Here is a 282,980-nt window from a genome sequence, read left to right on the forward strand (position 1 = left end):
CCTTTACTCCACACTGTGACCCCCGCCCCCTGTACTGATGGTAAGTGAGTGACGCCGGGTGTGTGGGACAGGTTTTCTTCAGCGTGTTCGCGCGGTGGGCAGTGGTGCGGAGGGCCGGCTGGACTACGCCAACATGCTGCTGTACTTCTCCGCCCACCGGGACCCTGCACAGGGGCTGCACCGAGCACTCAGCCTCGCTGTTGGAGACCCCCTCCCATGGACACCCATCCCCACCATCAGCCTCAGCCAGGTAACACCGGGGGACAGGGGGCAGGGTGGGGGGGTGGAGGAAAGGGAGGGATGGAGAGGAGGAGCCAGTGAGAGTTGGGTCAGTGTGACGGGGTGGGAGTGTGAGTGGGACACGGGTGAGTGTGTCGGCCATGTGTAACAGGGTGGGTGAGTGTGTCGGGTGGGTGTGGGAGTGGGGTGGGTGTGGCCGGGTGAGTGTGTCCGGGTGGGTGTGGGAGTGGGGTGGGTGTGTCGGGTGGGTGTGGGAGTGGGGTGAGTGTGTCGTGGTGAGTGCATTGGGTGAGTGTGTCGGCCTTTGATTGTGGTACAGTTGCAGCCATGTGTAACAGGGTGTGTAAGTGTGTCGGGGTGAGTGAGTGTATCGGGGTGGGTGGGTGGGTGAGTGTGTCGGGGTGGGTGGGTGAGTGTGTCGGGGTGGGTGGGTGGGTGGGTGAGTGTGTCGGGGTGGGGGAGTGAGTGAGTGTGTCGGGGTGAGTGGGTGAGTGTATCGGGGTGGGTGGGTGGGTAAGTGTGTCGGGGTGGGTGGGTGGGTGAGTGTGTCGGGGTGAGTGAGTGTGTCGGGGTGGGTGGGTGGGTGAGTGTGTCGGGGTGGGTGGGTAAGTGTGTCGGGGTGAGAGTGTGTCGGGGTGAGTGGGTGAGTGTGTCGGGGTGAGAGTGTGTCGGGGTGAGTGGGTGAGTGTGTCGGGGTGGTTGTGGGACATAGGTAAGTGTATCAGGTGAGTGTGCCGCCTCTGGTTATGTTACAGTTGGAGCCGATTGCCAGCCTAACGGTGCCGGTGTGGAGGCTGAGCCCGGAAGAGGCGCTGCCCAGCCCGGTTGCCCACAAGGTGCCCCTGTCCGCACTCATCCAGGTATCCAGTCACGGAGCCCCAGCCATCACCGATACCCACCGGCATGCGGGCCAGGACACCGAGACACGGCAACGCTGCAAGGTATCGGACTCCCGGTACAGGGCACAGTGAGGGTCCTGGACACTGGGCACAGTGGGGGTCCTGGACACAGTGGGGGTCCTGGACACAGGACACAGTGAGGGTCCTGGACACTGGACACAGTGGGGGTCCTGGACACAGTGGGGGTCCTGGACACAGGACACAGTGGGGGTCCTGGACACAGTGGGGGTCCTGGACACTGGACACAGTGGGGGTCCTGGACACAGTGGGGGTCCTGGACACTGGACACAGTGGGGGTCCTGGACACTGGACACAGTGGGGGTCCTGGACACAGTGGGGGTCCTGGACACTGGACACAGTGGGGGTCCTGGACACAGTGGGGGTCCTGGGCACAGTGGGGGTCCTGGACACTGGACACAGTGGGGGTCCTGGACACTGGACACAGTGGGGGTCCTGGACACAGTGGGGGTCCTGGACACAGTGGGGGTCCTGGACACAGTGGGGGTACTGGACACAGTGGGGGTCCTGGGCACAGTGAGGGTCCTGGACACTGGACACAGTGGGGGTCCTGGACACAGTGGGGGTCCTGGACACAGTGGGGGTCCTGGACACTGGACACAGTGGGGGTCCTGGACACAGTGGGGGTCCTGGACACAGTGGGGGTCCTGGACACTGGACACAGTGGGGGTCCTGGACACAGTGGGGGTCCTGGGCACAGTGGGGGTCCTGGGCACAGTGGGGGTCCTGGGCACAGTGGGGGTCCTGGGCACAGTGGGGGTCCTGGACACAGTGGGGGTCCTGGACACTGGACACAGTGGGGGTCCTGGACACAGTGGGGGTCCTGGGCACAGTGGGGGTACTGGACACAGTGGGGGTCCTGGGCACAGTGGGGGTCCTGGGCACAGTGGGGGTCCTGGGCACAGTGGGGGTCCTGGGCACAGTGGGGGTCCTGGGCACAGTGGGGGTCCTGGGCACAGTGGGGGTCCTGGGCACAGTGGGGGTCCTGGGCACAGTGGGGGTCCTGGGCACAGTGAGGGTCCTGGACACTGGACACAGTGGGGGTCCTGGGCACAGTGGGGGTCCTGGACACTGGACACAGTGGGGGTCCTGGACACAGTGGGGGTCCTGGACACTGGACACAGTGGGGGTCCTGGGCACAGTGGGGGTCCTGGACACTGGACACAGTGGGGGTCCTGGACACTGGACACAGTGGGGGTCCTGGACACTGGACACAGTGGGGGTCCTGGACACTGGACACTGTGAGGGTCCTGGGCAGAGCAGCCACTCAGTGAGGGGAAGGCAGTGGGTGGGTCAGTGAGAGGGGGTCAGTGGATGGTGATTGAGGGGTCAGTGGGGGGTCAGTGAGGGTCCTGGGCAGAGTGGTCACTCCGTGATGGGGGTTCAGTCATTGAGGGTTGGATCAGTTTACAAGGTCTGGACCAAATGTGGGCAGGTGGGGCAGACTTACACGGCGTACATGGTTCAGTACAGAGCAGTTGAGCTGAAGGGCCTGTTTCCGTGCTGTATGGTCCTGTGATGCTCCGATTCCATTGACTGGCAAATGTTTATGTTCTCTGATGGTCAAGTGGCAGGCAAGGCACCGATGCATTCACCATCGCACAGTGGGCAAACTCACCCGGGCAAAGTCAGACCCCACTTTGGTCCAGACGGGAACTCTGTGGGGCACACACATTGAGACGGGGCCTGTGCTCGGTGCCCAGCGGCTGGGGAAGGATGGACTAAACCATGACTCGAGGGACTGCAGCAACGAACATACAGCTGGAGGAACCGCAGTCTGCAGAACGCTCCTGACCCCAAACTCTGCCAGTCCATTCCCTCCACAGATGCTGTTTACCCGAAACAAGAACTGAACTTGTCAGATGATAACCATCACACATGGGAAACCACCAGCAGCCCCTGCCGTTTCAGTTCGGTTCCAGTCAGTTCAGTTTTCAGTTTTAGTGTATCAGGTGTCCCGACGTACAGTGAAAAGCTGTTGTTGCATGCTATCCCGTCAGTAGAAAGGCAATACATGATTACAATCGAGCCATTCACAGTGTGCAGGTACATGATAAGAAAATAAAGTCAGTAAAGTCTGATCAAAGATAGTCTGAGATGAGGTAGACGGTAGTTCAGGACTGCTCGCTGGTTGTGGTTGGATGGTTCAGTTGCCGGGAAGAAACTGTCCCTGAATCTTGCCGTATGAGTTTTCACACCTATATATTTTGCCCGATGGCAGAGGGAGTGGCCAGGGTGCGACTGGTCCTTGATTATGCTACTTGCCTTGCCGAGGCAGCGTGAGGTATAAAGTCAATGGAAGGGAGGTCGATCTGTGTGATGGTCCGGGCTGCGTCCACAATTTGCTGCAATTCTTTGTGGTTTTGGATGAAGCTGTTCCCAAACCGTTCTGGAGCGGTGCTCGCTGTGAGCCGAAGGTCCTGGCAGTAAGGTGTTAACGTGTCTGTGTCCACGGACACTGCCTACCCTGCTGAGTGTGCGCGGCTGCTCCCGTGCAGTGTGACGTGAGCTGCGGTGTGTGTGAGAGGAAGTGTATTGCCTGCGACACGTTATTGCAGTCGGAGCTGGTGTACAAGGCACTCACTGCCCTTCCTGTATTCTGCAGCGGTTTACGCAAGTTTACAAGGAGCTGGGATCAAAGGAGCTGGAGCCTGTTGCATTGGACATCCTTTTGAAGCATCCTGTCATCATGGACTTGATAACCAACACCATGAGATTCAGCCAACCTGTGAGAATCGTCCTGTCCCTCCATCTACATCCCTTGCTCTCCGTCTCTGCCCACATACTGTCCTCTCACTTCATCATGCCCACATTCTGCCTTGTAACAGACTGGCACCATGCCACCCTCACTCTGTCATTGCCTGCCTGCTTACTCACTCTCTCGCCTTGCCCGTCCACCTTGCCTGAACCTCTCTCCAGTGATGCAGCCATCAGCCCACTCTTCCTCCCCCCTCCCTCTCTCTTCCTCCCTCTCTCTCTCTTTCTCTCTCTCTCTCTCTCTCTCTCTGTCTCTCTCTATCTCTCTCTCGTCTCCTCTGCCTCTCCCCCCCTCTCTCTCTCTTTCCCTCTCTCTCTCTCTCCCTCTATCCCTCTCTCTATCTCTCTATCTCTCTACTGGAGGATGAGGAGCGGGTCAGGCAGTGTCTATGGAGGGGATGGACAGATGATGCTTCAGGTTGGGACCTTCAGAAGAAGGCTGCTGTTAAAATGTTGTCTGTTCATGATGTGAAGAGGCTGAAGATGGATCTCGCCCCGAAACGTCCAGAGATGCTGCCTGTCCCACTGAGTTACTCCAGCACTTTGTGTCCATCCAGCTGAGTTATTCCATTTAGCCATCTGTGACAATGAATTCCACAGATTCACCACCCTCTGACTAAAGATATTCCTCCTCATCTCCTTCCTAAAATGCATCATTTTATTCTGATCTGTGCATCCAGTCCTCAGCTTTCCAGTCTCGTAAATCTGCAACAACCTCGATGGCAAAGACCATGTGGCCCCTGGGGTCAGTGCTGGTCCCAGGGGGCCCGGCCCCCCTACATGCAGTGAGTTCCAGCTCCTTGTTTGCCCAGAGGTTCAATGTCTACTCCTGACCTTGTGACCACAGCCCTGTGTTGTCATCTTACTACCTCCCTCAGCCCTGGGCTCCCAGCTTCTGCAGTCTAACGCTGGAGCTGCACAGTGCTGGAGCAGTCCCTGCACCCTCTACACCTGTGTGCAGCATAGCCACCAGGTTGGCACCCAGTACTCCAGTGGTGTCGGCTGGTTCAGTGTCACCCCCCCTGCATGGTCCCTACACACGGTGCCAACTGCACCCACCATCACATTCCCTGCAGTCCTCTGGCCCACAGCCCCACAGCTCACTCTCACACAACCCATTCAACCCCAGCTGCCACCTGCCTGACCCCTCTACACACTGATCGCTGTCCTCCTGCCATCTCCGACTCTCCTCCTCACTCACACATTCAGTTTGGATACTGACTGTGAATACATAGAAACATAGAAAATAGGTGCAGGAGTAGGCCATTCGGCCCTTCGAGCCTGCACCGCCATTCAATATGTTCATGGCTGATCATCCAACTCAGTATCCTGTACCTGCCTTCTCTCCATACCCCCTGATCCCTTTAACCACAAGGGCCACATCTAACTCCCTCTTAAATATAGCCAATGAACTGGCCTCAACTACCTTCTGTGGCAGAGAATTCCACAGATTCACCACTCTCTGTGTGAAAAATGATTTTCTCATCTCGGTCCTAAAAGATTTCCCCCTTATCCTTAAACTGTGACCCCTTGTTCTGGACTTCCCCAACATCGGGAACAATCTTCCTGCATCTAGCCTGTCCAACCCCTTAAGAATTTTGTAAGTTTTTATAAGATCCCCCCTCAATCTTCTAAATTCTAGTGAGACTTCTAAATACCACGCACGAGTCTCTTATACTCTTGTTCCATTGTAGTTCTGCCTCTCTATCTCCCTATCTCTGTCTCCATTTCTGCCTGTCTGTCGCTCTTCCTCCCTGTCTGTCCCTCTCTCTCTCTCTAACTGTGTCTTCCTGTTTCCCCTCTCCCCGTCACTCTCACCCCCACTCCCTGTCCTCATCACCCTGTCCCCACCAATTCCTCTCCCCATTCCGTCACTCCCCTCCCCCATCACTCCCGTCCCCTCATCCACATCATGTCCTCCCCGTCATTCTGTTCCCCCCCGTCCCATCACACCAGCTCCCTCCCTCTCCACGTCACTCCCCCCTCATCACTCCCATCCCCTCATCCCCATCATGTCATCCTCCCTTCCCTCTATCCCCCGTCACTGACTGACCTCTCTGTTACACGATATCAACACCCCCATCCCTGTTACTCCCCTCCTCGTCCCCATTACGCCAGTTCCCCCCTCTCCCCTCCCCGTCCCTCTCTCCCCATCCCTCTCTCCCCATCCCTTCCCCATCCCTGCCCTCTCCCTCCCCCTCTCTCCCCGTCCCCCTCCGCGCCCCTCTCCCCGTCCCCGTCCCTCTCCCTGTCCCTCTCCCCATCCCTTCCCCATCCCTGCACTCTCTCCCTCTCCCTGTCCCTCTCCCCGTCCCCGTCCCTGTCCCACTCCCCATCCCTTCCCCATCCCTGCACACTCCCTCGCCCTGTTTCTCTCCCCGTCCCTCTCCTCTCCCCGTCCTTGTCTGACTGACCTCTCTGTTACACGATATCAACACCCCCATCCCTGTTACTCCCCTCCTCATCCCCATTACGCCAGTTCCCCCCTCTCCCCTCCCCGTCCCTCTCTCCCCATCCCTCTCTCCCCATCCCTTCCCCATCCCTGCCCTCTCTCCCCGTCCCACTCCGCGCCCCTCTCCCCATCCCTGCACTCTCTCCCTGTCCCTGTCCCTCTCCCCGTCCCCGTCCCTCTCCTCTCCCCGTCCCTCTCCTCTCCCCGTCCCTGTCCCTCTCCCTGTCCCTCTCCCTCTCCCTGACCCTCTCCCTCTCCCCGTCCCTCTCCCTGTCCCTCTCCTCTCCCCATCCCTTCCCCATCCCTTCCCCATCTCTGCACTCTCTCCCTCTCCCTGTCCCTCTCCCCATCCCTTCCCCATCCCTGCACACTCCCTCGCCCTGTCCCTCTCCCCGTCCCCGTCCCTCTCCCTGTCCCTCTCCCCATCCCTTCCCCATCCCTGCACACTCCCTCGCCCTGTCCCTCTCCTCTTCTCTCCCTGTCCCTCTCCCCATCCCTGCACACTCCCTCGCCCTGTCCCTCTCCCCGTCCCTCTCCTCTCCCCGTCCTTGTCTGACTGACCTCTCTGTTACAGGATATCCAGGCTGTTGTGCAGAAGAGGATGGATTACGAGGGTGTAGCCAACAGCTCTCCCGAACCCTCGCTGGAGCCATCCGTCAGCCCCCCCACCGACGAGCCCAGCCAGGGTCTGGGACTGATCCAGGGACATGCCCAGAGTCGCCGCAGACTCCACAAGGTGTGAGCCTTCCAACGTGGCCACCAATGAACAAGAATAAATTCACACATGCATCAGTTTTTCATTCCTTGCCACTGGTTCTTGGGAGTCAGAGTCACACAGCGGGGAAAACGGCCCTCAGCCCAACTCTTCCACGCTGACCAACATGTCCCATCTACACTAGTCCCACCTGCCCGCGTTTGGCCCATATCCTTCTAAACCTGTCTTATCCATGTACCTGTCCAAATGTCTCTTAAATGGATTATATCTGCTTCAACCAGCTGGCAGCTCATTCCATACACCCACCACCCTTTGTGTGAAAATGGTGCTCTTCCGGTTCCCATTAAATCTTTCCCCCTCTCACCTTAAACCTATGTCCTCGGTTCTTGATTCCCCAACTCTGGGTAAAAGACTGTGCATTCACACCATCTATAATTTTGTACACCTCTATAAGATCACCCCTCATCCTCCTGTGCTCCGTAATAAAGTCCCAGCCAGCCCAACCTCTCCCTGTAGCTTCGGCCCTGGCGTTCTGCAGCATCCTCATAAATCTCTGCGCACTTTCCAGCTTGACAACATCCTTCCTCTAGCAGGGTGACCAGAATTGAACACAATACTCTAAATGTGGCCTCACCAACATGTCGTATAACCGCTGCTCACAGATCTCCAACCATCACAAGCCTCTGTCTTCCATCATTTAGCCAGTTCAGAATCCATACGACCAACTCTCTGTTGATGTTGAAGTCACCAAGTAACAAATCCATGCATCTTAATTGTCTTCAATAAAATCTCTGCTCAGTCCACCTAAACCTACACGATCTCCCGGTTGCTAAACACTTTAATTTCCACTCCCATTCCCATACTGACCTTAGACACAAAAAGCTGGAGTATCTCAGCGGGACAGGCTGCATCTTTGGAGAGAACGTTTTGGGTTGAGACCCTTCTTCAGACTGAAAGTCACGTGGAAGGGAGATATAGATATGATGTAAAGGGATATAGAACAATGAATGGAAGATATGCAAAAAAAGTTACAATGATAAAGGAAACTCCATCGATAGCTGATTGCTAGGTGAGAACGGGAAGCTGGTACTACTTGGGCGGGGATGGGATAGAGAGAGGGAATGCAAGGACTTGAAGTGAGAGAAATCGATATTCATACCACTGGGCTGTAAGCTGCTCAAGCAAAATATGATTTGCGTTTAGCCTCACTGACTGGAGAAGGCTCAGGGACAGAAAGGTCATTGTGCGAATGGGAAGAGGAATTAAAGTCTTTAGCAACTGGGACATCAAATAGGACCAGGCGGACTGAGCGAAACTATCGTCCAGTCTACGTTACGTCTTGTTGGTGTGTAAGAGTCCACATCTTGAACAACGGATGCAATAGATGGGGTTGGAGGAAGTGCAAGTGAACCTCTGCCTAACAGGAAAGGACTGTCGGGGTCCCTGGACAGTCGGGGGAGGAGGAACAGGGACAGGTGTTGCACCTGCCCTAATGAATGAGGACATCGCGGATGTCCTGGTATGGAACACCTCATCTTGGGCGCAGATGCGGCGTAGACGGAGGAATTGGGAGTAGGGCAGAGTCTTTGTAGGAAGCAGGGTGGGAAGTATGGGAGTCAGTCCATGATGGAAAACCCCTCTTCCTCTTCCACCCCTCTCCCATCATAGATGAGGCCCTCACATGTGTCTCCTCAAAGCTCCACCCTTGCACCCTTGAGTCCTCTCACCCCATCAGCCCGCACACAACCCATAATCCTCCTACATTTTCGCCACCTCCAACGGGATCCCACCACTAGTCACATCTTCCTATCCCCACCCCATTCCTCCACAACTCCCTGGTTAACTCATCCCTTCCCCCTGACTGATGAAGGCCAATGTTCCACCTCTCCCCGCCCCTGCCCCACACTGGCACCCTCACTCCTGCTACTGCCATTCTCTCGCCCACACAACACCCGCGGGATGTCCGGGGCCGGAGTGACCAGCTGACGGGCTGGTGTGACACAGGGATCCTCCACCCTCCCCGCTAGCCGGTCTCTCCCTGTAACCGGCCTCTCAGTGCAGGAGTTGGCCGTGCTGTCGGTATCGCGGTGTGGGCCAGCAATGTACCGGTGCTCGACACTAACAGCCCAGACTGAGGAACACGACGGGGTCAGCTCCACACGGCCCATTCCCAGCGGGGCAGCTCCACACAGCCCATTCCCAGCGGGACAGCTCCACACGGCCCATTCCCAGCGGGGCAGCTCCACAGAGCGGAGGCAGCCTGGGATCCGCGCACAGTGAAACTACATCTGATCCACAACTAGACAGAGGGGGCAGGCGTGGGGGGGAGAATGTTTAGTTTAGAAATATTCCGGGGAAAGAAGTCCACAGAGTCCACGCCAACCAGCGCTCCCCACATATTCGTTTTTGGAGTGTGGGAGGAAACCCACGCAGGTCACAGGGAGAAGGTACAAACTCCGTACAGACAGCACCCGTAGTCAGGATTGAACCCGGGTCTCTGGCGCTGTGAGGCAGCAACTCTACCGCTGCGCCATCGTGGTACTATGTGGATGTGGAGTAAAGTAACGGATGGGGATAGAGTGGGACAGATGGGGGAATAATGTGGGGTGAAGGGGTGGGGGGAGATTTAATTTCCCTCTTAAATCTCTCCTGATCTAAAAATGCCCATCTAAGCTGGTCCTCTTTCCCATTTGACCCACTCCAACTTTAAACCTTTCCAATCCATGGACCTGTTCAAATGTGGTTTAAATGTTGTTATTGTACGCTCCTCAAACACTTCCTGTAGCAGCTCGTTCCACACTCACCACCATGTATGACAACGTTGCCTGTTCTATACAGAGGGTGGTGTGTGTGTGGAAGGAGAGAGATAGATTATTGATTAGTACGGGTGTCAGGGGTTATGGGGAGAAGGCAGGAGAATGGGGTTAGGAGGGAGGGATAGATCAGCCAGGACTGAATGGCGGAGTAGACTTGATGGGCCGAATAGCCTCATTCTGCTCCTATCACTTATGACCTTATGAGATGCTGGAGGTTGGAGATAGCTGGTGGAGATGCCCACCGTGACCACAATGTCACTTTCCCCTCATCCCGCCACACCTGACCATGGGGTCATTGTGAATAGGACTGGATGTTGTGAGCAGTGATGAATATCCCACACTCACTCTCTGTGATGGAGCAGCTGAGGATGGCAGGGCCAGGACATTGCCTTGTGACCTGTGGCAGTGATGGACTTCCAACCTCTCTCAGTCTGAATGTTTAAGAAAGAACTGCAGATGCTGGAAAAATCGAAGGTAGACAAAAATGCTGGAGAAACTCAGGGGTGAGGCAGCATCTATGGAGCGAAGGAAATAGACAACCCTTCGGCCCGAAACGTTGCCTATTTCCTTCGCTCCTTCTTAAACAAGACAACTTTAAACCTGGTGACTTGCGTGGGGAGGAATGGACAGTGAGATGATGCAAGGGTTACTTGAAGTTAGATAAATCATTGTTCATACCACTGGGTATAAGCTGCCCAAGCAGAATATGAGATGCTGTTCCTCCAATCTGTGCTGGGCCTCACTCTGACAATGGAGGAGGCCCAGGACAGAAAGGTCAGGGTGGGAATGGAGAGGGGAATTAAAGTGTTTGGCCCAATGCAGACAATTCCACTTGGGTAATCAGCAGCCCAGTGGTGTCAACACTGACATTCCACTGCCCCAGTGTTCTCCCACACACACACACTCCTGTCCACCTCATACAGTCAGAACGTTTTCCCCAGGGTGGAAATGTCAGAGATTAGAGGGCATGGTTTTCAGGTGAGAGGGCAGAGTTTAAAGGAGATGTGCAGGGATGGTGGTGGAGGCTGGAACATGTTGCCAGGGATGGTGGTGGAGGCTGGAACATGTTGCCAGGGATGGTGGTGGAGGCTGGAACATGTTGCCAGGGATGGTGGTGGAGGCTGGAACATGTTGCCAGGGATGGTGCTGGAGGCTGGAACATGTTGCCAGGGATGGTGGTGGAGGCTGGAACATGTTGCCAGGGATGGTGGTGGAGGCTGGAACATGTTGCCAGGGATGGTGGTGGAGGCAGTTCCGATAGTGGTATTTTAGAGGCTTTTCGGCAGACATATGCAGGGAATGGAGGGATATGGATCACGGGCAGGCAGGGGGAATGAGTTTAACTTGGCATCAAAGAAAACATAGAAAAATAGGTGCAGGAGTAGGCCATTCAGCCCTTTGAGCCATTCAATATGATCATGGCTGATCATCTGAAATCAGTACCCCGTTCCTGCTTTTTCCCCATATCCCTTGATTCCTTTAGCCCTAAGAGCTATATCTAACTCTCTCTTGAAAATATCCAGTGAATTGGCCCACACTGCCCTCTGATGAATGTTCTGGTCAACACTTGCGGTGAACGGTGTGACCGCCTGGCCTGCTGCTCCTCTGTGGGTGAGCACAGCGGTCAGCGTGTGGCCTTGTTGGGGCTGAGCGGGAGGAGGGGGGGGGGTGGGGTGGGGGGAGGTGGAGGGGGTGGTTAGAAACACCTCCAACGTGGGTCGAGACAGAAGCGTGCCACAGGAGCGGATGTCAGCGCCGTGTCTAAGTGACACATCTCCAAAGCTGTGGTTAAAGAGTATTCAATTGTCACAGGTTCCGGAGAAACAGAACAGCTCTGCAGACCCATTTACCCAGTCACGCACCTGAAGATAATAAGAATAAGGCACAATACCAGAAATGAAGCAGTGAGACTAAGTAACCAGACCAGACATAGTGCAAAACCCAAGTCCGTCGTGCATCCAATCCAAAGACACAGTCATAGAAACATAGACAATACGTGCAGGAGGAGGCCATTCGGCCCTTCGAGCCAGCACCGCCATTCATTGTGATCATGGCTGATCGTCCCCTATCAATAACCCGTGCCTGCTTTCTCCCCATATCCCTTGATTCCACTAGCCCCTAGAGCTCTATCTAACTCTCCCTTAAATCCATCCAGTGATTTGGCCTCCACTGCCCTCTGTGGCAGGGAATTCCACAAATTCACAACTCACTGGGTAAAAAAAAAAATTCTCACCTAAGTCTTAAATGGCCTCCCCTTTATTCTTAGACTGTGGCCCCTGGTTCTGGACTCGCCCAACATTGGGAACACTTTTCCTGCATCTAGCTTGTCCAGTCCTTTTATAATTTTATATGTTTCTATAAGATCCCCCCTCATTCTTCTAAACTCCAGTGAATACAAACCCAGTCTTTTCAATCTTTCCTCATATGACAGTCCCACCATCCTAGGGATCAATCTCGTGAACCTACGCTGCACTGCCTCAATCACAAGGATGTCCTTCCTCAAATTAGGAGACCAAAACTGTACACAATACTCCAGATGTGGTTTCACCAGAGTCCTATACAACTGCAGAAGAACCTCTTTACTCCCATACTGAAATCCTCTTGTTATGAAGGCCAACATTCCATTAGCTTTCTTCACTGCCTGCTGTACCTGCACGCCAACTTTCAGTGACCGGTGTACAAGGACACCCAGGTCTCGCTGTACCACCCCTTACCTAACCTAACCCCATTGAGATCTGCCCCCTTGTTTTTGCCACCAAAGTGGATAACCTCACATTTATCTATATTATACTGCATCTGCCACGCATCTGCCCACTCACTCAACCTGCCCAGGTCACCCTGCAACCTCCTAACATCCTCTTCACAGTTCACACTGCCACCCAGCTTTGTGTCATCCGCAAACTTGCTCATAATTCCCTCTTCCAAATCATTAATATATATGGTAAACAGTTGCGGCCCCAACACCGAGCCTTGCGGCACTCCACTCGCCACTGCCTGCCATTCTGAAAAGGACCCGTTCACTCCTACTCTTTGCTTCCTGTCTGCCAACCTATTTTCTATCCATGTCAACACCCTACCCCCAATACCATGTGCTCTAATTTTAGTCCCCAGTCCGTAGAAGTTCACAGTTGCTGAGGTTAGAGTTGTGCAGTGTTGATGGTTGTTGGGAAGAAGCTGTTCTTGAACTGGGAGCCATGGTTTTCAGGCTCCTGGACCTTGTTCCCGACGGATGGTAGCAGTGAGATGAGATCGTGACCTGGGTGGTGTGGGTCTCTGATGATGCCTTCTCCCCATAACCCCTGACACCCGTACTAATCAAGAATCTGTCAATCTCCGCCTTAAAAATATCCATTGACGGCCTGCACAGCTTTCTGTGGCAATGAATCCCACAGATTCACCACCCTCTGACTAAAGAAATTCATCCTCGTCTCCTTTTTAAAGGAGGCCCTTTAATTCTGTGGCTACGACCTCTGGTCCTAGACTCTCCCACTAGTGGAAACATGCTCTCCACATTCTCTCTATCCTGGCCTTTCACTATTCGGTAGGTTTCAATGATGTTCCCCTCATTCTTCTAAACATTCAGCGAGTAGAGGCCTAGTGCCGTCAAACGCTCATCGTATGTTAACCCACTCATTCCTGGGATCATCATCTTGGACTCAGATGGTACAGGAACGGCCCTTCGACCCACCATGTCCATACTCACACTGCCGACTAACTCCGCTAATCCCATTCCCCTCCCTTAGCCCCATTCCTGTCCAACACTCCCTAGTCCAAAGTGAAGATGCCAAACAACATTGTGAATCCATCTTCTTCACCTCGGTAAGGCAGGGACTGACCGGAGAAGGCAGGGACTGACCGGGGGAGGCAGGGACTGACCGGAGGAGGCAGAGTGACCGGGGGAGGCAGGAATGACCGGGGGAGGCAGGGACTGACCGGGGGAGGCAGGGACTGACCGGGGGAGGCAGAGACTGACCGGGGGAGGCAGGGACTGACCGGGGGAGGCAGAGACTGACCAGGACCGGGGGAGGCAGGGACTGACCGGGGGAGGCAGGGACTGACCGGGGGAGGCAGAGTGACCGGGGGAGGCAGGGACTGACCAGGACCGGGGGAGGCAGGGACTGACCGGGGGAGGCAGGGACTGACCGGGGGAGGCAGAGTGACCGGGGGAGGCAGGGACTGACCAGGACCGGGGGAGGCAGGGACTGACCGGGGGAGGCAGGGACTGACCGGGGGGGGGCAGGAATGACCGTAGGAGGCAGTGACTGACCGGGGGAGGCAGGGACTGACCGGGGGAGGCAGGGACTGACCGGGGGAGGCAGGGCATTGTCCAGGGGAGATCCCATCTCTCAAATCTAACTTTGAGGCGGTGTCGAGGGAGACAGATGAAGCCAGGGCAGTAGACGTGGTCTCCATGGTCGTGAGTGGTCCCGCGTGTTGGGCTGGTCCACAAGGTTGGCTCAGAGGGTGCAAGGAGAGAGGGCAAACTGGATTAGAGTTATCTTGGTGACATGGGGTGGAGGGTGAGGGTGAGGGTGGGGAGGCGTTTCAGAGAGGAAGTCTGTGAGCACTGGTGTTATGCAGGAATCAGTGCGATTAGAAACATCGAAAATAGGTGCAGGAGGCCATTCGGCCCTTCGAGCCAGCACCGCCATTCATTGTGATCATGGCTGATCGTCCCCAATCAATAACCCATTCCTGCCTTCTCCCCATATCCCTTGATTCCACTAGCCCCTAGAGCTCTATCTAACTCTCTCTTAAATCCATCCAGTGATTTGGCCTCCACTGCCCACTGTGGCAGGGAATTCCACAAATTCACAACTCTCTAGGTGAAAACGTTTTTTCTCACCTCAGTCTTAAATGCCCTCCCCTTTATTCTAGGACTGTGGCCCCAGGTTCTGGACTCGCCCAACATTGGGAACATTTTTCCTGCATCTAGCTTGTCCAGTCCTTTTATAATTTTATATATTTATATATGCACCCCCTACACACAGTGCCCACCCTACACAGAGTGCCCCTCACACCCCCTACACACAGTGCCCACCACACCCCTACATACAGTGCCCACCACGCCCCCTACACACAGTGCCCACCACACACCCTACACACAGTGCCCACCCTACACAGTGTGCCCCTCACACCCCCTACACACAGTGTCCACCACACCCCTACACACAGTGCCCACCACACCCCTACACACAGTGTCCACCACACCCCTACATACAGTGCCCACCACACCCCCTACACACAGTGCCCACCACACCCCTACACACAGTGCCCACCACACCCCTACACACAGTGTCCACCACACCCCTACACACAGTGTCCACCACACCCCTACACATAGTGTCCACCACACCCCTACACACAGTGCCCACCACACCCCCTACACACAGTGCCCACCCTACACACAGTGCCCACCACACCCCTACACACAGTGTCCACCACACCCCTACACACAGTGTCCACCACACCCCTACACATAGTGTCCACCACACCCCTACACACAGTGCCCACCACACCCCCTACACACAGTGCCCACCCTACACACAGTGCCCACCACACCCCTACACACAGTGCCCACCACACCCCCTACACACAGTGCCCACCCTACACACAGTGCCCACCACACCCCCTACACACAGTGCCCACCCTACACACAGTGCCCACCACACCCCTACACACAGTTCCCACCACACCCCTACACACAGTGCCCCTCCTACACACGGTGCCCACCCTACACACAGTGCCCACACCCCCTACACACAGTACCCACCACACCCCTACGTAAACTGAAACAGACTGGTCGCCAACTCGAACGACTTATAAAGAAATCATCTCTCACAGTCCACCTTGAAGCTTACAAACTCCACCTCACTGACTACAAAGATGCCCTCATTGCTGCAAAATCTGCCTACCTCTCCTCCATATTCACCGATCCCTGCCTAAACCACAGAACCCTCTTCTCCACAGTGGACAACCTCCTCAAGCATCGAGCCAACACTCTCCCTACCTCTACTCCGGATCTCTGCAACTCATTCCTCCACTTTTTCGCTGATAAAATCAGCACCATCTATCAATCTTTATCCCCTGTACCCGACTCCCCAGCATCTACTCCACCACCTACCAAGGCCCCTCCTTTCAACATCTCCACTGACCTCCTTACCCCTCCTCCACACTGCTTCCTCTCCCAGTTTGACCTGGTCACCCCTATTGAAATCTCCAAACTCATCAGCTCTTCCAAACCCACTACCTGCTCCCTCGACCCTCTCCCCACTCCCCTGCTGAAGTCCTGCCTCCCCGTTCTCTGCCCCTACCTCATTAATCTCTTCAACTCCTCATTGTCCCAAGGAATTGTCCCCTCCGCTTTCAAAACTGCTGCCGTTACACCAATCTTAAAGAAACCTGGTCTTGATCCCTCCTCTCTCATTAACTACCGCCCAATCTCAAACCTCCCCTTTCTTTCAAAAACCCTGGAGCGTATCGTTGCGTCGCAACTTCATTCCCACCTCCTTGCGTATAACCTACTTGAACCCCTCCAATCTGGCTTTCGCCCCCTCCATAGCACAGAAACTGCTCTCCTCAAAGTCCTCAACGACCTCCTCACCTCTGCTGACACTGGTTCCCTCAACATCCTCATCCTCCTCGACCTGAGCGCAGCCTTCGATACAGTGAACCATAACATCCTGCTCACCAGACTCAAATACCTCGGTATTGAAGGTTCTGCACTCAGCTGGCTCCATTCCTACCTTTCCAACAGATCCCACTTCATCTCTCTCCACAACCACACCTCTGCTACAGCCACAGTCACTCAAGGCGTTCCCCAAGGCTCCGTACTCGGCCCCCTCCTCTTCATCATCTACATCCTCCCCCTTGGTCAGATACTCCGCCACTTCAATCTGGACTTCCACTGTTACGCCGATGACACCCAGATCTACCTCGGCACCAAATCCCTTCACAACCCCCCCCCCCTCTCCCATATCAACTCCTGTTTGTCAGCTATAAAAACCTGGATGCAACATAACTTCCTCAAACTCAACAGCGATAAAACAGAATTCCTCCTCATAGGCTCCAAATCCACTCAGCAAAATCAATAACCCCACTCTCACCATCGACGGCACCACTGTCTCCCCATCTCCCCAGGCCCACAACCTTGGCGTGATCTTTGATTCCACCCTCTCCCTTGAGCCTCACATCCGCCATGTCATTAAAACCTCCTTCTTTCATCTCCGCAACATCGCCAAACTCAGACCCTCTCTCACACCTCCCGCTGCTGAAAGACTTATCCATGCCTTCATCTCCTCCCGACAGGACTACTGCAACTCACTTCTCCTTGGCATCAGCTCCACCTACATCAACCGACTTCAACTGGTCCAGAACGCAGCCGCCCGACTCATCACCCACACCAAATCCTGGCATCACATCACTCCAGTCCTCAAACAACTTCACTGGCTTCCCATCTCCCACCGGATCACCTACAAAATCCTGGTCCTCACCTACAAAGCCCTCCACCATCTGGTCCCCCCATATCTCACTGACCTCCTCTCCCCCTACCAACCCTCACGGTCCCTCAGATCCACATCAGCCGGTCTCCTCTCCATCCACAAGTCCAACCTCCGCAGTTTTGGGGACAGAGCCTTCTCCAGGGCAGCTCCCAGGCTCTGGAACTCCCTCCCCCAACTGATCCCTCACCATCTTCCAGTCCCGCCTCAAGACCCATCTCTTCACCTCTACCTATCCTTAGCCCCACGTCCCCCTCCCTTTTCATCTGTGCTTGATTTGCCTCATATTGTGTATTAAATTGTATTCTGTCTTTACTTTGTGTACTAGTCATGTCTCTACTATTTATTTCATTCCGCTTACATGTTTTTCCTCTACTTGCTAAATTTTTGTAAGGTGTCCTTGAGACTCTTGAAAGGCGCCCATAAATAAAATGTATTATTATTATTATTATCAGTGTCCACACTACACACAGTGCCCACCACAACCCTACACACAGTGCCCACCCTACACACAGTGCCCACCACACCCCCTACACACAGTGCCCACCACACCCCCTACACACAGTGCCCACCACACCCCCTACACACAGTGCCCACCACACCCCCTACACACAGTGCCCACCACACCCCCTACACACAGTGCCCACCACACCCCTACACACAGTGCCCACCACACCCCTACACACAGTGCCCACCACACCCCTACACACAGTGCCCACCCCTACACACAGTGCCCACCACACCCCTACACACAGTGCCCACCACACCCCTACACACAGTGCCCACCACACCCCTACACACAGTGCCCACCACAACCCTACACACAGTGCCCACCCTACACACAGTGCCCACCCTACACACAGTGCCCACCACACCCCTACACACAGTGCCCACCACACCCCTACACACAGTGCCCACCCTACACACAGTGCCCACCCCTACACAGTGCCCACCACCCCCCCTACACACAGTGCCCACCACACCCCTACACACAGTGCCCACCACACCCCTACACACAGTGCCCACCACACCCCTACACACAGTGCCCACCCCTACACACAGTGCCCACCCTACACACGGTGCCCACCGCTACACACAGTGCCCACCACACTCCCTCAGTACCGGTACAATGGCTGCCCATTGGCTCCAGTCACCCTGGCAGGCACCTCCGCCCATCCTAAGACCAGGGCATGGTGTTTACAGATACAGCACGGACACAGGCCCTTCAGCCCACTCAGTCTGTTCACAACAGTTCTACATTATCGCACTTTCTCACCCACTCCCTACAGACCAGGGGGCAATTTACAGAGGGCCGATTAACCAACAAACCCGCACGTCCTTGGTATGTGGACTTGAGAACGTGCAAACTCCACGCAGACAGCCCCTGGGGTCGGCATGGAACCCGGGTCGCCGGCGCGGTGAGGCAGCAGCACTACCCGCTGCTCCTTCGTGCCGCCACTGGTCCCCTCCAGGTTTCAAACCAGCCTGACTGGGAAATATACCACAGTGCATCACCATTGCTGGGTCTAAACCCCCTTCCCTCACGATGGCCGTGTCGAGGGGCTTTCAGCAGAATGGCAGAGCTGCTGATAACTCCAGGAAAGTGATGAGACAAGTAGATAGAGTGGTGAAGAAGGCAGATGGTGTGCTTGCCTTCATAGATCAGGGCGTTGAGTACAAGTCCGGGAGTCATGATGCAGCTTCATAGGACTTGGGTTCAACCGCATTTGTACTGCGTGCAGTCCTGATCGCCCCGTTACAGGAAGGATGCTGAGGCTTTGGAGAGGGAGCAGAGTAGGTTTACCTTTGATCTGTCGTTTTCACGCCTTACATATCTCAGATCATTTCACACCTTACACCCACATATCTCTAGCCTCCCTCTCCCCTGACTCTCACTGAAGAAGGGGCTCGACCCAAAACGTCACCCATTCCTTCTCTCCCGAGATGCCGCCGGTCCCGCTGAGTTACTCCAACATTTTGTCTCTACCTTCGGAGTAAACCAGTATCTGTAGTTCCCTACCGCACCTTTACCAGAATGCTACCTGATTATTGGCTACAGGGAGAGGCTGGACAAGTCTTGCATTGTTATCTCTGGAGCTTCGGGGGCTGAGGGAAGACCTGATAGAAGTATATAAAATAATGAGAGTTTACTTTAGGCTTTAGAGATACGGCATGGAAACAGGCCCTTCGGCCCACCGAGCCCGCGCCTACCAGTGACCAGCCGACCAGTACACTAGCACTATCCTACACGTTAGCCAATTAACATGCAAACCTGTACATCTTGGGATTGTGGGAGGGAACTGGAGCATCCGGAGAAAAAGCAGGTGGTGACGAGGAGAATGTACAAACTCTGTACAGACAGCAGCCGAGGTCAGGATTGAACCCGGGCCTGTGTTGCTGTAAGGCAGCAACTCTACCACTGTGTCACTGTGCTGCCTCCATGCCACTGCCGCCCAAATAGGCTAGACAGTCAAAACCTTTTTCCTCAGGATGGAAATATTAAATAGCCGAGGGCACAGCTTGAGGGTGAGAGGGGCAAGTTATTTTACACAGGACCTGGAACGTGCTGCCAGGGGTGGTGGTGGAGGCAGATACAAGATTGATGCTGAAGACTTTTGGATAGGCACATGATATGGAGGGATATGGATCATGTGTATAGTATAGTATAGTATATGTTTATTGTCATTTTCCTGAGTGCTCACATACCCAGAGCAAACAAAACAACCTTGCTCGACCAGTGTCCATTCAGTGTGCAGTAAAAAATAAATAGAAATAAACATACATATATCATGAACAAATTAAACACTCTACTCGCTACTAAACATCAACAGGCGTTCCGATCGGCAGCGACACGACAGTGGCTCTGTCCAGGCTGGTGGTTGGTGCGCGATACTTTGGCAGGGGGCAAAGTCCGTTTATCAGTCTTATAGCCTGCGGGAAGAAGCTGAGGAGCATCCTGCTGGTTTTGCAGCTAATGCTCCTGTACCTCTTCCCAGATGGCAGGATGGAGAATATGTGATGCGATGGGTGGTAGGGGTCTTTGATGATGGAGATGGCTCTGCTGATACATCTCTTCCTGTATATGTCCAACAGGAAAGGGAGTGGAGCACCAATAATCCTGCTGGTGGTCTTCACAATCCTGTCTAGTTGGTGCCGTTCGTACGCCTTGCAGCTCCCGAACCAGGAAGTGATGCCGTAGGTTAATGTGCTCTCGATTGTCCCCCTATAAAAAGTTCATAGATGTGTAGTGGGGAGACCTGCTTTCCGTAGTCTTCGGAGAGGGTGTAGTCGCTGCTGGCCTCTCTTGACCAGTGCTGTGGTGTTGGTTGTGGACGTCAGGTCATCTGACAGGTGGAGTCCTAGGAACTTCACGCTGCTGACCCTTTCCACATCAGCTCCATCGATGTGCAGAGCTATATGGTGTTGTTTTCCCGCCCTCCTGAAGTCAACCACCATCTCCTTAGTTTTTCCCACGTTGAGAATGAGGTTGTGGGATTTGCACCATCCTGTGAGCAGCTCCACCTCCATCCTGTACGCCGACTCATCATTGTCACTGATGAGACCCACCACTGTTGTGTCATCAGTGAACTTGTTGATGAAGTTGTTGTTGAGTCTAGCAGTACAGTCGTGTGTAAGCAGACTAAACAGCAGGGGGCTTAGGACACAGCCTTGGGGCGAGCCAGTGCTCACCGGCTATGGTTTTTGATGTCCTTGGTCTTGGTCTTGGCATCGGGGTTTGGCACAGGTATTGTGGGCTGAAGGACCTGTTGCTGTGCTGGGTTTTTCTATGTGTAAGAAGGAACTGCAGATGCTGGTATACACCAAGATAGACACAAATGCTGGAGTAACTCAGCGGGTCAGAAAGGCCATAGGTGACATTTTGGATTGAAACCGTTCTTCAGACTGAGAGCACCAGGCCACTATCTCTAGCACCATCACTGGCTTCATCAACTCCGGCTCCCTTCCCCCCCCCCCCCCCCCCCCCACACCCCCCCCAAGCCTCCAACCTCATCGTTCCCCAGCCCCGCACGGCCCGATTTTACCTTCTCCCCAAAATCCACAAACATGACTGTCCTGGTAGACCCATTGTCTCTGCCTGTTCGTGCCCTACCAAACTTATTTCCACATACCTCGACTCCATCCTATCCCCCCTGATTAAATCCCTCCTGACATAGGTTCAAGTCACCTCAGACACTCTCCGTCGTCTCCGGGCATTCCATTCTCTAGGCCCCCATCCCCTCATCTTCACCATGGACGTCCAGTCACTCTACACCTCCATCCCCCACCAGGAGGGTCTTAAAGCCCTCCAGTTCTTCCTTGACCGGAGAACCATCCAATCCCCGTCTACAGATACTCTCCTCCACCTAGCAGAGCTGGTCCTTACCCTTATAACTTTTCGTTTGACTGCTCCCATTTCCTGCAAATACAAGGGGCATGCGCATGGGCCCCAGCTATGCCTGCCTCTTTGTAGGGTATGTCGAACAATCCGTGTTCGAGACGTATCAGGGCCCCATCCCCGACCTCTACCTCCGTTACATTGATGATTGCTTTGGTGCCACCTCCTGCACCCACACACAACTCACTAACTTCATCAACTTCACCACTAATTTCCATCCAGCACTCAAATACACCTGGACCATTTCCGACACTTCCCTGCCATTTCTTGACCTCACTATCTCCATCGCAGGTGATAGACTTTGACCGACATCCACTATAAACCCACTGACTCCCATGGCTATCTAGACTACACTTCTTCCCAGCCTGCTTCCTGTAAGGACTCCATCCCCTACTCCCAATTACTCCGTCTACGCCGCATCTGCTCCCAGGATGAGGTGTTCCACACCAAGGCATCGGAAATGTCCTCATTCTTCAGGGAACGGGGGGATACCCTCCCCTACTATAGATGAGGCTCTCACCAGGGTCTCTTCAATACCCTGCAACACTGCTCTCTCTCCCCATCCCCCCACTCATAACAAGGACAGAGCCCCCTAGTCCTCACCTTTCACCCCACTAGGCGTCACATACAACAAATAGTCCTCCGTCATTTTCGCCACCTCCAACGTGACCCCACCACTCGCCACATCTTTCCATCTCCCCCCCCCCATCTGCTTTCTGCAGAGACCACTCCCTCCGTAACTCCCTGGTCAATTCTTCCCTTCCCACCCTTCCCACCCCCTCCCCGGGCACTTTCCCTTGCAACCGCAAGAGATACAATACAATACAATACAATACAATACAATTTATTGTCATTTGGACCCCTTGAGGTCCAAACGAAATGTCGTTTCTGCAGCCATACATTACAAAACAAAAAGACCCGAGACACAACACAGTTTACACAAACATCCATCACATCGTTGTGATGGAAGGCAAAAAAAATTTATCTCTCCACTGCACTCTCCCCCCCCCCCCCCCCCCCCCCCCGATGTCAGAGTCAAAGTCAAAGTCAAAGCCCCCGGCTGGCGATGGCGATTGTCCTGCGGCCATTAAAGCCACGCCGGGTGATGCAAGGTCGCGCACCGGGTCTTGGTGTTAGAGCCCCCGGCGTGTGCTCGCAAAGTCCCGCGGCCATTCCAAGCCGCGCCGGGCGGTGATGTAAGACACCGCTCAGGTAATCTTCAACCCCGCAACTCGGGCGGGAGAAGTCGCCGTTGCGGAAGCCCCTAAAAGCGGTCACCCAGCAGGGACCCGCGGGCTCCCGGTGCCGCCGTCCGCCAAACCCGCAGTTGCAGCCTCCGAAGCTCCGGAGGTCGGGTGGCAGCAGCGCTCCACCACCGCTCCACCCGCTCCGGACTCGGCCAGCTCCGCGACGGTGAGGCAAGTAGTCGGCAGCTCCACAACTGGAACCCCAGGTCGTTCCTGTTGGAGGCCGCTCCACGTTGCAGCCCCAACGACAACGGAGACCCGATAAAGAAAAGGTCGGGTCTCCCGTGCAGGGAAAGATTTTAAAGTTACCCCCATCCCCCCCCCCCCCACACACACATACCCCAACAAAAAAAATAACAAAAACTACATAAAAACGAGACAAAAAAAAACAAAAAACACAGACGGACTGCAGAGGCCGCTGCTGACGAGAGTCGCGCCGCCCACCGTATGCTACACTTGTTGCTTTACCTCCCCCCTTGACTCCATCCAAGGACCCAAGCAGTCGTTCCAGGTGTGACAGAGGTTCACCTGCAGCTCCTCCAACCTCATCTATTGCATCTGCTGCTCTTGATGTCAGCTGCTCTAGATGTCAGCTGATCTACATCGGTGAGAGCAAGCCGAGGTTGGGCGATCGCTTCGCCCAACACCTCCGCTCGATCCGCAATAACCAACCTGATCTCCCGATGGCTCAGCACTTCAACTCCCCCTCCCATTCCGAATCCGACCGCTCTGTCCTGGGCCTCCTCCATGGCCAGAGTGAGCACCACCGGAAATTGGAGGAGTAGCACCTCATATTTCCCTTGGGGAGTCTGCAGCCCAGTGGCCTGAACATTGACTTCTCCGATTTCCGGTAGCCCTTGAAGAAGGGTTTCGGCCGGAAACGTTGCCTATTTCCTTCGCTCCATAGATGCTGCCGCACCCGCTGAGTTTCGCCAGCACTGAGAGACTGTGTTGTTCTACAATTCTCTGCCACATTCTCAAGGTCAGTTAGGGCTGGGCAGTCAATGTTGATCTGGACACCGACTTCCAGAAAGAAAATGAATAGCGTGAATCAAGGACTCCTGCCCTGTGGTCAGCATTTAAAGCCAGCCGTCAGTCTGTGAGAGGACAGGATACCTCACAGCGCCAGAGACCCGGGGATCCATCCTGACTCGGCTGCTGTCCGTGTGGAGTTTGCACGTTCTCCCTGTGACTTCATGGGTTTCCTCCGGGTGCTCCGGTTTCCCCCCACATCCTCAAGACGTGCAGGTTTGCAGTTTAACTGGCCTCTGTAAATTGTCCCTAGTGCTTAGGGAGTAAATGAGAAAGTGGGATAACATCAGTGTCCAGATCATAGGGAGGCCATTTAAAACTGTGGCGAGAAAAAACGTTTTCACCTCCTGCATCTATTTTATATGTTTCTATGTTTCTAACTAGTGTGGACGTGGGATCAATGGTCATCATGTACACAGTGGGTCGAGGGTCTGTTTCCACGCTGTATCTTTCAATCAGCAAACCTGTCAACCATGTGTAACATGTTGGTGAACCTCACTGGCAGCTCCTTGGCCTTCAGTGTCCATCACTTGTACTGACCTCCCCACCATCGAAGAGATCTACAGAGAGTGCTGGACACTGCCCAGTCCATCATGGGTACTGACCTCCCCACCATTGAGGGGATCTACAGGAGGTGCTGCTTCAAAAAGAGACTTGCAGCACCCTGACCACATATTCACCTCGCTACTACCATCGGGAAGAAGGTACAGGAGTCTGAGAACCATGACCTCCAGGTTTAGGAGCAGCTTCTTCCCAACAACCATCGGGCTCCTGAACACTACACAACTCTAACTAAAACTGAAGAAGGATCCTGAACTGAAACGTCACCTATCCATGTTCTCCAGAGATGCTGCGTGACCCGCTGAGTTACTCCAGCACTCTGTGAAACGTCACCTATCCATGTTCTCCACAGATGCTGCGTGACCCGCTGAGTTACTCCAGCACTCTGTGAAACGTCACCTATCCATGTTCTCCACAGATGCTGCCTGACCCACTGAGTTACTCCAGCACTCTGTATCTGTTTTGGAAAACCCGCACCTGCAGTTCCTTGTGTCTACTAACCAGACTATGGACGATGCTTGGTCTTTGCTTTCACTGGGGACATTGGGCTTTTTTGCACTAGGGTTATTAATGGAATGTTTTTGTTAATTATATATTATGTATGAGTATTATGTTTCCAGGCCTCATACATGTGCTACAGCAGGTAAGAATGTCATTGTTCCGTTGTTGGTACATGCGACAGTGAAACACTCCTGAGAGGTGTGCAGACCATGGCAGTCAGCGGGGCAGTGTGATGTGTGCACTGAGCAGCCTCTCAATGTGGAGAGGTGTTGTGTGACTGGTCTGTGTTGTGTTGCAGAGCTTCTGATGGAGGGACCATCTCCTCCCTCACCATGAACCTGAGACTGGAGGTGCTTCTGTCCAGTAGCACCAAGCACAAACAGCCTTGGCCCCGACTGTACTGGATTGGCCAGGTAAGCAGTCCCAGCACCCTATTGCCACACACCACCCGAGTCCACACCCACCTCCCACTCTCCCAACACCTCCCATTCTCCCAATCCCCATTCCCATCCACCAAAAATCCCTCCCCCAACTTCACATTTCACTCCTCTCCTCATCTCATCCTTTTAGCTCCTTTTTTTAATCACCTTCCTCCACCCATCTCCCAATCACCCCCTCTCCTGTATCCACATTGCACTTGCAATGCTTTGTCCCACAACCACCCCTCCTGGCCAGCTTTTTGCCCCCTACTCCTAAAATGTCACCCAGCCACTCCCTCCACAGAGGCTGCCTGACCTGCTGAGTTCCTCCAGCACTATGTGCTTTGCTCAAGATCAGATCTACAGTTCCATGTTTCTTGGCACCTTCTCATCTCCAACACCATTTGATTCACTCACCTCCCTTCCATCACTCCCCCCCCCCCCTCCATCACCCTCCCCTCCATCACCCTCCCCTCCATCACCCTCCCCTCCATCACCCTCCCCTCCATCACTCCCCCCTCCATCACCCTCCCCTCCATCACCCTCCCCTCCATCACCCCCTCCCCTCCATCACCCTCCCCTCCATCACTCCCCCCTCCATCACCCTCCCTCCATCACCTCCCCTCCATCACCCTCCCCTCCATCACTCCCCCCTCCATCACCCTCCCCTCCATCACCCTCCCCTCCATCACCCCCCCCCTCCCCCCCCCCCCCCCCCTCCATCACCCTCCCCTCCATCACCCCCCCCCCTCCCCTCCATCACCCTCCCCTCCATCACCCCCCCTCCACACCCTCCATCACCCCCCCTCCCATCACCCCCCCCCTCCATCACCCCCCCCCCCTCCATCACCCCTCCCCTCCATCACCCTCCCATCCATCACCCTCCCCTCCTCACCCTCCCCTCCATCACCCCCCCCCGTCATCACCCCCCCCCCCGTCCCCTCATCACCCTCCCCCTCCCTCACCCCCCCCTCCATCACCCCTCGTGCCTCCATCACTCCCCCCCTCCATCACGCCTCCCCCTCACCCTCCCTCCATCACCCTCCCCTCCATCACTCCCCCCCTCCTCACCCTCCCTCCATCCCCTCCCCTCCCATCAATCCCCTCCATCACCCTCCCCTCCTCCACCTCCCCTGATCCTCCCCTCGCCATCCCTCACCCTCCCCTCCCCTCCATCCCCTCCCCTCCCTCAACCCTCCCATCCATCCCCTCCCCTCCCGCTCCATCACCCCCCCCGCCATCACCCCCCCCTCCATCACCCCCCTCCCCTCCATCACCCCCCTCCCCTCCATCACCCTCCCCTCCATCACCCCTCCCCTCCATCCACCCTCCCCTCCATCCCCTCCCCTCCATCACCCTCCCTCCATCACCCTCCCCTCCATCCCCTCCCCTCCATCAATCCCCTCCATCACCCTCCCCTCCATCACCCTCCCCTCCATCACCTCCCCCCTCCATCACCCTCCCCTCCCCTCCATCACCCTCCCCTCCATCACCCTCCCCTCCATCCCCTCCCCTCCATCAATCCCCTCCCTCACCCCCCCTCCATCACCCTCCCCTCCATCACCCTCCCCTCCCCTCCATCACCCTCCCCTCCATCACCTCCCCTCCATCACCCTCCCCTCCATCCCCCCTCCCTCCATCCCCCTCCCCTCCACCTCCCTCCCCTCCATCCCCCTCCCCTCCACCCCCTCCCTCCATCCCCCTCCCCTCCACTCCCCTCCCCTCCACCCCCTCCCCTCCATCCCCCTCCCCTCCATCACCCTCCCCTCCATCACCCCCCCCCTCCCTCCATCACCCTCCCCTCCATCACCCTCCCCTCTATCACCCTCACCCTCCATCACCCCCCTCCCCTCCATCACTCTCCCCTCCATCACTCTCCCCTCCATCACCCTCCCCTCCATCACCCTCCCCTCCATCACCCCCCCCTCCATCACCCTCATCTCCATCAGACTAATGATGGGTCTCGACCTGTCTACCTGCGATGTTACCTGCAGGGGACTGTGTACCTGTGTGTGTTGCACACTGCAACCTGTATTTGTGTACCTGTGTGTGTTGTACACTGAAGATGGACACAAAATGCTGGAGTACCTCAGCGGAAGAGAAGGAATGGGTGACGTTTCGGGTCGAAGGCCTTCTTGAGACTGAAAGTCACGAGAAAGGGAAACGAGATATAGACGATGATGTGGAGAGATATAGAATAAATGAATAAAAGATATGTAAACAAGTAACAATGATAAAGGGAACAGGCCATTGATAGCTGTTTGCTAGGTGAGAATGAAATGCTGGTGTGACTTGGGTGGGGGAGGGATGGAGAGATGGAGAGAGAGGGAATGCAGGGGTTACTTGAATTTAGAGAAATCAATATTCATACCACTGGGCTGTAAACTGCAAAAGTGAAATATGAGATGCTGTTCCTCCAATGTATGTTTAACCTCACTCTGACTAGGAGAGAAAGGTCAGGTTGGGAATGGAAAAGGGAATTAAAGTGTTTAGCAACCGGGAGATCAGATAGGTCCAGGCGAAGGTGTTCAGCGAAACGATTGCCCAGTCTGCGTTTGGTCTCGCCGATGTATAAGAGTCCACATCTTGAACAACGGATACAGTAGATGGGGTTGAAGTGGTGTACAACACACACAGTAAGTGAACCTCTGCCTAACCTGAAAGTACTGTTGGGGTCCCTGGACGGTCGAGGGAGCAGGTATAGGGACAGGTGTTGCATCTTCTGCGGTTGCTGGGGAAGGTATCTGGGATGGTTTTCGGTGGGAAGGGTTGAGTTAACCAGGGAGTTGTGGGGGGGGTGGTCTGTTGGTGAGATGGGAAGATGTGACTAGAGGTGGGATCCCGTTGGAGGTGGTAAAAATGTCAGAAGATTATGTGTTGTATGGGACGGCTGATGGGGTGGAAGATAAAGCGGCCTTTTCACGGGGCGACTTGACGCAAGAGTTAACCGGAGTTTAACATCGTGGGAACCTCGTGCGATAACAGTACGGCATTCGTGGACCACCGTGGACCACCGTGGCGCTAACGGCAGGTAATCGTGTAACTTGGTCACTCGGGAGAAAATTCAAGAAAGTTTGAATTTCTCCAAGAGTGACTTGTACACTTGTGGTTGAACATTGCAACATTATATAACCATATAACAATTACAGCACGGAAACAGGCCATCTCGACCCCTCTAGTCCGTGCCGAACACATAGTCTCCCCTATCCCCTATATCCCACATAATTATATGAACGTAGTGGCCAGTGCGATATCCGCAATAACTCTTGCGGGTACCGTGGGAACTCCTGCGAACGGTGAACCCGGAAGCTGGACAGAGGGGACAGAAGGTGAGTAAAAATTGTCTTCTGTGGGATTGAATTTAAAAAATAAATAAAAATAAAGATTTGCATCCGCATATGGACATCAACTTATTCATGAGTTATGTTAATGAGATTCAAGAAAATAACTATAATCTTTAAAAGGGACTTTAAAAGGGACTTTACTGAAAGGTTACGCATTTTTATGGTCCGTGAGAAAATTTTCACATGTACTTCTTTGAGAGATACAGGTCGGAGTCCTCGCCGACTAGCGATCGATGCCTTTCCGAAGCAGGGTCCGGAACGCTACCAATCAATGTTCTCCAGAGACCCGTGTAAGGAGTGAACTGCACATGCTGGTTTAAACCGAAGACAGACACAAAACGCTGGAGTAACTCAGCGAGTCAAGCAGCATCTCTGGAGAAAAATAGCTGATGTTTCGGGACGAGACACATCTTCAGACTCAATTCCGATTAGGATGTCTGAAGAAGGGTTCCGATTCGAATCGCCACCTATTCTTTTTCTCCAGAGATATCGAGACCCTTCTGATATGCTGCCTGTGGTCGATAAATGCGTAACCTTTCAGTAAAGTCCCTTTTAAAGTCCCTTTTAAAGATTATAGTCGAGGGAGAGGAGGGGGAGACAGATGGGGGTGTCTTCATTTACTGGCGGCGGGTGTCTGTCACTGAAACAGGCAGGTGAGATTTCACATCCACCTTGTGTGTGCCTCTCTCTCTCTCTCTCCCTCCCTCTTACACAGGCTGAGAGACTCTGCCTCTGTGAGTGTACGTCTCTTTCTCCTCCTCTCCCACACACAGTAAGACCGAGGTACTGTGCTCAGTCCATCTGTGTCTCCCACATACACAGTAAAACATGTCTCCAAATGAGCCAATTCAACCAAGGGAGGATATTTATAGTGTGTGAAAAAAAAAGTTACATCATTTGTGTCACGTGTAGTTCACGATGTTCATTCAAGATTTAACGCGAAAGCTCGGGAGACGGACAAGTCACTCGCACAAATAACAGAAATGCCGAGTACCGTGGGAACTCTTTATCTACCCCCCGTTATATCGTGCGAGACTCGTGCTGGACCACGACCACTTCACTCTGGTGACATCTTGCGTCAACTCGCCCCGTGAAAAAGCCCCATAAGAGCTAGTCTCTGTTGCGACTAGGGGGAGGGAGAGCAAGGCGGAACTGCGTGGTTGATAGAAAAATTCATTCCTATAGCTATCGGGGACTGTACCTTTAATTAATACTTTAAAGATGTTAGCATGTAGTAAAAACAAGCTTTTGCAGTCATGCGGCAGAACGGATAAGAGTGTCACAAATCGGCCTTGCAGTAGCTGAGAGAATATAGATAACAACTGTTCTCATCCTTATGACATTCCATGACAATGCTATCATCCTGTATATGTGTTTCCAAACAATATGGTCTTATTTTTGCTTTGGCAGGTGGTCTCCTCCCTATAAACTTCCTGCCTCCCTAACCTTCATTCATGTTATGGAAAATTACTAACCATGTGTTTTACAGCTGTTTATGAGTATAAAGATATGTGTGAATTCTCTGTATTGCCCAGTCTAAATAGCGCCAGCCTTTGGTGTGGACGCTCTGTGCACATCGTTGTTTGGTATCTCTCTCTCACCATCGTGACAAGTAAAGCTATTGCAGAGATTTTCTGACTCTTTGATTTATTTGAGCATAAACGTTCAGGTTATATCTTTAATACTGTTGCTGTATATGTTGTTGGGGAAAATATTTCTAACAGTAGATATGACATTGTGGGGATTACTGAGACGTGGCTGCAGGAGGATCGGGCCTGGGAACTTAATATTCAGGGTTATACATCCTATAGAAAGGACAGGCAGGTGGGCAGAGGAGGGGGGGGGGGGGGGGTAGCTCTGCTGGTGAGGGATGGAATTCAGTCCCTTGTGAGGGAAGACATAGGGACTAACGAGGTAGAGTCACTGTGGATTGAGTTGAGGAATTGTAAAGGCAAGAAGACACTAACTGGTGTTATCTACAGACCCCCAAATAGTAGCCTGGATGTCGGTCGTAAGTTGCAGCAGGAGTTAAAACTGGCATGTAACAAAGGTAATGCCACTGTGGTGATGGGGGATTTCAATATGCAGGTAGACTGGGAAAATCTGGTTGGTTCAGGACCCCAAGAAAGAGAGTTTGTAGAATGTCTCCATGATGGATCCTTAGAGCAGCTTGTAATGGAGCCGGCCAGAGAAAAGGCAATTCTGGATTTAGTGTTGTCCAATGAACCAGATATGATAAGAGAACTCGAGATAAAGGAACCGCTTGGAGGTTGTAATCATAATATGATTAGTTTTAATCTGCAATTTGAGAAGGAGAACGTTAAATCTGAAGTGGCAGTGATGCAGTTGAACAAAGGGGACTATGAAGGCATGAGAGGGGAGCTGGCCAAGGTAGACTGGAAAGGGATCCTAGCAGGAATGACGGTGGAACAGCAATGGCAGGAATTTCTGGGCATAATCCAGAAGACGCAGGATCATTTCATTCCAAAAAGGAAGAAAGATCATCTTTATTTATTTATTTTATTTAAAAAAATTTAATTAGACGTACATTTGTTGTACCCCTACATTTTTTGAGCTTTAAGAAAGATAGAAATAAAAGAAGTAAGGAAAGTGAGAAAGAGTCGTGATAGTGCAGGCAAGTGTTGGGAAACGAAAGCCCATTAGAAAGAGAATTAGAGAAGAAAGTTAAGAAATAGACCCTAGAAAAGAAAGAAAGAGAAACAATCGCTCTATTATAAAAAACTCCGCTAAAAGGGATCTACCAACCATATTTTTCACCCCCCGTTACCAGATCCTGACACCATTTATTTTTTTAAATTACTATTGCACCTTATGCTTGTAGTAAGTCCATAATTGCAGACCACGTCTTTTGGAAGTGGTCTGCTTTGCCTGCGAGGAGGAGTCTCATATCTTCCAGGTGTAATGTTTCGAATATTACATTTCAAACAATGTTTCGAAGAAAGATTCTAAGGGGAGTAGGAGGCAACCGTGGCTGACAAGCGAAGTTAGGGATAGAATAAAACTAAAAGAAAAGATGTATAACACAGCAAAGAGTAGCCGGAAGCCAGAGGATTGGGAAACTTTCATAGGACAACAGAAGTTCAAGTTCAAGTGAGTTTATTGTCATGTGTCCCTGTATAGGACAATGAAATTCTTGCTTTGCTTAAGCACACAGAAAATAGTAGGCATTTACTACAAAACAGATAAATGTGTCCATATACCATGATATAAATATATACACACATGAATAAATAAACTGATAGTGCAAATAACAGAAAGTGGTTGGTAATAATCGGAGTTTTGTCCGAGCCAGGTTTAATAGCCTGATGGCTGAGGGGAAGTAACTATTCCTGAACCTGGTTGTTGCAGTCTTCAGGCTCCTGTACCTTCTACCTGAAGGTAGCAGGGAGATGAGTGTGTGGCCAGGATGGTGTGGGTCTTTGATGATACTGCCAGCCTTTTTGAGGCAGCGACTGCGATAAATCCCCTCAATGGAAGGAAGGTCAGAGCCGATGATGGACTGGACAGTGTTTACTACTTTTTGTAGTCTTTTCCTCTCCAGGGCGCTCAAATTGCCGAACCAAGCCACGATGCAACCGGTCAGCATGCTCTCTACTGTGCACCTGTAGAAGTTAGAGAGAGTCTTCCTTGACAATCTCTCCGTAATCTTCTCAGAAAGTAGAGGCGCTGATGTGCTTTTTTGATGATTGCATTAGTGTTCTCGGACCAGGAAAGATCTTCAGAGATGTGCACGCCCAGGAATTTGAAGCTCTTGACCCTTTCAACCATCGACCCGTTGATATAAATGGGGCTGTGGGTCCCCCTCCTACTCCTTCCAAAGTCCACAATCAGTTCCTTGGTTTTGCTGGTGTTGAGGGCCAGGTTATTGCGCTGGCACCATATGGACAGTTGCTCGATCTCTCTTCTGTACTCTGACTCATCCCTATCAGTGATACGCCCCACAATAGTGGTGTCGTCAGCGAACTTGATGATGGAGTTCGCACTGTGGTTCGCTACGCAGTCATGGGTATAGAGTGAGTACAGCAGGGGGCTGAGCACGCAGCCTTGAGGTGCACCCGTGCTGATTGTTATTGAGGCTGACACATTTCCACCAATACGAACAGACTGTGGTCTGTGGACGAGGAAGTCAAGGACCCAGTTGCAGAGGGATGCGCAGAGACCCAGTTCTGCGAGTTTGGTAACCAGTTTGGAGGGGATGATTGTGTTAAATGCCGAGCTGTAATCAATGAATAACAGCCTGACATATGAGTTTTTGTTGTCCAAGTGGTCCAGTGCGGAGTGGAGGGCCAGCGAGATCGCATCCACCGTTGATCTGTTGTGGCGGTACGCGAACTGCAGTGGGTCCAGGTTTTTGTCGATGTAGGAGTTGATTTGCTCCATGATCAACCTCTCAAAGCACTTCATCACCACCGGCGTTAGTGCCACTGGTCGATAGTCATTGAGGCATGTCACCTTACTCTTCTTGGGCACCGGTATAATTGATGCCCTTTTAAAGCAGGTGGGGACCTACGGGAAACTAAACGGGCAATACGGGCTGAAAAGATGAATTGCGAAGAGAAGCTGGCCAGGAATATAAAGATGAACAGTAAAAGCTTCTTTAGATATGTTAAGGGAAAAAGAGTAGCAAAGTCAAATGTGGGTCCCTTGAAGGCAGACACGGGTGAAATTATTATGGGGAATAAGGAAATGGCAGAAGAGTTGAATAGGTACTTCGGATCTGTCTTCACTAAGGAAGACACAAACAATCTCCCAGATGTACTGGAGGACAGAGGATCTAAGGGGGTAGAGGAACTGAAAGAAATTTTCATTAGGCGAGAAATAGCATTGGGTAGGCTAATGGGACTGAAGGATGATAAATCCCCTGGGCCTGATGGTCTGCATCCCAGGGTCCTCAGGGAGGTGGCTCTAGAAATAGTGGACGCATTGATGATCATTTTCCAATACATAGATACATAGAAAATAGGTGCAGGATAGCTAATGTTATCCCACTTTTCAAGAAAGGAGCGAGAGATAAAACGGGGAATTACAGACCAGTTAGCCTGACTTCGGTGGTGGGAAAGATGCTGGAGTCAATTATTAAAGAGGTAATAATGGGGCATTTGGATAGCAGTAAAAGGATTAGTCCAAGTCAACGGATTTATGAAAGGGAAATCATGCTTGACTAATCTTCTGGAATTTTTTGAGCATGTGACAAGTAAAATGGATAAAGGGATGTCAGTGGATGTAGTGTATCTAGACTTTCAGAAAGCCTTTGATAAGGTCCCGCACGGGAGACTGGTGACTAAAATTAGAGCACATGGTATTGGGGGGAGGGTGTTGACGTGGATAGGAAATTGGTTGGCAGACCGGAAGCAAAGAGTAGGAGTGAACGGGTCATTTTCAGAATGGCAGGCAGTGGCGAGTGGAGTGCCGCAAGGCTCGGTGTTGGGGCCGCAACTGTTTACCATATATATTAATGATTTGGAAGAGGGAATTAGGAGCAACTCTGTAATCGGTTAGAATGAGTGATTTTGTGCATACAGGTAAAAACTTCAGTGACAAACCCGTGCAACAAGCATTGTGAGAACCACCCGTGTGGTAATGGTTCACGTGTCCAGAACGTGGTAGGCGGAAGTGGCGGCGTTGCCCAAGCAGCAGCAGCTCGCCTGCAGTCCACCTGTCTTTCCTTTTTTTGTTTTCTTTTTGTCTTGTTAGATGTATTTTTTAGTCTATTTTTAGTTGTGTATATGTGGGGGGTGGGGGAAACCTTTTTAAAATCTCTTCCTTCAACGGGGATGCAACCTTTTCCTTGTCGTATCTCCGTTTGCGCTGAGGACTAATATCGTGGAGCTGGAGGCCTCCAACTGGAATCGACCTTGCGGGGGGGGCTCCGATGGCAAAGCCTGTGGACTTACCATCGCGGAGCTGGCTGACTTCGGAGGCTGTGGTGGCGCTGTGGCTGCGACCCGACTTCAGAGCTTTGGAGGCTTCGGCCGTGGGCCCCGTGCTCGCAGGTCCCTGGTTGGTGACCCATTTTCGGGATCTCCCGCGGCGGCAGCTTCGTCCGCCCCGAGTTACGGAGTTTGAGTCGGCCTGTTTCCGGAGCTTAGAGTCGGCCGCTGGATTTACCATCACCCGGCGGGGCTTCAACATGGAGAGCCTCGATCGCCTCGACGCAGCTGGAGAACGAGCAAGGAAGAGATAAGATTTGTTGCCTTCCATCACAGTGAGGAGGTGCCTGGAGATTCACTGTGATGGATGTTTGTGTTAAATTGTGTTCATTGTGTTTCTGTTGCTTTTTTCTGTCATGACGGACTTGTTTGAATGACAATAAAGGAAATTCAATTCAATTAAAAGTTTAATCAAGGTAGCCTAGAGTGAAATCTCAAGTTTAATTAAACCTGGTTAAAGATGCAGTTTGTCCATGTTGATGCTGAGTAATGGAAGAGACGTCGTTGATGTTCCCTGCGGTTCCCCACCACACCTTGTTCATCTCCTTCCCATTTGAATGATGGCCATGAGTGCAGTGAAAGCTGTTGGAAGACTCCTACTGTTTTTTGTGCAACCGTCGCTGGTTGAGGGCTGCGTACTTTCATAATGCAAACTGGGTGTTATTTTTATGAATTATTTAGGGAAGTGTCTTGGTTTGGACAGAAATTGTATTGGAATAAAACATCATCCCTCTGAATAACCTGAGATACATCCCCACAGGCCCTGTGGATATATCCACCTTCATGCTCATCAGTACATCATCTCCTTCTCGATTTCAAACTGTCCTTCCTACTAATGCACCCTAACATCTCTGGATACTTTCAAGAGAGAGCTAGATACAGCTCTTAAAGAAAGCGAAGTCAGGGGATATGGGGAGAAGGCAGGAACGGGGTACTGATTAGGGATGATCAGCCATGATCACATTGAATGGCGGTGCTGGTTCGAAGGGCCGAATGGCCTCCTCCTGCACCTATTGTAACATATTAATATGTTCTAGATTCACCTTCTGTAAGTGTGTCTGTGGTGGGGGGGGGGGAGGTCATATGTGATAGGAGCAGTATTAGGCCATTCAGCCCACCATTCAATCATGGCTGATCAATCTCTTCTTCCTAACCCCATTCTCCTGCTTTCTCCACATAACCTCTGACACCCGTACAAATCAAGAATCTATATTTCGCTGCCTTAAAAATATCCATTGACTTGGCCTCCTCAGCCTTCTGTGGCAAATAATTCCTGATTCACCACCCTCTGACTAAAGAAATTCCTCATCATCTCCTTCCTAAATAAATGTCCTTTAATTCTGAAGCTATGACCTCTAGTCCTAAACTCTCCCACTAGTGGAATCTCTCCACATCCCTCTATCCAAGGCACTGTAAGTGCTGCATACAAAATTGACAGTATTTAAATTTGTAAATCCGTGTAAAAGTCAGACATTTTCAGTTTCAGTCACTGACTATTTACCAGCTAGTGATGCACATTTTACGGCCCAAATCCGGCCCGTAACCCGAAATCATCCGGCCCGCAGGGGTATTTTCATTCCCGCAATCATCCGGCCCAGACTTCCGTCATCTCTGGTACCTGGAAGGTGATTATCGGACCGAGGGTCGGGTGAAACTCGCTGAAAAAGTTGCAAATCCTGCTGCCCATCGCCCTGCGTGAGGCCGGGCTCCTCCTCCCAGGCCTGAGGCGCTGAAGGCGGTGACACAAGGAGGCCTACGCTGGCCGCTGAGCATCTAGTGGCCGCGGAGTTCTGGCTGTACCACATCCTGCGCTAAGACGCCGGCACGGCCACGCACCTTCTGTGTCTGGGCTTCACTGTGGGGATCGGGGTTGTCAATAGGCCGGGGACGAGTGAGTGTGAGTATTTGAGCCACCACCTTCAGGACAGAGCCAAGGCAATGGTCCGTAGGTGCTTGTGAGCGCCCGTAACTCGGGGCCAGTGCTCCGGGTGGTGTCCTCAAAGGGGCGTGATGTATATATATGGACACATGATTTGATGCCTGCCATCCGGGGCTGGATCCATGTAAGCCCGCCATCCGCTCATAGACATGCGTCCCGGCCCCTAGGCAGAACAAGGTTGCCCAACCATGTTTTACATCAAGCAGATAACCAAACAAGATCTTTTTGGATATTTTTAAAGTGATAATTGTCAAGAGTAAGCATTTCCATAAGTTAAAACTTGACTGGTTGGTCTAAAACAATTGGGCCAATCATTTCTATTGAATATACAGAAACTAGATTGAAGATTCTTGTTCATCAAAACGCCCTGACCAAAATCAACTGACAGAATGAAGAGGTTGCATGTTCTGAAGTGGATTAAACTTAGTTATTCAGCATCATGCCACATTAGCCAGTAAAGCACCAAACTGCTTTGCTTGATAATGATCCATCTGCCCATCTAAAGATTCTTCCTTCTTTTATGTACTTTGTTCTCAGAATTGAAGGACTGCTGAAAATTAATTCCACCAAAACAAGGTTGTTCGTAAATGCACGATATATGTTGTCAGTGGACCTGCCCTTCCAAATGATATACACCTGAACTAAAACACCCTCCTGTCTACTACCATACCATTCAACACATATTGAATCACTGTGCGATTAACTCAGGGCATGGCACGTGTGACTGGAAAGTAACCGCTATTACAGAGGCCTGGCTAAAGGAACAACAGGACAGATCTTGAAGGTTCCTGCAATCTCCTTGTCTCTTTGAATAACCTGAGAGACATCCCACACAGGCTCTGGGGATTTATCCACCTGAATGCCCTTCAAGAACCCCAACATCATCTTCTTGATTTCAAACTGCTCTTCCCACAAAAGGAATAAAATTTCCCACTGTTCTACATATCCTCTGTTGCTGAATACTGGTGTAAAGTACTTATTTAGTACATCTACATTCTGACTCAAAGCACAAATTCCCACCTTTATCCTTGAACAGTCCTGCCTTTTCCCTGGTTAACCTCATGTTTTTAATGTATGTATAAAACCCTTGGAGCTTTCTTTAATCTTTTATTTAATCCAACTTGCAAAAGCAGTTTCATGGCCCCTTCTAATTGCCTGCTTGAATTCTTCCCTGCTTGCTTTATATACTGTGAAGGTCCTATCTGCTTCCATCTTCTTAAAGCTTATGTGCTTCCTTTATCAAATGAACATCACGGAACAGCGCAGCACAGAAACAGGCCCTTAGACCCACAATGTTTGTGCCAAACATGATGCCAGGTTAAACTGATCTCAACTGCCTGTATATGATTCATATCGCTCTATCCCTGCACTTTCATATGCATATCTAAAAGCCTTTTAATCACTGCTATTGTATCTGCCTTCATCACCACTCACTGCAATATGTTGCATGACCTCACCACTGTGTGTGCAAAAAAAATCTAACTCCCCCCCCCCTCCCCCACCTTATTTATGCCCTATAGAGTTGACATTACTACCCTGGAATAAAGGTCATGACTGTCCACCCTTCCTAAGCCTCTCTAATTTGATCTATTTGTATCAAATCTCACCTCAACCTCTAATGTTCCAGAGGAAACAATACAAGTTCATCCAACCTCTACCTATTGCTGAAACCTTCTCATCTAGGCCTCATTGTGGTAAACCTCCTGCACTCACCAAAGCCGCCACATTGTTCCTCAGATGGGATGACCAGAAGTGCACACAATACTTCAAATGCAGCCTAACTCAAGTCCAGTAGAGCGGCATCATGACTTCCGGACACTCATATTCAATGCCCCTAGCAAAGAAAGCAAGCATACCATACACCTTTACCATCCTATCTACTTGTGCTGACACCTTCAGTGAGCTGTGAATGTGGATTCCTAGAGGCCTCTGCACATCAATGCTGTTAAGGGTCTTGCCATTAATTATATACTTTCCCCTTACATTTGACCTCACAAAGTTCCACACCTCAAACTTGCTCAGGTTAATCTCCATCTGCCATTTCTGCAGGTGATCTATATTCCACTGTATCTTCTGCCAGCATCCCTCACTGTCTAGAACTCCTCCACTTTTGGTGTTGTCAGCAAACTTACTCACCAACTCACCCACATTTACGTCAATGTCATGTATATACAATGACAAACAGCACAGATCCCTGCGGAACTCCACTGGTCATGGACCTCCTGCCTGAATATCTGCCTTCTCTCAATAAGCCAGTTCTGAATCCAGATGTATAACCTCTGGTCACCCAAGGTTTCATACTTTGACATCCTTACTGAAATTTGCCAGTTTTGAACTTTGATCAAATGGGCTTTAAACGATTCCCATAGACAGATGCTGCCTTATCCAATAACTGTTCCCAGGTCACTCTCCCTAACTCCTGATAATAACACTGTGATCTGCCTTATTCCAATTTAGTACCTTCTCCTAAGGTCTAGATGTCCCTCTTCATAACAATCTTTAAACTTATGGAAGATGGACACAAAATGTTGGAGTAACTCAGCGGGTCAGACAGCCTCGCTGGAGAAAAGGAATAGGTGACATTTTGGGTCTCGAACAGAAACGTCACTTATTCCTTTTCTCCAAAGATGGTGTCTGACCTGCTGAGTTACTCCAGCTTCTTGTGTCTATCTTTGGTTTAAACCAGCATCTGCAGTTCCTTCCTACACATTCAACCATCCCCAAAATGCTGGAGTGTCCATATTGTTTCAGGAAACCCACTTGGATACACCAAATTCTGCTCCGTCTGAGTCCCAGTCACTGTGAGGGAAGTTGAAGTCACCCACTGTGACAACCATGGCATATCTTTCTGTAATTTGTCTACATATTTGTTCCACCATCTCCAGCTGGCTATTGTCAGTTTGCAGTTAGCGGTTTTAATTGCAACTTTTGGGCTCTGACATCATGTTGTCTTTCCCTTATGAGCTTGAATTTGAAAATCCTGCATTAAAGCCTTCATCAACTGCTTCCTACATTCCCCCCATGTCAATGTTAACTTGTCTGGTCTCTTTATGAGGTAGATGTACCAGGTAGCAGGGCAAGAGGGACATAAAGTAAAATTGCATTTTAAAAAAGTTGAATGGAACTGAAACGTGTTGTCTGTCAGGATAATGGAAACAGGGCTTTCAATTTGAAACCAGATAGGTACTAGATCCAGAGCTATACAGCAAGGAAACAGGCCTTCTTGTCCGTACAAACCAAGTGTTTTTGGGGAAGCAACAGGGCTAATGGGCGAATCTGTACATTAGGGTCATTGGTGTGATGTTTCAATAAAGGCCTCGTTTCCGTGCTGGGTTGGTCTGCAAGCAACCTGCACAGATTTAATTGTTAGTTATATCTTTTCTGAAAAGGATTCTGCTCTTCCCCAAATGGACTGCATGATTCAAGACCTGCATCAACATTTCCCACGCCAAACAGAAGTGTGAAATGGCAAAGATCCATTCACTTTACGAGGCAGGTGAATGGGTGATGAGCAGCGATTTCTACCTCCTGTGAATGGATGGATGTAAAACCTTCCCTGCAATGGTGCTGCATTACCCCAGGAGCACAGCACGCATCACCACGACAATGCAAGAGTCTTGGGCCCTATGCTGTTGCTATATGAAGTGATTTTGAGTGTGAGCTAGTGTGCCTCAGTGCCCATTTGTGCTGTGTCATGAGGGAGCACACTTGCCAACACACCCTTCAAACTATCCAAGGTTCACTTTTATTCAACTGTTGCAGAAAATTAATTTACATTAAAAAAATGAAGATATTTTTAAATTGAGTAGATAAAAAAAGGGTTTGGGTGCTGAGAGTGGGAGAGAGCTGAGATAGATGCTCCTGAATAACCTCTTCCATGAGGCCGTCACAGAGATCAGTGGAGGCACACCCTGAGCTGGTCAGAGCTCCCAAAAAAAGAGGGTTCTGTCACTGGGAATCTGCTTCTATGCAGTCGAGCAACATGCCCGGGCTAGATCTAATCACCGACTGTGATGCAGGATCCCAGCTCAGGGTACACCTGGACTGAGCACGGTGCAGACCCCTGGAGAAAGCACAGAGATTCCGTGGCGAGCTGTCAGTGCAAGCGGTCGAGCTTAGCTTGTAGGGACTTGAAATTTCCAATGGTTGTTTGCAGGACGCTGGTGGGACTCATTGACTGAAGCTCGACAAGGAAGCGACCGATGGCATCCAGGCAGTAGTTGGTGAATCGTCGTCTGTAACACAGCAAGGTTCAATGAGGCTTCAGAAAAATGACACCGTCAAATATAGCAGGGAGCAAGCAGCAGGCTGTCTCTGCAGCGCATCCACAACTCACCTCTCGTGGGCTGGAACTTTGCTGGGTTCTTGCACATAAGCACTCAGAAGAACGTGAGTACACTCCAGCAAGTGCAGGGGCTTTTTAACCCTCTGCCAATACGGATCCTAAAATGAGGGCATATTAAAGTATGTTAGAAACTGCAGCAAGCATAGGACATAGGCTCATGGTAGAGGTGTGCATTAATGAAGCGTACATACCCTTACTATAGGCTTACACACTGCAGCCTATCAGCCCAATTCATCCATACCATCTGTGCAAATGGCTTAACAATCGGCATAGTACACATCTCCACAGCGTCCCCTGACCACTTGTTCCACAAATGCAATATACTCTGCATGAAGAAACTACACCGCTAGTATTAAATCTTTCCCTGAACTCACGTTAAACCTGTGCCCTCTAGTTCTGGGCTCCTCTACCCTGGGAACAAGACAGTGACCACTTACCCAATGTGTGTTACTACTTATTTTGTGAAACAAAAATCCCTCAGCTCTCCAGGGTCAGTCCCAGCCTTTCCAGTCTCTCCTTCAAGCTTTCAAGTCCTGGCTACATCTTGGTCAATCTTTTTTGCACCATTTCAAGATTAATGGCATCCTTCTTATGGTTAGGTGACCAGAACTGCACACAATTGTCCAAATGCAGTCTCACCATCATGTCATGTCCCACTCTTCCGTGCCAACCAAGATTCCCCATCTTAGTTAATCCTATTGGCCTGCATTTGGTCCATACCCCTCTATTGCCCACATACAGTGCTCTCCATAATGTTTGGGACATATTTGCCTCTTAGGCTGTGGGCCGAGGAGCTTCAAAGGTATCAAAGGTATTTTATTAGTCACATTCACATACACCCAGGTGTAGTGAAGTGAAATGCTTTTTTCCATTTTGCAGCACACAAAAAAATACAGACATAACACCAATGAGAGTCTTAAACACATAGAACATCCCCCCACAATGTCTCCCACCATGAGGGAAGGCACAAAGTCCAGTCCCCAACCCCAGTTCACCCATAGTCGGGCCTATTGAGGCCTCCACAGTTGCCTCTATGGAGGCCCGATATTCCAGGCCGTTCTCGCCGGGTGATGTTGCTCCGGCGTCGGGAGAGTCCTCCCAGCGGCCTGGGAAACCTGGAACGGCCGCTTCCGCACTGGAGGCCGCGGCTTCCGAAGCCAACAAGGCCGCGCCGGTTGGAGCTCCACAACTGGCGATCTCATCAAGAGATCCCAGGCTCCCGATGTTAAGTTCAGCGCCGCCGCCCGCAGCTGGTCACTCCACAGTCCCGCAGCTCCGCGATGTTTTACCCGGCGGTCTCAGCTCACCGGAGCTCCAGCGCGGCGACCCAGGCAAGGCATCGCCCGCTCCGCGATAGCGCTCCAGCGCTGTGCCGCCGCCGAAGCCGAGGTTCTGGGCGGCCCCGACAGGAAACGCCGCTCCAGGCCCGCTGGTAGGCCGCGAGGACGGGTCGAAGCTGCAGCCCGGAGAAAAGCTGCCTCTCCGACCAGGTAGGGACCCTGAAAGGTAGTTTCCCTTATAAAAAATAAAAAGATGAAGAGAGACAGCTGCTGGCTGGGCAGCCGTGCACAGGACAACGCCCCCTAGACAGCGCCCCCTTTATTCCAGTGTTTCGTGACCCAAGTCACAGAACTACATGAAATTTTCACATATTGTGTAAAAATATTATATAAATCACCCCTCTAACTCTTCAAGAACAAGACTTGCACATCTTTTATTAAATTAGAGAAAAACCGGAAAAACTTCGGGAATTTTTAATCCAATCAAAGCACGTTGGCCAATCATGCGCTTTGTTTCAGGCTAGCTAGGCAGGGAGCTGAGAGGACTTCACTGATGCCAGTTTTACTGGAGATTCCGATGAAGGTTCTTTGTTATTCTGTGGAATACATGTCGTGGAAACTTACAGCAGGGTAACTGAATTTAGTTAGAAAAGCATTAAGAAGTCTGAAGAATGTGCAGCTAAGTGGATAGAAGTGGAAGAAAGCCTTGAAAGCAAAGTCCCTGCTGAGGTGCTGCAGTCAAACTTTGTGAATCAACTGGAACTGAAAGGTAAGATCTAAAGTCTGAATTTATGAAAATTAATCTGTATGGACTTTAATTAATTTAATTGCACCTTTTATAATGTGAAAAAATGAGATTTGGAGGCTGTACATTCACATTCACTCATTCATTCATTCACTCACTCATTCACTCACTCATTCATTCATTCACTTATTCATTCATTCATGAAGTTGAGGGCCTAAACTATGTGTATCAATAACAAGGTGAATTAAACATTTTCACTAATGCCAGCTTGTTGTAGAGTAATAAGTCTTAACCATCTAATCTCTGAGCTGCCTGCGATAACCTAGTGCTCCGATCGCGGGGCCCACGTATTTAACATAGTGAAGCCGTGGTCTCAATTAAAAAGCAGCCGATATGCGAACGCAAAGCCGCGGATTATCTCCGCGGGCGGGGTGGGAAGGCTGTACATAGTGCCGTCCGTAGCGGCCGTTTCCAGGCCCCAACCACGGGAGAAAAACGGAGGAATATTCATAGCACTTTATAGGCTGCCATTGGAGTGAGAACTGGTAAGAAATGGCTGATGTTTGTGTAGAAATGAATTGGTGTATGTGAACTTAAACAAACTAATATGAACTGAACTGCGAATATGGTAGTAACAGTGTTATTCTCATTAATATTAAGAAGAGGTTGAAATGTTATGAATTGAAGTCCATGCAGACTTAATGACTATGAGATGTTTTTTTTGTAGCCTCTGCCTGACCCTCCGCAGGGGATGGTCTCCCCTGCCCATATATATATATGTATATATATACACACACACACACATATATATATATATATACACACACACACATATATATACATATACATACATTATACATATACATACATATATATACATATACATATATACACATATCTATATTACTAAAAGTCTGATCTTGACCACTTTTGGCCCACTGTGCTGCGATTTCCGAGAGAACGCCGCCACCTACGGCCGTCATTTTTGGCCACCTCGGTCAGGGCCCCCCTCCACCTTCCGTGACTGGAGGATTTTTCCCATCGATGAAAAATGAGAGATATTAATGTTTTTTTTTAATTCGCCATTCTCTCTGCTGCCCCCACCGGCGGCAGGGGGGAGGGACTATAAAACCAGGAAGTGTAGTCCCTCACTCAGTCTCTGCCAGATCCAGGAAGCGAGAGGGTCACGGCTCTCTGAACTGCGAATAACACTGAACGCACGTCTACTCCACGGTGAGTCCCCTCGATGCGGCTGTAAAGTGGCTGCTGCCCAATTGTTTGCCTCGCCTTTTTAAAAAGTTTGTGTTCACGAAATGAATTTTGGTTGTCAGGTGGCTGCTGCCCAATTGTCTGCCTCGCCTTTTTTTAAAAGTTTGTGTTCACATAATGAATTTTGGTTGTCCGGTCGGTGGCTGCTGCCCAATTGCTTGCCTCTCCTTTTTAAAAAAGTTTATGTTCACAAAATGAATTTTGGTTGTCGGGTGGCTGCAGCCAAATTGTTTGCCTCGCCTTTTAAAAAGTTTGTGTTCACAAAATGAATTTTGGTTGTCGGGTGGCTGCAGCCAAATTGTTTGCCTTGGCTTGGCTTTTAAAATTGTTGCAACAGTCGGCTGCCAGCCCAAGAATCCATTCGGCCCACAATGTGTATACTAGCCCTCTGGAAACCTGTACCTTTGGCCCGCAACACCCATACTAGCGCAACAGAACCCCCCCCCCCCCCCCCCCCCACTTGCGAGTGATATTGGAATTGGTGGGGAGGTGGAATATTGCGTTGGTGAACAGCCCTCCCGTGTGATACTGGGACCCAACGGGTCCCACTTAGTCTAGTATATATACACACACACACACACACATATATATATATATAGTTTAAATGGACTGCAACACGGAAATAGGCTGCCCATCGTGCCACTTCAAGGTATGCCTACTTTGAAGAAGTTCTCCTCCTCTCTTCAAGGTATGCCCATCGTGTAATATGGGCGTTGGCCACTAGATGGCGCTTACTTTCTAATTAGTTTAATTAATTAATGTGCAACTTTTGGCACTGACGAGTTATGACATCCTTCTCAATTATATTTCATCTAAATCTGTGGAAAATTTCATGTTGTTCTGTGACTTGGGTCACGAAAACTGATTTCTAGACACATTTTTGATGCTCGGCCTATCTGTACTCCACCATTTGAGATTTGTAATAGAAAAAAAATCACATGTGGTTAAAGTGCACGTTGTCAGATTTTATTAAAGGGTATTTTTATACAGTTTAGTTTCACCATGTAGAAATTACAGCTGTGTTTATACATAGTCCCCCCATTTCAGGGCACCATAATGTTTGGGACACATGGCTTCACAGGTGTTTGTAATTGCTCAGGTGTGTTTAATTGCCTCCTTAATGCAGGTATATGAGAGCTCTCAGCACCTAGTCTTTCCTCCAGTCTTTCCATCACCGTTGCAAACTTTTATTGCTGTTTATCAACATGAGGACCAAAAGTTGTGGCAATGAAAGGCAAAGAAGCCATTATGACACTGGGAAACAAGAATAAAACTGTTCGAGACATCAGCCAAACCTTAGGCTTACCAAAATCAACTGTTTGGAATATCATTAAGAAGAAAGAGAGCACTGGTGAGCTTACTAATTGCAAAGGGACTGGCAGGCCAAGGAAGACCTCCACAGCTGATGACAGAAGAATTCTCTCTATAATAAAGAAACATCCCCAAACACCTGTCTGACAGATCAGAAACACTCTTCAGGAGTCAGGTGTGGATTTGTCAATGACCACTGTCCGCAGAAGACTTCATGAACAGAAATACAGAGGCTACACTGCAAACAACTGGTTAGCCGCAAAAATAGGATGGCCAGGTCATAGTTTGCCAAGAAGTACTTAAAAGATCAATCACAGTTCTGGGAAAAGGTCTTGTGGACAGATGAGACGAAGATTAACATATCAGAGTGATGGCAAGAGCAAAGTATGGAGGAGTGAAGGAACTGCCCAAGATCCAAACCATACCACCTCATCTATGAAACACGGTGGTGGGGGTCAAGTCAAGTCACATTTATTTATATAGTACATTTAAAAAACAACTCTCGTTGGCCAAAGTGCTTTACATTTGTTATAAGAATAGTATAAACAAACAAACTACATACATATATTAGGTATGTTGCAAAGCCTACCTGAAGCGTCACTGAAAATCTGTCGCTGCAGGTGTGCGCGATTTTGGCGCCGTTTAGAGGGGGGCGGGTTTAAAACGCGATTTTCTCTAGGCTGTTCAAATCGAAGATGTTCAGCCTAGTTAATTATTAACGAAAAATCGCTGGAAGACCCCGTCGCAAAAGCTATTATTAGTTTTAAAGGCTTCGTATAATAGTTATAGTAGTTTAAAAATCAATCTCTAAACCCGCGACCACCGGCAGCTGTCAGGGTCGCATAGAGCAAATAATAGAAGGTAGGCTGCTTATTTTTACATTAAAAAGGACTTCTTAAGATCCCTTTATACAAAGTTTAATATTGCGAGTAGCTCATTTTGGGCCCATTATATCCCGCAGTATTTTTCTGGGCATTTGGGGGCACAAATCTAGTGCAATGTGAACGTTCTAAACCAGCGCGTTCACAGGATCCCACTAGAAAGCTGATTTAAAATGGACTTTAATTTACAGCAATTGAACACTAAATTCCTTCCATTTGGCCTATAAATTAATGTAAATGAGATTTTAAAATCATGTTTTATTGTGAATTATTTATGAATTGGACACTTAGGCTATTTAAAAATGTTAATCATTTATTAAGAAATGGATAGATGTTTAGATCTAGTAATTGAAGTTTGAAATTAGCTACACTTGGGTAACTAACTAATTATATGCTTTAATTTCAGTTCATCCAAGTAAGATTATTTTATATTTGTTTCAGAATGGTTCAATCTACGATAACTGAAAATTTCATTCAGTTCTCTTAATTTTTAAGAAGGTTATGGGCTTTTGACTGCACACGATCACAGCTTTTTGTTATGTCCATAGAAAATCAATAGGGAACAAGATGCTAATTTCCGAGTATGAAAATGGCCATAACTTTTTAAATACTTGAGATATGAAAGTGAATTAGGTGTCAAATTAAACTTTATGCTTTATCTGATGGGATAAATTACGGACTTGATTTTTTAAATCTCAAAATTTTGTAACATTGCTACATATATACATGTAGCCCTCGCTCAGTGAACGTCAGGAAAGGCTTGGGAGTATAGATAAGATTTTAGTCTTGACTTAAAGGAGTCGATGGAGGGGGCAGTTCTGATGGGAAGGGGGATACTGTTCCACAGTCTAGGAGCTGCAACCGCAAAGGCGCGGTCACCCCTAAGCTTATGCCTAGACCGCGTGATATTCAGCAGCCCCAAGTCGGCCGATCTGAGGGACCTGGAGTGGTGGGTGAGAAGACTTTTAATGTAGGAGGGGGCAAACCCATTGAGGGCTTTGTAGACATAGAGGAGGGTCTTGAAATGTATACGGAACCGCACAGGAAGCCAGTGGAGAGAGGCCAGGATCGGGGTGATGTGGTCCCTTTTTCGGGTGCCCGTCAGGAGTCTCGCTGCGGCGTTTTGGACCAGTTGCAGGCGGGACAGGGAAGATTGGCTGATGCCAGTGTAAAGAGAGTTGCAGTAATCTAGGCGGGAGGAGATAAATATGTGGATGATCTTTTCGAGGTCATCAAAGTGGAGGAATTGTTTTATTTTAGCTATCGTCCGAAGCTGAAAGAAGCTAGCTTTTACCACAGCATTGACTTGTTTGTCAAATTTCAATGCTGAGTCCAATATCACGCCAAGGTTTTTGACGTGAGGTTTGAGTAGTGGGGTAAGGCTTCCAAGGCTGCCTGCTATCATTTTAATTGAGTCCGAGGGGCCGAGAAGGATGACCTCAGACTTACTCTCGTTTAGTTGGAGGAAGTTCTGGGCCATCCAGCACTTTATATCCTCGAGGCAGTGGGTAAGGTTAAACAGATTAGATTGGTTTTTGGGCTTCAGGGGGAGATAGAGTTGTGTATCGTCTGTGTAGCAATGGAAGGAAATGCCGTGCCTTTCAATGACTTGGCCTAAGGGGAGCATATACAGGGAGAAGAGAATGGGGCCAAGGTATTATGGCCTGGGCATGTATGGCTGCTGAAGGTACTGGCTCACTTATCTTCATTGATGATACAACTGCTGATGGTAGTACATAATGAATTCAGAAGTGTCCACATCCTATCTGCTCAAGTTCAAGCAAATGTCTCAAAACTCATTGGCCGGCAGTTCATTCTACAGCAAGTCAATGATCCCAAACATACTGCTGAAGCAACAAAGGAGTGTTTCAAAGCTAAAAAATGGTCAATTCTTGAGTGGCCAAGTCAATCACTCAATCTGAATCCAATTGAGCATGGACTAGCCCCCAAAACAAGCATAGGCTAAAGATGGCTGCAATACAGGCCTGGCAGAGCATCACCAGAGAAGACACCCAGCAACTGGTGATGTCCATGAATCACAGACTTCAAGTAGTCATTGCATGCAAAGGATATGCAACAAAATACTAAACATTTACATGACATCGCTGTGTCCCAAACATTATGGTGTCCTGAATTGGGGGGACTATGTATAAACACTGCTGTAATTTCTACATGGTGAAACTAAAATGTATAAAAATGGCCTTTATTAAAATCTGACAATGTACACTTTAACCACATGTGATTTTTTTCTATTACAAATCTCAAATTGTGGAGTACAGAGGCAAATAAATAAATGATGGGTCCAGCATCTGCAGTTCTTTCTTACACAAATGATGGGTCTTTGTCCCAAACATTATGGCGGGCACTGTACCTGTCCAAATGCCATGTACTCAATACTTTTACCTTTGAAAGAAAGCATGCCAAATGCCATCTGTAACTATCTGTGTTGCCATACCCAAGTAACTGAGTAGCTGTTTTCCTGTCTCTCTGCTCTACCACACTCTCCAGGGCCCTACCATTGACTATGCCAATTGTGCACTGGTACTACATTTTGGCAAGTCAAAGCTGAATTAAACTCCAGCTGCCATTCCTCGGCACACTAGCCCACTTGATCCAGATTGCCACCCTCACTGTTCACATGCCATCAAGTTTAGTGTCATCAGCAAATTTACTAATGTTGATTATATTGTCACCCAAATCATTTATACAGATGAACAGTATATGCACCCACACACACACACACCCCCCTAATCCTAATGCCTGCAGCACACACGCACGTATGCACACACACAGCCAAACGTGCATATTCCACGGCTCGTACCCTTGTCTTGAAGAGTTGTGTGTAGACCTCCAGCAGTCTCGGTAAGGATATTCCTATTTCCTGCATTGTGTAGGTCACAAAGCCAATGTCCCAGGTTAGCACACACGATTGCTGTTCCAGATACTGCACCAGGAACTCTGCAAAGACAAGATAGTCAAATAAATACCCATCGAGATGACTCCACGTCACACCCTACCACTAGTCTAATACGCATCGAGATGACTCCACACCATACCCTGCCTCCAGACCACCAGAGCTTCCTACTCCTCACTCATAGCCCCAGGTGTGTGTGTGTGTGTGTGTGTGTGTGTGTGTGTGTGTGTGTGTGTGTGTGTGTGTGTGTGTGTGTGTGTGTGTGTGTGTGTGTGTGTGTGTGTGTGTGTGTGTGCACGCGCGCATGTGTGTGTGTGCGTGTTTCATGTCCAACTGCAAGAGCCACACACAGTGTCTTTGGAGAGATTGGAACATGATCTGCTTCCTACAGCAGTTGCAAAGTGCTGCCACTACTCTCTTCCCTTCCCTCCCCAACATTCAATCACAGAACTCACCCAGAATCATGAACCTGTACTTACCAAGTGGGAAATAGCGTGGTGTCCCAGCATAAACCTTTCCCAGAGACACAAGCTTCATGCTCAGCGTCTGCATCCGATCCATGGAACTCATCAACCTGCTGTCACCCAACTCTGGAAAAACATCAATGGTAGCAGAAAGTGTGCAGAGGGGAAGGATGCGATTACATTTGAGGAACTGTAAAGGGATTCATCAAGCTGGTGCCGAATACCAAGCATCTTGGTTACGAGGAGAGATTTGGTTTGTTCGTTTCAAAGATACAATATAGAAACAGGCCCTTCAGCCCACTGGGTCCACGCTGACCACCAAACACCCGTTCACAGTAGTTCTATGTTATCCGACTTTCTCATCCACTCCCTACACACTAAAGGCAATTTACAGAAACCAATTAACAGACTCACACATCTTTGGGATGTGGGTGGGAAACCGGAGGAACCAGAGAAACCCACGTGGTCACAGGTAGAACGAACAAACTTCATGCAGACAGCACCCGAGGTCAGGATTGAACACGGGTCTCTGGTATTAAGAGGCAGCATCTTTACCCGTTACATCACTCTGCTCCCTAGAAAGGCTGTCTTCTTTTGAGAAATGGAGGCTGAGGAAGGAGGAGGAAACCTCTGCCCTGAGACAGATCTTTTATCCATTCACTGGATCACTGACAAGACCAGGGTTACTGCCCAGTTGCAATATCCCCCAACCGCAAGCTAGATTATTACACAGTGTGGGCAACAGCCCGGTTCGAGTAATAACATGGAAAACCTCATGATTTTATAATCAAACAGCAGTCAGTCTTGGTTAATAATGGCAGGTATTTTCTCCTTGAGTACAGATAACTTGTAGCTGGTATTACTGAGTAACAAATTTCTCCTGGAGTTCTGATATATATCCCAATAAATGGTTTGTAGTCAATGTTTGTTTGACAGGAAGCAAGGGAAAATTGATAGATTGAACTATTTATTTAAATGCAAGAGGCCTGACAGTTAAGGCAGATGAACTTGTCGAAGATTGGCACAGGGGACTTGAATGTTATAGCTATTACAGAAACATGGCTGAAGGAGGACTGGAACTGGGAGACACAAAATGCTGGAGTAACTCAGCGGGTGAGGCAGCATCTCTGGAGAGACGTTTCGGGTCGAGACTTCTTCTTCAGATCTGATTCGGGTCTGAAGAAGGGTCTCGACCCAAAACGTCGCCCATTCCGTTGCTCTAGAAATGCTGAGTTACTCCAGCATTTTGTGTCTCCCAGTTCTAGTCCTCCCTCAGCCGTGTTTCTGTAATAGCTACAACATTCAAGTCCCCTGTGCCACGCTGAGTTACTCCAGCATTTTGTGTCTACCTTCGATTTAAACCAGCATCTGCAGTTCTTTCTTACACACTAGGACTGGCAGTTCTAGTGTTCTGGGGTAAAATGCTACAGAAGGGATGATGGTGAAGAAAGAGAGGAAGTGTGCTTTCGATTAGGGAAATCATTACAAAGTACCCAGAGGGGATATTCCTGCTGGATTATTGAGTGATGCTATACGAAATCCAACTGAGAAATAAAAAGTTGAGCACTTTGATGGGGTTGTGCTATCGGGGCGCAAGTTGTTAGTGAGAATTAGCAAATTAGGAGATTACAAATAATTGTAATAGTGGCTGTAATAGTGGCAGATTTGACCTTTCTAAATATGGACTGTGACTGCCATGGTGTTTGGGGCTTGGATTGCATTCAGATTAGCGTCAGGGTATAGTTTACCAGGAGCATTTTCTCAATATGTAAATGGCCCGACATGAGAAAGACCTGGGAGTCATAAAACACAGAAACAGTCCCTTTGGCTCAACTTGTCCATGCCGACCAAAATGCCTCATCTCAGCTAGTCCCACCTGTCCACAATTGGCCAATACCCTCCAAAGCCTTTCCTATCCATGTACCTGTCCAAATGTCCATTAAATGTTGTTATAGTAGCTGCCTCAACTACCTTCCCTGGCAGCTTCTTCCTTAAACAGAGAGTAGACAGTGCGTGGAACGCCCTGCCAAGGTTGGTGGTTGAGGCAGATGGGATAGTGGCATTTCAGCAGCTTTGGATAGGCAAATGGATATGCAGGGAATGGGGAGATGTGGATTATGTATATAGATTATGTGGATAGATAAGAGATGGTCCTTGGATCATGTTCAGCAAAGACTTTATGGACCAAAGAGCCTGTTCTTCAGTACTATTCTTTGTTCTATACCTACCACCCGCTTGTGGAAAAAGTTGCCCATTAGGTTCCTATTAAATCTTTCCCCTCTCACCTTAAACCTTTGTCTCCTGTGTCTTGATTGCCCTACTCCGGGTAAAAGACTGTGCATTCACCCTATCTATTCCCCTCATGATTTTATACACATTATCCACACTCACCTTTCTCTATAATTTCTTGCCAGAGTGCCTGCACGAGGATGGTGTCCGAGTGTCCTGCACAATGTATGATGGCCAGTTTACACTCAGAGAGACGGAAGTGATCTGCAAACTCTCCATACAACTGCAGAAAAGAATGTCAGTGTTATACAACAACAAAGGTCACAGCGATTCACCTCACTATGCCTTCAGCTGAAGAGCTGACCCACTTAGCCCTCCCTTTCCTCATAGCCCTTCAATTTTCTTCTTCCAGCATTTATCCAACTCATTTTGGAACGTTATTCCATCTGATTTCATAATTTTTTCAGGCACCATATTCTGGAGAACATTTAATGCTTTGAAACGAAAATCAAATCTCACTTCCTTTTCCAATTCTCACACCTTAGAACTGGGCATCTTACACCCCAGCTGTATGAATATTGACTTCTCTAACTTCACGTAGCACTTGCTTTCCCTCTCTCCATTCCTCCCCCTTCCTAGTTCTCAGACCAATCTGACTGTTCCCCTGATTAAATGTTTTCTCTGTATGCTTCATTGTCACCTTCTTCTGGCTAAAAATGATCGATTCTACATTTTTCTTGATCCACATCTCTTTTGATGTCTTGTTTTCACACCTTACACTTCCTTATCTCTGTGGGTCTCCCGCTCCCCTGACTCTCAGTCACGAGGAAGGGTCTTGACCCGAACCGTCACCCATTCCTTCTCTCCAGAGATGCTGCCTGTCCCGCTGAGTTACTCCAGCATTTGTGTCTATCTTCCTTATGTAAGCTCGACATTTCTAAGCTATCCTATATTAATTTCCCGTGAAATGCAGGCCCTTCCCGCTGTGCTGACCTTGGTGATGTCCATGAGCTCTGAGTCAAGCTGAGAGATGGCCTCCTGCACAGAGGGGTGCTGGGAGTAATTGCGTGCAAGCGTATCCTGGATCTGGAGCTGTATCCTGGCTACCTGGTAGGCAATGGAAGAGGAGAAGAAAACATCTTTTGATGAAATGACACTGTAGTGGGAATAAACAGATGCAGTCACCAAGAGCTCAGGCGTGAGAGCACCGTGACTCGAGCCAAAAGGTTGTGGCGATGCAAACTCATGTGATACATCTTGTGCAATGCTGAAGAGAGCAATGCACCAAGAGAGGGCCACCACTATGAAAGATGGTGCTTCTGCATTACGTCAAGGCTCTTGGAAAACAAAACCCTTAGATGCTGGAGATGTGGGTGGAAAAACAAAGCTGTAAAACAGTGGCTGTGGAAAAATAATTTGAGTTAATCTTTCCCATTGAAGATCTTAAATTAAAAGTTGGCAAAGTCAGAGAATAATTGTCCTAAACTGCAGAGATGGGGATGGGGAGAGAATTAAGGACATGTCTCTGATAGGGTGGAGACTGAGAAAGACCGAATGAACCAATTGGTTGTGAAGACTTAAGAATTAAACTTATCTATGTTGAGGAGACACAAAGGAAAAACGATGAATGAAATCAGGAGGCAAAAGTATCACGTTAGCTAATGTTAGCTGGAGTTGCTGGAGACCTGAAGTCGAATGCTTGGCATTTTGTAGATGATGCAACATCAGTGGAGAGAATAATGGGGTTAACTTTACAGTTAATGGGGTTAACGTTACAGTTAATGGGGTTAAATTTATAGTTAATGGGGTTAAATTTATATTAAAGTTCACTTTATGAATGGGGTTAGCCTTATGAATGGGGTTACTTTATGAATGGGGTTATTTTATGAATGGGGTTACTTTATGAATGGGGTTACTTTATGAATGGGGTTACTTTATGAATGGGGTTATCTTTATGTATGGGGTAAATTTAATGAATGGGGTCAACTTAATGAATGGGGTTAACTTTACAGATACCTTTCATCACGTCGGATGATGGGGAGGAGATCACGTTTTGGAAAGCCTATGTGAGTGCCGGTGTTTTACTTATTCTCATTTATAGGGATAAAAAAACCCTGCACACCTCATTTATACATACTTCCTTATACCTCAAAGCTATGCCCTTATTTGACATTTCCACTGGGAATGATTCGAACTATCTACAATATCCATGCCTCGTTTGGTTTTATACAAATTCCCCTCAGCCTTTGATGCTCCAGAGGACGACGGATAGAACTGTAAACCAAAGAAAATACACATAATGCTGGAGTAACTCAGCAGGTCAGGCAGCATCTCTGGAGGACATGGATAGGTGGCATTGGGCCTTCTTCAGACTGAATGTGGTGGGGGGGGGGGGGGGGGGGGGCAGAGGGAGAGGGGAAAAGAAAGCTGAGAGGAGGACAGGCAAAGCCTGCCAAGTGATAGGTGGAAGCAGGTGAGAGGGTCTTGGATAGCAGATGGTTGGATAAAGACCAGAGATGAAAACAAAGGTGTGAGATGACGATAGATGTTTCAGTGTTCATAACGTTGGGTTGTAAGCTGCTCAAGTGGAATACGAAATGCTGTTCCTCCAGTTTGCGTGTGGCCTTTGGCAATGGAGGCAGCCCATGACAGAGAGGTCAGTGTGGGAATGGGAAGAGAAGTTAAAATGGTTAGCAACTGGGAGATCCAGTAAGCCTCAGCAGACCGAGCGCGAGTGTTCAGTAAAAAATCTGCCTTGGCCGTCCAGCTCGCCCACTGCCTGGGCCTGCCTGCCGGAGACCAGGGACTCGCCCGCTGTGGACGGAGGACCCACCCGGTAGGTCCGCCGCCGATCGACGGACCCGCGCCATGGACTGGGAACCCACCAGAAAGGCCCGGCTCACCCGCCTAGTGGATACAACAAGCCACAACCCTGTTGGCGACAAATGAAGACAACTGAATACTTCTCTTGAAGCCGGAACTGTTGCCAGTTGATGGAGGATGACGTAGGTTGTCGCCAATGGAATTCACCGAGGTCATGACCCGGCGACGACCAACGTCACCTGGCGTCAACCTACGACAGCACCTACGACAGGGGAAGACTGGCAATGTCAAGCCCACTGTCGCCAAAAGGTTTTGAACATTTCAAAATCCAACGGCGACAAGAAATAAGTAATGACACTTGAGGAGACGGCTCACAACAATTCAGGCGTCACCCCGCCACCATGTGGCGACAGTCTATTTTCGGCTGTTTAAGCAAATTTTAACAAGTTCTGCATCGGTGCAGGAGGCAGCCCTGATGCAGTCCTCAATGTAGCAGAGATAGAGTTGATGGTGCCAGTGGAACAAGGACTGCTTGACGTAATGTGAAGTGTGTTAGTGGAGGGAAACTGACTGTCCACAGTCTGATTTGGAGGAGTCATGACCTATGTTGAAGGTGGGAGAGGCAAAATCTAAAGTAGATACGAGGGGCAACGTTTTCACATAAGTGATCGCCACTATACTGAACAAGTTGCCACAGGGGCAAACGCAGTTACAGTGTTTAAATTGCATTTGGGCAGGTATTTGGATAGGAACGCCGATAGATACTGGTTTAGCATGGGCAACAACAATTTGCATGGACCAGCATGATGGAATAGGTGGGCAACTCCACAACAGATTTTCTCACCTCCATTTTCTCCTCCAGTTCATGCAGGAACTCGCCATCAGCAGCCTGGGATGATGTTGCTGTGGAGCTTTTCGCACTAAGGATGGCTCGAGATATGTACTCGATCCTCTGTTGCAATGAGATTTCGGAGCTGGTTTATACAAAAAACAGAACCACAGGTTAGGGCCTTGAACAAATCACACTGCATCCCATGAAATAAAACTACTTTAGCTAAACATCATCATGAGATAACCAGATTGTCCTGAACACATCCGTTCATCAATATCCAAGGTGACAACTATATTCTTCACTCAGTATCTTCCCCTTTGCTCTATCTATTGTACTTGAGTTTGAACTGATTATATGGTATATCTGATCTATGTGGATAGCATGCAAAGCCAAACATTTCACTGCACACTCTTTGTGCAACAATAATAAACCAAAACCAACTGTCCCCAACAATCGGCTGAGCACCCACTCACATTCAGCAGAATGGTACTGTGAAATCACAATGAATATTCAGTCACTTGGATAGACACAAAAAGCGGGAGTAACTCAGCGGGACAAGCAGCACCTCTGGAGAGGAGGAATGGGGTGACGTTTCGGGTCAACACTCTTCTTCAGACGTCACGACCTGAAACTTCACCCAACTTCTCACCAGAGATGCTGTCTGTCCCACTGAGTTACTCGAACATTTTGTGTCTATCTTTGGTGTGGAGCAGTGTCTGCAGTTCCTTCCTACACATTCAGTCACTTGGAACAGCTGGCATGTGTGATGAGAAAATACGCCTTTACCGAGTTTAAAAGAATGAGAGGTGCATTGACCATTTGTTTTAAAACTGCAGCTTGCCAGGTAGATACCAGAGATGTGTAGGAAGGAACTGCAGATGCTGGTTTAAACTGAACATAGATAGTTTCCCTTTCCCCTGACTCACAGTTTGAAGAAGGGTCTCAACCCAAAACGTTGTGGACGCAGCCCAGACCATCACACACACCAACCCCCCTTCCATTGACTCTATTTACACCCCCATGCTGCCTTGGCAAGGCCAGCAGCATAATCAAGGACAAGTTTCACCCCTGCACTTCCTCTTCCCATCAGGCAAGAGGCAAAACACACACCTCCAGATTCAGGGACAGTTTCTTCCCAGCTGTTATCGGGCAACTGAACCATCCTATCACCAAGTAGAGAGCGGTCCTGAGCTACCAGCTACCTCATTGCACACCCTCAGATTGTCTTTAATCAGACTTTACTGAACTGTGTCTTCAACTCAATGTTATTCTCTTTATCCAATATCTGTAGATTGTGGACAACTTTGCACATGACAATAAACTAGACTAAAATATGATTTTGCCTAGCAAGCTCTGATTCCGAATTACCCAGCCCAGAACTGCTCTCATTTCATTCAAATTGGCCCATCCCAACTTTTCATCATGGAATGATCTGTATTATTTTGCATAGTTCCTCTGTATATTACAATACCAGTTGTAAGAATGTTCCTCCCCCCAATTTCTGCTCTACCTAGTCTGGCTCATAGAGCCATCCAGTTGCTCAGCATTGAAACAGACCCTTCAACCCATCGAGTCTGTGTTGACCATCATCCTAACTATATGAATCCCACATGGCCACATTGATTCCACATTCCCCTGGTACATGTCCCGATGTCTCTAACATGGCGCCACTATTCCTGCCTCCACCACATCTTCTAGCAGTTAGTTCCTGATACCAACAACTCTGTGTGACAAAATGTACCCTTCAGATTCCCTTTAAATCTCCTCCGTCACCTTAAACCCTCTAGTTTTAGACACCCCTCCAATAGCAAACTGACTGATTATCTTCCCTATCTGTGCCTCTCATAATTTTATCGACCTCTATCGTGTCACTTCTCCCCCTCCTTCACGCCAGGGAAACCAGTGCTGGCCTATCCCCAGTGGAGGCCAAGTCACTGGATGGATTTAAGAGAGTTAGATAGACCTCTAGGGGCTAGTGAATCAAAGGATATGGGGAGAAGGCAGGCACGGGTTATTGATTGGGGACGATCAGCTATGATCACAATGAATGGCGGTGCAGGCTCGAAGGGCCGAATGGCCTCCTCCTGCACCTATTTTCTATGTTATCCTGCCATTTCTCTGCCAATATTTTCAACTATTATACGCTGCTGCTGTATTGTTTGATAACCTTCACCATTATCCATACACTGTTGGGATGTTAGAAGATGTTAGAAGAGTACAGTTCTGAAGGAGGGGAGGGGGGGGGGGCATAATGTGGAGATAGGTACAGTTACAATGAGTCTTGAAGGAACAGTGATATTACAATGTGAACAGACAGAGCTTTGTCAATAGACTATTCCCTCATCCTTTACCTGTGCATGTCTGCAAGGCGAGCCAGGATCCGCGCAGCGTTGCTGAAATTCCTGTTTTTCTCATAATATCTCCACAATAAATCCATATAGCGAACTCTGTTCTGATCGTGCTTTGCCATCCGAACTAAATATGGCTCCAGATATGGAGAATTGACCTGCGTAGAAACAGAGTGGTGACAAACACTGAGCATGGAGCCGCCCTCTTGCTGCCCATCCAGACCACAGTACAAAGATTAGTCCCAGCTTCCCAGAACAGCCACACAAAACTGATACGTAGCTCAATGCATTTTCCTTCCCTCTGTACCTCACTAACCGCATCCCCCCCTAGACATCATCTCAATACAAAATCCTATCTATCAAAAGTCCAATAATGTTGCATAACCAGGCTCCCTTCAATGTCCTTCATTTCAGAGAAAACAATCTCTTCTTGTAGCTGAAACATTTTGGAAATATATTAGTGTTTCTCCTCCCCACCCACTGTTGTGCCCACAATACCCTCACTTAGCTATCTCTCCCATCAGTCAGACAGCAGCAATGATCAGCAGTGGGATACACACAAAATGCTGGAGAAACTCAGCGGGACACGCAGCATCTCTGGAGAGAAGGAATGGGCGACGTTTCGGGTCGAGACCCTTCTTCGGACACCTGTTTAAGTAGTCAGAAAGGATCTTCCTTTGACAAATCCATGCTGATTATTCATGACTATACCCTTTCCTCTCCAAGTGCAGGTTAATCCTGGTGCTTAGAACTTATCCTAATAATTTCTCTACCAATGATGTTGGGCTCACCAGCCTATTAGCTGATGAATCCCTGCTGCTGCACAGATAGGGTAAACAGTCAGATGTTTTCCCCCAGGGTGGAAATGTCAAAGATGAGAGGGCATAGCTTTAAGGTGAGTAAGCCAACGTTTAAAGGAAATGTTTTACACAGAGTGATGAGTGCCTGGAGTCCTTGCCAGGGGAGATCGTGAAAACCAATATGATAGTCTGATACAACGGTGGTGGTGCAGCGTTGGAACTATTGCCGTACAGTGACAGAGACCCGGGTTCCATCTTCACTACGGGTGTTGTATGTACGGAGTTTGTACGTTCTCCCCGTAACCTGCGCGGGTTTTCTCCACGATCTTAGGTTTCCTCCCGCACTCCAAAAGACGTACAGGTTTGTAGGTTAATTGGCTTGGTATAAAATGCAAAATTGTCAATGGTATTAATGTGTGGGGATTACTGGTCAGTGTGGAGGCAGAGGGCCGAACAGCCTGTTTCCACGCTGTATCTCTCAACTAAACTAAAACTAAACATTTTTCCTATAACACTGTGACCAAAGCTGAACACAATACTCTAAATGTGGCCCCAACAACGCCTTATACAACTACAGCATGACCGCCCAACTTCTATACTTAATACTCTGACTGATAACGGCCAATGTGCTGAGAGTGATCAAAATGGTGCCTGGATTATTCAGCACCTTGGGCCTCTTCATAAGCAGCACTCATATGTAAATAACTGTGGCTGGTCACTGAGCAGAAGGCAAACTGTGTCAATGGTCTGGAGCTATCACAGATAATTTCTACAGTGCTGCAGTTCCTTACCTCCAGAAGCTTGTCTGTCAGATCCACCTGGATCAGCCAGTTGAATAGGGCAATATTGAAAAGTTCATCTGTTGAGCACTGTGCAAGTTTCAACATCTGTTCAAACTAGGGGAAAGCAAAGAAGATTAAAGCCCTTGCCCCACATGAATGCACAACACACATCCCAACCTCATACTGAGAAACTCACGGTCCTTGCCAATCCACTCCAACTTCAATTCTCCCCTCTTACCACCCATCACACTCCATTTACATCACACACTGGGCATGTGATCCAAAACGTTCTCCTCACCTGGATGGCTGCAGCCCCAACAGCACTCAAAGCTCAGCACATACCAGCAGACAATACACCTACTCAACTGGAAGCACACACTTCAGCTCCATATCAATGAACATGAGGGACATGACGCTGATCTCTTCCCACCATCTATTCCTCTGCTCCCACTGCTTTGGCCAGGAGCCTTCATCCCTAACTGTGGAGCCTTTTGTCCATCTTCAGTGTTCCCAATCCATCTGCACACCACTCCCTGGACCACCCTCTCCACATCTATTCATCGCTGACCACTGATGTAACATTGACCATCTTGGCGTTTCCACTCCTCTCTCACGTTTTAAACCTACCCTTCAGTACTTGTATCTTTGTTGTTGAGACTGAAGTTCTCTTTATCCTATCTTCCTTTTCCCCCACTGACACACTTGCTTTTATAACACTATTTTCTGTAACATGAGATTTTCTTAGTAACCTAACTATCAGTTATAGCAGATCTACCTGTATCTGAATAACGTACTCCCTTGCAAGGAAGGACCCCACAATTAATGTAGGAAGGAACTTCAGATGCTGACTTAAGCCGAAGATAGACACAAAAAGCTGGGGTAATTCAGCGGGCCAGGCAGCATCTCTGGAGAGAAAGGATGGAGTGACGTTTCGGGTCGAGACCCTTCTTCAGACTATTATTTCTTTCTCCCTCTCTCCAGAGATGCTGCCTGTCCCGCTAAATTACTCCACCCTTATGTCTACCCTCAATGCGTGTGTAAGGATCACACAATAAGACACCTGATTCACCCAAAACAGATACTCACATGCTGTGTGGCCTCCTCGTTACTCAGCATGTTGGGATCAGATGATAGAACTGGAGGTCCTGGTAGTTTGGGAACACTGGGAGACTGTGGAGCCGCTTTGCTCTGGTTTACCAATTCCTGCAGTGTGTCTGAGATACACTTGTAACAATTCACCCTGAAAAATACAAGTACAATGTAGAACAGTACAGTGCTTCGGCTCTCTGTCTGCAATGACCAGGAAGGCAATCTCCAGCCATCCCACCTGCCTTCACACCGACTGTATGTGTTGGTTTATTATTGTCACGTGTACAGAGTGAACATTTTGTTGTGTGCTATCCAGTAACACGCGAGTACAATCAGGGTATCAAGTGCAACAGGTGGTGCAAAGATAAAAGAGTACAGAATATAAAGTGTCACAGCATTACAATGGCACAGTTACAGAGAAAGTTCGGATCAAAATTGCCAGGGCTGGACTGAAGCAGGTTGGAAGATCAGAACTACCCCAAAGCTGATGGGAGGACCCATTCAGCAATAACAGCAGGGAAGAAGCTGTTGCTGAATCTGGTGGCACGTGCTTTCAAGACAGGACAGGTGAGCAGATGGAATGACCACGGTGAAAGTGGACCTTGATTACATTGGTTGTTTTCCCGAGGCAGTGTGAAGTTTGGGTGATGGACTGGACACCATCCACAACTCCCCACAATTTCTTGGATGTATTTACACACTCATGTATGCTACGATCTACCTGGATAGTACATAAGGTTTTTCATTATATCTAGGTGGAGGCGATAATGATAAACCTAAACCTATCTGTACATTTCCATCGAAGGATAGACACAAAATGCTGGAGGAACTCAGCGGAACAGGCATCTCTGGAGGGAAGGAATGGGTGACATTTTGGGTTGAGACCCTTCTTCAGACCGAGTTACTCCAGCATGTTGTGTGTATCTTCGGTGTAAACCAGCATCAGCAGTTCCTTCCTACACGTACATTTCCATCGACTGTCACCTCCTCAAAAATCTCCGTTTGTATGACATGATGCCATGCTTTACAAAAATGTGAATAAACTGATGTAAGACAATTTTCTGATGTGTTTTTGCTGCCCTTCTTAAACAAAGGAAAAACACTGGTTTGTCCACTCAGACATTGAGCCATGGAGCTACACAGCAAAAAACAGGATCTTCGGCCAACTCGTTCACGCAGACCAGGATGATAATCCAGCTTTTCCCATTTGCCTACCCTGGTCCATACCCCTCCAAACCTTTCTATCCATCTACCTGTCCAAATGTCTTTGAAAAATGTGAGTCTTTGGCTCAAGAGACATCGATGAGCAGGCTGAGACATGGAGGCTATCAACAGCAGATAGGATAATAATCAGCTCCGTGAGTGTTATTTAATTATTGATTTGGCTGCAGTGGTAATGGCAGGCAAGTTGTTGAAGTGTGTCTCCTGCAAGATGTGGGAAGTCAAGGAAACTGCTGGTGCCTCTGACCACTACACCTGCGGGAATTGTTTCCAGGTGCAGCTCCTGCAGGACCGCGTTAGGGAACTGGAGCAGCAGCTGGATGACCTCAGGACCATCCAGGAAAATTAAAGCGTCTTGGACAGGACCAACAGTGAGGTTGTCATATTGAAGGTACAGGAAGAGAGGAGGTGGGTGACCACGAGGAAGGGAATTAAACGTGGAGTGCAGGAGACCCCAGTGGGGGGGACCTCTTAAACAGGTACACCTTCTTGGGAGCTGCCAGGGCAGACGACACTTAAAGGTTGAGTAGCAAGCAGGGCTGTGACACCAACCTTGGCATTGAGGCTCAACAGGGAAGAGCGACATCAGGCAGAGCCATAGTGGTGTGCGACTCGATAGTTAGGCATGCACAGTCAAGACTCCAAGATGATGTGCTGCCTCCCTGGTGCCAGTGTGTAGTGTCGGAGCAGCTGCACGGTATCCTCAAGAGTGAAGGAGAGCAGCCAGAAGTAATTCTGCATGTTGGCACCAACAATATAGGTAGGAAGATAAAGGAGGTTCAGTAACATGAGTTTTGGGAATTGGGTAAAAGGCTGAAAAGCAGGACCTCCGGGATAGTTAACTCTGGATTGCTTCCAGTACCTCGTGCTAGTGAGGGCAAGAATAGAAAGATAGGGGAGCTGAATGTGTGGCTGAGAGTTGGTTCGGGGGGGGGGGCAGTGATTCCGATTTTTGGGCCATTGGGATCTCTTCTGGGGCAGGGGTGACTTGTATAAACTGGAGGAGGACCAATATCCTGGCAGGCAGGTTCGCTAGTACTACATGGGTGGATTTAAACTAGATTGGCAATGGGGATGGGATCTTATAGGCAGATGAGAGTTTAGAAGTTGGTGTGGAGGATGTTGATGAAAAGTATTGAGGACAGAATAGGCAGGAGAAGGGCAGGGAGCGAGGAAGGAATGTTGGTTTAAATTGCATGTATATTAATGCAAGCGGGCTGAGCACAGCCGTAAGGCAGATGAACTTAGGGCATGGATAGGCCCGGGCGATTGGGACGTTGTGGCCATTACGGAAACCCAGTTAAGAGAGGGGCATGACTGGCAGCTCAATGTTCCAGGGTATAGGTGTTTCAGAAGAGACAGAGGTGAGGGTAAAAGAGGAAGTATGGCTGTGTTAATGGATATGGAGGATGTTTCAGCGGTGGTCAACGGTGACATTACTGACGGTTTGTCTAGTGAGGCTATATGGGTGGAGCTGAGGAACAAGAAAGGGATGATCACCTTGTTGGGGGTGTACTATAGACCCCCAAATAGTCCATGGGAATGAGAAGAGCAAATATGCCAGGAGTTTGCAGGCAGCTGCAGGTCAAATAAAGTTGCCGTTGTGGGGATTTTAATTTTCCCAACATTGACTGGGAATGTCAAAGTGTGAAATGTTTAGATGAGATGGAATTTGTCAAATGCATTTAGGAAAGTTTCCTCCAGCAATATGTTGAGGGCCCCACACAGGAGAGGTTGATCTAGTCTTGGGAAATTGAGAGGGACAAGTGGATGAAATGTTCGTGAATAAGCAGTTTGGAACCAGTGACCCCTACTTTTCTATGATATTTAAGACAGTTATGGATAGGGATAGAGAAGGCCCACGTGTTAAAATGCCAAATTGGGGCGAGGGCAACTTTGAGGGTATGAGACAGGAACTCACCCAAGTTGATTGCAGTAGGTTGTTCCTTGGGAAAGGAATGTCAAGAAAGTGGGATGTTTTTAATATTGTTTAAAAGTTCAGGACATGCACGTTCTGAATCCAGAACAAGGGGTCACAGTTTAAGGATAAGGGGGAAATCCTTTAGGACCGAGATGAGAAAAACATTTTTCACACAGAGAGTGGTGAATCTCTGGAATTCTCTGCCACATAAGCTAGTTGAGGCCAGTTCATTGGCTATATTTAAGAGGGAGTTAGATGTGGCCCTTGTGGCTAAAGGGATCAGGGGGTATGGAGAGAAGGCAGGTACAGGATACTGAGTTGGATGATCAGCCATGATCATATTGAATGGCGGTGCAGGCTCGAAGGGCCGAATGGCCTACTCCTGCACCTATTTTCTATGTTTCTATGTTCCTGTTTGAATGAAGGGCAAGGCAGGCACACGTAGGAAGCATCGATGACAAGAAAAATTGAGGCTTTGGTCAAGAAGTTGAAGGAGGCAGGGGACAGGTATAGGCAGCTAGGATTAAGTGTATCGCTGAAGGAGTGTCGGGAACTAAGGAGTAAGCTAAAAAAGGAAAGCAGAAGGGCAAAAGGGGGATGGGGATAGCATTAAGGATAATCACAAGAGGATTTTTAAGCACATAAAGGGAAAAACGGTAAACAGAGAGAGAGTGGGACCCCTCAGGAATCAAAGCAGTCAATTCTGTGTGGAGCCACAGAAGATGGGCAAGGTCTTCAACAAGTATTTCTCCTGAGTTTTTACTATGGAGAGAGACAAGGGGACAGGGGAATCAAAGTAGTCACTGGAAGTGTCTTGAGTGCAGTCAGTATTAGTCGCAGACGTGCTGAAGAACCTGACATGTATGAAGATAGACAAATCTCCTGGGCCTGATCAGATATATCCAAGGTCACTGTGGGAAACTAGAGAGGAAATTGCAGGAGTTCCTCTCGTGATTTATGAGTTGACGTTAAATACAGTCGAGATGCTGGAAAACTGGAGGGAGGAAAATCTTGTGTCTCTATTCAAGGGCTGCAGGGAAAAGGCTGGGAACTACAGGCCAGTGAGCTTAACATCTGTAGTCGGAAAGTTACTGGAGAGTATTCTGCAGGATAGGATATACATGCACTTAGATGGACAAGTGCTGATTAGGGATAGTCACCATGGTTTATACCTGGGAGGTCATGTCTTATGTATCTGGTTGAGTTTTTGAGGATGTGACAAAAAGGCAGCGCTGTAGTTGTTGTATATATGGATTTTACCTCTACCTTTAATACCGAGTAAAGAAAACTAAAGTGTCTCGGCCAACGCTCTACCAATCTCTCCCTTACTTCCCTCAAGATTCTAGGATAGATTCCATCGGGCCCTCGGGACTTACCCACCTTTAAGCTTTTCAAGTTAACAAGCACCTACTTACTAATATCAACATGCCTCAAAATATCAATATACCCCTCCTCCATTTCACTCACCTTTGTTGTTTATATGCTCCCTCTTCCTTTATATTCTTTAAGGGCCCTACTTATTTATTTATTTGTTATTGTTTATTTATTTTTATTTTTTTAAACAGGGACAGTGCATATTAATAAACATTTACATGTAAATATGCAAGATTATAGCCAGTAGCTAATTTTCATCTTTTCATCTTCGTAGGTAAGCAATATTCCTTACACATGCTTCCTTTTTCCACCAAACTGACCTGATTTGTCATCCACAATTCCTGAACCTTGCCATTCTTATCTTTCAGGAATATGCTGGTCCTGAACACTCACCAGCTTGATTCAAAACAAATTCCACATGTAGCCTCAAACAGCCAACTCCAATCTACTGTGCATAGGTGCTGGTTCATAGCCTTCCTCCAATTTACCACATTAAAACAAGGATCGTCATTTTCCCAAAACATGGAATGATGGTCACTGTCATCAAAATGCTCCCCACTGCTCATCTAGCCAGATGCATTCCCCAATACCAGGTATCTACAGCCCTTCTCTCATTATACTATCGACATGCTGGGTCACACCCTCCTGGAAGCACATAACAAATGCTGCCCCATCTAGACCCACTGCACAAAAAGAGCCCCAGTCAATATTGGGGAAGTTAAAATCACTGCAACAATGCTGCTTGTACAAGTTTCCATAACCTGCTGACATATGTTCCTCTATCTGCTCCTTGGATTTGGGAGTCCTGTGATCATAGTGATTGCTTATTCCTTTCTTATTCCTGAGTTCCACACATATGGCCTCACTGAATGAGCCCTCCAAAATGTTGTCTCTTGGTGCAGCCATGATATTCTGTCTAATCACTGATACAGCACCCCCACCCTTTTTAAATCCCTCTATCATGTCCGAGATCTATACCCTGGAACGATGAGCTGCCAGTCCAGTCTTTCTCTCAGCCCAATCTCTGTAGGCATATTCCAAGGCTGGAGTATGTAGTTTCATCAGCCTAGTCTGTAACACTCCCTGTATCAACTTGCACCATCAATCCCACCCTGTTCACCTCACCGTAATGCCTCTTGTATCCATAAGACTTTTATGACCTAACCTCTGCCTTCACAACCATTTCTCCAGCTGACCTACTTCCCATCCCCAGCATATGAGTTGAAACAGGGAGAGTAAGGGCTTCATAGCCTGGGCAGGGCAAGGGGCCAGGTTCCTGATCAGGCATGTCCTCACCAGCTTGGTGGTTAAATATTTACAGATCTCCGCTATGAAGCAGTTGCACAAACCTCTCCTGGAAGGCTTGCTGTCCCACGGGATCTTCATCAGGCTCTCCATTCTTGTAATAATGAAGCCCCAGTCCCTGTGGATCTTTCTTTTCAGCCGCACTCAGGCTCAGTTCAGCCACAGCTTCGTAATAACGTACTGGAAAGACAGACCAAACAGAATTAATTGCAAATGTTGTGACACTTGTGGGCTTCGGTCAAGGGTCCACCTCCCCATGGCTCTCACCTTGTCTAAACTGTGCGCACACATTGGAAAGGTCAACCTGGTGTCCAATCTCTTGATATAGTCGCAAAGACTCTCTCAAGGCCTTCTCTTTCTCCACTTTATTCTGAATCTGCCGTGCACTCTGTAGCAGCTCATTTGCCTGGTGTTAATTAACAAAAAAGTATTGGACAAATTAGTAGGATTACAGAATGATAAATTCCTCAGTATTTAATGACTTGCTTGCCATATTTTTGAAAAGTGGAAGATGACAACCAGAGCATTTGATAACATTCTCTATATTCCATAACTGTTCCACAAATTGGAAGGTCATAGAAGTAATCTCAACACTTATGAAAGGGGCACAGGGAAAACATGGAACCACAGACCAATTAGATTGTCATTAAAATTGAGAAGATTCTCACATTTATTGAAACAATTATAAGATTGTACAGAACCTTGGATTTCTGAAAAGGAAATCAGCAAATATGTTGTAATTTTAAGCAGAAATGATCGGTGTCGAAGGGGTCAGGGCTAAAAATGGGGTACATTTGGACTTCGATACAAGGCCACACAGATTTTATTTCATAATTAGAACATACAGCATCACAGTTAATAAACTGGCAAGGAGCGAGGATTAGTTAACAGACACAGAAATGTAGTGCCGGATAAGTGAGCAGGTCAGGAAAATGAAGACTATGATTCGGTTCAGCCTGAAGAGTCCTGCCCGAGCCGTTATCGGTCCATTACGCTGCAAAGACCGCCAGCAATTTGTTTATTGCTCGAGATTTCAGCAGATGCAGTTTTTGTGTCTTAATTAACAGACAGAAAATGGAGTAGGCAGACACTGGGCACAGTGAGTAGGGTAGCCGTGACCAATGCATGCCACAGTGCTGGGGCACCAGCTGCAAACAATCCACTTCCATGATTTGGACGACCAGATTAGGGTTGCTAATGGTTCACATCTTGATGGTTATGCAGGTTGTGAGGATTGTGAAGTACTTTCAGGAGTTACAAGGAAATACAGAAAGGTAAAGTGAAGGATGAGACCAAAAGGGTAACACAGGGTAAAAACATAGTCACAGAGTGATACAGTGTGGAAACAGGCCCTTCGGCCCAACTCGCCCACACCGGCCAACAATGTCCCAGCTACACTAGTCCCACCTGCCTGCGCTTGCTCCATATCCCTCCAAACCTGTCCTATCCATGTACCTGTCTAGCTGTTTCTTAAACAATGGGATAGTCCCAGCCTCAACTACCTCCTCTGGCAGCTGGTTCCATACATCCACCACCCTTTATGTGAAAAAGTCACCCCTCAGATTCCTATTAAATCTTTTCCCTTTCACCTTGAACCTATGTCCTCTGGTCCTCGATTCCCCTACTCTGGGCAAAAGACTGTGCATCTACCTGATCTATTCCTCTCATGATTTTGTACACCTCTATAAGATCTCCCCTCATCCTCCTGCGCTCCATGGAATAGAGACCCAGCCAACATGACCTCACCCTATAGCTCACACCCTCTAGCCCTGGCAACATCCTCGTAAATCTTCTCTGTACCCTTTCAAGCTTGACAATATCTTTCCTATAACATGGTGGCCAGAACTGAACACAATATTCTAAATGCGGTTTCACCAATGTCTTGTACAACTGCAACATGACCTCCCAACTTCTATACTCAATACTCTGACTGATGAATGCTAAAATGCCAAAAGCCTTTTTGAGTCAAAAACATCAAATTCCTGGGTGTGCAAGATCTTTCCTGGACCCAGCACACTGATGTAATTATAAAGGAAGCACATCAGTGCCTCTACCTGCTGAGAAGATTACAGAGATTCGGTATGTCAAAGAGGATTCTTTTGAACTTCTACAGGTGCACAGTAGAGAGCATACTGACTGGTTGCATCATGGCCTGGTTCGGCAACTTGAACGTCCAGGAGTGGAAAATAATGCAACATTTCCATCACTGGCTCTGACCTCCCCACCATCAAAGAGATTTATCGGAATCGCTGTGTCAAAAATGCAGCCAACATCATCAAAGACCCACACCATCGTGGCCTCACGCTCATTTCACCATTGCCATCGGGAAGAAGGTACAGGAGCCTGAAAACTGTAACGTCCAGGTTCAGGAACAGCTTCTTCCCTTCAGCCATCAGGCTATTAAACACGACAACAAATAAGCTCTGACCTACAAAAAAGAGACAGGGAGACAGGCAGACAGACTATCTATCTAACTATCTATCTATCCTGATCTATCTATCTATCCTTATCTATCCATCTATCCTTATCTATCAATTTATCCTTATCTATCCATCTATCTATCTTTAACTAAAACTCTCATCTTGTCCTCTTCCAGTTTGCGTTGTTTTTACATTTGCGCAAAAACGGTACCGGATGGCGCTACGACTTTTCGCCACCTTACTTGCCATTTTCCTGTGCTGCAAGTGCACCAAGTTTTGTTCCGACCGGTGAAATATTACAAAAGTTATTGGTCTTCTCTCCTGTAATTCGCCGGGATGGCGACTCCTCTTCCGGCACCCGCTGTCAATCACCAGCGGCGAGAATAAAGCTGAAGGAGCGGAGTGAGGACGGGGGGCTGTGCCCCGCTGCCGGACGGGGGTCTGTGTCCACGGGCGGCGGAGACCACTACCACCACGAGCCGGGAGCCGTTGAGTGCGGCCAGGTCCGGGAGCGTTGAGTGAGGCTGGAGCCGGGGCTGGGAGCCGTTGAGTGCGGCCAGGGCCGGGAGCCATTGAGTGCGGCCGGGGCCGGGAGCCGCTGAGTGCGGCCAGGGCCGGGACCGAGTGTCGCTCTGTGCGGCAGGAGCCGGGGACGGGGCCACTGAGTGAGGTCGGGGCTGGGAGCCGTTGAGTGAGTGCGGAGCCGGGACTGGGGGGGGAGCCGCTGAGTGCGACCGGAGCCGGGGCCGGGAGCCGCTGAGCCCACACACACCCTCCCACACCCCCCCTACCCCCCCCACACCCTACCCCCCCTCCCACACCCCCCCTACCCCCACATGCCTCCCGCCCACACACCCACACTCCTCCCCACACACACTACCCTACCCCCACATCCCCCTCCCCACAAACCAGACATACGACAATAAAACACTCTTGACCACCGTATCTACCTGCGACTCGACCTTCAAGGAACCATGCACCTGTACTCCCAGATCCTCTGCTCTACAACACTACCCAGAGGCTTACCATTTACTGTGTAGGTTCTGCCCTTGTTCCACGTCGCAAAATGCAACACCTCACAATTCTCTGTGTTAAACTTCATCAACCATTCCTCCGCCCATCTAGCCAATCGATTCAGATCCTGCAGCAATCGTTCCCAACCATCTTCACTATCTGCAAAACCACTCACTTTTGTATCATCTGCTTTTGCAGAAAAAGTGAAATTGCTGAATATCTTTTGACTGTTAAGACATTGAAAGATGCTAATGTTCTTTAGGATATGGATATCTTTGTTTAAATATAAATGTTGTATAATTTCATGTACATGAAGCAATTAGGAAGCAAAAATGATTGGTAGGAAGACTTGAGCACAACATAAGAAACATCTTGTTCCAATTATACAGACCTGGCGAGATCACAATTCAGGTCTCGCAAGCGAAGGAAGGATATATTTGAAAGAGACAGGTACAGCTGTAGGTTCATCAAATTGATTTGGGGAGGATGGGGAGGTGGTAGAGGTTAGGTTTTTGAAGAATTTGTGCAGACTGGGTCTTAATTCACCTGAGTCTAGAAAAACGAGATGCCATTGAAATACACTACATTCTTTCAGATCTTGAAAGGGCAAATACAGGGCTGATGTTAATCCAGGCTGGGTGCCCAGGAGGAGAGGCCACTCACTGTCTCAAGTCTAGAAGCTAGGTATTCAGCAGTGAGTTATTCATTGTTATTAACATTTGGGCTGAGGCCATGGAGTCTGTTAATAGTTCTGCTGATTGTGGACAGGGTCTTTTAATGGTCTGGCTGAGAGTGGGGGGGGAATCGGCCAATGGTTGTTTTGATGAGGAGAGGGATTCTGGTATGGGTTGGCTACAGGCCCACATGGGCGTTTTCATGCTGTATCTCCCTACGACTCTGTTAATGGATGGATTGAGTGTGGGTAAGGGTCAGACAACATGTCACTGTGCCTCCAGTTTCTTCAATTCAAGCATGTCATGGTGTCATCTGTAATATTCTGCAGTTGAACGAGGCGTTCTTGGAGAGCACAGATCTAGCTTTTGGGAAATGATAAATGAACTGAACCAACATGTACAGCGACTTTCCTCTGACACTGGATCTTCCCAGCACCATGATCATCACCCTGACCCACGACCCTGACTCTCTTCCATGCATGTCCCGTTACCCCGAGCCCACCACGTACCTTGGAGCAAAGAGCATCGTCGTTGCTGTACAGCATGGGGCAGGTTTCTCTCAGGTGTTTACTGATGGCGTCGACTGAAGCATTGTCTCCTATGTATCTATTTATAAGTGAGGTAATGAGTGCCCCACACAACTCCTTCCCCCGGATCACCAAGTCCCGAAAAGGAGTTGATTTCAACTGCTCCTGGAGCTCCTGCACAAAGGAAGAACAAAGGGTCAATGGGGACCATCTCTCCAGGCACAGAAACGCTACAGCACTTTGAAATTGTGCCTCGCCAGCTGTGGAACCAGAATTCAGTTGCTGAACCTCAAAGTTTAGTTTGGATTGGTTCAGACATACAGCATGGAAACAGGCCATTCGGCCCAACAAGTGCATGCTGACCATCAATCACCCATTCACACTCGTTCTATGCTATCCCACTTTCGTATATCAACATTGGGAACATTTTACAGAGGCCAATTAACCGACAAACTTGGAGGTCTTGGGGTGTGGGAGTAAACCGGAACATCCGTCACAGGGAGTACATGCAAACTCCACACAGACAGCATCCGTAGTCAGGATCGAACCCAGGTCTTTGGTGCTGTGAGGTGCAGCTCTACTGCTGCTCCCCAAAGACTCTGCAAGGTTCATAAGTTCATGTCATAGGAGCAGAACTAGGCTCATCGTCTACTCCGCTATTCAATCATGGCTGATCTATATTTCCCTCTCAACACCATTTTCCTGTCTTCTCCCTGTAACGTTTGCCACCCACACCAATAAACAACCTGCCAATCTCCACTTGCATAATACTCATTGACAGCCTCTGCAGCAGTCTGTGGCAATGAATCCCACAGATTCACCACCCGCTGGCAAGAGAAATTCCTCCTCATCTCCTTTTTAAAGGTACATCCTTTTATTCTGAGGCTGTGTACTCTGGTCCTAGACTCTCCCACTCGTGGAAACATCCTCTCCACATCCACTCTATCCAGGCCTTTCACTATTCAGTAAGTTTCAATGATGTCCCCCCGTAAACTCCAGTGAGGCCCAGAGCCATCAAACACTCCTCATACGTTAACCCAATCATCCCCAGGATCATTCTTGCAAACCTCTGCTTGGCCCTCTCCAACACCAGCACATCCCACCTCAGATACGAGACCCAAAACTGCTCACAATACTCCAAATGCAGCCTGGCAAGCTCCTTAAAGCCTCAGTATTACATCCCTGCTTTTATATTCTAGTCCTCTTGAATGAATGTGAGTATTGCACTGACTCAACCTGCAAATTAACCTCTTGCAAACCCTGCACCAGCACTCCCAAGTCCCTTAGCACCTTCCATTTCTATATCTTGTTCCCATTTACAAGATAGTCTACACCTCCATTTCTACGACCAAAGTGTATAACCACACAATTCGCTCCACTGTATTCCATCTGCCCCTTCTTTACCCACTCGGCAAACATGTCCAAGTCCTTCTGCAGATTCCCTGCTTCCTCTAATCTACCTGTCCCTCCACCTATCTTTGTATCGTTCGTAAACTTACTCACAAAGCCATCAATCCCATTTATCCAAATCATTAATATACAATGTGAAAAGTAGCGGCTCCAGCACCGACTCCTGCGGAACTCTGATAGTCACTGGCAGCCAACCAGAAACAGCCACTCTTTGCCTTCGGCCATCGAGCCAACCTGCTATCCATGCTAGTATCTGCCCTTTGACACCATGGGCTCTCATCTTCTTTAGCAGCCTCACGTGCTGCACCTTTATCAAAGGCTTTCTGAAAATCCAAATCAACAACATCCAGCTACTCTCCTTTGTCTATCCTGCTATTTACTTCCTCAAAGAATTCCAACTGATTTGTCAGGCAAGATCTCCCCTTCACAAAACAATGCTGACTTCAGTCTATTTTATCATCTGCTTCTAAGCACTCGGAACCCTCATTCTTAACAATGTAGCAATGTTACAAAATTTTGAGATTTTAAAAATCAAGTCTGTAATTTATCCCATCAGATAAAGCATAAAAATAAGTTTAATTTGACACCTAATTCACTTTCATATCTCAAGTATTTAAAAAGTTATGGCCATTTTCATACTCGGAAATGAGCATCTTGTTCCCTATTGATTTTCTATGGACATAACAAAAAAGTTGTGATCGTGAACAGTCAAAAGCCCATAACTTTCTTAAAAATTAAGAGAACTGAATGAAATTTTCAGTTATCATAGATTGAAGCATTCTGAAACAAATATAAAATAATCTTACTTGGATGACCTGAAATTAAAGCATATAATTAGTTAGTTACCTAATTGTAGCTAATTTCAGACTTCAATTACTAGATCTAAACATCTATCCATTTCTTAATAAATGATTAACATTTTTAAATAGCCTAAATGTCCAAATAATATTCACAAATAATTCACAATAAAACATGATTTTTAAATCTCATTTACATTAATTTATAGGCCAAATGGAAGGAATTCAGTGTTTAATTGCTGTAAATAAATGCCCATTTAAATCAGCTTTCCAGTGGGTCTCTGTGGAACGCGCTGGTTTAGAACGTTCACATTGCGGTAGATTTGTGCCCCAAATGCCCAGAAAAATACTGCGCGATATAATGGGCCCAAAATGAGCTACTCGCAATATTAAACTTTGTATAAAGGGATCTTTAGAAGCCCTTTTTAATGTAAAAATATACAACATACCTTCTGCTATTTGCTTTATGAGACCCTGCGGTTGCTGGCGGTCGCGGGTTTAGAGATTGATTTTTAAACTACTATAACTATTATTCAAGGCCTTTAAACCTAATAATAGCTTTTGCGACGGGGTCTTTCAGCGATTTTTCGTTAATAATTAACTAGGCTGAACATCTTCGATTTGAACAGCCTAGAGAAAATCGCGTTTTAAACCCGCCCCCTCTAAACGGCGCCAAAATCGCGCACACACGCAGCGGCAGATTTTCAAAGATGCTTCAGGTAGGCTTTGCAACATACCTAAACAATGCACCCTAAAATCTTTCCAACCACTAAAGTCAGGCTAACTAGCCTAGTTTCCCCTCTTTTGCCTCGCTCCCTTCTTTAAGGGCAGCACGGTGGCGCAGCGGTAGAGTTGCTGCCTTACAGCACCAGAGACCCAGGTTACATCCTGACCACGGGTGCTGTCTGTATGGAGCTTGTACGTTCTCCCGGTGACCGGTGTGGGTTTTCTCCGGGTGCTCCGGTTTCCTCCCACACTCCAAAGACGTGCAAGTTTGTAGACTAATTGGCTTAATAAAATTGTAAATTGTCCGTAGTGTGTAGGATAGTGTTCGTGTGTGGGGATCAGTGGTCGCTGCGCACACGGTAGGCCGAAGAGCCTGCTTACAAACTACTTCTTTAAAGTAAACAGTGGAGTAACATATACAATTTTACGTGTAATAAGGAACTGCAGATGCTGGTTTAAACCCTTCTTCCGTGTCTCCACCCGAAATGTCACCCATTCCTTCTCTCCAGAGACGCTGCCTGTCTCGCTGAGTTGCTCCAGCTTTTGGTGTCTATTATATGCAATTTTACTGTCCTCTGAATCTCCTGAATCTAGTGACTCTTGAAAGATCTCCACTAATGCCTCCACAACCTCTAAAGCTACCCCTTTCAGAACCCTGGGGTGAAAGTGACTAATCCAGCTTCAGACCTTTCTGCTTCCCAAGCACCTTCTCCTCAATAATAGCAACTCCACTAATATCTGCTCCCCAACCATCGTGAATTTCAGGCATGTTTGTGTTTTCTGCTGTGAATACTGACACAAATAACTTATTCATTTAATCTGCCATTTCTTTATTCTCCATTACTACTGTATAGCATAATCTTCCTGTGCTCCAATGTCCACTCTTGTCTCTCTGATAAGGTCAAGGAGATGTACAGTGGCTTGCAAAAGTTTTCATACCCCTTGAACTTTTCCACATTTTGTCACGTTACAGCCACAAACGTAAATGTATTTTATTGGGATTTTATGTGATAGACCAACACAAAGTGGTGCATAATTGTGAAGTGGAAGGAAAATGATACATGGTTTTCAAATTTTTTTACAAATAAAAAACTGAAAAGTGTGGCGTGCAAAAGTATTCAGCCCCCTTTACTCTGATACCCCTAAATAAAATCCATTGCAACCAATTGCCTTCAGAAGTCACCTAATTAGTAAATAGAGTCCACTTGTGTGTAATCTAATCTCAGTATAAATACAGCTGTTCTGTGAAGGCCTCAGAGGTTTGTTAGAGAACATTAGTGAACAAACAGCATCACTAAATAAATGTGAGGTTATCCATTTTGGTGGCAAAAACAGGAAAGCAGACTATTATCTAAATGGTGGCCAACTAGGAAAAGGGGAGATGCAGCGAGACCTGGGTGTCATGGTACACCAGTCATTGAAAGTAGGCATGCAGGTGCAGCAGGCACTGAAGAAAGCGAATGGTATGTTAGCTTTCATAGCAAAAGGATTTGAGTATAGGAGCAGGGAGGTTCTACTGCAGTTGTACAGGGTCTTGGTGAGACCACACCTGGAGTATTGCGTACAGTTTTGGTCTCCAAATCTGAGGAAGGACATTATTGCCATAGAGGGAGTGCAGAGAAGGTTCACCAGACTTATTCCTGGGATGCCAGGACTGTCTTATGAAGAAAGACTGGATAGACTTGGTTTATACTCTCTAGAATTTAGGAGATTGAGAGGGGATCTTATAGAAACTTACAAAATTCTTAAGGGGTTGGACAGGCTAGATGCAGGAAGATTGCTCCCGATGTTGGGGAAGTCCAGGACAAGGGGTCACAGCTTAAGGATAAGGGCGAAATCCTTTAAAACCGAGATGAGAAGAACTTTTTTCACACAGAGAGTGGTGAATCTCTGGAACTCTCTGCCACAGAGGGTAGTCGAGGCCAGTTCATTGGCTATATTTAAGAGGGAGTTAGATGTGGCCCTTGTGGCTAAGGGGATCAGAGGGTATGGAGAGAAGGCAGGTACGGGATACTGAGTTGGATGATCAGCCATGATCATATTGAATGGCGGTGCAGGCTCGAAGGGCCGAATGGCCTACTCCTGCACCTAATTTCTATATTCTATGTTTCTATGAAGCCCAAGGAACACACCAGACAGGTCAGGGATAAAGTTGTCGAGAAGTTTAAAGCAGGGTTAGGTTATAAAAAAATATCCCAAGCTTTGAACATCTCACGGAGCACTGTTCAATCCATCATCCGAAAATGGAAAGAGTATGGCACAACTGCAAACCTACCAAGACATGGCCGTCCACCTAAACTGACAGGCCGGGCAAGGAGAGCATTGATCAGAGAAGCAGCCAATGGTAACTCTGGAGGAGCTGCAGAGATCCACAGCTCAGGTGGGAGAATCTGTCCACAGGACAACTATTAGTCGTGCACTCCACAAATCGGGCCTTTATGGAAGAGTGGCAAGAAGAAAGCCATTGTTGAAAAAAAGCCATAAGAAGTCCCGTTTGCAGTTTGCCACAAGCCATGTGGGGGACACAGCAAACATGTGGAGGAAGGTGCTCTGGTCAGATGAGACCAAAATTGAAGTTTTTGGCCTAAATGCAAAATGCTATGTGTGGCGGAAAACTAACACTGCACATCACCCTGAACACACCATCCCCACTGTGAAACATGGTGGTGGCAGCATCATGCTGTGGGGATGCTTTTCTTCAGCAGGGACAGGGAAGCTGGTCAGAGTTGATGGGAAGATGGATGGAGCCAAATACAGGGCAATCTTGGAAGAAAACCTGTTAGAGTCTGCAAAAGACTTGAGACTGGGGCGGAGGTTCACCTTCCAGCAGGACAACGACCCTAAACATACAGCCAGAGCTACAATGGAATGGTTTAGATCAAAGCATATTCATGTGTTAGAATGGCCCAGTCAAAGTCCAGACCTAAATCCAATTGAGAATCTCTGGCAAGACTTGAAAATTGCTGTTCACAGACGCTCTCCATCCAATCTGACTGAGCTTGAGCTATTTTGCTAAGAAGAATGGGCAAATATTTCAGTCTCTAGATGTGCAAAGCTGGTAGAGACAAACCCCAAAAGACTTGCAGCTGTAATTGCAGCGAAAGGTGGTTCTACAAAGTATTGACTCAGGGGGGCTGAATACTTTTGCACGCCACACTTTTCAGTTTTTTATTTGTAAAAAAATTTGAAGACCATGTATCATTTTCCTTCCACTTCACAATTATGCAACACTTTGTGTTGGTCTATCACATAAAATCCCAATAAAATACATTTACGTTTGTGGTTGTAACGTGACAAAATGTGGAAAAGTTCAAGGGGTATGAAAACTTTTGCAAGCCACTGTATCTACATTAATGCACCTTGAGGCATCCAACATTTCCTTGACTATAATATGGGTTGGTCTCAAAACATCTGCATTTCCCGTCGCATCTTCATATCTTTCCCCACAGTTAAAATAGGAGCAATACTCATTGAAGACATAACCCACCGACTGTGGCTCCACATATAGATGACAGGTTTGGTTGCTGAGGGGCCCTGTTCTCTCTCTAGTGACCCCCTTTCCCTTCATGTACATAAAATCTCTCTGGATTTTCCTTCATTTTATCTGCCAGAGCAGTTTCTCGCCCCCTTTATGCCCTCCGGATTTCCTTCTTAACTATGCTCCTCAGTCCTCCGAAACTCTTCCAGTGATACACTTCAACTCTGGAACGCAGGAAGCTGTGGGGTGATATTGAAGAGGTGCATAAAATCATGAGGGGAATAGAGTGAATGTGCAGTCATTTTCCCAGAATAGGGGAATCAAGAACTAAAGGGCTTCAATATAAGGAAGATTTAATTTAACCCAGGGGTAACATTTTCCACACAGTGGGTGTGGATATACAGAATGGGCTGTGGAGGAGGTAGTAGAGGCAGAAAGTTACAACATTTAAAAGGTATTTGGACAGGGACATGGATAGGAAAGGTTGAGGGATATGGGCCAAACGTGGACAAATAGGACTTGCATAGATGGGGCATCTTGGTTGGCATGGACAAGTCGGGCCGAAGGACTCGTGTCTATGCTGTATGACTCTATGACTGGCAAAGTAGACAAGGGAATGGTCAATAGAATTTAACCCGGACAAGTGCCAAGTGATGTTTAATGGAAAATTAAACCAGGGCAGAACATACAGTGAATGGCAGAACCCCGAGGAATGTTATTGAACAGCAAAACTTTAGGATACAAGTACATAGTTCAGGTAGACAGGGTGGAGTTGTGGCTTGGCTGCCTTGACTGGCTAAGGTATTGAGTTCAGGACTTGGGATATCATGTTGCACAAAACATTGCTCAAGAATTGTATGCAGTTCTGGTTGCATACAATTTACCTGATTCTGACTGTAAGGGACCATTTGGCCTTACTAATCTTTTTCTCTTCTACAGAAGACTACAGGAAAGGTGATTAAGCTAGAGTGGATGCAGAAAAGTTTCACAAGGATGCTAAAAGGATTGGAGGGCTTGAGTTAAAAATGGGATGAGGTCCTACAAAGCAAATTTAGGAAGTTAGGAGATATTAGGACCTCAAAGGTAATAATATCTGGATTACTACCAGTGCCACATGGTAGTAAGAGTAGAAATTACAGGATATTTCAGATGAATACGTGGCTTGAGAGATGGTGCAAGGGGGAGGGATTCATATTCCTGAGTCATTGGAACCAGTTCTGCTGGGCCCAGTACAAACCTGGGCTGGAACAGATGTCCTTGGGGGAGTGTTTGTGAATGCTGTCGGGAAGAGTTTAAACTAATATGGCAGGTAGAGTAAAAGTAAAGTAAAAGTGTAAGGCAGAGAGATCAATGGCAAACATCAAAAAGGGCCACATTACATCATCATTGTATAAGGGCTAAGAATGTCAAAACAAACATGAAAGCTTTGTGCAGTAATGTGAGGAGCATTCGTATCAAGGTGGATGAATTGAATGTGCTGTTAACGGATATGATATAGTTGGGATTACAGAGACATGGCTCCAGGGTGACCAAGGCTGGGAGCTCAACATGCAGGGGTATTCATTATTCAGGAAGGATAGACAGAAGGAAAGAGGAGGTGGGGTGGCATTGCTGGTTATAGAGGAGATTAATGCAATGGTCAGGAGAGACATTAGCTTGGATGCTGTAGAATCTGTATGGGTAAATGCGAAATCGCCAAGGACAGAAAACGCTTGTTGGAATTGTGTATAGACCACCAAGCAGCAGTAGTGAGGTTGGAGATAGCATCAAACAGGAAATTAGGGATGCGTGTAGCAAAGGTATAGCAGTTATTATGGGTGACTTTAATCTACATATAGATTGGGCTAACCAAATTGGTAACACCACTGAGGAGGAGGATTTCCTGGAGTATATACGGGATGGTTTTCTAAGCTAATACGTAGAGGAACCAACTAGAGGGCAGGCCATCCTAGACTGGGTATTATGTAATGAGGAAGGATTAGTTGGCGATCTTGTAGTGCAAAGCCCCTTGAGCAACAGTGACCATAATATGGTAGAATTCTGCATTAAGATGAAGAATGACAAAGGTCCTAAACTTAAACAAAGGTAACTTTGATGGTATGAGACGGGAATTGGCTAGGATAGACTGGCAAATTATACTTAAAGGGTTGACAGTGGATGTGCAATGGCAAAGATTTAAAGATCGCATGGATGAATGACAACATTTGTTTATCCCTGTCTGGCGTAAACATAAAACAGGGAAGGCGGCTCACCCGTGGCTAACGAGGGAAATTAGGGATAGTGTTAAATCCAAGGAAGAGGCAGTAAGTTGGACAGAGGAAGCAGCAAACCAGAGGACTGGGAGAAATTTAGAATTCAACAAAGGAGGACAAAGGGATTAATTAAGAGGGGGAAAATAGAGCATGAAAGAAAGCTTGCGGGGAATATAAAAACTGACTGTAAAGGTTTCTATAGATATGTGAAAAGGAAAAGATTAGTGAAGACAAATGGTCCCTTAGTCAGAATCAGGTGAATTTATAATGAGAAACAAGCAAATGGCAGACCAGTTAAACAAGTACTTTGATTCTGTCTTCACTAAGGAAGACACAAATAATCTCCCAGAAATACTAGGAGACAGAGGATCTAGTGGGAGGGAGGAACTGAACATTAGTCAGGAAATGGTGTTGGATAAACTGTTGGAACTGAAGGCAGATAAATCCCCAGGGCCTGATGGTCTGCATCCCAGAGTACTCAAGGAGGTGGCCCTTCAAATTGTGGATGCATTGGTGATATATTTCCAATGTTCTCGCGACTCTGGGTCAGTTCCTGTGGACTGGAGGTAACCCCACTTTTCAAGAAATGGAGGGAGAGAGAAAATGGAGAATTATAGACCGGTAATATAGACTACTAGCATGGATAGTGGGGAAGATGCTTGAGTCAATTAATAAAGATGTTATAGCAGCACATTTGGAAAGCAGTGACAGGATCAGTTAAAGTCAGCATGGATTTATGAAAGGGAAATGCTTGAGTAATCTTCTGGAATTTTTTGAGGATGTAACAAATAGAAATGGATAAGGGAGAACCAGTGGTTGTGGTGTATCTGGACTTTCAAATGCCTTTGACAAGGTCCCTAATTTGAGGAAAGAAATTCTTGCCATAGAGGGGGTACAGAGAAGGTTCACCAGACTGATTCCTGGGATGGCAGGACTTTCATAAGAAAGACTGGACAGACTCGGCTTGTACTTGCTAGAATTTAGAAGATTGAGGGGGGATCTTATAGAAACTTACAAAATTCTTAAGGGGTTGGACAGGCTAGATACAGGAAGATTATTTCTAATGTTGGGGAAGTCCAGAACAAGGGGTCACAGTTTAAGGATAAGGGGGAAGTCTTTTAGGACCGAGATGAGAAAATCATTTTTTACACAGAGAGTGGTGAATCTGTGGAAATCTCTGCCATGGAAGGTAGTTAAGGCCAGTTCATTGGCTATATTTAAGAGGGAGTTAGATGTGGCCCTTGTGGCTAAAGGGATCAGGAGGTATGGAGAGAAGGCAGGTACAGGATACTGAGTTGGATGATCAGCCATGATCATATTGAATGGCCGTGCAGACTCGAAGGGCCGAATGGCCTACTCCTGCACCTATTTTCTATGTTTCTATGTCCCACACAAGAGATTAGTGTGCAAATTTAGAACACATGGTATTGGGGCTAGGGTATTGACATGGATAGAGAACTGGTTGGCAGAAAGGAAGCAAAGAGTAGGAATTAACAGGTCCTTTTCAGAATGGCAGGCAGTGGCTAGTGAGGTGCCGCAAGGCTCAATGCTCGGACCCCAGTTATTTACAATATACATTAACAATTTAGATAAAGGAATTAAATGTAAAATCTCCAGGTTTGCGGAAGACACAAAGCTGAGCGGCAGTGTGTGCTGCGAGGAGAATGCTATGACATTGCATGGTGACTTGAATAGGTTAGGTGAGTGGGCAGATGCAGTATAATGTGGATAAATGTAAGGTTATCCACTTTGGTGACAAGAACAAGATGGCAGGTCTGAATGGTGTAAGAAGGGACTGCAGATACTGGTTTAAACCGAAGATAGACACATAAAGCGGGAGTAACTCAGCAGGACAGGCAGCATCTCTGGAGAGAAGGAATGGGTGACGTTTCGGGTCGAGACCCTTCTTCAGACTGAGACAAACCAAGGCTGGCAACAGATGACCTCAGACTAGAATTATCTTCTTCATCAGTGAGACCAAACGCAGGCTGGCGGTCGTTTCGTGGAACACCTTCGCTCAGCCCGTGTGAACCAACCTGACCTCCTGGTTGCTGGACAGTTTAATTCTCTTTCCCATTCCTGCACAGACCTTTCTGTCCTCAGTCTCGTCCATTGTCAGGGTGAGGCTTTCTCTCTATCCCTCCCCACCCAAGTCGCACTAGCTTCTCATTTTCACCCTACAAACAGCTTACAATGGCCCGTTTCATCATTACTTTTTTGCATATCTTTCATTCATTGTTCTTTATCTCTCCACATCACCGTCCAGATCTCTCGTTTCCCGTATCCTTAACCAGTCTGAAGAAGGGTCTCGACCCGAAACATCACCTGTTCCTTCTCTCCAGAGACGCTGACTGTCCCGCTGAGTTACTCCAGCATTTTGTGATTATCTGAATGGTGTCAGATGAGGAAAAGGGAGGTGCAACGAGACCTGGGTGTCCTTGTACATCAGTTACTGAAGGTAAGCATGTAGGTACTGCAGGAATTAAAGAAGGCAAATGGCATGTTGGCCTTCATAGCGAGAGGATTTGAGTATAGTGCAAGGAGGTGCTACTGCAGTTGTACAGGGCCCTGGTGAGACTGCATCTGGAGTATTGTGTGCAGTTTTGATCTCCTAATTTGAGGAATGACATTCTTGCTATTGAGGGAGTGCAGTGTAGGTTCGCCAGGTTAATTCCTGGGATGGCAGGACTGACATATGATGAAAGAATGGATCGACTTGGCTTAAATTCACTGGAATTTAAACGGATGAGAGGGCATCTTATAGAAACATATAAAATTCTTGAGCAAATTGGCAGGCTGGATGCAGAAAAAATGCTCCCGATGTTGGGTGAGTCCAGAACCAGGGCTCACAGTTTAAGAATAAGGGGTAGGTCATTTAGGACTGAGAAGAGGAAAAACTTTTTCACCCAGAGAATTGTGAATCTGTGGAATTCTCTGCCACAGAAGGCAATTGAGGCCAATACATTGGATGTTTTCAAGAGAGATATTGCTCTTAGGGCTAACGGAATCAAGGAATATGGGGAAAAAGCAGGAACGGGGTATTGATTTTGGATGATCAGCCACGATCATATTGAATGGCGGTGCTGGCTCAAAGGGCCGAATGGCCTACTCCTGCACCTATGTTCTGTTTCTATGTTACCAGGATAATGTGGATAGGCTGGGTTTGTTTCCCCTGGAGTAAACAAAGCTAAGAGGTAATATCATAGAAGTTTATACAATGATGCAGATAGAGTCATTGAGTCTTACAGCGTGGAAACAGGCCTTCAGCCTAACTTGCCCACTCTGGCCAACATCCCATCCACACTAGTCCCACCTGCCTGCATTTGACCCATATCCTTCTGAACCTGTCCTATGCATGTGTCTGTCTAAATGTTTCTTAAACATTGCGATAGTACCTGCCTCAACTACCTCCTCCAGCAGCTCGTTCCATATACCTACTACCCTTTGCGTGAAAATGTTACTCCTCAAGTTTGTAGTAAATCTTTCTCCTCACCTTAAACCTATATCCATTGGTTGTCTATTTCCCTACTCCAGGCAAGAGGCTCTCTATCTGTGCGTCTACCTGATCTATTCCCGTTATGATTTTGTACAGCTATCTAAAATCACCCCTCATCCTTCTGAGTCCTAGGAATAGAGTCCTAGCCTGCTCAACCTCTTCCTATAGCTCAGGCTAGCAAGACCTGGCAACATCCTCATAAATCTTCTTTGTGCCCTTTGCTATAAGTGTAGGAAGGAACTGCAGATGCTGGTTTAAACCGAAGATAGACACAAAAAGCTGAAATATGTGAAGTTTAAGGATAAGGGGGAAGTCTTTTAGGACCGAGATGAGAAAAACATATTTCACACAGAGAGTGGTGAATCTCTGGAATTCTCTGCTACAGAAGGTAGTTGAGGCCAGTTCATTGGCTATATTTAAGAGGGAGTTAGATGTGGCCCTTGTGGCTAAAGGGATCAGGGGGTATGGAGAGAAGGCAGGTACAGGATACTGAGTTGGATGATCAGCCATGATCATATTGAATGGTGGTGCAGGCTCGAAGGGCCGAATGGCCTACTCCTGCACCTATTGTCTATGTTTCTAAGTAACTCAGCAGGTCACACAGCATCTCTGGAGAAAAGGAATAGGTGACGTTTTAGGTCGAGACCCTTTTTCAGACTGAGAGTCAGGGGGAAGTGAAGCAAGAGATATAGGCAGTGATGTAGAGAGATATAGAACAAATGAATTAAATATATGCAAAAATGTAACAAGCCGTTGTTAGCTGTGGGCTAGATGAGTTACAGACAATGAGACTCAACAAGACGACTTTGAAGCTGGTACAACTTGGGTGGGGAATGATGGAGAAATCAATATTCATACCGCTGGATTGTAAGCTGTCCAAGCAAAATATGAGGTTTCTTTAACATGGTGCTCACAACTGAACACAATACTTTAAATGCGATGTCAATAAGCCTGGAACAGTGTTGTGGGCAGGTTGAACAGAGAAACATTTTGAGACAGATTCTCTATGGCACAATTAACATTGTTGCTACCTTCTGTAAATCTGCGATGACAATGCTGAATTGGTGATCACACAGCAGCTTCCACAGGGCGAGAGTTTGACTGGTGTAATGGATCAACTGCTGCATACCCTGCAATGACAACTTTTCATAGGCCTGGGCTTCAGCTGCGGGAGAAAACCATGGGTTAGTACGGAGGCAGAAACAAAGTCCATTATAATGAAAGAGCTCAACAATATCAATACTTGATTGTAAATGATCAGCCATGATCACATTGAATGACAGTGCTGGCTCGAAGGGCCAAATGGCCTACTCCTGTACCTATTGTCTATTGTCCAACTCCAAGCAGCTTATTTTTTTATTCATTCACTTGCAGCAAGTTTTTTGAAGTGGCCAAGAAGATCGACAAGGCCAGGGTGGTAGATGTTGACTACATGGATTTTGCAAGGCCTTTGACAAGGTCCACATGGTAGGCTGGTTCGGAAGATCAGATTGCATATAAGCAAGGGTAAGACAGTCAAATGGATTGGTGGTAAGAGTCAGAGGGCAGTAGTGGAGGGCTGTTTTTTAGATTGGAGGCCTATGACCAGTGGTGTGCCACAGAGATCAGTGTTTCATTCTTCCGTTCCTGGTCCAAAGAACAATAAAACAAGTCAAGTCAAGTGAGTTTATTGTCATGTGTCCCTGATAGGAAAATGAAATTCTTGCTTTGCTTCTGCACACAGAACATAGTAGGCATTTACTACAAAACAGATCAGTGTGTCCATATACCATTATATAAATATATACACACATGAATAAATAAACTGATAAAGTGCAAATAACAGATAATGGGTTATTAATGATTGCTCCTGTTGCTCTGAAAGGTAGGGACAAAAAGAAGAGGGCAATAGTAATTGGGGACTCTATTGTTAGGGGGTCGGATAGGCGATTCTGTGGACGCAGTCGGGAGACCAGGATGGTGGTCTGCCTCCCTGGTGCCAAGGTCTCGGACGCGTCTCAACGGAGGGAGAGGAGCCTGAGGTCGTGGTACATATAGGTGCCAACGACATAGGTAAAAAAAGGGAAGAGGTCCTGAAGGGAGGATTTAGGGAGCTGGGAGGAGAGTTAAGGAAAAGGACCAAAAAGGTAACAATCTCAGGATTACTGCCTGTGCCACGCGACAGTGAGAGTAGGAATGGAGCGAGGTGGAGGATAAATGCGTGGCTGAAAGACTGGTGCAGAGGGCAGGGATTCAAGTTTCAGGATCATTGGGACTTCTTTTGGGGAAGGTGGAACCTGTACAGAAAGGATGGGTTGCACTTGAACCCGAGGGGGACCAATATCCTGGCGGGGAAATTTGCAAAGGCTACTGGGGAGACTTTAAACTAGAATGGTTGGGGCGAGGGACTCAAATAGAGAAAGCTAGTAGACAGAATGGGAGGCAGGAAGCAGAAAAGGGAAACACTCGGACACAAGAGGAGAAAGAAGAAAAAGGAAATAAACAGAGAATAAGAGGCATGTGCATATTTTAATGCTAGGAGCATTGTAAGAAAGGTGGATGAGCTTAGAGTCTGGATAGACACCTGGAAGTATGATGTTGTGGCGATCAGTGAAACATGGTTGCAGGAGGGCTGTGATTGGAAACTAAATATTCCAGGATTTCGTTGCTTCAGGTGTGATAGAATTGGTGGGGCAAGAGGTGTTGCATTGCTTGTCAGGGAAGATATTACTGCAGTGCTTTGGCAGGATAGATTAGAGGGCTCGTCTAGGGAGGCTATTTGGGTGGAACTGAGAAGTGGGAAAGGTGTAGCAACACTTATAGGGGTGTATTATAGACCGCCAAATGGGGATCGAGAATTGGAAGAGCAAATATGTAAATAGATAGCAGATATTAGTATTAAGCACAAGGTAGTGATTGTGGGAGATTTCAACTTTCCACACATAGACTGGGAAACACATTCTGTAAATGGGCTGGATGGTTTGGAGTTTGTAAAATGTGTGCAAGATAGTTTTTTGCAGCAATACATAGAGGTACCTACTAGAGGAGGGGCAGTGCTGGACCTCCTGTTAGGAAATGAGACGGGACAGGTGGCGGAGGTATGCGTTGGGGAGCACTTTGGGTCCAGTGATCACAATACCATTAGTTTCAATATAATTATGGAGAGGGTCAGAACTGGACCTAGGGTTGAGATTTTTGATTGGAGAAAGGCTAACTTTGATGAGATGCGAAATGATTTAAAAGGAGTGAACTGGGACATTTCGTTTTATGGGAAGGATGTAGAAGAGAAATGGAGGACATTTAAAGGGGAAATTTTAGGAGTACAGAATCTTTATGTCCCTGTTCGGTTGAAAGGAAACATTAAAAATTGGAAAGAGCCCTGGTTTTCAAGGGAAATTGGACATCTTGTTCGGAAAAAGAGAGAGATCTACAATAATTATAGGCAGCATGAAGTAAATGAGGTGCTTGAGGAGTATAAAGAATGTAAAAAGAATCTTAAGAAAGAAATTAGAAAAGCTAAAAGAAGATATGAGGTTGCTTTGGCAAGTAAGGTGAAAGTAAATCCAAAGGGTTTCTACAGCTATATTAATAGCAAAAGGATAACGAGGTATAAAATTGGTCCATTGGAGAGACAGAGTGGACAGCTATGTGCAGAGCCAAAAGAGATGGGGAGATATTGAACGATTTCTTTTCTTCGGTATTCACCAAGGAGAAGGATATTGAATTATGTGAGGTAAGGGAAACTAGTAGAGTAGCTATGGATACTATGAGTTTCAAAGTAAAAGAAGTACTGACACTTTTGAAAAATATAAAAGTGGATAAGTCTCCAGGTCCTGATAGGATATTCCCTAGGACATTGAGGGAAGTTAGTGTAGAAATAGCCGGGGCTATGACAGAAATATTTCAAATATCATTAGAAACAGGAATAGTCCCCGAGGATTGGCATACTGCGAATGTTGTTCCATTGTTTAAAAACAGTTCTAAGAGTAAACCTAGCAATTATAGACCTGTTAGTTTGACTTCAGTGGTGGGAAAATTAATGGAAAAGATACTTAGAGATAATATATATAAGCATCTGGATAAACAGGGTCTGATTAGGAACAGTCAACATGGATTTGTGCCTGGAAGGTCATGTTTGACTAATCTTCTTGAATTTTTTGAAGAGGTTACTAGGGAAATTGACGAGGGTAAAGCAGTGGATGTTGTCTATATGGACTTTAGTAAGGCCTTTGACAAGGTTCCTCATGGAAGGTTGGTTAAGAAGGTTCAACTGTTGGGTATAAATGCAGGAGTAGCAAGATGGATTCAACAGTGGCTGAATGGGAGAAGCCAGAGGGTAATGGTGGATGGCTGTTTGTTGGGTTGGAGGCAGGTGACTAGTGGGGTGCCTCAGGGATCTGTGTTGGGTCCTTTGTTGTTTGTCATGTACATCAATGATCTGGACGAAGGTGTGGTATATTGGATTAGTAAGTATGCAGATGATACCAAGATAGGAGGTGTTGTGGATAATGAAGAGGATTTCCAAAGTCTACAGAGTGATTTAGGCCATTTGGAAGAATGGGCTGAAAGATGGCAGATGGAGTTTAATGCTGATAAATGTGAGGTGCTACACCTTGGCAGGACAAATCAAAATAGGACGTACATGGTAAATGGTAGGGAATTGAAGAATACAGTTGAACAGAGGGATCTGGGAATAACCGTGCATAGTTCCTTGAAGGTGGAATCTCATATAGATAGGGTGGTAAAGAAAGCTTTTGGTATGCTAGCCTTTATAAATCAGAGCATTGTATAGAAGCTGGGATGTAATGTTAAAATTGTACAAGGCATTGGTGAGACCAAATCTGGAGTATGGTGTACAATTTTGGTCGCCCAATTATAGGAAGGATGTCAACAAAATAGAGAGAGTACAGAGGAGATTTACTAGAATGTTGCCTGGGTTTCAACAACTAAGTTACAGAGAAAGGTTGAATAAGTTAGGTCTTTATTCTCTGGAGCGCAGAAGGTTAAGGGGGTACTTGATAGAGGTCTTTAAAATGATGAGAGGGATAGACAGAGTTGATGTGGACAAGCTTTTCCCTTTGAGAATAGGGAAGATTCAAACAAGAGGACATGACTTCAGAATTAAGGGACAGAAGTTTAGGGGTAACATGAGGGGGAACTTCTTTACTCAGAGAGTGGTAGCGGTGTGGAATGAGCTTCCAGTGGAAGTGGTGGAGGCAGGTTCGATGGTATCATTTAAAAATAAATTGGATAGGCATATGGATGAGAAGGGAATGGAGGGTTATGGTATGAGTGCAGGCAGGTGGGACTAAGGGAAAATAATTGTTCGGCACGGACTTGTAGGGCCGAGATGACCTGTTTCCGTGCTGTAATTGTTATATTTTATGGTTATATGATCAGAGTTTTGACCGAGCCAGGTTTAATACCCTGATGGCTGTGGGGAAGTAGCTATTCCTGAACCTGGTCGTTGCAGTCTACTCTTGTCTCTTGGGAGCCACTGACACGCCATTATTTGCCGAGCTACATTCCCCGGGATTAGATCTACAAAAGTTTGTTAGACTGCACTTAAGAAGACTGGACAGTTCTAATGGCCACATTAGAGCCATGCAGCGTGGAAACAGGCCCTTCCACCCAATTTACCCACACCGACCAACATGACCCATCTGCACTAGTCCCACCTGCCTGCGTTTGACCCATAACCCTCTAAACCTATACTATCCATGTACCTGTCTAAATGTTTCTTAAACTTTGTAATAGTACATGCCTCAACTACCTCCATACCCTCTGTGTAAAAAAGTGCCCCCTCAGGTTCCCAGTAAATCTTTCTCCCCTCATCTTAAACAGGAATGATGTGCAGAAGAGATTCTCCAAGCTGATCACTGGAATGAAAAGTTGTCATGATATGGAGATTGGATCGGCTGAAATTATCACTAAAATATAGTTGGATGACAGAAGACCTCACGAGGGTTTATAAACTTATGAGGACCACATATTAAGATGAGAGGTGGGGAAAATGAAAGGAGATCTGATGGGTAAATGCCTGACACGATGCCAGAGGAGATGGTAGATGGCAGGTACAATCTGAAGGGTCCCGACCCAAAACGTCACCTATCCTCGTTTTCCAGGGATGCTGCCTGACGTACTCCAGCACTTTGTATCTTTGTCTGTAAACAAGCGTCTACAGTTCTTTGTTTCTACAACTGCAAAGTTTCAAAGATATTTGGACAGGTACATGGATAGAAAAAGTATAGAGGGATGCAGGCCTAACACAGACAAATGGGAGGAACATAGATATCAGGATGACGTGGATTGAAAGGACCCATTTCAGTGCTTTACGATTCTATGGTTAGATCCAGTATTACCCTTTCTCTTGGGTAGAAACAAAATGCTGGAGTAAGTCAGCGGGACAGGCAGCATCTCTGGAGAGAAAGAATGGGTGACCTTTCAGGTCGAGACCATTCTTCAGACTGATGTCAGGGGAAGGGGCGGGACAAAGATAAAATGTAGTCGGAGACAGTAAGACTGGTGGGAGAACTGGAAAGGGGGAGGGGATGGAGAGAGAGGGAAAGCAAGGGCTATTTGAAGTAAGAGAAGTCAATGTTCAAACCGATGGGGTATAAGTTATCCTTTCTCTTGGAAGACATCTAAAGGCTCATAACAATCTCTAGCACACACAGAAAAAATCTATCCCTCTACACCTTTCATCCCAATCAGCAGTGGACGTTGAAATCCCTTACCACAATAATTCTACTACTCTTACATCTCTTTGATTTGTCTACATATCTGCTCAATCCTCTGATAACGGATAGGAGGCCTGTAGTATCCCAGCAGGAACGTCACCCCTGCCGTTCCCCCCACCAACTCTTTGATGACGCGAGGCTCACCGGCCAATAATATGCTGGATTCGTAAACAAAGGAACAACATTGGCTACTCTCCAGTTCTCTAGCACCTCACCTGTGGCTAGAGAAGATACAAATATCTTCGCCAAGGCCTCTCCAATCTCTTCTCCTGCTTCTGTCAATAACCTCGGGTAGATTTTGCCAGGCCCTGGGGATTTATCCACCTTAATACTCTTCAAGAGCCCCCGCACCACCATGATCTCAAACTAGCATATTAATATTCTCCATTCTTTATTCACTGTCCTCCATGTCCGTCTCCTTTAGTTTAGTATACAGCACGGAAACAGGCCCTTCGACCCACCAAATCTGCACCAACCAGTGAGCTCCGCACATTAGCACTACCCTACACACACTAGGGACAATTTTGCATTGATAACCAAGCCAATTAACCTACAAACCTGTACGTCTTTGGAGTGTGGGAGGAAACTGAAGATCTTGGAGAAAACCCACGCAGGTCACATGGAGAACATACAAACTCCGTACAAACAAGCACCCGTAGGCAGGATTGAACCCGGGTGCTTTAAGGCAGTAGCTCTACCGCGACTGATGAACACTGATGCAAAGTATTAATTTGGAACCTTGCCTGCAACCTCTTATTCAAGCGTAAATTCCCTCCTTTACCCTCAAGTGGCCCCACCTTCTCCCCTTTAGCTTTATTTGTTATGTACATATAAAAAGCCCAGGGATTTTCTTTAATCCCACTTCCTAATAACATTTTACGACCCCTTTCGGCCCTTCTAAATGCCCACCCGAGTGCTTTATATTCCTCGGTCTGATCTAATCTTTCTAAACCTTATGTGCATTTTTGTTTTCTTTTTGATCAAATCCACAATATCTTTGGTCATCCCTTTTGTTGCTATTCTTATCCTTATTGGAGCATACCTTTAACCAACTCCACGTCAGAAGTGGGCATACCCAATAACAACTGCTCCCAATTTACTCTTCTTAAATTACTGCCTAAATCTGCCTTACCCTAATTTAGTATCTCTCCCAAAGCTCCAGACTTATTCTCACAGGAATCCTTCTTGGAAACACTGAATACATTTTGCTTGGTCTGCCCCGTTTGCACTGACTGAGACCCAGTAAATAATGGGAAAGTTAAAGTCGCCCACTAAGACAACCAAGATAAGCCCATAGCACCATACCAGACATTCATTGTGTTATACAGCGTGGAAACTACTCATCCATGCCTACCTGAGCTAGAACACATGCCTGTGTTTGGCCCATATTCCCCATAACCTTTCCTATCATTGTATCCGTCTAAATGTCTTTTAATTGCTGTAATTGTACCTTCCCTGGCATTTCGTTCCACAAACCCAAAACCTTGTGTGAAGAATTTGCACCGCAGGTCCCCTTAAAGCAGAAACCTATGCACTATAGTTTTAGATTTCCCTACCCTGGGTAAAAGATGTGAATGCCCTGTATGATTTAATACACGTCGATATGGTCACATCCTTCCTATAATCTGGCTACCAGAACGGCACACAATACTCCACGTGCGGTCTCAGTAATGCCTTGCACTCAATACCCTGTTCAATGAAGACAAGCGGGCCATAGATCGTTTTCACCACCCTGTCTACTCGTGTTGCCTTCTCACATATTATCCTTCATTACTGCAGGAATTGGCTTCTTAATCAATAGTGACATTTTTCTCACTTTTACATTTTCCCTGCCCCTGAAGCTTCAATGCCCTGGATATTATGGTGCCACACCTGCCCTTATTTCAGCTCTGTGCTAAACAACACAAGTTTATGTTATAGGAGCAGAATTAGGCCATTTGGCGCATTGTCTACTCCGCCATTTAATCGTGGCTGATCTATCTTTCCCCCTCAACTCCATTCTCCTGCCCTTTTCCCCCAAAACCCCTAACTCCCTTAATAATGACGAATCTGTCAATTTCTGCATAAAAAATATCCATTGACGGCCTCCACAGCTGTCTGTGGCAATGAATTTTCACACATTCACTGCACTCCGACTGAAGAAAGTCCTCCTCATCTCCTTTCTGAAGGAACGCCCTTTGATTCTGATGCTATGACCCTTGGACCTAGACTCCCATTCTCTACATCCACTATCCAGGCCTTTCACCATTTGGTAAATTTCAATGAGGTTCACCCTCATCCTTCAAAGCTCCAGTGAGTAGAGGCCCAGTACCGTCAAACGCTCATCATATGTTAACCCACATCCCTGTGATCATTCTCGTAAACCTCCTCTGGACCCTTTCTGACGCCAGCACATCCTTCCTCAGATATGGGGCCCACACTGGCAATCTATCGCTTTACTTCTCAGACTCGTTGCATTAAAATATGTGCTATTTAACTTCACATTTAAGTCGAGTTGATTTCCATATGCACAACTTTGGTGAGGTACGGATATAATGAAAATCCTGCTTGCAGCTGCATCACAGGCACACAGACTCATAACACACAGGAGTAATTCAACAAGATGTTTTAACAACCATGTCTGTGATTGAGTCTTAGCTTTTTCAGTGGCCATGCAAGAGGCTGGCTGTGTCCGACCAACATCACCATTACAATAAATATCCTAGCAGCAGAGTGCCTGCCTGCCTGCAGTGATAATACAATAAGTAATGTGGATCAGGTAAATACCGCAGCATAAGATGCGTTCTAGTTATTCGATTGTTGGGATGAATTTAAGCTACTCACTGTGGAACTTCCTCTGCAACTCCTGTTGAACTTGCTGCGAGCCTCCGTCAGGGCGCAGGAACCCCAACAGCCGCTGTGGTACGTTGGATGCACTGAAACTGGAAAAGCAGTCACTCATCACACCTGAGTCACAATGGACAGCTGCCCCTGCTGTGTTCAATCTACTGTCAGTACAGAGCTCTTGGTGGTGACAGGTGGAGTACCGGGCAAAGACGCTTCCAAACAATCAAGAGAAGTTGAGCAGATTAGAGTTCTTTCAGTATCAGAATGTTCTGAGAGGAACGAGGCAGAGACCAGAGCACATGTGAGGGGCGAGAGAGAGAGAGATAGAGAGGGGTGAGAGAGGGAGAGGGGTGAGAGAGAGGAAGTACAATGAGAGAAATGGAGAAAGACCGGAAAACCGGAAGCATCAAAGCCGTCACTAGGAAACCAAATGGGAAAACATTTGTTGGCTGCTGAGTGAGGCAACACACAATTCCGTCAGTGTGGAGTTGGAGGCACAGGGGAGCTTCAGGTGGAGCAGCTTCCAGCTCTAGTGACCCAGGCTGGATATTGATCTTCAGGGCACCCAGTGCTGCTTGCATGCTCTCCGTCCAAGTGGGCTGGCTTGACCTAGGAATTTATTTTCCTCACTAATCTCAAAGATGTACTGGTTGATGAGTTAACTGCAGATGGCTGGTGGGAGGTTCAAGCAATGGTCGGGAGGAATGGGGGGAGGTTCAAGCAATGGTCGGGAGGAATGGGGGGAGGTTCAAGCAATAGTCGGGAGGAAAGTGGGGAGGTGCTGATGGTTTCAAAGATAAAATACTTTGCAAAAAAGAAGTGGGGGATGGGATTGACGTGCTTGGTGCAGACAAAATGGACTCAATGATGCAAAGAAATATGAATACAATAAATAACTACGAGTACAACAGTTGTGGATGAACTTACAGCACCTGCCTCACCGCACCAGAGACCCGGTTCGATCCTGACTACGAGTGCCGTCTGTGTGGAGTTTGTACATGCATGACAATAAATTGAATTGTATTGTATTGTATTGTATTGTACATGCTCCCCGTGACCTGCGTGGGTTTTCTCCGAGATCTTCGGTTTCCTCCAAGTTTGTAGGCCAATTGTCTTGGTATAAATGTAAAATTGTCCGTAGTGTGTGTAGGATAATGCTAATTTGCAGGGATCGCTGGCTGATGCCGACGCGGTGGGCCGAAGGGCCTGTTTCCGCACTGTATCCCTAAACTAAATTAAACTTAACTAAACCAATACTTTTAAGAGAAGATACAAAGCATTGAAGGATGTAAAGAGGGTTATACGAGGATTCCTTAAACTGTTGGGACCAGGTGAATGGCTTCTCTCCCATGTTGCACATTCCGTCTAATTCAAGATAAGCAGCCTCAGCTTCACCTTGATCTTACCTTGCGTTTCCCAGAGTTCCCGACCCAAACTGAGAGTTCCTGTCCAGGAATTCCCGCAATCCATTGAGTTCCAGCAGAACATTGGCCAGAATCTTGGCAGTAACGCTGCTCTCCAACTACAGAAGAAAACCCAGTCAGCAAGGTGAAAAACTCACAGAAAAATTATTGCACGCAGCGGGAAGAGTTGCGGCCTAACAGCACCAGGGACCCAGGTTCCATCCCGACTAAGGGTGCTGTCTGTATGGAGTTTGTACGTTCTTCACATGACCACGTGGGTTTTCACTGGGATCTCTGGTTTCCTCCCACACTCCAAAGGCATACGGTTTTGTAGGTTAATTAGCTTGGTAAAAATACAAGTTTTCCCCAGTGTGTGTAGGATAGTGTTAGTGTGCGGGGAACACTGGTCGGCACGGACCCGGTGGGCTGTAGGGCTTGTTTCCGCACTGTATCTCTAACCTAAACTAAATATGTCTGAAATTAGCCACTCTGGGAGGGTCTCAGTGTCCCCGTCCGTAGATCGGACAGATGGTCAGTCTTGGCCCAGGCGTGAGGAGTCTTGAACTCCCAGTTGGTTGAAAACAGGAGAGGAGAGATTTAATAGGAACCCGAGGGCCAACATTTCCTCAGAGGGGTGTGTATATGGACGAGCTCTTGGAGGAAGAATTGATGCAGATACAATAGCGATATTTAAAGGACATTTGGACAGATTCAAAGATAAGAAAGTTTGAGAGGGAAATGAGCTATATGCAGGAAAAAGGGATTTGCATCAATAGTCATCTTGGTCACCATGGACATCGACCAAATAGCCTGCTTACATGCTGTACATATGACCCACTATATAGTCGTGTAACATGGAAACAGGTCCTTTGGTCTAACTAGATGTACTGGAGGACAGAGGATCTAAGGGGGTAGAGGAACTGAAATAAATTTTCATTAGGCGAGAAATAGTATTGGGTAGGCTAATGGGACTGAAGGATGATAAATCCCCTGGACCTGAAGGTCTGCATCCCAGGGTCCTCAGGGAGGTGGCTCTAGAAATAGTGGACGCATTGGTGATCATTTTCCAATGTTCAATAGATTCAGGATCAGTTCCTGTGGATTGGAGGATAGCTAATGTTATCCCACTTTTCAAGAAAAATGGATGAAGGGATGCCAGTGGATGTAGTGTATCTAGACTTTCAGAAAGCCTTTGATAAGGTCCCGCACGTTAGACTGGTGACTAAAATTAGAGCACATGGTATTGCGGGTAGGGTGTTGACATGGATAGAAAATTGGTTGGCAGACCAGAAGCCAAGAGTAGGAGTGAACGGGTTCTTTTCAGAATGGCAGGCAGTGGCGAGTGGAGTGCCGCAAGGCTCGGTGTTGGGGCTGCAACTGTTTACCATATATATTAATGATTTGGAAGTGGGAATTAGGAGCAACACTAGCAAGTTTGCATATGACACAAAGTTGGGTGGCAGTGTTAAACTGTGAAGAGGATTTTAGGAGGTTGCAGGGTGACCTGGACAGGTTGAGTGAGTAGGCAGTTGCATGGCAGATGCAGTATAATATAGATACATGTGAGATTATCCACTTTGGCGGCAAAAACAAGGGGGCAGATTATTATCTCAATGGGGTTAGGTTAGGTAAGGGGAGGGGAGGTGCAGCATAGAAGCAAAATGGGTGCTGTCAATTATCAAGGAGTGTAGCTTCCCGACAGTCAGCAGGTGAAAGAGGAACAGATATGCAGGGAGATATCAGAAACGCAACAACATAGGGTTATTGAACTCAAGGATTTCAATTTCACAAATCTTCATTGGGATTGCCGCAGCTGTAAAGGCTCAGAAGGGTAGGAATTTTTCAGGTGCCTAAGAGAGGTTTTTGAAGCTGTATGTAGATAGATCAATGGGAGAAGGAGTATTATGGAACTTGGGGAATATAGAGTGAGCGGCAGTGGGATGTGATTTTGAAGATAGTGCCCATAACTCCATGTATTTTGGAGTGTCTACTGAAATGGATGGGGATGACCCAGGAATAAAGACCCGAAATTGGAGCAAGGCCAATTTCAGTAAAAGGCTGTAGCAGCATTTAGATCAGTTACAGATATGGGCGGAGAAATGGCAGATGAAGTTTAACCCGAGCCAGCATAATGTTTCACACTTTGGGAGGTCAAACACAAGCTATACAGTTCATGATAGAGGAGGCTTAACCATTGATTTACAGAGGGATCCTGGGGTCCACATCCATAGCTCATTGAAAGTGATAACACAAGTAGACACAGTGGTTAAGTGGGCGCACGGCATCCTTGTTTTCATGCATTGCGTACAGGAAGTTATGCTGCGGTTTTGTAAACTTTGGTTAGGCTGCATTTGGAATATTGTGTGCAGTTCTGGTTGCCCCATTACAGGACTAGTTACTTCCCTACTGTTATGAGATGACTGAATGTACCTCTCATATTAATGTTAATATCCTTTATTACTATGTGTTGATCATAAAGATCAACAAGGTGGGAACTGTGGAAGAAAAATTAATATCCTTCCTTACTTAATTTTGATTGGAATTGAACAGGGTAACGAAAGGGTGTTTTGGATGTGACAATTGACATCTCTCGTTGACCAGGTGCAGAAGAGGTTCATGGGAATCGGCAAAGTAAGTTTACTTCTTGTCTGGGAATGTGTTGAAGGATGGTAAATGTAAACATGAAATCGTAGGGGAGATAACAAAGCTTGTTTTCTTTCTGTGAGGAGTTACAGTAGACCCCCTACCGCTCGTGGCATAGAAATGTTACTGTAAATGGGGGGGGGAGGGGGGGGGTCTTATGATTGTCTCGGAGAGGGGATGGTGGCCGCCTAAAAGGGGAGATAGAATAATGTCAAGATGCCCTTGTATTGTGATGGACTTGTATTAACCATCTGTTGTTGAATAAGGTTGACATAAACAAAAAGTATGTTACGACCAATGAAATAATTAATACCCATGTAGTAGATAGTATTTTTTAGTATGGCAAAATATCAGTATCTAACATAAAACAAGTTGTTTCCAGCACAGTATAACTGTCGGCTAATTCTGCTGTGAAGTCAGAGAATTGGTGAGCAGTTTACTTCCGCCATCTCTCCATGAGATCTTGCAATACAATCACAAAGCAAATCTGCCAAGTCTCCGATTTTCATTTTCCAATAATTTCCCTCTAAACGAATTTCTTCCCAAATAAGCGTATAGTGCCCGATCTCCCAATCTATCTTGTTGTGGCCCTTGCACTTTAATTTTTATCTGCACTGTCTCTGTAGCTGTTACAATATATTCTGCACTGTTTACTTTCCTCATTGCATGAGCTGGTGTGCTTGTACATTGTTTGATTGTACTCCTGCATAGAATGATTTGACAAGATGTTTCATTGTTTCTCAGTATAAGTGCATTAATACACCAATTCCGTTTAGAACGTGTACTCACCAGTACTGCCTGCTGCCTGTAATACTGCATTGTCTGTTCCATCAAAATACTGCTGTCCCAAATATTCCTGAAATATCAACGGCATGCTTGCTGTAACACTAAAACATTGTAACACTATAATCTGCATTATGACATTTTTCTCTTTGCGCTGTTGTTCTTAAGAATGGGAGAATGTACTCAAAAATGGTGGATTGACTGGATAACACACAAAACTTTCCACTGTATCTCAGAACACATGACAATAACAAGAGGATTTCAGTGTAGGAGTAAAGAAGTTCTTCTGCAGTTGTATAGGGCTCTGGTGAGACAACATCTGGAGTATTGTGTACAGTTTTGGTCTCCTAATTTGAGGAAGGACATCCTTGTGATTGAGGGACTGCAGCGTAGGTTCACGAGATTGATCCCTGGGATGGTGGGACTGTCATATGAGGAAAGATTGAAAAGACTAGGCATGTATTCACTGGAGTTTAGAAGGATGATTGGGAATCTTATAGAAACATATAAAATTATAAAAGGACTAGATGCAGGAAAAATGTTCTCAATGTTGGGCGAGTCCAGAACCAGGGGTCACAGTCTTCGAATAAAGGGGAAGCCATTTAAGCCATTTGTGAATTTGTGGAATTCCCTGTCACAGAGGGCAGTGGAGGCCAAGTCACTGGATGGATTTAAGAGAGAGTTAGATAGAGCTCTAGAGGCTAGTGGAATCAAGGGATATGGGAAGAAGGCAGGCACGGGTTATTGATTGGGGACGATCAGCGATAATCACAATGAATGGCGGTGCTGGCTCGAAGAGCTGAATGGCCTCCTCCTGCACCTATTTTCTATGTTTCGATGTTAATAATAAACCAATGATCCCAGCTCCGGAATCCACCCATTATGATTTGTGTACAAACTTTTAACATGAGATATCACTGAGATTTTAGCCTTGTATTTTGGTCTGAACTCAGTCAAAGCTCAGTAACAGTAGTCACTTCCAAGTGAAAAGGTCACAGGTTTAAGTCTCACTCCAGAACTCTGAGGCAAGGTTCCAAATAAAAGAACAGCAAGAGCATCCCATTCTGCCGTCTACGCCCAGCATCATAGTTACAGAACACAACATTTTGTACCACCATGTTCTTCCCAATCTTCATGTATCCATCTAGACTAATTTTGGTCCAAAGTTTTCCATGTCTTGCCAATTCAAGTGCTTGAACTTAAATGTACCAAACTCCATTATTCATTCAGGCATTGCGGTTCAGATTGCAGATGCGGCACGGTGGTGCAGCGGTAGAGTTGCTGCCTTACAGCGCCAGAGACACAGGTTCCATCCTGACTACGGTGCTGTCTGAACGGAGTTTGTACCTTCTCCCTGTGACCACGTGGGTTTTCCCCAGGTGTTCCGGTTCCCTCCCACACTCCAAAGATGTACAGGTTTGCAAGTTAATTTGGTTTTGGTAAATTGTCCCTCGTCTGTAGGATAGTGCTCATGTATGGGGTGATCATTGATTGGCACGGTTGGCTAAAGGGCTTGATTCCACGTTGTATTTCTAAACTAAACTAAACTTCCTCGGGATGACAAAACTGCTCCTCAGATCCTCTCCAAACCTCTTCTCTCTTCATGTGAATCTACGACTTCCAGTTTTAGACACCTCTGTTGAGGGGAAGTTTTCTTCTATCTATCTCTTCTATGTCCTCATTTCATTTGCCTCCATCAGGGTCCTCCATCAAGGTCCCCCCTCCCCAACAGACTATTCAGTATTTTTCCCTAGTTGAAATGCTCTATGCTGGGCAATATCTTGGTGAATGCACAGAAGAGGCGTTGATGCCAGTGGAGATCAGCCAGATCATATTAAGTGGTGGTGTTTAAGAAAGAACTGCAGATGCTGGCAAAATCAAAGGTAGACAAAAATACTGGAGAAACTCAGTGGGTGAGGCAGCATCTTTGGAGCGAAGGAAATAGGTAACGTTTCGGGTCGAGACCCTTCTTCAGACTGATGTGGAGGTGGGGGGGGGGGGGGGGGGGAGGAGAGAGGGGGGGGGGGAAAGGAGGGAGAACGCAAGGACTACCTGAAATTGGCGAAGTCAATGTTCATACCGCGGGGGTGTAAACTGCCCAAGCAAAATATGAGTTGCTGCTCCTCCAATTTGCGGTGGGACTCACTCTGGCCATGGAGGAGGCCCAGGACAGAAAGGTTAGATTCGGAATGGGAGGGGGAGTTGAAGTGTTGAGCCGTTGGGAAATCAGATTGGTTAGTGCGAACCGAGCGGAGGTGTTGGGCGAAGCGATCGCCAAGCTTCATATTAATCCCAACACATTAAGGTTTCAAGGCCTGAGGTCCTGCTCCCACCTTCTTGTATTCTTGACAATTTCCTGTCAGCTCTCCAATATCTACTGTATCCACTGTTCCATCTTAACCAACCTGATCTCCCGGTGGCCCAGCACTTCAACTCCCCCTCCCATTCCCAATCTGACCTGGGCCTCCTCCATTGTTAGAGTGAGACCTGCCGCAAATTGGAGGAACAGAACCTCATATTTCACTTACGTCGTTTACACCACAGCGGTATGAACATTGACTTCTCTAACTTCAGACAGGCCTTCCTTTTCCTCTCCTTCCCCTTCCAAGTTCTCCCACTATCCAGAGCTGTCAAGTTTTGTCAGAACATTTCAGTATTCTAGTACCTGAAAATCAGTATTTTGCTGAGGAAATCAGTATATTTACAGTGCCATTTTGCTGAAAAAATTTGTTTTTTATGTGCGGTCATACCCATGTAAGAGTACATGAATGTATAACTTTGCTACCAATTGACATGTCTTCTACGCATCTTAGTTGACAGTGCATTCATTGCCATCTCTTTGTATACTTCTGTTTGAACGGCTGCTTCCTGCTTTTAGCACCAGATGATGATGTAGAAGCCTCCCTCTCCCTCTTTCCCACTCTCCCTCCCTCCATCCCTCTCGCCCTCCCTCCCACTCCCCCTTTCTCTCTCTTCCTCCCTCCCCTTTTCCCTCCCACCCACCCTCCCTCTCTCCTCCTTCCTTTTTTCCTCCCTCCCTCTCTTATTCCCTTCCTCCCTCTCTCTCCTTCTCCCTCTCTCCTCTACATCTCTCCACCCCATCGTCTCTCCCCCTTGAGCCCATCCACCGTTCTGTAAAATCAGGACCAATCCCAATGTAACTGCAATCCCACTGGTAACCTTTCACCACGAGGCTTATCCAGAATTCTACCACTGCCTGAAAAATAATCAAAGGCTCAACTACCACCGAGAAAGAGAATTCCAAAGATTCATTGTTATACAAGAATTTTCCTGAACAGTCTGTGACCCATAACGCTGTGGCCATAGTGCTATGTGTAAAGCCCATAGAGCTATGTGTAAAGCCCATAGAGCTATGTGTAAAGCCCATAGAGCTATGTGTAAAGCCCATAGCGCTATGTTTAAAGCCCATAGCGCTCCAGCTGGTAGCGCTATCTTTAGAACCCATAGCACTGTAGCCGACAGCTCTTCGTTTAAATTCCCACACGTTAAACTGACAGCGCTCTGTTTTAACCTGGAGCGAGACAGGCAGCCTGGAGAGAAGGAATGGGTGACGTTTCTGGTCGAGACCTTTCTTCAGACTGAACTGAACTCCGTATTTAACAACACAAAATCGTACATCCGTATTCTAATCGCATTTCCGTACAAAATACGGAAAATCCGTACTATTTGGCAGCTCTGCTAGTCTTACTGTCTCCGCCTACATTCTATATTTGTCCCGTCCCCTCCCCTGACATCAGTCTGAAGAAGGGTCTCGACACGAAACATCACCCATTCCTTCTCTCCAGAGATGCTGCCTGACCCGCTGAGTTACTCCAGCATTTTGTGTCTACCTCCAATGCATGTGTGTCTTTCCTGTTGCGTGGCTACCGGGATTGCACACTGTACTACTGAAGCTGAACTAAAATGTATAAACTTGTATCAAAACCCTTGACTAGTAAGACAAATAGCATTTGGCCTCCTTCACCCACTAGACTGCCATGTTCAGAGATCTTTGGACTTTATTATGTGCATCCTATCCTTATTCGTTCTTAAACCACCTCACTTTTCCAAATTAAATTGTATCTGCCAACGATCATTTTATAAACTAACCAATATCATGCAGTAGCCTCTGACACCTCCTATCAACAATATTACCATTTTCATATAATCTGCAAACATTAATCATACCTTCCACATTCACATCCAAATTGATTACATATAATAACAAAGGGTTATGCCACTGTTCCATCTGGTAACCTATTAACAAGCTGATTTTGGTTCCAATTTGCCAACTTGCCCTCTATCCCAGGGGCTCCAACCTCTCAGACGTGGAACCTTGAAAACGTCATTACACTGCATCAACTGCACTGCCCTCCATTCTGGAACTGATCTTCATCCCACTGTGTACTTAGACAGTTTTCCTCACTGTCCAGAAATCCAGTTGAGTCGTTACTTTACACCATTCCCTTCATTCAGATGATTAGATGAGCAAAAAGAGTCCATAAAATGTCTATGGTGAGTCGGATTAAAGAAAAACACAAGGCTTTTAAATGTACATTAAAAACAAGAGGGTAGGACCACTTGAGGATAAAGGAACGAGTGCACTATTATTGGTTATTTATTCGTCTGTATTTAAAAAAAATAGATATATATATATATATATACTGAATTGTTTTGTTTATTATGGGTTTTTACAGAATACTAAGTTACATTTCTGTTGTGCTGCTGCAAGTAAGAATTTCATTGTTTTAGGATATATGACAATAAAACACTCTCGACTCTTGAAATTGAGCTTGGAGCGAGAGGATGTAGGCGAGGTACTAAACAAGTACTTTGCCTCTGTGTTCACAAATGTGAAGGACAGCGAGATCAGCTTGGAGAATATTATTATGTCTGTGATCAATGATGGTGGTGTTGGGTCTCTTGAAGCTGGATAAATCCCCATGACCTGATGGGACCTACCCCAGGTTATCAAGAGAAACAAGAGTGGAGATTGGAAGATGAGAGTCATAATCATACAGTGTGGAAACAGGCCGTTCGGCCCAAGTTGCCCACACGACCAACATGCCCCATCTACACTAGTCCCACCTGCCTGTGTTTTGCCCATGTCCCTCTAAACCTATCCTATCTATGTACTTTCTAAATGTTTCTAAATGAGAATTTGTCATTATTGGCCGGTGAGTCTCATGTCAGCAATAAGGAAGTTATTGCAGAGGAATCTTTGGGATATGATTTACTCCCAATTACATAGTCATGGGGGTAATTAGCGACAGCCAGCATTGCTTTGCACACACGTGTCTTACAAACGTAATTGTGTGATGCAGCTTTATAATACTTTGGTTAAGCTGCACACGGAGTGTTGTTACTCCATTGCAGGAAGTACCAGGAGCTTTGGAGAGGGTGAAGAAGACGTTTATCAGAACACTGCCAAGATTATGTGCTATTTGATAAATGGAGACGTTACAGAAGAGCAGATTGTTTTCTCTGGAACAGCAGAGGCTGAGGGGAGATCTGATCGAAGTATATAAAATTATGAAAGGCAGAGACTGTTGGGACTCAGGATGAAAATGGCAAAATGCCAGAAGGCATAGCTGTAGGGTAAGCGGGGCAAAGTTTAATGGAGATGTATAGGGCATGTTTACTTTCTTTTTGCACAGAAGGTGATTGATGCCTGCAATGTACTGCCAGGGCTGGATGTAGAAGCAGATATGACAGTGGTGATCAAGAGGCGTTTAGATAGTGGAGAATGGAAGGATATGGATCATATTCAGGAAGATGAGATTACATCTTTCCACAGGTAAGGGAATCAGACCTATCTATACGCAATATTCCAATAGAGCCTCACGAAGATGAATTACCAGAAGACTGGAGGGTGGTTTAATGTGCTTTTATTCAAGGACTACAGGGAGAAGTCTGGGATATGCAGGCCGATCGGCCAAACATCAATGGTGAGTAAATTACTGGAAAGGATTCTGAGAGACAGAATCTACCAGAAGAGCAGATAAGGACTTGGTAAGACAAAGACTGTTGAGAGATAGCGGCATGGCTTTGTTCATGGGAGATCACTGTCACAAATTTAATTCATTATTTTTTTGAACAAGTGACAAAGGGGATGATAAGAGAAAAGATAGACACAAAATGCCGGAGTAACTCAGCAGGACATGCAGCATCACTGGAGAAAAGAAATGGATGGCGCTTCAGGTCGAGACCCTTCTTCAGATGATATGGGCAAGCCAGTCAACTGGATCTTTGTCAAGGTCCCGTGTGGTAGAATAGTAAGAGTATGTGAAATCAAGGGTGAGCCAGCAAATTGGATGCAAAATTGGTGGTTGGAGAGGTATACTTTTCATATTGGAGAACTGAATGGCCATATGGTGGACACTGCCCAGTCCATCACGGGTTCTAACCTTCCAATCATCGAAGGGATTTGCAGAAGTCGCTACCTCAAAAAAGGCAGCCAGCATCATCAGAGACCCACACCACCCTGGCCACACACGCATTTCACCCCTGCCATCGGGAAGAAGATGCAGGGGCCTGAATACTGTCATACCCAGGTTCAGGAATAGCCACTTCCCCACAGCCACCAAGCTATTAAACACTACAACCTCCAAATAAGGTTTGAACTACAATAGACTTGAGGGCATTGGTTTCTTCTTTTTGCACTATTATTGTTTGTTGTGTGTGTGTGTGTGTGTGTGTGTGTGTGTGTGTGTGTGTGTGTGTGTGTGTGTGTGTGTGTGTGGGCGTGTTAATAAATGTGTATGTGTGTGTGCGCGCGCGCGTGTTCATAAGTGTGTGTGTGTGTGTGTGTGTGTGTGTGTGTGTGTGTGCGTGCGTGTGTGTGTGTGTGTGTGTACACACACTGAACTTTTATTATTTTGTTTACAGTGTACTATGTTTCCATATTCTGTTGTGCTGCTACAAGTAAGAATTTCATTGTTCTATCTGGGACATACGACAATGAAACACTCTTGAGTAAGCTCACACACATACCCCATGATCCTGGTGAAGAAAATGCAGATCCCATTATGCTTTCCGGAAAACACGACCTCAGGGCCAGACATGGTGGGGATCTGAGGCTGAGGAACACTGGTGTAGTGCGCGAGGCTCCCGGGAGAGAAGAGAGGCGTTGACATTCCCACAGGCTTCAAACCTGCAGAGTAACACAAATCATGAAAACAGAAGCAAACCGACCGCACCTGAGAAAATGCTGGAGTTGGGGACCAGAGACGGAATTGGAAAGGGGGTGGGGGGAGTCTGCGGCAGGGTAGCAGTCTACCAAAGAGGTGGTCAGGAGAATGGGGACAGGGGGCTGGATGAAAGGGGGGGGGGGGGGGGTTAAGGGAACACAAATGAAGGGTGTGATAAACAAATGAGAGGAGTGGAGACATCGGTGATTAGTTGACAATTTATACAGTACCTGAAGCTTGAATGGCTGATAGGCATGGGCTGAGGTACGGACTCCCAGGAGGCACCATAGGACCTGGGGGAGTGGGGAGGTGAAGAAAGAGTAATACAGACAGGGGGAAGAGGAGCGAGGGAGAACGAGAGGGAGAGAGAGACAGAGGAAGAGAGAGAGGGAGAGAGAGAGAGAGAGGGAGAGAGAGAGGGAGAGAGAGAGCGGGAGAGAGAGAGAGAGAGAGAGATGGAGAGAGAGAGGGAGAGAGGGAGAGGGGGAGAGAGAGAGAGAGAGAGACACAGACAGACAGACAGACAGACAGACAGACAGACAGACAGACACAGACAGACACAGACAGACAGACACAGGCAGAGGCAGAGAGAGAGAGAGAGGCAGAGAGAGAGAGAGAGGGGCAGAAAGAGAGAGGGGCAGAAAGAGAGAGGGGCAGAAAGAGAAAGAGAGAGGGGCAGAGAGAGAAAGAGAGAGGGGCAGAGAGGGAGAGGGAGAGGGAGAGGGAGAGGGAGAGGGAGAGGGAGAGGGAGAGGGAGAGGTGAGGGATGATTTCTCTTTCTCTCTCCTCTTCCTCTTTCCTCCCTCTCTGCTCTCGTCCCTCTCTCTCCCTCTCTCTCTCTCCCCTCTCTCCCCTCTCGTCTCTCCCCGTCTCTCGCTCCTCTCTCTCTCCCCCTCCGCCCCGAGCGAGAGAGGTCATTTAGATTCAACGTGGAAGTCAGAGTCTGGTCAGCAAACAAGTCAAGCTTAGTCCTAATCATTATCAGGGATGAGATAAAAATATCATCCTGACCAGTTTGTGCGAGCTAGACCCATTGCCCCCAAATCTCTCAGAACTTTTTTAATCCATGTACTTGTCCAAATGCCATTTAAACATTGTAGTTGCCCCTGCCTGACAGCTCAATCCATTTGCACACCCCATATGCATGAAAATGTTGCCCCTCAGATCCCCTTTAAGTCTTTCCCCACTCACCTTAAACTTGGAGAAACATGCTCTCACAACATTTCAGAGGTTCGTGTACAAATGGGCAAGGCTATGAAGCAAGTGCTGAGAAATGGATGAGCAGAGATGGGTACTTGGATACAAGGCTACAGATCTGGGATCATGAGCAAGACACAAGGTGCTGGGGGAACTGAGTGGGTCAGGCAACATCCGTGGAGGGAATGGACAGGGTACTGTTCACTACAAAGTTTCTGTTTTACTATTGGCTTTGACCCGAGTACACTTGGGAGTGGCACAGAACAGGTTAATAGTTGCCATGGTCGTTGTGGATGACTATGGAAGGTGCTGGATGGGATCAGTGCCATTGGCTCCTTTGAAACGCACACCATCCTGATTAGTGCGGGTGTCAGAGGCGAGGGGGAGAAGGCAGGAGAATGGTGTTGAGAGGGAAAGATACATCAGTCATGATTGAAGGGCAGAGTAGACCTGATGGGCCAATGGGCCCAATTCTGCTCCTATAACTTATGAACTAAAAAATATATTGCCATTCTTTATCTTCACTGGAATTAATCTCTTATTTTGAAACCCTAGCCCTCGTTCTTGGTTATGGGCTGAGCAACAGATGTCTTACTTGGGACGAGAGATGCTATCTGAGCCACTGAGTTACTCCAGCTTTTTATCTCTTTCTTCAGGAGCAATACTGACCTGGGTGTGGGGAGCTGAAGATGGGTCCCACGTTCATTGGCTGCTGAATGGCAGCTGGAAAACGCATCTGTGCTTCTCCACCATACCTGAAAGACAAGAGTTGTTACAGCTGTAGCCTGGGCTGTGACACTCTGGCTTCAATCACATTCTGCCCCACTACTTTACATCCACAGCGCAAACTGCGCCATCGCATCAACCCACTCAATGCCAAACAAGCACATTTATTTATTTCAATCAACAATACAAAACTAGGTGGGCCTGTGAGGTGTAAAGAGGACAGCAAGAGGCATTGAGGTGATTTAGTTCGTTTTAGTTTCCAGATACAGCGAGGAAACAGGCCGATCGGCCCACTGAGTCCGCGCCGACCAGCGATCCCTGCACTATCCTACACACACTCGGGACAAATTACATTTACACCAAGCCAATTAACCTACAAACCTGTATGTCTTTGGTGTGTGGAAGGAAACCGGAGATCTCTGAGAAAACCAACGCAAGTCACGGGGAGAATGTACAAACTCCCTACAGACAGCAACCATAGTCAGGATCGAACCCGGGTCTCTAGCGCTGTAAGGCAGCAACTCTACCGCTGCACCACCATGCAGATTTCAACAAGGTAATGCAGGATAATGTGCATAAAATGTATCCATTAGTAAGAAATAAAAAAATGCACAAAATTATTTTTAAATCCTGATATGACTTCCAGAGGGATCCAAGTGAACTAAAGCAGATTATTAGGGGCAGGACATCTAGAAAAGCAAGGATGTATTAAAGACAGTCAGTTCATCTTTGTGGGGGTGGGTTGGAATAGAATATCAGTATCCTGTGCCTGCCTTCTCTCCATATCCCCTGATCCCTTTAGCCACAAGGGCCACATCTAACTCCCTTTTAAATATAGTCAATGAACTGGCCTCAACTACATTCTGTGGCAGAGACTTCCAGAGATTCACCACTCTCTGTGTGAAAAATGTTTTTCTCATCTCGGTCCTAAAAGATTTCCCCTTTATCCTTAAACTGTGACCCCTTGTCCTGGACTTCCCCAACATCGGGAACAATCTTCCTGCATCTAGCCTGTCCAACCCTTTAAGAATTTTGTAAGTTTCTATAAGATCACCCCTCAATCAATGATGTATTTTTGGAAGTCAAATGCAAGAGGAAAATGTAGTTAATGGCAGGACCTTTACAAGCATTGATAGAAAGAGGAGCACAGATGTCACGATGTTTCATTGATGGGAGTATTACGAATGAGTGGGCATCACTTTGAACAAGAAGTGCATCAAAATGTCATCTTACACGGGTCAGTGAATCAGGAATTAATTTCCAGAGTTGCAGCTGGATTATTAGAAGTGTTTCAGATCATGACACAGGGGCAGAATTGGGCCATTCAGTCTACTTCCTCACAAGGGACAACACCCGAAGGTATCACACCTCTCCCATCGTGCCTTCTTTTCTGTGTTGTTCATGTTAACCATATAACCATATAACAATTACACCCAAATTGGGTGTAGGGTGTACGTCCAAGCTTGGTGGGTACATGGAACAATTTACCAGAGGGGCAGGTTAGGCAGGTACCATAACGATATCACTGTATGCCTTGATTAACATCTCCACCCCTTGAAAGCAAGTTCAAAAGACAGGTCACTGCATCCCTGTAAATTGCAGTTAAACGGGGACTATCAGTGTGTTTTTGTACCTGAAGAAAGCACGAGTTGCCCAAATTGAGACCTCACGATCACATGCTGTACTTGAACAGGCAAGGATGAGACATGATGCACAAGCTTGCTCCTCCTGAACAGAAGACACAAATTCATTAGCAACAAGAACAGCAACACCCTTTACTGATCATTTCATAATCTCCAAATCATCTCACATTTTATAAGTTTTGTCAGCAGCCTTTATGTGGCGACTGTTGCATGCAGTACTTTGGGTATGCAAGCAAAGAATTTCACTGTGATTCGTCACATGTGACAATAATGTATTCATTCATTAAACAGAAGAAGGCGCAGAGCCAGAATCATAACACACTTACAGCGCAGGAGGAAGCCCTTTGGCCCATCGTGTCCACGTTGGCCATCAAGCCCACGGAATGTACAACATAGAAAAATACAGCACACAAGGTCTGTGCCCAATGTGATGCCAAGCTAAACTCATCTCATCTGCCTCACCGGTCACTGAAAGTTGGCGTGCAGGTACAGCAGGCAGGGAAGAAAGCTAATGGAATGTTGGCCTTCATAACAAGAGGATTTCAGTATAGGAGTAAAGAGGTTCTTCTGCAGTTGTATAGGGCTCTGGTGAGACCACATCTGGCGTATTGTGTACAGTTTTGGTCTCCTAATTTGAGGAAGGACATCCTTGCGATTGAGGCAGTGCAGCGTAGGTTCACGAGATTGATCCCTGGGATGGTGGGACTGTCATATGAGGATAGATTGAAAAGACTAGGCTTGTATTCACTGGAGTTTAGAAGGATGAGGGGGTTTTATAGAAACATATAAAATTATAAAAGGACTGGACAAGCTAGATGCAGGAAAAATGTTCCCAATGTTGGGCGAGTCCAGAACCAGGGGCCACAGTCGTAGAATAAAGGGGAGGCCATTTAAGAAAAACTTTTTCACCCAGAGAGTTGTGGATTTGTGGAATTCCCTGCCACAGAGGGCAATGGAGGCCAAATCCCTGGATGGATTTAAGAGAGTTAGATAGAGCTCTAGGGGCTAGTGGAATTAAGGGATATGGGGAGAAGGCATGCACGGGTTATTGATTGGGGACGATCAGCCATGATCACAATTAATGGCGGTGGTGGCTCAAAGGGCCGAATGGCCTCCTCCTGCACCTGTTTTATATGTTTCTATTCAACACAATCGTACCCAGTAGACTGATCTAAGCTGTCCGACCTGGGCTTCCAACACAACATCCGTCTATGGATTAAGGACTTCCTTACAGACCGGCCGTAGTCAGTCAGGATGGGACTCCCCCACTCTGACACTTAGCACAGGAATTCCACAAGGCTGTGTGCTGAGCCCCCACCTCTACTCCATCTATACCTACCCACTGATCCACAGCACGAACGCCATCATTAAATTTGCAGACGACATGACAGCAGCGGGGCTGATCACTGAGGGCGATGAGTCAGCTTTCAAGGAGGAGGTACAGAGGCTGGTGCTCAGAAAACAACTTTGCACTCAATACAAAAAAAACAAAAGAGCTCATCATTGACTTCAGGAAGAAGCAAGGTGACCATCCCCCCCACATAAACGGAGAAAGAGTGGACAGAATCTCCAGTTTCAGGTTGCTGGGCACCCACATCTCAGCAGATCTCAGGTGGTCAAGTAACACGCACTCCCTGGTAAAGAAGGCACAACAACGGCTTCATTTCCTAAGATCACTCAGGAAAGTCAACGCCACAACAGCTGCTAGTGTCATTCTACCGTTGCTCCATAGAGAGTGTCCTGACACATGGCATCCTGGCCTGGTATGGCAACAGTTCTGCAGCTGACAAGAAGGCTCTGCAGAGTCATCAATACAGCCCTGAAGATCACCAACACACACCTGCCGGCCCTGGAAGAGATCTACAGCTCCCGTTGCCTGCGGAAGGCATCACGCATCCTAAAGTACTCATCTCATCCCGCACATCACTTGTTTGACCTTCTGCCCTCAGGAAAGTGTTACAGGTCCATCAAATCACACACCACAAGATTAACAAACAGTTTCTACCCCAAGGCCATCACCACACTGAACTCTGCAGTGAACACGCATCCCCCATAACCAATATTTTGTATTGCCACAACACTAGACTGTGAAATATTGCACATTATGACGACTTGACATTTTCTTCTTTTTTTTTTGAATAATATTTTTATTAGAAGCATATCATTATCCAAACCAATACAGACTTTGTTTAACAGTTACATATTATTAGTATCTAGTGTCTCCGGGTCCCAGCTATCAAAATAGCTGGGGTCCTCATTTATTGATTACGTATTAACACTGCTTCTAATTGTATATTTTTATTTATAGATAGAAAGAGAGAAAAGAAAAAAAAGATAATTTTTAAAAAGAGTAAACTATCAATAATACAGCTTAGGAGATAGGTCCGTGGGTTATAAAACGGAACTATTCATCTAATCCTGGATTCAAGTTTCAGTCAGGCTTCCGTGCTGGACCAATTTACCCCTTCAATTTAATCTATAAATGGAGACCATGTTCTAGCAAATAATTCTGGTTTGTCAATTAAGCCAAGTCTAATTTTTTCCAAATGTAAGGTCTCTGACATCTCTATAATCCACATTTTAATTGTGGGGGTTGTTGGGTTTTTCCAAAATGTTAATATTAATATTTTCCCAATTATTATACTATAATCAAGGAAATTTCTTTGGCTTGTTGCAAGTTTTAGGCATTGTTCTGATGTTCCCAATATTATTAGTTTAGGGTCGGGATCCAGTTGGGTATTAACAACTTTAGAAATAATTTTAAAAATATCCGTCCAGAAAATTTTAATTTTTATACAATTTACAAAAGTATGGGTTAAATTATCCACTGAGTATTGACATTTGTCACAGATAGGGGAGATATTAAGAAAAATTCTATTTAATTTTGTTTTAGAGTAATGCAATCTATGTAGTACTTTAAATTTATTAAAGAATGTCTGGCATTTAACGAGCATTGATGTATATGTTGTAGACTTTCATCCCAAATAACTTTCATTATAGGTTGATCAAATTCATTTTCCCATGCTTGTCTATATAATTCAGTCGACAGGATCTCACTATCTAAAAGAGATTATAAATGTAAGATATTAATTTATCCCTATTAGGATGTTTATTCAAACATTCATCAAGAATCTCTGGCTCTTTAGTTCTGTATTCTTGTGTATGTGATTTAACATAATCTCTGTTATAAATATCTAAAAAAATTATTTGAATGTAGTCCATAATTCTGTTGTAACTCCTGAAATGAAAGAAAAATACCTTTTCTATAAAGATGTCCCACCTTTTTAATTCCATATTTTTTCCATTGTATAAAACCTTAATCCAACACAGAGGGTTTAAATGAAGGATTATTTACAATGGGGAGAAAGAGTGATAAATTATCCAATTTTAAAGTCTTTTTTAATTGTTTCCAAATTCGTATACCACTATATATTATAGGATTTTCACTATCTGTTTTTTTTATTCAGTTTTGTGGGAGCTAACAGAATCGGGCCAATTTCAAAAGGCAAACAATCTTCCTTCTCTTTAACCAATCTGGTTGTTGATCTATATCTTCCAACCAGAAATTCATATTTTTAATATGGTATGCCCAAAAGTAAAATAAAAAATTTGGTAAAACGAATCCTCCATTTGTCTTGGATTTACATAAATGTTTTTTACTTATTCTATGATTCTTATAATCCCAAATAAAGCTTGCGACAATAGAATCAACTTAAAAAGGGTATTAATTGAAAAAGGTATAGTAATTGTGGAAGAAAAATCATTTTTATGGCATTAATTCTACCGAGCATTGAGATGGGAAGTGTTTTCCAATATTGAATATTTTTATGCAATTTATTAAGTAAAAGCGGAAAATTTATTTTAAATAAAGAAGTATATTTCTTGGTCACATAAATTCCTTGATATTTAAATTTTTCATTGACTATTTTAAAGGGAGATTGGTGCAATATGTATGTTAAGTTCCGTTATTGGCATAATTTCACTTTTATTCCAATTAATTCTATATCCCGAAAATAAGCCAAATTGAGTTATAAGATTTGAATGTTTGGAATGCCGGTTTCTGGATTTGTACATCATCTGCATATAAAGAGATTTTATTAACTGTATCTTTAGTATTATACCCATATATTTCTGGGTGGGCTCTAACACTTTCTGCCAATGGTTCAATAGCAAGGGCGAATAATAACAGGGATAACGGACATCCTTGTCTACAACCTCTAGATAAATCAAATTTTGTTGATAACATTTGATTTGTCATTATTCTAGCTGTTGGATTAGTATATAAAAGCTTAACCCATGTGCAGAACTTCTCACCCAGTTGAAATGTTTCCATCACCGAAAGTAAATAAGGCCATTCCACCTGATCAAATGCTTTTTTAGCATCTAACGAGATAACTGCTAAATATACATTAGCTATTCTATTTGAGTATATAATGTTAAATAATCCTCTCAGATTATAAAATGAATAACGTTTTGGAATAAAACCTGTTTGATTGGGGTGTATTAATTTATGAATCACTAGACTTGACGTTTTCTTGCCGTTTATGTTACTTGTTATTTGTTATTATTAATCTGATACGTTGGAGCTCCGCTCGGCGCCTGAAATTTTGTTGTATGTATTACAATGACAATAAATTGTATTATTATTATTATTACTATTAGGAAGGGTCTTGACCCGAAACGTCACCCATTGCTTCAGCCCATCCCACTGAGTTACTCCAGCATTTTGTGTCTATCTTTGATTTAAACCAGCATCTGCAGTTCCTGCATACTCTGCCTTTATTGAGTTTCTTATTTACCTCCTCAGAAAACTCCCTCAGATTTATGGACATAATCTCCCCAGCACAAAACAATGCTAACTCCTCCTAATCACCTCAGACCTTTCCAAGTGAACATAAATACTGTCTCAGCATTCTTTGTAACACTTCCCTTCCCCTGATACTCAATGGCCCGTGGTTTCCAGTTTTACCCCACCTGACCTCTTTGAACAAGGCAATAGAATTAGTTAGATACCTCACCCTTGGTTGACAAAGATGCATTACCTGTTACAGCCCCAGCCATTTCTTCCCTCAGCAACACAGGATAGATGCCAAAGACTCTGGCAATGTGCTCCAATACTTCCAGCACCTTGGCCTTCCTGAAGCCGCTGTACGCCACCATACCAGCCGACCCCTCCTTTAACAATCCACCTCCACATCCTTCTGTGTCAATCAGTTTAGTTTAGTGATACAGCGCAGAAACAGGCCATTCGGCCCACACCGAGCGCGATCCCCGCACACTAACACTATCCTTAGCACATTGTGAACAATTTATGTGCATCTTTGGAGTGTGGGAGGAAACTGAAGATCTCGGAGAAAACCAACACAGGTGACGGGGATAACGTACAAACTCCGTACAGACAGCACCCGTAGTCAGGATTGAACCCGGGTTTCTGCCGCTGTGAGGCAGCAACTCTACCGCTGCGCCACCGTGCTGTCCCCCAAATATCGATGCGTATTCCCTTAGCATCTCACTCGTATCCCCGGTCTCCACACATCATTAAGAGGAGTATTTCCAGGATAAGGAATTTCAAATATGGCAAGCGCCCGACACACTGGGACTATTATCAATCGAGTGAAAAATTTAACAGGAGATCCCATCATGTGGACTTTTGATAAAGTCAGGAGAATCCATTTCCTTTGCCATAGATTTCAAATAAGCAGCAGAGATGCAGGACTGTCCTTACCCGATAGAGTTTGAAGAATCGCTCAACATCCTCTCCTTCTCCACCTGTAGTGCTCACCAGGAGGTGGCGCAGTTGATCCACAGGTCGCAGCTTCTGAAAGAAGTGGCTGCCCTATCGCAAGCAACGAGAAATTGGTGGTTATTGCGGCTCGTGGATTATAATAGTCAGGACTGTTGCAGAACTTGTCAAGGAGCATTCCCGACCCAACACATAGAGACATGCACGGGTGTGCAAACACTGCAGGCTCAGGAAGGCAAAAGTGAACAGAGGTGTGTGCTGGCAGACAATGGCATTCCAGGACGGGCGGAAGGCAGGAATCGCAGCACGGGGAGGTGCAGGGTGGAGTGGAAGGGGCAGGAGGAGGGGGCCACGGTGGGGGGGGGGGGGCTCACAGCAGGGTGGAGGTCAGGACTGGGGAAATGTTGCCCAGGGTGAGGTAGAAGGGGCTCAAGGCAGGGCGAGGGCCACGGTGAGGGGACTCAGGGGGAGGGGGCTCAGCGCAGAGTGGGTGGAGAAAGGTGGAGCGGCAGGGTGGAAGCAAGGGCCGGGGGAGGGGGCCTAGGGTGGGGAGGGGGAGGTAGATTAGGGCAGTTTGGGGCGGGGGGGTGGTGGGGGTGGGGGAAATGGGCGAGGGTCACGATGGGGTCCACGTTGGTGGCCACGAGTCGGGGGCTTTTGGGAAGGGCAGGGTGAGGGACCAGGAATGGAGATGGGGGCAAGGATACTTATGGCAGAGGCCAGGGCAGGAGGGCAGAGTGCGGGGGAGAGAGAGATGGTGGGCACAGAGTGGGCGCACACACACGGGAGACCAGGGATAGTCCACTCTGCAGCGCCAGCTCACTTCAATTACCTGAGCAGTGAGTAGAATGAATCGTTTGGGTGGAACGAGATGCTGATGGATCACAACCGGTGGGTCAGTGAGTGGAACGCGGTCCTTGTTGAGGGCTGTGATAATCCTCTGAGGTTGGGAGTTGTCAATGGACGAGATGGCCCATGAATGTCCGTCGATGTTTGCTGTCGTCTGGAGTAGCAGTTGCACGGATTAAGGAAGATGATTAGGCAATACGAAATATTGGCTGCATACCATACACAACAGACCCTGAAACTGATTCCATCACAGACACTGACCCAGGGCTGAGCCCCACCCGGGGCAGAGACACCAGTCCAGGAACAAACATAGAAACATAGAAATTAGGTGCAGGAGTAGGCCATTCGGCCCTTCGAGCCTGCACCGCCATTCAATATGATCATGGCTGATCATCCAACTCAGTATCCCGTACCTGCCTTCTCTCCATACCCTCTGATCCCCTTAGCCACAAGGGCCACATCTAACTCCCTCTTAAATATAGCCAATGAACTGGCCTCGACTACCCTCTGTGGCAGGGAGTTCCAGAGATTCACCACTCTCTGTGTGAAAAAAGTTCTTCTCATCTCGGTTTTAACCATAAACCAAGGTCTAATGCAGAGATTTACTACACCACCACTGTGGGGGCAAATGTGCTTCATGTTTCAGAAGCCCGAAACATTCACTCTGCTCCTCTCCACTTTGATGCTGCCTGTACTGCTAAGTATTTCAGCCCACAACACCCTAAAGGCCCTGTCCCACTATCCCGAGTTACTCACGAACTCTCCCGAGTTTTCCCCTTGATTCGAACTCGGAGAATTACGGTAATAGCCGTTCGTAGGTACTCGGGGCTATTTTTTTAAAACTCGTGGACATTTTTCAACATGTTGAAAAAACATCCCGACATACCTGATGCCCTGAGTTCCTACGGCTGGCATTACGAGCAGCTACAAAACATCTCCGGACTCCTACCGGTTCCTACGAGCTCGCTACCGACATTACCCGACATTCCCCGAGTTTGAATCAAGGGGAAAACTCGGAAGAGTTCGTGAGTAACTGGGACAGGGCCTTAAGGAAAAGGAGATCTGCTCAACAAGACCATCACCAATTGTCACACTACACAGTCTTCCTGCTCTGTCCTTGATCACAATAACATCCACTGATCCATTTATCGCTTCAATGCAATCAAAACACAAGCCTCCACAGCCGTCAAGGGAAAGAATGGGTCCCATTACAGAACACCACGGCCTTCTACATGTAGAACCACAGCCGATGGACAAGATTTAGAATGAATGAATTTACTCGCATTTGTAAGAGAATGGACTAATTTGGGACAGTCAGCGCAGCTTTGCCTCGCAGCAGGTTTTACCTTACATAGACCTTACAGGTTTTACCTTACCATACCTTACAAACCTGATCATATTTGTTGAGGAGGTGACAAAGGTGATTGATATGGGTAGGGCGCTGAATGTTGTCTACATGGATTTTAGATGCATGGGATCCATGGTGATATGGCCGTTAGTATTCAGAACTGGCTTACTCACAAAAGAGGTGTCATGCTGACTGTCACCGTTGGAGCTCCTCAGGGAACTGTGCTGGGATCTCTGTTCTACTGTTTGAGATGTCTTTTTTATTTTTTTATTTATATTAGAGGCCTTGTACATACATCTTTATCATGATATGCAACACAATACATTTTGTTCTACAACTTCTCTTTTTTTTTAAACTTTAACCTGTAATAGAAAAAGAGAAAAGAGAAAGAAGAGAAGAATGAGGATAGTAGTGAAGTGAGTCCGCAGTAGTTGGCGTTAAATGAATGATGATGGTTAAGTAGACTGCGTGCTTGAGAATGTGAAAAAAAAAGGAAAGAAAAAAGAAAAGAAAACATGCCCCAAAGAGAAGAGGGCCTTAAGAAGGGAAAGGAAATAAGTAAAAAATCCAAAGAAGGTAGAGCTAAACAAAAAAGAAAGGGAATGTGCCTAATTCATAACGATTCACACCCATCACCTTGTTCTAAAACAATAACTTTCTAGGGTTATGCTGAATCATATTACACTTGTAACAAATCAATAAAAGGTGACCATATTCTTAAGAATTGTTCTTGTTTTCCTGCTAGAACGAGTCTCATTTCCTCGAGATGTAATATTTCCGACATATTTGTGATCCACATTTTAAACGTTGGGATAGGAGCGTTTTTCCAGAATTTAAGTATAAGTTTTTTTGCCGTTATCAAACCATAGTTTAGGAAACATCTTTGAAATATAGTTAGTTCAGAACAGGCTTCCCTTGCTCCGAAAATCATTAATTCTGTATTTGGGTCCAGTCTTAATTTAAATATTTTTGAAAAGCTTTCAAAAATTTCCTTCCAAAATTTCTGAAGTTTTGCACAGGAAACAAATGAGTGTGCTATTGTTGCCTCTTTAGTTAGGCACTTATCACAGATGGGAGAGACATTTGGAAATATTTTATTTAGTTTTGTTTTTGAGATGTCTATACACGACTTGGGTTTGTTAGCAAGTTTAGTAGACGACACCAACATTGGTGGACTTGCAGACAGTGAGGAAGGCTGTCAAAGTGTACAGCAGGATAGAAATCAGCAACAGAAATGGAGAAATGGCAGATGGGAGTTAAATCTGAAAAGGTGCGAGGTGCTGGAAAAATCGAGGGTAGACAAAAATGCTGGAGAAACTCAGCGGGTGAGGCAGCATCTATGGAGCGAAGGAATAGGTGACGTTTCGGGTCGAGATCTTTCTTCAGGCTGATTTTTTGTGAAGTATGAGGTGTTGCACTGCGCAAGTTAAATGCAAGGAGAAAGTATACATGTATTTTGTGTGTTTTGTGTATTTTTTACTGTTGGCATCAATTTCCCTCCTGGGATAAATAAAGTTCCATCGTATCGTAATGTATCGTAATGGCAAGACCCTAACAGCATTGATCGACAGAGTGATCTTGTGATCTGTCAATAGGTCCCTGAAAGTGGTACCCAAGTATATAATGGTAAAGCAGATGTATGCAGGGGCGGAAAACCCGGGGGACACACGTCCCATCCATGTTTTGAGAGGTGGGGGACATCCCCCCCAAGTTTTTGTAATCCGGATTTTAAAACCGGTGAAATCTCCGCTTTCCCCAAGACAGTGGGGGTGGGACTGATGATCGAGGGCGGCGATTGGAGGTGAGAGACGTCAGTCAGCAGACAATGGGGGCGGGACATGATTCAGCGCGATGATTGGAGGCGGGAGACGTGGCACATACCTGCGCTTCATCCGCAGCCAGGATCGATCCCGGCCGGCTCTCCGGCGCTGCCCCGAGTGCCCCCACCCCCGGCCAGCGAGGTCGGCAGCAACGATCCTTCGCTATACTATAGCCTATAGGGTCTTTGGTCGGCAGTCAGACGGGCCAGCGCAGAGAAACAGCTCAAAACTCAGCTAACTCTGCCTGTCCCGCCAGGTGAGCTTACACCCCTTCCTGGACTTGCGGGAAATATGGCCCAGCGTGGAGAAGCAGCGCCGGTATACCGTCAGTCCAGACAGGGCTGTGGTTAACCCGGTGAGACAGGCAGTTGAGCTGCATTTAGCGTGGATTGAGCCTCTGAAGCCTCGCGCGCGCGTGTGTGAGTGTGCGCATGCGCGCGTGGCCGCCAAAAAATTGTGTCCCCCGTCCCCTCCATGTTTTGATAGCGAGTTCCGCTCTTGGGTGTATGGAAGTTGCCTGAATTTTGCTTGAAATTCTTCCAGTCACTCCTCCGAATCAGCACTGTTTAACACGTCAGTTTGGCTTGTGGTCTTATCTTAGTCAGTATCTTGTGAGCCTGTGGGTGCATCAACATTAATGTCCATTCTCCTCCCGTGATGCTACCCGACCTCCTCCAGCAGTTTGATTTTACTCAAAAGTCCTGTTTCTGCAGTATCTCGTATCACTCTGCAGCTATTACCTATAATTCCTTTATAACTGTGTGAAATGCAGTGAAGCCCATTAAAAAGTCCAGACGATTCCAGTCTTACCTGTACTTCCATGAGTGGTCTCTGGAAGGGGAAAGAGTCGTGATTGATGCACCAAAGGACATCGTTGTCATCATTCTCAGAAGCTGCCAACAGCAGAACACCTGTAGAATGCGATACCAGCATTATTTCAGCTTTCATGCAGCAAAGCACAAAGTTCAATACAGGAACAACCACAGATCATTCACTCATCAAGAACCAAGTACAACGTCAATGTACTGCCCAACAATCTTGTGTCATTCCTAACAATGAACAATGAGCATGAACAGACCAATCAGCCATTTGACCAGTTCAATTCATTAAGATCACAGCTGACCTGGGGTGGGATATTGCAACCTTCACGTGGTCAAAGGTTCAAAGGTTCTTTATTAGTCACATACACCAATTGGTGTAGTGAAATAGAAACATAGAAAATAGGTGCAGGAGTAGGTCATTCGGCCCTTCGAGCCTGCACTGCCATTCAATATGATCATGGCTGATCATCTAACTCAGTTACCTGTACCTGCCTTCTCTCCATACCCCCTGATCCCTTTAGCCACAAGGGCCACATCTAACTCCCTCTTAAATATAGCCAATGAACTGGCCTTAACTACCTTCTGTGGCAGAGAGTTCCAGAGATTCACCACTGTCTGCGTGAAAATTTTTTTCTCATCTCGGTTCTAAAGGATTTCCCCTCTATCCTTAAGCTGTGACCCCTTGTCCTGGACTTCCCCAACATCGGGAACAATCTTCCTGCATCTAGCCTGTCCAATCCCTAAAGTCGTTATTCAATTGGTCTGCCATGTCCTTGTTCCCCATGATCAATTCACCTGTTTCTGACTGCAAGGGACCTACATTTGCTTTTACTAATCTCTTTCTCTTCACATATCTATAAAAACTTTTGCAGTCAGTTTTTATGTTCCCTGCCAGTTTTCTTTCATAATCTATTTTCCCTTTCCTAATTAAGCCCTTTGTCCTCCTCTGATGGTCTCTGAATTTCTCCCAGTCCTCTGGTAGACTGTTTTTTCTGGCTAATTTGTACGCTTCGTCTTTTGTTTTGATACTATCCCTGATTTCCCTTGTTATCCACGGATGCACTACCTTCCCTGATTTTTTCTTTTGCCAAACTGGGATGAACAATTGTTGTAGTTCATCCATGCAGTCGTTAAATGGCTTCCATTGCATATCCACCGTCAACCCTTTAAGAATCAATTGCCAGTCAATCTTGGCCAATTCACATCTCATACCCTCAAAGTTACCTTTCTTTAAGTTCAGAACCATTGTTTCTAAATTAACAATGTCACTCTCCATCCTAATGACGAACTCAACCATATTATGGTCACTCTTGCCCAAGGGGCCACACACAACAAGACTGCTAACTAACCCTTCCTCATTACTCAGTACCTAGTCTAGAATAGCCTGCTCTCTCGTAGGTTCCTCTACATATTGGTTTAGAAAACTATCCCGCATACATTCCAAGAAATCCTCTTCCTCAGCACCCCTGCCAATTTGATTCACCCAATCTATATGTTGATTGAAGTCACCCATTATAACTGTTTTACCTTTGTTGCACGCATTTCTAATTTCCTGTTTGATGCCATCCCCAACTTCACTACTACTGTTAGGTGGCCTGTACACAACACCCACTAGCGTTTTCTGCCCCTTAGTGTTTCGCAGCTCTACCCATATCGATTCCACATCCTCCAAGCTAATGTCCTTCCTTTCTGTTGCGTTAATTTCCTCTCTAACCAGCAACGCAACCCCACCTCCTTTTCCTTTCTGTCTATCCCTCCTGAATATTGAATATCCATGGATGTTCAGCTCCCAGCCTTGGTCACCCTGGAGCCATGTCTCCGTGATCCCAACTATATCATAATCATTAATAGCTATCTGCACATTCAACTCATCCACCTTTTTACGAATGCTCCTTGCATTGAGACACAAAGCCTTCAGGCTTGTTTTTACAACACTCTTACCCCTTACACAATTATGTTGAAAAGTGGCCCTTTTTGATTTTTGCCCTGGATTTGTCTGCCTGCCACATTTACTTTTCACTTTGCTACCTATTGCTTCTACCCTCATTTTACGCCCCTCTGTCTCTCTGCTCACACATTTAAGAACCCCACCACCTCTTATTCTCTGTTTATTATTGTTTTCTTCTTTCCCCCCTACATGTTGGGTCTGAGTGCTTCCCTTCTCTGCCTCCTGCCTCACACACTGTCTACTAGCTTTCTCTATTTGAGTACCTCCCCCCCAACCGTTCTAGTTTAAAGTCTCCGCAGTAGCCTTTGCAAATCTCCCCGCCAGGATATTGGTCCCCCTCGGGTTCAAGTGCAACCCATCCTTTTTGTACAGGTCGCACCTTCCACAAAAAAGGTCCCAATGATCCAGAAACTTGAATCCCTACCCTCTGCACCAGTCCTTCAGCCACGCATTTATCCTCCACCTCGCTCCATTCCTACTCTCACTGTCGCGTGGCACAAGCAGTAATCCCGAGATTGTTACCTTTGCGGTCCTTCTCTTTAACTCTCCTCCTAACTCCCTAAATTCTCCTTTCAGGACCTCTTCTCTTTTTCTACCTATGTCATTGGTACCTATATGTACCACGACCTCGGGCTCCTCTCCCTCCCATTTCAGGATATCTTGGACACATTCAGACACATCCCAGACCCTGGCACCAGGGAGGCAAACTACCATTCGGGTCTCCCGACTGCGTCCACAGAATCGCCTGTCTGACCCCCTAACTATAGAGTCCCCTATTACTATTGCCCTCCTCTTCTTTTCCTTACCCTTCTGAGCAACAGAACCGGTCTCTGTACTGGAGGCCTGGCCGCTGTTGCTACCCCAGGTAGGCTGTCCCCCCCCCAACAGTGCTCAAACAGGAGTACTTATTGTCAAGGTGTACAGCCACCTAACAAAATGTGTATTGCCATTGCAGCACATAAAAAAGAAAACAACATAACAATAATAAAGAAATGTAACATAAAAAACATCCCCCCACAATGGTTCCCACTGTGGGGGAAGGCACAAAGTCCAGTACCCATCCCCATGTCCACCCATAGTCGGGCCTATTGAGGCCTCTGCAGTTGCCTTTACGGAGGCCCGATGTTCCAGGCCGTTCTAGCCGGATGATGGTGCTCCGGCGTCGGGAGAATCCTCACAACATGAAAGTTCAGCATGTCTCTTACATATTTCTACACATACACCAGAGAATACATCACAGCTTGGTTTGGCAATAGCTCTGCCCAAGGCTACAAGATATTGCAGAGTTTAGGTGTTGCCCAGTCCATCCCCCAGACCAGACTCCCCACCATCAACTCCATCTACACTTCACACTGCCATGTAAAAGCAGCCAACATAATCAAGGAGCACTCACACCCCGGTCATTCCGTCAGAAGCAGAAGGTACAAAAGCTTGAAAGTACAGGCCACCAAATTCAGCATCAGCTGAAATCTTTCCTTTCCTGTGAATATCCATTGTCAACCAAGATTCCCTAATCCTGCCACACTTGCCCTTCATTCTAACAGGAATGTGCTGTCCCTGAATTCTCCCCATCTCATTTTTAAAAGTCTCCCACATGTCAGATGTCCATTTAGGACCAACTTGCAGACCAATTCAATCCTCTCCACGACTATTGTTTTAATGAACAAGTTGTGACCACTGGTCCCAAAGTGCTCCACACTGACACTTCAGTCACTTGGCCAGTCTCATTTCCCACCAGTTACCCCCCCCCCCCCCCCCCCCCCCCCCCCATCAAGTCAGGTCATCTACATACACATGGCTCTGCTATCATCGCATCCCAAAGAAGTTTTGTGTAATTGAAAATACTGTGAGAAAACAATCCTGTCAATGGGGAAAAGGGAGTTAGAGGCGAGAGAGTTTTACACGCAATAGTAGTTATATTTCCCTGTAGAATTTTCAAAATTAAAGGACCTTTTAATAACCCATTTTATTTTTGTTAATGCAAGCTAAAGATATTAAAGGCTGCACGTTACATTGTTTAATGAAGTACCATTGCACGTGTCAATAGAAGCAATCGCTTGTCAATTTTATAACCATCTTTGGTGAAACTGAAACCCTAGATTCTTAGAAGGCAATGCATCTAATCACATATTGCAAATATAATTCATCAGTGGAATTATATCCAATTAGCTTTATGGAAACAGGAGTTATAGTACAATCTGATGTACTGCTTGAGAAGCCTTTCCAGGATGCATCGAACAAATTCTGCACAACTACAGCAGTTCCAGTCAATACAAGGGGTGCTGGAAACACCCGCTGTTACAACCCTATAATGCCTTACAGTTATCTGCAATCTCCCCACATATTTACCGAATAGCGAAAGGCCTGGATAGAGTGGATGTGGACAGGACGTTTCCACTAGTGGGAGAGTCTAGGACCAGAGGTCATAGCCTCAGAATAGAAGGATATTTTTTTAGGAAGACGAGGATGACTTTATTTAGTCAGAGGGTGATGAATTTGTGGAATGCAATGCCACAGAAGACTGTGGAGGCCAAGTCAAATGGATATTTTTAAGGCAGAGTTAAATAGATTCTTGATCTGTACAGGTGTCAGAGTTTATGGGGAGAAGGCAGGAGAATGGGGTTGAGAGGGAAAGATAGATCAGCCATGATTGAATAGCGGAGTAGACTTGATGGGTCGAATGGCCTAATTCTGCTCCTATCAATTATAAAAATGAATATTTATTACTCTAATTCCCAGTGGGAATGGTGATCCTAAATAATAAATATCCATGGATAGTATGTTCTCCAAGATGGAGGCAGAGAGATCCGGAAATGGAAAATAAGTCTCGGAAATGGTGCAAGAAAAGGGTGGAAGTTAGGAAGTTAGTAGTTAAGGAATTGGACAGGCTAGATGCAGGAAGATTGTTCCCGATGTTGGGGAAGTCCAGAACAAGGGGTCACAGTTTAAGGATAAGGGGGAACTCTTTTAGGACCGAGATGAGGAAAACATTTTTCACACAGAGAATGGTGAATCTCTGGAATTCTCTGCCACAGAATGTAGTTGAGGCCAGTTCATTGGCTATATTTAAGAGGGATTAGGGGGTATGGAGAGAAGGCAGGTACAGGATACCGAGTTGGATGATCAGCCATGATCATATTGAATGGCGGTGCAGGCTCGAAGGGCCGAATGGCCTACTCCTGCACCTATTTTCTATGTTTCTATCTATGTTAACTGACCAATTCCTGCACCAGACTCCTTTATCTTGTCCTGAGACTAAAGTGCAGGACACTTGTCATTATTCCCCTGTGAAGCAAGTACCTTTCGTGTGCAGAGCTTTGTGGACTTTGCTGGGTCTCTGCGGGGATGCAGAGGCAGAGAATCCTGGCGGCAGACGGACATGTATCAGCATCAGCACACTGGGCCTTGCAGCTGGATTCTTGAAGGGCATTGTGCTGAAATACAGTCGGACACCTGGATGCAAAGAAACAACAGCAATCACGTACACATCATCATACAAGTCCTCACACAAATTACCGGGGAGCGGTCAGTCTGTATTCCGAAAAACGCAAGGAATCATCGCTATAAATAAAAATCAAACGAAGCACTGCAGATTCAATGTTTAGTTTGGGTCCGATTTTTTGTCTTTTTTCAATGGGAGACCGGGATCGAACCCGTGTCCCCGGCGCCGTAATAGCCGCCGAACCGCCACTGGACCGTTGCCGGTTCCCCCCCCCCCCCCCCCCCACTCAAGTGCCCCATCCCCGCCTAGAGGGCGGCCGGAGATGTCCGGACCGACAGGACACTGGCCCCCAGGCTCACCGCCAGCGCGGAGAAGCGCCGACCCCAGCTCACCTCCGCCTCTCCCGCCGGGCCAACTGACAGCCCCGTCGGATGACACCAGCGGCCCCTGGTCCACAGCCAGCGCCAACTCCAGCCCAACCCCGCTCCAACACCAGAGGAACCCGCTCCCCGATGGGCCGCTGCGGCGACAAGTGCCAGTTCGTCAACGGCCTGGACGACTGCGCTCCCTCAGCTGCCACCCCAAGTACAAGACGGAGCCGTGCCGCACCTTCCACACTACCGGCTTCTGCCATTTGATCCACAACCCCGAGGAGGAGCGAGGGCCCCGGCCTCGCCTGTGCCAGAGCCTTCAGCCCCGACCTGGAGTTGGAGCTGGCCCGGACTCTGGGCTTGGGGCTGGGCAAGGGAGGAGGAAGTTGCTGCTGCCACTAGCACCGCCAATTTGGTGGCACCAACAGCACCAGCGGGCGCCCGGAGCCCATCCGCAGACTCTCTCTCCGACCAGGACGACTCCAGCAGCAGTGGCTCCGAGTCGCCCATCTTCGAGCAGGGCTGGCGGCTGCCCATCTTCAGCAGGATCTCGGTGTCGGAGTGAGGGGAGGAGGGCTGCTGGCTAACCCGGCGAGACAGGCAGAGCCGAGCTGGAGCCAGCGGCTGCAAGTCCAGGGCCGCCCCGCCAGCCCAGGGCCACCCCGGACAGGGACGGGACACCGGGGCGGGAACAGGGGCGGCCCAACAGCAACTCAATAGCACCCACAGCAACGGACAGCCGGGCCCGACCCCGACCACAGATGAAACGCAAGCCTGCACACAATGCAGCACCACCATTGCCTAGATTGTTTACAGCTAGTGACCTGGGGATGCGCAGTTGGAATACTGAACTCGCTTATACTGGGGCAATGACACAGCCCCATGGACTATGTACATTGTGTACGAAGGAACTGCAGATGCTGATTTAAACTGAAGATACACACAAAATGCTGGAGTAACTCAGCGGGTTAGGCAGCATCTCTGGATAGAAGGATTGGGTACATTGTATTTGAAATTCACCCACTGGCTATTGGAGGACAAGATTGGTGTCCACTGTTGTGGGTGGTGGGGTGGAGACTCTTAGATTATAGGAAGATACTGATCAGTTGGTAAAATGACACGTGATGGAATTTAATCCTGTGAGTGGCATGGTGGCGCAGCAGCAGAGTTGCTGCCTCACAGCGCCAGAGACCAGAGTTCGATCCAACTAGGGACGCTGTCTGTACGGAGTTTGTACGTTCTCTCCATGACCACGTGGGTTTTCTCCGAAGTCTTCGGTTTCCTCCCATATTCCAAATACGTACAGGTTGTAAATTAATTGGCTTGCTATAAATGTGAAATTGTCCTTAGAGTGTATAGGGTATGTTAATGTGTGGGAATCGCTGGTCAGTGCAGCATCGGTGGGCCAAAGTTATGGTATGGCCCTAACCCGTATTTAGGAACAGAGGGACTTCCAGCTACCTCCAAGATTCCTTGAGGTGGAACCAGCTTTCTCCTGGGCTCCCTGTTTTTGATTACCATATGTTATAAACTTCTTCAAGCTGAAAAAGGGTCTCGATCCGAAACTGCGCCTTATTCCTTCTCTCCATAGTTGCTGCCTCACCCGCTGAGTTTCTCCGGCATTTTTCTCTACCTTTGGTTTTTCCAGCATCTGCAGTTCTTTCTTAAACAAATGTTATAAACTAATTGTTCAAATATCTGGCACCGCTCATCCACTGATATCTCCCCGAGCCTTGTTTACTTCTTCCACGACAGACACTGATCTTTATACCATTCTAATTGCCTGCTTTGAGTTGAGGACATAACGTGAACTGTGGATGTTCATCCTCAAACTGTAACCAGAGTACAAGAAAGTAGAAATCACCTTCCAAGGGACCGTTGACAACAACATCTTTCAAAAATACTACCTAACTACAAAATGTTCAAATCACAACAGCCTGTTACCAGATAATCATGTTTTAATGAATGTTTTGGACAAATTTGGTAGTTTTTCGAGGATGCAACAAGCAGAGTTGATGGAGAGGAACCTGTAGATGGATTATATTTGAATTTTCAAATGATATTTGATGAGGTGCCATGCAAAAGGCTGGTATCAATCATGAGATGGATAGCACTGAAACAGGCCCTTCGACCCCCCAAGTCCTACCAATGTTTTGGCCATCTACACTAATCCCATTTGTCTGCAACTTTCAATACTGTACCAATGACCTTACAATAATACCTGTCTAAATGTCTCATAAACGTAATGAGACTTAATTTAACATAAACTTAACTCCACCATCCCCGCTGGCAGCGAGTTCCAGGGATCAACCACTCTTTTGATTAAAACATTCCCCTCACCTTAAACCTCTGTCCTCTTGCTCTTGATATCCCTACCATAATTCTACCATTTCTCATGGAAACTTCTACATGGACATTCCTCCATCTCCTTCACTCGAGGGAAAACAACCCAACCTATCCAAACTCACCCCATAACTATAGTCCTCCAATTCAGGCATAAATAGAAACATAGAAACAAAGAAAATAGGTGCAGGAGGAGGCCATTCGGCCCTTCGAGGCAGCACCGCCATTCATTGCGATCATGGCTGATCGTCCCCAATCATCCAGTGAATCCATCCAGTGACTTGGCCTCCACTGCCCTCTGTGGCAGGGAATTCCACAATTCACAACTCTCTCGGTGAAAAAGTTTTTTCTCACCTCAGTATTAAATGGCCTCCCCTTTATTCTAAGACTGATGAATGGCAGCACAGATGAATATCCTCTGCACTTTCTCCAGCACTAGAGCTAACAGTAACAGGAACAGCACCTCATATTCCGTCTGGGGACCTTGCGTCCTTATGGCATTAACATTGAATTCTCCCAATTTGGCTAGCCCTTGCTGTCTCCTCCCCTTCCTTAACCCTCTAGCTGTCTCCTCCCACCCTCCCATCCGCCCGCCCTCGGGCTCCTCCTCCTCCTCCCCTTTTCCTTCTTTCTTTCCCCCCCCCCACCAGTCTGAAGAAGGGTTTCGGCCCGAAACGTCGCCTATTTCCTTCGCTCCATAGATGCTGCTGCACCCGCTGAGTTTCCCCAGCAATTTTGTGTACCTTCGATATTCCAGCATCTGCAGTTCCCTTTTGAACACAGTAACAGGAGATAAATGGTAGCATGGATAGGGGATTGGTTTGGCATGGTCAGAGCAATAGATCAACAGGTAAAATAATTGCAAAGACAGATGTTTTAATCAAGTAAATCTAAAAACAAACAGGCATGGCCAGAACAATGAACACGTATGGAATGATAGTCTGAGGTGTATTTATGCATAGATTACAAATGCATAGATTACAAAGTGTTAAGGCACAGATTTAGGCTCCAATTAGTGTGCAAAACTGTGAAAATTTAGCTATTATAATTTAAGTGGAGAGAACTGGCAGCTCAATGTTTCAGGGTATAATGTTTCAAATGTGAAAGGGAAAAAAATTATTTCTCATCTCCAATCCAAAGGTACCTCCTTTTATTCTGAGGCTGAGTCCTCTGGTTCTAGATTCCCCCATTACTAGAAACATCTTTTTCACATCCACTCTATCTACACCTTTTACGACCACCAATGGCAGCTCGTTCCACGCACCCACCACTGTGCATAAAAAAATCTGGCAAGCACATTTCTTAAACTTCCACTGGCATCTTAAACGATTCACTCTAGTTTTTGACAGAGGTTTTGACTGTCTACCCTAACTAAGCCTCTCATATGTAATTTTATATATAGAAACATAGAAACACAGAAAATAGGTGCAGGAGGAGGCCATTTCGCTCTTCGAGCCTGTGCCGTCATTCATTGTGATCATAGCTGATCATCCACAATCAGTAACCCGTGCCTGCCTTCTCACCATATCCCTTGATTCCACTAGCTCCTGGAGCTCTATCTAACTCTCTTTTAAATTCATCCAATGATTTGGCCTCTACTGCCTTCTGTGGCAGAGAATTCCACAAATTCACAATTCTCTGGGTGAAAAAGTTTTTTCTCATCTCAGTTTTAAATGGCCTCCCCTTTATTCTTAAACTGTGGCCCCTGTTTCTGGATTCCCCCAACATTGGGAACATTTTTCCTGCATCTAGCTTGCCCAGTCCTTTTATCATTTTATACGTTTCCATAAGATTCCCTCTCATCCTTCTAAATTCCAGTGAATACAAGCCTAGTCTTTCCCTTCTTTCCCCATATGATAAATCCCCCCATCCCGGGGATTAACCTCGTGAATCTACGCTGCGCTGCCTCAATAGCAAGGATGTCTTTCCTCAAAATAGGAAGCCAAAACTGCACACAATACTCCAGGTGTGGTCTCACCAGGGCCCTGTACAACTGCAGAAGGACCTCTTTACTCCTATACTCAAATCCTCTCATTATGAAGACCTACATGCTATTAGCTTTTTTCACTGCCTGCTGTACCTATACTTCTATCAGATCTCCCCTCAACCTCTGATGCTCCAGACAAAACAATCCCAGTTTGTCCAACCATTCTTTATAGCTGATATCATTTAATCCAGGCAGCATCCTTGTCAAACCCTCCACATCCTTCCAGTAATGGGGAGACCAGAACCGCACACAATACTCCAAATATGACAATTGAGCAATAAAAGGGGATGATCACCTTGATGGGACTGTATTATAGTTCCCCAACTAGTTCCCCAACTAGTTCCCCAACAGGAACAAAAATACCAGGAGATTGCAGACAATACTGATATCAGTGGGGATTGACCGGGATTGCCATCGTGACAAGGGCTTAATTGACGTGGAGTTTGTTCAGGAAACCGTCCTCTGTCAATATATTGTGGGGCCTACTGGGAGAGGCTTGACCTGATCTTCAAAAATGCGACATGGTTAGTGACTGAGCTGCCAAGGAGGAGCACTTTGGGACCAGTGATCACGATTCTATTAGTTTTAAAAGAGTTATAAATAAGGACCACAAGTTAACTTTCTAAATTGGTGCAAGGCCAATGGTATCAGACAGAAACTGATAAAAACCTATTGGAGTAAGTTGTTTGCGGGCAAAGAGACATTCAGAAAGTGGGAGTTTTTTTCTTAATTGTGACAGTGAGAGTTCAAGATACAAATGCCGAACGCACTATGGGAACTTCACTAGCCCCTCTGCAGGAATTATACATCAGGAGGTGCAACTCCAGAGCCAATAAGATCATGGGAGACCCCTTCCACCCCTGCAACAGACTGTTCCAGCTGCTACGTTCAGGCAAACGCCTCCGTTGCCATGCTGTGAGAACGGAGAGGTTGAGAAGGAGTTTCTTCCCAGAGGCCATTAGGACTGTAAACTCCTATCTCACCAGGGACTAACTTTACTGTACCATTCTACTGCTTTTGTTTTTAAATTGCTGTTTTTTTTCCCTTTTTCCTTCTGCCCACAATATTTAATATGCAAAAGAATATGTGATTCTGTTCCATTCTGTTTGTACTTTGTTTGGTTGTTTGTTTGTTTGGCTTTTTGCACAAAGTCCGCGAGCATTGCCACTTTTCATTTCACTGCACATCTCGTACGTGTATGTGACGAATAAACTTGACTTGACTTGAAATGACCCTGCTAGTGAAATACAAGACAGGCAAGAATAAGGAACCCTGGATGATGATGGAAATTGAAGCTCTGGTCAGGAAGAAGGCATGGGCCAGGCAGAGGCAGTTGGGCTCATGTAGCCCTGGAGGAGATTAGGGAATTCAGCAGCATAACCATATATAATATAACCATATAACAATTACAGCACGGAAACAGGCCATCTCGGCCCTACAAATACGTGCCAAATACTTACTCTCCCCTAGTCCCATCTACCTGCACTCAGACCATAACCTTCCATTCCCTTCTCATCCATATACCTATCCAATTTATTTTTAAATTATAAAATCGAACCTGCCTCCACCACTTCCACTGGAAGCTCATTCCACACAGCTACCACTCTCTGAGTAAAGAAGTTCCCCCTCATGTTACCCCTAAACTTCTGTCCCTTAATTCTCGTCATGTCCTCTTGTTTGAATCTATCCTACTCTCAGTGGGAAAAGCTTATCCACGTCAACTCTGTCTATCCCTCTCATCATTTTAAAGACCTCTATCAAGTCCCCCCTTAAACTTCTGCGCTCCAGAGAATAAAGACCTAACTTATTCAACCTTTCTCTGTAACTTAGTTCCTGAAACCCAGGCAACATTCTAGTAAATCTCCTCTGTACTCTCTCTATTTTGTTGACATTCTTCCTATAATTGGGCGACCAAAATTGTACACCATACTCCAGAATTGGTCTCACCAATGCCTTGTACAATTTTAACATTACATCCCAACTTCTATACTCAATGCTCTGATTTATAAAGGCTAGCATACCAAAAGCTTTCTTTACCACCCTATCTACATGAGATTTCACCTTCAGGGAACTATGCACAGTTATTCCTAGATCACTCTGTTCAACTGCATTCCTCAATTCGCTACCATTTACCATGTACGTCCTATTTTGATTTGTCCTGCCAAGATGTAGCACCTCACACTTATCAGCACTAAACTCCATCTGCCATCTTTCAGCCCATTCTTCCAAATGGCCTAAATCTCTCTGTAGACTTTGGAAATCTACTTCATTATCCACAACACCACCTATCTTAGTATCATCTGCATACTTACTAATCCAATTTACCACACCATCATCCAGATCATTGATGTACATGACAAACAACAGTGGACCCAACACAGATCATTGAGGCACCCCACTAGTCACCTGCCTCCAACCTGACAAACAGCCATCCACCATTGCTCTCTGGCATCTCCCATTCAGCCACTGTTGAATCCATCTTGCTACTCCTGCATTAATACCCAACAATTGAACCTTCTTAACCAACCTTCCATGAGGAACCTTGTCAAAGCCTTACTAAAGTCCATATAGACAACATCCACTGCTTTACCCTCATCAATTTCCCTAGTAACCTCTTCAAAAAATTCAAGAAGATTAGTCAAACATGACCTTCCAGGCACAAATCCATGTTGACTGTTCCTAATCAGACCCTGTTTATCCAGATGCTTATATATATTATCTCTAAGTATCTTTTCCATTAATTTGCCCACCACTGAAGTCAAACTAACAGGTCTATAATTGCTAGGTTTACTCTTAGAACCCTTTTTAAACAATGGAGCAACATGCGCAGTACGCCAATCCTCGGGGACTATTCCCGTTTCTAACGACATTTGAAATACTTCTGTCATAGCCCCTGCTATTTCTACACATACTTAAGGGCCTGTCCCACTGTAAGAGGTAATTCTCCCGAGTTTTCCCCTGATTCGAACTCGGAGAATGTCTGTAGTGGGTCTGTAGGTGTTTGTGGATGTGCTCGTAAGAGTAACGGTAGGTACTCGGGAAATCCGGTAAACTTGTGACGTTTTTTCAACACTGAAAAATGTTCACGAGTAAAAAAAATACTCGTGATGAAAATAATTGTTACTTTTTACTCGTACGAGCCGCTACGAGACATCCACGAACTCCTACGGACCCGCTACGGACATTCTCCGAGTTCCAATCAGAGGAAAACTCGGAAGAATATGGCCCCATAGAAAGCAAAGTGATCATCTATGGGTGGAGCTGCAGGAGATGGTCCAGAGGGGAAAAAAATGGATTAAATGGGATTAATGGGTTACAATGATATTAGCGTAGAAAGCCATCATGGATGAGATAAGCCAAAAGTGTTCATTCCTGTGGACCCGTTCCTATATGGTTCCTTGATTATGTTTAAGAGATAGAAAGACAAGCTCTTGAATTGGCAGAGCAGAGAAGGAGATGGACCAAAAGTGAGCAAAAGAGATTAATGTAGATGGACAAAAAAGCCAGCATCAATGTTGTGGGCTGTCGAGCCCTTTTTGGTACTGTTCAGCTCGATGACTCCATGACCTGATCAACCACCCCTGCACCCCGCCGTTCACCAAAGCTGCAGCTACTCACCTGCATGTGTCACAGCCAACAGGTGACAATCCACAGACTCCGAGCATTCAATCATAGCAATGTGCACAATCGGTTTGAAGACTGCCCGATCGATAGTTCTGAAATTGGCAAAGAATCAGTAAGCAAAGAGTCAGAGGAGGACCATGCAAAGGTGACACCAGAATGGAAATTGCCAGCTACAGTTATGAGAATTTAAGTTCCCCATGAGTGCTGAAAGCAAATCCAACGCAGTCATCAACGTACAGAATTAGTCAAAGGAGGAGGCCAACTAGGATTGAAATAATAACTGTTCTAAATATCCCACACAAAGACAGACAAGTTTAGTGTGAAGAAGGGTCACGACCCAAAACGTTACCCATTCCTTCTCTCCAGAGATGTTGCCTGTCCCGCTGAGTTACTCCAGCATTTTGTGTCTACCCAAGTTTAGTTTAGAGATACAGCAAAGAAATGGGCCCTTCGGCCCTCCAGGTCTGCGCCAACCTACAGAAACCCCTACACTAGTTCCAAACTACATCCTAGGGCCAATTTACAGAAGCCATTTAACCCACAAAGGTCTTTGGAGTGTGGTAGGAAACCGGCACCTGTAGGAAACCCACACAGTCACAGGAAGAACGTACAAACTGTTCAGCATTTAGAAAAGTGGCTGGGGAGAGGTTGCATGGTAGAAGGGGAAGGACATCCCACTGAAGGGAGGTCACAGTGGGAAGCCATGTTGCAGTTGTATACGACGTTAGTGAGGCCACATTTAGAGTATCGTGTTCAGCACTGGGCACCATGTTATAGGAAAGGTGTTGTCAAGCAGGAACGGGTACAGAGAAGATTTACGAGGATGTTGCCAGGACGGGAGGGTCTGAGCTACAGGCAGAGGCCGAGTAGGCTGGGACTCTTCCTTTGAGTGCAGGAGGATAAGGGGTAATCTTATAAAGGTGTATAAGATCATAAGAAGAATAGATCGGGTAGATTCCCAGTCTCTTGCCCAAAATAGGGGAATTGAGGACCAGAGGACATTGGTTCAAGGTGAAGGGGAAAAGATTTAATAGGAATCCAAGGGGTAACTTTTTCACACAAAGGGTGGTGGGTGTCTGGAACAAGCTGGCAGAGGAGGTAGCGGAGGCAGGGACAATCCCAAGGTTTAGGAAACAGTTAGATAGGTACATGGACAGGACAGGTTTGGAGGGATATGGACCAAATGCTGGCAGGTGGGACAAGTGTAGCTGGGATGTGATGGGCTAAATGGCCTGTTTCCACACTATCACCCTGACTCTATAAAGAGCAGGCAAATAACAACAACAATATACCAGTGAACAAAGCAAACGTGTATATTAAACAAAACACTGCAATTACTTAGAATGTTTGTTAAATCAGTTAACTTCTATTCACTTAAGCTTGTGATTGAATTATGTTTACAAAGTTCAGTTGGTAAAGGACTTCAATCTGATAATGCAGTAATAAACAGATCATAAAATCATCAACAATTCAAACTTGGTGTTTGTAACTGGTGAAGCGAGACACAACTTTTACACAGTCTCAGGAAAATAATTTAGGTGGTGCATTCTGGGGCGTCTAACATGTGCAGGACCTACACAGTTCTGCGGAGTATTGTAGAGCAGAGGGATCTAGGAGTGTAGGTGCATGGTTTCTTGAAGGTGAAGGTCAAGATGAGTCAGCCTACAGAGAGGAGGTCCAGCACCTGACAGCCTGGTGTGCCAACAATAACCTCGTCCTCAACTCCAAGAAGACGAAGGAAATTATTGTCGAGTTCAGGAAGGTCAGAGGAGGCAGTCATACCCCCATCCACATAAACGGGACTGAGGTGGAGCGCGTCTCCAACTACAAATTCCTCGGGGTACACATCTCGGAGGATTTGTCCTGGTCCCTCAACACCTCCAAGCTGATCAAAAAGGCACAGCAGCGCCTTTACTTCCTGAGGAGGCTCAAGAAAGCCCACCTGTCCCCCCAGATCCTGACCAACTTCTACCGCTGTACCATCGAGAGCATCCTGACCACCTGCTTCACGGTATGGTACAGTAGTTGCACCGTAGCAGACAGGAAGGCATTACAACGGGTGGTGAAAACCGCGCAGCACATCATCGGTGCCCCGCTCCCTGCCATGGATGCCCTCCACCGAAAACGGTGTCTGAGACGGGCTGGGAAGATCATTAAAGACCCCTCCCACCCCAACCATGGACTGTTTGCCCTCCTCCCATCAGGGAGACGGTACAGGAGCCTCAGGTCTCGTACCAGTAGGATGAGGAACAGCTTCTACAATTATACCATCACATTGCTGAACTCGGAGTCCCGCCGATAGATTTCTCCGGTCCCTCCGTCCCCATTGTTTAATTATTCTGTATTTTTGATTATTCTGTATCTTCTTTTTTTTTTAAATTTCTATATTGCACTACTACGGACTGACGCAAAACTGCATTTCGTTGTACCCATACTCAGTATTTGTGCAATGACATTAAAGTTGAATTGAATTGAATTGAATTGAATTGAAAAATGGCTTTTGGCACATTGGCCTTCATCAGTTAGAAGTTTGGAGATCTTGTTGCAGTTGTATAAGATGTTGGCGAGGCCGCATTCAGAGTATTGTGTTCAGTTCTGGGCACCATGTTATAGGAAAGATGTTGTCAAGCCAGAAAGGCTACAATTACGAGGATGTTGCCAGGACTAGAGGTCTTAGCTAAAGGAAGAGGTTGACTCCTACATTCCTTTGAGTGCAGGAGGATGAGGGAAGATCTTATAGAAATGTATAAAGTAATGAGAGGAATAGATTGGGTAGATGCACAGAGTCTCTTGCCCAGATCAGGTGAACCGAGGACCAGAGGACATGTTTAACGTGAAGGGGAAAGAAATTAATAGGAATCCAAGGGGTAAATTGTTCACACAAGGGGTGGTGGATGTATGGAACAAGCTGCCAGAGGAGGTAGTTGAGACAGGGACTATCCCAACGTTTAAGAAACAACTTGACAGGTACATAGATAGGACAGGTTTGGAGGAATATGGGTCAAACGTGGGAAGGTGGGATTAGTGTAGCTGGGACATGTTGGCCGGTGAGGGCCTGTTTCCACACTGTATCACTCTATGACTATGACTCATCCCACATCTCTTCCTGTCAATGTCTGAAATTCAGCTGCCACTTTCTATTGTACAAGTATTGCACTTAGTAATAATGTAATTATTTACATTTATTGCAATTATTGTAACACAAGTACTTTGGATCAAAGCCAATGGTTTTTCTTTTCCGATAACACAAACCTAATGAAAAACATACATGGAGAGTGTTGTTGATTGGAAGGACAGGAGTATCATAAAGTCTGAGAGTTGCAGAATTATACACCATGGAAGAAGGCCCTTCAGTCTACATTGTCTGTGATGACCAGGTAGGCATTCTGGGTTGGTCCCAGTTACACACTTTTGGCTTTTATATTGTGCAAGATTTCCTCACAATTAAAATAGAAGCAGAAAATGCATGTGCAATAAAAATAATTAAAGACACTTCATTAAACCTGAGTTGTCGTAGAGTCATACTGCACGGAAATAGGCCACCTCATCCATGCCAACCATCCCGTCCAAGCTAGGCCCATTTTCCCACGTTTGGCCCATATCCCTTTAAACCTTTCCTATCCATGTGCCTATCCAAATGTCTTTTAAATATTGTTCTTGTACCGGTCTCAACTGCCTCCTCTGAGTTTGTTCCATAAACCCACTGTGTCAAAGATGCCCCTCCAGTTCCTATCAAACCTTTCCCCTCTCACCTTAAGCCCATAGCCTCTAGTTCTTGATTCACCTTCCCTGGGAAAACAACTCTGTGCATGCACCCTGTCAATGCCCCTCATGATCTTCGACACCTCCATAAATATTATTCCTCAAGGGCCTGTCCCACTTTCACGATTTTTTCGGTGACTTTTTCCCCCCATTTTTTTCTAATTTTTCCATCATAGTCACAGCAGGCCGCCGAAAAAAAGTCAAAATGTTGTAAATCCAGTGACGACTAGAAAAAGGTAGAACTCTTTGGGCGACTACTCACGACCAAACAGGCGACCTGCTGCGACTATGAGGGAAACCGGCAAGTCGTCGAAAAAATTGCGTAAGTGTGAGAGGCCCTTCAGTCTCCAATTCGCGAGGAACAAGTTCTAGCCTGCCAAACCTCTCCCTATAGCTCCTGGCAACGTTTTCATAAATCTTCTCTGCACTCTTTCCAGCATAAGGACATCTTTTCTGGAATAGGGTAACCAAACTAACCACAATATTGCGAGTGAGGCCTCAGCAACAACGCGACCAACTGTAACATAACATCCCAATGTGATATTCAATTCCTTGACGGATGAAGGCCAGCATGCCAAAAGCCTTCTGAACCAACTTATCTATCTGTGTCGCCATGCAATAGAATTAGGGTTAGAATTGGCAGTATTTCCAGTATTTTCTGTTTTTATTTCAGATTTCCAGCAGCTGATTTTTTTTTAAATTCTTCCTCGGTATTGTTCAGAATTAGTTTAGAGAAACAGCGTGGAAACAGGCCCTTCGACCCACCAAGTCCGTACCGACCAGCGATCCCTGCACATTAACACTATCCTACACACATTAGGGACAATTTGCATTTATACTAGGCCAATTAACCTACAAACCTGCACATCTTTGGAGTGTGGGAGGAAACCCAAAAAAAAAAAGGTATTGTGAAACGCCAATACCCAGGACAATCATATCTCCAAACACAAAACATAAATTGATTAAAACAAATTACACACTCACCTGGCTATGTTACCTGCTGCTGACACTAATGAATTCTGGGATAAGGAAGCCACCCTGCTCATCCCTTGGCCATCTGTACCCAGATCATACACCTGAAACCAAACAGAGAAGTCAGCAGCGATCAAAATCAAGACAGATCAGTCAAACGTCACACTGGAACACAAACTCTTCTGCATGACAGATTCTACCTCAGTGCAGCAAAGATACCATCCCACCCGATTGGCAATGCGAGTCCGCCTTGCCCTCACCCTAATAGTCATTAGAATTAAACCTAGAGCAATGAATAGAAGTCATCCTCTCTTGCTAACACCGAGCATAAAGGAGCAGCTTACCTGCAGGACCCCCTTCTCAGACCGAGTGTATAAGATGTTTCTGGAGTTATCAATGGCAATCTGTACCAAGGGATCTGGAGAGGTAAAAATGTGAAAATAAATGTTTGACAAAATCTGGCTGCAAATATGTCCAACAGCATGACTGTGCGTGGGAAATAATGTCTCATTACTCTGACAGAGATTTTTGAAGAGGTTATCAACAGGATTGGTCAGGGCAGGGCAGTGAACATAGGCAAAACACAGCAGACTAGTCTGGAAGATTAGATTGCATGAAATCCAAGATGAGCTAGCCAATTGAATTCAACATTTCTTGGAAGGAGTAAAATAGTGGTTGTGGGTCTGGTCTGGTCCGGTGGGACTGAGTTATAAAACGAGGTTGAATAGGTTGTGTCATTGTTCTCTGGAACGTAGGAGGCTAACGGGTGACTTTGGAGGTATATAAAATTTTGGGGCATACATTAGGTGAAAATCCTTTTCCCTGGGGTAGGGTAGTCTAAAACTAGAGGGCCTATGTTTTAGATGAAAGGATGAAAGGAGAAAAATTGTTAAGGGGCCTAGGGCAACTTTTTCCACAAAGAGGATGATACGTATACAGGCATGAAAATCGCTATCAAAACATGGGGGGGGAGACACAATTTCTTTGCGGCTGTTCGCGCACGCGAGGCTTCGGCCGTGGGCTCTGTGGAACGGTAACACCAGGAGCTGACCTGGTTGGTGACCAACTGCGAACCCCAGCAACAGCAGCTTTGTCTGCCCCGAATCGCGGGGCTTGAATCGACCCGAAACATGGGGCCTTTCATCGGCCGGTGGGTGCTTCAACATCAGGAGCCTTGATGCAGCAGTTTGATTTTAAGCCACGCCGGGCGCTGAAAAGCCCCGCGAAGGGCCGATTCGCCCTTAGAAAGCGTCTGATAAAGTCCGGATTACAAAACACAGGGGGGGGGATTGTCCCTCACATCTCAAAGCATGGTGGGGGGGGGGGGGGATGTCCGCCCATGTACGTATATGGAGCAAACTGCCAGAGGATGTGGTTGAGACAGGTACAATAGCAACATTGCTTGCAGCATGTGGGAGGTCAAGGACACTGCTGGTGCCTCTGGCTGCTACAAATGTGAGAAGTGCATCCAGGTACAGCTCCTGAAGGACTGTGTTGGGGAACTGGAGAAGCAAGTGGATGACCTCAGGTTCGTCCGAGAAACGGAGTCGTTCCTCGACAAGTCCTACAGCAAGACTGTTACACCTAAGGTACTGGAAGAGAGAAGGTGACAGACAGTGAAAAAGGGAGGGAAGCATGGCATGCAAACGTCCCCGGGTGTTGCACCTCTTGTGAACAGGTTCACCCACTTAGAAGCTGTCGGGACAAAAGACGTTTTTACACTGAGTGGACTGGCTTGCGATGCGAATAGGGCTGTTGAGCCAAAACCAAAAAGGCCAAAGTCAGGCAACGCCATTCTAGTGGGAGACTCCATTGTGAGAGGTATGGACAGGGGTTTCTGCGGCAACAGACGGGATTCGAGGATGGTGTGCTGCCTTCCTGGTGCCAGGATCCAGGATGTCACGGACAGAGTGCAGAAAATCCTCAAGGGCGAAGGTGAACATCCGGAAGTGGTAGTGCATGTCGGCACAAACGATGTCGGAAAGAAGGGGATGAATATTCTGCAGCGTGACTTTAGAGAGCTCGGAAAAATGCTGAAAAGCAGGACCTCCAGAGTTGTTATCTCCGGTTTGCTTCCAGTTCCTCGTGCTGGCGAGAGCAGGAACAGGGAGATACGGGACCTGAATGTGTGGCTGAGGAACTGGTGCACGGGGCAGGGATTTAGATTCTTAGATCACTGGGATCTGTTTTGGAGTAAGGGCGAACTGTACAAAAGGGACAGATTGCATCTTAACAGGTGGGGGACCAGCATTCTGGCAGGCAGGTTTGCCACTGCTACACGGGTGGTTTTAAATGTGTGAGCGTAGAGACAGAGGGGTGTAAAATGAGGGTAGGTGCAATAGATAACAAGGTGAAAAGTAAAAGTGGCAGGCAGACAAATCCAGGGCAAAAATCAAAAAGGGCCACTTTTCAACATAATTGTGTAAGGGGTAAGAGCGTTGTAAAAACAAGCCTGAAGGCTTTGTGTCTCAATGCAAGGAGCATTCGTAACAAGGTGGATGAGTTGAATGTGCAGATAGCTCTTAATGATTATGATATAGTTGGGATCACGGAGACATGGCTCCAGGGTGACCAAGGCTGGGAGCTGAACATCCAGGGATATTCAATATTCAGGAGGGATAGATAGAAAGGGAAAGGAGGTGGGGTAGCGTTGCTGTTTTTTTTTGGTTTTTTTTGTTTATTTTATTAGAAGTTAATACAATACAAAACAATACAGTGGCACCTAATTTTAGGTGCCAACTATGTCATACCGTAATCCATTCTATGTACAACCTCTAGTTTTATGTTATGAGAAGGAAGTAAGCAAGACAAGAAAAAGAAAACAATAGAAAGGGGAAAGAGTGGAAAAATAGATGGTAGAGAGTAGAAAAATGTGAAGTGTGGATATAAAAAAAAATAAAAATAAAAAAATAAAATAAAAAAGAAAAGGTGGAATTTTAAAAGAGAAATTTTCAAATCTATATTCGGAGATGTAGATCTATCCACGTCATGAAATGAAATCAGCAATCCTTATGGTACCGCTGCATCACATGATTCCAAAAAGTCGATGAAAGGAGACCAACTCCTTAAGAATTGGTCATATTTATCTATTAGTCGGAGTCTCATTTCTTCAAGGCGTGCTATGTCCATCATATTCCTAATCCACATTTTAACAGTTGGTATGGTTGTATTTTTCCAAAATTTAAGTATCAATTTCTTTCCAATTATTAACCCATAATTAAAAAAAACATTTTGGTCTTTATTTAAATTGGTATCTTCTCCTATTATTCCAAATATAATCCATTCCATTTTGGGTTCTATTCTTGACTTGAAGAGCTTTGTAAATATATCAAATATATCACTCCAAAATTTATTCAACTTTGTACATCCTACAAATGAATGTGTTATATTAGCGTTTTGAAACAAACATTTATGGCATCTGGGAGAGACGTTTGGATAAAATTTATTCAACCTCGTTTTTGAATAATATAGTCTATGTAATAATTTGAATTGAATTAAATTATGTCTTGTATTAATAGAACAGTTATGTGTATTCATCAAATACTTTTCCCATCTATCCTTTGAGATCTTTATCATTAGCTCATGTTCCCAAGCTTCCCTTAGTGCTTCTGTTGAGGGTGATTCTCTATATAATATATTATTATAAAAGTATGATATTAATTTTTGTGAATCAGCCTTAATATTCATTGCTTCTTCTAAAGGGTCGTAGCGTTGCTGGTTAGAGAGCAGATTAACGCAATAGAAAGGAAGGACATTAGCTTGGAGGATGTGGAATCGATATGGGTAGAGCTGCCAAACACTAAGGGGCAGAAAACGTTAGTGGGAGTTGTGTACAGGCCACCTAACAGTAGTAGTGGAGTTGGGGATGGCATCAAACAGGAAATTAGAAATGCATGCAACAAAGGTAAAACAGTTATAATGGGTGACTTCAATCTACATATAGATTGGGTGAATCAAATTGGCAAGGGTGCTGAGGAAGAGGATTTCTTGGAATGTATGCGGGATAGTTTTCAAAACCAACATTTAGAGGAACCAACGAGAGAGCAGGCTATTCTAGATTGGGTATTGAGTAATGAGGAAGGGTTAGTTAGCAGTCTTGTTGTGCGTGGCCCCTTGGGCAAGAGTGACCATAATATGGTTGAGTTGTTCATTAGGATGGAGAGTGACATTGTTAATTCAGAAACAAGGGTCCTGAACTTAAAGAAAGGTAACTTTGAGGGTATGAGACGTGAATTGGCCAGGATTGACTGGCAATTGATTCTTAATGGGTTGACGGTGGATATGCAATGGAAGGCATTTAAAGACTGCATGGATGAACTACAACAATTGTTCATCCCAGTTTGGCAAAAAAATTAATCAGGGAAGGTAATGCATCCGTGGATAACAAGGGAAATCAGGGATAGTATCAAAACAAAAGATGAAGTGTACAAATTAGCCAGTAAAAGCAGCTTACCAGAGGACTGGGAGAAATTCAGAGTCCAGCAGAGGAGGACAAAGGGCTTAATTAGGAAAGGGAAAATAGATTATGAAAGAAAACTGGCAGGGAACATAAAAACTGACTGCAAAAGCTTTTATAGATATGTGAAAAGAAAAAGATTAGTTAAAACAAATGTAGGTCCCTTGCAGTCAGAAACAGGTGAATTGATCATGGGGAACAAGGACATGGCAGACCAATTGAATAACTACTTTGGTTCCGTCTTCACTAAGGAAGACATAAATAATCTGCTGGAAATAGCAGGGGACCGGGGGTCAAATGAGATAGAGGAACTGAGTGAAATCCAGGTTAGCCGGGTAAATTGAATGGATTAAAGGCCGATAAATCCCCAGGGCCAGATAGGCTGCATCCCAGAATACTTAAGGAAGTAGCCCCAGAAATAGTGGATGCATTAGTGATAATTTTTCAAAACTCTTTAGATTCTGGAGTAGTTCCTGAGGATTGGAGGGTAGCTAATGTAACCCCACTTTTTAAAAAGGGAGGGAGAGAGAAAACGGGGAATTACAGACCAGTTAGTCTAACGTCGGTAGTGGGGAAACTGCTAGAATCAGTTATTAAAGATGGGATAGCAGCACATTTGGAAAGTGGTGAAATCATTGGACAAAGTCAGCATGGATTTATGAAAGGTAAATCATGTCTGTCGAATCTTAAATAATTTTTCGAGGATGTAACTAGTAGAGTGGATAAGGGAGAACCAGTGGATGTGTTATATCTGGACTTTCAGAAGACTTTCGACAAGGTCCCACATAAGAGATTAGTATACAAACTTAAAGCACACGGTATTGGGGGTTCAGTATTGATGTGGATAGAGAACTAGCTGGCAGACAGGAAGCAAAGAGTAGGAGTAAACGGGTCCTTTTCACAATGGCAGGCAGTGACTAGTGGGGTACCGCAAGGCTCAGTGCTGGGACCCCAGCTATTTACGATATATATTAATGATTTGGACGAAGGAATTGAATGCAACATCTCCAAGTTTGCGGATGACACGAAGCTGGGGGGCAGTGTTAGCTGTGTGGAGGATACTAGGAGGCTGCAAGGTGACTTGGATAGGCTGGGTGAGTGGGCAAATGCATGGCAGATGCAGTATAATGTGGATAAATGTGAGGTTATCCACTTTGGTGGCAAAAACAGGAAAGTAGACATTTATCTGAATGGTGGCCGATTAGGAAAGGGGGAGATGCAACGAGACCTGGGTGTCATGGTACACCAGTCATTAAAAGTAGGCATGCAGGTGCAGCAGGCAGTGAAGAAGGCGAATGGTATATTCATAGCAAAAGGATTTGAGTATAGGAGCAGGGAGGTTCTACTGCAGTTGTACAGGGTCTTGGTGAGACCACACCTGGAGTATTGCGTACAGTTTTGGTCTCCTAATCTGAGGAAAGACATTCTTGCCATAGAGGGAGTACAGAGAAGGTTCACCAGACTGATTCCTGGGATGTCAGGACTTTCATATGAAGAAAGACTGGATAGACTCGGTTTGTACTCGCTAGAATTTAGAAGATTGAGGGGGGATCTTATAGAAACTTACAAAATTCTTAAGGGGTTGGACAGGCTAGATGCAGGAAGATTGTTCCCGATGTTGGGGAAGTCCAGAACAAGGGGTCACAGTTTAAGGATAAGGGGGAAATCTTTTAGGACCGAGATAAGGAAAACATTTTTCACACAGAGAGTGGTGAATCTCTGGAATTCTCTGCCACAGAAGGTAGTTGAGGCCAGTTCATTGGCTATATTTAAGAGGGAGTTAGATGTGGCCCTTGTGGCTAAAGGGATCAGGGGTATGGAGAGAAGGCAGGTACAGGATACTGAGTTAGATGATCAGCCATGATCATATTGAATGGCAGTGCAGGCTTGAAGGGCCGAATGGCCTACTCCTGCACCTATTTTCTATGTTTCTATTTCAAAGACACGTACGTTGATCAGAAATTTTTGGAGGGATATGGGTCAGGAAAGTGGGTTAGTCAATTGGTTCAAAAGGGAACTGCAGATGCTGGAATATCGAAGGTACACAAAATTGCTGGGGAAACTCAGCGGGTGCAGCAGCATCTATGGAGCGAAGGAAATAGGCGACGTTTCGGGCCGAAACCCTTCTTCAGACTGATGGGGGGTGGGGGAAAAGAAAGAAGGAAAAGGGGAGGAGGAGGAGGAGCCCGAGGGCAGGCGGATGGGAGGGTGGGAGGAGACAGCTAGAGGGTTAAGGAAGGGGAGGGGACAGCAAGGGCTAGCCAAATTGGGAGAATTCAATGTTAATGCCATAAGGACGCAAGGTCCCCAGACGGAATATGAGGTGCTGTTCCTCCAATTTCCGCTGTTGCTCACTCTGGCAATGGAGGAGACCCAGGACAGAGAGGTCGGATTGGGAATGGGAGGGGGAGTTGAAGTGCTGAGCCACCGGGAGGTCAGGTAGGTTATTGCGGACTGAGCGGAGGTGTTCGGCGAAACGATCGCCCAACCTACGCTTGGTCTCACCGATGTAAATCAGCTGACATCTAGAGCAGCGGATGCAGTAGATGAGGTTGGAGGAGATACAGGTGAACCTTTGTCGCACCTGGAACGACTGCTTGGGACCTTGAATGGAGTCGAGGGGGGAGGTGAAGGGACAGGTGTTGCATTTCTTGCGGTTGCAACGGAAAGTGCCCGGGGAGGGGGTGGTGCGGGAGGGAAGGGAAGAATTGACGAGGGAGTTGCGGAGGGAGCGGTCTTTGCGGAAGGCAGACATGGGGGGAGATGGGAAGATGTGGCGAGTGGTGGGGTCACGTTGGAGGTGGCGGAAATGGCGGAGGATTATGTGTTGTATTTGCCGGCTGGTGGGGTGAAAGGTGAGGACCAGAGGGACTCTGCCCTTGTTGCGTGTGCGGGGATGGGGAGAGAGAGCAGTGTTACGGAGTATGGATGAGACCCTGGTGTAAGCCTCATCTATGGTGGCGGAGGGGAATCCCCGTTCCCTGAAGAACGAGGACATTTCCGATGCCCTGGTATGAAATGTCTCATCCTGGGAACAGATGCGGCGTAGGCGGAGGAATTGGGAGTAGGGGATGGAGTCTTTACAGGGGGCAGGGTGGGAAGATGTGTAGTCCAGATAGCCATGTGAGTCAGTGGGTTTGTAATGTATGTCGGTCAGGAGTCTGTCCCCTGCGATGGAGATGGTGAGGTCAAGGAATGGTAGGGAAGTGTCGGAAATCGTCCAGGTGTATTGGAGTGCCGGATGGAAGTTGGTGGTGAAGTGGATGAAGTCAGTCAGTTGTGTGTAGGTGCAGGAGGTGGCACCAAAGCAGTCGTCAATGTAACGGAGGTAGAGGTCGGGGATGGGGCCCTGGTACGTCTCGAACAAGGATTGTTCAACGTACCCGACAAAGAGGCAGGCGTAGCTGGGGCCCATGCGTGTGCCCATAGCTACGCCTTGTGTTTGGAGGAAATGGGAGGAGTCAAATGTAAAGTTGTTGAGGGTGAGGACCAACTCCGCTAAGCGGAGGAGAGTGTCAGTGGCTGGGTATAGGTTGCTCCTCTGGTCGAGGAAGAACCGGAGGGCTCCGAGGCCATCCTGGTGGGGGATGGAGGTGTAGAGTGACCGGACATCCATGGTGAAGATGAGGGGGTGAGGGCCCAGAGAGTGGAATGCGTGGAGGCGGCGGAGAGTGTCTGAGGTGTCTAGAACATAGGTGGGGAGGGATTGGTTGGTATGTTTGGTCGAAGGGCCTGTTTCCGATCTGTACAGCTCTATAATTTTAAGTGGGTGACCTCACATTTACCCAAATGTAATTCGACCTGTCATATTCTATAAAATAATCTATATCGCTGTGCAAGACCCTCACAGCGATACAAACAGGTCTTCCTCACAGCTTACAAACACGCCCTTCTTTGTATTATGAACAAACTTGATGACAGGATACTGAGTCATCGATTGATAGAATGTTTCCCGCACAAAGGAGGCCATTTGGCCCACTGCACTCAAGCTGGCTTTCAACCAGAACCAGTAATCAGTTCCACACTCTGATATCTTCTAGAAACATAGAAACATAGAAAATGGGTACAGGAGGAGGCCATTCGGCCCTTCGAGCCAGCACCGCCATTCATTGTGATCATGGCTGATCGTCCCCAATCAATTACCCGTGCCTGCCTTCCCCCCATATCCCTTGATTCCACTAGCCCCTAGAGCTCTATCTAACTCTCTCTTAAATCCATCCAGTGATTTGGCCTCCACTGCCCTCTGTGGCAGGGAATTCCACAAATTCATAAGTCTCTGGGTGAAAACGTTTTTTCTCACCTGTTTTAAATAGCTTCCCCTTTATTCTAAGACTGTGGCCCCTGGTTCTGGACTCGCCCAACATTGGGAACATTTTTCCTGCATCTAGCTTGTCCAGTCCTTTTATAATTGTATATGTTTCTATAAGATCCCCCCTAATCCTTTTAAACGCCGGTGATTACTGAAGAAGGGTTTTGGCCCGAAATGTTGCCTATTGCCTTCGCTCCATAGATGCTGTTGCACCTGCTGAGTTTCTCCAGCATTTTTGTGTGCCAGTGATTACAAGCCTAGTCTTTTCAATCTTTCCTCATATGCCAGTCCCGCCATCCCAGGGATCAATCTCGTGAACATACGCTGCACTGCCTCAATCACAAGGATTAGCTTCCTCAAATTAGGAGATCGAAACAGCACACAATACCCCAGATGTGGTCTCACCAGAGCCCTGTACAACTGCAGAAGAACCTCTTTACTCCTATACTGAAATCCTCTTGTTATGAAGGCCAACATTCCATTAGCTTTCTTCACTGCCTGCTGTACCTGCACGCCAACTTTCAGTGACCGGTGTACAAGGACACCCAGGTCTCGCTGTACCTCCCCCTTACCTAACCTAACCCCATTGAGATAATAATCTGCCCCCTTGTTTTTCCCGCCAAAGTGGATAACCTCACATTTATCTATATTATACTGCATCTGCCACGCATCTGCCTACTCACTCAACCTGTCTAGGTCACCCTGCAACCTCCTAACATCCTCTTCACAGTTCACACTGCCACCCAGCTTTGTGTCATCCGCAAACTTGCTAGTGTTGCTCCTAATTCCCTCTTCCAAATCATTAATATATATGGTAAACAGTTGCGGCCCCAACACCGAGCCTTGCGGCACTCCACTCGCCACTGCCTGCCATTCTGAAAAGGACCCGTTCACTCCTACTCTTTGCTTCCGGTCTGCCAACCAATTTTCTTGTCCATGTCAACACCCTACCCCCAATACCATGTGCTCTAATTTTAGTCACCAGTTTCCCGTGCAGGACCTTATCAAAGGCTTTCTGTCTAGATACACTACATCCACTGGCACCACTTCATCCATTTTACTTGTCACATCCTCAAAAAAATTCCAGAAAATTAGTCAAGCATGATTTCCCTTTCATAAATCCATGTTGACTTGGACTAATCCTTTTACTGCTAACCAAATGCCCCATTATTACCTCTTTAATAATTGACTCCAGCATCTTTCCCACCACCAAAGTCAGGCTAACTGGTCTGTAATTCACCGTTTTCTCTCTACTCCTTTCTTGAAAAGTGGGATAACATTAGCTATCCTCCAATCCACAGGAACTGATCCTGAATCTATTGAACATTGGAAAATGATCACCAATGCGTCCACTATTTCTAGAGTCACCTCCCTGAGGACCCTGGGATGCAGACCATCAGGTCCAGGGGATTTATCATCCTTCAGACCCATTAGCCGACCCAATACTATTTCTCGACTAATGAAAATTTCTTTCAGTTCCTCTACCCCCTTAGATCCTCTGTCCTCCAGTACATCTGGGAGATTGTTTGTGTCTTCCTTAGTGAAGACAGATCCGAAGAACCTGTTCAACTCTTCTGCCATTTCCTTGTTACCCATAATAATTTCACCTGTGTCTGCCTTCAAGGGACCCACATTTGACTTTGCTACTCTTTTTCCCTTAAAGAATGGTTTAGTAATGAATTTTATTAAAACATTTATGATTTAATTTCTGCGCATTTACAAGCCCTTTATATACACGCATTTAAAGAACAGACGCTACCACAAACCTTAGCCGAATCAACTATTACACTGATACCCAAAAAAGATAAAGATCTCGAAGAGCCGGGATTATATAGAGCAATTGCCCTGTTAAATACAGATCAGAAAATATTAGCTAAAACCCTGGCAAGAAGATTAAGTAAATACGTTAATAAATGAATACATTCTACTCATACTGGGTTTATACCCAAGAGACACTCGTTCAACAATTTGAGACGTCTGTTTAATATAATGTATTCACATAGAACGATAAAAGACTTATAACTTATTTCATTAGATGCAGAAAAAGCATTTGACCAAGTTGAATGGAAAAATCTTTTTACAGTATTGCAAAAATTTCAATTAGGAGAAAACTTTATTTCATGGATAAAGTTGCTATATGACAAGCCGACTGCCAGAATACTGACTAATCAAATGCTCTCACCTAAATTTCAGTTATCCAGGGGCAATAGACAGGGGTGTGCATTATCACCTCTGTTATTTGCTCTTGCGATTGAACTTTTAGCAGAAAGTATAAGAGTACATCCGAATATTTATGGGTATAATACTAAACATTCTAACAATAAAATATCATTGTATGCAGATGATGTACTACTATATATCACCAATTCCCAAGTTAGCATTCCAAACATACTAAATCTTATAGAGGAATTTGGTTCCTTTTCAGGATATAGAATAAACTGGAACAAAAGTGAAATTATGTCAATAAAGCCTCAAGATCCGACTCATCTTCTAAAATTTCCTTTTAGAATTGCTACGGAAAAATTTAAATATCCTGGAGTTTACGTAACTAGAAAATACACTTCTCTATTTCAAGCAAACTTTCCACCATTAATTACCGAATTAAATGCCCTTATTCAATTTTGGAAAACGCTTCCGATTTCCCTCATAGGCAGAATAAATGCCATAAAGGTGATCTTCCAGAAAGATAAATGGCAGCAGCGGCTCACCTGCAGTCCGTTTGTTTTTGCTTTTTTTGTGTTGTTTATTTCGTTTTGGCTAGTCCAGTTTTTGGTTTTTTAGTTTGTGTTTTGGGGGGGGGGGGGCGTTGAAACGGGGCTTGCTGTCTCTCCCTGCGGGGGAATGCGACTTTTTTGTCGTATTCCCCTTCTCTGCCTCCGTCTGCGCTGAGGCCTAATGGCGGAGCTGGCGACCTCGAGGCTCAGGAGGCAGAGCCCGCCAGGGCTCACCCTGGGCTCGCTCTCGTGAGGACGGCCCGGCTCGGGGCTGGAACAGGGCTTCCGTGAGGGGCTGTGACGCTCCCGGGGGGCGGCCTGGTCCGAGGAAGGAACGGTGCTCCCGTCGGAGTGGCCGAGCTCGGGGAGGTGCGGCGCTCCCAGCCCGAGGGAGGAGCGGCGCCCATGTTTGGACGGCCCAGCCCAAGGGAGGAGCGGCGCCCATGTCGGGGCTGCCCGGCCCAAGGGAGGAGCGGCGCCCATGTCGGGGCTGCCCGGCCCGAGGGAGGAGCGGCGCCCGTGTCGGGGCTGCCCGGCCCAGCCCGAGGGAGAAGCGGCGCCCATGTTTGGACGGCCCAGCCCGAGGGAGGAGCGGCGCCCATGTCGGGGCTGCCCGGCCCAGCCCAAGGGAGGAGCGGCGCCCATGTCGGGGCTGCCCGGCCCAGCCCGAGGGAGGAGCGGCGCCCATGTTGGGGCGGCCTGGCGCGAGGCTGAGACAGTAACGGCACTCACGTGAGGGCGATCCGGCTCGGTGCTGGAACGATGCTCCGGTGGCTGGGATGGCGTTCTGGCGGCGGTGACCTGAGTCCGGGGTTCGGCCGCGGGCTAGCGGCTGTGTCAGCAGAACTGGTGGACGGCAGCTTCGACCACCCCGGGGCCGCGGTGTTTGAGCCGCGGGACTGTTTGCTACATCGCCCGGTGGGGTATCGCCTCAGCGCAGAGAGAGAAGAGGAGGGAAGAGACTGCAGCCCTAAGATTTTTGCCTCCATCACAGTGAGAAGGTGCTATGTGGACTCACTGTGGTGGATGTTAATATGTGTTTATTGTTGTTTTTTTTATTGTATTGTATGTATGTATGACTGCAGGCACGAAATTTCGTTCAGACTTCGGTCTGAATGACAATAAAGGAAACCCTGTAACCCTGTTCCTTCCACAAATCCTGTTCCTATTTCAATCAAAACCGATTTATCTCCCTAAAAATTTTAAAAAACTCGAATCTCTGATCACAAACTTTATTTGGGATTATAAAACACACAAAATCCATAAACGACATCTATGTAAACCCAAAGAAACTGGCGGATTAGTTCTCCCTAATTTTTTGTACTATTACTGGGCAATGAATATTAAAAACTTAATCTATTGGATGGACAACACATGCCCACAGGTAAACTGGTTAATAATGGAGAGAAAAGATTGTTCGCCTTTTAATATAGGCGCGATTCTTCTCTCTCCAATAAATCAGAAGAAAACAGTATATGAGAAAAATCTGATTATCCATAGTACCCTACGAAGCTGGAAACAAGTGAAGTCAACCCTTAAACTGAGAAATCTATCTCTTCTCTCAACAATCGCCAATATTCCCTCGTTTAAGCCGTCTATTTTAAACAAGGCGTTTATACAATGGGAAAGATTAGGAATTAAAAAACTGGGAGATCTTTATGAGATGGGAACTTCTCTCATTTCAAGAATTACAGTTGAAATATCATCTGAAAGGTAGCCAATACTTCAGATATCTTCAAATACGAGACTATCTGAAATCATATACCCAAGACTATCAATATATTGTTCCAGAATACTAGACGAATGTATGAATAGAAACTCGGATTCAAAAAAGTTAATATCATACCTTTATAATACCCTTTTAAACATACAAACCACACCGTTGGAAGTAATTAGACGAGCTTGGGAAGATGAACTCGGCCTAACAATTTTAAAAGATAGATGGGAGGAAAGTCTTCTATATATACCCAACTGTTCTCTTAATGTTAGGCACTCGCTAATACAATTTAAAATGCTGCACAGACTTTATTATTCAAAGTCTAAACTGAATAAGATCTTCCCAAATGTTTCTCCTATTTGTGATAAATGTCTCCTTCAGGAAGCAACTATAACCCATTCTTTTGCCTCTTGTATAAAGTTACATAATTTCTGGAGGGGAATTTTTGAAATCTTTTCTAATAAAATTGGACCCCGGCACAGAATTGATTACTCTAGGTACGTCAGAAGCCTGTTCTGAGCTAACATCATTTCAATGACGTTTCCTTAATTATGGCCTGATAACGGCGAAAAAACTAATACTTAAATTTTGGAAACACACATCAGTCCCTGCTGTTAAGATGTGGATTACAAACATGTCCGAGACACTACATTTGGAAAATATTAGGCTTGTCTTGGCAGAAAAACCAGATCAATTTTTTTAAGACATGGACACTCTTCACCGAATTCTTACAAGGATAGTATGGCGCAACACAACTTTGGATTTAAATCCAATTTTAAGTTGGGTGAGGTGGGCGGGGAGGGGACAAGAGGCAGCTATATCTCCACTTTTTTTTTGTTTTTTTTTCCTTCTCCTCTTACATCTTTATCCACTCTTTGGCCACACTACTTTGGTCGTCTAGTCTAGGGGTCCTATTTTTTCACCTTTCACTTTTTCCCTTTCTTGTTCTTTCTCTTTTCTTTTCCCTTATTTTCAAGTTAAAAGGTTAAAATTGAAGCTGTACATTAATTGTATAATTTTATATGCCAAATGTTTTATTCTTGTACAATTGCTTCCAATAAAAATCACTTTTTAAAAAAAACTTTTTTTTTAAACATATCTAAAGAAGCTTTTACTGTCCTTCTTTATATTCCTGGCCAGCTTCCCTTCGCACTTCCTCTTTTCAGCCCGTATTACCCGTTTTGTTTCCTTCTGTTGTCCTATGAAAGTTTCCCAATCCTCTGGCTTCCGGGTGTGCTATACATCTTTTCTTTTAGTTTTATTCTATCCCTAACTTCTCTTGTCAGCCACGGTTGCCTCCTACTCCCCTTAGAATCTTTCTTCCTTTTTGGAATGAAATGATCCTGCGTCTTCCGGATTATGCCCAGAAATTCCAGCCATCGCTGTTCCACCATCATTCCTGCTAGGATCCCTTTCCAGTCTACCTTGGCCAACTCCTCTCTCATGCCTTCATAGTTCCCTTTGTTCAACTGCATCACTGACACTTCCGATTTAACCTTCTCCTTCTCAAATTCCTTCTCTGTCACTTTGAACACTAAAATGCTTCAGACGCTTATCCAGAGCGCACTCAAAGCTTTTATTTTACTCACCGTCTTCAGAAAATGTGAACTGCAGCAACGATGGGATGAGGAATGACAAGGAACTCTTGGAATGATTTATTTTCCTGCATCGCTGGCTGAACCAACCTGCTTCTGCCTGGAAAGTCAGGAAAGGCCAATTAGAAATCAGCACGACCACGTTAGTGATGTAACATTGTGCAGCAAAAACAAGAGGAGAAGGTGATTAAACTGACCTGATAGGCAACCTCGTACAAACATCCGTCCTTGCCCGCAAGGAAGATGCGGCCATTGTCAGAGGCAGCGACTGCCAGTAGATAGGTGTTGTCCGTAGGGATGGAGAACAGAGGGTCCGGTAGGAGCTGCATCCCTCCACACAGACTATCATTCAGCATTCCCACTCCTCAAACATTGCAAAATAATTAATTGAGAAACTGTGAAACCAGCCACACATATATGGCAGAGTTGGCAAAAATGAATCAAAAATTGACTTTACGGCTGGAATTAGGGCACATGGTATTGGGGGTAGGGTGCTGACATGGAAAGAAAATTGGTTGGGTGACAGGAAACAAAGAGTAGGGATTAACGGGTCCTTTTCAGAATGGCAGGCAGTGGGGTACCGCAAGGCTCGGTGCTGGGGTGGCAGCTATTTACAATATATGTTAATGATTTAGCTGAAGGGATTACAAGTAACATTAGCAAATTTGCAGATGACACAAAGCTGGGTGGCAGTGTGAACTGTGAAGAGGATGCTATGAGTATACAGGGCGACTTGGATAGGTTAGGTGAGTAGGCAGATGCATGGCTGATGCAGTTTATTGTGGATAAATGTGAGGTTATCCACTTTGGTAGCAAAAACAGGAAGGTAGATTATTATCTAAATGGTGTCAAAGTGGGAAATGGGGAAGTACAACGGGATCTGGGGGGTCCTTGTTCATCTGTCAACGAATGTAAGCATGCAGGTACAGCAGGCAGTGAAGAAGGCAAATGGCATGTTGGCCTTCATAACAAGAGGAGTTGAGTACAGGAGCAAAGAGGTCCTTCTTCAGTTGTACAGGGCCCTAGTGAGACCACACCTGGAGTATTGTGTGCAGTTTTGGTCCCCTAATTTGAGGAAGGACATTCTTGCTATTGAGGGAGTACAGCGTAGGTTTACAAGGTTAATTCCCGGGATGGTGGGACTGTCATAAGCTGAGAGAATGGAACGGCTGGGCTTGTAAACTCTGGAATTTAGAAGGATGAGAAGGGATCTTATTAAAACATGTAAGATTATTAAGGGTTTGTACACGCTAGATGCAGGAAACATGTTCCCGATGTTGGGGGAGTCGAGAACCAGGGGCCACAGTTTAAGAATAAGGTGTAAGCCATTTATAATGGAGATTAACTCTCTTTTTCACACAGAAAGTTGTGAGTTTGTGGAATTCCCTGCCTCAGAGGGCGATGGAGGCCGGTTCTCTGGATACTTTCAAGAGAATGCTAGATACGGCTCTTGAAGATAGCAGTCAGGGGATATGGGGAGAAGGCAGGAACGGGGTACTGATTGTGGATGATCAGCCATGATCGCATAGAATGGTGGTGCTGGCTTGAAGGGCCGAATGGCCTCCTCCTGCACCTATTGTCTATTGTCTCAGGCCCTCGAGTCCTGGCAAATCCTTGTAAAACTTCTCGGCACTCTTTACAGCTTAATGACATCCTTCCTATTGCAGGGTGAACTAAACTGAACACAACGCTCCAAATGAGTGTTCAAAAGGGAACTGCAGATGCTGGAATATCGAAGGTACACACAATTGCTGGGGAAATTCAGCGGGTGCAGCAGCATCTATGGAGCGAAGGAAATAGGCGACGTTTCGGGCCGAAACCCTTCTTCAGACTGATGGGGGGTGGGGAAAGAAAGAAGGAAAAGGGGAGGAGGAGGAGGAGCCCGAGGGCGGGCGGATGGGAGGGTGGGAGGAGACAGCTCGAGGGTTAAGGAAGGGGAGGAGACAGCACGGGCTAGCCAAATTGGGAGAATTCAATGTTAATGCCATAAGGACGCAAGGACCCCAGACGGAATATGAGGTGCTGTTCCTCCAATTTCCGCTGTTGCTCACTCTGGCAATGGAGGAGACCCAGGACAGAGAGGTCGGATTGGGAATGGGAGGGGGAGTTGAAGTGCTGAGCCACCGGGAGGTCAGGTAGGTTATTGCGGACTGAGCGGAGGTGTTCGGCGAAACGATCGCCCAACCTACGCTTGGTCTCACCGATGTAAATCAGCTGACATCTAGAGCAGCGGATGCAGTAGATGAAGTTGGAGGAGATACAGGTGAACCTTTGTCGCACCTGGAACGACTGCTTGGGACCTTGAATGGAGTCGAGGTGGGAGGTGAAGGGACAGGTGTTGCATTTCTTGCGGTTGCAACGGAAAGTGCCCGGGGAGGGGGTGGTGCGGGAGGGAAGGGAAGAATTGACGAGGGAGTTGCGGAGGGAGCGGTCTTTGCGGAAGGCAGACATGGGGGGAGATGGGAAGATGTGGCGAGTGGTGGGGTCACGTTGGAGGTGGCAGAAATGGCGGAGGATTATGTGTTGTATTTGCCGGCTGGTGGGGTGAAAGGTGAGGACCAGAGGGACTCTGCCCTTGTTGCGTGTGCGTGGATGGGGAGAGAGAGCAGTGTTACGGGGTATGGATGAGACCCTGGTGTGAGCCTCATCTATGGTGGCGGAGGGGAATCCCCGTTCCCTGAAGAATTTCGCTCCAAATGAGTATTCACTGTGAAGGTCCTGCCCTGGTTTAATTTCCCAAAATGCAACACTTCATGCTAATCTGCATTAAACTTCATGAACTATTCTTCTGCCCACTTGCCCAGCTGATCAAGATACTGATGCCATTTTTGAGAACCATCTTCGCAATCTACAATATCAGCAACTTTAGTGTCATCTGTAAGTTTATTAACAATGCCTTGTACATTCTCATCCAAACTGTTGATATAAACAACAAAAAGCAATGGGCCTGGCCACAACTCACAAGCCTCCAGTCTGAAAAACAACCTTCCACCATCACTCTCTGCTTCCTTCCATAAAGCCAATTCTCTATCCAGTCAGCTATCTCTCCCTGGATCCCATGCGATCTAACCATCCAGAGCAGCCTGCCAGGCGGAACATTATCTATTGTTTGCTGAAATCTATATAGACATCGATGGCCCTGCCCTCTTCAGAAGTATATCTGATCAGGATCGGAAAATGTATCTACCTTCATTACTTGAGAGCAGCCAGCACATCCTCAACTGTAATACGGACTTTCTTCAAGGTATCTCCATTAACTGTCCCAGGTTCCCCAATCTTCTGGTGGTTTGGGTGGGAAGGGACAAGCTGACCAGGGAGTTGCAGAGGGACCGGTCTCTACGGAAAGCAGAAAGGGGTGGAGATGGGAAGATGTGGCTTGTGGTGGGATCCCGTTAGAGGTGGTGAAAATGTCGGAGGATTGTGTGCTCTATGTGACGGCTGATGGGGTGGAAGGTGAGGACAATGGGGACTTTCATTGTTACAAATGGGGGGTAGGGAAGCAAGAGCAGAGCTGCGGGATATCGAGGAGACCCTAGCGAGAGCATCATCTATAATGGAAGAGGGGAACTCCTACTCTCCAAAGAATGAGGACATCGCCGATCACCTGGTATGGAAAACTAATCCTGGGTGCAGGTGCGTCGTAGACGGAGGAATTGGGAGTAAGGGATAGAGTCTTTACAGGAAGCAGGGTGGGAAGAAGTGTAGTCTAAATAGCTAGGGGAGTCAATGGGTTTGTAATAGATGACAGTCAATAGTCCGTCTCCAGTAATGGAGACGGTGAAATCTAGAAACGGTAGGGAGGTGTCAGAGATGGTCCAAGTGAATTTGAGTGTAGGATGGAAATTAGTCGTGAAATTGACGAAGTCAGTGAGTTCTGCATGGGTGCAGGAGGTAGCATCAATGCAGTCATGAATGTAGCGGAGGTTGAGTTCGGGGATAGGGCATTGCACGCCTGGAAATTAATTCAGTGGAACGTGAACAAGCAGAAACAATGGGTCTGCCAGGACAGTTCTGTTTGTGGATTTTGGGGAGAAGATATAATGGGGCCGTGTGGGGCTGGGGAACGATAAGGTTGAATGTTTTGGAGGCAGAGAGCCGGAAGTAATGGAATCAGAAATGGTGTGTGATATTCAGGAACGAGGCTCGTCTGTGGGATCATGATCCAAGGATAAGTTGGAGGTGATGTCTGAGAGTTGTCGCCTGGCCTCAGCGCGGCAGAGGTCACTGCGCCAGACTACCACGGCACCTCCCTTGTTGGTTTAATTATTAAGTCGGAGTTGCTACAGAGTGAGCAGAGGCTGTAAATTCTCATGGTCTGTACCTGACTGCGAATTGGTTAAGCTGATGCCAAGGATTACGATATCCACAGGAGTGGCAAGGACCAGTAGCTGTTGTATGTGAGGCTGGAATATTCCTGAAAACACAGATTGGATTCACATTAGTCAGTTACATCGGAAGAGCCAAGGCAAATGAACCCTCACTGTCCAGCTCAGGTAACGGGAAATCAAAGCCAAGCACTTATCCCAAACAAAATGCATCTTAAACATTGGTTAGGCCGCACTGCAAGTATGAAGTGCAGTTCTGGTCGCCATGGCACAGTAAGGATGTGATTAAGCAGGAGAGGGTGCAGGAAATATTCACAGGAATGTTTCTTCGATGGAGGGCTTGAGTTAGAAGGAAAGATTGGATCAGCGGGATTTTCCCTGGAGCAAAAAGAATCTGATGGCTGTGTGAATATCAGAAATTTGGGTACTTAGAAACATAGAAAAATAGAAAATAGGTTCAGCAGGAGGCCATTCGGCCCTTCGAGCCAGCACCGCCATTCATTGTGATCATGGCTGATCGTCCCCTATCAATAACCCGTGCCTGCCTTCTCCCCATATCCCTTGATCCCACTAGCCCCAAGAGCTCTATCTAACTCTCTCTTAAATCCATCCAGTGATTTGGCCTCCACTGCCCTCTGTGGCAGGGAATTCCATAAATTCACAACTCTCTGGGTGAAAACATTTTTTCTCACCTCAGTCTTAAATGACCTCCCCTTTATTCTAAGACTGTGGCCCCCGGTTCTGGACTCGCCCAACATTGGGAACATTTTTCCTGCATCTAGCTTGTCCAGTCCTTTTATAATTTTATATGTTTCTATAAGATCCCCCTCATCCTTCTAAACTCCAGTGAATACAAGCCTAGTCTTTTCAATCTTTCCTCATATGACAGTCCCGCCATCCCAGGGATCAATCTCGTGAACCTACGCTGCACTGCCTCAATCACAAGGATGTCCTTCCTCAAATTAGGAGACCAAAACTGTACACAATATCCAGATGTGGTCTCACCAGAGCCCTATACAACTGCAGAAGAACCTCTTTACTCCTATACTGAAATCCTCTTGTTATGAAGGCCAACATTCCATTAGCTTTCTTCACTGCCTGCTGTACCTGCACGCCAACTTTCAGTGACCGGTGTACAAGGACACCCAGGTCTCGATGCACCTCCCACTTACCTAACCTAACCCCATTGAGATAATAATCTGCCCCCTTGTTTTTCCCGCCAAAGTGGATAACCTCACATTTATCTATATTATACTGCATCTGCCACGCATCTGCCCACTCACTCAACCTGTCCAGGTCACACTGCAACCTCCCAACATCCTCTTCACAGTTCACACTGCCACCCAGCTTTGTGTCATCCGCAAACTTGCTAGTGTTGCTCCTAATTCCCCCTTCCAAATCATTAATATATATGGTAAACAGTTGCGGCCCCAACACAGAGCCTTGCGGCACTCCACTCGCCACTGCCTGCCATTCTGAAAAGGACCCGTTCACTCCTACTCTTTGCTTCCGGTCTGCCAACCAATTTTCTATCCATGTCAACACCCTACCCCCAATACCATGTGCTCTAATTTTAGTCACTAGTCTCCCGTGCAGGACCTTATCAATGACTTTCTGAAAGTTTAGATATACTACATCCACTGGCACCCCTTCATCCATTTTACTTGTCACATCCTCAAAATATTCCAGAAGATTAGTCAAGCATTTCCCTTTCATAAATCCATACTGACTTGGACTAATCCTTTTACTGCTCCAACATCTTTCCCACCACCGAAGTCAGACTAACTGGTATGTAATTCCCCGTTTTCTCTCTCGCTCCTTTCTTGAAAAGTGGGATAACATTAGCTATCCTCCAATCCACAGGAACTGATCCTGAATCTATTGAACATTGGAAAATGATCACCAATGCGCCCACTATTTCTAGAGCCACCTCCCTGAGGACCCTGGGATGCAGACCATCAGGCCCAGGGGATTTATCATCCTTCAGTCCCATTAGCCTACCCAATACTATTTTTTGCCTAATTAAAAAAAATTTCAGTTCCTCTACCCCCTTAGATCCTCTGTCCTCCAGTACATCTGGGAGATTGTTTGTGTCTTCCTTAGTGAAGACTTGGGGAAACGGAAGATGTCTGTGTAAAGATCTGTGAAACCTGCTTGACATCGTTTGCAGAGAGCTGCAGAACCATGTGACATGGATGGCTATAGGGAGTCTGAAGCCTGGGAAGGGGTTGCAGAGAGGTTTCTGTTCAGATGCCCTGTCAGTTGTTAATATGTATGGGATTCTGCAGAAGGAGCTATGCACTGCTGCAACAGCATGCTTGGAATTGGTTGGGGAAATATTAGGTTTCAATTATGTCGCAGTGCCTTCCCGCCGTTAATTGTGATAGGTCCAGGAGAGCCGCCTCACCAAAGATGTTTCTTTATTGAGCGATAATGTTTCTTTACTTAATGGAAGTGTCTCCCCTCAAGAGCTATGTGTTGAAACTATGTTATGTGCTATTGTATGATTGGGCCAAAGAATCGTCATTCTATGTACTTTGCAGCCTGCATCGGTAATTGGCTTGTGGAGGTGGCCTCCCCCAAGTACTTTCGCGCCTTTAGTTTGGAGGGGTATAAAGGTGTGGGGAGCACATTGGGATGTGCCGATCGTCTTGGGTCTGTTCTATGTGTGCGGAGCTGTGCCGGGCTTGAGTAAGTGGTAACGAGGATCGGTCCCGCGGTATTGTATACAATAAAATAGAGTTGCTCCTATTCGGTGTTTGACTGAACCAGACTAGGGGGGTTAAGTTTAGATCCGGAATTAATAGCTGTAACCTGAGGTTTGTAACTCATGAGGGGCAGAGACAGGGTAGATAGGCTTTACTCCAGGGTAGGGAGTTTAAAACTCAAGGGCTCATGTTTAATGCGAGAGGGGAGATAATTAAAGGGGTCCCTAGAGGCGGCTTTTTCAGACAGAGGGTGGGAGGTATGTGGAATGAGCTAACAGAGGAAGTAGTTGAGGCAGGTAGAGAAACAATGCTTTAAAACAATTGTAGACACAAGGAACTGCATACGCTGGTTTACAAATTTAAAAAACACAACGTGCTGGAGTAACTCAACGGGTCAGGCAGCATCTCTGAAAAGATTAGTCTAAATTTGGATTGCTTTCTGAAACACCGGAAGTTGAAAGGAGACCGCATAGATGTATATAAAATTATGAGAGGCATAGATTGGGTAGACAGTCAGAACCTTTTTCGCCAGGAAGGAAATAGCAAAGAATAGTGACATCGTTTTGAGGCAAGGGGAGGAAACTGTTAAGGAGATGTGCAAGCCAAGTGTTTTACTTTTTTTTTACACAGAAGGATATGTGGCCTGTATGCACAGCCAGGGGTGGGGGTGGCAGCAGATACAATAGTGGTGTTCAAGAGGCTTTTCGATAGGCACATGGAGCGGAGAGGGGCACAATAGGGAGTGAAGGGATATGGATCAAATGCAGGCAGAGGAGATTAGTTTGGCTTGGCATTGTAGGCCAAAGGGCCTGTTCCTGTGCTGTACCTTTCTATATTCTGTTCGAAGATGGGAATCAATCTAACCAAGCCTAATAAACAGAACTTTAAAAGTAACCAACTTACCCGCTCTGGGTTTTACTAGTCCCACTGATAGAATTGTTTCACTCAGTCCATCGAAGTACACCAAATCACCCCTGAAAATGACAATAAAACCAGGCGCATAGTCAGGCCATTCATATTATATTGAGCAAGTTTAGAGTCTATACATCAGTTTTTACACTATCTGGAGTGTGGCGGCACCTAACGGCAGCGGCTCGACTGCAGTCTGTCTTTTTTTCCATTTTTGTCCCGTTAGATGTATGTTTTTGGTTCTAATTTTTATTATTTTTTAGCTATGTATATGTGGGGGGGTGGGGGGGAAACCGTTTAATCTCTTCCCTGTACGGGGACCCGACATTTTCTCTGTCGGGTCTCCGGTGTCGTTGGGCCTAACATCGTGGCGGCCTCCAATCGGAACCAACCTGAGGGTTCCAGTCGTGGAGCCTGCGGACTCGCCATCGCGGAACTGGCCGACTTCGGAGCGGGGAGAGATGTGGTGGCGCGTGGCGGCAACCCGACTTCGGAGCTTCGGAGCCGGAATCGCAGGGTTTAAATGACTCGGAGCGGGGCCTAACATCGCCCGGCGCGGCTTAAACGGCCGCGGGACTTACCATCGCCCACCGGAGGCTTTAACATCCCCAGTTCGCCTCTACGCTGCAGTTGGACTGCTGGACCGCGGGAGGAGAACAAAGGGAAGAGATAAGACTTTTGCCTTCCATCAGTGAGATGTTGGAGATTCACTGTGATGGATGTTTGTGTAAATTGTGTTAAGTGTGTGTCTTGGTTTTTTTTGTAATGTCATGACTGCAGGAATGAAATTTTGATCAAACCTTGTCTGTTTGAATGACAATAAAAGGCATTCTATCCACAACTCTGCTAAGTTTTCTGTCATCTGTCAACTCGCTCTTCAGCCCACTTCCATGTTCATTCAAATCATTTAAAATGTCCCAGCACTGATCCCTGCAGAACACCGCTGGTCAACCCTCCACCACTACAACGTATCTTTGATGGCCAAGCCAATTTTGAATCCTAGTCTCTTTGGATCCTGAGCGCCTTCTGGATCTGCAATGATGTGCAGGGGGGGGTTTGGTGTGCAAGTCCATAGCTCTCTGAACACTTGTTAGAATGGTAAACATTTGGTATTCTTCATCAATCAAGACATTTGTGTGCAAGAGTCAGGAAGTCAAGTCACAATTGGAAGACATGTCACAAGGGATGTCAGGATGTCATGTCACAAGGGAAGTCAAGGACAATAACATAGCAAAGATGAGTGGGAAGCCAGAGGAGTGGGACACTTTTAAAGAGCAACAGAAGACAACTAAAAAGGCAATACGGGGAGAAAAGATGCAGTACGAAGGTAAGCTAGGCAAGAATATAAAAGCTTCTTTAGATATGTGAAGAGGAAAAAATTAGTCAAGACCAAAGTTGGACCCTTGAAGACAGAAACAGGTGAATTTATTATGGGGAACAAGGAAATGGCACATGAGCTGAACAGGTAATTTGGATCTGTCTTCACAAAAAAAGACACAAATAATCTCCCAGATGTACTAGTGGCCAGAGGATCTAGGGTGATGGTGAAACTGAAGGAAATTCATATTCGACAGGAAATGGTATTGGGAAGACTGATGGGACTGAAGGCTGATAAATCCCCAGGGCCTGATGGTCTGCATCCCAGGGTACTTAAGGAAGTGGCACTAGAAATCGTGGACGCATTGGTGACAATTTTCCAATGTTCTATAGATTCAGGATCAGTTCCTGTGGTTTGGAGGGTAGCTAAAGTTATCCCACTTTTTAAGAAAGGAGGGAGAGAAAACAGAGAATTATAGACCAGTTAGCCTGACATCGGTCGTGGGGAAGATGCTGGAGTCAATTATAAAAGATGAAATAGCGTCACATTTGTATCGGTCCGAGTCAGCATGGATTTACGAAGGGGAAATCATGCTTGACTAATCTTCTGGAATGTTTTGAGGATGTAACTAGGAAAATGGACAAGGGAGAGCCAGTGGATGTAGTGTACCTGGACTTTCAGAAAGCCATTGATAAGGTCCCACAGAGGAGATTAGTGGGCAAAATTAGAGCACATGGCATTGGGGGTAGAGTGCTGACATGGATAGAAAATTGGTTGGCAGACAGGAAACAAAGAGTAGAGATTAACAAGTCCGTTTTTTGAATGGCAGGCAGTGACTAGTGGGGTACCGCAAGGCTCGGTACTGGGACTGCAGCTATTTAAAATATACATTAATGATTAAGATGAAGGGATTACAAGTAACATTAGCAAATTTGCAGATGACACAAAGCTGCGTGGCAGTGTGAATTGTGAGGATGCTATGAAGATGCAGGGCGACTTGGACAAGATTGGGTGAGTGATGTATGGCAGATGCAGTTTAATGTGGATAAATGTGAGGTTATCCGTTTTGGTGGCAAAAACAGGAAAGCAGATGATTATCTGAATGGTATCAAGTTAGGAAAAGGGGAAGTGCAACGAGATGTGGGTGTCCTTGTTCATCAATCACTGAAAGCAAGCATGCAGGTACAGCAGGCAGTGAAGAAAGCTAATGGCATGTTGGCCTTCTTAACAAGAGGAGTTGAGTATAGGAGCAAAGAGGTCCTTCTGCAGTTGTACAGGGCCCTAGTGTATTGTGTGCAGTTTTGGTCTCCAAATTTGAGGAACGACATTCTTGCTATTTTGGGAGTGCAGCGTAGGTTCACAAAGTTAATTCCCAGGATGGCGGGACTGTCATATGTTGAAAGAATGGAGCGACTGGGCTTGTATACACTGGAATTTGGAAGGATGAGGGGATCTTAATGAAACATATAAGATTATTAAGGGATTGGACACGCTCGAGGCAGGAAACATGTTCCCGATGTTGGGGCAGTCCAAAACCAGAGGCCACAGTTTAAGAATAAGGGGAAGGCCATTTAGAACAGAGATGAGGAAAAACGTTTTCACCCAGAGTTGGGAATCTGTGGAATTCTCTGCCTCGGAAGGCAGTGGAGGCCAATTCTCTGGATGCTTTCAAGAGAGACTTATGGGCCTGTCCCACAGGCGATTTTTCAGGTGACTAGGCTGTTGCCACATGGTCGCCGGAGTGTCGCCTGTATGGTCGTAAGTAGTCTCTTCAGTTGCCCAAAGAGTTGTAGCGTCTTTCTGGTCGCCACTGGAGTTTCAACATATTCAAAACATTTTAGAGACAGTCGGCGACAGTGGGTTTGACGCCAATGAGCATAGATTGACTTCTTCTGACGAAGGTGCTGTCGTAGTTGTCGCCAGGTTAACGTAGGTTGTCGCCAGGTGACGTAGGTTGTCGTCGGTGTTGACCTCGTTTTTTTTGTTGTTAAAGTAATGATTCTATTTCAAATTTTATGTCGAAGGGGGGGTCCTGTCGCCGTTTTTTCGACGACCTGCTACGACTATGACAATTGCTGGCAGTCGCCTAAAAATAGCCCAAGTAGGATAGGCCCATTAGATAGAGCTCTTAAAGATAGCGGAGTCAAGGGATATGGGGAGAAGGCAGGAATGGAGTACTGATTGTGGATGATCAGCGGTGCTGGCTTGAAGGGCTGAATGGCCTACCCCTGCACTTGTCTATTGTCTAATTGCATAGAATTGGTGTTAAGCCACATTAGGAGTATTGTGTGCAATCTGGTCTCCACATCGCAGGAAGAATGTGGAATCTTTGGAGAGGGTGCATAAGAGGTTTAAAGTTTTACTAAAGTCCATGTGCACATCATGTACTATCTTATCCTCAATCATATTCATCACCTCAAAAAACTCAAATGAATGTGAGACATGACCTTTCCTGCAGAACCCACACTATGATTAAGTTGTCACAAAAGGGTGAACGGCCTTTTGCACCCAACAGCTTTGAAGAAGGCCAGATGGCATCTGTGCGTGGAAATGGACAATCAATGTTTTGAGTCGAGATCGTCATCTGCAGCTAGATCCATCAACCTCCACAGATGCTGCCTGGCTTGCTTCGTACCTCCCCTTTCTTTGCTCTAACACATTTGTTGCTTCTTCATTGGTACCCAGTTAAAATCTTGGAATTCCCAGCCTAAAAGCCTGGTAGAAGTTCCTTCAGCTGAAGTGTTATGATTTGAGGTGACTCTCCATCTTCAGAGAAATTCAAAGGGATGTTAAACATGACTGTCAGATATGCCTGCAACATATTAATGTATTTAAAAATCACTCCACAGCCCGACACACCCGTTCACTTACCCATCCTCATAATTCCACATGAAGATGTCACTATCGATGGTCAGCCAGGCCTTGGCGATCTCAGGAAAAACACCCATCATGCAGTTACACTGCATATCTGAGATACGCGATGTAAGGTTACAACAGGTGTCCGTATGGTTCACAGATCCATCAAATCAGGCCATACCCAGTCAGTTATGGGAAGATGGCTTTTCACTATTGGCAGCATGTTTCATAGCTGGATATGCATCCACACGCATGTATGTTAGTGTATTAACACATATCCCTCTGCCATCACTCATACTCACCAAGTATGTCAGGAGCCACATTAACATCTGCACCTATACACCATGTCTGCACCTGTGTGCACGAGAGACACTGAAGTCAGATGATAAGCTGAACCGAGTCTTGGCCTGACTCAATCGGCCATGCTCCAAAACTAAAGGATACGTCCAAACTGCTCAACCAACTCTGGAGGAAGAGGCACTCTCCGGATCGGGCTGATCTCTGGGAGATTGGGGAGAGACACCAGACCAGGTCCTTGTAGTGGATAATCCATGTCAGTCATCCCCGATAGTGAAGGATTATCTGTGTTGAGATGGAAAGTTGATCCGTAAATACAAATGTTTCATGCGGAGTCTGAATTGATCAGTCTGAAGAAGGGTATAGAAGTTGGAAGGTCATATTGCAGTTGTACAAGACATTGGGGTGAGACCACATTTGGAGTATTGTGTTCATGGGCACCATGTTATAGGAAAGATATTGTCAAGCTGGAAAGGGTACAGAGAAGATTTACGATGATGTTGCCAGGACTCGAGGGCCTGAGCTATGGGAAGAGATTGAGTTGGCTGGGACTCCATTCCTTGGAGCGCCAGAGGATGTATTCTTATCGTATAAAGACATCGAGGTGTATAAAAACATGACAGGACGAGCTGCCAGAGAAGGTAGTAGAGGCAGGGACTACCCAAACATGTAAGAAACAGTTAAGACAGGTACAAGGCGAAATGCAAGAAAAATGTTCCCGATGTTGGGGGAATCCAGAACCAGGGGTAACAGCTTAAGAATAAGGGGTAGGCCATTTAGGATTGAGATGAGGAAAAGCTTTTTTCACCCAGTTGTAACTGTGGAATTCTCTGCCACAGAAGACAGTGGAGGCTAATTCATTGGATGTTTTCAAGGGAAAGTTAGATTTAGGTCTTTGGGCTAAAGAAATCAAGGGATATGGGGGAAAAGCAGGAATGGGGTACTGATTTTGGATGATCAGCCATGATCATATTGAATGGCGGTGCTGGCTCAAAGGGCGAATGGCCTACTGCACCGATTTTCTATGTTTCTATGGATAGGACAAGTTTGGAGTAATATGGGCCAAACACCGGCAGATGGGACTAGTGTAGCTGGAACATGCTGGCCGGTGTGGGTAAGGCGGACCGAAGTTTCCACGCTGCATGTCTCTAAACATCTGAAACGCCCGATCTAAAACATCACCTATACATGTTCTCCAGAGATGTTGCCTGACCCGCTGAGTTACTCCAGCACATTATTTCTCTTTTAGGTTCTTACATAAGGGTTAGCACTACACGCTACGAATCCCAGCTGTGGAGACACTGGTATCGTTGTCTCGTTGTAGGACATTGATCATTCTTTTAATCTGGATTTTTAACTTATGTATTGTGTTTTAAAATATATATAATTTATGATGCTTTTATGTGATATACTGTGATTTTATATGTACTTTATGATATTTTTTAATATGCAATGCATTTTTTTTAATGTAATGTTGCCCCTTGTCTGGACCTTGAGTCCGTAATAAAGTTTATTGTTATTATTATTATTACAGATGTACCACTGAAATTCATGTCAGTGATTTCTCTGCATACTGATTTTCTCTCTCAAACCTCCCTTCTCCCTCAATAAATTCCCTGTATTTCATCCTTCAATCGTTCACTGTAGCAATGAATATTTCCATTGTCATTCCAGCTCTCGTTGACAACACAACCTCACCCTGGACTTAATGTTCTTCGCCGCTCCATTGCTCAATCTCATCTACTCCATCTCATCTGCATTTTAAAACATGTTCTCCTCTTACTCTCCCCCTTACTTTGCTATTCCCACTTCTACCTTCCCTTCCCTCACAGGTGCACCCTCTCCCCGCGTCTCTTTCATCTGCACTACTGACAGTTTTGCCCTCTCCAGAGGGATTTTGGACAGAAGAGCACGATGAAGTTTCCTGGGATTCATTACAGGCACTGTTTTTCCAGAAAGCACAAAGTAAAGCTGTAATAGTCTGTGAGGAAGGTAGGAATTCTAAGGAACTCTAAACAGGGCAATAGAATGAACAGAAATGTACCAGATGAAATTCAGAGCCCAAAACTACAAATTGTAGATTGTGTCGTTCCTACATCACTTAATCAGAATGATCCCACTGATAGAACAGTAAAAGAAAAGAAAACGTGTGATCTAGCAAATTACTTTCATTCATTCACTTCACTGGTCAGAGCATTTAGTATCAAAGTTAGCAAGTCGTATTGCAACTTGATAAAACTCTGGTTGGGGTTCAGCACTTTGCATGATTCAGGATTCCAGCATCTGCAGTCTCCACAATTGTATTGCATGCAGCTCTGGTCATTCTGCTACAGAAAGGATATGAAGGACTTGGAGAGGGTGCAGAAGATGTTCACCAGAATGATAGGCAAAACAGGTAGTGGTAGAGCCACTGCCATGCAGCGCCAGAGACTCAGGTTCGATCCTGACTAGGGGTGCTGTCTGTACGGAGTTTGTACACTCGCCCTGTGACCTGCGTGGGTTTTCTCTGAGCTTCAGTTCACTCCCCACTCCAAAGATGTACAGGTTTGTAGGCGGTGCAAATGTAAAAATTGTCCCTAGTGTGTGCAGAGTAGTGTTAATGTGCGGAGATCGCCGGTCAGTGCAGATTTGGTGGGCCGAAGGCCTGATTCCGCGGTGTACGTCTAAACTAAAAACTAAACAAACAGAAAGTGTTGGAGGAACTCAGCAGGTCAAGCAACGTCCGTGGAGGGAATGGACAGATTGTTTGGGTCTGGACCCTTCTTCAAACTGATTCCAGAACGCTGCCTGGATTAGGGGGTGTTAACTATTGGGAGGTTGGACAGGTTTTGATTGTTTTTTCTGGAACAGCAGAGGTTGTGGGGAGACTTGACAGAAATATATAAAATAATGAGAGGCAAAGGTAGGGTAGACAGTCAAAATCTTTCTCCCGCCAGATGAAAAATATAAAATACCAGAGAACAAAGCTTAGAGGAGTAGTGTGGGACAGATTTTTACACAGAGGATTATGGGTGACTGGAATGTGCTGCCAGGGGTAGTGGTGGTGGCAGATACGGTAGTGGTGTTTAAGAGGCTTTTGGACAGATACATGGATATACATGGAATGGAGGGATAGGGATAATGTACAGGCAGAGATCAATTTAGCCCAGGCAGGAGGATGGTGGGCTAGTCGGGGGCAGAGCTGCCGAGCGGCAGGTTAGTCGGGGTTATGGAGGTCTAGTCGGGGACAAGGGTGGCCAAGGGCTAGTCTGGGGCAGGGTGGCCGAGGGTTAGTCTGGGGCAGGGCGGTGGTGGTAGTGGGCTAGTTGGGGACAGGGAGTGGTGGTGGTGGTGGGCTAGTTGGGGACAGGGTGGTGGTAGACTAGTTGGGGACAGGGTGGTGGTGGTGGGCTAGTTGGGGACAGGGTGGTGGTGGTGGTGGACTAGTTGGGGACAGGGTGGTGGTGGTGGGCTAGTTGGGGACAGGGTGGTGGTGGTGGACTAGTTGGGGACAGGGTGGTGGTGGACTAGTTGGGGACAGGGTGGTGGGCTAGTTGGGGACAGGGTGGTGGTGGTGGACTAGTTGGGGTCAGGGTGGTGGTGGTGGACTAGTTGGGGACAGGGTGGTGGTGGTGGACTAGTTGGGGACAGGGTGGTGGTGGACTAGTTGGGGACAGGGTGGTGGTGGTGGTGGTGGGCTAGTTGGGGACAGGGTGGTGGTGGTGGACTAGTTGGGGACAGGGTGGTGGTGGTGGACTAGTTGGGGACAGGGTGGTGGTGGTGGGCTAGTTGGGGACAGGGTGGTGGTGGTGGGCTAGTCGGGGACAGGGTGGTGGTGGGCTAGTCGGGGACAGGGTGGTGGTGGTGGGCTAGTTGGGGACAGGGTGGTGGTGGGCTAGTTGGGGACAGGGTGGTGGTGGACTAGTTGGGGACAGGGTGGTGGTGGTGGTGGACTAGTTGGGGACAGGGTGGTGGTGGTGGACTAGTTGGGGACAGGGTGGTGGTGGTGGACTAGTTGGGGACAGGGTGGTGGTGGTGGACTAGTTGGGGACAGGGTGGTGGTGGGCTAGTTGGGGACAGGGTGGTGGTGGGCTAGTTGGGGACAGGGTGGTGGTGGTGGGCTAGTTGGGGACGGGGTGGTGGTGGTGGACTAGTTGGGGACAGGGTGGTGGTGGGCTAGTTGGGGACAGGGTGGTGGTGGTGGACTAGTTGGGGACAGGGTGGTGGTGGTGGACTAGTTGGGGACAGGGTGGTGGTGGGCTAGTTGGGGACAGGGTGGTGGTGGTGGACTAGTTGGGGACAGGGTGGTGGTGGTGGGCTAGTTGGGGACAGGGTGGTGGTGGTGAGCTAGTTGGGGACAGGGTGGTGGTGGTGGACTAGTTGGGGACAGGGTGGTGGTGGGCTAGTTGGGGACAGGGCCGTGGCAGGGGGCTAGTCTGGGGCAGGGCGGCCGAGTGGCCTCACTCACTGCAGCTGGGGACGGCGAGCAGGTCGATCAGGTCCGGGTAGAGCCGGTCGTCCTGCAGGTGTTTGTCGATGAGACGGCCCGCGTTCTCCAGCGAGTCGAGCATGGACGGCCCGGGCACGGGGCACACGCCGGCCGGCATGATGATGATGATGATGATTGTTGGCGGCGGGACCGGGACCGGGGGGGGCGGGAGAGGGGGCGCGCGTCACGTCACGGCTCCGGTCACTGGCGGCGTCACGTGCTCCCGGGCTCCGGCGGCCGCTCTGTTTCCCGCGCGGGCTCCTCGCCGCCAACCAGCCGGCGGTCAAAGGTCAACGCCAACGAGCGAGCACACGGTTGGAGACAAGAGGACACCGCGCCCGGCGACGCCTCCCCTACGCCCAGCGCAGCGCAGCACTACGCAGCGGTGGCACAACCAACTGCAGGATGTGAAGACGGACACAAACAGCTGGAGGGACTCAGCGGGACAGGCAGCAGCATCTCGAGAGTTTCATTGTCATGTGTCCCAGATAGGACAATTACATTCTTGCTCGCTGCAGCACAGCAGAATATGTAAACATAACTTTTCGGGTCGAGAAATTTATGTTCGACAGGTGTGGTCGAACTATTTAAAGACAAGTATACAGAGACTAAAGGTGGCCTATAACGATGCCATGAGAACACTGCTAAGGCAACCTAGATGGTGTATTGCCAGTAATATGTTTGTGGCTGCAGGAGTCAGTACTTTAGAAGCTATCCTAAGACACCACATGTATAAATTCATTTGCAGGATAAAAGACTAAAAATGTGCTTATTGTGGTCTTGACAAACATAAGGGTTAGCACTACACGCTACGAATCCCAGTTGTGGAGACACTGGTATCGTTGTCTCGTTGTAGGACATTGATCATCTTTTAATCTGGATTTTTAACTTAAGTATTGTGGGTTTTTGTTAAATATAAATTATGATGTTTTTATGTGATATACCATGATTTTTATATATATTTATGATATTTGATATGCAATGCATTTTTTAATGTAATGTTGCCCCTTGTCTGGACCTTGAGTCTGTAATAAAGTTTATTATTATTATTATTATTATTGTCTAAAGGGTCTGGAAGGAGGGTCTCGACCCGAAACGTCACCCATTCCTTCTCTCCAGAGATGCTGCCTGTCCCACTGAGTTACTCCAGCATTTTGTATCTATCTTCAGTTTAAACCAGCATCTGCAGTTCCTTCCCACTACAGGAACAAGAGCTGGAATGTGCAACAAAACACAGTAGCTGCGGAGGGTCATACTGCAGATAGACACAAAATGCTGCAGTAACTCAGCTGAACAGGCAGCATCTCTGGGGAGAAGGAATGGGTGAAGCAGGGCCGGCCTTAGGAGGTGCGGGGCCCAATTGGGAACAATTTTGGTGAGCTCCAGGTTCCCAGCCAAGGTCTGGAGAATGATAGAAATACAAATAAAGTCTATTATAGACTTTATATCTCTATGGTAGAATAGAAAGTAATCAAAATGTGTGCTTAAAAAATGCCTGCGAGTTAATGGACCAAACAGATCTAAGCTACATTTTAATTTAAAATTGCATACATGTAAGCCTACAAGTAACAAACAAAATATGTAGATCACCTCTGAAAAGTACATAGTTACAATACCACTTGTTTTAGTGACTGTAAATGAAAAAAAAGTAATTTAATTAACTAGATCCTGGCAAACCAATAACTATTGGCGAAAAACCAGTCCAGGCATTAAATTTTGGGCTTCAGCCCCATCCTACCCTTTGGGCTTCTACCCCATCCTAACGTGTGTTTGTGTGTGTGTTAGTTGTCTGTGCGTGATGTGTGTGTGTTAGTTGTCTGTGCGTAATGTGTGTGTGTTAGTTGTCTGCGTTATGTGCGTGTGTGTGGGAAGGAGAGAAGGGAGGAAGGAGAGAAGGGAGTGAGGGAAGTAGAGAAAGAAGGGAGGGAGGGAAGGAGAGAAAGAAGGGAGGGAGGAAAAGAGAGAAGGGTAAAGAGAAAGGAGGGAGGGATAGACGGGGAGGAAGGGAAGGAGAAAAGGGAGGGAAGGGGGGAGGGAAGGGAAGGAGAGAAGGGAGGGAGAGGGCCGGCGGCAGGAGCGGATGCCGGGGTCCGGGCGAACGCATGTGAGCTGAGGCAGAGGTTTGTAAACGTTACTCCAACCCCCGGCCCGGCCCTCCCTGTATTGTTCACCGCGTCTCCCCAGGGAGAGAGAGGGGTGGAGCCAAGGTTGTCTCTCATTCGCTCCATAGATGCTGCCTGGCCTACTAAGTTCCTCCAGAGAACAGTACAGCACAGGAACAGACCATTCAGGCCATAATGTCTATGATGAACATGATGCCAAGTTCCACAAACCCCCTCTGCCTGCCTGCACGTGATCCATATCCCTCCATTCCCTATATATCCATGTACTTATCTAAAGCCCCTTAAACATCATAAATGTACCTGCCTCCACCACCACCCATGGCAGCACGATCCAGGCAGATGTATGTGTGGGGGGTGGGAGAAACTGTTTTTAATCTACTCCTTCGGGGTGATGCAACCTTTTCTTGTCATATCCCCCGTCTCCGTCTCCGTCTGCGCTGAGGCCTAATCGCGGAGCTGGCGGCCTCCAACTGGGACTGACCTCGAGGCTGCAGAGGCAGAGCTAGGACTTTCCAACGCGAGGCTGGCCGACTTCAGGGCTGCGGTGGCGTTGCGGCGGCGGCGACCCGACTTCGGAGGCTCAGCCGCGGGCCCAGTGGACTCGGCCGCGGGCCCAGTGGACGACATCGTCAGGAGCTCGCAGGTCCCAGGTTGTGACCGGTTCTCCGGAGCTGCCGCAAGGACTGCTTCGTCCGCTGGACTGGCGGGTGGCAGCTTCGGCAGCTTTGACCGCCCCGGGCCGCGGAGCTTGAACCAGCCTGTTCGCGGAGCTCGGGTGCGGCCGTTGGGCTTACCATCACCCGGCGGGGTTCCAACATTGGAAGCCTGGATCGCCTCAACGCAGAGGGCGAACAAGGAGGGAAGAAAGAGACAAGGACTTTAAGACTTTTGCCTTCCATCCCAGTGAGGAGGTGCCTGGTAGACTCACTGTGGTGGATGTTAAACAGTGCTAAGTGTGTGTTTTGTTATTTTATTCTATGTTATGACTGCAAGGTATACAAATTTGTTCAGACTGAAATGTCTGAATGACAATAAAGGATACTTTACTTTACTAACATGGTGCGCAGCACTGAGCACAATATTCTAAGTGTGACCTCAGCAATGTCTTATACAATTGAAACATGACCTCCTAACTTCTATACTCAGGGCTCTGATTGATGAAGGCCAATGTGCCAAAAGCCTTTGTGACCATCTTATCACCTTCAAGGAACTATATACCTGCGCTCCTAGATCCCTCTGCTCTACAACCCTACCATTCACTGTGTAGGTCTTTTACATGTTAGACTTCCCAAAATGCAAGACCACACATTTCTCTGTATTAAATTCCATCAACCATTCCTCCGCACACCTGGCCAATCGATCAAGATCCTGCTGCAATTTTTCACTACCATTTTCACTCTGCAAGACTACCCACTTTTGTATCATCCTCAAACTTGCGAATCATGCCATGTACATTCTCATCCAAATCATTGATATAGATGACAAACAGTAAAGGGCCAACACCGAACCCTGAGGCACACCACTAGTCACAGGCATCCAGTCCGAGAAGCAACTTACCATGAAGCCAATTTTCTACTCTCTTTGGATTCCATGCAATCTAACCTTCCAGAGCAGCCTACCATGCAGAACCTTGTCGAATGCTTTGCTGAAGACCATATATACAACATCTACAGCTCTGCCCTTATTAATCTTTTTGGCCACATCTTCAAAAAGCTCAATCAGATTCATGGGACACGACCTCCCACGTATAAAACCAGGCTGACTATTCCTAATCAGTGTGTAGGAAGGAATTATAGATGTTGGTTTAAACTGAAGATAGACACAAAAAGCTGGAGTAACTCAGCGGGACAGGCAGCATCTCCATGGAGAAGGAATGGGTGACATTTCAGACCTTCTTCAGACTAGACAGCTCTTGCCCATCCAAATGCATGTTTCACCTAACCCTCAGAATACTCTCCAATAACTTTCCAACTACTGATGTTAAGCTCACCGGCCTATAGTTCCCAACATTTTCCCTGCAGCCCTTCTTGACTAGAGGCATAACATTTGTCACCCTCCAGTCGTCTGGCACCTCTCCTGTATTTAAAGATGACTCGCAAATTTCAACCAGGGCGCCCGCAATTACCTCTCTAGTTTTCCACAATGTCCTCGGATATATCTGATCAGGCCCTGGACATTTGTCTACCTTCATATACATTAGTACCTACAACACCTCTTCGACCGTACCACTGACTGCTCTCAAAACACTTCAATTAACTGCCCCAAGTTCCTTCGTCCTCCTGTCTTTCTCGTCAGTAAATACAGGAGAAATACTCATTGAGGACCACTCTCTCTTCCTCTAGTTACTCTTTTAGAACCATAGAAACATAAAAAATAGGTGCAGGAGGAGGCCATTCGGCCCTTCAAGCCAGCACTGCCATTCATTGTGATCATGGCTGATCGTCCCCTATCAATAACCCGTGCCTGCCTTCTCCCCATATCCCTTGACTCCACTAGCCCCTAGAGCTCTATCTAACTCTCTCTTCAATCCATCCAGTGACTTGACCTCCACTGCCCTCTGTGGCAAGGAATTCCATAAATTCACAACTCTGGGTGAAAAAGTTTTTTCTCACCTCAGTCTTAAATGACCTCCTCTTTATTCTAAGACTGTGGCCCCTGGTTCTGGACTCGCCCAACATTGGGAACATTTTTCCTGCATCTAGCTTGTCCAGTCCTTTTATAATTTTATATACGTTTCGGTAAGATTTGCCCTCATCCTTCTAAACTCCAGTGAATACAAGCCTAGTCTTTTCAATCTTTCCTCATATGACAGTCCCGCCATCCCAGGGATCAATCTCGTGAACCTACGCTGCACTGCCTCAATCACAAGGAGGTCCTTCCTCAAATTAGGAGACCAAAACTATACACAATACTCCAGATATGGTCTCACCAGAGCCTTATACAACTGCAGAAAAACCTCTTTACTCCTATACTGAAATCCTCTTGTTATGAAGGCCAACATTCCATTAGCTTTCTTCACTGCCTGCTGTACCTGTAAGCCAACTTTCAGTGACCGGTGTACAAGGACACCCAGGTCTCGCTGCACATCCCCCTTACCTAACCTAACTCCATTGAGATAATAATCTGCCCCCTTGTTTTTGCCGCCAAAGTGGATAACCACACATTTATCTATATTATACTGCATCTGCCACGCATCTGCCCACTCACTCAACCTGTCCAGGTCACCCTGCAACCTCCCAACATCCTCTTCACAGTTCACACTACTTTGTGTCATCCGCAAACCTGCTAGTGTTGCTCCTAATTCCCTCTTCCAAATCATTAATATATATGGTAAACAGTTGCGGCCCCAACACAGAGCCTTGCGGCACTCCATTCGCCACTGCCTGCCATTCTGAAAAGGACCCGTTCACTCCTACTCTTTGCTTCCGGTCTGCCAACCAATTTTCTATCCATGTCAACACCCTACCCCCAATACCATGTGCTCTAATTTTAGTCACCAGTCTCCCGTGCGGGACCTTATCAAAGGCTTTCTGAAAGTCTAGATACACTACATCCACTGGCACCCCTTCATCCATTTTACTTGTCACATCCTCAAAAAATTCCAGAAGATTAGTCAAGCATGATTTCCCTTTCATAAATCCATGTTGACTTGGACTTTTACTGCTATCCAAATGCCCCATTATTACTTCTTTAATAATTGACTCCAGCATCTTTCCCACCACCGGTCAGGCTAACTGGTCTGTAATTCCCCGTTTTCTCTCTCGCTCCTTTTTTGAAAAGTGGGATAACATTAGCTATCCTCCAATCCACAGGAACTGATCCTGAATCTATTGAACATTGGAAAATGATCACCAATGCGTCCACTATTTCTAGAGCCACCTCCCTGAGGACCCTGGGATGCAGGGAGATTTATCATCCTTCAGTCCCATTAGCCTACCCAATACTATTTCTCGCCTAATGAAAATTTATTTCAGTTCCTCTACCCCCTTAGATCCTCTGTCCTCCAGTACATCTGGGAGATTGTTTGTGTCTTCCTTAGTGAAGACAGATCCGAAGTACCTATTCAACTCTTCTGCTATTTCCTTGTTGCCCATAATAATTTCACCCGTGTCTGCCTTCAAGGGACCCACATTTGACTTTGCTACTCTTTTTCCCTTAACATATCTAAAGAAGCTTTTACTGTCCTTCTTTATATACTGTCCTTTACTGTCCTTCTTTTTCCCCTTATGTATTTATAACATCTCTTGGGATTGTTCTTAATGTTATCTGCTAGAGCTATCTCCTGGCCCCTTTTTCCCCTTCTCATTTCCTTTTTTAGTTTACTCCTTTGTTCTCGAAACTCTTCCAGGGATACACGTCATTGCAGCTGCCTACACCTGTCCCATGCATCCTTCTTATTCTTGACCAATGCCTCAATTTCCCTGATCAGACATTCTTCTTTGCAATTATCAGTTTCTTCTATATACTATGTTTGTTTTCTCTTTCATACTTCCTGGTATGATTTGCCTGGATGGTGAACACAGTTTTTCATTCTATCTTGATAAGTGTCAATAATAAACCAACACCAAAATGGAGAGTGGTGTCAAAGAAGTTATTTTGTGAGTGGGCTGGTGTGCTTATTTCAATGGTAAAGTGGAATGAACTGAAAGCCTGGATCGGTGCTTGGAAATATTTACGGAAACGTGGTTGTGGGAGGGACACGACTGGCAGCTCCAATGCCCCGGAGTTCCATCATTTCAGATGTGATTGAAACGGAGGGACAAGATGTGGAGGAGTTACTCTACTAATCAGGGAGACTGCCACCGTGGCACTTAGAGAGGATATATTGGAGTGTCCGTCCACTGAAACGATATTGGTGAAGCTCAATAATGGGAAAGGTGGAAATCCTCTAATGGGAATGCATTATAGGCCCCCAATAGCAAGCAGGAGATAGGGGAACAGGTTTGTAGATAGATTACTGAATGATGCTAAAACAACAGGGGGGTGGTGCTGGTCCTCCAGGGACGGGGGACGGGGGGGGGGGGGTAGTGCTGGTCCTCCAGGGAGGGGGGGTGGTGCTGGTCCTCCAGGGAGAGGGAGGGGGTGGTGCTGGTCCTCCAGGGAGGGGGGGGGTGGTGCTGGTCCTCCAGGGACGGGGGACGGGGGGGGGGGGGGGGGGGGGGTAGTGCTGGTCCTCCAGGGAGGGGGGGTGGTGCTGGTCCTCCAGGGAGAGGGAGGGGGTGGTGCTGGTCCTCCAGGGAGGGGGGGTGGTGCTGGTCCTCCAGGGAGGGGGGGGGGGGGGGCGGTGGTGCTGGTCCTCCATGGAGGGGGGGTGGTGCTGGTCCTCCAGGGAGGGGGGGTGGTGCTGGTCCTTCAGGGAGGGGGGGTGGTCCTGGTCCTCCAGGGAGGGTGCAGTACTTCTGGTCCTCCAGGGAGGGGGAGGGGGGGAGTAGTGGTGCTGGTCCTCCAGGGAGGGAGGTGGGGGGGTAGTGGTGCTGGTCCTCCAGGGAGGGTGCAGTACTTCTGGTCCTCCAGGGAGGGGGAGCGGGGGAGTAGTGGTGCTGGTCCTCCAGGGAGGGTGCGCCATCGCTCGGAGTGCGGATCGTGTTGGGCGGCGGGGTCCCATCTTGCCCCTGGGTCGGCTGCGGCCCGGACACAGACGCTAGAGGAGCCGAGCTCTGCTCTCCGCTATAGGATCTCTGCTCTGCTCTATCACCTTTAGCCCGGGGGCAGGTGAGCAGCTGCAGCTGCGGGTTTACAATATAGACGGACACCGAGTGCTGGAGAACACGGGGCGGTTTATGACGTTTCTCCACAGACGCCGCCTGACTCTGAGCCGCTGAGTTACTGTCTCCAGCTCTCCGTGTCCATCTTAGTGAGAAGAGAAGGTGAGGTGAGGTGAGGGTGGGGGATGTGGCTGAGAGAGATGAGGACAGAGGGAGACGGATGGGGCCCGGGATAGTGTCCGGGGACCGATGGGGGAGAGAGAGATGGAGCCAGGGGGATGGATGGGGATGGGGAGGGACTGGGCGAGAGTGAGGAGACAATGTGGGGAGAGGGACGATAGAGGCTGGGGAAGGGTGAGGGAGGGAGGGAGGGAGGGAGGAAGAGTGGATAAGGAGGGATGCGACTGGGGAGAAGACAGGGAGACCAGGGAGTAGGGATTGGAGAACAGTGAGAGGGGAGAGTGGCCAGTGGAGAGGGACTGGACACTAGGGCTGGGGGGAGGGAGAGGAGGGGATGAGTTCCTGAGAGAGGGAGGGGTGGGAGATGGGGATGAGGCTCTTGGTGAGGGTGGAGTGTTGGAATCCAAGGTTGGAGGGGTGGGATAGTGTGAAGGAGGTTTCAGTGATGTGGGGATCCGGGGTTGGGTTTAGTTAGTTTGGCTTATTGTCACATGCTCTGAGTTACAGTGAAAAGGGTGGAGGTTGTGGTGGAGGAAATGCTTCATAATGTCAAAGGACTGTTTGGTCAGCGTAGCTCTGTGCACGGGTAATTGTGTCCCATCCATTTGATTGTGTTTTTTGGATAGGTGATCAAGATCAGGAGCCATTACCTACATGGACTTTAGAAGGGCCTTTATACAGCATAGGAACAGGCCCTTCAGCCCACAATGTCTCCACCAATATGATGCCAAGTTAAACTAATCTTCTCTGCCTGCAAGTGATTCATGTCCCTCCATGTGTATGGTTAAGAGTCTCTTAATCATCAATATCATATCTGCCTCCGCTACCACCCTTTGCAGCACATTCCAGGCATCCACCACCTTCTGTGTAAAACACATCTCCTTTAAACCTTGTACCTCATCTTAAAGATGTGCCCGCTTGTATTTGCACGCTGGTGAGAAAAGGTTCTCACTGTCATCCCTATCTGTACAGCAGCAGACAATTGTCAGCTGTTTTGGCTGACGAGTCTAAAGTTTGTTTTTCACCCCTCAGCCTTTAACATTCTGGAGAAAACATTCCAAGTCTGTCCGCTCCCCCTGTAGCTAATACCCTCGAATCTACGCAGCATTCTGCTAAATGTTGTCTGCACCCTCTACAAAGCTTCCTCGTCGTCTTGTAAATGGGGGTACAGAACCGTGAACTCTCTTCTCACATGTTCCCCCTGTGAGACCCATGAGTCATCTATCACTCTTCTAACCTGTGCTGCTGGTGGATAGACACAAAATGCTGGAGTAACTCAGCGGGACAGGCAGTTTCTTTGGAGAGAAGGATACTGCTTGTCCCGCTGAGTTACTGCATCATTTTGTGTCTATCTTCGATGTAAGCCAGCATCTGCAGCTCCTCCCAAAATATTTGATGTTGGTTTATTTGTTCCTGGGGCTTGAGGGTCACGGTGGTATGTAGAGTTTATCCTGGATAGGGGAGGAGAGGAAGGATTGGTTCCAGAGACTGGGGAGAATTTGCCATGGTTGAGGTCATTTGGGGAAGAGGTTGTGTCTGTGGATGAGGTACTGGTTGTGAAGGAGAGTGATGCCAAGGTGATGTCGCCCCCACCTGTCTGTGGCTGATGCTATTTCTAATTAAAGTTCTTTTGCCTTTGTCAGCTGAGATGGAAATGGATGATCCTGATGTCGGGGCTGTGATGGGTTTTTCTGGGTTTGGTAAGTTATTCCACCTAACGGAAACAGAGAAATAGGTTGTTATGCATTGACTAAAGCTCTCTCTACCCTTTCTTGTCAAGAATGTCGACACCATGGAGTAACTCAGTGGGACAGGCAGCATCTCTGGATAGAAGAAATGGGTAAAGTTTTGGGTCGAGAGACTTCTTCAGACTGAAGAATCTCGCTGATTTCCTACAGCATTTTGTGTCTATTTTCGGTGTAAACCAGCACCTGCAGTTCCTTCCTACGCACCATGGAGTAAAGTTATCGTTGTATTGTTCCATCAAATGATCCTAGGGGCACTTGCTACATTGTGAGGTTTCTTATGAATGTAACTGTCTGTATAGAGCCATAGAACTATCTGTACTGACTCTGTACATCTCACGCGGAGAATTTACGGGTCACTTTTAAATGAATTACATTTTGACCCATTCTGCTTGAATAGTGTATGTTTATAGACTAGTTGATAGAATCCTCTTTAATACGTGTAGGAAGGAACCAAAGATAAGGTACTTGGTCTGAGATGGACACAAAAAGCTGGAGTAACTCTGCGGATCAGACAGCATCTGTGGAGAGAAGAAATAGGTGACGTTTCGGGTTGAGACCCTTCTTCAGACTGAGTCAGGGAAAAGGGAAATGACAGATGTAGACAGTGATACAGAGTGATGTAGAACACATGAATGAAAGATATGTAAAAAAGCAACAATGATAAAAGGAACAGGTCAATGTTAGCTGTGTGAGCAAGGTGAAAACGAGTTGCAGACAATGAGACTCAACAAGATGAGTCTTGACATGTTTCTGGCAATTATTCTGCAGGACCTGCAGATACCAATGAGATTTATTCAGGTTTTGGATTAATTTTGCATTATGGCTCCAAGAATCCGAGAGAACTGCAATAATCATTTCCTATTGCAGCATGGAATTGTAACACACTTCTCTCAAGAAGATGGATTTTAAAAAACAGACAATAAGGCACTGCTGACAAAACGATATTGAATGTTTTTGCGTGAATCATCGACCCACCATGGAGTCACTAGTAATTGTGGTGAGATGACGGCTCCAGTGCTGAGATAAGATGGCAGAGGGTCATTGTTCCACTGTGGGGATTCATCGTATCTGCTTTTTGTTTGATCCTTTGCTCCAATAAGTTGTGACGTATCTCTGTCATTTGTATGATTTTTATATTTTAAAATCATTATTTCATGGTATCGTTCTCAGGAAAGAAAGCCAGGACTTTTGACCTGGATGCCATATTTGAACAGACACGTCGGACTGCCATTGAGAGGAGCAAGAAAGTGTTGGGTAAGAGTGTGGCTGGGCTCGCCGGGGGTCAGGCAGGGTCGCCAATCGCAAATGAGCCAACATGTTTATAAGACAACAGCATTCCACTGCCCATATGCCTTCCATTCCCCTCCCTCCGATACTCCCTCCCCTCCCTCCCTCTCCTTAACCATATAACAATTACAGCACGGAAACAGGCCATCTCGGCCCTACAAGTCCATGCCGAACAATTATTTTCCCTTAGTCCCACCTGCCTGCACTCATACCATAACCCTCCATACCCTTCTCATCCATATGCCTATCCAATTTATTTTTAAATGATACCAACAAACCTGCCTCCACCACTTCCACTGGAAGCTCATTCCACACCGCTACCACTCTCTGAGTAAAGAAGTTCCCCCTCATGTTACCCCTAAACTTCTGTCCCTTAATTCTGAAGTCATGTCCTCTTGTTTGAATCTTCCCTATTCTCAAAGGGAAAAGCTTGTCCACGTCAACTCTGTCTATCCCTCTCATCATTTTAAAGACCTCTATCAAGTCCCCCCTTAAACTTCTGCGCTCCAGAGAATAAAGACCTAACTTATTCAACCTTTCTCTGTAACTTAGTTGTTGAAACCCAGGCAACATTCTAGTAAATCTCCTCTGTACTCTCTCTATTTTGTTGACATCCTTCCTATAATTAGGCGACCAAATTGTACGCCATACTCCAGATTTGGTCTCACCAATGCATTGTACAATTTTAACATTACATCCCAGCTTCTATACTCAATGCTCTGATTTATAAAGGCTAGCATACCAAAAGCTTTCTTTACCACCCTGTCTATATGAGATTCCACCTTCAAGGAACTATGCACGGTTATTCCCAGATCCCTCTGTTCAACTGCATTCTTCAATTCCCTACCATTTACCATGTACGTCCTATTTTGATTTGTCCTGCCATGGTGTAGCACCTCACATTTATCAGCATTAAACTCCATCTGCCATCTTTCAGCCCATTCTTCCAAATGGCCTAAATCACTCTGTAGACTTTGGAAATCCTCTTCATTATCCACAACACCCCCTATCTTGGTATCATCTGCATACTTACTAATCCAATTTACCACACCTTCATCCAGATCATTGATGTACATGACAAACAACAAAGGACCCAACACAGATCCCTGAGGCACCCCACTAGTCACCTGCCTCCAACCCGACAAACAGCCATCCACCATTACCCTCTGGCGTCTCCCATTCAGCCACTGTTGAATCCATCTTGCTACTCCTGCATTTATACCCAACTGTTGAACCTTAACCAACCTTCCATGAGGAACCTTGTCAAAGGCCTTGCTAAAGTCCATAATAGACAACATCCACTGCTTTACCCTCGTCAATTTCCCTAGTAACCTCTTCAAAAAATTAAAGAAGATAAGTCAAACATGACCTTCCAGGCACAAATCCATGTTGACTGTTCCTAATCAGACCCTGTTTATCCAGATGCTTATATATATTATCTCTTAAGTATCTTTTCCATTAATTTGCCCACCACTGAAGTCAAACTAACAGGTCTATAATTGCTAGGTTTACTCTTAGAACCCTTTTTAAACAATGGAACAACATGCGCAGTACGCCAATCCTCGGGGTCTATTCCCGTTTCTAATGACATTTGAAATATTTCTGTCATAGCCCCGGCTATTTCTACACTAACTTCCCTCAATGTCCTAGGGAATATCCTGTCAGGACCTGGAGACTTATCCACTTTTATATTTTTCAAAAGTGTCAGTACTTCTTTTACTTTGAAATTCATAGTATCCATAGCTACTCTACTAGTTTCCCTTACCTCACATAATTCAATATCCTTCTCCTTGGTGAATACCGAAGAAAAGAAATTGTTCAATATCTCCCCCATCTCTTTTGGCTCTGCAGATAGCTGTCCACTCTGTCTCTCCAATGGACCAATTTTATCCCTCGTTATCCTTTTGCTATTAATATAGCTGTAGAAACCCTTTGGATTTACTTTCACCTTACTTGCCAAAGCAACCTCATATCTTCTTTTAGCTTTTCTAATTTCTTTCTTAAGATTCTTTTTACATTCCTTATACTCCTCAAGCACCTCATTTACTCCATGCTGCCTATAATTATTGTAATCTCCCTCTTTTTCCGAACAAGATGTCCAATTTCCCTTGAAAACCAGGGCTCTTTCCAATTTTTACTGTTTCCTTTCAACCGAACAGGGACATAAAGATTCTGTACTCTTAAAATTTCCCCTTTAAATGTCCTCCATTTCTCTTCTACATCCTTCCCATAAAACAAAATGTCCCAGTTCACTCCTTTTAAATCATTTTGCATCTCATCAAAGTTAGCCTTTCTCCAATCACAAATCTCAACCCTAGGTCCAGTTCTGACCCTCTCCATAATTATATTGAAACTAATGGTATTGTGATCCTTGCTCCGACTCCCCCTCTCCCCCCCTCTCATCCCCACTCCAATCCTGCTTACCGCATTGATATTCACAATGTGGCCCCCTCTGTGGTGGAGAAACCAAACACAGATTTGCGATGCCCTCGTAGAGAGTTGGGCGGCACCGAACTACCGGTTGCTTGCCTCTTTATTTCACCATCACTGACCTGCACGACCACACCGCAGTGAGACTCCTTATCCTCTGTCGTGGCCATGTTGCGGAGTCCAAGGCTCGGTGTCAAATTCTCCAAATGAACATCACACGCTCTTTATGTTTGAATTGACAACTGGATCATTTCGGCTCAGTTTCACTTTCGTTTTCTTTCTTTCTGCAAAATCATACACAATGTTGTCTTGGAAGTATTAGTGCCAGTTCTTCATCATTTCTGGAGCTTGCTGGACCTTGAACAGAAAGGCTGCAGCAGTTCTAGAAGTTGTCCATCTCGAGATGCCTTGCGAGAGATGTCTGGATAATAAATACGCATGTCTTAAACAGTGGGCTCTATCAGTGGCTCAGCGATAGAGTTGCACGCAGGGACACGGGTTCCATCCCGACTACGGGTGTTATCTGTACGGAGTTTGCACGTTCTCCCAGTGACCTGCGTGGGTTTTCTCCGAGATCTCCAGTTTCCTCCCACAATCCAAAAGATGTACAGATTTATATGTAATTGGCTTCGTGTCAATGTAAAATTGTCATTACTGTGTGTAGGGTAGTGTTAATATGCGGGGATCGCTGGTCGGTGGGGACTCGTTGGGCCAAAGGGCCTGTTTCCGCGCTGTATCTCTAAACCAAACTAAACAATTAAATAATTTATTGCTTTATCTGAACGTCTGATATTTTCCATCGTCCTCAGAAAAGGAGCAGTGTCCAGAGGAATCTGTGGAGTCACCGCCCCGTGCTGGCAGCTCAGGCTCTGTGACTGAGAAAGATCAAGGCATTGCTAGGTAAGAGGACATTACCAACCCGGCACAGGTAATAAAGTGCAGCAGACTTGTGGCAGACACACTCTGGCAGAGACGTGGTGCTTTTTGGAGCATTTATGTCACTGGGTGGTTGGGATATGCCTGTGTCGATGGCACACTGACGAGGTGTTTAGCGGAAACAGGGCCCTTCAGTTCACCGGGTCCGCACCAACCAGCGATCCCCGCACACTAACGTACGCACACTAGGGACAATTTACACTTATACCAAGTATACAAACCCAAGCCAATTAAACTACAAACCTGTACGTCTTTGGAGTGTGGGAGGAAACTGAAGATCTCGGAGAAACTCATGCGGTCAAGGGGAGAACGTAACATCCAAACTCCGTACAGAAAACACACGTAGTTGGGATTGAACCCAGGTCTCCGGCGCTGCAAGCGCTGTAAGGCAGCTATTCTACTGCTAGCGCCACCGTGACATCCTCCAACCTGATTCTTGCCCATCCCTGACAGCTCGTCTTCTGATGATGGGAGTGGAGGTGAAGACAGTGACAGTTCAGGCAGCGATCTGATCGGCCCCCCAGTGCCAGCCTCCTTGTCCAGATTGGCGATTGAGGAGCAGGCGTGTGATACGGATGACAGAGCATCTGGAGACACGGATGATGATGAGGAGGAGGATGAAGAGGATGAGGATGATGTAAGTGATCATTTCCATCACGGGACCAACCAATGTGTGTAATTATTCAGGGTACGAAGCAGCCTGAACAATGTGCAACACTACAGCACAGGCCCTTCGGCCCATACTGTCTGTGCGGCAAACGATGCCAAGACCAGCTTTTATCTGCATCCCTCCAATGCCTGCAGATCCATGTGCCTTTCCAAAAGTCCCTTAAACGTCATCATATCTGCCTCCTCCACCACCCCTGGTGTTCCAGGCCCCCACCACCCTTAGTATAAAAAAAACGCTTCAAAACTCCTTTAAACCTCTCCCACTGACCTGCAATCTGTTCCCTCTTATATCTGACATTTCCACCCCACGAATAAAGGTTCCAACTCTCCACCCAATCTATGCCGCTCATAATTCTCTAAACATTCTCCCCTCAGCCTCTGATGATCCAGAGAAAACAATCCGGCAAATGTGTAAACTCCATGCAAATAGCACCCGAGGTCAGAATTGAACCTTGGTCACTGATGCTGCGTGATAAGGGATGGAATACAGTCTCTTTGCCACAATTGAGTGCAGCAGCAACAGTGCAGGATGATATGGCCTCAGCTACCCGAAACACTTATCCTTGTTCCACTCGCTGAAAGTACCAAAAACATTGTGGGTACTCAGACTGTGTGGAGATGTAACACCCGTCCCTATACCTCCTCCCTCCCTCCCTCCCCCCATCCAGGAACCTCAGCAGTCCCCCCCCCCCCCCCCCCCCAGGTGAGACGGAGGTTCATATTTATCTCTTGTAACCACTTCTCCTGTACATCGGAGAGACCAAGCATAGGCTCAGCGACCGGCTCACTTAACACTTATGCTCAGACCACTCCTCTTCCCATTCCCATACTGACCTTTCTGTCCTGGGCCTCCCCCATTGCCAGAGTGAACCCACACAGAGTGGAGGAACAGCACCTCGTAATGCACTTGGATACCACACAAACCAACGGTACAAACAGTAAATTCTCCAATTTTAGGTTGCCTCTCACAACAAGCCCCTCGCTTCCTTCCCTGTATCCCACCCGAACTTGCATCTTTCCCCCCCCCCCCTACATTCCTTCCTCTAGCTTCACAATTTGCAACTCTTCAATCCTGTTGTTTCACACCTTCTGTCTTTACATCTCTGGCCGCTGTCCAGGTTTGGCCTATCAACCCCTCCCCCTTTAGCTTTCTTTCTCCCCCCCCCCCCCACCTCCAATATCAGTTCAAAGAAGGGTCACGACCCAAAACACCACCAGTCCCTTTTCTCCAAGGATGCTGCCTGACCCGCTGAGTTACTCCAGCACTTTTTTTGTAAACTAGCATCTGCAGCTCCTGTTTTTCCATTATGGTTACTTGGATCTCTGACAGTATCTTCCAATCCCTCGTGCTACCAGTTGGGTGGACAAGAGCACCAGGTAAATGAGAAGACCACTTCTTTCGGCTAACCCATGTCATTCGTCCCCTAATTTGCGAGCACGTGCCTGTGCCTTCATTGAGACTGTGCCTAAATCCTTAATGGAGCACCATTACTGAAGGGACTGCAGCAATGGAAGAAGGCGGATCACAACTCGGGGCAGCCTGTAACTTCTGGCCTTGCCGACACTGCTCAGACATTGTAAAGAGTAATAAATAAAAAGGAGAGTTTATTTTAGGGCTCGGAGAATAATTGATTTTTCACTTGTCTTGCAGAACCCAGTGAAGCGGATCCCAGACTCTCATGAAATCACATTGATCCATAGCAAGAAGACGGTGAGAGAGGGGTTGGGCCCGCTGGGGAGCATGGGGGTAGCAGATGAGTTGCCACCATCAGGGACAATGTGTGTAGACGATCAGGCAACACAAACATGTGACTTCAGTAAAATAACGCTGAACCTAAATCTCAGATCCACTCTTCCCAATCTAGTATCCTCCCTCCGCACATAACTCCCTGATAGAGGGGCCACAGGAAAATGGGGCGAAGATGGCATTTGGTGTGTTGGCCTTCACTGGTCCGGGCACTGGGTTCAGTTTAGAGATACAGCAAGGAAACTGGCCCTTCAGCCCACCGAGTCTGCCCCGACCAGCCATCCCCACACATTAACACTATCCTACACAAACTAGGAACGAGTCACACATACACCAAGCCAATTAACCTACAAACCTGTACATCTTTGGAGTGTGGGAGGAAACTGAAGATCTCTGAGAAAACTCACGGGGAGAACGTCCAAACTCCGTACAGACAGCACCTATAGCCAGGATTGAACCCGGGTCTCCGGAGCTGGAAGCGCTGTAAGGCAGCAACTCTACCGCTGCGCCACCGTGCCCTTAGGACCATTTAGGATGATATCTACAGCTTTACGATGTTGGTCAGACTGCACTGAGTATTGTGTGCAGTTCTGGTCGCCTAGATAGAGGAAGGATGTGATTTAGCTAGAGAGTGTGCAGAAAAGATTCACTGGGTTGTTGAGGGCATGGTGTGGGGGGGGGGGGGGGGGGGGGGGCGTCGTGAGATTTAAGAAGAAACTCTACAGACTTTCCTTGGAGCAAAGGAGGTTGAGGGGTGACCATATTGAGGTTTACAAAATCATGGGGAATAGATAAGGTGGGTGGCTACAGTCTTTTCCCCAGGATAGGCAAATCTAAAACCACAGGACAGGTTTAAGGTGAGGGGGGAAAGATTTAACGAGAAAGAGGGTATCTTGGGTTCAGCTGGAATGAAAATAAGTAAAACAAGACTGGGGAAATCAGCAAGAAAGATAACCAAGTTTGGAAGACCTTATAAAGGTGGAGTAGTGAGACTAAATGTGGTCTAATGGCAGGAGAGCTGAAACGCTACACAAGCAGACTGTGGAGACGGCGTGTGCTCAGTGGGCTTGGGGGAATCAGGGTCAGACCAGAAAGAATGGTAACAATTAATGATCACAAAAGAGAGAGCAGTGGAGCATTTAACAGCTCTAAAGATGTGACAAATGCCTCTGGATCTTGCAGCATGCATCCCATGGTTCTACTGGCCAGTGCAGAGATGACCGATGATCTACACAAGAGTTCACACAGGGAACAGGCCTCGCAGATTAGACCAAGTTATTTACTCTTTCTATACAAGAAAGGAAGGAGATAAAGTGGCAAGAGCTGCAGAGGATGTTTGTGGAGTATGTAAAGTTGTGGAGATGTTTAAAGCAGGGTTAGGTTATAAAAAAATATCCCAAGCTTTGAACATCTCACGGAGCACTGTTCAATCCATCATCCGAAAATGGAAAGAGTATGGCACAACTGCAAACCTACCAAGACATGGCCGTCCACCTAAACTGACAGGCCGAGCAAGGAGAGCATTGATCAGAGAAGCAGCCAAGAGGCCCATGGTAACTCTGGAGGAGCTGCAGAAATCCACAGCTCAGGTGGGAGAATCTGTCCACAGGACAACTATTAGTCGTGCACTCCACAAATCGGGCCTTTATGTAAGAGTGGCAAGAAGAAAGCCATTGTTGAAAAAAAGCCATAAGAAGTCCCATTTGCAGTTTGCCACAAGCCATGTGGGGGACACAGCAAACATGTGGAGGAAGGTGCTCTGGTCAGATGAGACCAAAATTGAAGTTTTTGGCCTAAATGCAAAACGCTATGTGTAGCGGAAAACAAACACTGCACATCACCCTGAACACACCATCCCATCCCCACTGTGAAACATGGTGGTGGCAGCATCATGCTGTGGGGATGCTTTTCTTCAGCAGGGACAGGGAAGCTGGTCAGAGTTGATGGGAAGATGGATGGAGCCAAATACAGGGCAATCTTGGAAGAAAACCTGTTAGAGTCTGCAAAAGACTTGAGACTGGGGCGGAGGTTCACCTTCCAGCAGGACAACGACCCTAAACATACAGCCAGAGCTACAATGGAATGGTTTAGATCAAAGCATATTCATGTGTTAGAATGGCCCAGTCAAAGTCCAGACCTAAATCCAATTGAGAATCTCTGGCAAGACTTGAAAATTGCTGTTCACAGACGCTCTCCATCCAATCTGACTGAGCTTGCGCTATTTTGCAAAGAAGAATGGGCAAAAATTTCAGTCTCTAGATGTGCAAAGCTGGTAGAGGCAAACCCCAAAAGACTTGCAGCTGTAATTGCAGCGAAAGGTGGTTCTACAAAGTATTGACTCAGGGGGGCTGAATACTTTTGCACGCCACACTTTTCAGTTTTTTATTTGTAAAAAAATTTGGAAACCATGTATCATTTTCCTTCCACTTCACAATTATGCACCACTTTGTGTTGGTCTATCACATAAAATCCCAATAAAATACATTTACGTTTGTGGTTGTAACGTGACAAAATGTGGAAAAGTTCAAGGGGTATGAAAACTTTTGCAATTCTCTGCCACAGAAGGTAGTTGAGGCCAGTTCATTGGCTATATTTAAGAGGAAGTTAGATGTGGCCCTTGTGGCTAAAGGGATCAGGGGGTATGGAGAGAAGGCAGGTACAGGATACTGAGTTGGATGATCAGCCATGATCATATTGAATGGCGGTGCAGACTCGAAGGGCCGAATGGCCTACTCCTGCACCTATTTTCTATGTTTCTATGTGTCTGTAGGTCAAGTGACAATAGGGTGGTGCTGACTCCTAGGTCTAGGTGTTTGGAGATGAGTTTGTGTGGGGTTATGGCATTGAAGGGGAAGCTGTAGTGTATATATTCTGTAGTGTATAAGTTCTGGTGTCCTGGTTATTCGTATGTCCCAGGAATGAGTGTTAGGACAGGGAGACGGCATCTACCGTGGGCCTGTTGCAAACTGCAGTGGATTGTTGCATGCTGGGAGGCTGGAGTGCCATCGTGTGCCATCACCAGTCTCCAGAAGCACTTGATAATGGTGGATGTCAGAGCCGCAGAATGGCAGTCATTAAGGCACGCCACCTGTTTTTTCTTTGGCACTGGGATGATGGAGCAGGAGGGAATCTCAGATTGAAGTATGGAAAAGTTAAAGGTGTATGTGCTCCCAAAATACATCAGCTCACATTTATCGGGATTAAATTCTATTTCGTAGCCCAATTCACCATCACATTGACATCACCCTGCAGCATATGACTAACAATCATTCTCTCAGCATCTCTACCAATATTCCCACATCCATTTGCTTGAAAGTGTGCACCACCCGACTCAGGAACAGGTTCTCCTCTGTAATCAGGCTTCTGAACAGTCCTTCCATAAGCTAGGCTACTGTCCGATTTGCCTCTATCCCATTGCGGACATTGGACTTTGTCCATGGAACTGATGAGCTACAATGGTGAGATTCTGCACTCTATCTTCCCCTTGGCTCTGCCTATTGCACTTGAGTTTGAACTAATTCTATCTATGTATGGTATATCTGTGGGACATTGAAATGAATCAGTGTCTTTGCCCTGCCCTCATCAACCTTCTTGGGTACTTCTTCAAAATACTCAAATGCATGAGACACAATTTCTCACACACAAAATCATGCTGATTATTACCCAATCGATCCGTCTTTCCAAATGTATGTCCTGCTTATCTCTGAAAGTGCTGAGTCAGGTGGCCGGCAGTGGAGAAGGCGTTTGGCACGCCTTCATTGAGAAGAGTATTGAGTACAAAAGTTGGGACATCGTGTTGCACCTGTACAAGTCATTGGAGAGAGCACTCGGAGTACTGTGTGTAGTTCTGCTCACCCAACTACAGGAAGAATATCATTCAGTTGAAAAGGGTGCAGAAGAGATTCACCAGGATGTTACTTGGGCTTGAGTTATAGGAAGAGGTTCGATAGGCTGGGACTTTTTTCTTTGGAGCATAGGAGGCTGTGACCTTATTTTGGTGTACAAGATCATGAGGGGTATGGATAAAGTGAATGCTCTCAGTCTCTCTCCTAGGGTACAGGATTGTAAAAAGAGGAAGCGTAAGCTTAAGGTGAGAGGCCAGAGATTTAAGGGGGACTTCAGCGATAACTTTTTTACTCAGAGGGGAGCCTATATTTGAATGAGCTTCCAGAGTGAGCTACAGAAGCGGACACAAGGGCAACTTTTAAAAGACACAGTGAATGGTAGGGCTCTGGGGAGTGTTGTAGAGCTGAGGAATCGAGGAGTGCAGGTGTATGGTTCCTGGAAGGTGGAGTCGCAGGTAGATCGGGTGGTCAAAAAGGCTTTTGGCACATTGGCCTTCATCAGTCAGAGCATTGAGTAAAGATGTTGGGAGGTCATGTTTTAGTTGTGTAAGACGTTGGTGAGGCCACATTTAGACGTTGTGTTCAGTTCTGGGCACTATGTTATACGAAAGATGTTGTCAAGCTGGAAAGGGTGTAGAGAAGATATACAAGGGTGTTGCTAGGACTAGAAGGCTGAGCTATAGGGCGAGGTGAATGGGCTGGGACTGTTCCTTGGAGTGTAGGAGGGGTAATTTAGGTGAACTGAGGACGAGGGAACATAGGTTTAAGGTGAAGGGGAAAAGATTTAATAGGAATCAGAGGGGTAACTTTTTCATGCAAAGAGTGGTGGTTGTATGGAACAAGTTGCCTGAGGAGGTAGTTGAGGCAGGGACTTCCCAACATTTAAGAAACTGTTAGACGGGTACATGGATAGGACAGGTTTGGAGGGATATGGACTAGTGTAGCTGGAACATGTTGACAATTTGGGCAGAAGGGCCTGTTTCCACACTGTACTCGAAGTATGACTCTAAGACATTTGGACAGATATATGGATAGGAGGGATTCAGAGGGCTATGGGGCTAGCCTAGAATGCCAATGTGGTTAGCATGGTGGCTGAAGGGCCTTTTTCGGTGCCGTATACTTTCTATGGCTCTTAAGTGCAGATAGGTACCAATGGCTGTATAGACTTGATGGGCTGAAGTGGGTGTTTTTGTGTTGTAGGCTCCATTGTCTGACTGCCTGGTGTATTGTAACTTCAGGTATCTGCTCTGGGACTGGACCCATCAGGGGCCCGGCTGGTCACAGGAGGCTACGATTATGAGGTCAAGCTCTGGGACTTTGCAGGAATGGATGCGTCACTGCAAGCCTTCAGGTCTCTGCAACCCTGTGAATGGTAAGTGGGAGCAGCCTCCTTTCTTTTCCCTTTATACCTGTGCACCAGGACCCCAATTACACCCCAATGCACTTTTATTTCTCTTGAAAGACCCCCCCCCCCCCCGTATCTCTTCTACCAACCCCACCCCAAAAGCCCAGAGCAGCACCTTGAACTTCATCTCCCCAGCAGTGCCAAATGCTAGGCCCCCTCGTGTACCAGAAGAGCGATGATACAAAGGGTTGCAATGTAAAGTGAAGGGTGCTGACATGATATGGGAGGCATGGTGGTGAAGTGGGTTTCAGGAGGGTTTTTGATACGTCCTCCATGGCAGTTTGATTCTGGAATCACAAAGTCATATCACAGCGGCAGATGATTTCACCCATTACGTCTGCACCTGAAAGATCATGTTCAGTTACAACAGTTATTTTGCTTATTCCTCTTATTTTGCTTGGAGTTCAAATGACATGTAATAAATATTGATTGATTGATTGATTGGTTGGGGAGTTTACAACCCAGCGGTATGAATATTAATTTCACTAACTTCAAGTAACCCTCGCTTTTCCGCTCCCCATCGTAGTTCTCTGACGAGTGCTACTGTCCTGATGAAATATTACTGATTGTATGCCTCCCTGTCACCTTCTCGTCAGCTATCAATGAACAATTATCATTCTTATCTGCTTTGATCTGTCATTTTCACACCTTACCCTTCCATATCTCTAGACCCTCTCCCCTGACTCTCAGTCTGAAGAAGGGTCTCGACTGAAACATCACCCATTCCTCCTCTCCAGAGAAGCTGCCTGTCCCGTTGAGTTACTCCAGCACTTTGTGTCTATCTACAACAGTTAATATCATCAGGCCAAACACGTCCAAGTTGGAGCAAAGCGAAAGATGCCAGAGTGCAGAATGTAGTTCAATTTTCATTTTTCATCAAACTTTCAACCCCTTTGGTCATCCAAAGTTCCATTACTTTGAGACAGACGCAACAAGCTGCAGTAAAGGGCCTGTCCCACTTTCACGACCTCGGCCGAGTTTGCCCTTGACTCATGCTCGCAGCATGGTCGTCACGAGGTCGTAGGTAGGTCGTAGCAGGCTGTGATGCTTGTCGTAGGTACTCGTGGCATCAAGTAGGTCGGGGCGTTTTTCAAGCATGATGAAATATGTCCACGAGTAAAAAAGGTCGTGAATTAGGTCGTGAAAGTGGGACAGGCCCTTAACTCAGCGGGACACGCAGCATCATCTCAGGAGAGAAGGAATGGGTGACGTTTCGCATCGAGACCCTTCCGACATCTTTATCCTTCCTCCTTACTGGAACATGGTGGTCCAGAATGCTGGTCATCTGATCTTTAAATGCTTACCACATGTCTGATGTGGACGCCCAATACTGGTGCTCCCAATTTACTCTTCCTAGCTCCAGCCTAATAATGTGATAATCAGCCTTACCCACATTTGGTACTGTACTCTCTTCCAAGGTCCCGACATCCTTATTTATAACTATTTTAAAATGTATGTTGATGATCCCGAAATGATGACTGCTCCCAAAATGTTCTCCCACTGAAACACCAGTCCCCTGTCCAGGCTAGTTTCCCAGCACCAGGGATGAGTGTGTGGTGATGAGGGGCTGCAAGCAGGTGGTGTGAGAACACTGGCAGTGCGGGAACAGTTTGATGACTTGAATGGGAAGGGTGATAGAATGACAGTGAAGAGTGAGAGACCGAGACTGGTTTATTTTAACTTTGCCTTGTTTCAGTCACCAGATTAAATCTTTACAGTACAGTGCAACGGGAGATGTGATTCTTTGTGTGGCCGGCAGTGCCCAGGCCAAGGTGCTCGACCGAGATGGCTTCCAGGTGATGGAGTGTGCGAAGGGAGACCAATACATTGTCGATCAGGCTCGGACCAAGGTAATGCTGCAGTCCTGTGTAATTCCACGTGCACTGAGCACAGAAATAGGCCACACATGTTGCCCTTCCACACTCATCTATTCACCAGCCCTTGGACTATGGTCTTCTATGCCTTAGCAATGCAAGTGCTTGTCTAGATACTGACATCAAGTGTCAAGAGTGTTTTATTGTCATATGTCCCAGGTAGAACAATGAATTCTTACTTGCAACAGAATATGTAAACATAGTACACTGTAAACAAAACAATAAACGAGGAAAAAAAGGTGTGTGATACATATATATACATACATAAACACACACACATAAAAAACAAACAATAATGGTGCAAAAAGACAAAACCAATGCCCCCAAGTCTATTGTAGTTCAGAGCTTATTTGGAGGTTGTAGAGTTTAATAGCCTGATGGCTGTAGGGAAGAAGCTGTTCCTGAACCTGGACATTGCAGTTTTCAGGCTCCTGTACCTTCTTCCCGATGGCAGGGATGAGATGAGTGCGTGGCCAGCGTGGTGTGGGTCTCTGATGATGCTGGCTGCCTTTTTAGTTCGTGAAGTTAGTGTTGTAGATTGTGAGGAGGGTGGTGTTGGGTCACAGAAAAGTAATGATCAGCTGGTAAGTTAGCAGAATGGTAGTAGATGAGATTTAAATCTGATAAGTATTGTGGGAGGTCAAATGAGGGGGGCACATATACCACCATTGGTAGGGCCCTGGGCCTAAAGATGCTACACAATGTGCTAGGAGCATGGGTATGGTCAACAGTAGAAAACATTTTCTTATAATGGATTCATGGAAGATCAGAACGCATAGATGTAAGGTAAAGAGTAAGATGTTTTGAGGGGATATAAGGATTGTTTTCACCCAGTTTGGAGTTTGAGATGATTGCTGGGAAGGGGGTTGAAAGCAGAATCACTCAACATTGATATGGGTGAGCAGTAGAAGTGCCAAGGCACAGAAGGTTCCCAATCAGATTAGTATAGGTGGGTAATACATGACATGATGGAGCAACTCAACTCTTCAAGCAGCGTCTGTGGAGGGAATGGACAGATGGTCTTCTGATGATCTGTCATCTGTCCATTCCATCCACAGATGGTGCCTGACTTGCTGAGATTCCCAAGCATTTTGTTTTTGGTCGCCAATTTCCTGTTCACAACTTCCCCCTCTCATCTTCCACTTTACTTGAATAGCGGTGTTACATTTGGTGCGTTCATTAAAGTTGAGATAATTATTTGAATTCGGGGCCCTCGGAGGCCTTGAGGGATTTGTGATCATCTTTCATTTGTCTAAACCTCTGGTCCACTCACCTAACTATGTTACTGTGGCTGTTGGAGATGTGTTAGAATATCAAAATCTGTCATTGATGTTAAACTAGCATCTCGTCTTCTTACAGGGACACACGGCAATGCTGAACAGTGGTGTGTGGCATCCGAAAATAAAGGAAGAGTTTATAACTTGCTCCAATGATGGGTACGGGTGTCTTGAACACAGGAGAGCTCTTTATGTTCACAGCCCCTTTGACCGGAAGCAGGAGTGGACCCCCAGTTGTTTCAACCTGTTGCCGCTCCAGCAATTATTTATATATATATATATATATTTTTTTTATCAGCTCTCTTCCCGTCCTTTCCCACATATCCGTGACACCTCTGACGCTCTGAGAATTTCTGGTCCTGGTCTACCAAGTTTACTATAGAGGGCAGTATGATGTAGCTGAATGTGTGGTCAGATATTTCCCCACGAAGCAGCTCTGAGAGAGACCCTGCACAATGCAGCAGGAGGTTTCCACATTCATTGGATTAGCGAGGAACCCCAAGTAATGTTTCTTTTAATCATTTTGAAGAGGTGCATCTTCAGGATAGCCCACTTCTTGGGAAATGAAGCTGGGTAGGTGACTGAAGGGAGCATGGCAGAACACTGTCGTACCAATTTTGTGTACCTTCGATTTTCCAGCATCTGCAGTTCCTTCTTGAACACCATCATTTTATTAGTTTTAAAAATAGTTATGGAAAAACAGGACACAATTTAAAGTCCTAAATTGAGACAAGGCTGATTTTGGTGGCATTATACAGGAACAAAAAGATTGAGCATAAACAAATGGTGTTAGAACCCAGTGGGTCAAGCAGTACCTGTGGACATTTCAAGACTCTCCAGCAAACAGGCCCTTCAGATTACCATGCCCATGGCGACCATGTTAGCATACTGGACGTCCCACTTGCTTGTATTTGGCCAACAGCCTTCTAAATCCTTCCTTTGCATCTATCTGTCCAAATGCCTTTTAAAAGTTGTACCTGTATCTGCTTCTATAGCAATCTCTGGCAGCTCAATCCAGATACAGACTACCCTCTGAGTGAAGATGTTACCCCTGTGGTCCCTCTTAAACCTCTCCCCTCTCACCTTTAAGGTGTGCCCTCTAGTTTTAGAGGGCACACCTTCCCTGGAAAAAGTACTGTGAGCATTCACTTTATCCATGCCACTCATGATCTTGTAACCCTCAATATGATCGCTCTTTAGGTGGCTTCAAAGAAAAAAGTCCCACCTCTCTAACCTCTCCACACTACAAAAAGCCCGCAAGCACAAATAACACCCTGGTGAATGATGTCCTTCAATGACGAGACGGAGTGCAGGAAGATGATAAAGTTAGTAACATGGTGTCAGGGCAATAACCTCTCCCTCAGTGACAGCAAGATGAAAGAGAGTTCAGGAAATTGGCCCAAATCATCATAAACGGTGCTGAAGTGGAAATGGTTGAGAGCTTCCAGTTCCATGGCATTAATCTTGCCAACGATCTGTTGTGGACCAGCCATGAAGTCACATCAAATGCTGACTTCACCACCGTGGCCATCTGACTCACCAGGTGAGGGTACAGAAGAGGTTAACAAGGATGTTACCTGGGATGGAGACTTGTATGAAGTCGGCCAGCTTCGCGATGGTGAGTCCTGGCTCTGCCTCCGGAGCCTCGAGGTCGGCCCCAGTTGGAGGCCGCCAGCTCCGCGATTAGGCCTCAGCGCAGACGGAGATACAACAAAGAAAAGGTCGCATCCCCCCGAAGGAAGAGATTAAAACAAGTTTCCCCCGCCCCCCCCCCCACACATACACACCTAAAAATAAACTAAACCATACGTCCAACAAGACAAAAGAAAAGGAAAAGACAGACGGACTGCAGGCGGGCCGCAGCTGCTTGGGCAGCGCCGCCATTCCAATCCTCCTGTAGACAACAGGATAGATTGGATAGGCTACAGTAATCTTATGGAGTTTTCTAAAAACTTTGAGGGCATGGAGAGGATAAAGAGAATCTTCCAAGTGCAAGGGAGTCGAGAACTAGATGGCACAGGCTTAAGATGAGGGAGAAATATAAAGGGGCATGGTTTTCACACCAAGGATAGTGCTTATCTGGAATGTCAGAGGAGATGGTAGAGGCAGGTACAATTACAATGGACAAGCATTTGAACAAATATTCGGGTAGGAAACAGGCCTAATGTGGGCGAATGGGATTGGCGTAGATAGGCACATGGTCAGTGGATGAATGGCCCGTCTAATAGTCTGACCTCTCATTGTCTGGGTGTCTTGTCTGAAAAATCTGGAGGTAGGAATGTCCACCTGGTGTTACAGCCCTGATGTTACAGTCCAAACCATGTTTCAGTACTGAGCACAATCTATCCCCTTCTACATCCCTCAATGACCTTTTGTTATTGATTAGGAAGGAACTGCAGATGCTGATTATAGACACAAAATGCTAGAGTAACTGGAGTCAGTCATTCAGACTGAAGTAGGGTCTTGACCCGAAACGTCACCCTTTCCTCTCCAGAGATGCTGCATGCCCCTTTATAGTTTTATTTCTTAGATTCCACGCATTAAAACATAAGTAGTTAAGGATTCCCAAATGTAGTTGTTATTTTTCTAGCCTCTGTTTCTTCCGACCACCAAACTGAACTCATTCCACCTCTGCCTTATCTTTACCCGTCCTTCTGAGACCATTCAAATGTCATTAGAAACGGGAATAGTGCCGGAGGATTGGCGTACTGCGCATGTTGTTCCATTGTTTAAAAAGGGGTCTAAGAGTAAACCTAGCAATTATAGACCTATTAGTTTGACGTCAGTGGTGGGCAAATTAATGGAAAGAATACTTAGAGATAATATATATAAGCATCTGGATAAACAGGGTCTGATTAGGAACAGTCAACATGGATTTGTGCCTGGAAGGTCATGTTTAACTAATCTTGAATTTTTTGAAAATGTTACTCGGGAAATTGATGAGGGTAAAGCAGTGGATGTTGTGTATATGGACTTCAGTAAGGCCTTTGACAAGGTTCCTCATGGAAGGTTGGTTAAGAAGGTTCAATGGTTGGGTATTAATGGTGGAGTAGCAAGATGGATTCAACAGTGGCTGAATGGGAGATGCCAGAGAGTAATGGTGGATGGTTGTTTGTCAGGTTGGAGGCCAGTGACGAGTGGGGTGGCACAGGGATCTGTGTTGGGTCCACTGTTGTTTGTCATGTACATCAATGATCTGGACGATGGTGTGGTAAATTGGATTAGTAAGTATGCAGATGATATTAAGATAGGTGGGGTTGCGGGTAATGAAGTAGAGTTTCAAAGTCTACAGAGAGATTTATGCCAGTTGGAAGAGTGGGCTGAAAGATGGCAGATGGAGTTTAATGCTGATAAGTGTGAGGTGCTACATCTTGGCAGGACAAATCAAAATAGGACGTACATGGTAAATGGTAGGGAATTGAAGAATGTAGGTGAACAGAGGGATCTGGGAATAACTGTGCACAGTTCCATGAAAGTGGAATCTCATGTAGATAGGGTGGTAAAGAAAGCTTTTGGTGTGCTGGCCTTTATAAATCAGAGCATTGAGTATAGAAGTTGGGATGTAATGTTAAAATTGTACAAGGCATTGGTGAGGCCAATTCTGGAGTATGGTGTACAATTTTGGTCGCCTAATTATAGGAAGGATGTCAACAAAATAGAGAGAGTACAGAGGAGATTTACTAGAATGTTGCCTGGGTTTCAGCAACTAAGTTACAGAGAAAGGTTGAACAAGTTAGGGCTTTATTCTTTGGAGCGCAGAAGGTTAAGGGGGGACTTGATAGAGGTTTTTAAAATGATGAGAGGGATAGACAGAGTTGACGTGGAAAAGCTTTTCCCACTGAGAGTAGGGAAGATTCAAACAAGGGGACATGACTTGAGAATTAAGGGACTGAAGTTTAGGGGTAACATGAGGGGGAACTTCTTTACTCAGAGAGTGGTAGCTGTGTGGAATGAGCTTCCAGTGAAGGTGGTGGAGGCAGGTTCGTTTTTATCATTTAAAAATAAATTGGATAGTTATATGGATGGGAAAGGAATGGAGGGTTATGGTCTGAGCGCAGGTATATGGGACTAGGGGAGATTATGTGTTCGGCACGGACTAGAGGGGTCGAGATGGCCTGTTTCCGTGCTGTAATTGTTATATGGTTATATGGTTATATTCTCATTGTAGTCACCAGTTGGTGCGCTGAAGAGCTGTTTGTACTAATTGGTGCCCGTTTGTGTCAGGACTGTGCGGACTTGGGACATGAACAATGAGAAGAAGCACAAGAATGTTTTTAAGCCACGGACAGCACAAGGGAAGCGGATTGTTCCCACCACATGTGCCTACAGCAGAGACGGCAAGTATATCGCAGCTGCCTGCCAGGATGGTTCCATTCAGATCTGGGACCGCAACATGAATGTGAGTCACTCCAAATGAAATAAGCACATTTACTTGAGCTTTTGTTGTGTTGAAGGTGATAGGTGCCGGGGAAAGCACAGCTAGGGTGGTGGATGAAGCTGATACAATGGTAACGTTTTTGGACAAGCTAGACAAACGGACTTTAAATCATGTGCTAGAAGAGCACATATATTGTGGGCTGATGGGCCTGTTCCTGTGGTGTACCATGAATTATAACTATTTCAGATATGAAAGGCGGCAATTTGGCCCATTTTGCTGGAGTCCTAGAGCTATACAGCACAAAAGCAGGTCCTTCGGCCCAACTTGTCCAAGACAACCAAGTGGGCATACTAGGCTAGATCCATCTGACTGTATTTGATCCATATTTCTCGGGACACTTCCTATCCATCTATACAAGTCCAAATGTCTTTTGAAAGTCATAATTGTATTCCAGTTTTATAGCCTCACCTGAAGAAAGACTTGTCCCTGAGGTCCCTCTTAAATCTCTCCCCCCCTCACTTTACATTCATGCACACTAGATTTAGAATCCTTTACTCTGGGGGGGAAATAGAGTATTCATGTTGTCCATGCCCTTCATCATTTTGTATACAGTGCCCTCCATAATGTTTGCGACAAAGACCCATCATTTATTTATTTGCCTCTATACTCCACAATTTGAGATTTGTGATCCAAAAAATCACATGTGGTTAAAGTGTACATTGTCAGATTTTAATATGCGCCATTTTTATACATTTTGGTTTCACCATGTAGAAATTACAGCAGTGTTTATACATAGTCCCCCATTTCAGGGCACCATAATGTTTGGGACACAGCAGTGTCATGTAAATGAAAGTAGTCATGTTTAGTATTTTGTTGCATATCCTTTGCATGCAATGACTGCTTGAAGTCTGTGATTCATGGACATCACCAGTTGCTGGGTGTCTTCTCTGGTGATGCTCTGCCAGGCCAGTATTGCAGCCATCTTTAGCTTATGCTTGTTTTGGGGGCTAGTCCCCTTCAGTTTTCTCTTCAGCATATAAAAGGCATGCTCAATTGGGTTCAGATCGGGTGATTGACTTGGCCACAAGAATTGACCATTTTTTAGCTTTGAAAAACTCCTTTGTTGCTTCAACAGTATGTTTGGGATCATTGTCTTGCTGTAGAATGAACCGCCGGCCAATGTGTTTTGAGACATTTGTTTGAACTTGAGCAGCTAGGATGTGTCTATACATTTCAGAATTCATTATGCTACTACCATCAGCAGTTGTATTATCAATGGAGATAAGTGAGCCAGTACCTTCAGCAGCCATACATGCCCAGGCCACAACACCCCCACCACCGTGTTTCACAGATAAGGTGGTATGCTCTGGATCTTGGGCAGTTCCTTCTCTCCTCCATACTTTGCTCTCGTCATCACTCTGATATGTTAATCTACGTCTCATCTGTCCACAAGATCTTTTTCCAGAACTGTGGTTGCTCTTTTAAGTACTTCTTGGCAAACAATAACCTGGCCACCCTATTTTTGCGGTTTGCATCTTGCAGTGTAGCCTCTGTATTTCTGTTCCTGAAGTCTTCTGCGGACAGTGGTCATTGACAAATCCACACCTGAAGAGTGTTTCTGATCTGTCAGACAGGTGTTTGGGGATTTTTCTTTATTATAGAGAGAATTCTTTTGTCATCAGCTGTGGAGGTCTTCCTTGGCCTGCCAGTCCCTATACAATTAGTAAGCTCACCATTGCTCTCTTTCTTCTTAATAATGTTCCAAACAATTGATTTTGGTAAGTCAAGTCTATTCGTCACAAACGCATACGAGATGTGCAGTGAAATGAAAAGTAGCAATACTTGCGGATAGTGCAAAAAAACTACAAAACAGAATGGAACAGAATCAGTAATTACATATTTGTGGGAGGATAAAAAAAAAAAAAAGAAGAAACAGCAATAAAAAAGACACCACACAACAGTAAATTGATTCAGTAAAGTTAGTCCCAAGTGAGATAGGAGTTTATAGTCCTAATGGCCTCTGGGAAGAAACTCCTTCTCATTCTCTCTGTTTTCACAGCATGGCAACGGTGGCGTTTGCCTGACCGTAGCAGCTGGAACAGTCTGTTGCTGGGGTGGAAGGGGTCCCACATGATCTTGTTGGCTCTGGAGTTGCACCTTCTGATGTATTGTTCCTGCAGGGGGGCGAGTGTAGTTCCCATAGTGCGTTCGGCCGAACGCACTACTCTCTGCAGAGCCTTCTTGCCCTGGGTAGAGCAATTCCCAAACTAGATTGTTATGTTTCCGGACAAGATGCTTTCCACAGCCGCTGAGTAGAAGCACTGGAGGATCCTCAGAGACACTCTGAATTTCCTCAATTGCCTGAGGTGGTAAAGGCAATTGAGGCAGTGTGATGTCCACTGAGATGTGGACTCCCAGGTATTTAAAGCAGCTCACCTTATCCACAGTATCCCCATTTATCTTCAGTGGTGTGTATGTCCTCGGATGTTGTGCCCTCCTAGTCCACGATCAGCTCCTTAGTTTTTTGGACATTCAAGAGGATGCTGTTGTCCTGACACCAGAGTGCCAGATCAGCCACCTCCTCCCGGTAGGCCTTCTCATCGTTATCGGAGATCAGGCCCACCACCACAGTGTCATCAGCAAACTTGATTATAGAGTTGGAGCTGAACCTAGCCGCACAGTCATGTGTGTACAGGGAGTACAGTACAGTAGGGGGCTGAGGATGCAACCCTGGGGAGATCCTGTGCTCAGGGTGAGGGACTTTGATGTATTTCCTCCCATCTTGACTACCTGGGGCCTGGCGGTGAGAAAGTCCAGGATCCAGGCACACAGGGGGCTGTTGAGACCCAATTCCAGGAGCTTCTCAGCAAGTCTGGTGGGGACTATCGTGTTGAAGGCTGAACTGGTCAATGAACAGCATCTTCACATAGCCCTCCTTCTAGACTCGGCTTGTACTCGCTAGAATTTAGAAGATTGAGGGGGGATCTTATAGAAACTTACAAAATTCTTAAGGGGTTGGACAGGCTAGATACAGGAAGATTGTTCCCGATGTTGGGGAAGTCCAGAACAAGGGGTCACAGTTCAAGGATAAAGGGGAAATCTTTTAGGACCGAGATGAGAAAAACATTTTTCACACAGAGAGTGGTGAATCTGTGGAAATCTCTGCCACAGAAGGTAGTTGAGGCCAGTTCATTGGCTATATTTAAGAGGGAGTTAGATGTGGCCCTTGTGGCAAAAGGGATCAGGGGGTATGGAGAGAAGGCAGGTACAGGATACTGAGTTGGATGATCAGCCATGATCATATTGAATGGCGAATGGTGCAGGCTCGAAGGGCCGAATGGCCTACTCCTGCACCTATTGTCTATGTTTCTAGCTGTCTAGAGAGAGTGGTGTGCAGTACCTGAGAGACCGCTTCGGACAGTATGTGAATTGTAGCGGGTCCATGTTGCGAGGGAGGAAGGCGCAGATGCATTTCTTGACCAGCCTCTCAAAGTCATTCAGACAAGCTGGGGAGGCATTCTTTGGTACAGGTACAATGATGGATCTTTTGTAGCAGGCAGGGACCATGGACTTGGCCAGGGAGAGGTTGAATATTGTAGTGAGGACTGGAGCTAGCTGCGTAGCACAAGACTTAATTACTCGCCCCGAGATGCCATCTGGGCCTGCAGCTTTCCTCGCTTTCACACGTGTCAAAGCCCTCCTCACGTCGTGCTCGGACAACAAGAGTGTGTCCACATCCCCAGGAGTGGCCCTCCCTCCAGCCTCGCTAACCAGAGCGCTGGAGGTGTTGTCGTTAGCCGGCAAGCCTGGGGTGATGTTGCCCATCTCGAAACGAGCGTAGAAAGAGTTCAGGTCATCAGCCAGGGAATTGCCGGCACTTCCGGTTGAGGGGGGGCTGTTCCGGTAGTTGGTTACAGTCCGTAACCCCTGCCACACGCGCCTAGTGTCCTGCTGCTCCATCTGTGACTCCATCTTGTTTCTGTACATCCCTTTTGCGTCCTCCACCACCCTATGCAGTCGGTAGAACTCTACCTTGTAGGTCCATATTTCCGGATGCCAGGCCAGTGTAGGCAGCGGTGCGAGCATTCAAGGCAACATGAACGGACCTGTCCACCCAGGGTTTTTGATTCGTAAAGATGCTAACCCTTACCGTGGGGACGATGTTATTGGCTATTGTTGAAGTCCGTGACTGCTTCCGCGAACTCAGACGTCACTGGAACTTGCTTGGAACATATTCCAGTCGACATCGCTCAGTGCATCTTGCAGCATGGCCTCTGACTGGTCGGGCCACTGCTTTACGTCCCTCGTCACTGCCGCTTCCCGAACTATCCTCTGTTTATACTCCAGCAGCAGGAAAATGGTCAGATTTCCCTAAAGGAGGGAGTGAAACGGCCTTGTCGCCCTTCCGGAACGCCGTGTAGCAGTGGTCCAAGGTTCTTTCGCCCCTGGTGGCACACGTGATGTGTTGGTAGAAGTTGGGAATGACCTTCTTGAGATTTGATTTATTAAAATCTCCAGCCACCACCATAGCCGCATCCGGGTTCCTGTTTTGATGTCGACATAGCACATCGTGTAGGGCCGATAGTGCCACGCCGGTGTCCGCATGCGGTGGAATGTAGACGGCTGTGACGATCACTGAGCCGAACTCCCGGGGAAGGTAGAATGGGCGGCATGAGATCGTCAGGTGCTCCAGGTCCGGCGAGCAGGAACGGGAAAGCACCTTGATATTTCCAGGGTTGCACCAGTTGTTATTGGTTATGAAGCAGACTCCTCCGCCCTTGGATTTCCCAGATGCTTCTGTTCTGTCAGCACGGTGGACAGTGAAGGACTCGGTTGGGCAGATTACCTGATCCGGAATCAGTGAGGTCAGCCATGTTTCAGTCAGGCAGAGGATGTTGCAGTCCCTTATGTCCCGCTGGAATCTGACCCTCGCCCTGATGTCATCCAGCTTGTTCTCCAGGGACTGGACGTTCGCCAGAAGAATGCTGGGCAGAGGAGGATGAAAGGCTTGGGCTCTCAGCCTATTCCCATTCCCCCCCCCCGCTTACCCCGATGTTTTCTCTGGGTTTTCCTTGGAGTCGCCCTCCCATTGTTGTTGCCGCGGATCCATCTGTTGATCTCTGCTGGCCACGCTGGATCGGTGAGTACATTGTTTAAAATGTCTCCGTTTACACTAGAGTTTAGTTTCAAGAGAGTTTCCCTGTCATACTATGTTAGTGCTAGGGAGTTGGAACTTAGAAATAATTTAAAAAAGAACATGCAAGTTAAAAATACGCACAGTTTCCGCGGAGCTGCCACGATGGCGACTGGACAGGGCCATGTCATCTTGAGATCCTAAGGTTTGGTTGATGTGTCTAACAGTTTCATTCTTGTTTCTCAGTCTCATAATGGCTTCTTTGACTTTCATTGGCACAACTTTGGTCCTCGTGTTGATAAACAGCAATAAAAGTTTCCAAAGGTGATGGAAAGTCTGAAGGAAAGACTAGGTGCTGAGAGCTCTCTTATACCTGCATTAAGGAGGTAATTAAACACACCTGAGTAATTACAAACCCCTATGAAGCCATGTGTCCCAAACATTATGGTGTCCTGAAATGGGGGTACTATGTATAAACACAGCTGTAATCTCTACATGGTGAAACCAAAATATATAAAAATGGCTTTTATTAATGTGCACTTTAACCGCATGTGATTTTTTTTTTTCTATTACAAATCTCAAACTGTGGAGGCAAATAAATAAATGACGGGTCCTTTGTCCCAAACATTATGGAGGGCACTGTATCTAGATGAGATCATCCCTCCCCCTCCTTGCTCTGTCAAAAAATAAATCCAGCCTCTCCCTATAACTAAAACCCACAGCATACTGGTGATTTTTCTCTGCACCCTTTCCAGTTTAACATCCATCCCATAGCTGGCAGGAGTATTCCTGGACATCTTGGACCGCTTCCTAATCCATTTGGAGAGGAGCGCTATCATCCTGATGACAAAGTAAAGTAATATTCAGGGCTCGAAATTAGCGGTTGCCCGGGTGCCATTGACCACTCAAAGCGCCGCCGGGCAACCTAAACACCGAGTCATTTTGCCCGGCTTGGCAACCAGATACTGGTTTGTACCGAAGATAGACATAAAAAACTGGAGTAACTCCGCGGATCAGGCAGCATCTCTGGAGATAAGGAACGCAACGTCTTGTGTCGGCGGTGACGGCTGTATTGCGTGGGCAAGATACTAGGTGCGTGGTGACGAAGGGTCGCAGTGAATGATGGCCCCCGAACAGCAGCTCCATCTCCTCCTCCTCCCGCCCCCCCGCCCGCCCGCCCTGATAAGGGCCGCTGCTTGCAAACCCGCTAACCAAAGATCTTATAGCAGAGCTCCGCTATAGGATCTTTGCCGCTAACGGCGCTTTAAAAAAAAAAAACCTCCCGCACGCCGAGGCCAGGAGAGGGAAGGAGGGGGAGGCCTCGGAGTGCGGGAGGGTTTGTTTTGAAAGCGGTTTTCGCCGTTAGCGGGATTGCTGTCGCGGCCGCTGCTGCTGCTGAGCGGGAGCCGTCATTCGCTCCGACACTTCTGAAGCAGCTGCACCATAGATCCTTTAGCTATAGGATCTTTGAGCTGCACCGCTCGGCCCCGCACCTTGCTGTTGGCTGGCGGAGGAGGGAGGCGGTGGCGAGGAGTCCCAACGGCCAAGGCAGCGGGCGATGTTGTCCGAGGAGCGCTGACCTTCCTTCCTCCCCACCTCGCCCCCCTTCTCTCTCTCTCTCGTACGCCCCCTCCACCCCCCCTTTATCCTGGGACCCCTCCTCTACATCCGGCACTGATCCTCATTCCCGCCTCTATTCAGTCCTCACTGACATCTTCTGTGCTCCCCTCCCCATCTCCCCCCCCCCCCCCCCCCCCCAATCTACTCATCCTGCGCTGATCACCCTATCCACCTCGCATTGATTCTCCTGCCACCCCCCCCCCCCAGCCATCCTGCACTGGTTCCCCAATTCACCCTGTACTTGCCCCTTTCCCATCCATCCTGCACTTCTCCATCCATCCTGTACTGATCCCCCATCCATCCTGTACTAATCCACGCATTCATCCCGTACTGACCCACCCTTCATTTACCCTGCACCTTCCCCTCATTCATCCTGTAGTGATTTCTCATTCATCCTGCACAGACCCTCCGATCCACCCTGTACTGACCCCCCCCCCCCCCAATTCATCCTGCGCTGATCTCCCCCCCCCCCATCCATCCTGTACTGATCCTCCCATTCAAGAAGAATGGGGGAAACACTGAAGAAGGGTCTCGACCCGAAACGTTGCCCATTTCCTTCGCTCCATAGATGCTGCCTCACCCGCTGAGTTTCTCCAGCACTTTTGTCTACCCCCATCCATCCTGTACTGAACCCCCCCATTCAACACCACTGACATCCCCCGTGCTCTCCCCTCACAATTTTACCTACTCCAACCAACACGTACTAATTCACCTGCCTCAACCCATCCATTCTGCACCGACTGCCTTCTAACCCCCCCACCCCCCCCCCCCACCACCGGCAATCTATCCACCCCGCACTGATTCACACACACACCCTTCCCTGACCCTATTGTCCTGGAAATGTCTTCAGAGCTAATATTGAATATGTTTGATAACGGAATGCAATCAAATGTGTTTTCATTCCCAATGTTATTATTTGTTTTAATCCATGAAGATGGATTAATTAAATTGTGAACACGTGAAACATTAAAACCGCAGTGTTCGATTGTCACTGCTACCGTTGACATGTTATTACAGAATTCATTTTAACGGCAAATCAATGCTCTTAATATGGAGTATCAGTACTGTAGTTATTTAATGAGCAACATTCACAACTATACGTACGCATATATGTTACCATGGTCCAGGATTTATTGACACAGGTTGATCATACGCTGAATAATCCAACCACATTTTTGTTTGGAAGTGGAAAGAACTAATAGAAATTGCATTAATTGCAATGTGTAAAAAGAGTTGAGATACTGTCTTATAATTTTGCTGCATGTCATTGTGGGATATATCCTGTGTTGATTGGTGAATGTTTAGTTTGTGACTTTATTTGAAGCAGAAATAATATGTGAATGCTTCATTGAGTATAATTCCAACTGGTAACTATGCGCTTTATCCGAGCACATTATCGCACGCGTCATGCAAGCCATCTTAAATGACCACCTAAACTGTCATTTGGCAACCTATAAAGCTGCCAAGGTTGCCCGGCTGGCAACAGGAGAAAAAAGTTAAGTGAGAGCCCTGTAATATAATATGCCTTAATCAATATCATCCAGTGGCTCTTATATTCACCATCATGATGGACTTCAAGAGGCTGGTGATGGCGCACATTAACTCCACTTTCCCAGCCAGCCCATTATCCACTGTAGTTTGCTATTGTCGCAACCAGTCCTTGCAGACGCCATCTCCCCGGACCTGACCTCATCTCTGAAACATCCACATTACGAGGACTCCTATGTTAAATTCCTACTTATTGACTATTGTGTCACATTCCCAACTAACTAATTCCCCAAACTTGGGAGTCAGCACCCCTCTCTGCAACTGGATCGTCGACAGCCTGACCCATAGATCATGATCATGTGGGTATGTGACAACCACTCCTCCATAATAATTCTTAAAACCGCTGGCCTCTGTACACTCGCAACTGTGCATCTCCAAATGATGAAACGAGTACAGGGAAGAGTTGGAGAGCTTTGATAACATGGTGTCAAGACAACAATTCCTCCATCAATGTCAGCAAGACTGACGAGCTAGTTATTGACTACATGTGAAGGTCAATACACCAATTGTTGCATCAATGGTGCCAAAATGGAAATGGTCAAGAGCTTCAAGTTCCTCGGTGTAAGAATCGCCAGCAATTTGCCCTGAACCAATCACATTGAAGCCATGGCCATACCACAATTCCTATCAGGATGCTTCGCAGCTTGGTCACAAAGTTGTGGATGTAGCCCGGTTCATCACAGAGTTGTGGATGTAGCCCGGTTCATCACACAGATCAGCCCCACCCCCCGCCCCGATCAACTCTATCTACACTTCACTCTGCCTCAGGAAAGCAACAACACAATCAGGACCCATTATCACCCAGTCATTCCCTCCTCTCCTGTAGGGCAGAAGGTACAAATGCTGCAAAGCATATCCCACCAGATTCAGGAACAACTTCTGCGCGTTAGTGAACTCTGGGTTTTTTCTATGCCAGAAGGAACGGCAGATATCGGTTTACACTGAAGATAGATAAAAAGATGCTGGAGTAACAGCAGGACAGGCAGCATCTCTGGATAGAAGGAATGGGTGACGTTTTGGCTCAAGACCCTTCTTCAGGTCTGAAGAAGGTCCTAACCCAAAACATCATCCTTTCCTTCCATCAAGAGATGCTGTCTGTCCTGCTGTTACTCCAGCATTTTGTGTCTATCTGGTATTTATCTCTTTGATTTCCTGTTGTATTTGCCTGTGGCGTGACTGTACTCGTTCGTGTCTAGTATGGTATGACTGGATAGCACGTAATTAAAGAATTTCACTATCTCGGTACATGTAACAATAATAAACCATAGGTAACCAATGGTAATACATTGCTGAGTGTCCAGAACTGTGCAGTTCTGTTCAAAATAAGCTCTTGCTTTTATTATATAAGAATATTCATGAATATGAAGCGTATTGATCAGCCATTAATGAAGTGAATGGGTGAATCGGCTCGAGTGTTTGAAAGGGTCTGCTCGTTCTCAAACCTCTTGAGTTCTGAATGGTTGCTAATGCTTTAGAGTAGACAGGAGGTGAATTGCTTTCTCTTGTGCCTATGTTCTATGCATGGCTGTGTAACTTTTCTGTGCCTTTCACAACCTTCACCTTCTGGTTGGGTAGGACATTGCTTTAAAGTAATACCCACTGTGGCCGGCGTTGCTGATTGATTGTGGATGAGCACAGTTAGTACAGTTTATAATTAATTGGCACAGTTTGATGCTGTGAATATTTACCACTCATCTTTGTTCCTTGTTTCTACGTAGGTTCACACAAAGTTTTACAATCGCCAGGCGCATGCTCCTGGCAGCGACACGTCTTGCCTTAGCTTTTCATACGACGGGTATACGCTGGCTTCACGAGGTGGTACGTGGCTTCACTCAACCCTTCCCCAATGTTAGTATTGTTGAATGTGTGTTAGTTGTGCCTGTCTGCCTGCACAGAAGCCATTATTAAATATAGCTGGAGGACCAGATCTGCACACAAGTGTGGTCTCACCAAGGACTTGTATGCAGATGCTCCCCGATTTACCATGCTTCGACTTTACGATCGGCAAAGGCACCGAGCCGCACGCCACTTCCGGTCACGTGATCGCAATATATCACAATGCGTTTTCGACTTGCGATATTTTTGGGTTCCAATGGGTTTATGGGAACGTAACCCCACTGTAGGTCGAGGAGCAGCTGTAACTGTATCACAATGCACTCAATAATCTTCCCAATGAAGGCAAGTGTGCCAAACGCTGGCCACATGACTCGCTACTTTTAGGGAACCATGTACGTGTAATTCCAGTTCTCTCTGTTCTACAGCATTCTCAAGGGCTCTACCATGTACTAATCAAGTCCCGCTCTGATTTGACGTACTAAAGTGCAACTCCTCACCCTTGTCAGAGTTAATTCCTTTTTGCCATTCCAAGGCCCACCTTCCCAAATGATCCAGATCCTGGTGTATCCTTCCTCATTGTCCACTATACCACCAATGTAATGTCAGCTGCAAATTGCCTAACAATGCTAATTACATCATTAATGTAGATGACAAACAACAGTGTCCCAGCACTAACCCCTACGGCACTCCACTGATCACAGTGAAACAACCCCCCACAACTACCCTCTGGCTCCCTCCTCCAAACCAATTGGCGAGCCCATCTTAGATTCCATGCTTTCTACGCTACCAGATTAGCCTACCATGCAGGGCTTTGGCAAAAGCCCTCATCAATCCTCCTGGTGACCCCTTCAAAAAACTCTTATCAGATTTGTGAGACACGATTTCCCACACACAAAGCCATGCTGACTGTCCCTAATCAGTCTGTGTCTGTTCAAATGCTGCCACATGCAGTCCCTAAGAATCCCCTCCATCAACTACCCCAACACTGCTGCCTACCTCACCAGCCTGTAGTTCCTTGGCTTGTCCTTGCTGCTCTTAAATAATGGTACAACATTAGCCATGCTCCCGTCTTCCACAACCACCTCTGAGTAAAGATGAAACAAAGATCATTGCAAGGGCCTCCACAATTCCCTCCATAGCCTCCCATAAGGCCCATGGTTGTACTTGGTCAGGCCCTGGGCAGTTATCCACCTTAAAGTGCTTTGAAAATGCAAATGCCTCCTCTGGTAATTTATATATGATCTATGACATCACAACACCTGTGCCTTAATTTCTTAGCATCGTCTACTCGGATGAGAAATATTAATTTACTATCTCCTCCATCTCTTGTTGAAGAAAAATGGGAGACCCGGGGAAGGGAGGAATGAGCGGATTGAAGAGGGGAGATGATGTCTTACAAAGGTTGAGTTTTTGGACGTGGTTACAAACGTGATTAATGAGGATTGGGCAGGACAAGGTCCCTTATGGAAGGCTGATCCAAATGGGACATCCCGTACATGGGATGCACGGTGACTCGGTGGTCTGGATTTGGAACGACTTTACCTCTAGAAGACTGAGGGTAGTGCAGAGAACCCTCATTATAACAGACCCATAGGCAGGGGGAATGTTGTCTGTTATTGATTATTGTGTGAGATTTGCTTCAACCACTGAATGGCACTCGGTGAAATTGGTTCTTTTCAAATACAAAGTTTATTTTTAACAGCTAAAAATGTATTATTTGTTACTGCTAAAAATATCAAATGCTATTTGTGTCATTGTTTATTGGAGTATCATTGCACATGCTAAACAAAATGATAGCCCAGAGTATTAGAGGGAAGGTACTAGCATGGACAAAAGATTGGCTGAATGACAGAAGGCAAAATGTGGGAATAAAGGGGGCTTTTTCTGGTTGGCTGCTGGACTAGCGATGTTCCGTGAGGTCGGTTTGGGACCCTACTCTTCACGTTGTATATTAGTGATTTGGATGATGGAATTGATGGCTTTGTGGCATCATTGGGATCATATGAAGATGAGGTCAAGTAGTGTGGAGTAAGCAGGGAATCTGCAAAAGGACTTGGACAGGTTGGCAGAGCGTGAAGACAAAGGTTCAAAGGTTCAAAGGTTGATTTATTGTCACATACACCTAGATGTAGTGAAATTCTTTTTGCCAATGCAGCACATTAAAAAAGGAATACAAACATAACAATAATAAATAGCTTTAACATAAAAAACATCCCCCCACAATGGTTCCCATTATGGGGGAAGGCACAAAGTCCAGTCCCATCCCCAATGTCCACCCATAGTCGGGCCTATTGAGGCCTCCACAGTTGCCTCTACGGAGGCCCGATGTTCCAGGCCGTCCTCGCCGGGTGATGATGATGAAGACAGTGTCATTTCAAGGTACAATTATCATAAAAATGTCTGCATAAAAGGGGTGCTGCCCCCTTTTACCCCCACCAGGGGCAATGCCCCTGGACCCCCATGTTTTAATGCGACATGATCATTTGTTCATCCGAAAAAGGGTCTCGACTTAGCATCGACTAAACGTCACCCATTCCTTCTCTCCAGAGATGCTGCCTGTCCCGCAGAGTTACTTCGGCTTTTTGTGTCTTATCGACGAACATTTGTTTGACGGTTCCCTGTGGATCGATGCACACTCCCCAGTTTCTAGCGGGTAATCAAAACTCTCTGTGTGACTGCGCCCACGAGTTTTCCGTTTTGGCCACATTTTAAAATTGACCGGGCGGGTGCTCAGGGCATGTGCTGGACAACTATCCCTGGTCTTCACTGACATTTTCAATCTGTCACTGGCCCAGGGTGTTGTCCCCACTTGCCTCAAGACATCAACCATTGTGCCAGTGCCCAAACAATCAGCTACAGGGAGTCTCAACGACTTCCGCCCAGTGGCACTCACCCCTGTCATTGCAAAGTGCTTTGAGCGGCTGATCTTGGCTCACCTCAAAGCCAGCCTCCCCCCCACACTGGACCCCCATCAGTTTGCCTACCGGACCAACAGGTCTCAGAGGACACCATATCGGCGGCCCTACACTCTGCCCTGACCCACCTGGACAGCAATAACACCTACATCAGGTTGCTGTTCATTGATTTCAGCTCTGCCTTTAACACTGTCATCCCCGCCTGCTTGATCACCAAACTCAGCGGACTTGGCATCTCCACCTCCCTCTGCAATTGGACACTGGATTTCCTCACCAACAGACCACAGTCTGTTAGGGTCAACAACCTCACCTCCTCCACTATAACACTGAACACCGGCGTGCCACAGGGCTGTGTGCTCAGACTCTCCTCTACTCCCTCTTCACCCATGACTGCATCCCTAAGAATGGATCCAACGCCATCATTAAATTTGCCGACGACACCACGGTGCTAGGGCTGATCAGTGACAACGACGAGTTAGCCTACAGGGATGAGGTCCAGCACCTGACAACCTGGTGTGCCAACAATAACCTCATCCTCAACTCCAAGAAGACGAAGGAAATTATTGTTGACTTCAGGAAGAACAGAGGGGGCAGACATACCCCCATCCATATAAACGGGACTGAGGTGGAGCGCGTCTCCAACTACAAATTCCTCGGGGTACACATCTCGGAGGATCTGTCCTGGTCCCTCAACACCTCCAAGCTGATCAAAAAGGCACAGCAGCGCCTTTACTTCCTGAGGAGGCTCAAGAAAGCTCACCTGTCCCCCCAGATCCTGACCAACTTTTACCGCTGTACCATCGAAAGCATCCTGACCACCTGCTTCACGGTATGGTACAACAGTTGCACTGTAGCGGACAGGAAGGCACTACAACGGGTGGTGAAAACCGCTCAGTACATAATCGGTGCCCCGCTCCCTGCCATGGATGCCCTCCACCGAAAACGGTGTCTGAGATGGGCCGGGAAGATCATCAAAGACCCCTCTCACCCTAACCATGGACTGTTTGCCCTCCTCCCATCAGGGAGGCGGTACAGGAACCTCAGGTCTCGTACTAGTAGGATGAGGAACAGCTTCTACAACAACACTATCACATTGCTGAACTCGGAGTCCCGCCGATAGATTTCTCCAGTCTCTCCGTCCAAACACAAGGCGTAGCTATGGGCACACGCATGGGCCCCAGCTACGCCTGCCTCTTTGTCGGGTACGTTGAACAATCCTTGTTCGAGACGTACCAGGGCCCCATCCCCGACCTCTACCTCCGTTACATTGACGACTGCTTTGGAGCCACCTCCTGCACCTACACACAACTGACTGACTTCATCCACTTCACCACCAACTTCCATCCGGCACTCCAATACACCTGGACGATTTCCGACACTTCCCTACCATTCCTTGACCTCACCATCTCCATCGCAGGGGACAGACTCCTGACCGACATACATTACAAACCCACTGACTCGCATGGCTATCTGGACTACACGTCTTCCCACCCTGCCCCCTGTAAAGACTCCATCCCCTACTCCCAATTCCTCCGCCTACGCCGCATCTGTTCCCAGGATGAGACATTCCACACCAGGGCATCGGAAATGTCCTCGTTCTTCAGGGAACGGGGATTCCCCTCCGCCACCATAGATGAGGCTCACACCAGGGTCTCATCCATACCCCGTAACACTGCTCTCTCTCCCCATCCCCGCACTCGCAACAAGGGCAGAGTCCCTCTGGTCCTCACCTTTCACCCCACTAGCCGCCAAATACAACACATAATCCTCCGCCATTTCCGCCACCTCCAACGTGACCCCACCACTCGCCACATCTTCCCATCTCCCCCCATGTCTGCCTTCCGCAAAGACCGCTCCCTCCGCAACTCCCTCGTCAATTCTTCCCTTCCCTCCCGCACCACCCCCTCCCCGGACACTTTCCGTTGCAACCGCAAGAAATGCAACACCTGTCCCTTCACCTCCCCCCTCGACTCCATTCAAGGACCCAAGCAGTCGTTCCAGGTGCGACAAAGGTTCACCTGTATCTCCTCCAACCTCATCTACTGCATCCGCTGCTCTAGATGTCAGCTGATTTACATCGGGGAGACCAAGCGTAGGTTGGGCGATCGTTTCGCCGAACACCTCCGCTCAGTCCGCAAAAACCTACCTGAACTCCCGGTGGCTCAGCACTTCAACTCCCCCTCCCATTCCCAATCCGACCTCTCTGTCCTGGGTCTCCTCCATTGCCAGAGTGAGCAACAGCGGAAATTGGAGGAACAGCACCTCATATTCTGTCTGGGGACCTTGCGTCCTTATGGCATTAACATTGAATTCTCCCAATTTTGCTAGCCCTTGCTGTCTCCTCCCCTTCCTTAACCCTCTAGCTGTCTCCTCCCACCCTCCCATCCGCCCGCCCTCGGGCTCCTCCCCCTCCTCCCCTTTTCCTTCTTTCTCCCACCCCCCATCAGTCTGAAGAAGGGTTTCGGCCCGAAACGTCACCTATTTCCTTCGCTCCATAGATGCTGCTGCACCCGCTGAGTTTCCCCAGCGATTTTGTGTACTTTCTCCGTCCACATTGTTTGCTTATTCTGTATTTTTATTTCTATGTTGCACTATTACTACGGACTGACGCTAAACTGCATTTCGTTGTACCCATACTTGCATCTGTGCAATGACAATAAAGTTGAATTGAATTGAATATATAATTAATATATGAAGTGGGTTTGAATAGGTCACGGTTTCCATAGAGTCTTGAATTGTACGTAGCCTCTTGAATTGTATGTAGTCTCGAAAATTGTGAATTCTAATTCAGAATCGACATAATCTCCCATACAGCGGAACTGTGCCACAAATAAACGTCCAACCCTTGCCAATTGTAGCTCTCGTCTTCACTGCAAAAAATGAGATATGATTCCGACTGCAGCGATCACGTCACAGGTGGGGAACCTGAAGAGGTCGGGTCGCCCTCATTGGCGATTCGAGCAATTTATAGCAGAACAGCACGCTACGCTTGTAGATGTGGACGCCATGACGGAAGCCGATTCCCAAGATGGCGCTAAACAATTACCCATGACCTGCTACGGCTTTTTCGCCGAGTGGACTATCTTGCTCTTGCTCCAGTATCTTTGGTTATGAGTGTGCCTATCCTACATGATTAAAATGTTGCTGGCATGTTTTCCAGGGGACGACACCATTAAAACCTGGGATGTGAGGAATTTCCGGAATGCTCTGAATGTGGCAACTGATCTTCCAAACGTATATTCAATGTGAGTTGCTGCAATCACTGAATTAACATCTTATAACATAGAAAAGTACAGGCCCTACAGCCCACAATGTCTTGGATTTATTATTGGTACCGTGAAACGATTTGTTTTCCCATACTAGCCAATTAACTCAGATAATACTCTACATAAATCCAATCAAGCCAAATTCAAGTATGATAGGTAGAGCTAAGGGATAGATACAGAGTGCAGAATATAGTTCTCAGCATTGTAGTGCATCAGTTCCATTGACAAAGTCCAATGTCCACCATGAGGTAGTGAATCAGACTGTATCACAGCTTATGTCTGTGCTAAACATGAAGCTGAGCTGAACTAATCACATTTGCCTGCATTTGATTCATATCCACCCCAATCCCAGCATTCCCATCTGCTTATCTAAATTCCTCTTAAATTCCACTTTAGTGTCTGCCAATACCACCACCCATGCATGGTAGCACTTTCCATGCACCCACCACTGTAAAAACAAACTTGCCCCACTCACCTGTACTCTTTTCACCTTTTTCACTGACATTTCCAGCCTGAAAATAGTTCTGGCTAGTCTACTCTATCCATGCCTCTCATCATTTTTACTTCAATCAGTTCTACCCGAAGCCTTCAATGCTCCAGAGAAAATAATCTCTCCACATCATCATCTATATCAGTGCTTCTTAAACTATTTCAGTGTCATTCACCCTCGAGTCTATATCACAAAATTTCATTCACCCACGACTACATTTTCTTATGTTATAAGATGCCATTTTCGTCTTATTCTCCCTTGTGTATAATTTTATATATAATTTATTTTGTCACATGAACAAAAAACATAAATTAACTGTACACAAAAAAGCTGGAGAAACTCAGCGGGTGCAGCAGTGTCTAGATGCTGCTGCACCCGCTGAGTTTCTCCAGCTTTTTTGTGTACCATCGATTTTCCAGCATCTGCAGTTCCTTCTTGAACATAAATTAACTCATTTATTTTAAGTGTTTATTTTATTCACCTTTTTGAACATCCTACAAATATGTAAAGAAAACTAAGAGTGGGAAAAAAAAAAGTTTCATTAACACTGGAGTTGGAAAATCATTCTATTAGAATGATAAAAAAAAAAATTCCAACGTCTAAACACTGGGCTTCAGCCCCATCCTACCCTTTCAGGCTTTGATTACAGCAGCTTTTTTCTTGGAAAACCAGCTCAAAAAACCATGGAGTATGTGATTTAAAATATTAGTATCCAACTGATATAACTTTCTCTAACTCTCCCTGATGGAAGCTCACAATACCACCAAATATCAACTTTGGTAGCTACACAAAGTAAAGTTACACTTCAACCGTTGCCCATGGTGATCCTCCTGTGTTTATAAATGTATGATCCCACTAGCTCGTCTGGTCTTCCCTAATAGGTTATATTACAGTAAATTTGGGAAAATATTACATTAAAACCATAGGTAGAGACAAAAAAACATCAAATTTCCAGCTCCACTGCCATTAAATCCAATAAAACCAATAAGAGCTTACTAACCACTTTAATGGAAATGCCTTTTTTAAGTATAGAAAAAAAATATATATATATCTGAATAAATTAAGCCATTCACCTTTCATTCACCCTTGGATGAACCATTCACCAGTTTAAGAAGCACTGGTCTATATTTCTCGTTTCCCTTATCCCTAACCAGTCTGAAGAAGGGTCTCGAACGGAAATATGGGGAGAAGGCAGGCACGGGTTATTGATAGGGGACGATCAGCCATGATCACAATGAATGGCGGTGCTGGCTCGAAGGGCCGAATGGCCTCCTCCTGCACCTATTTTCTTTGTTTCTATGACACCCTCTGACTCTTGATCCCCTACACTTAGCAATGTTACAAAATTTTGAGATTTAAAAAATCAAGTCTGTAATTTATCCCATCAGATAAAGCATAAAAATAAGTTTAATTTGACACCTAATTCACTTTCATATCTCAAGTATTTAAAAAGTTATGGCCATTTTCATACTCGGAAATGAGCATCTTGTTCCCTATTGATTTTCTATGGACATAACAAAAAAGTTGTGATCGTGAACAGTCAAAAGCCCATAACTTTCTTAAAAATTAAGAGAACTGAATGAAATTTTCAGTTATCATAGATTGAAGCATTCTGAAACAAATATAAAATAATCTTACTTGGATGACCTGAAATTAAAGCATATAATTAGTTAGTTACCTAATTGTAGCTAATTTCAGACTTCAATTACTAGATCTAAACATCTATCCATTTCTTAATAAATTATTAACATTTTTAAATAGCCTAAATGTCCAAATAATATTCACAAATAATTCACAATAAAACATGATTTTTAAATCTCATTTACATTAATTTATAGACCAAATGGAAGGAATTTAGTGTTCAATTGCTGTAAATAAATGCCCATTTAAATCAGCTTTCCAGTGGGTCCCTGTGGAACGCGCTGGTTTAGAACGTTCACATTGCGGTAGATTTGTGCCCCAAATGCCCAGAAAAATACTGCGCGATATAATGGGCCCAAATTGAGCTACTCGCAATATTAAACTTTGTATAAAGGGATCTTTAGAAGCCCTTTTTAATGTAAAAATATACAACCTAACTTCTGCTATTTGCTTTATGAGACCCTGAGGATGCTGGCGGTCGCGGGTTTAGAGATTGATTTTTAAACTACTATAACTATTATACGAGGCCTTTAAACCTAATAATAGCCTTTGCGACGGGGTCTTCCAGCAATTTTTCGTTAATAATTAACTAGGCTGAACATCTTCGATTTGAACAGCCTAGTGAAAATCGCGTTTTAAACCCGCCCCCTCTAAACGGCGCCAATATCGCGCACACCCGCAACGGCAGATTTTCAAAGACGCTTCAGGTAGGCTTTGCAACATACCTACTACACTGGGATAAAGACTATGCATTCACCCTATCACCCTAATGATTTGTACCTCTATAGATCATCCCTCAGCATCCTGCACTCCAAGGAATAAAGTGCTCACCTGCCCAACCTCTCCCTATAGCTCAGGACATCAAGTCCTAACTACATCCTTGTTAATCTCGGCCCTCCCTCCAGCTTAATCCCATACCTGAGCCCCATCGCACAGCCCATCTTGACTGTGACTCAGTGCCCAGCTCCTGGCAGCCATGTCCTTTATCTCAGCTCTCGGCAGTAACATCTCCTTTTGAGTCTTTCTCCAACCTGGGCACCTTCAACACCTTCTCCCTTTGGGTGCTACATTGGATGTGGTTTGACTTTGTTTTACAGGACAGACTGTTGTTTCAGCCCTGATGATAAGATGCTGGTAACGGGAACATCTGTGCAGAAAGGCAAGGGGAGTGGAAAGCTACTGTTCTTCGATAGAGAAACCTTTGTCAAGCTTTACGAGATTGAGGTCACTGATGCGGTGAGTTAATCCAATTTTCAACCATTCAGCTGAAAACCCGAGGTACTGCGGTTCCCATTGACTACGATCCGCTTTATCTCAGGCCTCCTCTCCTATGCTGCTTCTAGCTCTCTGCCTGACCTGCCATTCCCACTGACCTCTCTGCTCTGTGAGCACCATCTGTCTGAGCGGTGGTGAGGTTAGAAGTTCCCCCTCGGGAAGGGATGCTATTCCTAAAGATGACACCAAGCTTCATTGGAACATTTTAGGAGGCCCCGGATGAGGAGTGAATGGGAAAATAAAATAGTCTCTTGGAAACCGGGGCAGAGGCAAACCTAACCAGGCTTCTGGAAGTGAGAGAATACATATGGGAAAACTTCTGCAGTTGTATTGAGCTCTGGTGAGACCACATCTGGAGTATTGTGTAGTTTTGGTCTCCTAATTTGAGGAAGGACATCATTGTGATTGAGGCAGTGCAGCGTAGGTTCACGAGATTGATCCCTGGGATTCGGGACTGCCATATGAGGAAAGATTGAAAAGACTACGCTTGTATTCACTGGAGTTTAAAAGATTGAGGGGGGATCTTATAGAAATGTAATAAATTATAAAAGGACTGGACAAGCTAGATGCAGGAAAAATGTTCCCAATGTTGGGCGAGTCCAGAACCAGGGGCCACAGTCTTAGAATAAAGGGGAAGCCATTTAAGACTGAGGTGAGAAAAAACGTTTTCATCCAGAGAGTTGTGAATTTGTGGAATTCCCTACCACAGAGGGCAGTGGAGGCCAAGTCACTGGATGGATTTAAGATAGAAAGTTGAATAGAGCTCGAGGGGCTGGTGGAATCAAGGGATATGGGGAGAAGGCAGGCATGGGTTATTGATTGGGGATGATCAGCCATGATCACAATGAATGGCGGTGCTGGCTCGAAGGGCCGAATGGCTTCCTCCTGCATCTATTTTCTATGTTTCTAAAATGAATTGGACGGGGTGGGATGGAGGGAAATCCTTTGTCAGGGAATGAGCACATGCAAAAGATTAAATTATAGGAATAGGAGCACGTTGGCTATTCAGCCCCTTCAGCCTGCTGCACCTTTCAAAGGTCTGTACAGCACTTTGGTCAACGTGGGTTGTTTACAAATGTGCTTATAAAATAATAATATCATGGCTGATTCAAGATTACGCAGGACCATTTCCCTGCCCTCGATTTACTTATTGACTGGGAATCTATGCATCGCAGCTTTAAGATGCTGGTTCCTGTTGCAAGGAGTTCCAAAAACTCACAACAATCTGCCAGAAAATAACTATTCCTCACCTCCATCTGAAATGAATGTCCTTATTCTGAGAACATGCCCTCTAGCATTAAACTCTTCCATCTTGGCATTTACTCCATCTGGTCTCCATGCAACCTTTTAATAAAATCACCTTTCATTCTTCTGAGTGTTGGGGTGGCACATGGTGCAGCCCACCAGCTAAATCAATAAGTATCACAGTGTATCGCAGATAGACTGTTGGTGAATGTCTTCCCACCTATTTTTATGCTCCAACTCCCTGGAACTAAATGACAGCAGTCCATGAGCAAAGCACAAACCTCTGGGGGAACTCAGAAGGTCAAGCAGCATCCGTAGGGGCAGAAGGATGTTCAACATTTCAAGTCTCGACCCAAAACATTGACTAATCCATTCTGGATAGTGCAACACTATGGACCACCTCTTACACTATTGTGCACTTGATTTCTAATCACATTTTTACACTAATGTCGTTTTAGCAGTATTTTTCTTCACGTGTAGAAGAGATTCAAGAGAGTTTATTGTCATGTGCCAGTGATAGGACAATGAAATTCTTGCTTTGCTTCAGCACAACAGAACATAATAGGCATTGACTACAGAACAGATCAGTGTGTCCATATACCATTATATAAATATATACACACATGAATAAATAAACTGATGAAGTGCAAATAAGATAATGGGCTATTAATGTTCAGAATTTTGTCCGAGCCAGGTTTAATAGCCTGATGGCTGTGGGGAAGTAGCTAATCCTGAACCTGGTTGTTGCAGTCTTCAGGATCTTGTACCTTTTACCTGAAGGTAGCGGGGAGATGAGTCAGTGGCCAGGATGGTGTGGGTCCTTGATGATGCTGCCAGCCTTTTTGAGGCAGCGACTGCGATAGATCCCCTCGATGGAAGGGAGGTCAGAGCCGATGATTGACCGGGCAGTGTTTACTACATTTTGTAGTCTTTTCCTCTCCAGGGCGCTCAAGTTGCCGAACCAAGCCACGATGCAACCGGTCAGCATGCTCTCTACTGTGTACCTGTAGAAGTTAGAGAGAGTCCTCCTTGACAAACCGACTCTCCGTAATCTTCTCAGGAAGTAGAGGCGCTGATGTACTTTCTTAACAATTGCATCAGTGTTCTCGGACCAGGAAAGATCTTCAGAGATGTGCACGCCCAGGAATTTGAAGCTCTTGACCCTTTCAACCATCGACCCGTAATAAATGGGACTGTGGGTCCCCATCCTACGTAAAGGGGTCACAGTTTAAGGATAAGGGGGAAATCTTTTAGGACCGAGATGAGGAAAACATTGTTCACACAGAGAGTGGTGAATCTCTGGAATTCTCTGCCACAGAAGGTAGTTGAGGCCAGTTCATTGGCTATATTTAAGAGGGAGTTAGATGTGGCCCTTGTGGCTAAAGGGATCAGGGGGTATGGAGAGAAGGCAGGTACAGGATACTGAGTTGGATGATCAGCCATGATCATATTGAATGGCGGTGCAGGCTCGAAGGGCCGAATGGCCTACTCTTGCACCTATTTTCTATGTTTCTATGTAATAGCTATTTTTGTGTGATGTTGAAATCTACCTGCCTGTAATACTGCTGCAAGCAAGATTTTTTGTTGTACCTGTACATCACTATAGTTGTGCAAATTACAATAAACAACCTGGCTTGTCTCCACAGATGCTGCCTGACCCAGTGAGGTCCTCCAGCACTTTGTTTTTCGCTCCAGATTTCACACATCAGCAGTCTCAGTAACAGCATTCCAATTGCCTTCCTGATTGTCTCCTGCACATGAATTCTAGTTTAGTGTTTCATGCAAAAGTATCCCAATCAGGGTAGCACAGTGATGCATCATAACTCCAGAGATCCGGTTTCGATCCTGACATTGGATGCTGTCTATGTGGAGTTTGCACGTTCTCATTGTGATCGAGTGGGTTTCCTCCAGGTGCTCCGGTTTCCTCCCACACGCCAAAGACGAGCGGGTTTGTAGGTTAATTCGCCCTCTGTAAATTGCCAGCCATTGTGCAGAATATGGATGAGAAAGTGGGATAACATAGAACTAGTGAATTGAGGATCGATGGTCAACGTGGACTTGGTGGGCTGAAGGTCCTGTTTCCATGCTGTATAACTAAACTAAACCCTTTGTGCTGCATCCTCTGTCTATTTAAATAGCTATCATTTTTCCAAAGTGAACGACACCTTTTTCCATAACATTCACCCTCTTACAACTATTTGCTCTCTCTGATCAATATTTATCGGCAGACTGTGTCCTTCTTACAGCTTGTCTGACACTTGTTTGTGTCATTGCAAATTTACCTTGCATTTATTTCTGTCCTCCGGGTCATTAATATATACAACATAAATGGTTTAAATCCCTGCACTGATCCCTGTGGCACGAAGAAGGCCGCCAGCTCGTGCAAGCCGACCAAGATGCTACACCGAAGCACATCCCATTTGGTCCATATCCCTCCTAATCATCAGAGTAATGCAGAGATACGACACAGAAACAGGCCCTTCACCCACCGAGACCGTGTATCCATTTTACACTAATCCTACCCTAACTCATTTGTAGTGAAGATGAGCACAAAATGCTGGAGTCACTCAGGATCTCTGGAGAGAAGGAATGGGTGACGTTTCGGGTCGAGTCTTCACAGAAAAGCTGGAGAAACTCAGCAGGTGCAGCAGCATCTATGGAGCGAAGGAAATGGGCAACGTTTCGGGCCGAAACCCTTCTTCAGACTCAAGTCCCTTCTTTAGACTGAGAGTCAGGGGAAAGGGAGATATGGAAGGGTAAGGTGTGAAACCGAGACATCTAAGGGGACGGAGCTGATGGAAAATGTAGAATAGATCATAGGGTAAGGTGACAACGAAACATACATAGATAAAATTTGATCAGGAGAACAGTCAAATTGGTTGGAGAGAGAATGAAAGCTAGGGTTACTTAAAGCTATAGGTTAATATTCATACCGCTGGGTTGTAAGTTGCCCAAGTGAAATATGAGGTGCTGTTCCTTCTGCATCTGCAGTTCCTTCCTGTTTGTTGTACACCAACAGTTCTTCAACATTATGCTGCTATTTTGCTCATCCTTCCATTTCTCCACTTCACACAGCATTTGCCAATTTTTTACCCATACATTTAACCGATCCACATTTCTCTGTTGCTGCATCCTCCTCGTTGCTTCCATCCTACCATTTTAGTGTCAACTACAAACTTTCCTACTGTACATTGGCTTTCTTCCTGAAGATCATTAATATGTACTGTAAACATCTCAGGTCCCAGCACCTAACACTCAAGGTGATCAACTATAACCATTCTCTGCTCAGTCCGCCTAGGCCCTATGTCTACGCGATCTCCCGGTTGCCAAACACTTTAATTTCCCCTCACATTCCCACACCGACCCTTCTGCCGTGGGCCTCCTCCACTGTGTGAGGTCCATCGCAAATTGGATGAGCAGCATCTCATAATTCGCTTGGGCAGCTTTCAACCCAGCGATATGAATATTAATTCCTCTAATTTCAAGTAACCCTTTCTTTCTCTCTCTCCATCCCTCCACCACCCTAGTTCTCACTAATTTCACCGTCTTCCTGTTTTATTTTACAATTTGTCACATTGTCACCTTCCCCTCTGAAACCAATGAACCATTCTATATTTCCTTAACATCGTCTGCTTTGATCTGTCGTTTTCACACTTATCCTTCCATATCTCTAGACAACCCTCTCCCCTGACTCATTGTCTGAAGAAGGGTCTTGACCCGGAACGTCACCCATTCCTTCTCTCCAGAGATGCTGCCTGTCCCGCTGAGTTACTCCAGCATTTTGCGTCTAACTCCAGTACTGTTGACAGGTAAAGAATTTCCCTGTAACTCTAAACATGAAACTGTTCTCTTCATTTTCAGAGCGTAATTCGTTGTCTGTGGCATCCAAAGCTAAACCAGGTCATGGTGGGGACAGCAAATGGATTAGCAAAAGTCTACTACCACCCAGTCAAAAGTCAAAGGTTGAAGGTTTTTAATTATGCCAAGATTATATCATTAGAATATCTTTATTGATGTCAGTGTCCACATAATCTGTCCCTGTTCCAGAATGTTTTAAAACCCTCTGGCAAACTCAGCATTTATTGCACACCGAGTGAGCCCATGTAGTCTGTGTGGTGACAATACTGTTGGCTAGGAGGTCATGATTGACGGTAGACTGGGCTAGCAGCTTAATGTTCGAGAGTACAGAGGCTACAGGCCATATAGAGGTGGGGGTTGCTTTATCGATTAAGGAGACTCTCACAGCAATAGTCTAGCGATTACATTACGGATAGTTTGTCCAGTGAGGCTATATGGGTGGAGCTGAGAAATAGAAAGAGGATGATCACCTTGTTTAAGAAGGAACTGCAGATGCTGGAAAATCTGAAGAAGGGTTTCGGCCTGAAACGTTGCCTATTTCCTTCGCTCCATAGATGCTGCCGCACCTGCTGAGTTTCTCCAGCACTTTTGTCCACCGAGGATGATCACCTTGTTGGGAGTACACTAGGCCCCCAAAATAATCAAGGGGGATTAGAAAAACAATGATGTCTGGAGATTGCATGCGGCTGCATGACTAATATGGTTGTCAGAACAGGAGATTGAACTTTCCCAAAAGACTGGGACTGTCATAGTGCCATGGGATTATGTTCAGCAACGTTTCCTCTTGCAATATGTGTGGGGCTACACAGGAGATGGCAAAGCTTCATCTACTATTAGGATTTTAGGACGGGCAAGTGACTGAGATGTCCATGGGTGAGCCTTTTGGGATCAGCGACCACTAGTCTGTTTGCTTTAAAATAGTTATGGATAAAGACGTTAAATATCTGAATTGGGCCAAAGACGACTTTGATGATATCAGACATGAACTTGCTAAAGTTGACTGGAAACATAGAAAATAGGTGCAGGAGGAGGCCATTCGGCCCTTCGAGCAAGCCCTTTGTTTCTGGGCAAAGGAACATCCTGAAAGTGAAATGCTTTTGAAACTGTGATGACAAAAGTTCACGGCATGCACGTTCTTGTTGGAGTGAAGGACTCGGCAGGTGGGCATAAGGAAGTATCAATGAGGAGAGAAGTTGAGGCACTGGTCAGGAAAAAGGAGGAGGCATGGACCAGCTATAGGCAGCTGGGATTGAGTGTTTCCCTGGAGAAGTTTTGGGAGCTGAGGAGTATACTTCAAGAAATCAGGGCACAAACAGGTGGCAAGAGAAAGATCTGGCAGATAATATTAAGGGAAATCCTAAGAGATTTTATATTAAGTGAAAGAGGGTGTCTAGGGTAGAGTGAAACCCCTCAGAAACCAGTAGTCTTCTCTGTGTGGAGCCACGGGAAATGCGCAAAGGGCCTCAATGAGTATTTCCCCTCCATTTTAGCTATGGAGAAGGACATGAAGCCTGCAGGAACTTTGGATAGTTAATGGAGAAGTCTTGAGGACAGTCTGTATTTTGGTCGAAAAGGTGCTAGATATCCGAAGGGACCATGTCTTATGAATCCCATTGAGTTTTTTGTCAAAGTAACCAAAAAGATTAACAAAGGCAAAGCTGTAGACGTTGTCTTTATGGACCAACAGGCGTTTGATAACGTTTTGCATGGTAGACTGCTCTGGAAGGTTGGATCGCATGGATCTAGGAAGAGCTAGCTGACTGGATGAATTAGCTTCATGCAATTAAAAAGAGGGTGATTGTTTTTCAGACTGGAGGTCTCTGGGGTGCCGCAGGGATCTGTGCTGGGGCCATTATTGTTTGTGGTTTCTTATCAACGATCAAGATGACAATGTACAAGGTGTGATTACTAAGTTTGCAGATGACACTGTAGTGAGTGGCATCATGGATAGCAAAGATGGTCATCAAAGATTACAGCAGGATCTTGATCAGCTGGGCAAATGGGCGGAGGAATGGTTGATGAGGTTTGAGAAGTGTGAGATGTTGCAGTTTGAGGAGGCAGGACCTTCACAGTGAATGGCAGGACTCTACTGTAGGGCAGAAAGATCGAGGATGCAGATACATGGTCCCTGAAAGTGGCATCACATGTAGCTAGGATGGTCAAGCAGGCTTTTGGTACATTGGCCATCATCATTCAGGGTTTTGAGTAAAGAGGTTGGCATGTTATGTTATCATTATATGACATTTTTTAGGCTGTACTTAGAGTGTTGTGTTCAGTTTTGGTCACCCTGCTAGAGGATGGTGTTAATCTATAAAGAGTACAGAGAAGATTTACCAGAGTTTGAGGGCCTGAACTGTAGGGAGAGGTTGGGCAGATTAGGACCTTATTCCTTGGAGCGCAGGAGACTGAGGGGTGATCTTATACAGGTGTACAAGATTGTGAGGGGAATAGATAGGGTGAATGGACATCCTTATTTATCTCCTTTGCCTAGAGTGAGAGAACCATGGCATAGGTTTAAGGTGAGGGGCACGATTTAATCGGAACCTGAGGATTGTGGGTATATGTAATAACCTGCCAGCTGAGGTAGTTGGGTTTCGGCCCGAAACGTTGCCTATTGAGTCTGAAGAAGGGTTTTGGCCCGAAATGTTGCCTATTTCCTTCGCTCCATAGATGCTGCCGCACCCGCTGAGTTTCTCCAGCACTTTTGTCTACCTAGGCAAGTACTATAACATTTAAAAGACATTTGGACAGGTGCATGGATAGGAAAGGTTTTGAGGGATACAGACCAAACATGGGCAGGTGGGACTAGCGTAGATGGAGCATCTTGGCCAGGCATGGGCAAGTTGTGCCGAAGGGCCTGTTTCCCTGCTGTATGACTTTATGACATGGATTTACAAGTTGGTTTATATGTATTTTGTGGCAATGTGAAAATATAAATCACACTAGTATGCCTCATATCTAGTTTGAACTGCAGGCCTGGTGTGCCACAGATGGACAGTCTCAGTGTGGGTGGAGCGGCACTCACCAGGCCAGTGGCAGAATGCCGGGACTCCGAGCTTTGCTTCATACGTTATGGAAACCATTTAGTCATGCAGCTCGGCAAGACTTTGGTTGGGCTGCGTTTGAAATATTCTGGTCGCCACATTACAGGAAGGATGTGGAGGCTTTGGAAAGGGTGCAAAGGTTGTTTACCTGAATACTCACGGGATTAGAGTGGTAGCTACAGGGAGAGGCTGGGGAAATTTGGATTGTGTTCTCTTTTTGGTGTATTTTGTAAACTTCAATCAAGTTGCCCCACAGCCACGTTGGTGTGTAAAATTATGAGGCATATATAGGTCAAAACCTTTTCACCATTGTGGAAATGCCAAAGACTAGAGGGCATAGCTTAAGCTGTGAGGCAAACATTTTAAAATAGGGTGTGCCTGGAATGCACTGCTGGGAGTGGTGGTGGAGGCAGATATGGTAGTGGTTTTTAAGAGGCTTTTAGTTAAGCACGTGTATACGCAGGGAATGGAGGGATATGGATCAGGTACAGGCAGAGGAGATTAGTCCATTTTGGCATCATGTTTGGGTTTAGCACATGATGAGCAGTTTCCTGCGCTGTATTGTACTATATTCGATTTGATCTAACGTGTTATGAAATAGCCCTGGTAAAGCTGAAATAAAAGTAGGCAATATTGGAAACATTCAGCCTGTAGGTGTGGGGAGACGAAGAATTAACATCACCGATAGTTAGAGTGGGAAATAGATAAATACTTTAGACTTTGGTAGTGGAGAAGTTGGGGGAAAGATGGGTAGAATAAAGGGACATGTCCTGGACCAGAAATGTTGACTCTTTCCACAGGTGCTTCTGTACCTGATGAGTGATTCCAGCACACCCTATTTTTTCTGTTGGTGTGAATCATCTGGATCAAACATTAAACAGCTGGAGGGTCTCAGTGTCTTGAAGAAGGGTCTCGACCCAAAACGTAGTCCGTCCATTTCACCCCACAGATGCTGCCTAACCCGCTAATTCCCTCCAACTCAGGATTTCAGCCTCTGCACTCTGTGTGTCTTCATGCATCTGAGTTTGATGTTCATTTTTTACGTCAGTGGGTGTGAAAGGCAATCTAATGAGAGCAGTCAAACCTTGCACAAAGCAAGATGATGTGCTAATCGATCGCCACCATCCCATCCACAGGACATCACTGCCAAGTACCTCAGGGCAGTTCCCCTCTGATGCCAACATCTCTGCTGCTCCATCAGTCACTCCACTATCTGCTTCCTCTTCCTCATTGTAACATCTGTCACTCTCTCATCTTCTTCCCAACGTAACCCGCCATTCTTGTCATTACTTGAATGCGAAACATCACTGTCTTCCTCGACAGTGACATTCCACGTTCCCTAGGTTCCCTCTCTTTACACAAGCAAAGCCGTCAGACTAATCCTTCTCTCTGCTGCCAACGTACTAACCACAACCTGCGGTGTTTTTCAGAGGAGCCAAACTCTGTGTGGTGAAGACAAAGAGAAAAGTGAGGCAGAGTCAGACTGTCACACAAGATTATATCATCACACGTGAGTATACCATTATACATTCACTGTAATACAGTAGCAATGTTACAACATTTTGAGATTTAAAAAATCAAGTCTGCAATTTATCCCATCAGATAAAGCATGAAAATAAGTTTAATTTGACACCTAATTCACTTTCATATCTCAAGTATTTAAAATGTTATGGCCATTTTCATACTCGGAAATTAGCATCTTGTTCCCTATTGATTTTCTATGGACATAACAAAAAAGCTGTGATCGTGAACAGTCAAAAGCCCATAACTTTCTTAAAAATTAAGAGAACTGAATGAAATTTTCAGTTATCATAGATTGAAGCATTCTGAAACAAATATAAAATAATCTTACTTGGATGACCTGAAATTAAAGCATATAGTTAGTTAGTTACCCAATTGTAGCTAATTCCAAACTTCAATTACTAGATCTAAACATCTATCCATTTCTTAAGAAATGATTAAAATTTTTAAATAGCCTAAGTGTCCAAATAATATTCACAAAGAATTCACAATAAAACATGATTTTTAAATCTCATTTACATTAATTTATAGGCCAAATGGAAGGAATTTAGTGTTCAATTGCTGTAAATTAATGGCCATTTAAATCATCTTTCGAGTGGGATCCTGTGGAACGCGCTGGTTTAAAACGTTCACATTGCGGTAGATTTGTGCCCCAAATGCCCAGAAAAATACTGCGGGATATAATGGGCCCAAAATTAGCTTTTCGCAACATAAACCTTTGTATAAAGGGATCTTAAGAAGCGCTTTTTAATGTAAAAATAAACAACCTACCTTCCGTTGTCCCCTGTATGAGATCCGACCCGTTGTCGGCAGTCGCGGATTTAGAGGTTAATTTTTAGCTTACTATAATAATTAAATAAACCCGTAAAATGTAAAAATAGCTCCAGCGAGCGAAACTTCAAGCGATTTTTCGTCAGCAACTGAGGTAGGCTGAACAAGCTCGATTTGAACAGCCTAGGGAAAATCGCGTTTTAAACCCGCCCCCCTCTAAACGGCGCCATAATCACACACACGGGCTGGGACAGATCTGCAGCGACGCTTAAGGTAGGTTTTGCAACATACCTAAATACAATAGACCAGTGCTTCTTAAACTGGTGAATGGTTCACCCAAAGGCAAATGAAATTATTTTGGGATGAATGAAACTAGAGGGGTGAATGAAAGGCTTAATTTATTTAGATATAATTTTTATTTTTTTTCCATACTTAAAAAAGGCATTGCCATTAAAGTGGTTTTGTAAGTTGTGGTTAGTGAGCTCTCATTGGTTTTAATGGCAGTGGAGCTGGACATTTGATATGTTTTTATTTCTCTCTACCTATGGTTTTCTAATTTCAAAGTAGCGGGAATTTTCCCAAATTTACTGTAATATAACCTTTTAGGGAAGATCATGGGTTTTTTGAGCTAGTTTTCCAAGAAAAAAACTGCAGTAATCAAAGCCCAAAAGGGTAGGATGGGGCTGGAGCCCAGTGTTTAGACATTGGAATGTTTTTTTATCATTCTAATAAAATGATTTTCCAGCTCCAGTGGTAATTAAACTTAACTTTTTTTTCTCCTAGTTTTCTTTATATATTTTTAGGATGTTAAACAAGTTGAATAAAATAAACACTTAAGAAATGAGTTAATTTATGTTTTTTGCTCATGTGACAAAATAAATGATATATAAAATTATACACAAGGGAGAATAAGATAAATGACCAAAAAACATAAGAAAATTTAGTCGAGGGTGAATTAAATGTTGTCATAAAGACTCAAGGGTGAATGACACTGCAATAGTTTAAGAAGCACTGCAGTATACCAGATCACACGTGAGTGTACCGCTATACATACACCGTAATACCGTATACCACTATGCTAGTGTACCACATCATGTGTGATTATACCACTGTACTCTCTGGTTCTCTGTTGTCCCACTTCCTACACAATTAACCTACAAACACGCACGTCTTCGGAATGTGGGAGGAATCTGGAACACCTGGAGGAACACCACAGAGAGAACGTGCAAACTCCACACAGACAGCACCGGCGGTCAGGATGGAAACCGGATCTCCGGTGCTGTGAGGCCACCATACCACCGTTATTTCCCGTCCCCAGAGCTGAGAGTTGGACAGAGTGAAGTCGTAGAAGGACAGGTTTCTACCTTTCCATCCGGTGGGTCGACCCAGTGGCTGTCTGCCCTCACGCCCATCGCCAGGGTGACACCCAGCCAGGGAGGGGCTGTCGTCTGGGCCTTGCCAAGGGCATGATTGCGTTGCAGGTTAAATAATGGTTGCTTTGTGTTTCCAGCACATGCTTTGCCCATGTTCCGGGAGCCCAGGCAGAAGAGCACCAGGAAACAGCTGGAGAAAGATCGGCTCGACCCGGTGAAGTCCCACAAGCCCGAGCCTCCCGTGTCTGGCCCAGGTAACGCTCAGGGCCACACATCGCCCACCAATCACTGCAGACTGGTGGCTGCAAACGGGGAGGGGGGTGATCAGAAGAGGGGAGTCGGGACTGAGGAGGAGAGCTGGGAAAGAGGGTGGGAGGGAGTCTGGCAGGGCAAACGGTGCTGGGGGTGGAGCAGAGCTGGGCCAACTGGGGCCACAGCACTGGAGAATCCTGGGTGGGGGGCTGTGTGGGTGGGGGAGCAGGGGATGGGGGGGTGGGGCCAATGTGTGTGGGGGGTGGGCCAGTTTGTGGGGGGGGGTGAGGCCAGTGTGGGGGGAGGGGGGGTGGGGGCCCGTGTGGGGGTGGAGCCAGTGTGGGGGGGGGGGATGGTGGTTCAATGTGGGGGGGATGGGCCAATGTGTGTGGGGGGTGGGCCAATGTGTGTGGGGGGTGGGCCAATGTGTGTGGGGGGTGGGCCAGTGTGTGTGGGGGGTGGGCCAGTGTGTGTGGGGGGTGGGCCAGTGTGTGTGGGGGGAGGGCCAGTGTGTGTGGGGGGTGGGCCAATGTGTGTGGGGGGTGGGCCAGTGTGTGTGGGGGGTGGGCCAATGTGTGTGGGGGGTGGGCCAGTGTGTTGGGTGGGGGGGCCTGTGGGGGGGGTGGGCCAGTGTGTGGGGGGGGCAGTGTGTGGGGGGGCAGGGTGGGGGGGGGTGGGGCCCGTGTGTGGGGGGGGCAGTGTGTGGGGCCCGTGTGTGTGGGGGGGGTGGGGCCCGTGTGTGGGGGGGGCAGTGTGTGGGGCCCGTGTGTGTGGGGGGTGGGGCCAGTGTGTGGGCCAGTGGGGGAGGGAGGGGCAGAGGGGGGGTGACTGCGGTGACAATCCTTCTTTCTTGCTGGTCCCAGAACCTGGAGCTCCCTCCCCAGCAGCTGGTCAGGCAGGGAGAGATGGCCAATGAATCATGGCCTGACTAAACCAGGTCCCAAAGTGAATAAAATAAACACTGCCTCCACTTTTCAATGTTTCTGCAACATTGTTGAACTGGCTGGGTGGGAAATCCAGCAAATACATTTAATGCAAAGAATTTGAAAGGGATATATTTGGATGGTCATGCAAGGTGGGACAATGCATGATCTGTGGTTGGATACTGCGGATTTGTAGAGGATCAGAGAATCCTGGCAGCAGAATAAGCAGGCGCACAGTTAGGACGGCAGACTAGGTAATTGGCCTGAAATAAAAAGCTGGAGTAACTCAGCGGGTCAGGCTGCATCTCTGGAGAAAAGGAATAGGGAGCGTTTCGGGTCGAGATCCTTCACTGAGAGTCAGGGGAAAGGGAAAAGAGAGATATAGATGGTGATTTAGAGATATAGAACAAATGAATTAAATATATGCAAAAAAGAATTCCACAGACTCACCACTCTTTGTGAGAAAAAGTGTTTCCATTGTCTCCGTTCTAAATGGCTTACTCCTTATTCTTATAACCATATAACAATTACAGCACAGAAACAGGCCATCTCGGCCCTTCTAGTCTGTGCCGAACACTTACTCTCACCTAGTCCCATCTACCTGCACTCAGACCATAACCCTCCATTCATTTCCCGTCCATATACCTATCCAATTTATTTTTAAATGATAAATTCGAACCTGCCTCCACCACTTCCACTGGAAGCTCATTCCACACAGCTACCACTCTCTGAGTAAAGAAGTTCCCCCTCATGTTACCCCTAAACTTCTGTCCCTTAATTCTCAAGTCATGTCCTCTTGTTTGAATCTTCCCTACTCTCAGTGGGAAAAGCTTATCCACGTCAACTCTGTCTATCCCTCTCATCATTTTAAAGACGTCTATCAAGTCCCCCCTTAACCTTCTGCGCTCCAAAGAATAAAGACCTAACTTGTTCAACCTTTCTCTGTAACTTAGTTGCTGAAACCCAGGCAACATTCTAGTAAATCTCCTCTGCACTCTCTGTATTTTGTTGACATCCTTCCTATAATTAGGCGACCAAAATTGTACACCATACTCCAGAATTGGCCTCACCAATGCCTTGTACAATTTTAACATTACATCCCAACTTCTATACTCAATACTCTGATTTATAAAGGCCAGCACACCAAAAGCTTTCTTTACCACTCTATCTACATGAGATTCCACCTTCAGGGAACTATGCACAGTTATTCCTAGATCCCTCTGTTCAACTGCGTTCCTCAATTCGCTAACATTTACCATGTACGTCCTATTTTGATTTGTCCTACCAAGATGTAGCACCTCACACTTATCAGCATTAAACTCCATCTGCTATCTTTCAGCCCACTCTTCCAAATCGCCTAAATCTCTCTGTAGACTTTGAAAATCTACTTCATTATCCACAACACCACCTATCTCAGTATCATTTACATACTTACTAATCCAATTTATCACACCATCATCCAGATCATTGGTGTACATGACAAACAACAGTGGACCCAACACAGATCCCTGTGGCACCCCACTAGTAACCGGCCTCCAACCTAACAAACAGCCATCCACCATTACTCTCTGGCATCTCCCATTCAGCCACTGTTGAATCCATCTTGCTACTCCACCATTAATACCCAACAATTGAGCCTTCTTAACCAAACTTCTATGAGGAACCTTGTCAAAGGCCTTACTGAAGTCCATATAGACAACATCCACTGCTTTACCCTCATCAATTTCCTGAGTAACCTCTTCAAAAAATTCAAGAAGATTAGTCAAACATGACCTTCCAGGCACAAATCCATGTTGACTGTTCCTAATCAGACCCTGTTTATCCAGATGCTTATATATATTATCTCTAAGTATCCTTTCCATTAATTTGCCCACCACTGAAGTCAAACTAACAGGTCTATAATTGCTAGGTTTACTCTTAGAACCCTTTTTAAACAATGGAACAACATGCGCAGTACGCCAATGCTCCGGCACTATTCCTGTTTCTAATGACATTTGAAATATTTCTGTCATAGCCCCGGCTATTTCTACACTAACTTCCCTCAATGTCCTAGGGAATATCCTGTCAGGGCCTGGAGACTTATCCACTTTTATATTTTTCAAAAGTGTCAGTACTTCTTTTACTTTGAAACTCATAGTATCCATAGCTACTCTACTAGTTTCCCTTACCTCACATAATTCAATATCCTTCTCCTTGGTGAATACCGACGAAAAGAAATCGTTCAATATCTCCCCCATCTCTTTTGGCTCTGCAGATAGCTGTCCACTCTGTCTCTCCAATGGACCAATTTTATCCCTCGTTATCCTTTTGCTATTAATATAGCTGTAGAAACCCTTTGGATTTACTTTCACCTTATTTGCCAAAGCAACCTCATATTTTCTCTTAGCTTTTCTAATTTCTTTCTTAAGATTCTTTTTACATTCTTTATACTCCTCAAGCACCTCATTTACTTCATGCTGCCTATAATTATTGTAGATCTCTCTCTTTTTCCAACCCAAGTGTCCAATTTCCCTTGAAAACCATGGCTCTTTCCGATTTTTACTATTTCCTTTCAACCGAACAGGGACATAAAGATTCTGTACTCTTAAAATTTCACCTTTAAATGTCCTCCATTTCTCTTAGAAACATAGAAACATAGAAAATAGGTGCAGGAGTAGGCCATTCGGCCCTTCGAGCTTGCACCGCCATTCAATATGATCATGGCTGATCATCCAACTCAGTATCCCATCCCTGCCTCCTCTCCATACCTCCTGATCCCTTTAGCCACAAGGGCCACATCTAACTCCCTCTTAAATATAGCCAATGAACTGGCCTCAACTACCTTCTGTGGCAGAGAGTTCCAGAGATTCACCACTCTCTGCGTGAAAAATGTTCTTCTCATCTCGGTTCTAAAGGATTTCCCCTCTATCCTTAAGCTGTGACCCCTTGTCCTGGACTTCCCCAACATCGGGAACAATCTTCCTGCATCTAGCCTGTCCAATCCCTTAAGAATTTTGTAAGTTTCTATAAGATCCCCCCTCAATCTCCTAAATTCTAGCGAGTACAATCCGAGTCTATCCAGTCTTTCATCATAAGAAAGTCCTGACATCCCAGGAATCAGTCTGGTGAACCTTCTCTGCACTCCCTCTATGGCAGTAATGTCCTTCCTCAGATTTGGAGACCAAAACTGTACGCAATATTCCAGGTGTGGTCTCACCAAGACCCTGTACAACTGCAGCAGAACCTCCCTGCTGCTATACTCAAATCCTTTTGCTATGAATGCCAACATACCATTCGCTTTCTTCGCTGCCTGCTGCACCTGCATGCCTACTTTCAATGACTGGTGTACCATGACACCCAGGTCTCGTTGCATCTCCCCTTTTCCTAATCGGCCACCATTTAGATAATTGTCAGCTTTCCTGTTTTTGCCACCAAAGTGGATAACCTCACATTTATCCACATTATACTGCATCTGCCATGCATTTGCCCACTCACCCAGCCTACCCAAGTCACCTTGCAGCCTCCTAGCATCCTCCTCACAGCTAACACTGCCCCCCAGCTTCGTGTCATCCGCAAACTTGGAGATGTTGCATTCAATTCCCTCTTCTAAATCATTAATATATATTGTAAATAGCTGGGGTCCCAGCACTGAGCCTTGCGGTACCCCACTAGTCACTGCCTGCCATTCTGAAAATGACCCGTTTACTCCTACTCTTTGCTTCCTGTTTGCCAGCCAGTTCTCTATCCACATCAATACTGAACCCCCAATACCGTGTGCTTTAAGTTTGTATACTAATCTCTTATGTGGGACCTTGTCGAAGGCCTTCTGAAAGTCCAGATATAACACATCCACTGGTTCTCCCCTATCCACACTACTAGTTACATCCTCGATAAATTCTATAAGATTCGTCAGACATGATTTACCTTTCGTAAATCCATGCTGACTTTGTCCAATGATTTCACCACTTTCCAAATGTGCTGCTATCCCATCTTTAATAACTGACTCTGGCAGTTTCCCCACTACCGATGTTAGACTAACTGGTCTGTAATTCCCCGTTTTCTCTCTCCCTCCCTTATTAAAAAGTGGGGTTACATTAGCTACCCTCCAATCCTCAGGAACTACTCCAGAATCTAAAGAGTTTTGAAAAATTATCACTAATGCATCCACTATTTCTGGAGCTACTTCCTTAAGTACTCTGGGATGCAGCCTATCTGGCCCTGGGGATTTATCGGCCTTTAATCCATTCAATTTACCTAACACCACTTCCCGGCTAACCTGGATTTCACTCAGTTCCTCCATCTCATTTGACCCGCGGTCCCCTGCTATTTCCGGCAGATTAGTTATGTCGTCCTAGGTGAAGACGGAACCAAAGTAGGTATTCAATTGGTCCTTGTTCCCCATGATCAATTCACCTGTTTCTGACTGCAAGGGACCTACATTTGTTTTTACTAATCTCTCTTCACATATCTATAAAAACTTTTGCAGTCAGTTTTTATGTTCCCTGACAGTTTTCTTTCATAATCTATTTTCCCTTGGTCTTCTACATCCTTCCCATAAAACAAAATGTCCCAATTCACTCCTTTTAAATCCTTTCGCATCTCCTCAAAGTTAGCCTTTCTCCAATCAAAAATCTCAACCCTAGGTCCAGTTCTGACCCTCTCCATAATTATATTGAAACTAATGGTATTGTGATCACTGGACCCAAAGTGCTCCCCAACGCACACCTCCGCCACCTGACCTGTCTCATTTCCTAACAGGAGGTCCAGCACTGCCCCTTCTCTAGTAGTTCCTCTATGTATTGCTGCAAAAAACTATCCTGCACACATTTTACAAACTCCAACCCATCCAGCCCATTTACAGAATGTGTTTCCCAGTCTATGTGTGGAAAGTTGAAATCTCCCACAATCACTACCTTGTGCTTACTACTAATATCTGCAATCTCCTTACACATTTGCTCTTCCAATTCTCGCTCCCCATTTGGCGGTCTATAATACACCCCTATAAGTGTTGCTACACCTTTCCCATTTCTCAGTTCCACCCAAATAGCCTCCCTAGACGAGCCCTCTAATCTATCCTGCCAAAGCACTGCTGTAATATCTTCCTTGCTTTCTTAAACAGTGGCCCCTGGTTCTGGACTTCCCCCAACATCGGGAACGTGTTTCCTGCCTCTAGTGTGTCCAAACCATCTTATATGTTTCAATGAGATTCCCTCTCATCTTTCTAAACTCCAGAGTGTACAAGCCCAGCCGCTCCATTCTCTCAGCATATGACAGTCCCGCCATCCCGGGAATTGACCTTGTAAACCTACGCTGCACTCCCTCAATAGCAAGGCCATTGTTAGCTGTGGGCAAGGTGAAAACGGGTTACAGACAATGAGACTCAACTTTGTAGCTAAAACAATGACTTGGGGGAGGAAAGGAGAGAAATTCAGTTCCTTTCTACACGTATAGTAAGTGCAGGGAGGTCATGGTACAGCTTTATAAAATATTGTTGAGGCCTCCTCTGGAATGTCATATGCAGTTTAGGTTGCCTCGGTCTAAGACCAGGTGGGTATAGATTTAAGGGGTCAGACATTCAGAGAAGATGTAAAGAATGCTTGATTGATCCAAGGGGGTGGTTGGAGTTTGGAATGCACATCAGTGAGGTAGGCCAGGCGACCCCCCTCTCTGCTGCCTACCTGCCTGCCTTCAACCCACACAGGCCTGCTCACTCAGTTGCCACATTTAATTGCCGCCGTTGTCATCTCGCCCTCAGCTACAAGGCTTTCAGCTCTGGAATTAATATCTTAAACCCACCCAAATCCTCTTGGAATGATTTTTGGATTCTGCAATTCATATCTTAATATCCTTCTTCAAAATACTTCTTGTTCGTAAGTGATAGGAGAAAGATTAGGCCATTCAGCCCATCAAATCTATTCTGCCTTTCAATCATGGCTGATCTATCTTTCCTCCTCAACCCTATTCTCCTGCCTTCTCCCTAAAACCCCTGACACCCATACTAATCACGAGTCTATCCATCTCTGCATTAAGTATATCTGTTGACTTGGCCTCCGCAGCCTTCTGTGGCAATGAATTCCACAGATTCACCACCCTCTGACTAAGGAAATTCCTCCTCATCTCCTTCTTGAAGGGACGTCCTTTAATTCTGGGACTGTGACCTCTGGTCCTAGACTCTCCCACGAGTGGAAACATCCACATCCACTCTATCCATCTTCTTTTGGAATGATTTCTGGAACCTGGAATTAATATATCTCGCAGCCCCTCTGCGTCTCCCAAATCCTCTCAGAATGGTTGCTGGAACCAGTGCTGTTGCTGAGCTTTTTGTTTGTTGACTGGCCACTGAATTACCTTAGCTTGCCTTACCCAGATGAAATGTTTAAATGACAAAGTTGTTGTAAAATCAAGATAGGTATGCAGTGTTAATGAGGGCTTTGTAGAATTGTAGTTTGCGGAGGTGATGTCAGGTTTTGAGGCAGGCGATATTGGGATGGAGCCAGAGTGCATGATGATGTCAATGTCAGTGAACATGGATATTGGGGACAGGTGCAAAATGCTGGAGTAACTCAGCGGGACAGGCAGCATCTCTGGAGAGAAGGAATGGTTGATGTTTCAGGGCAAGACCCTTCTTCAGACTCTGGGGATTGGGACTAGGCTGCCCATCAGGTACTGATCTATTTTGGGATGTAGATGTTGTCAGGGTTTAGAGTTTGGCAGTTTTTCAGGCAATGGGATTTTGTGCGGTGGTTGGGTGTTTCTTTGGGAGAATATGAGCATTGTGGTTAAGATGCTTTGAGTATGACAGCATGTGGACTTTACTTGACGTGTAAACAGGTCGTGGTGGTCGTGTTGGGACACATGGGGGCACATTGTCCTCGTTCATCGTGAAGAACATCGCTCTGGATAAAACAGATGACAGTAATCCACGTGAAGCCATCCTGCGCCATGCCAAGGATGCTGAAGAGAACCCATACTGGGTGGCTCCTGCCTACGTGAAGTGAGTATCAGGTGCTGAGGACTCACCTCTACAATACAGTCAGCATGGATTTGTGCCTGGAAGGTCATGTTTGACTAATCTTCTTGAATTTTTTGAAGAGGTTACTAGGGAAATTGATGAGGGTAAAGCAGTGGATGTTGTCTATATGGACTTTAGTAAGGCCTTTGACAAGGTTCCTCATGGAAGGTTGGTTAAGAAGGTTCAATTGTTCGGTATAAATACAGGAGTAGCAAGATGGATTCAATAGTGGCTGAATGGGAGATGCCAGAGAGTAATGGTGGATGGCTGTTTGTCGGGTTGGAGGCAGGTGACTAGTGGGGTGCCTCAGGAATCTGTGTTGGGTCCACTGTTGTTTGTCATGTACATCAATGATCTGGATGAAGGGGTGGTAAATTGGATTAGTAAGTATGCAGATGATACTAAGATAGGTGGTGTTGTGGATAATGAAGTAGATTTCCAAAGTCTACAGAGAGATTTAGGCCATTTGGAAGAATGGGCTGAAAGATGGCAGATGGAGTTTAATGCTGATAAGTGTGAGGTGCTACATCTTGGCAGGACAAATCAAAATAGGACGTACATGGTAAATGGTAGGGAATTGAGGAATGCAGTTGAACAGAGGGATCTAGGAATAACTGTGCATAGTTCCCTGAAGGTGGAATCTCATGTAGATAGGGTGGTAAAGAAAGCTTTTGGTATGCTGGCCTTTATAAATCAGAGCATTGAGTATAGAAGTTAGGATGTAATGTTAAAATTGTACAAGGCATTGGTGAGACCAATTCTGGAGTATGGTGTACAATTTTGGTCGCCCAATTATAGGAAGGATGTCAACAAAATAGAGAGAGTACAGAGGAGATTTACTAGAATGTTGCCTGGGTTTCAGCAACTAAGTTACAGAGAAAGGTTGAATAAGTTAGGTCTATATTCTCTGGAGCGCAGAAGGTTAAGGGGTGACTTGATAGAGGTCTTTAAAATTATGAGAGGGATAGACAGAGTTGACGTGGACAAGCTTTTCCCATTGAGAGTAGGGAAGATTCAAGCAAGTGGACATTACTTCAGAATTAAGGGACAGAAGTTTAGGGGTAACATGAGGGGGAACTTCTTTACTCAGAGAGTGGTAGCTGTGTGGAATGAGCTTCCAGTGGAAGTGGTGGAGGCAGGTTCGATTTTATCATTTAAAAATAAATTGGATAGGTATATGGATGGGAAAGGAATGGAGGGTTATGGTCTGAGTGCAGGGACTAGGGGGAAATAATTGTTCGGCACGGACTTGTAGGACCGAGATGGCCTGTTTCCGTGCTGTAATTGTTATATGGTTATATGGTTATAATAGAACAGGAGAAGTAACCTAGACACAATCTGTGTACGCACTTTAAACCACACCCCTGCTGCATGCCTTTCCTTCTACAACAACCTAGGTAACCCATGGTAAATTGAAAGCTCAATCACTATGACATTTTCCTCTGGGTGAATTGCCCACTGATCTGCTGCAGTGCCTGACTCTGGCTCTTCAGGAGATCACAGCACAGCCGTCACCACCCTCGAACCATACAGCACGGAAACCGGCCCTTCAGCCCAACTCATCCATGATGCCCCCTCTAAGTTAGTTGTATTTGCCTATGTTTGTTTTATTTAGAGATATAGCATAAAACAGGCCCTTCGTCTCACTGAGTCCATGCCACCGGTGATCTTCCTACAGGGCACTATCCTACGCACTAGGGACATTTTGCTATTTTGTTTTTACCAAAGCCAAATAAACCTACACGTCTGTGAAGTGTGGAAGGAAAGGATCACCTGGGGAAAACAAATGTGGTCGCAGGGAGAACGTACCAACTCCGTACAGACAGCAGCCATGGTCAGCATGGAATCCAGGTGACCAGTCTACCGCTGTGCCACTGTACTTCCCCTTTGGCCCACATCCTACTAAACCCTATCCTATCCATGCATCTGACCAAGTGTCTTAAATGCTGTTCTGGTACCTGTGTCAGCTACTCCTCCAGCAGTTTGTTCCATATTCCCACTACCCTCTGAGTAGAAAAAGTTGCCTGTCAGGTTGGTTAAAGTCCCGCACCTCTCACCTGACACCGATATCCTCTGATTCCCTGACCTGGGTCTGTGGCACTCACTTTCCTGTTGGTTGTTCCAGGACCCAGCCCCACGCAGTGTTTGCAGTCGTGGAGTTGGAGGAGGAACCAGAGGATGATGAGCCAGAGTGGAAGAAGCGGAAATTGTGAACACACAGCGAGGGACAAAGCTGCTGTCCATGAGGGTGGGGAGGGAGATATGTGGGGGCCCAGGGGGACGGGTTTGGAGTGAATGTTGAAGGGAGCACGAGGTTTACAGGGTGAGTGTATTTTACCATGTGTCTTGACCTATTAAACATGATAAAGCAAATGATGGGTTCATTTCATTAGGTCTTTGTGTCGAGGTCTGAAAAAACATTTGGTAGTCAGGAGCAACTGAGAGGAACTGTTACAAGGCCACAGGTTCAAGGATCTGACTGGTGGAACAGAAAAAACCTTACTCGTCTGTTGCAAATCAGTTTTATTGGCAAGAGGACAAAAGCAATACTTCTCGGTATGCGCTGGAGCCGGTTTACAGCAGCACCTCTCCCTCTCCCTCTCTCTCTCTCCCTCTCCCTCTCTCCCTCTCTCCCCTTCTCCCCCTCCCCCCTCACCTCCCTCTCTCCCTCCCTCTCTCCCCCTCTCCCTCCTCCTCTCTCCCACTCACCCTCTCTCCCCCTCTGCCCCCCTCCCTCCCTCTCCCCCTCTCTCCCTCTCCCTCACCCCTCCCTCTCTCCCTCAGGCCCTCTCGTACATGAACTTAAAGTAACTTCTGGCTTACTGGCGCCTGCCTTTATACAAGTTTGATGGTGTGCAAATCACTACACACATGCTGTACAAAGGTAATACTCAAAACAGCGCTGCCGGTTTTGGCGAGCAAAGGTTTAAACCCACAGCACTCTGGGCTTTAAATATAGTGCTACCAGCCACCGCGCTATGGGCTTTAAACACATCGATACCGGCTACAGTGCTCTGTGAGGCAGCAACTCTACCCCTGCTCCACCGTGCCGTCCATCAGCACAATCTATCCATCTCCACCCATCTACACATCCCATTTGCCCTTTTCCCTTTGCTCTGGTCCTGTACACATTCCCATCTAAAAGACTGTTGATTGTTGTGACTGTATTAGCCTCTACCTCGTGGAAGCTCATTCCATATAAATCTGACACCTCTAATCACCTTTAACTTTCTCTCATTCCACCTTAAACCTGTGCCTTCTAGTTTTAGTCTGTCTTACTTTGGGGAAAAAGATGAACTAATCTATGCCCCTCCTCATTTTATAAACCTGTGTAACTTTACCCCTCAGTTTCTGACTCCACTGGGAATAAAGTGTGCCGTGGCGCAGCAGTAGAGTTGCTGCCTTACAGTGCCAGAGGCCTGTTGGTACATTCTGTGTGTTCATTCTCCCTGTGATTGTGTGGGTTTTCTCCAGGTGCTCCAGGTTCCTCCCACGTTCCAAAGACGTGCAGATTTATAGGTTAATTGGCTACTGTACATTGTCCCTAGTTCCACAAGTTCACATGTATTGTCACATGCACCAATTGGTACAGTGAAATTTGAGTTACCATACAGCCACATGAATAAAAAGAACACAATACTCAATAGAATACAACATAAACATCCACCAGTGTGGGATCAGCATTTCTCACTGTGATGGAAGATAAAGTTTAGTCATCTTCCTCTTTGTTCACCCGTAGTCGGGGCCTAGAACCCTCCACAGTCGCCGCTATGGATGATCCGCTGTACAGGCCCCCTCGCCGGGATGATCAAAACTCTGGCATCGGAACGGAGGAGCACACTCGACTGCTTGGAGTTTCCGAATCGACCGCGGCTTCCGAAGTCCACAGGCCCCGCTGGACGGAGCCCCAACACTGGCGATCCTCGGCAAAAGATCCCAGGCCTCCGCCATGTTAAAGTCAGCGTCGCGCCCGCGGCTACAAGCTCCGCGATGATTAAAGTCAGCAGGTCCAACACTGCGGAGCTCCAACACTGGCGATCCCCGGCAAGGGATGGCTCTGCTCCGCGATGGTAATTCAGCGCTGCGCCCGCTGCTGAAGCTCTGGCTGGTCGCGCCAATCCAGTTGGTAGGCTGCGCGGGGGGGGGGGCGGGGGGGAGATGCGACACGGAGAAAAGACGTATCTCCGTCCAGGTAAGTGACTAAAATACGGTTCCCCCTATTCCACCCCACATAAGACATACTGAGAACATTAAAACATACATTTAGACGCACTAGAAATAACAAAAAAGGTGAAATGACTGACGAGCTGCTGGCGAGGAGGTGGTGCCACCCGTGGGATAGAATGAATGTACAGATGATCGTTGGTCGGCATGATCTTGGGCCAAAGGGTCAATTTCCACACTGTATCTCTAACTAAAACTAAAATTCAACCTTACAATCGCTAAAATAAAACTCCATTCCAGGTGACATGCTGGTGAATCTACTGCACTTTTTCTGACACATACGTATCATTCCTGATTCACTATTTTGGGGGAACCATGACTTTGCACCCCCATGGTCTTTGTCACTGACTCTATGCCATTGAGGTCTTAGCCATCGACAGACAGAACTATTTCCCCCCAAGGCCTTTGTGAAGTGGCAGGGCCGCAGTGCCTACCCAGAAGTCCTGGCTGCACAGTAGCGCAGTGGAAAAGCGACAGCGCTCACAGCGCCAGAGACCCGGAGTTGATCCTGACTAAGGGTGATGTCTGTGCACATTTTGTACCTTCTCCCCATTCCCTGAGATCGAGTCAAAGAGTGAAACAGTGTGGAAACGGGCCCTTTGGCCCAACTTGCCCACACCAGACAGCATGTCCCAGCTACACCAGTCCCACCTGCCCACGTTCGGTCCTTATTCCTTCCAAAGTTGGTTGGAAGGATGGTTGGGGCCTGATGGCATGAATTGGGCCAAGAATAATGTTTACTTAAATGCCTAGCTTTAGAATGAGGCAGCAATGCATCCTCCTCTCTTATCCCTGGGTGAGAAGATGTTTACTGATGATTACAAATGTTCAATTCCATTTGCAGCTTCTTGGCCAATGTGGCAATGCGTGGCAAGAGGTAGACAACTCATTTGGTCCACATCTCTCCATACCTGACCTGTCCATGTACCTGTCTAGCTTTGTAAATGCTGGGATCGTCCCAGCCTCAACTACCTCCTCCGGCAGCGTGTTCCATACATCCACAGATGTTTCCCTCAGATTCCAAAGTTCAAAGTTCAAATTTATTGTCACATACACCTAGATGTAGTGAAATTCTTTTTGCCAATGCAGCACATAAAAAAAGAATACAAACATGACAATAATAAATAGCTTTAACATAAATACATCCCCCCACAATGGTTCCCATTATGGGGGAAGGCACAAAGTCCAGTCCCATCCCCAATGTCCACCCATAGTCGGGCCTATTGAGGCCTCCACAGTTGCCTCTACGGAGGCCCGATGTTCCAGGCCGTCCTCGCCGGGTGATGATGTTCCGGCGTCGGGAGAGTCCTCTCAGTGGCATGGGAATCCTGGAACGGCCGCCTCCCTACTCGAGACCGCGGCTTCCGGAGCCGACAAGGCCGCGCCGAATGGAGCTCAACTGGCGATCTCATCGAGAGATCCCAGGCTCACGATGTAAAGTTCAGCGCCGCCGCCCGCAGCTCCGCAATGTTTTTAACGCCGGTCCCAGCTCACCGGAGTTCCAGCGCGGCGACCCAGGCAAGGCACCGCCCGCCCCGCAATGGCGCTCCAGCGCTGCACCGCCGTCCTCACACCCGCAGCTCCGCCGATGCCGAGGCTCTGGGCGGTCCCCTCGCTCCTTGGACCCGCAGCTCCGCAGCCGCCGACGATGCCGAGGCTCCGGGCAGTCCCCTCAGGAAATGCCGCTCCAGGCCCGCTGGTAGGCCGCGAGGACGGGTCGAAAGTGCAGCCCGGAGAAAAGCTGCATCTCCGACCAGGTAGGGACCCTGAAAATTAGTTTCCCCCTTCCCCCCCCCTCCCCCACACATAAAAAGCTAGAACTCCTGAATACAAAACACTAAACTAACTAAAAATAAGAAAAAAGAAATGAAAAACAGACAGCTGCAGGCTAGGCAGCCATACCCCCTACAGGTCGGCGCCATTCCTATTAAATCTTTTCCCCTTCACCTTAAACCTTTGTCCTTCGACCCTCAATTCACTAACTCTAGGTATCTGCCACTCATCGTCTTGCGCTCCAAGGAATAAGAGACCCATCCTACTCAGCCTCTGCCCATTATCTCAAACCCTCTAGTCCTGCAACATCTTCTTAAATTTCTCTGAACCCTTTCAAGCTTGACAACATCTTTCCTATAACATGGTGCCCAGAACTGAACACAATCCTCTAAATGCTGTCTCACCAACGTCTTGTACAACTGCAACATGACCTCCCAACTTCTATACTCAATACTCTGACTAATGAAGGCCAATGTGCCAAAAGCCTTTTTGACTACCCGATCTACCTGTGACTCCACCTTCAGGGAACTAGCGCCTGTACTCCTGGATCTACAAATCCGTGTTTGTTCTCATCCAAATCATTGATGTAGATGACAAACAGTAACGGGCCCAACACCGAACCCTGAGGCCCACCACTAATCACAGGCCTCCATTCTGCGAAGCAACCTTCCACCATCACCCTCTGCTTCCTTCCATGGAGCCAATGTTCCATCCATTCAGCTATTTCACCTTGGATCCCATGCGATCTAACATTCCAGAGCAGCGTACCATGCGGAACCTTGTCGAATGTTTTACTGAGGTTCTTGTATACAATATCTACAGCTCTGCCCTCATCGACCTGTTTGGTCAGGTCTTGAAAAAACTCAATTAGATTACAAGACACGACCTCCCACTGACTTTCCTTAATCAGCCCTTGTCCGTCTAAATGGCTGTATATCCTATCCCTCAGGATATGCTCCAGTAACTTTCCAACTGCAGATGTTAACCTCACTTGCCTATAGTTCCCAGCATTTTCCCTGCAGTCCTTCTTGAATAGAGGTACAACATTTGCCACCCTCCAGTCTTCCTGCACCTCTGCTGTATTTAAAGACGACACATAAATATCATCCAGGGCTCCTGCAATTTCCTCTCTAGTTTCCCACAATGTCCTTGGATATATTGTATATGATCAGGCCCTGGAGATTTATCTAGCTTCATACACAAATTTGTCTACCTTCTTACACAAGATCTTTGATTTTCTCTCACACTCCAAAGACATGCAGGTTTGTAAGTTAATTGGCTTGGTATAAATGTAAATTGACCCTAGTGTGTAGGATAGTGTAAGTGTGCGGGGGTTGCTGGTCGGCGCGGAATCGGTGGGCCGAATGGCCTGTTTCCGTGCTGTATCTCTAAACTAAACTAAATCCAAAGGCTTGGCGGACTGCAGTACTGGACACTACACCCGCCCGAAGGCTTGGCAGACCAGGGTACCGGGAGGGAGACATGGGACATGGGACATGAGGAACAAGGACCGGTAGGAGAGACAGCAGGGGTACTGTCTCCAGCGCCTTCAAGGTCTGCTGCAGGAGACAACCCCGGGACACACAGACGGCCATGCGAGGAGAGGGACGTTGGTTCGCGGGCCGATCCGGTGGAAGGTGACGGAGGGTTGCCCTGCAGGAGACTGGGGCTGACTTACATTGGGGGTCGCTCCAGTAGACCAAGTACTCAGGCAGATTGGACTTTAAAAATGGCGCCAAATCATGGTGGCGCCTGCATGTGTAAATATGCGCAAGGATTTTCACTACAGTTGCACATATGAGAAATAAAGCATTGTTGGATAAAGCTGTTGTTCTCGAGGGCATAGCTATAAGGTGGGGGAAATGTAATGCAGATGTACTGGACAGGGTTTGTTTACACAAAGTGTAGTGGGGCGTGGAACATATTGGTGGAGACTGATACAATAGTGGTGTTTAAGAGGCTTTTAGATAGTGACATGGTTATGAAGGGAATGGCGGGACATAGATCATGTACAGGCAGATGAGATCAGTTTAACTTGGTATGTTCGGCACGACATTGAGGGCCGAAGGGCCTCTTCCTGTCCTGTACTATTCTATACATGTCTTACCAGATTTCACCTCCCGGCATTACCTCGTATCAGGCCCAACTTGCCCCCACCGACCAACATGCCCCATCTCCACTAGTCCCATCTGCCTGAGTTTGGTCCACATCCCTCTAAACTTGTCCTAACCATGTCTAAATGTTTCTTAAACATTGTGATTATACCTGCCTCAACTCCCTCATTCCATACACACATTACCCTCTGTAAAAACCTTTCCCCTCAGGTTCCTATTAAATTTTCTTCCCCTCATTTTAAACCGATGGCCTCAGGTTCCCGATTCACGTACTCTGGGCTAGAGACTGTGCACCTATCGATTTATTCCCCATGATTTTGTACACTCTATCAGATCACCCCTCATCCCCCTGCGCTCCAAGGAAAGGAGTCCTGGCATGCTCAACCTCACCATCTTGGCTCAGAGCCTCGAGTCCTGGCAACATCCTCTTAAATGCTATTAACTTCACGACTAAATTCCACCCTGCATTAACCACTACTAATTTCCATCCTGCACTCAAATTTACTTGGACCATCTCCGACATCTCCCTTCTATTTCCTGATCTCACAGTCTCCATCACAGGAGATAGAATATCAACGGACATCCATAGTAAACCTACTGACTTCCACAGCCATTTGGGCCACACTTCTTCCCACCATGCCTCCGGCGAAGATTCTATCCCCTACTCCCAATCCCGCCGTCTACGCCGTATCTGTGCCCAGGATGAGGTGTTCCATACTAGAACATCCGCGATGCCCCCATTCTTTGGGGAACGGAGGTTCCCCTCTCCCATCATAGATGAGACCCTCACTCGTGTCTCCTCGGTACCCCGCAGCTCCGCCCTTGCTCCCCCTCCCCCTAGTCACAACAGGGCCAGAGTCCCCCCTAGTCCTGATCTTTCACCACATCAGCTGTCACTTACAGCACATAATCCTCCGATATTTTCACCACCTCCAACGGGATCCCACCACTAGCCGCATTTTCCCATCTCCACCCCTTTCCGCATTCTGCAGAGAGGTAAAAGAACTGCTAGGAGGTAGTGATCATAATATGATTAGTTTTAATCTGCAATTTGAGAGGGAGTGTCAGAGAAAATCAGAAGTGTCAGTGATGCAGATGAACAAAGGGGACTATGAAGGCATGAGAGGAGGTGGCCTAGGGCGACTGGAAAAGGATCCTAGCAGGAATGACGGTGGAACAGCAAAGGCAGGTATTTCTGGGCATAATCCGGAAGATGCAGGATCATTTCATTCCAAAAAGGAAGAAAGATTCTAAGGGGAGTAGGAGGCAACCGTGGCTGACAAGAAAAGTTAGGGATAGAATAAAACTTAAAGAAAAGATGTATAACACAGCAAAGAGTAGCCGGAAGCCAGAGGATTGGGAAACTTTCATAGGACAACAGAAGGAAACAAAACGGGCAATACGGGCTGAAAAGATGAAGTGCGAAGGGAAGCTGGCCAGGAATATAAAGAAGGACAGTAAAAGCTTATTTAGGTATGTTAAGAGAAAAAGAGTAGCAAAGTCAACTGTGGGTCCCTTGAAGGCAGACACGGGTGAAATTATTATGGGTAACAAGGAAATGGCAGAAGAGTTGAACAGGTACTTTGTGCTGTCTTCACTAAGGAAGACACAAACAATCTCCCAGATGTACTGGAGGACAGAGGATCTCGGGAGACAGAGGAACTGAAAGAAATTTGCATTAGGCGAGAAACAGTATTAGGTAGGCTAATGGGACTGAAGGATGATAAATCCCCCGGGCCTGATGGTCTGCATCCCAGGGTCCTCAGGGAGGTGGCTCTAGAAATAGTGGATGCATTGGTGATCATTTTCCAATGTGGATTGGAGGGTAGTTAATGTTATCCCATTTTTCAAGAAAGGAGCGAGAGAGTAAACGGGGAATTACAGACCAGTTAGCCTGACTTCGATGGTGGGAAAGATGCTGGAGTCAATTATTAAAGAGGTAATAATGGGGCATTTGGATAGCAGTAAAAGGATTGGTCCAAGTCAGCATGGATTTATGAAAGGGAAATCATGCTTGACTAATCTTCTGGATGGTTGAGGATGTGACAAGTTAAATGGATGAGGAAAAGCCAGTGGATGTAGTGTATCTAGACTTTCAAAAAGTCTTTGATAAGGTCCCGCACAAGAAATTAGTGGGTAAAATTAGAGCACATGGCATTGGGGGGTCGGGTATTGACATCGATAGAGAATTGGTTTGCAGACAGAAAACAAAGAGTAGGAATAAACAGGTCCCTGTCAGAACGGCAGGCAGTGGTGAGTGGAGTGCTGCAAGGCTCGGTGTTAGGGCCGCAACTATTTACAACATATATTAATGATTTGGATGATGGGATTAAAAGTAACACTAGCAAATTTGCAGATGGCACAAAGCTGGGTGGTAGTGTGAACTGTGAAGAGGATGTTAGGAGGTTGCAGGGTGACTTAGACAGGTTGAGTGAGTGAGCAGATACGTGGCAGATACAGTATAGTATAGATAAATGTGAGGTTATCCACTTTGGCGGCAGGAACAAAGAGGCAGATTATTATCTCAATGGTGTCAGACTAGGGAAAAGGGAAGTGCAACGAGACTTGGGTGTCCTTGAACCCTGGTCACTGAAAGTAAACATGCAGGTACAGCAGGGAGTGAAGAAAGCTAATGGCATGTTGGCCTTTATAACGAGAGGATTTGAGTATAGGAGTAAAGAGGTCCTCCTGCAGTTGCATGGTGAGAGCACATCTGGAGTATTGTTTGCAGTTTTAAGTGCAACGTAGGTTCACGAGATTGATCCCTGAGATGGCGGGACTATCATATGAGGAAGGATTGAAAAGACTAGGCTTGTATTTACTGGAGTTTAGAAGTATGAGCGGGAATCTTATAGAAACATATAAAATTATAAAAGGACTGGACAAGCTCGATCCAGGAAAAATGTTCCCAATGTTGGGCGAGTCCAGAACCAGGGGACACAGTCTTAGAATAAAGAGGAGGCCATTTAAAACTGAGATGAGAAGAAACGTTTTCACCCAGAGAGTTGTGAATTTGTGGAATTCTCTGCCTCAGAGGGCAGTGGAGGCCAATTCACTGGATGGATTTAAGAGAGAGTTAGATAGAGTTCTAGGGGCTAGTGGAGTCAAGGGATATGGGGAGAAGGCAGGTACGGGTTATTGATTGTGGATAATCAGCCATGATCACAATGAATGGCAGAGCTGGCTAGAAGGGCCAAATGGCCTCTTTCTGCATCTATTTTCTATGTTTCCTAAAATGTCGGTAAAAAAACATCTACTGACTCTCCTTTGTCCTGCTATTTACTTCTTCAAAGAATTCCAGCAAATTTGTCAGGCAAGACCTCCCCTTCACAATGCCATGCTGACCGCCCTATTTTATCGTGAACTTCTAAGTACTCCGTAACCTCATCCTTTATAATGGACTCTAAAATGTCACCAACCACTGAAGTCAGACTAAGGGGCCTATAGTTCCCACTATTCTGCCTTGTGTAGCGAGCGAGATAATGATATCGGCAATTTCCCACCTCCCCCTGCTGGTCACTCTGGGCAGCGCAGCCTCTCTGCCCTCTGCTGGTCACTGTGGACATTTCACTGTCCATTTCATCAACTATTATCATCATCATCATAATAATAATAATAATAATATATTTTATTGTCATTGCAAATCAGTGCAACGAGATTTAGTATGCAGCTTCCAGCCGATGTCAAAAAGGAAAATAAATAAATAAGCTGTGTGGCGTGACCATCCGAGGGAGACAGTCCTGGGGGGATGGGTGGGGGGCACTCAGCAGGGCCGGTTCAGAGCCGCTATAGCTCTGGGAATGAAGCTGTTCCTGAGTCTGGAGGTTCGGGCGTAGAAGGCCTTGTAACGTCTGCCGGAGGGAAGTAGTTCAAACAGTCCGTTACAGGGGTGTGATGAGTCTTTATGGATGCTGACGGCCTTCCTGAGGCACCGCGTGTGGTAGATGCCCTCCAAGGCTGGTAGCTCTGTCCCAATAATCCTCTGCGCTCTGTGGACGACGCGCTGAAGAGCTCTCCTCTCCGCGTCCGTGCAGCTGAGATACCACACAGAGATGCCATACGTTAATATGTTCTCTGTGGTGCAGCGGTAGAACGTTGTCAGCAGCTGTTGGGGCAGACCAGTCTTTTTTAATGTCCTCAGGAAGAACAGTCGTTGCTGTGCCTTCTTGACCAGCGCGGCGGTGTTTGTGGACCGTGTGAGGTCCTCTGAAATGTGAGTGCCCAGAAACCTAAAGCTGGACACTCTCTCCACACTTTCCCCGTAGATGGAGATTGGGGCGTATTCTCCAGAATGGGACCTCCTGAAGTCAATAATCAACTCCTTGGTCTTGGAGGTGTTTAGTGACAAGTTGTTACGTGTGCACCAGTCCGCCAGGTTCTGCACCTCCTCTCTGTATTTTGTTTCATCATCTTTGGTGATCAGCCCAATCACTGTTGTGTCGTCTGCAAACTTGACAATGGTGTTGGTGTCGAATGCAGGAACACAGTCGTGAGTGAAGAGGGAGTAGAGCATGGGGCTCAGTACACAGCCCTGTGGTGTGCCGGTGCTCAGGGTGATAGTGGAGGACAGGTGCGGGCCCAGTCTCACTGCCTGCGGTCGCTCCGTCAGAAAGTTCAGGATCCAATCGCATATCGGCGAGCTGAGGCCAAGCTGGTGGAGTTTGGTGGTGAGCTTGGTGGGGATGACCGTATTGAATATAGAAGCTGGGATGTAATGTTAAAATTGTACAGGGCATTGGTGAGACCAAATCTGGAGTATGGTGTACAATTTTGGTCGCCCAATTATAGGAAGGATGTCAACAAAATAGAGAGAGTACAGAGGAGATTTGCTAGAATGTTGCCTGGGTTTCAACAACTAAGTTACAGAGATAGGTTGAATAAGTTAGGTCTTTATTCTCTGGAGCGCAGAAGGTTAAGGGGGGATTTGATAGAGGTCTTTAAAATGATGAGAGGGATAGACAGAGTTGATGTGATCAAGCTTTTCCCTTTGAGAATAGGGAAGATTCAAACCAGAGGACATGACTTCAGAATTAAGGGACAGAAGTTTAGGGGTAACATGAGGGGGAACTTCTTTACTCAGAGAGTGGTAGCGGTGTGGAATGAGCTTCCAGTGGAAGTGGTGGCGGCAGGTTCGTTGGTATCATTTAAGAATAAATTGGATAGGCATATGGATGAGAAGGGAATGGAGGGTTATGGTATGAGTGCAGGCAGGTGGGACTAAGGGAAAAAAAAAATTTGTTCGGCGCGGACTTGTAGGGCCGAGATGGCCTGTTTCCGTGCTGTAATTGTTATATGGTTATATGAATGCAGAGCTATAGTCAATGAAGAGCATCCTCACGTACGTGCCCTGTCTGTCCAGGTGAGCCAGGACAGTGTGAAGAGCCAGAGAGATGGCATCCTCTGTTGATCTATTTGCTCTGTATGCAAATTGATGAGAGTCCAGTGAGGCAGGGATGCTGGATTTGATGTGGGAGAGGACCAGCCTTTCAAAGCACTTCATTGGGATTGGAGTTAGGGCAACCGGGCGGTAGTCGTTCAGGTTGGTGACTTTGGACTTTTTTGGCACCGGCACTATGGTGGCTGTTTCCAGGCACTTGGGGACATGAAAACATGAAGGGGCACGGTAATCATGGTACGACAACGATCACAACTTCTACTGAAGTGTGGATGGCCGTTGGCTCACTGGAAGCTCATCTGCCCTTTGACAGGTCTTGGTTTTGGTCCTGCTGGGGGTCCACCAGGTGGGGGAGACGGTTTAGTCGCTGACTATCCGGCCATGGACCAGGATTACATGGTACCCGTCCCCCCCCCCCAACCTGGCCCAATCATCAAGATGCATTTCAATTCGATAAAGTAAGGAAATTCGATGAGATAAGGAATAAAGATAGGTTGGATTTGTTTCTAAAGTTAAGGTGCGAGTCAGTAATACAGCACAGAAACAGGCCCTGCCCCACTTAGGTGACAACAGGCGACTAGGCTGTTGCCACATAGTCACGGGGTGATGCCTGTATGGTCGTGAGTCGTCTCCTCAAGTCGCCTAAACAGTTGGAACGTTTTTCTTGTCGCCGCTGCATTTTGAAATGTTCATAACTTTTCGGGGACTGTGGGCTTGACGTAGCTTGTCTTCTCCTGACGTAGGTGCTGTCGTAGGTTGTCGCCCGGATGATGCAGGTTGTCACTAGGTGACAATGGCTGTCGCCGGGGCTGACTTCCCTGACTTCCATTGGCGACTACCTACGTCAACCTACGTCAACCAGCGACAGGTACCGGAGACTGAATTGTCTTCAGTTGTTGCCGACAGGGTCGTAGCTTGTCGTAGCTTGCTGCAGGTGGACGTAGGTTGTCACCTGTGTGGTCGTAGGTGTGGGCGTAGGTGGACGTCGTAAGTCGCGACGCTGGTGATGTCGACTAGGTGATAGGTTGTCGTAGCTTGTCGTAGACATTGTCATAGGGGGGGTCCAGTCACCGCTTTATCAGCGACCTGCTATGACTGTGACAGTTGCCGGCAGTCGCTTAAAAAATTGCCTAAGTGGGACAGGACTTAAACTGGTCCTTTGGCCCAACTCATCCGTGCCGACCAAGGTACCTCTCTCAGCTTGTCCCATTTACCTGTGTTTGGCCCGTATCACTCCAAACCTTTTCTATTCAACATATTCTGCTTCTGGCTGTGGCGGGGACTTTAAATCTTCGACCGCCGGCCTGCGGCCTACACCAGCCTGAAGCCGCGGTCTCCGGTGGGGAGAGCCGACTATGGACTGGCTCTGGACTCTGGACCCGACCACGGGGGGAATAGAGGAGGACTGGACAATTTTTGTGCCTTCCACCGCAGTGATGAATGCTGTGGTGGATGTTTGTGTTAAATTTCTATTGTGTATTGTGTGTTCTTTCTCATTGTACCGCTGCTGACAAATTCATTTCACGTGCACTTTATGTGCAATGTGACGAATAAACCCGTATTGTATTGTATTGTGTTGTATATCTGACCAAATATGTTTTTAAACATTGTAAGTGTACGTGGCAGCAGGTGGCAGGTGGATTCCCATCACCCTCTGTGTGAAAACGTTGCTCCTCCAGTTACTTTAAAATCTTGCTTTCAACCTGTGTTCTCTGGTGGAGACTCTGCCTTGGGGAAAAGATTGTCTGTTCAACTTATTTACACTCCTCATGATTTTATTAGCAACACAGGCCACCCCTCAGGCCCCATGGACAAAAAGACCCAGACTTGTATCTCAATCCTTCTAGTCCTGGTGACATGCTCAATCTTTTGTTACTGTAGGTAGGTGACCAAAACTCCCCACAATACTCCAAGTACGGTCTCACCAATGACAGTTGGTGACATTTATTATTTTCACATTTCGCTACAGTTATAACATGATATTGTGCCATTTCTCCCTTTCTTTTTGCCTCATGTACTCATGTATGTTATGATTTGGCTGGAGAACACTCAGAACATCACTACATCAGTTCAGTTCATTGTCACGTGTACCGAGTTACAGTGAAAGCTATTGTTGCGTGCTAACCAGTCAGCGGAAAGACAATACATGATTACAATCGAGCCGTCCGCAGTGTACATGAAAAGGGAATAATGTTTATTGCAAGGTAAAGCCAGTAAAGTCTGATCAAAGATAGTCCAAGGGTCATCAAAGAGGTAGATAGTAGATCACCACAACCAGAGAGCAGAGTTGAACTACTATCTAACTCGATGGTGAGGTTCTCCCAGCAGCTTGGCTTTTCCTCTAAAGCTGGCCGTTTAGTCCATCAGACCCATGCTGGCCACATATAGACAATAGACAATAGGTGCAGGAGTAGGCCATTCGGCCCTTCGAGCCAGCACCGCCATTCAATGTGATCATGGCTGATCATCCCCAATCAGTACCCCGTTCCTGCCTTCTCTCCATATCCCTTAACTCTGCTATCTTTAAGAGCTCTATCTAACTCTCTCTTGAAAGCATCCAGAGAACCGGCCTCCACTATGGCAGAGAATTCCACAGATTCTCAGTTTTTCCTCATCTCCGTTCTAAATGGCTTATCCCTTATTCTTAAACTGTGGCCCCTGGTTCTGGACTCCCCCAACATTGGGAACATGTTTTCTGCCTCCAGCGTGTCCAAACCCTTAATAATCTTATATGTTTCAATAAGATCCCCTCTCATCCTTCTCAATTCCAGAGTGTACAAGCCCAGCCGCTCCAATCTATCAACATATGCCAGTCCCGTTATCCCTCGAATTAACCTTGTGAACCTACGCTGCACTCCCTCAATAGCAAGAATGTCCTTCCTCCAATTTGGAGACCAAAACTGCTCAAAATACTACAGGTGTGGTCTCACTAGGGCCCTGTACAACTGCAGGAGGACCTCTTTGCTCCTATACTCAACTCCTCTTGTTATGAAGGCCAACATGCCATTCACTTTCTTCACTACCTGCTGTACCTGCATGCTTACTTTCATTGATTGATGAACAAGGACCACCAGACCCCGTTGTACTTCCCCTTTTCCCAACTTGACACCATTTAGATAGTAATCTGCCTTCCTGTTTTTGCTACCAAAGTGGTTAACCTCACATTTATCCACATTAAACTGCATCTGCCATGCATCTGCCCACTCACCCAACCTGTCCAAGTCACCCTGCATTCTCATAGCATCCTCCTCACAGTTCACACTGCCACCCAGCTTTGTGTCATCTGCAAATTTGCTAATGTTACTTTGAATCCCTTCATCCAAATCATTAATTTATATTGTAAATAGCTGCGGTCCCAGCACCGAGCCTTGTGGTACCCCACTAGTCACTGCCTGTCATTCTGAAAGGGACCCGTTAATCCCTACTCTTTGTTTCCTGTCTGCCAACCAATGTCAGCATATCCATGTCGGCACCCTACGCCCAATACCACGTGCCCTAATTGTGCCCACTAATCTCCTATGTGGGACCTTATCAAATGCTTTCTGAAAGTCCAGGTACTCTACATCCACTGGCTCTCCCTTGTCCATTTTCCTAGTTACATCCTCAAAAAATTCCAGAAGATTAGTCAAGCATGATTTCCCCTTCGTAAATCCATGCTGACTCGGACCAATCCTGCTACTGCTATCCAAATGTGCCGCTATTTCATATTTTATAATTGACTCCAGCATCTTCCCCACCACCGATGTCAGGCTAACTGGTCTATAATTCCCTGTTTTCTCTCTCCCACCTTTCTTAAAAAGTGCGATAACATTAGCTACCCACCAATCCACAGGAACTGATCCTGAATCCATAGAACATTGGAAAATGATCACCAATGTTCAAATCAAACCAAGTTGTTTGATTGACAATAAAAGGCATTCTATTCTATTCTATTCTATTCAATGCGTCCACGATTTCTAGAGCCACTTCCTTAAGTATCATGGGATTCAGACCATCAGGCCCTGGGGATTTACCATCAGTCTACCCAACACCATTACCTGTCTATTGTGAATCTCCTTCAGTTCCTCCATCACCCCAGATCCTCTGGCTAGTACAAGATTGTTTGTGTCCTCCTTTGTGAAGATGGATCCAAAGTACCTGTACCAAAGTACGTCTGCTATTTCCTTGTTCCCCATAATAAATTCACCCAATCCAAGCCCATTTTGGACACAAAATGCTGGAGTAACTCATGGAACAGGCAGCATCTCTGGAGAGAAGGAATGGGTAATGTTTCGGGTCGAGACCCTTCTCCACACTGAGAGTCGGGAGAGGGAGACATAGAGATATGGAAGGGTAAGGTGTGGAAACTAGAGATCAAAGGGGACAAAGATGAAGAAAAATGTAGAATGGTTCATTGATGGATGAGGGGAAGCTGACAACGAGGCATACAAATGGTGAAATTAATCAGGAGGACAGTGAAACTAGTCAGAGAACTAGGATGGGGAGGATAGACACAAAATGCTGGAGTAACTCTCAGGTCAGGCAGCATCTCTGGAGAGAAGGAATGGGGGACTTTTGTGTCGAGACCCTTCTTCAGGCTGAGAGTCAAGGGAGGGGGAGATACAGAGGTAAGGACGTGTAAGGTGTGAAAACGAGAGCTAGGAGAAGAAAACTCCAAAGTAAACAGAGATAAAATGTAATCAGGGACAGTCAGACTGGCAGGAGAACTGGGAAGGGGGGGGGGGGGTGGGGGGGTGAAGAGAGAGGGAAAGCAAAGGCTACTTAAAGTTAGAGAAGTCAATATTCATACCGCTGGGGTGTAAGCTGCCCAAGTGAAATATGAGGTGCTGCTCCTCCAATTTGTGCTGGGCCTCACCCTGACAATGGAGGTGGCCCAGGACAGAAAGGTCAGTGTGGGAATGGGAGGGGGTCAAAGTGTTGAGAAACCGGGAGATCAGTTAGATCTAGGTGGACTGAGCGGAGGTGTTCAGCGAAACGATTGCCGAGCCTGCGCTTGGTCTCGCCGATATACAGGAGTTGACACCTGGAACAGCGGATACAGTAGATGAGGTTGGAGGAGATGCAGGTGAACCTCTGCCTCACCTGGAAAGACTATCGGGGTCTTTGGATGGAGTCGAGGGGGGATGTTGCATCTCCTGTGGTTGCAGGGGAAAGTACCTGGGGAGGGGGTGGTTTGGGTGGGAAGGGACGAGTTGACCAGGGAGGTGCGGAGGGAATGGTCTCTACGGAAAGCAGAAAGGGGAGGAGATGGGAAGATGCGGCCAGCAGTGGGATCCCGTTGAAGATGATGAAAATGTTGGAGGATTATATACTATATGCTACGGCTGATGGGGTGGAAGGTGAGGACAAGGGGGACTCTGTGCTTGTTACGAGTGGGGGGAGGGGGAATACGAGCGGGGCTGCGGGATATCCAGGAAACCCTAGTGAAAGTCTCATCTATAATGGAAGAGTGGTTCCCTAAAAATGAGGAGATCTTGGATGTTCTAGCATGGAACACCTCATCTTGGGCACAGATGTGGCGTAGACGGAGGAATTGGGAGTAAGGGATAGAGTCTTTACAGGAAGCAGGGTGGGAATAAGTCTAGTCGAGATAGCCATGGGAATCAATGGGTTTATAATAGATGTCAGTTAATAGTCTGTCTCCAGTAATGGAGACGGTGAGATCTAGAAACGGTAGGGAGGTGTCGGAAATGGTCCAGGTGTATTTGAGTGTAGGATGGAAGTTAGTGGTGAAATGGATGAAGTCAGTGAGTTGTGTGTGGGTGCAGGAGGTAGCACCAATGCAGTCGTCGATGTAGCAGAGGTAGAGTTCATGGATAGGGCCACGGTACGCCTCGAACAAGGATTGTTCGACGTACCCTACAAAGAGGCAGGCATAGCTGGGACCAGTGCGCGTGCCCATAGCCATGCCTTGGATTTGGAGGAAGTGGGAGGAGTTGTAGGGGAAGTTGTTGAGGGTAAGGACCAGCTCTGCTAGGCGGAGGAGAGTGTCAGTAGATGGGGATTGGCTGGTCCTGCGGTTGAGGAAGAAACGGAGAACTTTAAGACCTTCCTGGTCTTGGGGATGGAGATGTAGAGTGACTGGACATCCATAGTAAAGATGATGGAGTGGGGGCCTGGAAAACTGAAGTCATTGAAGAGACGAAGAGTGTGTGAGGTGTCTTGGACGTAGGTAGGGAGGGATTGGACCGGGGGGATAGGATGGAGTCGAGGTATGTGGAAATTAATTCAGTGGGACGTCAACAAGCAGAAACAATGGGTCTGCCAGGACAGTTCTGTTTGTGGATTTTGGGGAGAAGATAAAATCGGGCCTTGCGGGGCTGGGGAACGATGAGGTTGGAGACTTCAGAGGGCAGAGAGCCGGAAGTAACTAAATCATTAATGGTGTGTGATATTAAGACCAGGTGCTCATCTGTGGGGGTCATGGGCCAAGGATAAGTAGGAGGAGGTGCTTGGCCTCAGCCCGGTAGAGGTCAGCTTGCCAGACTACCACGGCACCTCCCTTGTTGGTGGGTTTGATTATCTAGTCGGGGTTGCTGCAGAGTGAGCGGAGGGCTGTACGTTCACAGGGGGTGGGGTTGAAGTACGTAAGGGGAGTGGTAAAGTTGTGACGATTGATGTCACGTTGGCAGTTAGAAATAAAGAGGCCGAGAGAGGGGAGAAGGCCGTTCTGGGGAGTCCAAGAGGAGAGGGATTGGTGAAGATGGGAGAAGGGGGTCATCACTGGGTGGTGAGGACTCCTTCCCATAGAAAAAGCCCGGAGGTGGAGGCGACGGAAGAAAAGCTCGATGTCGTGGTGGACCCGGAACTGGTTGAGGTGGGGGCAGAGGGGAACAAAGGTGAGGCCTTTGTTGAGGATAGACTGCCCCGTATCAAAGCGGGAGGTCAGGGGGGATGGTGAAGACACGACCAGGGTGGGGTTGGGGTCAAAGGGGGGACGGGGAGTGGACAAAGGCGGAAGTGAGATCTGGTGGGGGGGGGGATGGTGGGTGTTCAGAGAGGAGGGGGGGCGTGAGGACTGTTGTATGGGTGGGGAGTGGTGAGGGGGAAGGGGAAGGGGAAGACCCATCACTACTGAGGTTCCCTGTAGGAGGGGTGGAGCAGTGGAATCCAACTACAGACCACGTGCTGTCAGAGTCTGCATGGTAGAGTTTGTGGGCCTGGTGCTGAGCCTGCAACTCAGGTGAGGCCACGGCTCTGGCCCGCTGGTGGGCGGTGGAGAGGCGAAGGTTGGCGGAGTGAGTCACTGGTGGAGGCCTGCGGGGGGCTGGACCGATCAGCGGTCGTCCCGGTCAGCAGACGGCAGGGGAGGTAGCGAGAGTCGGCGGCAGTGGTGGTTGTGGCCGGTGTAGGTCGGCTACGGCGGCAGGTTCAGTATTCCGTGCCTGGGATTCGCCGTGATGGCGGTGAGTGTTGGTGCCACTCCTCGTGGTGGCAATCTCGGCCTCCTGGTGTTGGAGCAGGCAGCGCGGGCCAGCAGTGGAGCTGTGTCGGTGGAGGCACCAGCATGGAGGTGGGCAAGCTTGTGATCTTTGGAAGAGTCCAGATAGGCGAGGAAGCGTTTGTTGAGGGCGTGGATCTGGCATTGAATGAAGTGCAGTTGGGGTCCATTGCAAGTGTGGTTGAGTGAGACCCGGAGCTGCAGGAGAATCAGAGCGAGGGCCTGCTGGTGCCAGTGTAGACCGCAGAGCATGGAAACATAGAAACATAGAAAATAGGTGCAGGAGTAGGCCATTCGGCCCTTCGAGCCTGCACCGCCATTCAATATGATCATGGCTGATCATCCAACTCAGTATCCTGTACCTGCCTTCTCTCCATACCCCCTGATCCCTTTAGCCACAAGGGTCACATAACTCCCTTTTAAATATAGCCAATGAACTGGCCTCAACAACCTTCTGTGGCAGAGAATTCCAGAGATTCACCACTCTCTGTGTGAAAATTTATTTTCTCATCTCGGTCCTAAAGGATTTCCCCTTTATCCTTAAACTGTGACCCATTGTCCTGGACTTCCCCAACATCGGGAACAATCTTCCTGCATCTAGCCTGTCCAACCCCTTAAGAATCTTGTAAGTTTCTATAAGATCCCCCCTCAATCTTCTAAATTCTAGCGAGTACAAACCGAGTCTATCCAGTCTTTCTTCATATGAAAGTCCTGACATCCCAGGAATCAGTCTGGTGAACCTTCTCTGTACTCCCTCTATGGCAAGAATGTCTTTCCTCAGACTTGGAGACCAAAACTGTACACAATACTCCAGGTGTGGTCTTACCAATACCCTGTACAACTGCAGTAGAACCTCCCTGCTCCTATACTCAAATCCTTTTGCTATGAATGCTAACATACCATTCGCTTTCTTCACTGCCTGTTGCACCTGCATGCCTACTTTCAATGACTGGTGTACCATGACACCCAGGTCTCGTTGCATCTCCCCTTTTCCTAATCAGCCACTATTTAGAAAATAGTCTGCTTTCCTGTTTTTGCCACCAAAGTGGATAACCTCACATTTATCCACATTATACTGCATCTGCCATGCATTTGCCCACTCACCCAGCCTATCCAAATCACCTTGCAGCCTCCTAGCATCCTCCTCACAGCTTCGTGTCATCCGCAAACTTGGAGATGTTCCATTCAATTCCCTCGTCCAAATCATTAACATATATTGTAAATAGCAGGGGTCCCAGCACTGAGCCTTGTGGTGCCCCACTAGTCACTCCATGCCATTCTGAAAAGGACCCGTTTACTCCTACTCTTTGCTTCCAGTTTGCTAGCCAGTTCTCTATCCACATCAATACTGAACCCCCAATACCGTGTGCTTTAAGTTTGTATACTAATCTCTTATGTGGGACCTTGTCGAAAGCCTTCTGAAAGTCCAGATATAACACATCCACTGGTTCTCCCTTATCCACTCTACTAGTTACATCCTCGAAAAATTCTATAAGATTTGTCAGACATGATTTACCTTTCATAAATCCATGCTGACTTTGCCCAATGATTTTACCACTTTCCAAATGTGCTGCTATCCCATCTTTAATAACTGACTAGCAGTTTCCCCACTACCAGTGTTAGACTAACTGGTCTGTAATTCCCCGTTTTCTCTCTCCCTCCCTTTTTGAAAAGTGAGGTCACATTAGCCACCCTCCAATCCTCAGGAACTACTCCAAAATCTAAAGAGTTTTGAAAAATTATCACTAATGCATCCACTATTTCTGGGGCTACTTCCTGAAGTAATCTGGGATGCAGCCTATCTGGCCCTGGGGATTTATCTGCCTTTAATCCATTCAATTTACCTAACACCACTTCCCGGCTAACCTGGATTTCACGCAGTTCCTCCATCTCATTTGACCCGCGGTCCCCTGCTATTTCCGGCAGATTATATATGTCTTCCTTAGTGAAGACGGAACCAAAGTAGTTATTTAATTGGTCTGCCATGTCCTTGTTCCCCATGATCAATTCACCTATTTCTGACTGCAAGGGACCTACATTTGTTTTAACTCATCTCTTTCTCTTCATATATCTATAAAAACATTTGCAGTCAGTTTTTATGTTCCCTGACAGTTTTCTTTCATAATCTATTTAAGCCCTTTGTCCTCCTCTGCTGGACTCTGAATTACTCCCAGTCCTCTGGTAGGCTGCTTTTTCTGGCTAATTTGCACGCTTCATCTTTTGTTTTGATACTATCCCTGATTTCCCTTGTTATCCACGGATGCACTACCTTCCCTGATTTATTATTTTGCCAAACTGGGATGAACAATTGTTGCAGTTCATCCATGCAGTCTTTAAATGCCTTCCATTGCATATCCACCGTCAAACCTTTAAGAATCAATTGCCAGTCAATCTTGGCCAATTCACGTCTCATACCCTCAAAGTTACCTTTCTTTAAGTTCAGAACCCTTGTTTCTGAATTAACAATGTCACTCTCCATCCTAATGAAGAACTCAACCATATTATAGTCACTCTTGCCCAAGGGGCCACGCACAATAAAACTGCTAACTAATCTTCATTACTCAATACCCAATCTAGAATAGCCTGCTCTCTCGTTGGTTCCTCTACATGTTGGTTTAGAAAACTATCCCGCATACATTCCAAGAAATCCTCTTCCTCAGCACCCCTGCCAATTTGATTCACCCAATCTATATGTAGATTGAAGTCACCCATTATAACTGTTTTACCTTTGTTGCACGCATTTCTAATTTCCTGTTTGATGCCATCCCCAACTCCACTACTACTGTTAGGTGGCCTGTACACAACTCCCACTAACGTTTCCTGCCCCTTAGTGTTTCGCAGCTCCACCCATATCGATTCCACATCCTCCAAGCTAATGTCCTTCCTTTCTATTGCGTTAATCTGCTCTCTAACCAGCAACGCTACCCCACCTCCTTTTCCTTTCTGTCTATCCCTCCTGAATATTGAATATCCCTGGATGTTCAGCTCCCAGCCTTGGTCACCCTGGAGCCATGTCTCCGTGATCCCAACTATTTCATAATCATTAATAACTATCTGCACATTCAACTCATCCACCTTATTACGAATGCTCCTTGCATTGAGACACAAAGCCTTCAGGCTTGTTTTTACAACACTCTTACCCCGTATACAATTATGTTGAAAAGTTGCCCTTTTTGATTTTTGCCCTGGATTTGTCTGCCTGCCACTTTTACTTTTCACCTTGCTACCTATTGCTTCTACCTTCATTTTACACCCCTCTGTCTCTCTGCTCACACATTTAAGAACCCCACCACCTCTTATTCTCCATTTATTATTTTTTTCTTCTTCCCCCCCTACATGTTGGGTTTGAGTGCTTCCCTTCTCTGCCTCCTGTCTCACACACTGTCTACTAGCTTTCTCTATTTGAGTCCCTCCCCCCAACCGTTCTAGCATGGAATGAGAACTGTTGCAAAAACATGTCGGTCCCTGTAATCCGGGTTGGGTCCGAACTGGGATGTCTGAAACTGGATTTGTGTTGTATGCGGCAACTGATGTGGTGGAAGGTAATAGCTCGGGGGACTCTGTTTCTGTTGGGCGGAGCTGCGGGGTATCGAGGAGGCACGAGTGAGGGTCTCATCTGTGATGGGAGAGGGGAACCCCCGTTGAGGACATCTCGGATGTCCTGGCATGGAACATCTCATCTTGGGTCCAGATGCAGCGTAGACGGAGGAATTGTGAGTAGGGGATTGTAGATTGGTTGCATTACTTACCAACCAACATACTTTATTATTATAAGCTCCACTTACTACCACACCATTCATATTATGGCAAGCTGACATGTGGTGCCAGTCAGCACTGCTGCATGCTAGGTGTAACATGCTGGAGTGTGTTGTAGACATTAGTCAATAAACATTGTTATAGCAGATCTGTGAGTATGTGTGAAAAACTCAACATGGTGTCAGACGTGTCAACCCACTCCGTGTTTAAGTATATTGGTTTTTATTTTATTACCAGTGTTTTATTTCACCTATATTGTCCCTTTTCTCGTGTTGCCATGGCCAGCTCATTCCGTAAACCTGATCCTCTGATTTTTGGCACAGACCTCGCTGGACGTTGCCGGGTTCTTGAGCACGATTTCAACTTTTACATCCATGCTGCTCATCGCAACGTTACACCAGAACGCCCTGCCTCTATACTTCTCAACATCGCTGGCCCAGAAGATATCAAACGAGCAGAGCGTTTCGACTTTGCTCCTGCAGTTCCGGATCACAACAATCAGATCTTGGTACCTGCTTGAACCGATGATCCCGAGGTTCTGCTCACCAAATTCAGATGACAGCTAACCCTTGCTTTCTCTCTCTCTCTCTCCATCCCTCCCCCACCCTAGTTCTCCGAATAGTTTCACTGTCCTCCTGATTAATTTGACTGATTGGATGCCTCGTTGTCACCTCCCCCTCAGCCAACAATGAACCTTTCCTTATTTTCCCTGATCGTCGTCCCCTTTCATGAGATCATAAGTGATAGGAGCAGAATTAGGCCATTCGGCCCATCAAGTCTACTCCGCCATTCAATCATGGCTGATCTATCCCCATTCTCCTGCCTCCTCCCCATAACCTCTGACACTGTATTAATCAAGAATCTATCTATCTCTGCCTTAAATATATCCACTGTCTTGGCCTCCACAGCCTTCTGTAGCAAAGAATCCCACAGATTCACCACCCTCTGACAAAAGAAATTCCTCCTCATCTCCTTCCTAAAAGAAAGTCCTTTAATTCTGAGGCTGTGACCTCTAGTCCTAGACTCCCCCACTAATGGAAACATTCTCTCCACATCCACTCTATCCAAGCCTTTCACTATTCTGTATGTTTCAATAAGACCCCCCCTCATTCTCCAGCGAGTACAGGCCCAGTGCAGACAAACACTCATCATATGTTAACCTACTTATTCCTGGGATCATTCTTGTAAACCTCCTCTGGACCCTCTCCAGAGCCAGCACATCCTTCCTCAGATATGGGGCCCACAACTGCTCACAATATTCCAAATGTGGCCTGACCAGCGCTTTATACAGCATCAGCATTACATCCCTGTTTTTGTACACTGGCCCTCTCGAGATAAATGCTAGCTTTAATCTCTCATTTTCACACCTTACCCCTCCATATCTCTGTGCCCTTTTCTCCTGACTCGACCCAAAACGTCACCCATTCCTCTCCAGAGATGCTGCCTGACCCGCTGAGTTACTCCAGCATTTTGTGTCTATCTTCAGTCTGTCTTCACCATCTGCAGTTCCTTCCTACACAATACCAAACCCATTTAGTGGCACTTCTGTATGTTGGCAATTCTAGGAGTCCAGATGATACTTGTGAAATATTGTGAGGCTCAGTCCCATAGAGTACAGCCGCGTGCTTCAACGTCCCGGGTGTCACGAGGATGTTGCCAGGATTAGAGGGTGTGAGCTATAGGGAGAGGTTGAGTAGGCTGGGTCTCTATTCCATGGAGCGCAGGAGGATCTCATACAGGTGTACAAAATCATGAGAGGAATAGATCGGGTAGATGCACAGAGTCTCATGCCCAGAGTAGGGGAATCGAGGACCAGAGGACAAAGGTTTAAGGTGAAGGGGAAAAGATTTAATAGGAATCTGAGCGGTAACCTTTTCACACAAAGGGTGGTGGGTGTGTGGAATGAGCTGCCAGAGGAGGTAGTTGAGGCTGGGACTATCCCAATGTATAAGAAACAGTTGGACAGGTACATGGATAGGACAGGTTTGGAGGGATCTGGGCCAAACGCAAGCAGGTGGGACTAGTGTAGCTGGGACATGTTGGTCGGTGTGGGCAAGGTGGCCACACTGTATCACTCTATGACTCTATCTGGGTGAATCTGTTCTTCCTTGAATCCCCCCTCTTAGCCCGCACCCTTGTGTGGGTGACCCCTCTGTCAGAGGGAGCTGATGTGGGATGAGGAGTAGCTTTGCTACTCTGGTTCCCATCCTTCACTGAGCAAGTCTCAGGGGCTGGTTCACTCCCTGGCCACGTGACAAATGTTCTGGGGATCCTCTTACACATAGAAAGGAGAGCTGTCTCCCACTGAAAGCAATCCACAGACCAGCATTGCTTCTCATCTTTCCGTTCAAGTGCCTCTGTAAACCTTTTGTGTTTCTGAACATGCAAAACACACACAACCTGTTGAAATGGGTCAAAAGAAAGTCTGCTCCAGTTGAAGGAATGAAAACTCTTTTGTGAAAGGAGGTGGAGCTGTTGTCCGGATTGTTGGGTTGCGAGGGAGGGGCAGTTCAGGGAATTTCCCACGGCAAGAACAGCCGCTGAGAAAAGGGCTCATTAACCAGACCATGACTTTCAGCAGAGCCGCCAACTGGGGTCCCAGCCAAACTCACACCCCACACCACACCAAAAGGAGGCTCCTATTGTAGTCACAAAATGCTGGAGTATCTCGGTGGGACAGGCAATGTTCCCAATGAGGACTGTTCACTAGTCTGATAACAGTGGGGAATAATCTGTCCCTGAGTCTGGTGGTATGGGCTTTCCAGCTTTTGTACCTCCTTCCCAACGGGAGAGGGGGAAGAGGGAATGACCGGGGTGTGAGCGGTCATTGATTATGAGGTTAGATGTTAGGTGACTGGACGACAGATAACAAGTGTGGTTCACCTAATTCAAGATGGGCCAGCGGGCAGTTACAGGCAGCGAGTCTCTTGTCAGTGCAGGGAATTTAGCGGGAACCTCTGAGGGACAAGATTGATCCATATTTGGAAAGGCAGGGATTCATCAAAGATACATGGAATGGCAGCCACCCTGAAGTTACATTTTTCAAAAGGTACCAAAGTACATTGATGGGGGCAGTACGGTTGGGGTAGTTTATGTGGACCACAGTCGAGACTATGACAAGGTCCCACCTGGGAAACTGGGCCAGAAGGTCAGAGACCCTGGGATCACAGGTAGTTGAGAGACAGGGGGTGAAGAGTTGCTGTTGTGATTGTAGCACAGGGATCAGTGCTGGGACCCTTGCTTTGTTCACAAAATGCAGCAGAGATAAGGCAGGCAGTGAGTGTGACATCACAAATTATAGGAGAAGAATTAGGCCATTCGGCCCATCAAACCCACTCCACCATTCAACCATGGCTGATCTCTGCCTCCTAATCCCATTTTCCTGCCTTCTCCCCATAATACCTGACTCCCGTTCTAATCAAGAATTTGTCTGCTCTGTCTTAAACATATCCACTGACTTGGCCTCCACAGCCCTCTGTGGCAATGAGTTCCGCAGATTAACTATCTGACTAAAGAAGTTCTTCCTCACCTCCTTTCTAAAGGAGCGCCCTTTAATTCTGAGGCTGTGACCTCTGGCCCTCGATTCTCCCACCAGTGGAACCATCCTCTCCACATCCACCCTATCCATGCCTTTCATTATTCTGTATCTTTCAATGAGGTCCCCCTTCATTCTTCTAAACTCCAGCGAGCACGGGCCCAGTGCCATCAAACGCTCATCACATGCTAACCCACTCATTCCTGGAATCATTCTTGTAAACCTCCTCTGGACCCTCTCCAGAGCCAGCACATCCTTCCTCAGATATGGGGCTCAGATTTGCTCACAGTATTCCAAATGCGGCCTGACCAGCGCCTTATAGAGCCTCAGCATTACATCCCTGTTTTTATATTCCTGTCCTCTTGAAATAAATGTTAGCGTTGAATTTGCCTTCAGTGGCAGGGATTATAATTGGAGAAAGATTGAGGACAGGCACCAACTATTGGATATTAAGAAGCATAGTTGTTGAAGCTCGGCAGGTACAGGAGCATCTGCAGGTGGAAAGAGACCTCATGTCTCCATTAATGAAAGATAGCCAGCATTTATTGTTGGGGAAGGATCCTGTCATACACAGAAATAGGCCCTTTAGCCCTCTCATCCACGCTGACCTGGGTGCTTTTCACAGCTACTCATTTGCCTGCGTTTGGCCCATCTCCCTCTAAACCTTGCCCAATTAAATATCTGTCCAAATGTCTTTACAATGTTGTTATTGTACACATATCAACTACTTCCTGTGGCAGCTCGTTCCATATGCCCACCAACCTCATAGAACATTAAAGGGTACAGCACAGGAAGAGGCCCTTCAGCCCACCATGACTGGGCCAACCATGATGCCGACCAATTCTTATCTCCCTGACATAACCCATTTCCCTCCATTCTCTGCATATCCATGTGCCTATCCAAAAGTGCACTTTGCACTTGCTCATATTAAACTCAATTTCTGCAGCTGATCTGTCCCACTGTATACTTTTACAGTCTTCTTCATAGTCCACACCTCAGTAGTGTTGGTGTCACCTGCAAACTTACAAATCCATAATAATAATAATAATAATAATATATTTTATTGTCATTGCACATATGTGCAACGAGATTTCGTCTGCAGCTTCCATCCGATGTCATAACTTAAATAACTAATACAATTTAGATTTATATATCCCGAGAAATATGGTTTATAAAAAGAACATTAAAACAGTAAAATTGTCAAAGTGTAAAGTGCAGATGTGTCTGTGCTGGGTCGTTGTGTGCCATGACCATCTGAGGGAGACAGTCCATGGGGGGGTGGGGTTCACTCAGCAGGGCCGGTTCAGAGCCGCTATAGCTCTGGGAATAAAGCTGTTTCTGAGTCTGGAGGTTCGGGCGTAGAAGGCCTTGTAACGTCTGCCGGAGGGAAGTAGTTCAAACAGTCCATTACAAGGGTGTGAGGAGTCCTTATGGATGCTGACGGCCTTCCTGAGGCACCGTGTGTGGTAGATGCCCTCCAAGGCTGGTAGCTGTGTCCCAATAATCTTCTGCGCTCTGTGGACGACGCGCTGAAGAGCTCTCCTCTCCGCCTCCGTGCAGCTGAGATACCACACAGAGATGCCATACGTTAATATGCTCTCTGTGGTGCAGCGGTAGAACGTTGTCAGCAGCTGTTGGGGCAGACCAGTCTTTTTTAATGTCCTCAGGAAGAACAGTCGTTGCTGTGCCTTCTTGACCAGCACAGTCGATAATCAGCTCCTTGGTCTTGGAGGTGTTTAGTGCCAAGTTGTTATTGGCGCACCAGTCCGCCAGGTTCTGCACCTCCTCTCTGTATTTTGTTTCATCACCGTTGGTGATCAGCCCAATCACTGTTGTGTCGTCTGCAAACTTCACTATGGTGTTGGTGTCGAATGCAGGAACACAGTCGTGAGTGAAGAGAGAGTAGAGCATGGGGCTCAGTACACAGCCCTGTGGTGTGCCGGTGCTCAGGGTGATAGTGGAGGACAGGTGCGGGCCCAGTCTCACTGCCTGCGGTCGCTCCGTCAGAAAGTTCAGGATCCAATCGCACATCGGCGAGCTGAGGCCTAGCTGGTGGAGTTTGGTGGTGAGCTTGGTGGGGATGACCGTATTGAATGCAGAGCTATAGTCAATGAAGAGCATCCTCACGTACGTGCCCTGTCTTTCCATCTATATTTACGTACAACTCATTTTATATCACAATCAACAAAGGTCCAGAACAGATCCCTGGAACTCCACTGGTTGTGGACCTCCCGCCTGAATATTGTCCTTCTCTCAGCAAGCCAGTTGTGAATGTATTCCACAATTCACTCTTCATCCCATGCATCTTAATCTTCTGGATCAGCCTACCATGGGACTTTATCAAATGCCTTACTAAAACCCCTGACCTCATCGATCACTTCTGCCACCTCCTCAAATAATTTGAACACAGTAAGACACAGCCCGCCATATACAAAGCCAGGCTGTTGGTCCCTAATTAACCCATTCTCTTCCAGATGGGAGTATATCCTATCCTGAAGAATCCTCTCACTGACATTAGGCTCACTGGCCTTACATTCCCTGGAATCCCTTGACTTCCCTTCTTGAACAAGAAGGAACAACGTCTGTGTGGGAAACACTAGGCCCCGTTAAATGTCTCCCCTCTGATCAGAAACCTATGCCCTCTAGTATTAGACACTCCCTGGACCGTGACCTTATTCAAGCCCCCTCATGATTTCACCCCTTGGGACTGGAAATTGAACTGGAAACGGTGGCTGGTCATTTTTCCCTGTGGTGGGGGAAGTATAAGGAAGGTGATCTCATCGTGGCTCAGCTCCCACTTTCCTCAATACTCGCACTGTGTTGAGAGGGGATTGGCAGGCAGCATAGTTTCATAGTCATAGAGTGTGGAAACAGGCCCTTCAGCCCAACTTGCCCACACTGATCTACATGCCCCATCTACACTAGTCCCACCTGCCTGCGTTGGGCCCATACTACTCACTGCTGTCTTTTATGTGTGTGGTACATCCACAAAACGTCTGATGAGGTGACTTACCGAAGGCTTTTGTGGGAGAAAGGTGATGGTATAGAGGTTTAGTTTAGTTTAGAGATACAGCACAGAAACAGGCCCTTCAGCCCACCGAGTCTGCACTGACCAGCGATCCCCGCACATTAACACACATGTGGATGGAAGATTGTCTGCTGGCAGGACACAGGCTGAGCCGGGTTGTACTGGCAGATGTACCAAGTGGTGCCATGGCCTCAACCTTTCCTAATTCATCTCATCAACTAGGTAACGCCACAACAGGTACAATTGCTAAATTTCTGATTGAGTGAATGATGCGTTAATGTCACATGGACCTCAGGAACCTCGTGGAATCCAGGGAATGGTTTGTTTTGCATAGACAGAGAGGAAGTTGTGGGAGAAGATGGAGAGGCTACAGTTGGACAAGGTGGCAAATGTGAAATTGTCAGGAAGTGTAAACAAGAAGTCGCTAGCTAAACTGCGGGACGACTGAGCCTGAGACAAGGACCCACGGTTCACTGTGTATAGGAATAGAATGCATTTCACAAACTGAATAATATTGGGGACTGCTCGGGAATTAATGACAAAAGTGCGGCTCAGTTTTATAAAACCATTGGCGAGGGTTCAGTTGAGTTTAGTTTATTGTCACGTGTACCGAGGTACAGTGAAAAGCTTTTGTTGCATGCTAACCAGTCAGCAGAAGGACAATACATGATTACAATCGAGCCGTCCACAGTGTACAGATACAGGATAAGGGAATGCTACAAGAGATGCCCTCACTCATCCCCAGAATTGGCCCAGGCACTCTCCTCTCAACTGCCTCAGTTGAAATTAAACGTGCAGCATTTCAGGTGAGGCCTCACTGCCACCCTGTATAACGGTAACAAAACCTCCCTCCTCCCTGGCCCAGACCATCACACAAACCAACCTCCCTTCCATTAACTCTATTTACACTTCATAATCAAGGAGCAGTCTCATCCCGGCCACTCCCTCTTCTCCCCTCTCCCATCGGGCAAGAGGTACAGAAGTGTGAAAACGCACACCGCCAGATTCAGGGACAGTTTCTTCCCAGCTGTTATCAGGCAACTGAACCATCCTACCACAACCAGAGAGCAGTGCTGAACTACTATCTACCTCATTGGTGACCCTTGGACTATCTTTGATTGGACGTTACTGGCTTTACCTTGCACTAAACGTTATTCCCTTATCCTGTATCTGTACACTGTGGAGGACATCAACAACATTGCCGAGCCAGCTCCTCAGTGCCCCCACCAGGATAATAGGCCTTTATGGCCGGTAAGACTCTACAACAACTTTGGACATGAATCACACAAATCAGCGCCAGAAATGTAGCAACTCTAATGCAACAAAAGCTATTGACTGTACCTCAGTACATGTGACAATAAACTAAACTACACTAAACTGTCTGAGTATAATCTACTATTACTGCACTGTTTGTATGTATGATTGTGCCTATGTATGGTGATATATTTACTGAACTGTACACAAAAGGCTAATCCCACCTCGATTACTGCAACTCCCTCTACACTGGCATCAGCCAATCTTCCCTGTTCCACCTGCAACTGGTCCCAAACGCCGCAGCGAGACTCCTGACGGGCACCCAAAAAAGGGACCACATCACCCTGATCCTGGCCTCTCTCCACTGGCTCCCTGTGTGGTTCCGAATACATTTCAAGATCCTCCTTTATGTCTACAAAGCCCTTAATGGGCTTGTCCCCACCTACATTAATAGTCTGCTTACACACCACACCACGTCCAGGTCCCTCAGATCGGCCGACTTGAGGTTCAACAACAACAATCAACAACAATCAGTTTTATTCATCACATTGCACATAAAGTGCAAGTGAAATGAATTTGTCAGCAGCGGTACAATGAGAAAGAACACACAACACACAATAAAAATGTAACATAAACATCCACCACAGCATTCATCACAGTGGTGGAAGGCACAAAATTTGGCCAGTCCTCCTCCATTTCCCCCCGTGGTCGGGGCCAGAGTCCAGAGTCAGTCCAGGATCAGCTCTTCCCCACCGGAGACCGCGGCTTCAGGTTGGTGTAGGCCGCAGGCCGGCGGTCAAGATTTAAAGTCCCCGCCGCAGCCAGAAGCACCGTAGACCGCAGGGCCGGCGGTCGAAGCTCCCCTCCAGGGGTGATGGTAAGTCCATGCCGGCCCCGCGGTAGAAGTTGGCCGCGGGCCGGCAGTGATGGCTTCTTCTTCCCCCGGGTCCCCCACGAGGGATCCCGGGCTGTAGACGCCGCACCAGCTGGAGCTCTGCAGACTGCCGGCTGCCCCGGGCCAGCGAAACGGAGCGCTCCCCTCCAGCGAGCCCCAGCGAGGGCTCACCCGCTCCACAACGAGAGTCCACGCTGCGCCCGTCGCTGAAGCCCCGGGCGCGTCTCCAGGAAAGGCCGCATATTGAATGGCGGTGCAGGCTCGAAGGTCCGAATGGCCTACTCCTGCACCTAATTTCTATGTTTCTATGTTTCTATGTAAGCCTTTCTTGACGACCTCTGAGGGAGGGCTATATGTATGTATTTATGTTTGTATTTAATCTATGAACCAATGTTGTGTAACGTTAGTACCTCCACCAATGTAAAGCACTTTGGCCAACGAGAGTTGTTTTTTAAATGTGCTATAGAAATAAAAGTGACTTGACTTGACTAATGTCATTGTATGTAGGCACGTGACGATGAAGTACCACTGAACCTTCTCTTCACTTCTGTACTGGTCAAACAGTACGGATTTGAAACCTCTGGTCTCTTTCCCTCTCATCGCATTCAGTAGGTGCAGGGATCAAAGGGATCTGAGGAAGTAGCTTTTCACCGAGAGGGTGTGGAAATTGATGCACAAAGACTCAAGCACTTCAGACGATGGCTCTCCAAGTCCAAACTGGTGAAGTTTCACATGCGGTGGTAGTTTCTTGCCCACTACCATTCAGCCAAATGTCTTTTCTGAGCTGTTCATGTCCATAAATTCCAGGAGCAGAATTAGGCCATTAGGCCCATCAAGTTTACTCCACCAATCATCTGATCTATCTTTTCTTCTCAACCCCATTCTCCTGCCTTCTCCCTGTAACCCCTGACACCCTTGATATTGAAGGATCTGTCAATCTCTGCCTTAAATATATCCACTGACTTGGCCACCACAGCCTTCTGTGGCAATGAATTCCACAGATTCATCACCCTCGGGCTAAAGCAATTCCTCCTCATCTCCTTCATAAAAAAACGCCCTTTAATTCTGAAGCTATGACCTCTGCTCCTAGACTCTCCCATTCGAGGAAACAATCTCCACATCTAAATCCACTCTATCCAGGCCTGTCACTATTCGGTAAATTTCAACGAGGTCAATAGACAATAGACAATAGGTGCACAGTAGGCCATTTGGCCATTCGAGCCAGCACTGCCATTCAATATGATCATCCCCAATCAGTACCCCGTTCCTGCCTTCTCCCCATATCCCCATATACTCTATCTTTAAGAGCCCTTTCTAGTTCTCTCTTGAAAGTATCCAGAGAACCGGCCTCCACTGCCCTCCACTGCCCTTTGAGTCAGAGAATTCCACACTCACAACACACTGTGTGAAAAAGTGTTTCCTCGTCTCCGTTCTAAATGGCTTACCACTTATTCTTAAACTTTGGTCCCTGGTTCTGGACTCCCCCAACATCGGGAACATGTTTCCAAACCCTTAACATTCTTATACATTTCAATAAGATACCCTCTCATCCTTCTAAATTCCAGAGTATACAAGCCCAGTCGTTTCATTCTCTCAGCATATGACAGTCCCACCATCCCAGGAGTTAACCATGTGAACCTACGCTGCACTCCCTCAATAGCAAGAATGTCCTTCCTCAATTTAGGGGACCAAAACTGCACACCAGAACTTCCAAGGTGTGGTCTCAATTGGGCCCTGTATAACTGCAGAAGGACCTCTTTGCTGCTATACTCAACTCCTCTTGTTATGAAGGCCAACATGCCATTCGCTTTCTTCACTGCCTGCTGTACCTGCATGCTTACTTTCATTGACTGATGAACAAGGACCCCCAGATCCTGTTGTACATCCCATTTTCCCAACTTAACACAATTTAGATAATAATCTGCCTTCCTGTTTTTGCTACCAAAGTGGATAACCTCACATTTATCCACATTAAACTGCATCTGCCATGCATCTGCCCACTAACCCAACCTGTCCAAGTCACCCTGCATTCTCATAGCATCCTCCTCACACTTCACACTGCCACCCAGCTTTGTGTCATCTGCAAATTTGCTAATGTTACTTGTAATCCCTTCAGCTAAATTATTAACATATATTGTAAATAGCTGCGGTCCCAGCACCGAGCCTTGCGGTACCCCACTAGTCACTGCCTGCCATTCTGAAAGGGAACCGTTAATCTCTACTCTTTGTTTCCTGTCTGACAACCAATTTTCTATCCATGTCAGCACTCTACCCCCAATACCATGTGCTCTAATTTTGCCCACTAATCTCCTATGTGCGACCTTATCAAATGCTTTCTGGAAATCCAGGTACACTACATCCGCTGGCTCTCCCTTGTCCATTTTCCTAGTTACATCCTCAAAAAATTTCAGAAGATTAATCAAACATGATTTCCCCTTCGTAAATCCATGCTGACTCGGACCGATCCTGCTACTGCTATCCAAATGTGTAGCTATTTCATATTTTATAATTGACTCCAGCATCTTCCCCACCACCAATGTCAGGCTAACTGGTCCCCCCTAATCCTTCTAAACCGCAGCGAATACAGGCCTAGTGCCTTCAAACGCTCGTCATATGTTAACCCACGCATTCCTGGGATCATTCTCGTAAATCTCATTTGGACCCTCTCCAGAGCCAGCACATCCTTCCTCACATATGGTGCCCAAAACTGCTCGCAATATTGTGGCCTTACAGTCTTATAGAGCCTCAGCATTACATCCCTGTTTTTGTATACTCTTGAAATAAATGCTAGCATTGCATTCGCCTTCCTTACTACCGGTTCGACTTGCAAATTAACTTTTTGGAAATCCTACACTAACATTCCCAAGTCCCTTTGCATCTCCGATTTCTGGATTCTCTCCCCATTTAGTAAATAGTCTACGCCTTTATTCCTACTACCAAAATGCATGACTCCACACTTTGTTACGCAACATTCCATCTGTCACTTCTCAGCCCGCTCTCCCAACCTGTCCAAGTCCTTCTGCAGAGTCCCTGCTGTCTCTACACTACCTGCCCCTCCACGTATCTTTGTATAATCTGCAAAATTTGCAACAAAGCCTTCAATCCCCTCGTCCAAATCATCAATATACAACATGAAGAGCAGCGGCCCCAGCACCGGGCCTTGCGGAACTCCACTAGTCACTGGCAGCCAGCCACAAAAAGCCCCCTTCACTGCCACTAACCATATAACCATATAACAATTACAGCACGGAAACAGGCCATCTCGACCCCTCTAGTCCGTGCCGAACACATAATCTCCCCTAGTCCCATATACCTGCGCTCAGACCATAACCCTCCATTCCTTTCCCATCCATATAACTATCCAATTTATTTTTAAATGATAAAAACGAACCTGCCTCCACCACCTTCACTGGAAGCTCATTCCACACAGCTACCACTCTCTGAGTAAAGAAGTTCCCCCTCATGTTACCCCTAAACTTCAGTCCCTTAATTCTCAAGTCATGTCCCCTTGTTTGAATCTTCCCTACTCTCAGTGGGAAAAGCTTTTCCACGTCAACTCTGTCTATCCCTCTCATCATTTTAAAAACCTCTATCAAGTCCCCCCTTAACCTTCTGCGCTCCAAAGAATAAAGCCCTAACTTGTTCAACCTTTCTCTGTAACTTAGTTGCTGAAACCCAGGCAACATTCTAGTAAATCTCCTCTGTACTCTCTCTATTTTGTTGACATCCTTCCTATAATTAGGCGACCAAAATTGTACACCATACTCCAGAATTGGCCTCACCAATGCCTTGTACAATTTTAACATTACATCCCAACTTCTATACTCAATGCTCTGATTTATAAAGGCCAGCACACCAAAAGCTTTCTTTACCACCCTATCTACATGAGATTCCACTTTCATGGAACTGTGCACAGTTATTCCCAGATCCCTCTGTTCACCTACATTCTTCAATTCCCTACCATTTACCATGTACGTCCTATTTTGATTTGTCCTGCCAAGATGTAGCACCTCACACTTATCAGCATTAAACTCCATCTGCCATCTTTCAGCCCACTCTTCCAACTGGCATAAATCTCTCTGTAGACTTTGAAACTCTTCTTCATTACCCGCAACCCCACCTATCTTAGTATCATCTGCATACTTACTAATCCAATTTACCACACCATTGTCCAGATCATTGATGTACATGACAAACAACAGTGGACCCAACACAGATCCCTGTGGCACCCCACTCGTCACTGGCCTCCAACCTGACAAACAACCATCCACCATTACTCTCTGGCATCTCCCATTCAGCCACTGTTGAATCCATCTTGCTACTCCACCATTAATACCCAACCATTGAACCTTCTTAACCAACCTTCCATGAGGAACCTTGTCAAAGGCCTTACTGAAGTCCATATACACAACATCCACTGCTTTACCCTCATCAATTTCCCGAGTAACATCTTCAAAAAATTCAAGAAGATTAGTTAAACATGACCTTCCAGGCACAAATCCATGTTGACTGTTCCTAATCAGACCCTGTTTATCCAGATGCTTATATATATTATCTCTAAGTATTCTTTCCATTAATACTGTCTTCGTCTCCTCTTTCAAGTAAGTAAGTAAGAAGCCACTCTTTGCCTTCTGCCATCCAGCCAACCTGCTATCCATGCTAGTATCTGCCCTTTGATACATTTGGCTCTCAGCTTCCTAAGCAGCCTAATGTGCAGCACCTTAGCAAAGGCTTTCTGAAATTCCAGGTAAACAACATCTACGGACTCTCCTTTGTCTGTTCTGCTATTTACTTCCTCATAGAATTAAATTCCTCAAAAAAAACCGAAAGAATTCCAACAGGTTCGTCAGGCAAGATCTCCCCTTCACAAACCCATGCTGCCTTTGGCCTAATTCTATCATGTGCTACTGAGTATTCAGAAACCTCATCTTTTATAATGGACTTTAAAAACTTACCAACCACTAAGCGGCCTATAGTTTCCACTCTTCTGCCTTCTTCAACAGCAGAATCAAATTTGCAATTTTCCAATCATCTTGAACCACCCTAGTGATTCTTGAAAGATCGCAACTAATGCTCCACAATCTCAAAAGCCTCCTCTTTCAGAACCATAGGGCGCAGTCCCCGTGTCATATCCTCCTTCAGACCTCTCCGTTTCCCACAACCTGCTCCTTAGTAATAGCAACTCCACTAACTTCCAATCCTGACTCTCTTGAATTTCAGGCACGTTGCTGGTGTCTTCTGCCGTGAAAACTGATGCAAAACACATATTCCTCTGCCATTTCTTTATTCCCCATTATTACTTCTCTAGCATCATGTTCCAGCAGTCTAACTGCTAATCTTACCTCTTTCTTATTCTTTATATATCGGAAGAAATTCTTGCAATCTACGTTTATATTATTGGCTAGCTTACTTCATCTTTTCTCCCCATATTGCCTTTTTAATTACCTTTGGTTGTTCTTTAAAAGCTTCCCAGCTTCACACTTATCTTTACTATGATACCTGTGTGTGCCTTCTCTTTTACTTTTACGCTGTCTTTGACTTCCCTTGTCAGCCACAGTCGCCTCATTCTCCTGTTGCAATCTTTCTTCCTCTTTGGAATGCAAAAATCCTGCATCTTCCGAATTAAGGACCCACACCATCCTGGCCACACACTCATCTCCCCGCTACCTTCAGGTAGAAGGTACAGGAGCCTGAAGACTGCAACGACCAGGTTCAGGAATAGCTACTTCCCCACAGCTATCAGGCTATTAAACTTGGCTCAGACAAAACTCTGAACATTAATAGCCCATTATCTGTTATTTGCACTTTATCAGTTTATTTATTCATGTGTGTATATATTTATATAATGGTATATGGACACACTGATCTGTTCTGTAGTCAATGCCTACTATGTTCTGTTGTGCTGAAGCAAAGCAAGAATTTCATTGTCCTATCAGGGACACATGACAATAAACTCACTTGAATCTTGAACTTGAACTTGTTCCTAGAAATTCCTGCCATTGCTGTTCACTCGTCATTCCTAGTGGAAGGGTCTCATCCCAATTAACTTTAGCCAGCTCCTCCCTTATGTATGAAAAGATTCGGCATGTCCACAAGTATTCTGTTGAACCTCTACAGATGCATGCCAGAAAGTATTCTGAGGGATGCTGTGGCACCCGCTCTGCTCTTCACTGCCTCAACCTGCAGAGGGTGATGAACACAATCCAGTCCATTACAAGTTTGGCCGTTCCTTCCATCCAGTCCATCCTCACAACAGCAAGCCTGGAATAATGGTCAACCATGCCCACCACCCTGGCCATTCCCATTACTCTCTTCCACCTTCTGGGAGAAGATACAGGAGGTTGAAAGCTTAGAAGCCCCGACTTCAGAACAGCTTGTTCACCACGGCTATCAGACTCCTGAACCAATGCTCCATCTCACACCCAGCCACACATTCCAACTCCTTTGGCTATTCTGATTTTTTACACTCTAGTTTTCAGATTACACTACAATTCTGCTGCCTTGTATTTCTTGTATTATGTGTACTGTTTACGCTGTTATACTGTGAGCTTCATGTGAACAAGGTTAGTCACTGCGACACTTAACTGTCTGACTCTGAGCAAGTTCCTTCCTCGTTATTGTAGCTTTCATAATTTTACCCTCTTCGTCTCCTCTTTCAAGTAAGTAAGTAAGTAAGTTTATTGGCCAAGTATTCACATACAAGGAATTTGCCTTGGTGCTCCGCCCACAAGTAACAACATGACATACAGTGACAGTTACGAATGACTCAGACAACACTAAACATTAATAATAATAAAACATTAATGATAAAACACCATTTTCTGAGGATTGCAACCTGTTCAATCCTTCATCACCATTTGTACTGGAGCAGTAATATAAGTGACTATAGGCTGAGTTATTTGTGAGAATGTGAGTGTGAAATGAAACACGGGCCTGCGGGAACAATTCTGTGCCGACGTTCCACAGGGAGCTTGCCGATCGAGTTACTGGGAAAGCGCTGGCTGTTGCTGACAATCAGAAATGCCAGGGCCATTGTCAGCAACTCGGCAACCCAGGGCAGAGAAGGGGGGGTGGCTGTAATGGGAGAATGGCATGATTGTGCAGAGGGTGAACATTTCAGACATCTGCTGCTCTTTGGAGGGCTGAGACTTCCAAATAATCCACTTGTGAGCTTCCTGATCCACCCCGACCTGATACAGATGCCCCGAGTGTGGAGTCCACTACTAATGTCCTGCACTCCTTCTGGTCCTGACCCACAACACATTGCCCTGGGACATACAGGCAGGCAGGCGCTCCTGCCCTTCAGCACATGGGTATTGGAGCAAGATAGACCAGTTCCTGCTCCCTTTCCCCTGTCTATCGCACCGCCCACAATGATATCCTGTGATTGACACTACATCCTCTGATAGATTGCTTTCTTCAGTGCCTGGCTTCCAGTCTGAAGAAGGGTCTCGACCTGAAACATCACCCTTTCCTTCTTTCCAGAGATGCTGCCTGTCCTGCTGAGTTACTCCAGCTTTTTATGTATTTCTTTGGTTTAAAGCAGCATCTGCAGTTCCCTCCTACGTTACATCCTCTGGTTCTCGATTGCCCCACCCTAGGGAAAAGACTGTGCCTCGCCACCTCATCATTTTATACACCTCTATAAGATCACCCCACAGCCTTCTGCATTCCAAGGAATAAAGTCATAGCCTGCCCAACCTCTCCCTATAAAAACTGCTGGCAACATGCATAAATGTTGTCTGCAGTTTTTCCAGCTTGATGCCATCGTTCCTATAGTGGAGGAGACAAGAATTAAACACAATAGTTTGTCCCCGTCACTCCTTCAAAAAACTCAATCAGATTCATGACACGATCACTCATGTACAAAACCATGCTGACTATTCCTAATCAGCCCGTCTATCCAAATGCATGTGTATGTTACCCCTCTCCACAAACTTGCCTACCACAGACATTAGAATCACCGGTCTATAGGGAGGTTTCACGGCAGTCGGGTCACGACCCATGACCCGTACTGTTGCTACGCTACTCCAAGTGGAGTACACGCGATGAACTGCAGGTTGGCACTTACCATTGTTTCCAGCGTAGCGGGCCCGTTAAAACCCGCTGAAATTGTCCATTTTTGCGCTGTAAATAATTATGGAAATCGGGATAAGCGTGAGAGACATTTAGCATACTTCACAATTCCAGAAGTGAGGAGAAATTACGGTAGATAGAAGCGAGAGCTGAAGGGACAACAACAGACAGAGTGCTTGGCGAACATTGTCCGTTTGCTCACTGCATTTCATCAACTAAGGCATTATTTGTGTTTTTTCTTGATTCCTTTGGCATCTAAAAAGTTTCAGAAGTGATAAATCTGGCTGTAATTTTTTTAATCGCCCATGGTTCCCAAGTGGGATTTACATACAAAATGAAAACGCATCTGAAGAAAAATTTACAGCCAGATTTATCACTTCTGAGAATTTTTAGATACCTAAGGAATCAAGAAAAAACACAAATAATGCCATACTTGATGAAATGCAGTGAGCAAACGCGATAATTCCCAATATTCTCAATGTTTACCAAGCACTTTAGCTGCTGTAGTCCCTTCAGTTCTCGCTTCTCTATACCTTCATTTCGCTTCACGTTTGGAATTCTAAAGTTGGGTACGATGTCTCTCACACTTACCCAGACTCCTACAATTTTTTTCAGCGCAAAAATTCAACATTTTGGCGGTTTTTAACAGGTAGGAAAGTGCGCGTTTCTAGCATTAATAACATATACCGGAAGTAACGGATGTCCTCCAGTTGTATTCAGCGGCTCCGTGCGTCGAGCCCTATGACCCGGTGACCTTACGTGCAACCCCCCTATAGTTTTCTTAAATGGAGGCACAGTATTAGTAGCTGCCTTACAGCGCCAGAGACCCGGGTTCCATCCTGACTACCGTTTGTCTGTTCGTTCTCCACTTTGTACCTTCTCCCCGTGACCTGCGTGGGTTTTCTCTGAGATCTCCAGTTTCCACCCACACTCCAAACACGTGCAGGTTTGTTGGTTAATTGGGTTGGTGTAAATGTAACTTTTCCCCTAGTGTGTGGAGGATAGTGTAGTATGTGTGGATTGTTGGTCAGCACGGACCCGGTGGGCCGAAGGGCCTGTTTCCGCACTGTATCTGTAAACTAAACTAAACTAAACTAGCCAGTCTCTGGTCATTTAACAGCCCACCCGTGTCTGACAAAGTTTCAGATAAATCAGCCAGGGCTCCTGCAAGTCCTTCTCTCGCTTCCCACAGTGTCCTCAGATATATCTGATCAGGCCCAGGAGATTTATGAAGACATCCAGCACCACTTTAACCGTATTGCCCTTGTGACATTTCCATTCATTGACCCAATTCCCCAGTCTTCATGTCTATCTCCAGGGTAAACTCGCAGGAGAAACACTCATTGGGGACTGTGGCCATCCACTGCAGCTCCACATAGAGGTGACCGCTTTGGTTTCTGAGTGGTTTTATTCTCCCTCTGGTCACCCTCTGCCCCTTAAAATCAGGCAACACGGTGGCGCAGCAGTAGAGTTGCTGCCTTACAGCACCAGAGACCCGGGTTTGATCCTGAGTATGGGTGATGTCTGTATGAGGTTTGTACTTTCTCCCCGTGACCTGCGTGGGTTTTCTCCGAGATCTTTGGTTCCCCACACCCCAAAGACGTGCAGGTTTGTAGGTTAATTGGCTTGGTATAAATGTAAAAATTGTCCCTAGTGTGTGTAGGATAGTGTAAATGTGCGGGGATGGCTGGTCGGCACGGACCCGGTGGGCCGAAGGGCCTGTTTCCATGCTGTATCTCTAAACTGAACTCTCTGGATTTTCCTTGTTTTATTTGTCAGAGCTATCTCCTGCCCCCTTATTGCCCTCCTGATTTCCTTCATAAATATGTCCCTTGATCCCCTACATGTGAAGTCCATTTTTGATCCAATTACTCAACGCACTTTGGGTCCGATGTCCCTCAACCCTCTGGATCCGCCTGGGACACTGCCAGATCCCTCACTGAAGCCCCTGCAGGAACATCTACTGCCCCCTTAGTAACCTCATGGGAAAATGCAAACCAGATTAGTGAGACATGGTCCGTCCGTCCGTCCCCCCCCCCCCCCCCCCCCCCCCACACACACACACACACACACACACACAAATTCATGCTTGACCTGCCCCTCAACATCCGGATGTGGGAAAATCTTATCCCATAGGCTTTTGGGCAATAACTTCCCCACCATTGATGTTCGGTTTACATTCATGTGTTTCCTGGCTTATCCCATGTTGAACTAAGGAGGCAGAGCCAGCCAGGACTTACCAACGCAGGGCTGGCCGACTTTGTGGCGTTCCGGCGACGGCGACCCGACTTCGGAGCCTCGGCCGCGGGCCCAGTGGACGACATCATCGGGAGCTCGCAGGTCACAGGTTGGTGACCTGTTTTTCCAGAGCTCCCGCAACAACAGCTGCGTCCGCTGGACTGGAGGGCGGCAGCTTCGGCAGCTTCGACCACCCCGGGACGCGGAGTTTGACCCGGTCCGGCGCGGAGCTCGGATTCAGCCGCGGGACCCGGCGGGGTCACAACATCGGAGGCCTGGATTGCCTCAGCTCAGATGGAGAACAAGGATGGAAGAGGCAAGGAATTTAAGACTTTTCACAGAATCACAGTGAGGAGGTGCCTGGTGAACTCACTGTGGTGGATGTTACATTTGTGTTTATTGTGTGTTTTTGTTATTTTATTCTATGTTATGACTGCTATGCACGAAATTTCGTTCAGACTGAAAGGCCTGAATGACAATAAAGGATACTTGACTTGACTTGAAGACAAACTATTTCCCTATCTTCTGGCAGCAGTGGTGGGTGATGAAGCCACCATGGCCCCAGCTATCTCCCCCTTGCTTCCTACAATGTCCTGGCT

At 46.7% G+C, this 282,980-nt stretch overlaps 3 protein-coding genes across 4 annotated transcripts in view; 2 read left to right on the top strand and 1 right to left on the bottom strand.

Annotated features, from left to right (window-relative positions):
• Positions 1-7,166, top strand: part of spef2 (sperm flagellar 2) — a 162,550-nt gene extending 155,384 nt beyond the window's left edge. The window contains exons 37-40 of the mRNA XM_033018764.1: positions 72-250; positions 996-1,181; positions 3,763-3,885; positions 6,941-7,166. Coding sequence (XP_032874655.1) covers positions 72-250; positions 996-1,017 — 201 coding nt within the window. The 3' untranslated portion in view covers positions 1,018-1,181; positions 3,763-3,885; positions 6,941-7,166. The remainder of the gene's footprint in view (positions 1-71; positions 251-995; positions 1,182-3,762; positions 3,886-6,940) is intronic.
• Positions 7,167-40,508: 33,342 nt separating this feature from the next.
• On the bottom strand, positions 40,509-169,667 carry nup155 (nucleoporin 155). The gene is made up of 35 exons (XM_033018766.1): positions 169,325-169,667; positions 165,025-165,162; positions 164,596-164,692; positions 160,401-160,471; positions 156,786-156,878; positions 152,662-152,828; positions 152,459-152,564; positions 138,018-138,091; positions 137,686-137,777; positions 132,934-133,031; positions 124,473-124,625; positions 119,214-119,314; positions 115,219-115,389; positions 114,369-114,479; positions 108,634-108,728; positions 106,944-107,029; positions 105,308-105,370; positions 104,881-105,040; positions 97,894-97,960; positions 94,465-94,580; positions 93,056-93,153; positions 84,545-84,678; positions 71,337-71,528; positions 66,987-67,125; positions 66,764-66,899; positions 60,896-61,049; positions 59,819-59,923; positions 58,231-58,385; positions 55,892-56,021; positions 53,218-53,331; positions 52,387-52,507; positions 50,011-50,121; positions 49,439-49,575; positions 41,123-41,229; positions 40,509-41,021 (listed from the first exon to the last, which is right to left on the bottom strand). The coding sequence occupies exons 1-35, from the start codon at positions 169,461-169,463 to the stop codon at positions 40,883-40,885; spliced, it is 4,170 nt and encodes a 1,389-aa protein (XP_032874657.1). The 5' UTR covers positions 169,464-169,667; the 3' UTR covers positions 40,509-40,882.
• A 7,396-nt stretch (positions 169,668-177,063) lies between these two features.
• On the top strand, positions 177,064-241,025 carry wdr70 (WD repeat domain 70). Of its 2 annotated transcripts, none has more exons than XM_033018767.1 (18): positions 177,064-177,180; positions 178,997-179,053; positions 180,272-180,355; positions 183,628-183,718; positions 184,208-184,391; positions 186,075-186,134; positions 191,254-191,387; positions 193,117-193,270; positions 194,654-194,730; positions 198,796-198,970; positions 208,970-209,069; positions 215,163-215,247; positions 218,497-218,635; positions 223,781-223,881; positions 228,252-228,331; positions 230,624-230,740; positions 238,472-238,634; positions 240,778-241,025. In XM_033018767.1, the coding sequence occupies exons 2-18, from the start codon at positions 179,002-179,004 to the stop codon at positions 240,863-240,865; spliced, it is 1,884 nt and encodes a 627-aa protein (XP_032874658.1). In that variant the 5' UTR covers positions 177,064-177,180; positions 178,997-179,001; the 3' UTR covers positions 240,866-241,025. The 2 variants fall into 2 exon arrangements, with proteins under 2 accessions (XP_032874658.1, XP_032874659.1); XM_033018768.1 differs by lacking the exon at positions 177,064-177,180 and adding an exon at positions 177,192-177,335.
• The last annotated feature ends 41,955 nt before the right edge of the window (positions 241,026-282,980 follow it).

The sequence above is a fragment of the Amblyraja radiata genome, chromosome 3 (genome assembly GCF_010909765.2).
Source record: "Amblyraja radiata isolate CabotCenter1 chromosome 3, sAmbRad1.1.pri, whole genome shotgun sequence".
Lineage (NCBI taxonomy): Eukaryota > Metazoa > Chordata > Chondrichthyes > Rajiformes > Rajidae > Amblyraja > Amblyraja radiata.

What these genes read in the sequence shown, in the direction of transcription:
- nup155 (XM_033018766.1), bottom strand. Translation starts at nt 169,463, where the DNA reads ATGCCGGCCGGCGTGTGCCCCGTGCCCGGGCCGTCCATGCTCGACTCG. An exon ending in GTTGGTTGAGCAGTTTGGAC is followed by an intron (nt 164,693 to 165,024) that starts GTATCCTTTAGT and finishes CGCGTATCTCAG; the next exon opens with ATATGCAGTGTAACTGCATG. An exon ending in TTCTTCACCAGGATCATGGG is followed by an intron (nt 97,961 to 104,880) that starts GTATGTGTGTGA and finishes TTGATATTTCAG; the next exon opens with GAATATTTGGGACAGCAGTA.
- wdr70 (XM_033018767.1), top strand. Translation starts at nt 179,002, where the DNA reads ATGGAAATGGATGATCCTGATGTCGGGGCTGTGATGGGTTTTTCTGGG. An exon ending in TCGATCAGGCTCGGACCAAG is followed by an intron (nt 193,271 to 194,653) that starts GTAATGCTGCAG and finishes GTCTTCTTACAG; the next exon opens with GGACACACGGCAATGCTGAA. An exon ending in TACGCTGGCTTCACGAGGTG is followed by an intron (nt 209,070 to 215,162) that starts GTACGTGGCTTC and finishes CATGTTTTCCAG; the next exon opens with GGGACGACACCATTAAAACC.